The sequence below is a fragment of the Pseudorasbora parva genome, chromosome 3 (genome assembly GCF_024679245.1).
Source record: "Pseudorasbora parva isolate DD20220531a chromosome 3, ASM2467924v1, whole genome shotgun sequence".
Classification (NCBI taxonomy): Eukaryota; Metazoa; Chordata; class Actinopteri; order Cypriniformes; family Gobionidae; genus Pseudorasbora; species Pseudorasbora parva.
In genome coordinates this window covers 42,217,769-42,506,126 of record NC_090174.1, presented here as the reverse complement: position 1 = coordinate 42,506,126, position 288,358 = coordinate 42,217,769, and the positions used below count along the sequence as shown (strand labels likewise).

General features: G+C 38.2%; 1 protein-coding gene and 2 long non-coding RNA genes across 3 annotated transcripts; 2 read left to right on the top strand and 1 right to left on the bottom strand.

The window, feature by feature from the left end:
• Positions 1–61,355: 61,355 nt before the first annotated feature.
• Positions 61,356–62,527, bottom strand: LOC137071967 (uncharacterized). Its single transcript, XR_010904562.1, has 3 exons — positions 62,498–62,527; positions 62,187–62,316; positions 61,356–62,082 (listed from the first exon to the last, which is right to left on the bottom strand). It is a non-coding gene; the product is annotated as an uncharacterized lncRNA (long non-coding RNA).
• Positions 62,528–65,162: 2,635 nt separating this feature from the next.
• On the top strand, positions 65,163–69,265 carry LOC137071966 (uncharacterized). Its single transcript, XR_010904561.1, has 4 exons — positions 65,163–65,562; positions 66,119–66,157; positions 66,582–66,657; positions 68,875–69,265. It is a non-coding gene; the product is annotated as an uncharacterized lncRNA (long non-coding RNA).
• Positions 69,266–85,968: 16,703 nt separating this feature from the next.
• unc5db (unc-5 netrin receptor Db) lies at positions 85,969–287,425 on the top strand. Its single transcript, XM_067438934.1, has 16 exons — positions 85,969–86,261; positions 193,990–194,205; positions 216,514–216,657; positions 218,531–218,634; positions 234,051–234,231; positions 250,010–250,177; positions 252,540–252,704; positions 255,650–255,835; positions 259,323–259,679; positions 260,365–260,449; positions 266,897–267,068; positions 269,681–269,908; positions 272,885–273,034; positions 282,022–282,186; positions 284,260–284,438; positions 285,263–287,425. Exons 1-16 carry the CDS (start codon positions 86,177–86,179, stop codon positions 285,444–285,446), a joined length of 2,769 nt encoding a protein of 922 aa, XP_067295035.1. The 5' UTR covers positions 85,969–86,176; the 3' UTR covers positions 285,447–287,425.
• The last annotated feature ends 933 nt before the right edge of the window (positions 287,426–288,358 follow it).

Below are 288,358 nucleotides of genomic sequence, written 5' to 3'. Positions count from 1 at the left end.
TTGCTGTATGAAGTACAGTTGACCTGCTTGAACGAATCATGCACGGTAGCAATTTTTTTATTCTATTGTCAGACCTAGTTATAAAAAAGGCACAAATTAAAAAACATCCTTAAAGATTTATACATCTAATATTACTCTAATAATGTGTAGAAGAAAGATTCACTCTCAGTGTGATTCAATTAGGTTGATTCAATTGAATTCAATTTAATGTATTTCATTTTAAAACAACATATTGTCTTTAAACTATGATGCTTAGTAATTTCTCCCACAGTAAAACTGTAAAATTATAGAGCTGGCATTATTCCTTGGCATCAAGACAAGATGTGTTTTTGGTGGTAAATATTTTCAATATTTCAATAACTCAATTGAATGAAATCATGGCTGTAAGTAATGTTCGAATTGTAGATGTCAAAGAAGACTGCATTAGGATGAGCTTTGTACTAAGAAAGTAAAAAACATGATGATTAGTCCACTATTATTGTCATTAAAATACCTCTTCAGAGCATATTTTTGTTAATACGTTTTTGAAAACTGTTTATGTCATTAATTTTTCCATCCAACATAATCACGTCAGTGCAGTCTGACTGTGAATTTACAAGAAGATGTCAGCAGAACTGCTGTTTCAAAGCCCCTGGGGATCAGATGAAGTAAGATCGGAGCTACTTTGTTGAATTTAAAACAACGTAAATCGTAACTGACAGCTCAATCAGTATCTGTCAGCAGATTATCATTGCGCTGGTTAAGAATTAAGTTTCTGCTATTTAAAACCATTTTGAGCATCATTGATAGAATCTGTCATGAAACCTACAATCTTGTCTCTTGCTCTTAAATCTCTGCCATTTAATCGTATTGAAGATGTTAAAGCAGTTAGGGAGTCAAGCCTTTCAGAGGTTCAATGCAAATCAGTCTATTACATTTAGTTTTGCAGTTTATAACAGACATGCTAATGAATTTTGCTTTTACCGAAACTATAAGCAGTTAAGATGCTATCATTGAGTTATTCCCTATGCAACATCTCTAACGAGACTGTAAGAGAAATTAAGTGGAAATCTTGACAACACTCCATAATCTGTCTCTTGGGAACGTTTCCGTCCTGCCTCAAAATACTTTTACCCATATTCCAAGGATAAGTGGAGTGGGGTCACAGTAGCTCACAAACTCAGCTCATTTAATTTGTTGGAAAAAATAAGCAATTAGTAGTAAAGGATTCAGGTGGGATTTTTTTGCGAACAAGCTGAAGAGAGACTGCGTATGCTAAGGGAATTTTGCATTTACATTTAGCACATGGTCATGCTTGTATTTACATTTAAACCAGCTGCTTTCAGTGTTGAGACTCCAGAGGCCTTCGGGCGGGAATGTGATGGAGAGTCCTTCACGTCTCCTCACTCAGCACCTGCATATAGACTCTCTGTCATTTTACCATCTAATCTGTAAAGCAAACAGGGTGAAGCAGTCGCTGCAATGCTAAAAAAAATCACATCGACAAAAGCGTAATGCATGCATGTGTTTTTGCAAGACAGCCACTCGTATGTGATATGTGTTCACCATCATATGAGAATATATTACTCTGCCCCACCATTGGATTCAGTAAATGCTTGAAGGTCATCGTGGGAGCAGGGAGACATTGTCTAAATGGTATGGAAATGCAATGCGGGTATTACTCGCACATCACTTTTGTCCGTTTGGGAAACCAGTGAGCACTCTCCTGTTAGCATTACATATTCCACCTTTGCTGCTGAGTTGCTTTTGTTACGATTGTACCTCCTAGATTGTGAGTCGTGGGTATTCAAATTCCTGGGTCGACTGTGAAGGTTGTTGTTTCATGTCTCTTTTTTTCATCCTTCCTTCACACATTCTATTCTATTGTTTCACAGTGATATACAAATGTTTTTAGAATTCTACCGTGTAAAATTGGGTACACAAGGACCTCTTTCATGTATCCCTGTAGATACATAACCTGAATTGGCTCTTGCATCCTTGTTTGCATCCTTTAGTTTTAAGGCAAAAACCCTTTTCTTTTGTGCAGGCAGTACCCTTGTGGCTACAAATGATCTCCCATATGGCATTGCAGGATTTTGTAACAGTATGTGTCAGTGTTGATTTGTTGAAGACTGAAGATATCTTTCTGTGACCTGAAAATTATGTGGCAGAAGGGCCCAGATATAATGTCTGCTATAGGTGTTATGATGGTTCTTTGGAATCAAAAGGATGCACTCAAAATGCCATTGATTGTATAAGTCAGGTGAAAATATATATAAGATTTGGAGTGCAATATTATTAAAGGGGCTATACACTTACCTAAAGGATTATTAGGAACTCCTGTTCAATTTCTCATTAATGCAATTAACTAATCAACCAATCACATAGCAGTTGCTTTAATGCATTTAGGGGTGTGGTCCTGGTCAAAACAATCTCCTGAACTCCAAACTGATTATCAGAATGGGAAAGAAAGGTGATTTAAGCAATTTTGAGCGTGGCATGGTTGTTGGTGCCAGATGGGCCGGTCTGAATATTTCACAATCTTTTCAGTTACTGGGATCTTCACCCACAACTATTTCTAGGGTTTACAAAGAATCGTGTGAAAAGGGAAAAACATCCAGTATGCGGCAGTCCTGTGGACCCCACCGGGTACCACTCATCTCCACTACAAATAGGAAAAAGAGGCTACAAGTTGTACAAGCTTGGACAGTTGAAGACTGGAAAAATTTTGCCTGGTCTGATGAGTCTCGAGTCAGAATTTGGCAAAAACAGAATGAGAACATGGATCATCATGCCTTGTTACCACTGTGCAGGCTGCTGGTGGTGGTGTAATGGTGTGGGGGATGTTTTCATGGCATACTCTAGGCCCCTTAGTGTCAATTGGGCATTGTTTAAATGTCACAGCCTACCTGAGCATTGTTTTTGACCATGTCCATCCCTATATGACCACCATTCTCTGATGGCTACTTCCAGCAGGATAATGCGCCATGTCACAAAGCTTAAATAATTTCAAATTGGTTTCTTGAACATGACAATGAGTTCACTGTACTAAAATGGCCCCCACAGTCACCAGATCTCAACCCAATAGAGCATCTTCAGGATGTGGTGGAACAGAAGTTTCGTGCCCTGGATGTGCATCCCACAAATCTCCACCAACTGCAAGATGCTATCCTATCAATATGGGCCAACATTTCTAAAGAATGCTTTCAGCACCTTGTTGAATCAATGCCACGTAGAATTAAGGCAGTTCTGAAGGCGAAAGGGGGTCAAACACAGTATAAGTATGGTGTTCTTAATAATCCTTTAGGTGAGTGTATGTAAAATTCAGAAACCCTTGTTATTAATGACAACGGTGGCCGTAAAGTAAACTGCAACCAGCAACTGATTGCTAATGCTCGCACTTGCACACACACTCCATAGTTACACAAACTAGCCTTGGACGGCCAATCAGTCACATAATGTACGAAAGCATCGGTTCAGTGATGTGGATATGCTTTCACCAGCTCTGGAATCCACCATCATGTTGACAGATGAGAAATTAAAACTACACTGTTAGTTTGATTATAAAGTGTATCTGAGACTATAGACTCTATAGATCTGTCAATGTAAGACTATAGTTTAAATTAATCCCTTTTTTAAACATTACAGTTCAGAATAGCTCTTTTGGAATTATCCAGAACATTGTATACGCCTAAGAATTTGTGTAATAGAACGTTTTTTGGGTGCGCACATAAATGTCATTCTTTTTTCATTTTCCTGGCAAAAACGTCTTTCGCATAAATAACAGAACATGCTTCCATAGGAAGTCAGAGATATAGTCTTTTTTTAAAAAAAAATGTCAATACAAGTTTTTACTGCATGAAAATTCTTACATATATTCTTATAATAACATTTCACTAGTCACACTTACATCAAATTAAATATATTTACTGTATATATTTATATTTATTTATTGAAAGATATGTTAATGATGCTTTTAATGAATATTTATTAACATGGCACTCCCAGTCCTCTATAATGATAAAGGCAAGAATTAAGAAGTCAAACTTTGAGAGAACAGATATTTCATGGATGTAAGTGATCTCCCATATGATAGTGCTCTCTCTCATGATTGATTTTATGGATCAGGCTGGGGATGAGCAAGCATTGATAGAGACATGGTGTATAGTGCCATTTTCCAAATCCACTGAAACTAAGCCCTCGTAGAACATCTTAAGATAAATTCACCAAGCTAACACAAGAAGACAAGATGACATTTTCAACTAATTGTCACCTAATCTGTGCTAGTGCGACCAATGTGAGATGACTGATCCTGGGAGTTTGGTCGAGGTACCTTGTGAAATGTCAAAGGCAATAAAAAAAATACCCCAACAGCGCCTATAAAATAAGCGGATGTTCAACCTTTTGTTCTTTTCTTGAATATTTTAAAATCATTGTTTAATAAACATGGACCAAATACAATTATATAGGCTATATAAATAAAGGATATTATATTGTATAAGGTTACATTCATTTAGGTATAATGCGTAGATAACATTAAGACTGTATCATGCTAAAATGATTGTTTTAGCATCTACTGTAGGTTGATGTTAATTAAATGCAATATTATTCATTGTTAATTTATCGACTAATGTTAATTTGTGCAACTTAAACGGTTAAAAATTTAAAATAACATGAAACAATTAACTATTAATTAAAGCAAAAAAGTGTTGTTCATTATTAGTTCATAATACTAATGCATTAACTAATGTTATGTCCGCTACACAATGTTACTGTATTTTGCTGTCTCCTTGAGATTTAATGATTTTGTCCAGAACACCAAATGTATGATACTTATATATTATATGATACATTATATCTACATGCAGTGGTTAAGGACCGAAGCTCCAGATAAAAGACTGATATTCTCTTATCATATTACATTGGGAAACATATGCACTGAGAGCAGAACAAGGTGCTTTTTAAATGGCAGGAATTTGGCACAATTACTCATTTGTGCAGTGAACTGAGCATAGTGGGACTGGATCTGAAATGATGTGACATCCTCCTCCCCGCGGAGCAGCGCGGTGTGTTGACTTTCTTGTCACATGGTGATTGGCTCTCCAGGAACATAGTTAGAGCTTTAGAACATGCGTAGCAGGGGGCTTCAAACAGCTGGTCCCTGAGACTTACTAACTGTGCATATAAGGCTTTAATCCTGCGCTGAATTTCAGCCTTCTGTCTGTGAGTGCAAAGCCAGACTGCTGCTGTCAGGCTGTGCAGGATAAAGATATACTGAAAGTTTTTTCTACAATTACAGTTACAGACCAATTACATTTTTGGCCCTCTTAAGCTTTTTGAGTATGATTCGAACAAATCTGTGCTTTAAAAATAAAATTAGTTCACTTGAATGAGCTGTGAAAGATAATGTATTTTTTCCCCAAACCTTTTAAACTGATAAGCATGAAATATTGACTTAGGAAGGAGCATGGAATGATTGTGCACCTTGGTTTGGCTCCAATTTGACTAGGAGACTGTCAGTATTCACATGAAAAGCTTTGACAGGGCGGAGAGGTGGAAATTTCCAGGTGTGGAGCTGCCTGTTCCCCCCAATGTGTGCTGCCTTACGGGCTTCTACCTGATTGATGTTACCTGTCATATTCTAAACACGTCTATTTTTCTCCTGCTGTGCCATATGTTAAGAGAACACTATAGGTAAAAGAGGGTGTTTAGCTTTCCTGTCTCAACATTGCCACAAATACCCCACTGTCATTTACCTTTCCACTAAGGCTCCCATGTTTGAAAGTCATACACTGTATGAGAAAATGCTAATGCTTTTGTTTTTTCAAAACCAGGATTTATTTTTGAGTTGAATCTATTTTTTAATAAAACTGGCATAACAGCCAGAGTTGTTGCTGTTATAACCTATTCACCACGCCATAATTTTGTACCATTTTAATTATCATAATTTTATAAATCAGTAAGTTTTGCCTTCTAGGCAGCACATCTTATTTAACATGTTTTGTTGCTGGTAGTCTCTCGTTTATATTGCTTTATTCATGACGGAATGGCGCACTTGCTGTCTGCTCAATTCTATACCTAATTAGTTTTATTACAGTAATCTCTGTTGCACCTCAGAATTGAGTATGTGCTCCTACTGACCTGAGTGAAGATATGTCTGGTCCATGTCCTTGCTGTTTTAAAAATATTCTGCAATAGACATTCATTTAATGTTAGTTAACTCTTTCCCCACCAGATTTTTTTTCTTTTGAAGTCACCAACCACCGCCAGCGTTTGTGATAATTTTCAAAAAAATTTTGTGGCCCCCAGAATATTTTGTTGTATGAATATGTGAAGATGCAATATATCAAAAGAAACCCTCTGCTTTTAAACAACCCATTTCATTCTAGCTTGAGGCATTGTTTTTATCAGCACTTGAATGTGGGTACGTTAAAAAACAACAACATTTTGATCACGTTTTTGTTAAAGACTACATCCAGATCAGATTTAGAAGGTCGTGTTATTTTGCATATGCATATGATTACGTATGAGAACGGTTGTTTCTGCATCTTTTTCGCATGTGTTTTTATCAGGATATTCAGTCCTCTTTCATAAAAGTGAAAACACTGAAAGCCGGAAAATTCTGTCTGGAAAAAATGAACTACATTACCGAACACGAAGAAGCAATGAACAGTACTTCAACAGCATCTATTAATCTTTGTTTATTAATGTTAATTTCAATACTTTATCAAACCTTTATTACCCTTTGACAAAAATAAACAAATGCTGTAAAAAATGTAATTGCTTATTATTTGTTCATGTTACCTGTTGTATTTTAAGTCGGCATGAAACAGAAGTCTCTTCTTTCCAATTGTGATGTATATCCAATGGAAGCGGCTTCTTAAACAACAAGAAATTAAGGGCAGGACTTGATTTTGTTCATTGGGAATTGATTGTATCGTTGTGGTAGTAAACATTTCATCAAGGAAGAGAAGAAATTTCATTGTAAGATAGAGGGCATATTTTGTGAGTAAATATTAAGAGACACACACACACACACACACACACACACACACACACACACACACACACACACACACACACACACACACACACACACACACACACACACACACACACACACACACACACACACACACACACATGTGCACAGATAAATCATTTATAATAAATATAATGACTTTTGTTTGGCTAAAGTCATAAAATTCTTTCTCAAAGATTGGCCAATGACAAGAGGAGCAAATGATGTTTGAATGAAACAGAATTTTGACCAGTGCCACATTTGATAAGGCATGCTACACAAAATGTGTGATTTGATTGCTGAACATTTTTGAAAAGCCATGGTTTTTCTGTTATTTCTCTATAAAGTCAGACATTACCCTGCCAAAATGTATTTTTTAAAGTTAAAACTGAATTAGTCAGCTTTATTTCCTAAAGGTTATAGTTCTGCAATAATTAATTGACAATCTTCCTTCTCATACCTTTGTTTATGAACCATACATAAACCGGTGCATCAGACAATTGGCATCAAGTAGTCCATACAACTTTGTCCATACAAGTCCATTTCAGAACAACATGAGAGTGAGTAGATGATTGCAGAAATTTAATTTTTCTTTTAAATAGGGCCTCAATCTTTATGAGAGTTTGCATGGCAGTGCTGTATAATTTTCTACACTCAGCGTTTACCTGAAGTAGTTCAAGTTCAGTTTACTTCCTCTTATTTATATTTATTATATTTTAATCCTTGCCACTGTTGGCTATTGATTGGCTTGCTCAGTTGGGGACACTAAAATGATGATCTTTTCAAGTTATGCAACTAAATATACAAATAAAATGTATTAATTAGGTCGTATTTATTTATATAGACTATAGTACTGATCTTCCAACATTGTCGCTATATGATAAGTTGAAATGGGCTTGTTGCATCACTGTTTTCTCCAGAACGACTGTACAGCCGAATCTAATTTTGTTGCGATATTGTCCTGTTAAACACTGTGAAGCTGCTTTGAAACAATCATCATTGTAAAAGTGATTGATTGATTGATTGATTGGCCGATTGATTGGCCGATTGATTGGCCGATTGATTGATTGATTGATTGATAATCTCTGTGTCATGTTTGTCATAGCACTTGATGTCTTTCAATATTAAGCTGTAAATCAGAAGCCATTTTGGAAGATTTATCGAGTAAAATGAATTCCTCTCTTCAGAAAAAGAGAACTCTGTTCTCATGCTTGGTTTAAAGGGGTAAGCTTCATTAGAATTTAGTAATATTAACTAGAAAGAAACTGAGGTCTCCCATTACAGTACATTTAAAAGAATCATTGAAGTGTTTCTGTGCTCACTTTCAAAATCATTTAGGGGAAATTAAAATTGGATTGAAAGTGAAGTCTCTGATCCTTCCTTTGGAGAAAAGCGTTAAGATGCAGAGAAAATAAAGACTTGCGGATTAAACGATAGTAGTAGTTTGTATCCTTGAATTAAAAAATGTAGCTGTCTCTATATCAAAATATTGAATTGGTTACTTGAATTTTTTCTATAGAGAGCATTGTAAATATTTGATCATAAATGGCACAGGAGCGTGATCGGCGTGTTTCTTTTTGCATGTTTACTCTACAGTAAATTGTCAATATTTTAAATACACCTAATATGTATTTGCATACATCACTAGTGTTTCTTTCAATCACCAAAAAACAAAAACAAAACAAAAAACACTCATTTAATTAAAGAAAATATTGCTGTGTATATTTTTGAGCATTTCCAATTCAAACACATTCAAAGACTAGAGTTTGTGATGATGAGCAAAGAGTGGTGTTTGTAAAATGATGTTATTTTATTTAGTTCCCTTCTCGAGGGATCTCGCACTGCGTCATCGAGATGACAGTTTGGGGAACGCCACCAGCGTGATGCGCCTGAAGTGTGAATGAAAAAAGTCCAATCCTGATTGGTGTTGTGTCATGACGTAGTGTGTGACGGGATAGGAAGGTACAAAGGGCACAACAGCTTGGAGTTTGTCCCAGGCGGAGTTCACGCCATCTTGCACCTGAACAAGGGCTATGTGCCTAAGGTGCCAGCTAAGGTGGCACGGTCGGTGTTTCTGCAGGCCTTCTGTCCCCCGCCTCACGTGACGCCAGAAGAGGTTAGACTTCACCTCCTCGACCTGGTTCGTGGATTGAGGATTTATTTGGAGAAGTCTGCACAGTGGAGGAAGTCAGACCAGTTTTTGGTGTGTTTTGGTCCACCTAAGAAAGGGCTGCCTGCTTCAAAACAGACAATCAGTAATTGGATTGTCCAGGTTATAGCCACGGCTTATCAGGTGCGCAACTTGCTTTCACCTATAGCTGTGAGGTCTCATTCTACCAGGGACATGGCCTCCTCGGTAGCCCTCCTTTCCGGAGTCTCTTTTGGGTGGGCCACTCCGCACACCTTCATCAGATACTATAGTCTGGACCTCCTGGTGACGCCAGGCGCCAGAGTGCTTGCCTCCCGAGTGTGCCCAAGATTGGCTTCACACCAGGTGGTTACGATTGGTGTGGCATAGTGGGTACTCGTTCCCCAAACTCTCATATCGATGACGCAGTGCGAGTTCCCTCAAGAAGGGAACGTCTCGGGTTATGACTATAACCCATGTTCCCTGAGATGGAACGAGACACTGCATCTTGTCGCCACACCTATCGTCAGAGCGTTCGCGTCATCTCAGCAAGCTATCTGCGCTATGTGCCGGCGTCCCTTTGTATCTTTCGGGTATGCCGTCACACACTACGTCATGAACACAACACCAATCAGGATTGGACTTTTCATTCACGCTTCAGGCGCATCACACTGGTGGCGTTCCCCAAACTGTCATCTCGATGGCGCAGTGTCTCATTCCCCCTCAGGGAACATGGGTTATAGTCATAACCCGAGATGTTCTCCAAAGTAATGCCTATTCTTAAAGTTTCGGGAAATGACTTTGTGTACAGTATATTCTAACAGTAATACAATATATTATGCAAACTTCCTAAAATGCTTAGAAGCTAAAAGTACTTTATTATTATAACTCATGAAATTATAGGCCTACATCTCCCCAAGCATTTGACTTTATGTTTATCTCTTCTGTATGGCTGACTGCTGCTGGTTTACAATTCATCTTTGTGGATTTAAGTTAGGGCTTCTCTAGAGCATCGTTCACAGATATTTTACTTCTTAGCTTTAGCTCCTTTGCATCTTTGGACTCACAGTTTATTGTTTTCGTTTCATTTTACCGTAAGGCTACAAAATCTGGGAAATGACCGGTTAAACATTATAGACTACTCTGGGATGGCATGAGCTGGTCATTTTTGGCTCCTGCTGAATGCATACAGGAAACTTTTGCTAATTTACTTTAAATGTCAGAATGGCCTAGTAAACAGGCACAATATCAACTCTAGTGGATTATGAAGCTGTGTAAGGTGCATTGAGTGTAAAATACAACAAGAAGACCGGAGTCAGGGAATAGTGGGTAGCTTTGTGTTTTCGGTGTCTGGAGATGTGCTGGAAGGCTTGTGGTGACATGCTTGGCACAGTGGTAGGGTATAGGACAAGGAGATTGATCATATGAGTGCAGATTAAATCCAGAGGCCCAAGGGAACACTGACCACAACCTACTGTTAGATATTAGCTGAGGGTGGTTTTCAAATCAGACCACAAGTCGAGACATGTTCCTTCGCGTTGTTTAAAAAGCTTCGAGGTTTGGTTTGAGAGTTTATAGGCCAGATGGATGGATGGATTTATTGATTACCTGAACTGAAGTGTATTTTCAAAGCAAACCACAAGGTTGAGGTATGATCCAGAATATCAAGTTGAAGTAGAATGAAAATAAATTTAGACACTGAATAGGGAGCCAATTATTAAATTCTACATTTTGCACAACACCAATCCAAATTAAGCTTTTTTCATATCCTAAAACATCAATGAAAGATGCTGAATTCATGTATTACCATTGAACACATGTCTGTATTGCATACATTATGCATGTGTATCTTACTCACATGTACTTCCTCTATCACCCCAAGCACTTCTTATTGATGATATGTTTTCCTCACATCCCCAAATGAGCTTAAATGTTTGATCTGTGTAGTCTGCAGCCCAGAGATCAGGGCCGGCTCCTCCAGCACTCTCCTACTGCATCCGCAATGAAAGGATAGACAGAAAATGAAGCCACACTTTCAAGGCAACTCTTGGCTTTAGGGAACTGAAATTACACAGACATTAGTGGTGCACAATGCACTTCAAAAGGAATTCCAAGATTGAACTGCCAGAGAAGATAGGATAGAGGAAGGATCAAGCCCCAGCAATTTGCTTTATCGGCGTCACTGCTGGGGTGCTTTGGTTATTATTTGTTTTAGATTAACAACTGAATTTAGGGATAATTCACTCAAAAATGATGCTTGTCAAATGCTCTCAAATCCTTGTCCCCCTCAGTACCTATGGTGGTTGCGGCCCTGGATTATACAACACAGCGATTACGGGACAATTACTCCATCAGTGCCTTTAAATCAGTTTGGAAGCTTCAAGTCTTTGTGTTGTTGTTTGTGATTTCAAGCAATACATTTTATGTCAGAGGAAATTCATTACACTTTCCAAATCCAATTATTATGTTTTCAAAAAGCATTTGGCGTGTGAGCACGATAAAAGACAGCCATTTGTGGTGAAGTCGATTCTCATTTTCACTATGACAGTAGAAGGTGAGACTTGTAGCATTGTTTTGAAGGCCTCTGCCGCTGCCGTGTCCTCTACTGCTGTAATTATTTAGCTGCTTGAAAGGAATGCTGCTTGACATTTTGTATTCCCTTTGCAGGGCGAGGAAATTGGAACAAACCCGTGTATTATTACTCGCTCTTTTGTGAGCTTATGGCCCTGAATAGATGTGCTTAGAGTACATTTCAACACTGGGAGCAACGCTTATCTGACCATTATTTCAGAGTGCAAAGATTTAATATGAGGCACAGGCAGAGAGCTTAAAATCTGTATGCATTTTGGTTCGCATAGCAATGTTTCACAGACTCTCAAAATCTTCCCTTCTCACAGGGTTTAAGTTGCATAGGTTGTTTTATTGGTTGTAAAGTCTCTGTAAAAGAAGTTTGGACTCACACAGTTCACACTTCCTGTGAACGTTGTCACTTTCTTGCATCTTTCACTTCAGGACCTTAAATACTGTTATTCTTATATTTAAATTCAACAGCTGAAATAATGTTTAAGTTAACAGAACGTTGCTCTGTAATATTAGTTCACATAATCATATAATCCTTCAAAGTGATACAGATTGATTGTTTTGTAATGGAGACTCAAGCTGTTAGATCCCCCTGCTACTTAAAGGTAGGGCAGGTAAGAATTGGTTAAAAAACGTTTTTTTCCAAATTTGTTTAAACGTTCTTTATATATCAATACATAATTAAAATGTAAGTACACTAAAAAAGAAATTATAAAATTTGAGTGTCTGTAGACCTCTCACAACTGTTTTAAAGACAGCTCATTATTTCCATTCACTCCACCTTCTCCCTTCTGGGCTCTTTCCAAAGCCACGCCCCCAAAATACATGAACTCGCCTCACCGGCCGCTCAGCTGGAAGACGCATTATTTACCTGAGAGGAGCGGTGTGCATGTAGTGACATCATGTCAGATGTCTTTTAGTACTCACTAGTGTTGTCAAAAATATCGATATTTCGATATATATCGATACTGGAATATCTGAAACGATACGATTCTCAGTTTTTACAGTATCGATATCAGCTGCGCTCTCCTCTCTGACCGTCAGCGAGTTGACACACACCGGCATATTCTCACTCAGCCCAGTTAACCTCTGAGCACGGCGAACGCGCGTTCTGCTGGACTTTTTCCTCATGACAGTGTGTTAGTGTTAGTGTGTGATCGGTCTGAATTTCGCGCGGGATTGCACATAAATTAATTCTACTAATCCCCGCAGATTTCGTGCTCCACATCTGAAGCGCACACACACATAGCCTACCGTAATAAAGCCGCCTCTGACATGATACAAGTGCAAACATTTGCACATTATTGGTCAAATACACTCAAAGAATTATCAGTGCACATCTGGAAGAGTATTAACGTAAACACAGTCGCAAACAGTTCAGGAAGAACGAGTAACAGGAACAGTGTTTAGGATCCATGCGTCTGTTAGTCTTAAAGGGACCGCAGTCATTTGTTATTCAAACTACAAAAAGACAAACGATCAACTGCTCTTGACTGATCAACTTGTGTAACTTTAATAGTTTCATCTGTACGCTATTGAATTTTTTACAAAGAACATTATCCAATGTTGTTTTAAATGTAATTACTATGCATTTTTTTAATTCAGTTTCTTATCTGAATGTTAGACTTAGCTGAAAAAATAAAGCAGTCTGTTTAATTTGTATCTTCTATTCTATTGCATTTATTTGTGCTATTGTTTGTAATCTGTTTATTTGTTCTTATTTTATTACTGTTTACTCATCTTTTTAAATTCAATTTACCATTCGAAATCAAGCTTTCTTGTGCTGTGTGTAAGCTATTGCAACACAATTACCCCATTGTAAAAAATACATTGAGATAGCAAAAATTTGTGAGATAATTTTAATAGTAATTGATCAATAACTGTTCAAATCAAAACGATGCCCAACCCTAAGGAACATGCTGGCCACATGAATTTTTAGTAAAAAATAACAATGAATAATAAGTTCTGTTGTCATATTAAGCATCTTATCTTATTTATTTATTTTTTACTGTGGTATCGATTTAGTATCGATATATCGATATTTTAGTCTGATATCGTATCGAAGTCATAATTTTGGTATCGTGACAACACTAGTACTCACTATCAAGCTAGAATACCGGTACTGGTAAAGTTTAAAATATATTTTTGTTTTTTAATTCGGTAACAAGCTAGTTATAGTTATAAGGCAAAGCTAAAAACAGGTAGCTTTGATACATTTCCCCCCCCCAATAACATCAGTTATGCTGTGATGAAGATGAATTTTGTGTAAGATTCATAACATATACTGTGTTTTGCATGTAAGAGTTTCCATGATGAAAGCATTGTTGATTAGTATCTAAAGCTAACTTAGTTCTAAAAAAAAGTTCCTGGATGCGGTGTACTAGCTTTTACGCATGCATTTTGTTATCTAAAGTTACATTTTGTGAAATTCAACATGACAGCGATCAACTTGAGCTAAACATATTGAGTATTTATCATCTCTACTAATGGCTAAGTGTATAATATTGTAACTTTATGCTAAGTAATATCATGCTATATTAGGCAGCTTCATGTGCTAGTGATACATGCTTCATGAAAACATAAACTAAAAAAAATTATAATCAAATGAAATATTACCTGTCAAGCAGAAATGCAGCCAGCTAGGAGTCGCTTTTCAGCCCCTTGAGGTCCCTCAGTTCTCGACATCGTTGGAAAGCCATGCTGATATTTACTCTTTCTTTGTTTATCCAAAGACTTTTTGTGCATTGCCTTTACATGTAGGCCTACTGTCTTCCCTTTTTTTTGCATTGTTTGCCTTCGCTGACTGCAAAACCCATCACTGTGCATTTTGAATGCTTTTGCTCTTCCTAGGTGAGCGTGCATGTGTGGGCAGAACCTGTAGTGAAAGCGGTGGTAGCCATGGTAGCGAGAGAGTGACAGTCGCCCAAGCCAATCATTTGTTTCGTCCCGAACGAAAATAATGAGCGGTGTTTATTGCAGATTATAAAGTCTAGAGTCACTTGATTTTTATACTCTCTTTTTCATAGTACTTACATTTTAATTAAGTATTGCCATATAAAAAAAGTTTAAACAAATTTGGACAAAAGTGTTTAGATCATTCCTACCTACCCTACCTTTAATTGAAGATTATAAGCTTTTATTCATTATTTTTATTTTTCATTTTTTACTTTATGTATTTGTTAATTTATGCATTAATATTTTACATTTCAAATTATTATATTCTTATATATTATTATGTAATTAATTATAATTTATAATTTAATTTATATACAAATATTAATTATGGTTGTGGCAAGCAGGACGAGGCCTAGAGCTGTGGGAACAGAGCGAGGCTAGTGACACGAATGTTTATGAGAGTCACCTGCTTGCCACACCGGTCTCAAGTCCAATGGAGGATCTCTGGAAGGATAAAAGGAGGAGTGACGGCAGTGCAAGACAAGAGAGAACCAGGCCTGGGACATTTATATTGTGTTTTTTTTTTTTTTTTTTTTTTTTTGTATGGTTGCACTTTATTTTACAGTATGTGCACTTGTAATTAAGAAAGTATTGTTAATATAAGGTAACTAAATGGATTAATGTTAGGTTGAGGGGTAAGTTCAGGATTAGTACCTAGCTATTACCCAGTTATTGCTGAAACTTGGGAGAAATGGAAACCACGTTGTTGGATAGCCCTGCTGCTGAGGGGGATCAAGGTGCTGATGAGATCTGGAGCTGGATGGATAGATGTAGGACGGCTGCTTGCTGTTTCAAGGAGGGGTGGCTGTGTAGGGACATTTTGTTGTTTATGTTTATTTTATTATTGAAGTTATGTTTAAACATTTGCCGGTTCCCAAATCCTTCTTCCCTAATCAACAAACAGTTGATTATTCTTAATACAATGGTATTGTCAGCAAGGGGTTGAAATAAAGATGGAAGTAATATAACTGGATCTATTTGCTAGCAGTTTTAATGAAAAGCAAACTCAAAGGCTACGTTACATCTACATTACTCCGGATAAATTTGAAAACTTTTTCAAAGAGTTTAGAGTTTTTGTTTCAAAATGCTCTCCGTCCACACTAACGTTTTTCAAAATCCAACATCAGTAAACGGCAAATTCAACTTACTGTGAATGCGTAAAACCTCATAAAAGCTCACTGAGATGATACAGACATCATAAAGTTATCACACAATTCTTCTGGCAGGATCATTTTATTTAGCAAAATATCTCACCATTCACTGATGCGTGCACAGGTCGCACTCGGTCAACCATTATATTTGGTCTAAAACTCAACTCCACTCATGTTTTGCCACAGGACTGCACATGCAAACAAATTTTCTGTCATCTTTGCAGGACTGGGATTTGAAGTGTGCAAATTAATGTATTTTAGCAACTGTGAGAGAAAAGAACAGAGAGAAAAAGATGCGTTTTCAAACACAAAAGTTTTTGTATGGACGTGGCCAAAATGACAATTCTTCGTGATATTGAGAAAAACAAAAATATGAGAAACAGAACAACCACTATTAAATGACAAGATCCGACAAAGACTGAAACAAACGCAAGGCTATAAATACAAAGGGACAAACTAGGGTCTAAATGAGAGATAATTAACAAGATATAGGTGTAACACATGAGGGCAAATCAATTTACATCCTGTCTCAGTGTTCGCACTTGTTCGACCTTCCACCACTGTTATTAGATACCTTGGTATCATTTTTGATTCTTCTCTCTCTTTCTCTCCTCATATCTCATCACTTACAAAATCTGCCTTTTCCACCTCCGGAATATTGCTTGTTTATGTCCATTCTTAAATATCAAAGATGCTGACACCCTAGTTCATGCTTTGATTACTTGCTTCCTATAGACTGCACTTCTCTCTTTTTTGGCTTACCCCCTACAACACTAAATAAGCTCCAATATATTCAGAACTCCACAGCCCGGGTCCTCACACATACCTCGAAATCCTCCCACATTTCTCCTGTTTTACACCAGATAACATTGGCTACCCGTTAGTTTCCATAATACAGTGTACTTCTCATCACTTTCAAAGCCCTCCAGCCCGTATTTTTCTGACCTCATTCATCTACACCCCTGCCTGCACTCTTAGGTTCTCTGATTCTGGTCTATTGCTGGTCCCATGCCACAAACTAGCATAATTTGGTAGATGATCATCATGTCAGAAGACCTTTATTAATCCCCCAGAGCTGTATGGATTACTTTTATAATGGATGGTTGCACTTATTTTAACCTTCAAACGTGTGAGCCCCGTTCACTGCCATTATAAAGCGTGGAAGCACCAGGATATTTATTCATCAGAAAGAAGAAAGTCATATAAACCTAGCTTGAGAGTGAGTAAATCATGGGGTAATTTTCATTTTAAAGTGAACTAATCCTTTAAAACATACATTTTCAGTCTTGTGATCTGGTTTGTGTTATTTATGTTATGTCTCATAACATAACTATGTGTTATGCTTTGTTTCTACACTCTTTATGCTTAAAATATATTATGCTTCTACTGTATGTCCACTTTTAGTAAGGTGAGAGAGGGAAAATGTAATGAGGACAAGACCCAGGTCAGACTCAAATTACCTCATCTAGGTAAAATATTTTTTCTGGGCATCTAGATTTATAAAAATATCTAGGCTATAGATCAGCCACAAAAATGAAGTCAACAGGAATACATGTTTTTTTTTTTTTTTTTGTGAACAAGCACATGCACAAATACTAATGTGCATGTGTGCTTTTGCCCTATTGGTGTTTGAAGCCATGGATATTGAGAGAGTTCAGAAGTGTTTTTAGTAGTAGTTCTGCACTACTCACTACTAAGTTCTGCAACACGTTATCAACCTGTCACCAATTGATTAAGAGTGTAGTTAAAGAGAGAGAGAGTTTTCCTTATCCAATCTTTTTTTCCTCCTCGTCTCAAGAAATATCTGCGTACACACAAAACCACTGAAACTGACTCAAAACTATGTAGTAGTATACAGTATGTGGTGCTGTAATTCTGCCACAGAAATACACTAAAAATTAAAAAGATGAGTTGTGGCTAGAAGGGGTACAGCAACAGTCGGAAGTGAATCTCACGATAAAATAAAAATAAATACATTTGCTACTTAACAGAATGTGTTTTATTAACACCTACACCTACCCCAACCTTTCAGGATCCTATGCTTTGTGTATATTTATAGGTCCTTGTGAAACGTTTGATTGTTTCATCCCAACCAGACAAATCCAGAATGTTTATTGTGTCTTTTTGGACATTGCCTGTTTCTCTATTCCTTGGAAAGAACAGACCAGCTTCACGAAACATTCTTAAGAATAAGAATGTTAGGGGGGGGGGGGGGGGGGGGGGAGGGATAAATTGAACAGGAGAAACAGCAACAGCAGGACGTCCGTCTCTGTGGTATGTACTGTATTTAGTGCCCTATCAACATTTGTGTGTCTTTACTCGCAGTTTATGAGGACATGATTCGGTTTATGGACTGTTGTATGCGACTAAACCTTAGCAGTAACAAGCAAAACGGTTTTGCACGTCAGACTAGTGTAACGTTATATATAGAACAAAAATAGAGTCCGTTAGCGCATTTGAATGACGAAGCACGCAATCGTGTCGTTTACTGATGTTTACTCACGCGACGATAAGCAACAGCAGAGACATTTGAAGCAGTTTTACTCACCGGCTGCTTCCAAAGCAGGACCGAACCTTTATCGCTGGGGTCGTTCCGTCAAAAATACACTTCGTGGAGTGTGGAGATCCACTTTGCGTTGCGACTGAAGCGATGTTGTGAAGCTTCCCGTCATTTCTGCGTTCAAATCGGTTCAAATGCAACGCTGCCTTCCCGGAATGATGTGCTGAAGCGTTGAAGTCGCTTGATGTCAAAGTGGAGGAATAAAGTGGAGCGGGGCGCGGACTATAACCGACATAAGTGTTCACGGACGACTGGATATGTACCTGAGAGAGTGTTTATGGGCGTGCATTTCCTCTCTCGCTCTAGTCACGCGCGCGCGCACCCTACCGGAAGAAGAGCCCGTACGGCCCATACAAGGACCTTCCGCTCTTATTAACGTCAAGCTGAGCCATACTCGAAAAAAACTCTCCGAAACTTGTGAGAAACCGGAAGGAGTATTTTTGAAACAGAAATACTCCATCAAACGTCCAACATTAGTTTTTGAAACTTTGTCCATGTTTAGGATGGGAATCCAAGTCTTTAACAGTGTAAAAAGCTCAGTATGCATGAAACAGCATTCCCCCCCCCCCCTTAAGAATAATTTTTTTTAACATTATTAATTTTCCACCTGTTTAGTGATTAAAAAAAGATTAGAATATTTTGTGTTCCAAAAAACGTTTTTTAAGAATATTCTTAAGACAAAGTTTGAGAAGTATTCATATTCCTAAAAAAAGAATGTTCTTAAAAATCATCATAGTAATTTAAAGTTCTTAAAGTTAGGATAAATTCTAAATGGTCTTAAATCCAAAGCTAAGATATTCAATTAATTTATTGGGCTGTTTCAAATATTAAGCATTACAACACAACATACTAAATAATACATATGGCTAGTACCAGGAATATTAATGAGTACTTAGGTCACAAAGTGTGGGCTGTGAATCTAGTGGTGTTTTTTTCTCTGGCAAAGTGAAGCTACAATGATAGGTTGCCTTGTGATATACGAAGATATTATGAGAGTGAGGTTATTGCAAAAGAGTAAATAAGATGTAAAGAAAGAGCAAAACAACTGAAAGAAAAATAAACTTAAATGCAAATGCAATTAACATAGGTGACATAGATTTAATATAGAGAATCTTAGTTTAAATATATAAACTTGATTCCAAAAAAGTTGGGACTGTACAAATTGTGAATAAAAAGCAGTGCAATAATTTACAAATCTCATGAACTTATATTTTATTCATAATAGAACATAGATAATATCAAATGTTGAAAGTGAGGCATTTTGAAATGTCATGCCAATTATTGGCTCATTTTGTATTTCATGACAGCTAGACATTCCAAAAGAGTTGGGACAGGTAATAAGAGGCCGGACAAGTTAAATTTGTATATAATGAACAGCTGGAGGACCAGTTTGCAACGTATTAGGTCAATTAGCAACATGATTGGTATCCTTTCAGAGTGGCAGTGTCTCTCAGAAGTCACAATGGGCAGAGGATCACCAATTCCCTCAATGCTGCATTAAAAAATGAAATGAAACAATATCAGAAAGGAGTTTCTCAGAGAAAAGTTGCAAAGAGTTTGAAGTTATCATCATCTAAAGTGCATAATATCATCCAATGATTCAGAGAATCTGGAACAATCTCTGTGCGTAAGGGTCAAGGCCGGAAAACCATACTGGATGCCTATGATCTTTGGGTCCTTAGACGGCACTGCATCACATACTGGAATGCTACTGTAATGAAATCACAACATGGGCTCGGGAATGCTTCCAGAACACATTGTTGGTGAACACTATCCACCGTGCCATTCGCAATTGCGAAATAAGCCATATCTATACATGATCCAGAAGCACAGGCCTTTTCTACAAATTTGATGTTCTTTTTGGAAAACTGGGACGCCATGTCATCTGGACTAAATAATGAGGATAATGACAAACCCAAGTTGTTATCAGCGCTCAGTTCAGAAGCCTGCATCTCTGATGGTATGTGGTTGCATGATTGCGTGTGGCATGGGCAGCTTACACATCTGGAAAGGCACTATCACTGCTGAAAGGTATTTCCAAGTTCTAGAACAACATTATGCTCCCATCCAGACATCGTCTCTTTCAAGGAAGACCTTGCATTTTCCAACATGACAATGCTTGAGCACATACTGCATCAATTAAACATCATGGCTGCGTAGAAGAGGGATCTGGGTACTGAAATGGCCAGCCTGCAGTCCAGATCTTTCACCTATAGAAAACATTTAGTGCATCATAAAGAGGAAGATGCGACAAAGAAGACCTAAGACAGTTGAGCAATTAGAAGCCTGTATTAGACAAGAATGGGACAACATTCCCATTCCTAAACTTGAGCAACTTCTCTCCTCAGTCCCCAGACGTTTGCAGACTGTTATAAAAAAAAAGAAGAGGGGATGCCACACAATGGTAAACATGGCCTTGTCCCAACTTTTTTGAGATGTGTTGATGCCATGAAATTTAAAATCAACTTATTTTCCCTTTAAAATTATACATTTTCTCTGTTTAAACATTTGATATGTCATCTAAGTTGTATTCTGAATAAAATATTGAAACTTGAAACTTCCACATCATTGCACTCTGTTTTTATTCACAATTTGTATAGTGTCCCAACTTTTTTTGCAATCAGGTTTGTATAAATTCGAAATATACACTCAAAACTAAAAAGACTACTAGATAAAAACTATGTTTTTAGCTCTATCCAAGTTTCTCTAGGCATCCATTCAATAAACTTGTGGTGTGTTTTTCTCTGCACATAATCTTCAGACTTCCATAAACTCATTAACTCAAACCAAAGGCCAAACCACATAATCCCAGCATGAGTTATACATAAATGTCAATATACTTGTGCAATAAGATATCATTTTTTTCTCTTAAACTATCGTGAAAAGACTTTAGGGCCCAGTATAATTCAACAGGTAATACATTCTGCATTGATTTTATCTTCACAAAGATAAATCCTATTATTTCTTTCCTGGCTGACCCACAACAACTAATTTCCAGTTTAGTCTAAGAATATAACTCTATTCTTATTTCACCTTATAGGTGTTGGTCCACCTATGTTCAAAATGATGTAATGTAACCAACAAATAACTTGAAACTTCAAGAATGGGACAACATTCCCGTTCCTAAACTATACTATTAACAAATAGTTAATAGTATAGCAACATTTTCGATGATTAATTCGACAGTACTGTTTACCAAATTGTTAGTTATTTGAAATGAAGCTTATTGGTTTAACCATGCAAGATCTGAACCTTTGAGTTTGCTTTTTTATATATGGCAAATTTAAAAGATACATTTTGTTGCAATAAGCAGAGATTATTTACCAGAGTGTTAGAAAAGGCCTGCATGTTGTTGAATGTGTGCAATTGTAATTCATTTGAAGTGTTTATTATGATTTTGCTTAATGTAATCTATATATTTTATGTCTTGCATTTAGATGTAGATAAAACATCATGGTTACTCACTTTAAGTACAGTAGCAGCATTTGTTCTTATTGTCGGTCTTTGGTTCTTCCAAAGGATACTATCCCCGTGCTTCTTCCAAAGAATACCGTTACATTTTCCTCAGGAAAACAACTTCTGCAGTTTGAATGGGATCTTTTTTGTAGCTCCCCTGAGACGTTGCCTGCTTTCTGATATAATTTTATGAAGTCATAGAAGTCGTATATTGCAGTGAAATTTACAGAGCTTAGAGAGAACTTGTTGCAATAAAATATAATGTCTGGTGTCTAGACCTTTGGTATTTGAAGTGACAACATGTGGTCCAAGGGACTACTCATCTGTGGCAGCTGCTCCAAAACATGACGCCCCATAGGTATTGCAGTCAATGATTCCCCATAAAAGCCTAATTTTGAAAGTTTTCCGTACAGTTTTAACAGAACAGAAACAGGCATATAAACATAATAGTGCAAATAACTCACATTTGTAAGACATTCGGGTAAAAAAAACAAAGATCATCCACATCCTCTACAGTATTTCCTCCTCTTAGCACCAATGCAATCCTGAATCTTTATTTTTTCCTTTTTCATAAATATATCTCTGTCTCTGACAAACAAGCATATGTTCCCATGTAATGTTTTACAACAAGTAACCTCTAAGTTTGGCGCATTCACAATATTATTCTTTTTCCCCCCAATAAAGTCGTAGACATCCATTTGGATTTGCATGATGTGTCACTTGGGCCACATGGGCGTATTATTCGAGAGTCTGCTCTCGTTCTACAGCTCCTCTGAAGACATGTGGAGCAGATGTTCCTCCCCATGTCAGTTTGAAGGTAATGTGCCTTTAAACTTGATTGGGAGTGGAACAGCTTGTTCCTGCGTAAGATCTGTTTGATGTGCAGGTGATATGGTGAGCTTAAAATGATACGCTGTAAAAGAGCGGTGTGATAGTAAACAAAAAAATGGCAGTATAAAACCTGGTATGTTAACATAATCTGTGTTAACAATCAAGAATCTTTTAAAAATAAAGTACTAATCAAACACCTCGTATCGGGTCATTTGTGTATTCATATGTGTTCTGGCATTATAAGAGCAGTGATGCTTAGATGTTTCCAGATTTATTTTGGTTTATTAAGCTGTGAAGCTATTGCTCTGCTTTCAACACCAGAGCTTTCAGCTTTATTAGTCGTAACCTATGTATTCTGTATACTAATGCATTAAAAAAATTCTCAGCTAATTTCACTACAGGGAGCAAACTGCCATAATTTGCCAGATGTCCTGCTATTAAAAGCTAGGATGCAAAAACTAGCTGTTTGTAAAACAGAGAAGGAAACTGGTTGTACAATTTCACATCTGTCTATACAGTGCCCTACATAAATAGATGCAAGGTATACTTGTTAGTCTGACTTACCGTATGTATGTGACTAAAAACAAGAAGTCATGTAGAATGCAATGTATTTGTCCAATTATAGATTGTGACAGTGCTTTTTGTCTCTTTCTGTCTGTGTGTCTTTAACTTCAAAGCAGCCCAATATGTGGCACTGAATTGCACCCTGTTTGTGGACTCTGTGCTCATTTCTTTCTTTCACACAATGGGACTGATTAAAAGGGCAGAAGTGATGGCCACTACCCTTGTACTCATTCTCTGCTGGTCCATCCTATCAGAGAAACTCTCTTCTCCATCATTTCTTTCTGGCCAGTTTGTACTAATTTAAACTCTTGTTCATACCTCTTGTTGAACACTTTATCACTCACAGGAAACCTCCCAGCCCAGCTAGAATGACCTGGCTGGATGTGTTATCGTTGTAAACTATTAAATGCTTCATGGTTTCCATTTTCACTTTAGAAGCATTAACCTTTAGCACTGTCCTTCTTAGACTGCAAAATAAGTAAACAGAATATTAAGGTAAGATGCAGTAGGGTATCTTATATCACGGCCATATAGATGTCACTAAATGCCATATCAACACACCTACCTACCTACCTACCTACCTACCTACCTACCTACCTACCTACCTACCTACCTACCTACCCACCCACCCACCCACCCACCCTACCCTAACCTACCCTACCCTACCCTACCCTACCCTACCCTACCCTACCCTACCCTACCCTACCCTACCCTACCCTACCCTACCCTACCCTACCCTACCCTACCCACCCTACCCTACCCTACCCTACCCTACCCTACCCTACCCTACCCTACCCTACCCTACCCTACCCTACCCTACCCTACCCTACCCTGCCCCTACCCACCCTACCCACCCTACCCTACCCTACACTACCCTACCCTACCCTACCCTACCCTACCCTACCCTACCCTACCCTACCCTACCTACCTACCTACCTACCTAGCTTATTAGTTATAACCTAGACCAATTGAAAGGAATAAATAATTCAACTGAATTAATTTCTGTCTATTATGATATCCTTTATGTAAAAATATAGGTTTGTATATGATTCATAAAATTAAAATATATAATTGAGTATCTCTTAGACAAAATACACACATTTGATCCATTCTTTTCTTATTTCTGCATGTTGAACTCACCTCTAAATTTGCCGCAGTTTATCAGTTTTACTCATCTTCCCCTGGTTATTAGTCTAAATTATAGAATGTTTTGTCATTTTTACTTCCCCTATTGCCATAACATTTGTAGCAAGCAAAGAAAAAACGGAATGACAACATAAACCACAACAAAACAAAAGATATTTCCCACTACGTAAAACATAAAATTAGTACACAGCAGAATCCTCATTTTTTCTACTGATTGGATGAAGTGAAATTGATCTTGGCAACTTTTCCCATGTTGAGAAAGTTATGAATCATATGGCTTGCCCTTTCCTCTCATTGCCTGTCTGTAAAAGGCTACAGATGAACAACTGAAACACCACAAAGACAAGGTGCACCTACATTATCCGTAGTAAGGACAAATCCTCAAGAGATTGGAGGACGTTTCTTCTCTAGTCCTGAATCAGTAATGCACATGCCGATTGAATGCAAAATGAGGATGCAGAGGGACATCAAGCAAGAAAAATGGCAGTCACATCCACAAGTTTCATGGTGTTAGTTCTGAGATAAACTATTTCACTTTATGTAACACCTATACCATAAATCTTATGAGGCACATACACACTTCCCCTTTTATTGTACTCCTTTATTACTTGCTGTGCACTGGAAGGCCTTATGTATTTGTTGGTTAACCCCTCAGCACTGTGGCATTATTTTGCTGTTTATATTCTCTAAGGTTATTTGACTCACTAATAAGCTGAAAAGTTTAAAATCCTTATAGAGTTACCGATGACTCTCCACCATTACAGCAGTGTACTCAATTACTACATACTGTATTCAGTAACGATATGCAAACATGCACACACACACACACACACACACACACACACACACACACACACACACACACACACACACACACACACACACACACACACACACACACACACACACACACACACACACACACACACACACACACACACAAAACAATAATATACAGTACAGGTGCACAAAAAAATAGATTATGTACGAGATATGTTTGGATATATATTATATACTTATATAAGCACAGCTTCAGTTTTATACTACTATGAAACATGATTTGCAAGACATTAAAGACTATATTAACACAATTTTAATGACGAAAATCAAAACATGATTTTAATCAGGCTCCAAACAGATTACCAATTAAAATTTCTTACAGCCAATAGAATCGCTCTGGGGTCCTAAGCGGACATGGTTTCACAGGCGGACAGGATTTGTCATGACACCGGCTTGCCTTCTTCCCATAGTGAATCCTAGTGCCATGTGTTCCCCAGGTGAATTCTTAATAGGAGTGATGACATGCTGACCGTTACAAAATGACAGGCATGCCGACGTGTCTGAATTTTTCAAATGTTGCATTTACGTATACATATCTAACTCTAATGGCTGATATTGCCCACAACTCATTGTGCATTGGACAAGGATTCAAACATAATGGATGTGTGAGAACAACAGTAGAGAGGTTTAGATAAAGCGGTTTGAGTGATTAATAATAAGTATCTAATTGTACAAAAATATATTTAGTCAATGTTATCCACATTATATTTCCTCAACAGCATTGTGAACTTTTATATGTTTGGTCATTAACTTACATTAACTTACTCATGTGTTTGCATAATGAAATACATCATTATGCAAACACATGAGGAGAGTTCTCTGCATGAAAGACCCACAATTTGCAGATCAATGTGCTTCATTTCTCTCTGATACGGTAGGAAATTAAATTAATTGAATGTGGAGGATTTTTACTGTGATAAGATTGACAGGGAGTTTAAGCGGTGACAGAATGCACATAACTACTAGGCTATGGGGTGGTCTGTTAAAGACACAATTATGACGTATGTCCCTAAGCTTGCATTTTCTGCTACTATGTATTTTTCGTCACATAATTAGTAGGACATAGCATAGTATAAGTAGGCAAACTGGCATGCAGCTCATGTATGTTTGCATTTGTTGTTGTCGATTCATAAGTTGATTTATTAGTCTCCACCTGTGTCTTGTTTTCTTTCTCAGCAGTTATCCTGTGTATATGTAGTCCTCAGTATATATATTGCTCACGGTCCATTCTTTTTCTATAAGACCTCCTGTTTCTACTGCTTATTCTCCACTGATCATCTGTAAATGTAGTCTGTTTGAATAGACTGTTTTTGTTTGATATTCCAGTCCTTGAAGTCCTTTCATAATGTTTTAGTGCAAAGTCATCTGTATTTGATGTTGCTTTGGAGTAATACTTGAGTGAGCAATTTATTCTATTTTACAAATATCTTGCTTCACTTCTTCAGTCCTTGCATCTCATCCTCTATCCTCAATATTGTCATGCAGAATAAGGCATTATTATATGCTTATAAACAGTACTAATAAACAGGTAATATCCTAGTAATATGCATGCTAATAAGCAACTTGCTAATAGTTAGAATTGGACCCTAAATTAAAGTGTGAGTGTTTGATTTATGGACAGAAGTTCATATTGTCCTTGAGGTTCATATGTATTTTCCTTACCTCTTTCACCCTTGGGGCAGTTAGTTCACGAGTAGCATTCGTCTTGTCTTGATCTTGACTGATATCTTCTTACCATATAATAAGGATGGAGCTTGAAGGCAACATTATAATGGAATACCTTCTCTGTGAGTTCTTTCTTCTTTTTCAAGGCTCTGTTGGCACATGCAGGTTTCAGTGATAAACTAAACTGCTCAGCTACCACCCTCAGTGCAGAAAATGTTTCAGACTATCATGGTGACATTTGCACTTAAATTTTTTAGCGTGATTGCACAGGTAATCTGTTTCACCTGATTGCATGGCTTGATTGACAAATGCCGCATAGCTGAATGAGTGCAGCTGTTAATAGGAGAGAATGTGAATAGCAGTTGAATGGAATTTTGATGAAAGTATGTTTTGCAGACCCAATGTAAAGGAACCTTCAATGCTTTAAATATTTTTGAGATTTCTTTCACCCATAGAAAATAACTAATCGGCCTTGGTAAGCAGTCACAACAACAACAACAACAACAACAACAACAACAACAACAACAACAACAACAACAACAACAAAACATTCAGTACTGTATAGTATAAAGCAAGTATTTCCAAACAGAATACTTTGTCTTATTCTATTTGAATTACAATGCATTCATTTTCTGAGTTAGATATAAGAATGTGTTGCTTGATTTGGTTATTGGTGATTGGTTATTCACAAGAAACTGGAGTCAAGTTCTGAATACCTCAAACTGAATTGATGTATCGATTCAGACTGATATAAAGTGTACATCAACAAAGAGTTAATAATATATATACCCATTTTTAAAGAAAGCTTATCTGAAAATTATTGTTTTATGGAAGTTGGTCATAAACTTTGGGCTGATATTCAACTTCTCACAACAACAGTCCTCTAAACGGTAACTGTTATGGTACAGAACTGCGGAGACAAAGGTGTTATATGAAACGTTTTATTGAGCAGACCAGTAGAGTGAGCAGAGTGAAGTGCAGTGCAGACTGGGATCTTGAGATGATGACAGCCAGGTGAGAGGTGCGTAGAGACTCAGAATGACGATGGAGACAGACAATGGATAACGAGGAACACTTAGCCACAGGACGTTGGAGATCAAAGTACTAGGAGACACTAGGCGATGGAGACGAAGGAGGCACAGGGTAGACGCTGGAGACTGGTCAGAGTTTCGAAGTGAGTCTGTTGGTTAGAAACTTGGCTTGAGTACCTTGCATAAACGAGACCGGACAATGAGTGACTGTGACTTTGGTGCTTATGTGCTAGTGCTGATGAGGTGCAGGTGGAGGTGATCAAAACTCAGGAGAGGGTGTGTGTTGGGATACCGTGACGTGGGAGCCTGGCGTTTCTGTGACAGTAACAAACAAACAATGATTATTTTCATGCCTTTATTCAACACAACATGCAAAGTTTTACAGTCAAGGGTAGAAAATCATGTGAATATGCTAATGGATGATAAAAAAAAACAAAACAAAAGGTCACCCCAAAAACCAAAACCATATTCTGCATAAAGACAGTTAAGTACAATTCTTATGGGTCTGATAATGTTTTTCATATTTATTATATGATATGATACATTCTGATATTTACACTGTTAAAGAGTTGGATTCTTATGTTAAACATGGCAAAAAAACAAAAACAGTACTTTCCTTTCTTTACTTTCAGTACTTTACTTTCAGTAAAAGTTGGAAAGTATTTCTGTGCCAAATAAACTCCTTCAGGATTCTAATACATTTTGGAAAGTGTTTTTATAGCCCTGTATGACTTCATAAAGGGCAGAATTGCTTGTATGGGCACTTCTCCCAGATGAGCATGTGTGCACATCAACCAGAGCAAGAGAAAGAGCATGCCCATCAATGAGCGTCAGTCAGGTTACAGAAGACGTCAACAGCACTGTCATTTTGTCTTTAGACCACGAAATCAACAGTGTCACTGAATAACTGTTTTTAGTTGTCAGGGAAAGATAACCTTGTTCAGCTTGCCAAATAACCCAGCGTTAGGGAAACAGTTGATGCAGTTTTTTTTTTTACTGTAGTAACAGAGTTCTGCAACTGTGTTTGTTTGTCCCTTGTCATGAGTCGATACCACAGGCGGTGAGCGAAACTGTATCAAATGTCTGTTTTGTTGCCAATCAGCGCTTATTGCATGTAATGTAAACAGCACTTGTATAGTGAGTTGAAAGTTATCCAGAGAGAATGCCATGATGTTTGTGTGTGTGTGTGTGTGTGTGTGTGTGTGTGTGTGTGTGTGTGTGTGTGTGTGTGTGTGTGTGTGTGTGTGTGTGTGCTCATAACTCTTTAACTCCGCCAACTGCACGCCTGCACAAGCTCAGCTATGTTCGGAAATAATCGGTACAGCATATCTGTCTTTTATTAATATGATACAACAAAAGTCTCTTCGGAGATATGAAGGATGTATGTATGTATATATATATATATATATATATGTATGTAGCAATGAAAATATGGGGTAAAATCTTAGAGGTACTAATAGAAGACTGTTGTTCATGCATCTGATGATATTGGCTTGCATAAAAGTGTTACAAAATTACTTTGAATTCTTTGGGGGAAAAAAGTCTATAAATAGAGAAAAGGGCTGCTCACCTTACGAGTGTATATCCTGCAAAGAGGACCATCCTGGTTTGGGTCTGCTTTGCTGCCTCAGGGCCCGGGCAGCTTGTAATCATCATCGGAAAAATGAATTCCCAGGTTCGTCAGGAGAATGTAAGGCCATCTGTCCGGCAATTAAATTAGAAGTTGGGTGATGCAACAGGACAAAAACTCAAAGCACAAGAGCAAAATCTAAGAAAGGCTACCAAACTACAGGCCTTGTAGAGAAGCCGTCCTGATTGAGCAATTCACAACAGAAATCACATGAATATCGCTGAACTCAAAGGCTTTTTGTAAAGAGTTATGATGCTGAATTCTTTCTAATCACTCTGCAGGTCTGATCCACAATTACATGAAATGTTTGGTGGAGATGATTGCTACCAAATTAAATCATACATTCACCATCCTTTTTTTCCTCATTCAGCACTGTGAATGATTGCATGGTGTGTTCAGAACAAACACGGACTTCTATCATTGTTAGAGTGTTTGGTCTATCGTTGGAACTTTTTTGTAGAGTAAATACAATTTTATTACCACTTTATGTAAAATCAATATTAATTATGAGTAGTCCCATGTGTGGGGGCTATTTGAGGATTTGAGGAAGAATTTTTGAGGACTATTTGATGAAAAATAGTCTACTAAAAAAACGAGGAAGTATTATTTTAAAATGTAAGCAGAATTTGCAGTCTTCAGTGTCATATAGTCCTTTGGAAATCATCATAGTATGCTGATTAGGTGCTCAAGACATAATATTTTCTATCATATTCTCATATTAATATTATTATTACTTTTTAAAGATTATTTGATGATCAGAAAGTTCAAAAGAGCAGCATTTGTTTTTGTAACAATTTAAAAGTCTTGTTGTTTTAACACATCTAATCTTATTGCTGCGCATTTGTTAAGGGCAAGCAAAACATCATATCATCATAAAAAAGATAACATTGACCTAAATATAAACCGTAAAAAATCTACTGTTATTCTAAATTGATCAATCTGTGCAAAACGAGGATCAAAAATGAATGAAATTAAGACAGAACCCCCCCCCCCCCCCCCCTCACCACCACCACCACCACCCAGATTATTAGGAACACCATACTAATACTGTGTTTGACCCCCTTTCGCCTTCAGAACTGCATTAATTCTATGTGGCATTGATTCAACAAGGTGCTGAAAGCATTCTTTAGAAATGTTGGCACATATTGATAGGATATTATCGTGCTGTTGATGAAGATTTGTGGGATGCACATCCAGGGCACGAAGCTCCTGTTCCACCACATCCCAAAGATGCTCTATTGGGTTGAGATCTGGTGACTGTGGGGGCCATTTTAGTACAGTGAACTCATTGTCATGTTCAAGAAACCAATTTGAAATGATTCAAGCTTTTTGACATGGTGCATTATCCTGCTGGAAGTAGCCATTGGAGGAGGGGTACATGGTGGTCATAAAGGGATGGACATGGTCAGACACAATGCTCACGTAGGCCGTGGCATTTAAACGATGCCCAATTGGCACTAAGGGGCCTAAAGTGTGCCAAGAAAACATCCCCCACACCATTACACCACCACCACCAGCCTGCACAGGCATGATGGAGCCATGTTCTCATTCTGTTTACAAATTCTGACTCTACCATCTGAATGTCTCAACAGAAATCGTGATTCATCAGACCAGGTGACATTTTTCCAGTCTTCAACTGTCCAATTTTGGTGAGCTTGTGCAAATTGTAGCCTCTTTCCTGTTTGTAGTGGAGATGAGTGGTACCCGGTGGGGACTTCTGCTGTTGTAGCCCCTCCGCCTCAAGATTGTCCATGTTGTGGCTTCACAAATGCTTCGCTGCATACCTCGGTTGTAACAAGTGGTTATTTCAGTCAAAGTTGCTCTTCTATCAGCTTGAATCAGTCGGCCCATTCTCCTCTGACCTCTCGCATCAACAAGGCATTTTCACCCACAGGACTGCCGCATACTGGATGTTTTTCCCTTTTCACACCATTCTTTGTAAACCCTAAAAATGGTTGTACGTGAAAATCCCAGTAACTGAGCAGATTGTGAAATACTCAGACTGGCCCATCTGGCACCAACAACCATGACACGCATAATTGCTTAAATCACCTTTCTTTCCCATTCTGACATTCAGTTTGGAGTTCAGGAGATTGTTTTGACCAGGACCACACCCCTGAATGCATTGAAACAACTGCCATGTGATTGGTTGATTAGATAATTGCATTAATGAGAAACTGAACGGGTGTTCCTAATAATCCTTTAGGGGAGTGTAAAGTCTCTAACTAGATTTTAGTCCGTAAAACCAAGGAGAACATTGTGTAGCCTATTTTGATTCTACACAGGACATTTGCCAATATCTATGAAGACAAACTGCTCCTTATCAAAAGTTTTATAGAGGCAATCATGTAAAACCTACTAAACCCTCCTCTGATACGATAGCATATGACAAAAACGACCTGAAGGTCAGGTTTATGTTATTGTTTAGTTCATTTGCCTCCCAGCAGTTCTAAATGTGTTGTTTACCAAGTCAAAAACACCATAATTGTATCCTTTAAAAGTCACATGGGTCCTAATTTATTTTCTCACACAGACAATTGTATCCTAAAAGTGGAAGCCAAGAGAAAAACACTCCTGGTATCCATGGTGATGTCTTATTCCAAGTGCAGTTGCTACTGTGGTGTCTGTGTGGATCTTGAGGCAGCAATTCAAATGTAGATGACAGAATCTACAAATACAAGTTTAGAGTGCTCCAATCAAATCTAATCATACTATTTGCTTCTCATACTTGGATCCGTTATAAAAGTGTTTTTCAGTCTATCCAACGCAGAGGTGGGTCTGTCTCTATCCTGGCATTTTACATGCAGTTTACAGTCAAATGGAGAATATTCGTGCAGCATTATTTCTTATAAGTAGAAAAATTATTGTGTTGAATCAACACAAAGGTCAGTAGAGTGCCATTACAGGCATTAAAGATGTGCCAGAATTTACCTGCCTCCTGTGGGGAAATGTCAGAGGGATCAGTGAGCGATTGAATACAAATGTCAGGCAATATGGATACAGAGGGGAGGAGAAACTGTTCAAACTGCATTTACATTGCATTAAATTGAGCACTTGTGACCTTTAGTCAAGTATTACGACTAGATGGGTTTAGTGACGTTGCCATTGGTGAGCCTGTTCAGATAATAATTTATATATTTAAAAATGGTCAAAACTGTTCAAAGGTTTGCGGTCAGCAAGCAAATATTATTACAATTTAAAAATATTTTAATATATTTTTAAAATGTAATTTATTCCTATGAAGCAAAGTTGAATTTTCAGGATGATTACTCCAATCAGAGTCACATCCTTCTCTGAAATCCTTCTCTGAAATCCTTCTCTGATCCTTCATAAATCATTCTAATACGTAGATTTGCTTCTCAAAAATCATTTGTTCAAAAACCGGTGTGCTAAATAGTATTTGAATAACAAAGCCTGAACTTCAAATTTGGATGGCTTTCTTGCTTCACTGAGTTTTGTTTTTGTGTTTGACTCACATTTGAGTCATGTAAACCCTATGAAGCATTTGTTGTGTTTGAGTATTGATCATAAGAATCAATCATAATTCATGTTTAATGGCTCAGCTGGAAAGATGTTTTAATAAGAGAAACAGATTTGTTTAATTATTTTTAGTGGGCTTATTTCATATGCAAATCTGAGGCAGTGTTTGAAATATACTCAGGGTTTTTCATCAAAGAACGCAGGGGGGAATCACCCGCGTATCACAATGAATAGTATAACATTTATTCAGCAGACTCCCAACTGCTATATTCACCTGATTTGATTATTTTTAAAAAGTAAGAATGTAAAAATTCCACCTATTAAAATGCTTATTTCATACATCTTCAAGCATTTCATTCTAACATGCCTTTTTCTCTTTTAGCATGCCGTGTGTCGCTGCATTAAATGTTAATGTGATTTGTTTTAAAGAATTACACTTACATAATTGTGAATCAATACAAGGTCCATAAAACAGAGCAAGCACAGCTAATGGCACCTTTTCTTTATCTTGGGAAAGAAGCATATCTTAGACTTAATTAAAAAGAGCTTGATTTACCACCCTTATCTTTTGTAATCATGTTAACCAATTGTTGTCTAAAAGCTCATTAAGAGTATGGATTTTAATTAGGAGCCTTCTTTATGTTCTATATATCACTGACTCCTCGGTGACTTCTTGTGAGCAGACGGTGAGATGCATCTTTATCAAACTGGTGAAGATTTGAAAGCTTGTGAGTTGTTCTGCCCTTTTTACTTTATTTTATTTGTCTGTTTTCCCCTGTAGCTCAACTGAAGTAGCATGGAAGACAAACTGGCAAAATGTACTATATTTTAAACTCACTACAAGTCACTTTGCATTAAAATGTAGGCCAAATGCATCCAAGTGCAAATGTTCCAAGCTGACACTTCTATTGCAAAAGGTTTTATTTTATGCAAGCAACAAGAATGTAGTGATATGTGTTTTTGTAAGTAATTTTAATGTTGATTTTTTTATTAAAACAATACACAATAAGAAATGGGTAGCAAATATATGTTATAAATTGAAAAAATATTTAAGAACTTATTCATTTTAGTTCATTTATGTATAATGTATCAGGCAATATTATGTAATAGACCTGAGCCAACATAAACTAACAATAAAAAGTTATATTTTTTATTAACTGCATTATCAAATATTCACTGTAACAAATAAGCTGCTTATTGTCAGTTAACATTAATTAATGCATTAACTAACAGGACCTTATTTTAAAGTGTTGTCAAAATGTTTACATTTTATTTAGTTTATTTACTGTTGTTAAACTGTATTAATTTGATATATGAAGTGCATCAAATAAAATGTACAGTATAATTGTTTAATATAATATAATAGTTTGAAGTACACACCAGTCCAATTTGTCATTTTGAGAGCATATTTACACAACAACGATGTACTAAAAATGGAAATTTTTTCCTTTGTGTTTTTTGCGTACAGGGCGCCACAATGTTGTCAAAATAATCCCTGTTCAGCTCCATGAAGAAAATAAAAAAGCGGTATTATGCATGCCAGGCCAGTATTATTTGTAGACTATTGTGTACTATTAGTTATAGTGTACTATTATGCCTATAGACTTAACACACTTTCACAAATTTGCATTTTTGTAGTTTGCATGGAGGCTATCAGCATCGTTTTCAAAAACTTGGATTTTGAAACCCGTTTTCAAAAGTTAGCTTTTTTTATGCCCCCAAAACTTTGCGTTGTGTAAACGAATGGACAAAATGCATAAAAAGTTTTCAAAGTTTGTTTGAAACCAGTGTCGTGTAAACTGCCCTTCAGTGAAATAATTTACCAGTGCATCAAGACCAGTCAAGTCTGTTGAAATAACTTGATAGTCATGCAAGCAGCAGATGCAGGGGCTATATTGATTCATTATCAGGAAGCATGGGTCGTTCATTATTTTCTGAGAATTAATTAGCAAACACCTGTTTCCTGTTTGATTTTATGCTAATAAAAGATTTTCTCAACACTTCTGTCTTAATGCAAACTATTAATTAGTGAGCTTCGGAGATAGAATGTGCTTGTAGTAAAGTTCGATAATGGAAGGAAGGAAGAGGACACGGGGGTCGGCTGGACGGTTGATACTTTCTTTATTATAACTCAAAACTTGTAATAAACTTCAACAACACACACTGCGGTGTGGATTCTCATAGACACTCGATCACTTCCGGGTCGGCACTTCCGGCTTCCGGTAACTCAGTCTCTGTGCGTTCGTATCAACCGTCCGATCTCTCTCTCCCCTTGATATCCGGTTCCACGGGGAGATACCCCCGCCGCCCGACTCAGGCAGGGGAGCCGTCCGGCCTGCAGCCCCCCCCCCCCCCCCCCCCATTTCTGGAGAGGAAATCGGCCACAGCCATCTGAGCACCCGGCCTGTGGACCACCTGGAACTTAAAAGGCTGAAGAGCTAGATACCAACGGGTGGTCCGCGCGTTGGTATCATTCATGCGGTGGAGCCATTGGAGAGGAGCGTGGTCCGAACAGAGGGTGAACTCCCGCCCCAGAAGGTAGTAGCGGAGGGTGAGAACGGCCCACCTGATGGCAAGGCACTCCTTTTCGATGGTGCTGTACTTAGCCTCTCTCTTCGAGAGCTTACGGCTAATGTACAGCACCGGCCGCTCTCCCCCCTCCACCTCCTGGGCCAGGACTGCGCCCAGCCCCCTGTCCGACGCGTCAGTCTGCAACAGAAAAGGGAGAGAAAAGTCAGGGGAGTGTAAAAGCGGCCCGCCACATAGAGCAGCCTTAACTCGGGTGAAGGCCTGCTGGCACGGCTCCGTCCATTGGACCGTATCTGGTAGCCCCTTTTTAGTAAGGTCAGTCAGAGGGCTGGTGAGGTCCGAATAATTTGGTATAAACCGTCTATAATATCCCGCCAGCCCCAAGAACTGCCTTACCTCCTTTTTGGTCTTGGGTCTCGGACAGGTTGCAATTGCGGCGGTCTTATCAATTTGGGGACGCACCTGCCCATGACCCAAGTGGAAGCCCAGATACCTTACCTCCACCCGCCCAATTGCACACTTCTTCGGATTGGCCGTGAGCCCCGCTCCCCTCAGCGACCTCAGGACCGCCCTGACATGCTGCATATGCCGCTGCCAATCGTGACTGTAAATCACGATATCGTCCAGGTAGGCAGCAGCATATGCGGCATGGGGACGCAAAATCCGGTCCATGAGGCGCTGAAAGGTAGCGGGTGCCCCGAACAAGCCGAAGGGAAGCGTGACGAATTGGTGCAATCCAAACGGCGTGGTGAAAGCTGTCTTTTCTTTGGACAATGGAGACAAGGGGATCTGCCAATAGCCCTTCGTTAAGTCCAATGTCGAATAAAATCGAGCCGTGCCCAGCCGATCAAGCAACTCGTCAACCCGCGGCATTGGATACACGTCGAATTTCGACACTGCGTTCACCTTGCGGTAGTCCACACAGAACCTGACCGAGCCGTCGGTCTTAGGGACCAAAACGATCGGGCTCGCCCAGTCACTGTTGGACTCCTCTATTACTCCCATATCGAGCATTGCCCCTAATTCTTCCTGAACTACCTTTTTCTTGTGTTCAGGTAAGCGATACGGCCGGCTGCGAACTACCACGCCCGGCTCGGTCTCGATATGGTGCTGAATTAAGTTGGTACGTCCCGGTAGGGGCGAAAACACGTCGGCGAACTCCGCCTGTAGTTTTGAGAGATCAGTGAGTTGGGACGGTGAGAGGTGATCTCCCCCAGGGGCCAGTGCGACCGATTGTGCTTTGATGCTCGCCTCTGGCCCGAGATCATCCTCTCCCCCGATCACCGTCGCCAACAACACTGATTCCACCTCATTCCATTTCTTAAGGAGATTGAGGTGGTATATTTGACGTGCCCCGTTCCTATCGGACCGTATCACTTCATAATCGAGGTCTCCAACCTGTCGTGCGACCTCAAACGGCCCCTGCCACTTCGACATTAATTTAGAGCTCGATGTAGGGAGTAATACGAGCACTTTCTCTCCCGGTGTGAATTTGCGTAGTCTCGTACCCCTGTTATACGACCGGCTTTGGCGGTCCTGGGCTTGCAACAAATTCTCCCTAGATAGCCGCCCCAAGGTGTGGAGTTTTGTTCGCAAGTCCAGCACATATTGAATTTCGTTCTTGGCCAAAGAAGGTCCCTCCTCCCAAGTTTCTCGTAGGACATCCAGCACCCCCCGGGGCTGCCGTCCGTAGAGAAGCTCAAAGGGGGAAAACCCTGTGGAGGCTTGCGGGACCTCTCGCACAGCGAATAAGAGGGGTTCTAACCACCGATCCCAATTTTTGGCGTCTTCCTGTACGAATTTACGGATCATGGATTTAAGAGTGCGATTAAATCGTTCGACCAAGCCGTCTGTTTGTGGGTGATAGACGCTTGTTCGAATGGATTTAATGCCCAATAATCCGTACAATTCGCTTAACGTGCGTGACATAAACGCCGTGCCTTGATCAGTGAGGATTTCCTTCGGAAAGCATGTTTTAGAGTCTCATCTTGGGACTGCTCCAGAGGGAAGTCATCGCGGTCCGAGAGAATCAGTCTCTCGACCCCGCTCGGTTCCTCTGAAGCGGTTCCCAAGGGCCCCGTATCAGTCTCGCCAACCTGCACTCGCACCGCCCCGTTCCTAGCCTTGTTCTCCCAAGCGGCATCCGCGCATAACGACCCCAATAACGCCGGAAAGGCGGGCCAATTTGTCCCCAGAATTAGCGGATGCCGGAGGTGGGGACTAACCGCCACCTCAACACTATGATTTTCTCCCCTAAACTGTATCGTGACTGGGACAACCGGATATTCCACCACATCCCCGTGCACACACCGCACCTTAACCATGCGGCTTGTATCCAATGCCCCCGGTTGCATCAGGCTTTGATGGATCGAGGTTTGGTTACAGCCTGAATCCACCAAGGCCTGATATGTACCCCCCTTGATACTCACAGGAATTTGGTACTCTCCTGCTTGATCAGGGGTGGTCCGCTGGAAGTCCGGGACCCGGATCATTGTCCCGATGTCCATCATCGGACATCGGTCCACAAAATGGTCCGGGTCGCCGCACCGCCAGCAGGCCAGCCCAGGCCTGCCCGCCGCCCCTGCGGCGGGGAGTGGGTTGGAAAATGAGCGCGGAGGGGGGGTGGAACCGGAACCGTTATCCCCGCCCGACCCCAGCAGCCCCGCCCCCCTGGGCGGGGCCCTCGAACTCCCGTATTGCCCTGGGCCCATTCCACCCCGGCCTCTGGGGGGAATACGAGGGGCCCCTGGAGGGCGGGACCTAGGGAGAGGGACAGGGCGAGAAGGAGAGACAGAGGGGGGAGAGAGAGAGGGAGAGGTTAGTAGGGGCTCGCCGACCCCCGGGCACGCCACCAGATGGTCCTCCGCCAGGTTGATGGCCGTCGTCAGCGACGTGGGCCGTTGGCACTGGACCCATTTGGCGGTCTTATTGGGGAGCCGAGCGATAAACTGCTCCAGTACCACCAGATCGACGATGTGGTCCACGTCGCTTCCACCGGCCAATAGCCATTTGCGGCACGCGTCCCGGAGCTGTTGGGCCATCGCGAAGGGCCGACCGGCCTCACCCCACTCCAGCGAGCGGAACCGCTGTCGATGCTGCTCGGGGGTCCGGCCGACCCGCTGGATGATGGCCCTCTTTAGGTCTTCATAATCCAGGAGGTTCGTCACCGGCAGTTGTTGGGCGGCCGCCTGGGCTTCTCCCGTGAGCAGTGGTATGAGGCGCACCGGCCACTGTGCCCGGGGCCACCCGCAGGCCTCCGCTGCCTTCTGAAACAGTTCGATGAAGGCCTCGGGATCGTCCTGTGGCCCCATCTTATGTAGGGGCACGTGGACCGGTGCGCTGGCGAGCCCGGCGGCTTCGGTGCGAACCTCCCGGTCTATCCAGCTCCGGAACCTCTCGCGGTCCTCTTGCTGGCCGCGGACGATGGCCTCGAAGCGGCGCTCCTGGTCCGCCCGCAGGTCCAGCATGGACTGATGTTGTTCCTGGTGGAGGGCCGCGAGAGAGGTGATGATGTCCGCAAACGGCGTGGCGGAGGGTGTTGGTGTTGTCATGGCGGCGGCGCGGTCCTACTTCCTTCCCGGGTTTCGGCACCACTGTAGTAACGTTCGATAATGGAAGGAAGGAAGAGGACACGGGGGTCGGCTGGACGGTTGATACTTTCTTTATTATAACTCAAAACTTGTAATAAACTTCAACAACACACACTGCGGTGTGGATTCTCATAGACACTCGATCACTTCCGGGTCGGCACTTCCGGCTTCTGGTAACTCAGTCTCTGTGCGTTCGTATCAACCGTCCGATCTCTCTCTCCCCTTGATCTCCGGTTCCACCGAGGTTTTATCCCCTCTCCGCGCTCATTACTAGAACAAGAGACAGGTGTTATTAATCTGCTTCCAACCCACTCACTTACCGCTTGTCCCGCGGCTCTCTCTCCCGCTGCAGACCTCGCTGAACCACGCCCCCCTTGCCACAGTGCTCTTTATTATGTATATTGATGTGCTTAATTCAAATATGACAATTTAAACTACTGATTGGCTACTGTTTCCAAGATATTTATGTTTGTCTATGAATATTGTGTAGATAGTATATGTCACCCATGCTGTTTAAGTAACATTTTAAAAAATCTTTATATATATGTTATAAAAATGTATAATATATATATATACTTCTTGGCTTGTCTCTTGTATTCATAAAATGGAGCATCTCTTGTTACTGTCCAGCAACAGTCTGCAAGCACTGATGGACTCCACTTGCCCTGATAGCGTTTCTTCATTGTTGCAATGTCCTGGTGAAATCTCTCACTGTGCTTTTCACTCACAGCTCTGCAGTTAGGTGGGGATACAATCTAGATGAGAGTACAAAAAAATATATCTCTAGCAATGCCTTGAGGACGTTTTCCACTAAAAATGTTTCAAAGACTTCCGAGAAAACGTATTGCCACTAACTGGAAGGCTTTCCAATAGACTCATTTCATTTCACAATGAGTTTGATTCATTTAATTTCACAAATGATTAGGATATATAAAGTCAACTCTTCACAGGTGTTGGTCATCAGAAGTCTTCATAAAAGGCTGGATCCAGACTGGAGCTGACAGACACTATAGTTATCTACGGATGGACATGGACACATAACATTGTGCAGTTTCCGCAGAGGGAAAGCTGCTTGTTTTTTGTTCATGGCCTTGACAGAGTTCTTCATCAGACCCTGATTGATGTGCAAAGGTGGTAACAAAACCGTCCTTGATTCAACAATTGGTGGATGCTGAACACTTTTCCTCCTAGGCTCCAATGAGTGTCGGAGTGGCCAATCTTTCTCGGTGTAGTGAGTATGCTCAACTATCCCATTCACAGAGAAAATAGCAGTACTTTGTGTATCCAGTCTGCAGACCAAGCAAGAGAGCAACAACCTTTAAATCGCCACAAAGCTGCAACGATATTAGTTTGTGCACCTCAAAAGCTGTTTCATGTATTCATGTTTCCTTTATTTGGACTGCATGGTTAATAGGAAATGATGGCAAAACATTGCCATTATGCAGCCAAACAGCTTTAAGGCTGTTTATATTGTTGTATATATCTTACTGATACAAGCTTGAAAACTAGAGCCAATCAACAATTTTAAGTATCATTTTCGTTCTCAGTGGCCCAGAATTAATACAGTTGACTAAATTTATTTCATAAGCATTTTGGGTCTAGACATCAAAAACAGGTTTCTGCTCTAAAGTGAGATGACATTAAAAAGTTGCTAAAATTAAATATTTTTAATGTGAGAAATGTTAAAGCTTTCTTGAGCAAATGCCTGCCCATAAATATGATTTTGACTGCAGCAAAGCTAGTGGATTCTTTTTTTTCTAAGCTTGATGTGTTTATGGAGCACAGTATAACATGTCTTAATACTTCTTCTTTTTTTTCTTCTTTTTTTCTTAAATTTGTCCTTTACTCCACACCCTCTGTCTCCACTGTCCTTTGAACAGCTTGTTTGCTTCCTGCTTGATGAAGCCCATCCCTCCGAATGGTCGCAATGGTCTTAGATTGGTTAGATGGCCAAATGTAGTTCCCTGTATTTTTATTGGCTGAAGTGCCAAGCACAGGTTGTCCGGAAACGCCACGCCCCTTACCATTACGGGCAGAAGTCACATCTGCGGTGACTAGCAAGGGTTTATGATGTCATTAACCCGGGAAAAAGCTTGTTGTAGTCCAAACTGGCCGTTTTTGTAGGCAATAAACTGCCTTAACTTTAAAAGACAATATCTCTGTTTGCATTTAACTTTCAGCGCTGTTACTTTGCAGATACTGTTTATGCTCAAGCAGCAACATTACACACTAACTAAAGTTAAAAAAGTGATATTGCATGCAACCACCCCTTTAATTTAACATTTATTCATTCATTCATTCATTCATTCATTCATTCATTCATTCATTCATTCATTCATTCATTCATTCATTCATTCATTCATTCATTTATTCATTCATTCATTCATTCATTCATGCATTCATCCATTCATTCATTCATTTGTTCATTCATTTATTTGAGGAGGTAGATTCAAGGTTCATGTGTTTATGAATATCAAAAAAATTATAAAAATGAATGACAACTTCTTATAATGAAGCTCTTACACCGGACTCTATGCATGAACATATCACTGACCATGACATTTTATTGATATTGCTGTGCCACAGACCTTGGAGTGTACTATTTAATATATTTAACATCTCCCCATTGATTTATAGGCTCAACCTCCCCCCTGTTTATGAGTGTTAGCAGGCAGCCACTCAACTTTATGAGAAACCGAAAATGAAAAAATAATAACCCTCATCCATTGTTAAAGTTCAACCTGGTGCAGAAAGATGGGTGCTGAAGTCAACTTTGGAAATAGACTGAAATTAAAATGATGAGTAACGCCTTTCTCCACTTTTGGTCGCAACATATGTAAGCTACTTTTTTAGCACATTTTCAAAGCTTTTTTTGTCTAGAATTCTGCAAATTACTATAGCCCTAACTATACAGTAGGACTTGAAGAAGAGAGTGGGCTGCTGATGAATTCCGCTGGAGACAGTAGATTCACTCTTGAGAGAATTTAATTGTGTGTGAATAAAATATGCCTCTGTGAGTGCAAAGATAATTTTGACATTAATTAAGAGGCCAGTAAGGGGGATGCCATTATTTTGATAATTGTCTGGTAGATTCTCTGGTAGTGAGACCGTTATTTTAACCTTTTTCCATAAATAACTTCTTCACTGGTGTGGTGCCAAAGTTGGACTTTCTAGATGACAGCTAGATGACAGTCCAATCAACAGATATGCAGTGTTGTGAAAAGGCACAATTTTGTTGTAGTTGTACAGTATTTTCATTATTTGTCTGTATTTCCAGTGAATGGATATTGCTTCGAGGTGCGCCTCATTAAGTTGAAGAAATGTGAGATTCTAGCACTTGATGAAGTCAATGAAAGGCACTTTATCTGCAGCTTAGATGTTGTAACACCAATAGTATGGAACACCAGATATGAAAAAATAAATAAAAATAAAAGGCACAACAACAGTCCGTTGTTGTATAAGCTTAAGGGGCACGTCACCAACCCAAGGACAGGACATATGTATGGTTTTGATTTACTCTTCAACGTTAACTGCTTCTTTAATGATCATCAGGGAAAGCATAAGAGGTACTCAGCTTCCCAATCCTTTTCTTTCAGGAGGTGGTCTTGAATCTGTTATGCTGTTCCATTTTGTGTGAGAATGTAGAACCATATGGAAGCCATTTCCAGAATACAGAATACTGATGCATGATATGGATTTGTGATGTGTAAATTGACATTATAAGATTTGAAGTCATATTGTGAGATGTACAGTGAACATTTCTTGTAATTACAAATTATGATCACATCGCACCCAAATGTGAGATAGAGACTTGAGTAAATTTTACAGAGTTTAAATCGACAATTGCCTTTTTGTATCTTGCAATTGTAACCCCTCCGTGACGTGTGCGCTGGGAAAGAAAGAACAGAAAGAGCCAATTGCGAATAAACAATGGTTTATTACTCTCAAATCACATTGTCGATCAGAACAGTAAAGTCTCAAGGCAGAAAAGGCAGCTCAGAACAGATGGCCACAAGGCAATGAGGCAGCTCAGTCCGTGAAGGGGAGACGGCAGGGCACTGAAGGAAATCCGTGAAGCAGGGAGGCATGGGCAGACATGGTCGGTTGGAACCGGAACTGGAGCGAAGCAATGCAGGATTAATGCGGGACTGAAAAACAGATTTTAATTTGGAGACATGAAAGGTAGGATGAATCCTCCCGTACGCTGGAGGTAGTTTGAGGCAGACTGTCACCGGGCTAATGATCTTAGTGACAGGAAACGGGCCAATGAATTTAGGAGCGAGCTTATTACTTACAGATTGCAAAGGAATGTTCTTAGTAGAAAGCCACACTTTTTGACCCACAACATAAACGGGAGGCTTAGACCGGTGGCGATCGGCTTGGGCCTTGTAAGCGTCTACCTACATGGAGTAGAGTCTCACAGGCTCTGTTCCATGTGTGACGACACCACTGAACAAAGGCGTGTGTGGAGGGGACCGCGACTTCGGATTCCAGACTGGGAAAAATAGGTGGCTGGTATCCTAAACTACACTTGAACGGAGATAGGCCCGTGGCTGACACTGGTAATGAGTTGTGAGCGTACTCACCCCAAGAAATTAGTTGGCTCCAAGATGAAGGGTTCTTGGCAGCAATACATCGTAACACTCACTCAAGATCTTGGTTGGCTCGTTCAGTTTGACCATTGCTCTGGGGATGGAAACCCGAAGACAGACTAACTGTTGCCCTCAGTAATTTACAAAATTCACGTCAAAATTTGGAATCAAATTGAGGCCCCCTGTCGAAAACCACGTCCGTCGGAAGGCCATGTAAGCGAAAGACGTGGTCTACGACAGCCACCGCTGTCTCCTTGGCGGAAGGTAATTTAGGCAAGGGAATAAAATTAACCATTTTCGAGAACCGGTCCATAACGATCAAAACGACTGTCTTGCCCTGGGAGGGCGGGAGGGCAGTAACGAAATCTAGAGCGATATGGGACAGGGTCTCGAAGGAACAGACAGCGGTTGGAGTAACCCATCTGGGGAGCGATTGCAAGTCTTACCCATGGGGCAAACTGAACAAGCCAATACAAATTCCGGGATGTCACGAGCCATACCAGGCCACCAGAACCGTTGCTTTACCAAAAATGTGGTTCTATTAACTCCCAGATGGCAGGCTACATTGGAGCTATTACCCTATCGAATTACGTCGGACCGAACTCCCTCCGGCACAAATAAACGATTCGGTTTAACCTTCGATTCGACCTCCCATGTGAGTGCCGAGACGATCAGTCTCTCCGTAAAAATGCACTCGGGAGTGGACGGGCGTTCGGAGCGGTCAAAAATGCAAATAAAGCATTGGGTTTGATGTTTTTTGAACCCGGGCGGTAAGATAGAGTAAATTCAAAACGTCCGAAAAAAAAGCCCACTGAGCCTGCCTAGAGTTGAGTCTTTTGGCAGATCTGATATAGTCCAGATTCTTATGGTCAGTCCAAACAATAAACGGAACCCCCGCTCCCTCTAACCAATGACGCCATTCCTCCAATGCAAGCTTAACTGCCAACAGTTCCCTGTTACCAATGTCGTAATTACATTCGGCTGGCGATAAACGGTGAGACAAAAACGCGCAAGGACGCATCTTGTCGTCCGAGGGAGAGCACTGAGAAAGAACCGCTCCTACCCCCACCTTTGAAGCGTCCACCTCCACCACAAACTGACGTGATGGATCAGGGGCGATGAGAATGGGAGCCGAAACAAAGCAGCTCTTGAGGTTGGTAAATGCAGTTTCAGCTGCACCAGACCACCTGACCTCTGCAGGGCCTTGCGGGAATCTGGGGTTGGCCAATCTATCACAGCCTTAACTTTGTCGGGATCCATGCGCATTCCCTCGGACGAGACGATGTGTCCTATGAATGGTACAGACTGTGCATGGAAAGCGCATTTCTCCGCCTTGACAAAAAGCCCATTCGCTAGCAACCTCTGGACCACTAGTCAAACGTGCTGGACATGTTCCTGGAGAGATGAAGAAAATATCAAAATGTCATCCAGGTAGACATAAATGAACTGATCAACCACGTCTCCCAGCACGTCGTTGACTAGTGCTTGAAAGACTTCTGGGGAGTTGGACAGCCCGAAAGGCATGACCAAATATTCAAAGTGCCCCCTGGGGGTATTAAACGCAGTCTTCCATTCATCCCCCTCTCTTATGCGGACCAAATGATAAGCATTACGTAAATCCAGTTTTGTGAATATGGATGCTCCCTGCAACCTCTCAAAGGCTGAAGACATCAACGGCAAAAGATAGGTATTCTTTACCGTGATGTTGTTCAGCTCTCGGTAATCAATGCAAGGTCGCAGGGATCCATCCTTCTTACCCACAAAAAAGAACCCTGCCCCCGCCGGAGAAGAAGAGGGGCGGATGAACTTGGAGGCTAGCAAATCAGAAATGTATTTCTCCATGGCCTCCCTTTCTGGAACAGAAAGTGAGTAAAGCATGCCCTTAGGCGGAGACGTACCTGGCATGAGATCTATTGCACAGTTATAGAGACGATGAGGAGGAAGAGAAGCAGCCCTGGACTTACTGAACACTTCCTTCAGGTCGAGGTACTCCTTGGGCACGTTAGACAAATTCACCGCCTCCTCCTGTAACACAGAACTAGACACAGACGTACCAGCAGACACAAGAGGCATAGCACTGATTATTCCAAGCAGATACCGAACTGCGTCCCCAGTCAACCCTGGGGTTATGCTTGACCAACCAGGGATGACCGAGGACGACGGGCATGAGGAATGTGTCATTGATGTAAAAGGTGATAAGGTGATAAAGGTAGAAGGTCTCTGTGTGGTTGCCCGTGATGGTGAGTGTGACAGGGTCCGTGGTGTGTGTGATGGTGGGGAGTGTCTGTCCATTGAGTGCATGTACAGCAATCGGAGTGCTGATGGGGTGCATGGGGATTTGGAGCTGGGTGGCCAGTGCACGGTCCATAAAATGACCCTCCGTTCTGGAGTCCACGAACACCTGGCAGTTGTGTGACCGGTCTGCCCATTGCACTCTTCCCGGCAAGAGAGTTGCGGACGAGGATTTCCTCAATGATGCTCCACCCGACAGTAGCCTCCTCTCTACTGCCCGGCTTGATCTTTTAGTGGACAACTATTGAGGAAATGCCCTGCCGCACCACAGTACATGCATCGTCCCTCAGCTCTTCGACACGCTCTCTCTTGCCGGTAAAGCCGGCTGGATCATGTAATCCGACACCGAATCCTTGCCTTGGCGTAAGTCTGAGTGTTTGCGGGCCACTTCGTGACCCGTTGCAGCACGGTCAAAGACCCATCTGAGTTCCGCTGAGAGTGGCCGGAACGAAGAGCAGCAATGGTGGTCGTTCTCCCACACCGCCGCCAGACATTAAAGTTGATCACCAGCGCAACCTTGGCTCTCTCCGTGGCGAACGTAAGCGGCTGGAGTGAAAAGAACAGAGAACAACGAGTCAAGAAAGGTCTGCATAACTCCGGCTCACCCGCGTATCTCTCTGGTGTAGGAATTTCGTGGTTCAGGATGGTTAGAGCCGGCGACTGGGTTGGGGGGAATGGACTGGGCTGGGCGCAGTGGGCGATGTCAGTTGTTTGATTTGAGTATTGAGCTCGGACACCTGCTTCACAAGTGCCTGCATGGCCCGGGCATTGGCGGTGACATGTTCCTCTTGCTGCTCCATACGATAATTCAGCCATTTTCGCTGGATCCATTAGGTCAGATTGTCCTGTCGTGTGCGCTGGGAAAGAAAGAACAGAAAGATCCAATTGCGAATAAACAATGGTTTATTACTCTCAAATCACACTGTCAAGCAAAACAGTAAAGTCTCAAGGCAATGAGGCAGCTCAGTCCGTGAAGGGGAGACGGCAGGGCACTGGAGGAAATCCGTGAAGCAGGGAGGAATGGGCAGACATGGTCGGTTGGAACCGGAACCGGAGCGAAGCAATCCCACGATGAACACGAACGGACAGGAAACCCACAGGACACACTGCAATGATCTGACACAAGACTGGGTGAGACACAGGAATATATGGGCCCGGAAATGAGGTGCAGCAGGTGAGAGTGATCGGTGATGAGCAATCAGTGACCACGCCTCCAACAACACCACACAACACAGACAGAATGAGACGGTGAATTTGTGAACTGTGACACTCCGGTGCTACTCTCCCCGCTCCAAGCAGGACTCAAACCAGCGTATCAAGTACGTTAAAGACTGCAGTCTCTAGCCTCAGTCGCTAGTGTGCCTCTTGAGGTAAGGGAAGTGAGGTTTACTCATACAGTTCCTAGCTGGCCTCTGTTACACTCACCCATCTAAATCTCACTCCCATCTGGGTCACAGCACCAATGTAACCCCTGTGGTCCTTTTCGGCCCACTCCAAGCAGGACTCGAAACAGCATCTCCAGCATGAGAGGCGGGTATGCTAACAAGGATGCTAAAGACCGCAGTCTCTCTAGTGTCAGTCCCTATTTTGCCTTTTGAGGCCAGGGGAGTGAGGTTTACTGGCACAGCTCCTACTAGCTGACCTCAGTTACACTTAACCCCTTAACCTCATTTCCATTTAGGTCACTGCACCAATGTAACCCCTCAGGTCCTTCTCGCCCCTCTCTGAGCGGGACTCAAACCGCCGACTCTGAGACAGGCTCACCAACAAAGACGCTAAAGGCTGCAGTTTCTAGCATCAGTCCCCATTTCGCCAGGGGCCAGGGGACTGAGGTTTACTCACACAATTTCTACTAGCTGGCCTCAGTTACACAGTGTGTGACAGGTTTTTGTGTTAGTTTATTTGTCTCTGAGGTGGAGACGGGCTAAACCACCATATGCGATAAAACAATAACTCATTAATCATCACTAAGGCTTGTTTACTCATAAAAGTGAAAGTGATGCATGGAGCATCATGTAAGAATTTCTGCATGAACTAAAAAGTTAAAAAGTCAATATTGCTCTTCATGAAAGGAAAAAAGGAATGTATTAATTTGATGGATAAGTTTTCTTTTTTTGTTATCTGAATTGCATCTAAGATACAGAGTCAGATACATTTATGCACAGAGAAAAACACTAGGGCCAGAGTCAAGGTCAATCACAGTGGGAGTGTTGTTGATTTAAGTACTTTGGCCAAGAGCTGATGATACAGCTGAAATCTGACAACAGCGACCCTCTAAATTATGTTTATCCACTCCAATGGATTATATCCCACATCCAAGTGAACGAAATCTCATATCTTTATTTGCTAGGTTAGCATCCTTACAAATGTATTCTTATGAGACTACAGCTTTTCCCTCAGGCTAGGACAAAATCTGATATTAAATATTACAATGTCTTAAAATAATAATTTTGTAAGTGTTCCCACAAGATTTACAATACATACACACCTGTAAGTAACAGTATTTGCATAGTTCCTGCGTGAAAACTCAATAATAATTGAAGCTATTTGTACAGTAGTGTTTCACCTTACTTGAGTGGTGCACACACTGTCATTTGTCTGCTTAATGGCCTCATTTAGTCCACAAAGCAGTATATAATGAGCTGTAGGATATTTTCGAGTTGTATAATGAAGCCGTTGCTACTTGCTGCTCTCCTAACTCTATTAGCGGAGTATACAGACAGCCTGTTTTTATCAGAGGTGAGCTGCTTGATTTATAAGGGGCAAATTAACATCAGGGATAGCGTGTGTTCCTTCATTTATTTATCCATCTGGTTAGTTCTTTCTTTGCCTGTGATTATTTCTTACTTTTCCTGAAGTAACTTTCACTGAGAAGTCATTAAATGTCCTTGGCATGCTCTGATGTTCTTGGTAATGGCCATGACTTAAAGTCAAACACAAAGCTAATTATCTTGGGAAAGTATATTGTAAATTTGTATGCGTGTATGTGGTCACCAATTACAATGTGAATTGCTGAACAGAAGAGTAATGAAACAGAAAATGTCTTCATTATGTTTAGGTCATAATATTATATTGTGTGCCCAAGAACCTTCTGTCATCCCAGTTAATTACCAGAAACGGTTCTATATAGAACCTTAAAGAGTTCTGTCAGGCGCTTCATATAGAACATTTTGGTCCCTGTGATTTTGCCAAGACATTCCTGTTTAGTCCAAACTCTATCTCTACCCCTAACCTTAAACCAAAACATATCTAAAATGGTTGTAAGCCTAAACTCAACATAAACTGTAAACCTGTTCCTCAAATCTGATTGGTTGATTGGAATGTTGTTCCAGGATCAAAGATGTTGGTCCAAGGACATGTTGTAGCCTAATTGGTGAAATCATAGGAGTTAGCTGAATTTAGCTTAGCTTAGCATAATTAATGGAATCCTATGTTGCCAGCTTGTCCCAGATATTGGCATGGGACTATATTGTGGGGAAGCATAGGTGAAGCACTGCTTCTTGGGTGCAGAGATATCATGGCTTTCATCCTCACGTCCTCCGGCAGTTGAGCGATCGCAATGTGTTGCGTTATATTTCTGCGCCCAAGTAGCAGTACTTCGCCTGTGCTTCCCCATAATATAGTTTCCAGTCAATAGAGGGAATGCACGTGACGTCATCGTCAGCTGGAGCGACTGTGATTACGCCCCGCTGAGTGGCAGAAAGACTGAGAGGCAGCATTGGTTTACAGCGCGAATGCAGCGAAAACACACAAAACCAGGCCCTGCGCCAGAAAGGGGGGGGGGGGGGGGTAGGGGGACTTGTCCATGGACCGCATAGACATCACTGTTCTGACATTGAGACGGACTTGATAATAGCGTGTAATTTTCTCACTCAAACCACTGCCACCTGCTGCTGCTTCTGCTTTTAGAGTGAAAAGCTGCCAATAACCGCTTGTCTGTGATCTGTAATCCTCTGTAAGAATTCGTAATAATTGCATATTATCAGCAAAAACGAGCTAGCAAAAGATCCAGTGTGTATCTGTATTTGCACTCGTCAAATTTTTACATTTCCAACGTGTTTCCGCCTCTGTGAGTAATGTAGCCAATCACAGACATGTTTGTAGACTTCTACAACGGAATTGGCCAATCACAGGTGTTCAATTTGGAATCACTCACCGCACATACGTTTGTCCAGGCGCTGAGTTCAGTTAAACACGCGCAGCAATCCTCTGTAAGTGCAGACATTGTGAAAATAAGAGATGCATTGTATACAAACATCACTGCGGAACTTTGTGAGATTGCGTTTATTGAATGAATGAATGATGAATGAATGACAGTGTAACAAGTTCGATATAATAAGGAAGGAAGAGGACACAGGGGTCGGCTGGACTGTTGATGCTTTTTCCTTTTATTCTCTTTCTCAAAGTCAACAACACACTCAGGCGTGTGCCTTCAGTCAAACTCATATATAACAATCGCTTCCGGTTCGCGGCACTTCCGACTTCCGGGTCAACTCAGGGTCCTGTGTTTCGCACCAACAGTCCGACTCTCTCTCTCCCTCGTCTGCGGTTCCACCGGTGTTTTATCCCCTCTCCACGCCCATTACTGGAACAAGAGACAGGTGTTATTAATCTGCTTCCAACCCACTCACTTACCGCTCGTCCCGCGGCTCTCTCTCCCGCTGCAGACCTCGCTGAACCACGCCCCCCTTGCCACAGACAGTTATAAACATTCTTGTCGAAAGAAGGCTCCTAAAAATGTCAGGAAAGCACGATTCCTGGCTGCATATCATTATCCATGGATCACTGAATCTTTGGTAAGTTGTAAGGATCGTTTGCTCTACTCGTGTTTTCCTCCACTAACTCCAGTCACGCAGCAGCTCTTCTGCCACTCAGCCCCGGCTGAGGGGGCGTGTTCCGGCGGGAAAGTGACGTTGATGCATTCCCTCTGTATCTGCCTAGGAAATCTAGGCAGTCTAGGTCTTAATCTGCACTGCTATTTGTACTCGTTGTGAATACGCAGGCCACAAGAAGTAATTAGGTGGGTTTTTTTAGATCACTTTTACTCAGGACCTACTAGCTGGCCACATAGGATTCCATTCATTATGCTAAGCTAAGCTAGCGACGACCCTGCCAAACTAAAACAATGCATGCACTCAGACAAAATGCATTTGCCCGCATATCTACATGTAGGAAAGAAGTTGAATAAGCCCTATTTCTAAAAATGGCGGAGTGTTCCTTTCATTAATTAAGTTAGTTGTTTTTAATATTGATTTCATTTCATGAATTTAACGGTGCACTATGTACTATTTTTGAAGTTAAATATCCAAAAAGCACTAGGTCAGTGTTATATATTTTGTTCAGTTCAGCTCTTACAATATCCCAAATATTTCCAACTATTTGAAAATTGCTATTTTAACAACCCAGGCTCATTGGAAATACGTTACTCTGCCTACATTTTTGCAACACCCGAATTATGTACCTCCAGGTACGTTTACCTGCACTTTTTGGGTGAAACGTCCAATATTAAGTGGTAATATTAATTCTCCATTCCAGATGCGCAACATAACATAATGACTTTGCGTAAACATACACGCGCCAACCTGATCTCACAGAATGAATATTTATAGCCTAATTTTATATATTTATATAATATATTTTGGAGCAACTATCTCCACTCCTACCCTAAACCTACCAACTCTCAACAATATAAAACAAGTAACAGGCAAATAAATGTACAGTCACATGTATTTATTGCAAAAACTGACCAAAGAACTGTATAAAAGTATTAACTCATGTTGCATTCCAAGTATTCTGAAGTCATATGATATCTTCATGTGAAGAACAGAGTTGATCTTAATGTTTTAGGCGTAGAAATGATGATTGCGCTCTTTTGCGAACTGAACACACACGCACTCGTTCATTCATATTTCTAATTGAAATGATACAAACAAGTTTAATGAAGCGATGGGTCATGAGACACACGAGAGCTAATGGCATTTTACAATCAAAGCTGACGTAATGACGCAATTGGTCACGAGACACACGACAGCCAAGGCTATCAAACCTGACCTGACGTTTCTTCCAGCTGCAATATTTGAAATGTTTTATTAATCTTTGGCGGATGGACTTGACGTTACTGATCGCTTTTGGGGATTTTCTTCACACAAATCAATCGTTTGGCCTCGGAACACTTGGGATATTTGTACTTTCTTTATTATTTAATAATAATTTGTGCCTGCAGTCATATCTGCCTATTATATCCTGTTTTTTATAATACAAAAATGGTAGGTTTAGGGGAGAGTTTGAGTTTCGTGTTCAAAACGTGTCTGAATATGTGTGTCCACAAGGTAAATGGATTTATAAACATACTAAATAGTTTTTTTGAAAATGTAAAATTTTTGTGATGGGTAGGTTTAGGGGCTGTGTGTGTGTGATGGGTAGGTTTAGGGGCTGTGTGTGTGTGCGCGCGTGTGTGATGGGTAGGTTTAGGGGCTGTGTGTGTACGCGCGTGTGATGGGTAGGTTTAGGGACTGTGTGTGTGTGTGCGCGCGTGTGATGGGTAGGTTTAGGTGTAGGGGCAGTGTAGGGGCATAGAATGTAACGACGTTGATAAACACACTAAAAAGCGATTATGAGTCTTGATAGCACACCAAAATGGCATACGAATTGGCGTGTCATACATACGCCATTTCATGAGATCAGTCTGGGAATGGAGAAAAAATATTACCACTTAGTGCCTCCGGTGGACGTTTCACCCAAAAAGTGCAGGTAAACGTACCTGGAGGTACATATTTTAGGTGTTGCAAAAATGTAGGCAGAGTCACGTATGTCCAATGAGCCTGAGTTGTATTTTAACCAAGGAAACTGGATTTCTGAGGGAGTCCCCTGTCAATTGCGTCATATCTGTGTTACCCTCGGCTTCCGGTTTTATTTGGCTTTACTCTTAGTAGTGTGAACAAGTGTCAAGGCAGCCGCCAAGCGAATGCACAGAGTGGCGCCACAACATAATTTTAAACACACTTAAATGTATGTTAAATGTATCTACTGTGTTTTCCGGACTAAGTCACACTTTTTTTTCATAGTTTGGCTGGTCCTGCGACTTATAGTCAGGTGCGACTTACATATCAGATTTAATTCATACTGACTGACAAGAATAAACATATAGCCGCGAGAGGGCGCTCTATGCTGCTCCTGTAACCTACCCCAGAAAAAAAAAAACTGAAAACAGAAAAAAAAACTCTTAACTGAAATATTAACTTAAAGACAACAACTTAGAAAGACTGAACACAAACAAAATGCCCCCATAAAGAAAATCTTGTATTTACGCAAAATACAAACCTCATGTAGTAAAATATGCAGCTGAGAATGATTCACACAGTGTTTGTCTCGCGCGGCTGCGCCTCTCCCGGCAGAGAGATCAAGTGTCTGTGTACTCGTTCCTTCAGCTCTGGTCATCTTGATTTCTTTCCGCGATTAGCTTTCTTCTTTTTCTACATTACAGTTAAAGTAACCTTTTCTTTTCGCCAGTCCCTTACAAGTTTCTCACTCACTTCAAACTTTCTTTCTTCTGCTCGGTTATTTACAGTGAGCGTGTACGAGCGAGTGCACGCGAGCGGGTGCTCGCATGCGTGCGCGGCTCCCACTCTGCCCTAATGCGACTTATTGTCCAGTGTGACTTATATATGTTTTTTTCCTCTTCATGACGCATTTTTTGACTGATGCGACTTATATTCTGGAGCGACTTATAGTCCGGAAAATACGGTAATTCTAATATGATAAACAGAGCTGCGTTACCTCATACTCTGCGTTACCTCATACACAACACTCTGTCCTGCTCTGCTTCATACTACAGTGATGCTAAAAACTGCATCCATGAACATGATTTCTGCCTGATTCTTATCCTGATTCTTTTTCACTGGCTGTGAGGTGAAGACCACATGTCCCAAGATTCTGAGCTTAAACTTGGCATCATCAAACTAATCCTTTGTTCTGAATAGGCACCCTCTAGCAGATATAAAATTACATAGTGCAGCTTTAACAGTAGCCTATACAAAATTCACAAAAGTGAAATAACATCAAACAAAGTATTATGCAATCATTTAACCCTTTCACTCGTGAGTTTAAAATATTCTAGCTGACCCCCTGGTGAGACGGATATTTTCGAATGTTTCACCTTGTTTCCATGGCGACTCATCATGCTTGTCACGTGACTCGCCGCAGCCAAAATAACGCTTCATGTGTCCCACTGGTTGCAGGAAGGCAGACACAGTCGCAGAAAATAAATCCAGAATGACAGGTTTAATAGTATTTCTAGCAAACAGACAATCAGGCAGCAACACACTCTAACTAAGACTGTGAATGGACAAGGTGTGTCTGAAAAGGCAGAACTTGTGAACACAAACAAGGTTGATGACTACACAGCTGACACATGAACTAACAATGACTGTAACCAAGGAGAAAGATGAGTGGTGGGAATCTTAACAAACCAACATGTGACAAAGGAAAACAGACTGAATGTCCATGATAACTGAACCGAAATGACTGTGACAGTATGACAGATTTATCGCTTTTATTTAATTTGTCCTTTTTTCATTAAAAATATTCACAAACTTGCTTACCATATGACCTTACAATCTGATTCCCTGATTCCTATTCTCGAATATGTGTAAGTGAGTGTTTTATAATTTGCAAACCTTTATAAATGGTATTGATCTTGATCTAGTGAGATGGGCTCCACCATGTTTGTTCGCGCCACAGTCACTGGGAGAAGAATATAGTAAACTTTATAATTACTTACACTATGGGTATTTGATATGAATAAAACACTTCTGTAAATTATATTTTAATGGATTATTGCTGCTTCCATATAAACCATTGTGTATTTTACAAACTCTCTAAAATAAACATGTGTTTGAAAACAATACATATTTAGTTGTTATATGTGTGCTTGCTCATTGCCAGCCAAAGCGCAATTTGAATCTGGCAGTTATGTCACGTCACTGAACATTCTAAATGCCATGTGGGACCGTACTTTCAGCGGCACAGAAATAAAAATCCCATGTGTGACCGTACCGCTCAAAGAGTTAAAGTGGTGGTTGATTATGATTTTACTTTTTAACTTTAGTTAGTGTGTAATTTTGCTGTTTGAGCATAAACAGCATCTGCAAAGTTACGACACTCAAAGTTCAAAGCAAAAGGAGATATTTTCTTTTAAAGAAATCACTTTTTAAGGACTACAACAAACGCCTGGTATAGGGACTACAACAATCTTATCTTTGGTGACATCACTAACTCTATTATACTTAAACCCTGCCCCGGGCAACACGCAACAAATGGGGTAAGGCCATGTTAAGAAGATGACAAGATAAGTTGTAACTGTAATTAAACTAAACTATACATGTTCTGTCTTCATGCATCATAATATTCTCTGGGTCTGTGTAGGCATCTTACAACAGTTCCCACATGAGCAACTTTTAGATTGTCATGACAGAACAAGCTAATCAATGACGACGAAGATAGTTAACTTCATAACTAATAACCATCAACTAACCATTCAGAGACTGGTTCCTGTTCCATGTTGTCACTTCTTAGTGAGTCTCTCCATCATTGTCCGACTCTGGTTTAAACATAAAAGGCTGAACAGTTTGTCAACTTGTGAACTTTATGAGGTTTTCTTATTCTATGAGGTCTTTTGAGCTAATATTTTACACACTCATCTAATTAAATCTTATTAAATGGGGCATTATAAGATACCCTTAAGAAATTTCTTCTTATATACCCCATTGAAAAGTAAGCAATTTTTAAAAGCAGCCAAATGTTAAAATATACGTTTCTCAAGACATGCCTACAAATGCTGATAGATTTACAGATAATTTCTGAATTATATCTGCATTTGTGGCCATGTCTTGAGGAAATTATATTTTAAAATTAAAATTTTCTTATTTTTATATACTGTGTCACTTAAAGCACTGATGTAATATAAAACTGAAATCTTGATTCCCTGATCTTCTTTCCAATGACCTTCATTTTACACTGTTCTCATAGTAATAGGATATAGCACATGCTGGAATATCCTTCTTGTTATTAAGTTTCAGTGCAGGTCTCTTGTAAAATTCATCCACTGAAATCTTCGAATAAAATGCTCAATGAATTATCAATAATTGAGATTGTGCCTTCTTCTTCACCTTCTATAGCGGTGAGATTCCCTCCTTCCTCCCTCCTCTTCGCTCTGCTGGTGACCAGGTGAGGAGAAGCTCCAAAAAGCTGGGGTCTGGTAGAATCAGCCTCGGGATGTTAAAGTCATTAGTCAGCCATTTTGTGGAGTTATTCAGCACCTCATTCACTCATTTCATACAATTAAATTCTTCTTATTTAGTTCATTCTAATTTTGATGGATGACGGAGCATTGTCCTTTTCGTACAACCTCCGTCGGAGAGCATATGCAGCAAGATCTTTGAGTAAAGTGCAGTATTTTTCAAAACCTGTTAAAACACAAAGCTGTTAATTTCTCATCTGGTACCACCCACTGCAACTTATACAAACGACAGAAATAAGCGCAGTTACAATAGTAAAATATGTGGGAGAGTGTTGCTATAATGTGACTATTGTATAGCCATAGGTAGCACTTCAAAGTCAATAACAAATCAAAACTAGTTAGCAAATCATTTGTAATTGAAATAATTTAATGACAAAATCTGGTTATGGTTAAACTTAAAATAGTTACAGGGTTTATAGTTAGTTATAGATGGGATGTAGATAGTTATAGATGGGATGGGATTATAGATAATTATAGATGGGATGCGAAAAACGTATACCATTAATCGTACCCAGCATGAATAGAATGTTACCTTAGGGATAGAAAGAGAAAGAGGCAAAGAGAAGAAGACAGGGGTGTAGAAAACAGTATGTCTTTGATCAATTTCAAATATCAAATATCTTTTTTCAATCCTAGCTAAACATTTGTTTGGCATATTATGGTAGTGTTGAATTCCTGTCAGTTTCTGTCAGATTATATTTTGTTTTGTCTTGTTTTTGTGTGTGACTACGCTGTGTGAGACAGACCGAATATTGTCCCAGAGGAGCTGTTTGGCACTTCCTCAGTTGACATGCCACACAAGATGCAAACTAATCCTCATTATCAAAGTCTCTTGCTCCGTACCATGCTGAGAAGGAAGACACTTCTACTCTAATAAGCTATGGCACCAGAACACACATTTAATACCAAACATTTATTCTCAGGTAATGAAAACACAGAAAGCATCAAAAACCTTTATCTGGATTTTGTTTCAAAAGGCACATACACATGCGTGCACTCACGTTATATGATTAATTGCTATGAAACTCTGAAGTCTGTTTAGTGGAAATTTTGCTGATGTTGTGCAACCGTATAAACACTGTTTGTGGGTTACCCAAAAAAGACCAGAGTGCTTTGACTCGTAGCCAGAACCAGGTTCATTGAAGATTTGCATTTAAAACTGTGACAGGTGATAAATAATGCACACACGGGAAGAAATCCAGACTCCAGACTCACTACAAAGCCTTATTTTATTAATGCTCTTGCCACTGAAACGGTAGTTGATAATAGAAGCTCATTTAATCCTGAAGGAATAGTAGGACAAAGTCGAAACATAAATATGTAAATAATAGCCTTGTGCTAGATTACTCCTATTTGTCAATGTCAGGGCAACTGTCGCGTGCCCTCCTCTACTCTAAAACACTGCACAGTTTTTTTTTAAAGTGTTACATTACTTACATTTCAAGTCGTTAAAATATAAATATTGATATTTATTAGGGTATCAAATTATATTATACAGTAGCTGCGCTAAATGTTGAAAAAGCACATCAAAATGTGCCTATATGCATAAGGCACTCATCTTTACTAAATCTAATTAGTTGATCAAACTTAAATAAATTTCATTTTATGTTTGATTCATTACATATAAATACGTATTCATTTGAAATGTTTAAGTAAAGTGAAACAAGTAATATGTCATGTCTATGAAAGGCCTAAATCTTGCTTTTCAGTAACTAATAATATCAATTGCTTAAACCTATATTTGATATCAACTGATTTTGTGCTAGATGTGATATAGAAAATATACAAGCTCAGCACAATGGACAATAATAAAGCCCTGCGTTGTGTTTTAGTGCTGAAATCACTGTGCCATGATATGACTCTTAAAGGGAGTTGATGAGAAACCTTGATTCTTCACTGGTTCAGTTAGCTAAGGTTGCTTTAGTAATGATCCTACAGTTCATAAATTCAAGAAGACCTTGGGTGTGTGTCATCTTATTTTATGATTCTCCATCCTCTGAGCTGTAGGCTATCCCATGGCAGTACTGAAGCTGAAAATGCTTAAAATAATGATGAGAATAATATAGTACAGCTGCTTCAATTGTTTTAGTCAATAAAACATCTTCAAAAAGATGGATTACAGAATTGTTGTACACATATTTTGGGATATTTTCTTTAAACAGTAGTCCTTGGACTGGCAAGTTATGGTTATTCAAAATTATTAAAGAAATTGTTCACCCAAAAATGAAAATTCTGTCATCATTTACCAAGTTTTATTTAATTCCAAAACTATGTGACTTTCTTTCTTCCTTGGGTCAGTACCCTTAAGAAAAAACAAGTATACTTCAAGTTGATTTTATGAAGTATATTTAAGTAAATATTTAACATAAAGTATACTAATAGAGTAAGTGTACTAACATCAATGTACTAAACTTGTAAGTGTACTATGTCAGTACTGGGATTGAATTGGCCCACTTTTTATATAAAAAGTACTTTAAGTGTAACAGTAGTAAACTTTAAGTCCTCAAAGTTCACAACTACATGTCTCATTTGTACTGTATCTGTACTATAAATGAACTTATAAATACACTGTAAAAAATTAACTTAAAAAAGTAAGTAACCTGGTTGCCTTAAAATTTTGAGTTTATTGAAATTAAAAATTTGAGTTGATACAATGAAGGAAATGTGTTTAATAAATAGAAACTTGAAATATTGTATCTGAACCACATAAAAAAATTGATAAATCATGAAAATAGCACTATTTGGCATGTTTCACTGCGTCATCAGAAATAAAACACCCAATTACCCAATATGCTTACAAAATCTAATATTTTAATAAAGGTTGTCGAATCTCAAAAAAAATTAATTGAATTAACTCAAAATTTTAATTTCAATGTACTCAAAATTTTAAGGCAACCAGGTAACTTTTTCTAAATAATTTTTTACAGTGTACATTATATTAGTAGTGTACTCTTAGTGATGCAAAATGCAATTAATTGTATTGATGTGAACTCACAATTGTGAGAGAAAATATTTGAACTGTGAGATGAAACGGCAACTATTTTGAGTATTATTGATGTCTATTTTATGGACAAAAACAAGACAATTCTCACATGATCTTCTTTTATGTCCCACAAAAGAAAGAAAGTAAAACAGGGTTAAAATGACATGGGGGAGTAAACGCTGATTTTTGGGTGAACCATCTTTTTAAACTTTTATTTAATGCAGTGATATTTTGTTGAGGCCACTCTATGTAAATTGAGTCGTACTGTAAGTCAGTCTGAAGTTTTCAACAGTCCTCCCTGCCAGGCGTGATGTTATTTGCAAACAGTGGTATTGACAGCTTTGATGGATGTTGGTGTCCTGCTCTTGTGCATGGCAGCAAAGTGAATGAGATAGTCTAGCTGCTCTCTGTCATCACCGCTGAAATACTTTACATGATTGACTACTGTTGCAGTGCTCCACCTATAAAACTTTGTTTACATCTGATTGTTTTGTTGTTTTCACTGGTATAAACATGAAAATAATTCACTTTGTTATAGTCTCTGTTGAATTTATAACCGAATTTGAACACAACATGTCCGATAGAATATATTCAAGTCAAGTCACAGCTTGATGTCACTGTTCTCCCAGAGAATAAGAGCAGAGATTCATGTAGTTCCTATAGGCAATAAAAATACAGAAGTATAAACAATAATTTAAATGTACCATGTACACAGAAAACAAACACATTATTGTATGGTAAAATGGCAACATTTCAATAAATGGGAATTATAAAGTGTTTATACTTTGAATGAGCTACTGTCAATGTAAGCAGTGCTTTAAGTGGCTCAAAAGAAGTGCCGGTACTCTATTATTATTATTTTATTTTTTTGCGGATTCCTCTCCTCCCCTGAGGTACTTCAGTGTTAAGTGTGTGTATAAAGGCTCTCAGACAAACACATTTAAGTCATTCTGTGTCAAAATCTGCCAAATTTCTGAAAATTTCCAAGATTTTGTTCATTTTGTTTCTGAAGAAAGACAGTCATAAATTAAGAAAAAAAGACAAAATATTTAATGTGATGGGTAATTCAATGTTGTTTGCATCCGCCCAAACTGATTTGCCGAAAATCTAAATGCGAACAGTTAAAGGGATTCGCCGTTAGCGCGCACATAGAGAACACCGGCAGAGGATTCTGAAAAAACTAATAAAAGTGTGCATTTTGTAAGTGTTAGATGACTAGGTGAAATATCTTACACAAAATATTAGACAGGACTTATCAACGGTTTCTTCCATTCTTATGCATGCAAATGAAGGTGAAAGAAAAAGCGATGAGAATAGTTTTTGTGCGTAAAAAACAACAACTAAATAATGACATATAGTGATGGGGTGATTTCAAAACAAAGCTTCCTGAAGCATCGGAGCTTAATGAATCAGCATATATTTTTGGGAAAATTAGATAAGGGGGACACTTTTTATTGTTTAATAATGTTGGAATAATTAGAACCATTTAAATTATACTGGGCTCCCATAGTGGAGGACTGAGACAGCACGTTAAAGAGCCTTTCATAGTACTTGACATGTTCATTATGTGCTATTGCTGACTATCAGAATGGAAGCTAGTTAGTACAGTCTTATAAATCAGTCAAGTGACCACAAAAATATACGAAAACAAAATGAAATAAGCTTGTGATTTGATTAAAGAGGCAAGGTCTCAAGCCCCCCTGTGCACACCATGTTGGAAGCCATATTAAAATCATTTTGAGACTACTCAATTGGGTAACTTAAAAATTACTTCATTCCATGATGTTGAAGTTATGTGAACAAATTATGTTTGTTGAACTTAATTGATTCATGTGGAACTGATGTACATGACTAAATCATATAAATCCAACACACCTTTTTTTTTATGTGGTTAATTCAACACGATCACATGTGAATATATAGTACGAGTGTGCAATGTCATGGAATGTATATGCCAAAACACCTTTAGGTGTGCATATGCTACGCTGTTTTTCACGTGCATATGATACGCACTTTATGGCACGCTCTTAGGTAGGATTAAGGTGGTGTGGTGGGTGGTTCGTCCGAAAACGCTATAAAGTGCGTATCATATGCACGCAAAAACAGCGTAACATATGCACGGCAAAATGCGTTTTGGCGTATACATTCCACAACATTGCGCACTCGTACTATTTATACACTTTTTCGTGAGATCCACCTGGGTTAATTACATTTTTCATTCTACGGCGCCTTTAAATGTCAAAATATAGACTTAAATGCATGCAATCTATTGTTTTCAGACTATGAAATGCACATGCATTTTGATTTACATAATTAAGGATAAGGCAAACCTGTAAATAAAGAACCATGCTGTTTCACTCACACGCATGAAGTGCTTTATTGAATATTATGATAAAGAATGACTAAATTTGTTGAAACTAATTTCACAACTTGTTTAGAAAATGTCTGCTATATAAGAAACTTCGGATTTCATGTCAGCCCCTGAGGGAGTAAGTTGCTGTTCTCTTGACTCAAGATCAGATTAGTGATGGCTGATAAAAGCAAGACACATCTTATGTGATGAGTAACAACTTTGATATTAGAACAACAGCTGTGTTGTTTTTGTTTGACATTGACAAGCTCCAGCGTTCACCAAACTGTCCTGATTGGCAATCTGTCATTGGAATCCGTCATCTGCTTAGAGACTACTGAGGAGAGGGGTGTAGGAGGAGTTCTGCTGCCAGGATATCACATTATAAAACAAGGTGGGGAAATGACATGCATCGGTTCTAATGAGCAGGACCTGGAGAAGAATGAAGAAAAAGCATAATTGAGTGGGCAAACAATCTGTCAAAAGCCAGAACAATCTGTCAAACATCAAAGGGGAAGAGTGTAATTTCAACCTACTTTCTTTTATCCCAGTTTAAAAATGGAGCATTCATAAGTTGACATCCCAAAGAGTTTAGTATGGTTGAGGGGTCCAACATTAATTTTTCTGAATATTTTCAGCAGGGGGCAGTAGTAGTTTTTGGAAAACCTGTTTGAAAACAATAGACCACTTTCTCAGAGGCAGAAGTTGCCAGTTCTCCTATAACTTTGATAGTGTTGAACAGAAACTACAGCAATATAATTTTTGTGTTTCCATTTGCTCCAATAGCAACAGAAAAAAATTAATGATATGTTTCTATGATATCGACACAATTTAACCTAACACTCACCAACAGCAGGTTACACATACAACAACTGACAGACACATGGCAAACATGAGGGCTTAAATACACAAGGGCTAATGACAAGACAAGGCTCACCTGTGAACAATGATCAGCCCATAAACCAATGACAACACGAGGCAGGAACACATGAGGGCATGGAATCACATTACAATTTTAGACCACATGACGAAACCAGGAAGTGCATGACAAAACATGACAATGGCTCTGTCCCAAATGGCACCCTAAACCCTCACGGTCTTCCTCTGAGTCCACACTTTCACGACGTAATGTCGCTTTGACTGCCGGGTAGAAGTCCTCCGTGTAGCTTGCAAACTTGCGGGCTCAGCTGAAGTGCGCATTGAGGGCCCATATAGCAGCCGCAAAGGGGGCGCTCACGAACACCCTTATAGGCTTAAATGACGAATAGGACACCACGGTCTTGTAGAGTTAACGGACACTGACCATTGTAAGTCCACAAGACCGAAAGTGCACATGAAGTGTGCCATTTGGGACAGGGCCAGTGAACATGAAAACCTTAAAACATGAACCATAACCCAAAACACTCTGTGACAGCCATTCAGTTCGTCATCACTATGTATTTAAGGCCCTGTCCACCTGGAGACACATTTAGCTGTATACGTAAAAATTGTTTCGTATCCACGAAATAGCATTTCGTCCACATAAATCCTACATTTTAGGAGCCTAAAACCGGTATTTTTTGAAACCGTGTCTCAGAGTGGATGAATCTGAAACCGACAACCTTGCGTTTTCGTGTGTACAGCCATATGTGCTTGCATACATCGAGCCCTTGGACCTGTGCATGTATCGATACATTTATACACACACTACCCAGACACACACACCTAACCTGCATCTTATATACATTTATCCATCTGACATTAACACACACACACACACACACACACACACACACACACACACACACACACACACACACACACACACACACACACACACACACACACACACACACAAACAAACAAACAAACACAAACTGGCCATGACTGCAGTGACCCGGCTTCAAAATAATCTTTCTTTCATGTTCTTGTTTCATCACAGCTTCCAGACAAATTATTATGACATTTTGACAAATAATGCTTTTTTCACTCAAAAACTGAGGTGCATAAGCTTGGATAAATGACTCGTACAATTAAATAGTTTGAAAATTAAATGCAAAACCAGTCCTAATTGAAAGAGAACAAGTTGACAAAAAGATTGAATCCAAGATTGGGTGAAAATATGGTATAATGACTGATTTATAAGCTAAAATCAGGGAACACCACAAGTGTGACTATGTGCCATATTTTTTACAAAACCAAAGTTTCAAAACAAAATTCCTGGTGAAACATTAGAGTAGACTAGTGTGATCAACAATACCAATTTTCTTCAGATTTTATTTAATATTTCCAAAATTAAAAAAACAAAAATTACTCAAAAAATGAAATGACTCTCAAATGCCTACACTGTAAAAAAAACACGTAATTTTACGGTAATAGTCTGTATTTTTTTACAGAATTTTCCTGTTTTTTCATTATACAGTGAAATGCCTGTTGTTTTACAGATATTTGCTGTAATTTATATTTTGACTATTAAATTTACGGGAATTCCTTGTATTTTGGTATTACATCAAATTTCCGTTTTTTAAGAGGAAATTTCTGTATTTTTACATAAGTTTGATTAATATTTTACAGATTTTTTCTGTAAAAATAGAAAACAGGAAATTAATGTATACTGTAAAAAAAACACGTAATTTTACGGTAATAGTCTGTATTTTTTTACAGAATTTTCCTGTTTTTTCATTATACAGTGAAATGCCTGTTGTTTTACAGATATTTGCTGTAATTTATATTCTGACTATTAAATTTACGGGAATCCCTTGTATTTTGGTATTACATAAAATTTCCGTTTTTTAAGAGGAAATTTCTGTATTTTTACATAAGTTTGATTAATATTTTACAGATTTTTTCTGTAAAAATAGAAAAAAGGAAATTAATGTATACTGTAAAAAAACGTAATTTTACAGTAATAGTCTGTTTTTTTACAGAATTTTCCTGTTTTTTCATACAGTGAAATGCCTGTTGTTTTACAGATATTTGCTGTAATTTATATTTTGACTATTAAATTTACGGAAATTGCTTGTATTTTGGTATTACATCAAATTTCCGTTTTTTAAGAGGAAATTTCTGTATTTTTACATAAGTTTGATTTATATTTTACAGATTTTTTTCTGTAAAAATAGAAAAAAGGAAATTATAATATATATATATATATATATATATATATATATATATATATATATATATATATATATATATATATATATATATATATATATATAAAATTATATATTTAGTTTTTCACATAAACACTGGAATTGGCCTACATATGCAAATGTATCAACACTTCAGAAATAATATTTTTATATTATATAGTTTAATATTTGTATAATATTTTATAATTAATAGAACACATTTTAATACATTCAAAAATAATGTATATTTACATAACATTAATTAATAGATGAGTATATATGTAGCCTACCTTTTATAGAAATGAAAAAAAAGGTTTATGGAATTTGTCTTTTAGTTTAATTATTTGCTTTTTAAATAATTATAAGATTATTTAATAATATAATAATGTGTGTATGCACGTCATTTCGTGTTTGCGTAAAAGAGCTGGTAAATCGGGTAAATCAGTCTTTGAAGTTAACAGACTTCCATCACTACTGCAACTGATCACATCTTGTTCCGCTTGTCAAAAGTAAGCCTATGTCTGCTGCGTTTGGTGTTTTATTACACATTTATTTTCATAATATCGTAAAATAAAATAATATAATAACACTTTCTTACTTTAAGTACGATGATATTTAAATGACAGTCATAAAGATTTTAAATATTCGAACCGAAGGAATTCCCGCCTTGGCGCAAGGATACATTCCCTTCTAAGCACTAAGCACACAGTGGGGCAACTGCGCGTGCGACAGGATTCACTTGACCTTCAGCTTTGCCGTGGCCCGTCAATCTTGGATGATGTGAGGCGCAAATAAACAGGTAAAGTACATGTATTTTAATTTAAAAAAAAAATGTTTTACCGCTTTGAATCGTGTTGACTGTGTTTATATTAAACTTGGGCTCAGCCCGTTAACGTAATGATTTAAATTCTTTATAATGTTTAAACTTTATAATGTTAAGGCTTCAGGTGATGGTACCGTGTAACGTTATTTTTGTATCTTAACTTACTTTATAGTTTTAGTTTTAGCTTTCTGTTGCATTTTGTTACCAAATGCTATTTTTCCGTCGTCTAAAAGCTCAAAAATGCCGTCGACGAAATAGGGCGATTTTTTTATTTTTTTTTCCCGTCGACGGCTGTTTGGCAATAAGTTTACCTCAGGTGAAAAACGCCATTTTTTAAGCTTAGACGACGCATACATCCGACTATATAACTTACAAGTAGTCAGTTGTAGACGTCGTCTAAGCTCAAAAATGCAGTTTTTCACCTAAGGGAAAAATTATTTGACAAAAAGCCGTCAACGGAAAAAATCTCGCTGTTTCGTCGACATGTCCCATACACTTAACGTTACACGCTTGTTTTTATCTCTCCCTGCAGATAAGTTGAGAGCTGCCAGAGTCAAGATCAGGAAGAAAGGTGATCGTTGTTGCAGCATGTAAATATGTTTGCAGATTACACTTGTAAATAGTTGTAGTGTTTCAGTGAAAACTCTAAAAGGTTATGTAACGTTAACATCAAGCACTACACAGAAATGAGCCACATTACCTAACTTATATGCATGTTGCATTTCATGCTTCAGAAATTACAGCGCGTAGGCAGTCATCTTCATCAATAAGTCTCTGAAAAAATACTATGGCTGCATGGATCTGCTTGGTTACAAATATTCTTAAAATATCTTCCTTTGTGTTCAGGAATAATTAATGACTGAATTTTTGTATTAACTAACCCTTAATAAGAAAATAAGCAATCAATTCTTTGTTTATATGATTTTACCGGATGTGTATTACTCTTGCAAAAATATATTACTCAACATGAGTCTTGTATTGTGTGCTTTATTAAGGTCAAAGTGATGTCTGATAGCCCTTCAAGCAACTCAAATGCAGCCTGTGGCATTCTTGATAGAATGTCCCTTTCTGGTGAGTACATGGTGTACTATATAGTAATTTTTGGGAAATTATGATGTCATAATACATTTATTGTATTAATTTATACAATTTACATTCATTGCATTTATATGTAAAGAATTTGTAGGGTCCGCATCCTCACACTCACACGCGCATCCTCACAAACACGTGCATCCTGACAAACACTCACACGCGTATCCTCACATACACTCACACGCGCATCCTCACATACACTCACACGCGCATCCTCACATACACTCACACGCGCATCCTCACATACACTCACACGCGCATCCTCACATACACTCACACGCGCATCCTCACATACACTCACACGCCCATCCTCACATACACTCACACGCGCATCCTCACATACACTCACACGCGCATCGTCACATACACTCACACGCGCATCGTCACATACACTCACACGCGCATCCTCACATACACTCACACGCGCATCCTCACATACACTCACACGCGCATCGTCACATACACTCACACGCGCATCCTCACATACACTCACACGCGCATCCTCACATACACTCACACGCGCATCCTCACATACACTCACACGCTCATCCTCACATACACTCACACGCTCATCCTCACATACACTCACACGCGCATCCTCACATACACTCACACGCGCATCCTCACATACACTCACACGCGCATCCTCACATACACTCACACGCGCATCCTCACATACACTCACACGCGCATCCTCACATACACTCACACGCGCATCCTCACACACACATACACTCACACGCGCATCCTCACACACACATACACTCTCACGCGCATCCTCACATACACTCTCTCACGCGCATCCTCACATACACTCTCTCACGCGCATCCTCACATACACTCTCTCACGCGCATCCTCACATACACTCTCTCACGCGCATCCTCACATACACACTCACACGCGCATCCTCACATACACACTCACACGCGCATCCTCACATACACACTCACACGCGCATCCTCACATACACACTCACACGCGCATCCTCACATACACTCTCTCACGCGCATCCTCACATACACACTCACACGCGCATCCTCACATACACACTCACACGCGCATCCTCACATACACTCACACGCGCATCCTCACATACACACTCACACACGCATCCTCACATACACTCACACGTGCATCCTCACACGCGCATCCTCACATACACTCTCACGCGCATCCTCACATACACTCTCACGCGCATCCTCACATACACTCTCACGCGCATCCTCACATACACTCTCACGCGCATCCTCACATACACTCTCACGCGCATCCTCACATACACTCTCACGCGCATCCTCACATACACTCTCACGCGCATCCTCACATACACTCACAAGCGCATCCTCACATACACTCTCACGCGCATCCTCACATACACTCTCACGCGCATCCTCACATACACTCTCACGCGCATCCTCACATACACTCTCACGCGCATCCTCACATACACTCTCTCACGCGCATCCTCACATACACTCTCTCACGCGCATCCTCACATACACTCTCTCACGCGCATCCTCACATACACACTCACACGCGCATCCTCACATACACACTCACACGCGCATCCTCACATACACACTCACACGCGCATCCTCACATACACTCTCTCACGCGCATCCTCACATACACTCTCTCACGCGCATCCTCACATACACACTCACACGCGCATCCTCACATACACACTCACACGCGCATCCTCACATACACACTCACACGTGCATCCTCACATACACACTCACACGCGCATCCTCACATACACACTCACACGCGCATCCTCACATACACACTCACACGCGCATCCTCACATACACTCTCTCACGCGCATCCTCACATACACACTCACACGCGCATCCTCACATACACACTCACACGCGCATCCTCACATACACTCACACGTGCATCCTCACACTCGCATCCTCACATACACTCACGCGCATCCTCACATACACTCTCACGCGCATCCTCACATACACTCACGCGCATCCTCACATACACTCTCACGCGCATCCTCACATACACTCTCACGCGCATCCTCACATACACTCTCACGCGCATCCTCACATACACTCTCACGCATCCTCACTTACACTCACACGCATCCTCACATACACTCACATGCGCATCCTCACTTAGACTCGCGCATCCTCACATACACTCAATGATTTATTACTGAGGTTTCTTTTCTCTCACAGATGCCTTTTCAAGATAAACCCTGAGACGGGATCAAAAGTCGAGATAGAAAAACACGTCAAGAAAGGAACTGGCAGTCAGTCTAAAGGTTCTTTCGTTGATGAGCAAAATTGTGGATTATGGATGGATGGAGTAAAAACTTTCGTAAGCGTGTCAAATCTCTCTTTATTACCATAGAGAAATTCTTGAGTGTTACAGACTTTTTCGTGATTTAATTATTTTATTTTCATGACTCATCTGATGAGACAAATCCACTTTTTCGTCATATATGTGTATAACAAATTGCTATTGTACAATATCTTACATTGTTGCAGTTATTATAAAAAAAAAATGTATTGTTGTAGTTATGAACTAATTGTTATATTGTTAAAGTGTTGAAGTCATGAACTAATTTTATTATTGGTATGCTGCTTTGTTTTTTTAATATTTTTGCAGTTGTGATATAACTTTGTATATATAATGTGGTCATTATGAACAAACTATATTGTGATCACATTACTATTTTAAAACAACTTTAAAGTTCAATTTTTAAAATAAAAACTACAAAAACAATCTTTTGCACTCTAGGGTGGTTATTTGAGTTGTAGTAATGTCCAATCTAATTGGTAATTTCATGGTTTTTACATAATTTTCCACAATTTGTAATCCTTATTTTTTTACATAATTTTCTTGTTTAAATATAGAAACTCATATAAATGACAGATAAAACCTGTATTTTGAACTATGGAAAATTACTGTAATTTTACGTGTTGGTTATTTTACAGTTTTTTTCTGGCGCCCCAGCTGCCGGAATATTTCCGTTTTTTTACGTGTTGGTTATTTTCTGTTATTTTACAGTTTTTTTCTGGCGCCCCAGCTGCCGGAATATTTCCGTTTTTTTACGTGTTGGTTATTTTCTGTTATTTTACAGTTTTTTTCTGGCGCCCCAGCTGCCGGAATATTTCCGTTTTTTTACGTGTTGGTTATTTTCTGTTATTTTACAGTTTTTTTCTGGCGCCCCAGCTGCCGGAATATTTCCGTTTTTTTACGGGTTGGTTATTTTCTGTTATTTTACAGTTTTTTTCTGGCGCCCCAGCTGCCGGAATATTTCCGTTTTTTTACGGGTTGGTTATTTTCTGTTATTTTACAGTTTTTTTCTGGCGCCCCAGCTGCCGGAATATTTCCGTTTTTTTACGGGTTGGTTATTTTCTGTTATTTTACAGTTTTTTTCTGGCGCCCCAGCTGCCGGAATATTTCCGTTTTTTTACGTGTTGGTTATTTTCTGTTATTTTACAGTTTTTTTCTGGCGCCCCAGCTGCCGGAATATTTCCGTTTTTTTACGGGTATTTTTTTTACAGTGTATGATTATTCAGATGCAAATCAAAATATAAAACCAGTCCTAATTGAAAGAGAACATGTTGACAAAAAGATTGAATCCAATATTGGGTGAAAATATGGTATAATGACTGATTTATAGCTTTTTTTTATGGGCTAGTCATTTTTGACCGGGAACAAAAATGTTTTTGTTATAGGGTTTTGAACACCACATGAGGGTTAAACTGTCCATTCTTCTGCCATTGTTTACTATTTACATGTTTACTTTTGCTGGAAGTGCAGAAATTACGCACTTCACCTTTTTTTGATCTGAAGAAAACCACACAACTAATATTACTACTATTTCCCAAAGTGAATTTACCTTATCATATGAAGTTTTATATAATAGTTTTCCAAAGATTACAAGAATTTCAACCGAGATCGATCAGCATTCTGGACCAGTATAAGCCTCCTGTGGTTTTAAGAGGTAGTAAACCTCTGCATCAACACAGTTTTTTCTCCATCCAGGTCAACAGTATGTGGAAAGCTGCTGTAAAGTCCTGACCCAGCACCACCGGGCTGCAGCCCAGCTGAGATTACCTGCATGAGAAAGTGACCCCAGGCCAAACCTGCCTGATGAATTCTCTTATGAAAGAAAAAAAAGAGAGGAAAAAAGGCCAGATTGTGATAGATGGCCAGGTCCCAAAGCCATTCTTCACGTTTCTCTCCAACAGCTGCGCTACCAGTTGTAATGGCCTCCATAGGATGGCACAGAAATGCTATTTTTCTTGTTAAGTACACAAATAGTTGTCATGTTGGTACCAAAGTCAAGATTTAAACCCTCCCCTGAGCATGCAGTAATTAAAGGGATTTATCATAATTGCCAATCAAAGTGCTCGGAGGGGATGACTCCTTCTCATTAGACATTATTTGCGCCAAGACCTATTACCGTGCCTTATTTAGAAATGATTTGCACAAATAGTTGGTGTGTGTGAGAGAGAATAATGCACTGGTGAGGTAACAATGTTGCAAAATTACCTTGAACTATAATCATCAGAATAGAAACCTTGTTGTTGGAGGTTGTTGATGTTGAAAATACAGACAATGTGCTCATTGTCTTTCAAGGACATGAGGAAACAGAGGAAAAGGAGCACTTAGGATTGAGAGTGCATAAATAGCCCTACATTATTTTAAAAAACCCTCAAAAGTGCCTTTAGATTTAACGTCACATGGTGGCAGTCACCATTTCAATTTGCATCTAAAATGTTGCTTTGATGATTCTGAATATATTCAGATTTTTTCAACGAAATAAATTACATGCGGCTTTGAAGGAAACATCAACTATTGTGATGTTAGAAAAGCACACACAGGGTTTTGTGTTCAGTGGATATGTTTATATACAGTAGTACATTCAACTTTTAGAAAATCAAGATAAAATCTGATATTTCATGATATGATCCTTTTAAGCAAAGCTGACGTCTTATAAGCCACTGAGTGATTTATGAGAATAAAAAGCCTTTAAACATTTTACTTTCTACAGCATGGAATGCAAACCCTGTGAAGCCGCAAAAAGGGTTTCTTGTTTTAATTGCTTCTTCAGAGAGTGAATGGACTCGGTGAGGCAGTTGCAGGCAGAAATAAAAGGTAACAGCTATATAGTAGGATTTAGAAGCAGCAGTGCTACCTTCAAATGCTCATCAGGAGATGGGTAATGCATGAACTGCTGTTAGACAACACTGCGGGACTCTGGCTCACTCGCACACTCATCAAAGACAGCCTGAGGGTACTGAACACCCCTCTGAGCCTTATGACACACCTAAAAAACACACTTAATTTGTACAACTGCTCCATTAGTTCGTACTACATTTCTTTTTTTGCGCTCTGAAGGCATCCGTAAGGGCAAATATAAGCTACCTAATTCAATTTGCTCTGCTTTGATGCTCATGCTCTATAGGTGACTATGAAGCAGAAGGAAGATTAAGGAGCATGTGTTTGAATGACATGAAGCAGCACATACTCTGAGATAGAACAAGTGCTTTAAATGAAGTTCTAGAACTTCTGTCAGACTTAACTAGTGATTTAGACACACATCTCTTTCCAAACCTGCTCTCAGAGGTACTGATTAGATTGCAAATGATGGTTCTTTAGCGGTTGCATTAAAAAATTAGGTAACACTTTATTTAAAGCATTTATGTATAATGCATTATTAAGGTGTTCATAATGTACGTTACAATGCATTATATCTTTTCATAATTAATTGTAACCAAAGTTAAAATGCATTATAATATTTGCATTCTGAAATGTCCATACTTTCTAAAGGTGTGTTCAATGAGCAGATAATTATTATAATGTATTAAAACTGTGGTTATTCATGAGACTATAATGCATTATAAGATGAATTACAAGGCATAATTAATGCACAAAAAATACTTTTACAATGCATTACACATAAAAGCTTTATGTAAAGTGCTCCCAAAAATAATTTTATTACTTTTAAAGAATACATTTTTGGGAAAATTAGACTATTTTAATAATAATAATCATTTGCAAACGGTGTGTTGGCAGATACAGAATACTAAACAAACATAAAATAGGTTTGTAGGTTGTTGATTCACTGAAAAGTACTATTGCACATATTCGTTCTGTGAGCTGTAATTCTTTGATCTGTAAAAAAGAATAGATTCCTGAAATCCTGAACCTGAACCAAATTATATTTCACTAGATGTTATTAATCACGAGAAAAATACCTCAGAAGTGAGAGCCTCTTGCTGTTCTTTTTTTTAGGTTGCTTGCTTCCCCTTACTGTTTTACTTGTGTTTGAATTTATGATGCTTGTCCGTTGTTTGAAAAATAAATGTTTAGCTATGAACCAGGCAATTTAGGTTTGCAAAGTACGTTTTTTTTACTATTCAAGTTCTTTAAAAAATGAAACTGAATATAATGCATAGATTGAATTATGCTACAGCTACCATGCTCTCAGCAACATACAACATGACTTTGTTTGAAACTGTTTAGAAAGTAAATTGGCTTTCTACAGGAGAATGAAGGTACACTTATTAATACATTTAAATTGAACATTTTCATTATATAAATGATCTATCTACAGCTAGAATATAACATCTGGAAATAAATAGAATTTAAATATTACCAAGTTACAGTATGCAACTGTAATTGTTTGCAGTGAATGTTTAGTTTGGTATATACAGTATGAGTACAGTATACTGAATAGCAATGATTCTGTTGACATTCTATCCCAGAATACCCTGTTCCACCTTTCCCTGTACTCGCTGCCTCGTCCCCAGATTCAACACTGTGCCAGGGACAAGACGGTGGGAGAAATATGGTTTAGGCTCACCCCATCCATCACAAGCTGAAACCGCCCAATGAAATACAGGCCGAGCTCCCCGAACAAGGAGTCCTATCTTGTATGTTAGACCCCTTCTTGTATATTTATCACCTGAGCAGAGGTACAATGGCTGATTCACAGGGCAGTCAGGCTGATAAAACATACTGACGTGATCTCTGGGCAGATTACAGAGTATCTCCCTATGTCCTTTCTGGTCTCCCTTTCCTGTCTCCAATAACCTCTTCAAATTTAGAGTTTGGCTTTGGCCCTTTTCTTTTTGTTTTCAAATAGACCACCTTCATAGTGTTCCCCATTAACAGTAGGTACTGATTAGGTACTTTTCTTTGGGAAGTTTGCTGCCATGAGGAAAATCTTACCAAAATATCATTATATCAAACGACTCATACTCATATTATTTGTCCCCTTTGTCCCAATTGGTTATTTAATATTTGACATTAGGGTTTAGGTTGTTGTGATTTATGAATATTATATAGTGCCACATGCTGAGCTGGCTGACTGTTACATGGCTTTTTTTGTTTTGTGCAGTTGTGACTCTTTTGCAGCCCATTGATTCATTGATTGATTTGCTAGCATGAAAAGGGAGCCAGACGTATGACGGGCATGAGTGAAGGTCTATAGCTCCTTTGGATAGCCTTGTCCTTGATTTAGACAAATTAATATCTAGCAGGCAATAACTCTCTATGGCTCATCTAGCCCAGTGTCTCCTCCACTGGGTGAGAGGTGGAACACACCACATTGCTGGTATTAATATCAGAATCATGATTGATGACAATTATATGCAGGACTGAAAAGCATTCCATGTGGGGCCTCTAGAAAAAATATCAGGAGCATGCACAAAAGTTTCATTATTTTACAAAATAATAAAAGTCTTGTGTCTTGTGCAAATGAAAGATTAAATAAGGCAATTATGCTCAGAACACATGTCGAATCATAAGCTTTTATGAATGCTATCATGTAAACTATAAATGAATGCTAAACTGGTTTTAATTTATTATGTTAGATATATAATGATGTTTTATCAAAGTCGAGGAGGAACACGTTCAGCCTAACCAATAAGTACAAGAGGAGATACATATAGATAGATAGACAAACCAGTGTTCCTCGACAGTTTTCTGCATCTCTACAGTATATTCACATATTGTTATTGTAATGTGTACATTTGCATGAAGCCTCTGAATGAACTGATTTACTAGAATAAATCAGACTTTCCAGCACACATTTTAGATGAAACTGAGTTTCCAAGCAAGTGAGCCCCATAGACATTAAACACAACAATGTGGTATTTGGTAAGTTAAAGAAAGTGGATGTAAGATTTTGGCCAAAACTGGTACTGCAATCTCTTTCAAATTGTATGTATCCCCTCTCCCCTGACTCGAGGTTGCCAGATAGGCTGTAGGATCCAGCAGGAACGTTTGTAGCTGCAGCTGGTGGTAACCCAGATGCCGAAACACTACTGACTTTGTGATTGGTAGATATGTGGAGGGCGGAGCTTCAGGCCAAAACACAACATGTCAACATCAGTTGAGCGCTGGAACTTTTAAATGACAATATCCTGGCTGGACTACTGCTGTCAGTGATATAAGTATTTGAAATTAATATGATTTCTTAATGTCTAGTTACTTATCAGGGCCCTTTTATGATTCATTGAAATACATTTCTTACATACAGTTCCTTTAAGCAAAGTCAAATGATCTGGTGTGAGCTTGGGTCGTATTAGGTATATACCTAATACGACCCAAGCTCACACCAGATCATTTGACTTTGCTTAAAGGAACTGTATATATATAAATGAGCCAACCGTGGATGGTTCTTGTGCTGAGGCCTTCAAGTGGCATCAGAAAAATATTTAATATTGTGTTTAATCAAATGACCACAGAAAAAGACATATTGTCAAGTGAGAATATTTTGTCTCCTTGTGAGAAGCTGAGAATTCTGTTGTGTCCTTCAAGTGGTGGAATGTTTGAAACATTGCAGAAAGAAATCTATAATATTCGTTTGACCCAACAACATGCTGTATTTCAATATTTCTTTAATGGGTACATGTAACAGAGGTACATGCAAGTAAACCTCACTCCACTGACCTCAAATTACGTTTAAGTAACTGATGCTAGAGGTTACAGCCTTTAGCCTCCTCGTTATAGCTTCTGACTCTCATGCCAGTGGATCTGGGTTTGAGTCCCACTTGCAGTGGGCGGATTGAACAGGAAGGGTTACGTTGGTGCCGTGACCCAGATGGGAGTGAGGTTTAGGGGGGTGAGTGTAACAGAGGCCAGCTAGTAGTCACTGAACAAGTAAACTTCACTCCTCTGACCTTGAGAGACACTCAAGCGACTGACACTAGAAGTTGTAGCCTTTAGCCACCTTGTTAGAGCGACTCTCATGCTGGCAGACCCTGGTTCAAGTCCCGCTTGGTGCAGGCGGTTCAAACAGGAGAGTTACATACAGCTTAATCAAGTTAATCACATGACTTCCCCTCAACTTTATATGTTTATTTTATTAGTTTATTTTATCGTCATATGTTACATAAATATAGTGTAAATAATTGATAGAAATCAATTTTCCCCATTTTGAATGCACAGTAGAGTAGAGTAGAGTACATGTACATTAGTTATTTAGGTTTATTATTCACAATATAATTATTTTGTATTGCTTAGGTTACTTCTGTGTTGTTTACCAATTGAATGCATGATGTCACAATAACGAATGCCCAACGCCTACTACCTGAGTTTTGACAGTTAGGTTAATTGTGTGATCCATGACGACAAACAAGTGTGTTCTGAAAGGGAATGGATGATTTTGCAGCTTTTTCTTTTTTTGCAAGTAGAAATTCACAAATGCACCAATGAAGAGTGCATAATGATGATCTCTGAGAGACTCTAACAGATGCATTAAAATCATTTATTTGTTCACCCTGTGATTCTGGTGATTTTAATTTCTTTGATGCACTTCACTGGCTCCCCTGCTGAGAGTCAACAGTCTCCCAGTCTATGCTAAACTCTTTGTGAACATGCTGTGTGCTAAATAATTGACTGGAGCTCTGATCAAGTCCCAGTAGCAGCTGGTCCAACAGACGCCATGCTGCTATCACACTTCATCATTCCATTTCAAACCATTGATAATATCTGTCAATGGTCATCATTTGTGATGGCCCTGAATTCTAGAAATGGAAACCTAACAGTCAATTAAAAGTATACAGACGCCTTTACTAACAACAGAGCATTATATGTGCCACTGCATGATGAGAAGCACATTCACTAGTCAGACAACAAAGTTTTTGCTGGTCTGTAATGAAGCTCGTGATTAGTAGTTGAGTATATCTGTAAGAGCAGAGCTTTGAAAAAAGAAAAGCTTCTCTCAACAGAAAAAGTGCCAACAAATATAATAAGGTTTATCAGTTTTTTAAAATAGCCATATTTTACTTTTTGCATTTTAGACTATTGCAAGAAAGGTTAAATCTGGGTGAACTTCTTGTCTAGTGCAAGCATCACCTTATGACACATTTTCCAGCTTAAATTGATCATTAGTGTCAGCAGTATATAAAAAATAGTGGACAGAAACCAGTCCTGCATTGAGTGACCTTTTCAGAACAGCGTAAAGGTGATGTATGCCAAAAGAGTTAGAGAAAGAGTGCAGATGGGTGTCAGTAGCCTTTGTGTGATATCACAGATTTCAGCATTTCAACAAGCTGAGGAACTGTTTGCGATGATAAAAGGCTTAAAATGGAAGAGACTGCGACTCTTTATTGACAATTTTCAATTCTTGTAGACTTCATTTCCATTTCAGAGCATTTGAACAGCTTATGCATATAAGCAATTACATCTTGCTTTTAATGTTTCACAGTTGTATCGCAGTTTTATGTGCAGCTTACGTAACAAGATTTATGTCCTATATTAGAGATAAAGGACGGGCCCATAACTTGTTCAACTGTATAAAAAAACGTAATATCTCCGGCAGAGGCATTGTTCACATTATAAGTGGGCAGTATTTAAGTATGCTTGATGGATGCATTGTGAAAGGGTTAATTTTAAAGTACCCTTGATTAGTTAATTTCTTCAATTTGCTCATATATTTCAGTGGGAAAAAAATGCACTAAAAAGTTTATTTTTACATGCCATGGAAACAAACCTCACTGTGCTAAAACTCTTGTTTATGTTCCATTTAATATGGTGGAGGAAGGTCAGCAAGTGGGTAGCTTCGCTACTGTTAATCAAAATAAATTTGTCAGCAAGCAATCATAGGAATATATATATATATATATATATATATATATATATATATATATATATATATATATATATATATATATATATATATATATATATATATATATATATATATATATATATATATATATATATATATATATACTGCATACAGTATAAACATTTTTCTTTCTTGCTGCACACTCCCTAAAGTTTGTGAATATTTGAAGAGTGGCGTTTTTCCTGTTTGGTGACCACATCACTTTATCAAATTAAATTTCAAACCAAATGTTGTCTGTAAAATATAGTTTTAATATACCTTAAGCTATGTTTCAACTTTTTGTGTACCTATACTGTACAATGGAAATCAGTGGGGTCCTTTCTAAGCACCATTTCATTATGCATGACAAAAGCTGTCACTGAAGCACCATTCAAAAGGTACACGTTTGTACCTTAATTACCCCTGAAGGTTACCTTAGAGGTATTATTTCCTAGTGCCTAAATGGTACGTATTAGTACCCTTTGAAAGGGTATACTGCCCTAATGACAGCTTTGTTTCTGAGAGTGTATAGACTAAAAACACTGATGCATTTTTGCAAAATATATTTTGTGCTCAGAAAAAAAAGAAAGTCATACAGGTTTGGAACAATATGGGTGAGTAAATGATGACAGAATGTTTTTTAATAACTGTTCGTTTAACTGTAAACTGTATAATGCTTCAATTTTCATAGAAAAAAGACTAGGAATCACAGCATTAACAAGTGGAAAGGCCATTCTGAATTGCAATCAGACTTCACAGAGATATCAGAATGAAGGCAGATATTGATGCCTTCTTAGATTACCTATAAGTGCTGACTATCAGTTTGCTTTCTCTGCTCAGGGGTACAGCTCGAATGCCAGATTTTCATTCCATTGTTCCGCCCTGCCAGCTGCAAGTCGATTACTCCATTTACTTACCCTGAGGAGGTTAACCACAGAGCAAGTTCAGGGCTGCTTAAGAGACTCGAAGGCTAGACCTCTCCAATAGCAAATGTTTACTGCAGACTCACCATATGGAGAATCTCTAGGAAAAAAAGGCTAGACCAGTCAGTGAGCTGTCTATCCATGCTGTAGTCTAGTCTCTGGTGTCAGTAACCTAATATCTATTCAGCTTAGCTGTTAACCAGATGGTGCGTTGATATCATACTCAAGCGTGCCTTTAGACACATTTCAGATTAGGTTATCATTTGTGGATGATTTGAAGAGCATCTGACAATTTCCTCAAAAACAAAAAAACCTACACAATCCATAGAACAAGATTCAACAAGATATTTGTATTGTCTCAAACTCTATCAAGTATTAATTGATTCAAAGAACGATTGTTTTATATCAGCAGTATACTTTTTTTTTTTTTAAAGAGTAAACTTTCTGTACATGTATTTGATGAATGAGAACTCCCAAAACCCCAGGCTCATTGCTCATTAAAATTTCTCCCTTCCTGAATATATTGCCCATGGCTCATTTGATCCATTCCATTGTGTATTCTTACTGTACTTTAAATATTTTGGGGGCATTAGAGCTCATGCAAATGGAAGCAAAGTCAGACCAGTCAGAACAACAACAAAAAAATCCATCTCCGAAAAGTATTTACTGATGAAGCATAGTGTTTAGCGAGCTACTTCAAAGCCCTGAAGGTTCATTCATATATTTACATGTTCAGTGATATCAGTATAATGATGGAAAAATGACCCCCCCTGTAACCCCCAAGCATATACAGCATGCTTGTTAGTAGATCTTCAACACTGTCTTCTCTGTTTCAGGTGATGGAAGCAGTGCTTTCTGGTGCCCTACTTATCTTTACAATTTGATATTAATGGTGAATAATACTCAACTCACTCTGTAATTCTTCCTCTGAAAGATTACATTTCAGTTTACCATAAAAAGCTAAGGAAAAAAGACGCTCAGTGCCTGCTGGAAACTATCATTGCTGAACAGATGAACTTAGGACAACAGATCCTACAGGAATCATTTACAATTACAACAAAATGCTCTATAACCAAGTATTTTTTGTCTTCTTTTTTGTCTTTTTTTTCTTCCTTGCTGTTAAACGTATGGTGCTGTCATCTCCGAAAACAATAGGACTTTGTTGTGAGGAATCTTAATAATTAATATGATTTAATATGATTCTGTATTTATACTGTGTGTTGATGGAGCTGAATACAGAATACACAAGAACCATTATTAAGCTGTTACAGTAACAGCCTTAGTTACATTTCCTTGCAGATATACAAATGTGTCTATTTGAATATTGACCTTTTCCTTTACCTCAAACTTTCTTCATATTAAATAAATTTTCCCCCTAAGCACAATGATATACAAACTAGCCCAAATACTCATACCCACTCTAGAAATCATGAAATTGTTTTTCGTCAAACTTTGTAATGCAATTTTCCTCTGGTAGGAAACAAACAATGCACGATGTTCCTCTTTTGCATAACTCAGTTTAGAGAAAAACGTTATGTTTCTAAATGCCGCCCACTATGAAAGGTTATTCACATTATTCATTCGAGTTGCTTTCTCAAATGTAATATTGCCCCCTTAGGTGCATCATTTATGTCTATTGGATATGTAAATTGTTTCTTACTCAGTTCCTCTATCCAAATCAAGGGGAGATTATTACATTATTGTGAATCTATAGTATGAAACCATTATGCATGTTTGCACATTGCTCAATTATAGTGGGCTACATATATATATCATATGTATGTTATATGTGTAGATTTTGAGATGTTGCTAGCTACAGAATAAAATGCTTGCTCAGCAAAAAACAAAACAAAACAAACAACAACAACAAACAAAAAACAATGGAAGATATTAGCCTACATACAGTCCTCAATTTTGTTTACATGGTCCAAAATTTTAGACAGCATAAGGATTTGTATCACTCCACAGCACTTCCGACTACAGTAATATAGAGTAATATTTGACTATAGAGCAAGGAACACACTGTAAAAAATTTTAATAGATTTTTTTATTAAAATTGTGTAATAAAGTTTGTGGATGGAAGGAAGGAGGCGGGAACCGGCGAACATTTAACAACTTTTATTAAATAAACAAAACGAAAGTAAATGGGTTCATGGTGGCCGCGGCACCTGGGGGTAAGGACAGAGAGGCGAGAGAAATGGAGACAGGAGCACGGAGCTACAGAATGAGAGAGGGGAGAGAGGGAAAAAGAAAGAAAGAAAAAAAAACCCTGGTCCGGTTCCCCGACACACTGCTGCTTGGTCCTGACCAGCCAAGAGACTCTTCCTTGCGGTGCTATGCGATGGTGCTGGACGCCCGGTGGACGGCCCGTTCCTCCTCCGCCCCCTGGCTCCTCCGATTGAGGGCAGTCGGCAGCGAGCTCCGCGTTCCCTGCTCCTCCCCGTTACGGCAGACAGCAGCAGGCTCCGGCCCACGGCGAACGCCGGCAACTCCTCCGCTCCCTCCAGGACGGCCGCCACCCCACCTCGACCCAGGGGCACGGTAGCGAGCTCTCCGTCCCACCGGTCTTCACTCGCTCCAGCACCACCGCCTCTGGCAGCCACTCGCGGTCTTTCCTCATCTGCGCTGCCCGAACTTCTCAGCACCGCGATCCCCCTCAGCAGCGAGGGCTCTCCGACAGCGCGTCCCTCCTTCCTCCCGGGCTTCGGCACCAATGTAATAACGTTCGTAGATGGAAAAGAAGGAGGCGGGAACCGGCCAACGTTCAGCAACTTTAATAAATAAACAAATAAATAAACAAAACGAAAGTAAACCGCGGGCAGCCCCTCACGGACGACTGCCCGCAAATAAACGTAAACAAAACATAACATAAAATCCAGGCCTGGTCCTCTCTCGTCTTCCGCTGCCTTCGCTCCTCCTTTTATGCTCCCGTCCCTTGGCCGCGAGACGAGACCGGTATGTCACGCAGCTGGTACTCATTACCACTCGTCACCGGCCTGCTCTCGCGGTCCCTCGCCCTGCTGCTTGCCACACCACAACCTGGTTGCCTTAAAATTTTGAGTTCATTGAAATTAAAATATTGAGTTAATACAATTAATTTTTTTTGAGATTCGACAACCTTTATTAAAATATTATAAAAAGATTTTGTAAGCATATTGGGTAATTGTGTGTGTTTTATTTCTGATGACGCAGTGAAACATGCCAAATAGTGCTATTTTCATGATTTATCAATTTTTTTATGTGGTTCAGATACAATAATATTTTGAGTTTCTATTTATTAAACAAATTTCCTTCATTGTATCAACTCAAATTTTTATTTTCAATAAACTAAAAATTGTAAGGCAACCAGGTTACTTACTTTTTTAAGTTAAACCAACAAAAACCAACACGTTTTTTTTACAGTGCAGTTTTTTATTTATTTTTTTAAAGTCGCTTTCTGTTGCTATTCTTCAAATGAATAGCAGTAGCAGTGCACTCTACATGCTGGGAGTGTGAAATGGAAAAACTGGAGTTGGCGTCGGGTGGAATCTAAAGTACAAAAATAAAGCTTGATGCTTTGACATCTTTTGGAACTATTTTCTTTCGCCTACGGTTTTTCGATCGAATGACATACTACTTTGTTGGCATACTGTTTTTTGCATACTATAGTAGGCAAGTTGTCCGGCTATCACCAGACCAAGCTCAATTTAAAATTGAACATTGGTCTGGGGACTCTGCTCCGCAAAAGTTTAAAAGAAGCAGTAGAAATTATTGTACAAGTTTCCAGACTTAGTTGCAGGACGAAATCAAATAGCCAGCAGATCAGTCTGGGTTTACCTAGTCTAGTGGCAAGTATTCTATTTTGGATGCAGCATCTGTCATTTTGCACAGCCTGCAGATTACCGTAGATATTGCATCATAATAATCGTGCAGTATATTTTTGTGCGATTGTCTTGATTAATCACTCAGCATTGTGTTTTTAATGTGCTGTATCAAGTTAAAATATAGTTATAGAGCCTTTATAGTTAGAACCTTATTATATATATATATTGTATCATATATGCTCCATTCTGTACATAGACTGTAAAAAAGATGGATAAAGCGCCTTCACTCTCTTCCATTGTAGAAAAGTGAACCTGCAATGTGCCAGAGTCCCAGGAGTCTGCGGAGTAGTGAGCGTGAAGTGGAGCCGTGGTTTCAAGGCCCCACACACGCTCGCCCAAGAGACGGTTAGTACAGTTTACTGCAGAAAAACTAATTTTGTTGGTGTGAAATAAACAGTTATGGAAATATTGAAATTAAGCTCCAATCTCTTTCTGGAGGTCCCGAAAAAGTCAGTTCATGCCTTCGCTCAAAGAAGCAAACTTATTAAAAAAACTAACTCTTGAACTTGCATCAAGCATGATACTTAATACGAAACTATCTTTGTAAAAAATATATTTTAAGTATAATTTTATTGTTTAGTTTGTCTCACGTCACATTATGCAGATGGCGGGGTTTATGACCTACTGGAGCCAGCCACCTGGGAGTGATCAAAACTTTTTGACTTCACTCTTCATGACTTGTGCACTTTATCCTGTAGCATAGCCTGTCTGTGTGGCCCTGTCCCAAATGGCACGCTTCATATGCACTTTCGGTCTTGTGGACATGTTCATTAAGGTGTCCCATTCGCAGAGGTGGAAAGTAACGAATTACATTTACTCGCGTTACTGTAATTGAGTAGTTTTTCTGTGTACTTCTACTTTTTTAAGTAGTTTTAAAAATCTGTAATTTTACTTTTACTTAAGTACATTTTGATTAAAGTATTGTACTTCGCTACATTTTAAACCACATCCGTTACTGAGTAAAAATAAATCATTAATGCAAAGAGGGGAGGAAAAAAAACGCGATCCGGAAATGACTAATAGTGAATATTAGTTCGCGGGACGCAGGAGAGAACATGCGCGCAAATATCAGATGGAGACGAACAAGACAGACGTCAGTGACGCAGACCCAGGTGAAAGCAAAACGCCGTCGTGAACTCCTGGCTAGTATGGAAATACTTTGGATATAGAAAAAAATTATGTGGTGTTGTCCTGGAGGATATCAAATTTGCACAAAATGTGGATGCAAATGAAGAAACACATAGAACATGTTCGGGCACACATCCCTCTGTGCAGATAAAGGTATGTTTAGAACTTAGGCCGATTGATTTCTGTGACGCAGAGGGAATCCCGGAATCCAGTCATGAACTTAACTTTACATTATAACATAGATTTGGCGTAATACACGCAAACTGGTGGATGAACGAAAAACTTGAATGTAGAGCTGCAGGCCTTAGAAATAAATCAAATCGCGACATGGTCTGTGAACATAAAAGCACAAAACATTGCTATATGAATATATGATCTGCTTGTTCTCTCTCTGTGAATGAGCTGCTCCGTCTACTACATATGGACTCTATTATTCTTAAGCATTTTTACGAATTAATGATAAAAATAAGTTGTTAATCTAATTCATAATAATTTATTGAATTTAGTTTATTAGACATGTTTTATTGAAATTTTGATAAACAAAATAAACAAATGGTTTTAAGTTTGTTATAATAAAGCATTTCTTCAACCAAATAAAAAAAGACCAATCTTCTTCATTCATTTAACATCATTTTAACAAGTGATAATAACCATCATTTAATAATAGGTACAGTAAATGTTTAATTGATGTTTTCTGAGATAGAATGAGATTTTAACGATATGACAACTATCACAACCCTACAGGGGAGAGTCCCCACCCCCACTGTTAAAAAAGTAACTAAGTAACTTTTACTCTGAGTACATTTTAAATGAGCTACTTTTTACTTTTACTTGAGTACATTTTTAAACCAGTAATTTTACTTGTACTTAAGTAAAATTTCATTGAAGTAACAGTACTTTTACTTGAGTAGAATATTTTGTTACTCTTTCCACCTCTGCCCATTCGTCATTTTGGGCCTTGTCTAAAATGGCATCCTAAATACTCCCGGTCTTACAAGTCCCCACTTTTGTGATATAACGTAGATTTGACTGTCAGGAAGGAGACTGCTGCGGAGCTCCCTTCATTGCGGGCTCGGCAAAAATACACAGTGGGGATGCATATCAACAGCAAAGGGGACACTCATGAGCACTGGCAAGTCCACAAGACCGAAAATGCATATGAAGAGTGTCATTCTGGACAGGGCCTTAGGTTTCAGAAGGGTGCACTCTGTAATGCTTAAAGCTACACTGTACAACTTTTTTAGTTTATTCTTAGCTAAAAACACTTAGTTCTTTCAAAAATATATATGTACTCATTAATGTATATTTACTTCTTTCAAGTAATAAAGTATTTTCTTAAGTTTATAATATGCCATTAAAAAAAAACCATACGGGTGAGGGGTTCGAATGCCGGGCGCCATGTTGCCCTTCCATCTTGAAAGTACATTAGCCAAAGAGGGACATACCCGTAAATTCAAGCTTCGCTTTTCGCGTTTTAACACATTCGATGGCAGTCATGAACGAAGTTGAACTGGAAGCCATGTTAATCTTGGACTAAATCGGCCACCGTAGGAGTTAAAACGAAATCGGAATTGAGAGGAACCGAAACTAATATTCATTGGATTGTCATATACCTTTACACCGCTAGATGGGGGAAAATATTACACAGTGTAGCTTTAATTAATAAAAAATTAACAAATAAAAATAATAATAATAATAATAAATAATAATAGGCATATATATATATATATATATATATATATATATATATATATATATAATACAGATACATTTTATTTATAAAGCACTTTACATTTTAAAGAAAATCTCAAAGTGCTAAACATATATATTTAGTGCTAAATATAAACATTTTACTTTTTTTGAATTTCAGACAGGTTGGAGGTTATTCTAACTTTTATTTAATGTTATTTACAATGATTTTTAAAGAACATTCTTTTCAGGCATAGGAATATTTTCACATGTTGGCCTATAGAAAAAAGAAGGCTACATGTTTGTATAATGATCTTGAAAGCCCATGTTAAAAAAAGCATTAAACTTTTTTTACTTAAGTCATTGATGACAGTGTTACAATATTTCTCCTTTAGATTCCAGACGACGTACTTCAGCAGCTACATTAAAATTCAATTGACAACACGATTCGTTCCCAGAGTAACTGCGCGGGTGCGCGCGCGAATATTCCCACCTGACTGGTGCTGATGCTTGTGGTGAACTTGACTCCGCCCACCACGGCGCCCTATTGGCTGGTTGGGCTAGTGAGTGTGCGGCACCTGCAAGTCTGAGTGCACTAGAACGAGGCTCTCAAGCAGGGTGGGCGCAAGCCTACACGGTGTCTGAAGTTCAGGGTACAGTAATGATGTTTCCTGGTCGTCCAGAAAGAAGTCAGAGCTTTAAAATGAGAGAGACCGTTAGAGCAAAAAGCAAGGAACTGTCACCACACCATAACAACGGGCGAATTTACAGTCTAAATGACTGAGTGAACAGAGTAGATATGGGAAGTACTGTGAAGGGACACCGGCGCTTTTTGGAGATCATCTTGGTTCTCGCGCTTTGTCCAGCCTGCGCCAACGGTCGAGGTAAGAGCTGTACGCGAGAGTAACTATGTTGTTATATTTACAGTAGTATAAGCTCAATAAATCTCCTGTCGTCATTAGTTAAACTTTTACGCTGGGCAGAGAATCTTAGATACCTGTTTGATATCCCTTTTTGCTCATGCGATCGTGCATGCGGTAGCGTTAAGCGTCTATCTAAGAAAAAAAGGATATACTACGTAGTATTTAATACGTATCTGTAGGCTACCTACTGCGTTTTTATTGTTTGTTTAATGTGTTTTATGCTGCTTTTTAACGGACTCCGGTAGATGTAAACACTCATGTGACTGCGAGTGAAATGAAAAGTTTGTAACATTCTGTTCTGATAAAGACTAGCAATTTTCCCACAACGAAAAGAAACGGAAAAAAATGTTGATAAAGCTGGAGTCCATTGAGTAGCCTATTTCAAAAGAAAGTCCATGTTTAACAGGCGACTATATATTTAAGCAGGCTAGTTCTCGCCTTTCTAGCTCACAGCTTTACTAAATATCATGACACAGTTAAATTCACTAAATGCAGATGTTACTTAGCCTAAACCTTCTGCTGAAATCAGTTTGTCAGTGCATATAAAGCTGACTCAACCTACACAGTAGGCTACTGAAGATAAAATGCTGTGTTTGAAAGTACACATTGTCCTGCTGTATTTTTACATACTCTTGATTTGTGTGAAGTTGACGGACTTATAAAAGAGTCGATATGATGCCAGTTATTATTTTTCTTCAGATCAGGAGCGTAGAGAAGTGAGGGGTAAATACATGTCAGGTGTATTTATCACCATTGTTATTTAACCTTTGTCTAATTGACAGATTTTATTTTTTAATATAATCTCTTGTTTTTAATTTGGAAAGAAATCAAATACACTGCTGAACAATAACCACTAATAACTGTAATACCCCCCCCCCCCCCATATTTTATGACAATTTTATGACTGGTTTTATTTACAACAAACACTTGTGTATTATGTCTTCATCAATTTTTATACAATGTTAAAATAAACTATTTATAGAAATAAGCCTCTTCAGCTCACCAAGGCTGCATTTATTTAATAATAAAAAATGCAGTAAAAACAGTAAAATAATAATATAGCTGCTATTTATGTGAACATAAATGAAAGTTATTCCTGTAATCAAATCAGAATTTTCTCTATTATCCAATTGTCACAAAAGACTAAACACCTTAAGGCTGTGTAAGCTGCACAAAAAAAGTCTGCTTTTAAGTGACAGCTTGTTATTTTTGTCTTGGATGTCTTGAAGCTTGTCATCTTTAGCTATTCTGAAATCAATGTGGATGAGCATCATTTCTTCACAAGGAGTACATCTCACATGAAAGGTCAGGAACTGAGACCTATTGCGTGCTACACTGCTCTCAGCGAGCCCATGGGGCCTATATGAAACTTTAAAAGGGTTCTCAATGCATCCACCAGAGCATGTGTGCCCCGTGGATCCCACATAACGGCACGCGATGGTTAGCTTTCTTTTCTTTTCTCTAGCAGAAGGCAGCACAGATTGCATATACATGAGAGTAAATTAAGGTCTATCAGCACAAGGTTGGGGGAAAAAACCCATAGGTAATCTTAAAAAAGTTGTTTGTTGGCGGAGGAGGTGCAATATTTTATTCTTGCTATTGAAAAGGTAAATTAGGCACAATTTTCTGTCATTGTCATCCAGGCATATACCTCAGCTAGAATAAGAATATCTGTGTTGTAGAAATGATATTGTATGATCTTTACCATATAAGTTAGATTGTTTTGCAGATGTCTCTTATTTTAAGGTGTTCACCTAAAAATATGGAAGCAATGTTATTACTCTTTTGATCTTTTTAATTCATAAATGTTTACATGTACTTTACATTTCAATTTCAGTCAGAATAAAACAATATTTGTTTTTTTAAATGTCATGTAAATGCTTTAGTCCCACTGAAGAATCACTGAAGATATATATATATATATATATATTTTTTTTTACAAAGACAGATCTAGTTAATGCTAAGGTGTGCAATAATCGCGTGTATATGCATCTTAATCGGACTACACTTGCTCTGAAAGACAGGGCAAATGTTTTTTTTTTTAATGTTCAAGTTTTTGATTTGGCATTGTGTAACATATAATTGGGCAGGTGCATGAATGTAGCTTGATTATGCAAAAACTCGCTGTAGCTCGATTAGAACTGCGCATTGTAGACATTTTTTTTTGCCTTGTGCTAAAGGATTTAGTTTGAATTTCAGTTATTGCACACATATACAACGCAAGTTTAGCAGCAACAATCTAATTTTAGTAGCGAAACTGTCTTGCTGCCAAACTCCACCAGCCGACCGTTCGGTGAGAGAAAGCAGCCAATCTGGAAGCGACAGAGGTTCTGTGTATTTTCTTCGCTGTTATAAAAATCCATCACCAACTCGGGTCTGCTAACAGTGTGCCAATGCAGTGCTGCTCACTGCTCAAATTTACATTTAAATGAAACCAAATGACTGAACACTCACAGATGAGAGTCAGTAAAAAACTACCACCTCCTTGTTTTGCAAAAGTACAATTCTCTACCTGAAACTGTTATTAGACCCTAATGGGATCTGTGTTGGTAAATAAGGAAATTACATGATCGATCCTTGTTTTTGTGAAAGGAAAAACTATTCTCATATATGGCCTCCAGAGATGGAATAAATCTGGTAAAAGGAAAAAGTACCTACAGTAGTGTAACCTTGAGCATTATTAACACTCTTTGTTTTCCTTTTTTTTGCCGCACTTGAGTGTGCGGAACATAATATGGACTTGCAGTGAAGGCTTTCTCAATGCGCTTCTTCAGCTAGGGGCTCTGTGCAAATATAAAAAATTTTTGGACGAAAGATTGAATTTAACTTCATTATTCTAAAGTAGAAGCAACGTGGGCTGATCCACCATCAGGCATTTTTTTCTGGCTTTCATTACCACATCTCCCACCTTCAGAATGATCAGTGCAGTGCCTAGGCTCAGCATATAACCATGTGCAGTCAGGAAAAGCTTTCACATGCTGTAAACAGACTCATATTCAAGAAATGTAGAAGTAATGTTCCATTTCAGCATTTTTGTGTCATACATATTTCCTTTTATTCTAAAGATATGCAAGCTAATGCTTGAAGATGCAAGATAATATTTGGGCTCAGCAGAAGCTTTCACATGTTCTGCAACTTTTGCAAGATCACTTCCGATCTGTACATGTGTGATATATTATGTATTAGTCACTCATATAAGTGTTAGATCTTTGGAATCAAGATCACTGGAGCAGGCCTCATTCTTTAAGTACCATGAAGGAAATGTACAACCAATTGGATGTTCCCCAGAAGCCCATCACTTACAGGAGCGTGGAACGCCGCAATGGCTGCCACGTACACCATGTGGAACTTCTGCACTGAAGCCACCGGGGACTTAACTGGGTCCAACACATTGGGTTCCACTACACCAAGTGGAAAACACATTCCACTTTAGGATGTACAACCTCCTTGTAACCCCCACCCCCTCCTTACATTAAAAAAACACACTTTTACATCAATAGATACACTCACCTAAAGGATTATTAGGAAAACCTGTTCAATTTCTCATTAATGCAATTATCTAATCAACCAATCGCATGGCAGGTGCTTCAATGCATTTAGGGGTGTGGTCCTGGTCAAGACAATCTCCTGAACTCCAAACTGAATTTGAGGATTGGAAAGAAAGGTGATTTAAGCAATTTTGTTTAAATCACCTTTATGGTTATTGGTGCCAGACGGGCCAGTCTGAGTATTTCACAATCTGCTCAGTTACTGGGATTTTCATGCACAACCATTTCTAGGGTTTACAAAGAATGGTGTGAAAAGGGAAAAACATCCAGTATGCGGCAGTCCTGTGGACGAAAATGCCTTGGTGATGTGAGAGGTCAGAGGAGAATGGGCCGACTGATTTAAGCTGATAGAAGAGCAACTTTGACTGAAATAACCACTTGTTACAACTGAGGTATGCAGCGAAGCATTTGTGAAGCCATAACACGCACAACCTTGAGGCAGATGGCCTACAACAGCAGAAGACCCTACCGGGTACCACTCATCTCCAATACAAATAGGAGACAGAGGCTACAATTTGCACAAGCTCACCAAAATTTGACAGTTGAAGACTGGAAAAATGTTGCCTTGTCTGATGAGTCTCAATTTCTGTCGAGACATTCAGATGGTAGAGTCAGAAACAAAAAAACAGAATGAGAAAATGGATCCATCATGCCTTGTTACCACTGTGCAGACTGCTGGTGGTGTAATGGTGTGGGGGATGTTTTCTTTGCACACTTTAGGCCAATTACTGCCTAGGCATCATTTAAATGCCACAGCCTACCTGAGCATTGTTTCTGACAATGTTCATCCCTTCATGACCACCATGTACCCATCCTCTGATGGCTACTTCCAGCAGGATAATGCACCATGTCACAAAGCTTGAATCATTTCAAATTGGTTTCTTGAACATGACAATGAGTTCACTGTACTAAAATGGCCCCCACAGTCACCAGATCTCAACCCAATAGAGCATCTTTGGGATGTGGTGGAATGGGAGTTTCGTGCCCTGGATGTGCATCCCACAAATCTCCATCAACTGCTAGATGCTATCCTATCAATATGGACCAACATTTCTAAAGAATGTTTTCAGCACCTTGTTGAATCAATGCCATTAATTAAGGCACTTCTGAAGGCGAAAGGGGGTCAAACACAGTATTGGTATGGCGTTCCTAATAATCCTTTAGGTGAGTGTAGAGTATGAAAGAGTGGAAGAAATTAAAGGGTTAGTGCACCCAAAAATGAAATTTATGTCATTAATGACTCACCCTAATGTCGTTCCACACCCGTAACACCACGGTTCATCTTCGGAACACAGTTTAAGATATTTTTATATTATATATATATATATATATATCCGAGAGTGTATGCACACTATACTGTCCATGTCCAGAAAGGTAATAAAAACATCATCAAAGTAGTCCATATGTGACATCAGTTAGTTAATTAGAATCTCTTGAAGCATCGGAAATACATTTTGGTCCAAAAATAACAAAAACTACGACTTTATTCAGCATTTTCTTCTCTTCCGGGTTTGTTTTCAATCCTCAAATGAAGATTAGAACGGTCCTGAATCAGCGGAATATAAGCATTAATTAACTACAGCTTTGAAAAGTTCATGCATATAGGCTAACGAATGAAGAGAATGGAACAGGCTGGAATATACTGTTCATTATGCATACATACATTGGAATACACACACATGATCAGAAAAATAAACAAAACCACATCACCGTAATTACGGTGCACATTGCAAAAATATAGTGCAATGTGTAAAACTATTGTAGACGAGCCTTCATTTCACAAAAAAAGAAAGAAAAAAATCCAATGGTGCCAAACAAACAAAAATATATAAAATTAGACAGTAAAGGACAGGTTAGTGCCAAATTGCAACAGTCTATTGTTGACTAACGTTACACGCTGCACACAGACGAAGTGGCGGTACCCCGCAGATACTCATGCCACCACCATACTGATTATTACGATTACGGTGGCCATCTTAACCCCATGGCCCTGCCTATGGAGCGTACTAAACCATAGGGAAATCGCACATAACATGTTTTCACACATTTACAAATATATTGCACCCAACCCTTTTATATCATCAATAATATCAATATAAATGTATAAAATGTGGGAACGTGCCCCATAGTCCGTTTTTTGTAAGGATTTTTTTAAGCCATATTGTTTTTTATTTAGAAATGCACAATATGTTCTGACCTCAAGGTTAAATATTACTATTTACCAGCTTTTTTGCCTTGTCTAGAGAATAACACAAATTTTACAATAATCTACACAAATACTCTAATTGGCATTGCTGATTAAATCTGGACGCTTGCAGTTTTCAGTCCACAGGGATATCTGCATGACCAACTCAATGCATATGAATGATTTTTTTTCTACTTTCGTAGCAAAATAAATAATCAAATAAGCACAGCATATTTTATATCTGTGGTAGAGGAATATGATGCAATACATTGTGGTGTAAACAGTTACTCAAGTTTTGCTGTAGTTAATTTGTAGATTTGTACAAATTAATGAGAATAAGTCCTTAAACCTGTGAACGAGTTAGTTTTGGTTTAGTTTCTGGGTTCATCATTGGGAAGTCATGTTGCTTTTTAAGTGTTTTTTTTGGTTAATTGCCTGAAATAAGGGCTTTGGGCAACACAAGCTCATGTGCCATTATTTTTTATGTTTTATTTTATGAAAAAATGCATCAGTAATACCAAAGATACCAAGTCTTGAAAAGGCAGTTGCCAACAAGTGACTTAAATAAGACCAAAAAGGACAGTAAATGCTAAGCATGACACTTATCAACTCACTAGTTACAGCATTGTTATACTTATATCTACATGTACATTTTAAATAAAGATTTGTCGAAAACATAGTGGTGGCAACATTAAAGTTGTGGGATCTTGTTGTAGTTAATTTATAGCCTAACCGTATCTTTTTACTTAGGCCAATTGTCTTTTATGCTTCAAATTATTTAAATTGTTAATTTGTGAGGATTATCTTGATAAATGAATGCGTACAAATCATAAACTTTTGTTGGTCACATAGCTTGTTCTTGTATCTGGAATAATCTAAAAGCCAATGGAAAAATCCTATGCTTGTTCTCGACATGCCAGATTTGTAGCTGAACTCCATTATACTTAGACCTTGTGCTTTTCTGGTTCAGGAACCTTTTCCATGTCAGTGAATGTTTACAGATGGCACAGACCAAATGAGCTTTTTATAAGCCGGTTTTATGATAGTCCCTTTTGCCCAGGCAGTTGTTAGATTTGCAGGATTTATTTGTGTCTGTTCTGCAAGAAGATCAGTCTCTGTCCTCCTTTAAATTGTTTTATCCACACACATTAAAATGAAGCATGAAATATCCCAAGTGTTTTCCCTCTCATTTACAGATTTATTTACCGCTACATCCAGTAAAGCACCATTTGCTGGCCTTCCCAAGGCATCAGAAAAGTATTATTCGAAGTACTTCTTTAAGAAACATTGTATTCCTAGATGAAGCCTCAAACCATTGGATGATTTTTTTTTAAAATCTCCCTTTGGTCACTATTTCTCAGTTTTTTTTGTGTAAACAGAAATGCAGTGAGTTTTACATTCCCATATAGTTTGGATTGTAAGTTAACAGTATGTGCAGTATCGCTGTTTCATGATTACGTAGGAGTGTATAACAGGAGATCAAAAGAAGAACTAAGTGTGGGGAGAGAAACCAAACTTTGATCATCTCTGGTGGCATTTATTGATTTTTTTTCCTTTCTTTTTTTTCCTTCGTTCAGCTTGAATAACTTTCACATTATACTCCGATCTGCTTTGCGTGGTGTAAAATCACTGTTTGAGTGCCTCAAGCCATTTTTGCTCTTTCTTGTCTGTGCTTTCCAAGTTTCGACCATAAGTGCCCTCTTCTTTTGTTCTACTGCCTAAGTTATCCTGAGTGCAACCTACAGTGGGCTCCACCCGCCTCTCACTGACACTACATTCTTCTTATCCATCCCAGGAGGATGCTTGGCAGCTTTTTTCTTGATTTAACCTGCACCTACACCAAGGGTCATGGTAATTCGTGTGCTTTTTGATGCTGCATTTAGGAGTCACAGAACTAGAAGAGGACAAAAGAGTTCGGGAATTTTCTGTAATCATTTCATAATGCCTTTGATCCAGTAGAATGAAGTAGGTCATAAACATTTTACTGCCAAACAAACACTTTTTTTTTGGTGGAAATTCAAATGTGGAAATTATTCTAAAACTTCTTCCTCTTCTGTTTTTCATGCATTGGGTTTCAGCTTTTTCTTCTAAATTAGAATGGTTGATTATTCATATACCAGCCAACGATTCTCTGTCAATAGTATAATGTGTTCATCTAGAGGTTAATCTACATTTTAAATCACCCCATGGCACTTAACATCGAAGACTTTCCCAGATTATTAAGCCTTTTTGCTGCAATCACAATAAAATATAGGCAATGTTTCGACCTAACACAAAAGTGACCAATATTAAGGACTCTCAAATTAAATTTGGCATAGATATTTATATTATTATTCTGTATACAGTATGTGTAGTCCATAAATAGTCATATTGATATTCATGAGTTCAGAGGTATATGCACAGAAGCAAGGGTGAGTGGGAGGGTTTTATATGCATGTAAAGAGACTGTTGTAGAACAGTCTGCTGTAGAAATCTGTTTGCTGTAGAAATCTCAAGCTTACCTTAGACCAGTGGTTCTGGTGAGATTGTTTAGAGTAGCGTACCTTCTGAGGTGTTTAACATCCTTCTGCGTACCCCGTCACCCTTAAAGTTAGTTTTCCAGTCTTACAAAGATATATAAACACTATAATCAGTTTTAAGTGTGTATTGTATATCAACATGAAATATCAATTCAAACTCACCTACATGCATTATAGTTGCACAATTATACTCGCGATCACGGCATCAGGGAACGTCTGCCAATTGAAACGTATAATTTTATGAATTAAAATGACTTTTTGTTTTTATTTAAATGTTCCAATTCCAATGTTGTGCAGTAGTCCGTTTTTTTTAAATACAACAAAGCTGTGGAATTTTAACATGTCTGTTTTTAAATGTTAAAAGTAATTTTAATTCATACAAATTATATGTTTCAACTGCATGGTGGAATTGGCGGATGTTCCCTTGGGCATCAAGCGCCATGACAGCGGGTAAAGGTGTTTTCGAGTATAAATATGCAGCTATAATGCATGTGAGTGATTTTGAATTGATATTTCATGTCGATATACAATAGTTACACACTTAAAACTGATCGTAGTGTTTATTTCTTTGTTAAACTGGCCAATCTACAATGGAATGGAAAACGTCTCAGGTTACGTATGTAACCCTAGTTCCCTGAGGGAACGAGACGCTGCGTCGAAACGCTGTGAGAACGCCTCTGCGTTAATGCGTCGTGAAGCGCCTGTAGAACCATTCCATCGGAAAAAGATCGATCGTCGGCGTGATGACGTCATCGACCGGAAGCTATAAAGCGTCCGTGAAAACAAACAGGAACTAACTTCTGATAAAGCCTGAAGTAAGTGATCACGGATACGCCGGGAGTATGGCAGAGCGACGCAGCGTCTCGTTCCCTCAGGGAACTAGGGTTACATACGTAACCTGAGACGTTCCCTTTCGGGGAACTCAAGCTGCGTCGAAACGCTGTGAGAACGCTTATACCCACACCGCCATAGGACCAAGTGTCTCGTATGTGTGAAGCCGAGGCGCACACGGTTACGAGAGTACCTGCGCCCCAACAGTAGATGCCAGGTCTAGTTCATAGAACCTGACGAAGGTTAAAGGAGACGACCATCCGGCCGCGTTGCAAATATCGTGGAGGGAAGCCCCCGACAAGAGTGCTTTAGAAGCAGCCATACCCCTGGTTGAATGCGCCCGGACAGCCAGTGGAGACGGCTGCCCGGCCGCTTCATAAGCAAGTGAGATGGCCTCGACCACCCACTTGCTCATCCTCTGCTTGGATACTGGAGCCCCCTTCTTAGGGGGTCCGAAACAGACAAATAATTGGTCAGATTTTCTCCACAGGGCAGCTCTGTGGACGTATGTATCCAGTGCCCTCACAGGACACAGCAGATTCAATCTTTCCTGGTCTGACGTCTTAAACGGAGGAGGACAGAAGGCTTGGAGAGTGATGGGGCCCCGTGGGCTCGTAGGAACCTTGGGGACATAACCCGCCCTGGGATGCAGAAATGCTTTCACCATCCCAGGCGCAAACTCTAAACATGAGGGCCCTACCGACAGGGACTGAATATCTCCTATTCTTTTGAGAGATGAAATGGCCAAAAGAAAGATGGTTTTCAGGGTGAGGAACTTGTCCGAAACCTCCTCCAAAGGTTCGAACGGTGGTCCAGACAAGCCCCTCAAGACAATGGCCAAGTCCCATGCTGGGACCCTCGAGTGCATAGCCGGCCTCAACCTCAAAGTGCCACGGAGGAAGCGTGTAATTAGAGGGTGTCTTCCCAAAGACACTCCACCGAAAGGGACGTGGAAGGCACCCAAGGCCGCCACGTACACCTTTATTGTGGAGGGGGTCAACCCTGCCGAGAACCTTGCCTGCAGGAACTCCAGCACTGTACCAACCGGGCAGTTAACTGGGTCCCACTGGCGTTCTCTGCACCATGCTGAGAAAAGTCTCCATTTCAAAGCGTACAGCTTCCTCGTGGACGGAGCAGCTCTGGAGTGCAGGATGGTCTCTACGACCTCAGCCGAGAGACCTTCCTCTATGAGCCTAGCCCCCTCAGAGGCCAGGCCCACAGTTTCCACATCTCCGGGCGTGGGTGCAGGAATCTCCCGCCCGCCTGAGAGAGTAGATCCCTCCTGGTCGGAATCTCCATCGGAGAGCCTTCCAGGAGAGATATCAGGTCCGAAAACCACACTCGGGTCGGCCAGTACGGAGCCACTAGAAGTACCTGGGCCCCGTCCCGGCGTACCCTCTCCAGAACTCCTGGAAGCAAGACAATCGGGGGGAAGGCATACAGAGGCAGCCTCGGCCACTCCTGTACCATGGCATCCAACCCCAGCGGGGCTGGATGGGTCAGAGAAAACCACTGCGGGCAGTGAGAATTCTCCGCCGAAGCAAATAGGTCTATTTCTGCTCTCCCATATACCTTCCATAGGAGCTCCACCACCTCTGGGTGGAGTCTCCATTCCCCGGGCCTCGGCCCCTGTCTCGACAGGCTGTCTGCTTCCTGATTCAGGGCCCCCGGGATATATACTGCCCTGATTGACAGCAATTTCCCTTGGGCCCACAGGAGGATCCGATGTGCCAATTTGTCCAACGGACGAGACCTCAGACCCCCCTGGTGATTTATATAGGCGACCACCGACGTGTTGTCTGTCCTGACTAGCACGTGGTGGCCCCTGAGGTCGGGCAGGAACTGTTTCAATGCAAGAAACACTGCGAGCATCTCTAGCCGATTTATGTGCCAGTGCCGCTGATGTTCCTGCCATAGACCCTGGGATGAGCGACCACTCATGGTCGCCCCCCAGCCCGTGAGAGAGGCATCTGTCGTTAGCGTTACGCGACGAACATGAGCCCCTAACACGGGACCCTGAGATAAAAACCCCGGGTTTTTCCACATGACCAGAGCACGTAGGCATCGCCGCGTGACTTTGATTGTGCGGAGCGGATTTCCCCTCGGGGAGAACCCTTTTGTTTTGAGCCACCACTGCAGTGGCCTCATGTAAAGTAGGCCAAAAGGTATCACGTTGGACGCTGCTGCCATGAGACCTAACAGTTTCTGGAACTGTTTCACAGTGACGGCCCGGCCTAGCCTCTGTTCTTTGACGGCTGCCAGGATCGATGCTATGCGTGTTGGCGATAATTGCGCCCGCATAATTACCGAATCCCAGTTCACACCTAGAAAAGTGGTTCTCTGAGCCGGAGAAAGCACACTCTTCTTGGCGTTCAGCCTCAACCCCAGCTTCGACATATGGGCGAGAACAGCATCTCGATGCTGAACCGCCATCTGCTCTGTATTCGCTAGAATCAGCCAGTCGTCGATATAGTTCAGAATGCGGATGCCCTGCAGACGCAGCGGCGCCAGAGCTGCATCCACACACTTGGTGAACGTGCGGGGTGACAGTGCTAGACCGAAGGGAAGTACTCGATATTGGTATGCCTCTCCCCCGAAGGCAAACCTCAGGAACTTCCTGTGATGTGGAAGGATGGAGACATGAAAATACGCATCTTTGAGGTCTATGGTGACAAACCAATCCTCCGACTTGATCTGCGATACAATCTGTCTGAGTGTAAGCATCTTGAATTTGAGCTTGGCCACCGAGCGATTCAATAGCCGCAGATCTAATATCGGGCGTAAGCCCCCATCCTTCTTCGGCACAATGAAGTAACGGCTGTAAAAGCCAGACTCCCTGCTGGGAGGGGGAACCCTCTCTATAGCCCCTTTTTGCAGGAGTGTCTCTACTTCCTGTGCCATTACCAGAGCCTGCTCCGGGCCCACCTCTGTAGGTAGGACACCGCTGAAAGGAGGTGGCCGACTTCTGAATTGAATGGCGTACCCCTTTTCTATTATCTGCAGGACCCACTGAGATATATTTGATAGACGTTTCCACTCGTCTAGAAAATCTACTAAGGGAACCAGCCTCTCGAGGCTGGCCTCTGGTGTATTTTGAGCAACAAGCACAGTGCCCTGAAGCGGCGGACCGGCAGGGAACGACTGACTTGACTGCTCGGAGGCCCCCCGAAGGTGGCGCGGACCACCCTCGGGTGGCCCGCGGAGACCGACTGCGCCCTGGCATTGCGGCGGGGTTGGCAGCGCGGCCCCCCGAGGGTGCCGCAGGGAAACGGGTACCGTTGGCAGGGGTAAACACCGTTTCCCTACGGGGGGAACCACCCTCAGCGTCCTGACGCTTCTGGCGTCAGGAACGCTTCGACGAGGCCTTCTTGGCGATCAGGACTGTCCTCAGATCAGCCCTGCCCCTCGAAGGCCTCGTCTGAGAGCGCCGCCCCTCGTCCCCGCGCTGAGGGGGAGCTCGGGTAGCTCGCTCTGCTTTTGTTGAGCCCTGTGTGAGGAGCTCGTACTCGGTTTGGGCTGCTTGATTGTGTCAGCAGCAGCCCCAGGGACCTGGACCCGGAGAGGGAGGAACTGCTTGAGCGCCGCAGCTTGCTTTTTCGACTCCTGGAACCTCTCGGTGACAGTGTGAACTGCGTCACCGAAGAGGCCTCCAGGAAAAAGCGGCGCATCAAGCAGGAAAGCTTTCTCCCTCTCCTTGATGTCTGTAGGGTTCAACCATAAATGCCTCTCCGTGGCCACCAATGCTGCCATAGAGCGGCCAACACATCTGACCGTCTCTTTGGTGGCCCGGAGAGCTAAATCAGCGGAAGATCTCAATTCTGCTACAATATCTCCCCCCACGACATCACTACCGTCCAAATCCCTCAGCAGGTTAGCCTGATATGCCTGCACGATAGCCATATTGTGCAGGCATGCAGCAGCTTGACCCGCTGCCGAGTACGCTTTACCCACCAGCGCCGACGTTGTTTTAAGAGGTCTGGTGGGCAAAGTCGGGGCCTTAAGGGACGATGCCGAAGAAGGCGAGAGATGGCTCGCAAGCGTCTCTTCAACCTTTGGCATCGCCCCATAACCATATTGTTTCAGCCCGGCGATGTTGCTGTAGACCGAGGTCTGCGGGCTGAAAAATCTATATGATGCCGGTCTCCTCCATGATCTTGCCACCTCGGTGTGCAAGTCATCAAAGAACGGCAGGCCCCGCCGCTGAGGCTCTGAAGCGCGAGACGGCAGGAATCTTTCGTCTAATTTGCTATGACGCTTTCTTCCTGCCTCAGTTCTTTCAGTGGGCCAGTCGATGTTTAACCTGGCCACTGCTCGGGTCAGAACCTCAACTAGCTCCTCACTAGCAGGGGACTGAAGTGGCGAGTCTTCAGTCTTGATGCTTTCAACGTCCACCTCCTCAGAGCTGGACAGATGAAGCACCGGCGACTCTCTCGGGGGGTAAGAAACCGCCATGCGTGCTTCCATGCCACGAGAAGAGCCGCTGGATGGAGCAGGTGAGGGCAGAGATAAGGCAGCGCCCGTCTCTAACCCCTCTGCCACATCCAATTGTGATCCCCACGACTGCAGCCTTCGCTCCGCCTCGGCGGCAGCGGGACCAGAGCCGCGGGGAACACGAGCCGAGGCACCCTCCTCGAAGAGTGCCCGGCGGGAGCGCAGCGTTCTCAGTGGTAATCGCTCACAATGCTCGCAAGCAGCCCCCTCGAGGGCTGCCTGGGCATGCTGCGCTCCCAAGCATGCAACACAGAGAAGGTGTGTGTCCCCACCCGTGATGTAGCGTGGGCAGGGAGGAACACACTTTCTGTAATTGCAGCTCTCACTCGCCATCTCTATCTATTTTATTTTTCTCTTTTTTTTGTTAATCTACTGATATTTAACAAAAAGGGTGGAAAATCTCTGGATATAGACAGACAAAAACACCAAATAGACAGACAGGTTCACACAGATCGCTTGCTGAAGGCTCAGAAGCTAGTTCCTGTTTGTTTACACGGACGCTTTATAGCTTCCGGTCGATGACGTCATCACGCCGACGATCGATCTTTTTCCGATGGAATGGTTCTACAGGCGCTTCACGACGCATTAACGCAGAGGCGTTCTCACAGCGTTTCGACGCAGCTCGAGTTCCCCGAAAGGGAACTAACTTTATTGCACTCCGAGAGCCCCCTAGTGGTCAGGAGCATTTCCGTTGTGTTGTGGTGATTCTGTTGTGCTGTGGCTCGTTTGCGTTGTGGTTTAATTTCGTACGGCTGCATTACTGGGCCACCGTAAAAAACTATTTCACACGTGGTATGTTGTCGTAACACAGAGAGTTTGAGTCTTAAAGGTCCCATGGCATGAAATTGTAATTTTAGTAGGTTTTTCAACATTACTATAAGTTCCCCTAGCCATAATATTTTCCCAAAGTGGCTAGAAATTTTGATTGGTGTAAACCAAGTTCTAACTGTCTTTCTCTGCCTTTGAGAAAATGACTTCCCAGACGATCTTAAATTCTCCTGTTATGACGTCATACCCCTTCCTCTGATTTGCCCACCCAGAGAATTAGTAGAGAATGGATTTAGTTTATCAGTCGTGACGTCAGCAGCACAGTGTTTACCATATGGATTCGAGCACCGCCACAAACAGTGTGTAACAGTGTTCATTAATGCCTGATCTGGGTTCAGTAATTTCTTATGTGTAGTTAATCATTCAAGTTCACACAGACTTTCTTTCTAAATCGTTTAATACTGTCAGTCATACATTCCCCAGCTTTCTGTCTCTCTGGGCTGGCAGACTAAACCACGCCCCCCTCCGCCGCAATCTCAACAGTGGGTGTTTTCACTGAAGTCTCACAGCAGACACGCCCCTTCAGAGCACTCAAGCCAGAGGGCTAATATCCATATAGAAAAAAAAGTTATTATTATTTTTATGTAAAAACCATACTAACAAGAAGTACACCTCAGGAAACATTATAAAATAAAATAAAAAATCCATTCCATGGGACCTTTAAATCGATCTCTATGCACAGTCTGTGTCCATCGCTATTTGTTCTTCATGCTAAAACTGAACATTTGTTTTACTATCCCCTCTGTCACCTCATGTACCCCCAAGGGCACAATACCCCAGTTTGGGAACCACTGCCTTAGACCATACATTCACATCCATGTAGAATAAGGGTCAGAGCATCAGCTGATGGGCCAGATGAGATTTAGCTTACGCTGCAATAGGACGACAGGAGAAAGCTAGATCAAATGGAAAACCCTCTGAGTAATAACACACTCACCTTGAAGTGCTTTACAATATCACATTACACATTAGGTCAATGCCAGAAACCTTTTTTTTATTAAAGGGCAATACTTGATAACTCAATTTTAGTGAATTTTTTGCTTTTAAGAGGGTACAAGTTATTATTTTTTTCTTTCTTAACCATATAAAAACACAGAGTATGATAAAAAAAAACAACAACACAAAACTGCTTGGGATGCTGTTGTTTGGCTGCTGCCTATGGGTTTTATCAGACAATGTTTCTGTTGCTACATTCTGCATTAAATATTTGTTTATGCATAGAAATTTCCAAGTTATAGTTTGAAAGAAGATTCACTTGAGCAATGAAGCTTTAATGAAATGGCATTTCTGTCTTTCATAATGTGTAAACCTCACTCCCATCCGGGTCGTGGCACCAATGTGACCCCTCCTGTTTGAACAGGGACTCGAACCCTGGTTCACCGGCATTAGAGTCGCATACTGTAACAAGGAGGCTAAAGGCTGCAACCTCTAGTGTCAGCCGCTAGAGTGTCTCTTGAGATCAGAGGAGTGAGGTTTTACTCGCACAGCAACTACTAGCTGGCCTCAGCTACATTTGCCTTGGAACAAGTTATATATTTAAGTGGTGGATCATTGACAGTTCACCATATGTGCACTTCTAGAAGCATGTTTTTAGGACTGCTTGCATGACTGAGGTTTACTGCATGCATACCTTGTCCTTCATTTTGTTCTTCATCTTCATAGATGCATAAGGCTCATAGTGATTTAATGTCTCATGCACTTGAAGGACACGTAGATAAAAGCCATCTATCCGAACTGAAGGATCCCCCTGTTCCCATTTCCATATAATTATTGTCCTTGTTGTGTATAAACTACCTACTTTACAAAGGGCAAATATCAAATTAGGAAATACTATTAAAATCACACCTGAGCTCTTCATTCATCTGAGTATGATGAATGTAAATACTGACTCTAGGTCAGACAGGGATTTTTTAAATGCCCTTCTACTGTCGTTAGAATGTCTTATGGTCAGGACTCCGGGACTGTTTGTATGAATAGAGAGTCGGCAAAAAATGACAGCATTAATGGCTGTGACATTTTATCAGGGAAACATGAGCCACTACATCAACAGAATGGGCGTACACGTCTAACGGTGTAATTTGTTTGTGTAAATATATCAATGAGTGGGCAGGCGAATATGAATTTTGAATGAACTGTAATTAATGGAAACGCATTGATTGTGCATCCAGGGTTCAAATAATTAATGAGGTACTTTGAAATATTTATACTGTCTAAATGAAGTGCTTCACTGAAAGCAGTCAGGCTGAAAAGTAAATTCAGCCCATCTACTAAATATTAAACAAAACATCAATCTGTGAGCACACTTTTCATCAGTGAGGACTGCGGGACAAGAGAAGAATCAAAGTAATTATGTTCACTGCTAGAGAAAATTGCAGTGCTTTGTCATTAGATCATTATGATGCATCTGAGGTCAAAGGTCGTAATGATTTTGAAGCCTGAGGCGACATATTTATGACATTTAAAAATAGGTTTGGTGTTATTTTCTCCTCTGGTTGCAGGATACAAGGCATGAATTAACATTAATTGTCCTGAAAGTTTTATTGAATATGAAATTTTGGACCTTTCTCATCTTGAATCGGCAGTACTTTGGTTATGACTGAAAGGCAAGCCTATAATTCAGTGACACTGCTGGGCTGCTAAAATTGCACACCAGTAATTTAGCAGATGTCACTTAAACACTAAATCACTGTCAGACAAGGTACAGGGTCTGTCAACTTAGCAGTGATTATTACATCCAGGTCTATTTTGAGATGTGTCTTCTCTGAACATTATTGTTTTATTTTCAAGTGGAAGCAGTTACAATTTTCGTGATGCTTGAGATGTATTTTTTTAAATAGATAATTATGCCCAAATGTTCTAATCTCTAAAAAGCAGCAGACTGCAGAATTATGTGTTTTTAACTTTTACATCAGATTAAATATCTTTCTTATTTCTCAGTGCTGTGTATTTGAAACCTCTAGTGTTCTGCCAGATAGCAAGATCACCAGTCATTTGTGGTACTTCAAGCAGCTCAATCCATTTGAATCCACACATATGTGTTGTGGTTATGGTTGTGTCTCTAATTTCATTCAGCTCAGTAGAGGGAAAGGCACATAAAGAATTAGCTGGGGTTCATTTGGTCCGTGATTAATTTCCAGCAGTAGTGTTAGTGACACTTAAACATAGTAGGGTGTGGATATGGTAATAAATACTGAAAACCAGTGTTTTTTTTTCTTCTCTTCTTTTTTCTGCTCAATTGAATTATTTTTTTTAATAATATGGATAATCTCATATGCTCCATCTGATCGAATTAATTGGATATATAATATAAAATGACAAAACACTATCCAGTAATTTTACGAAAATTTCCATTAACCCTTAAAACAAACTAATGCAATGTGTAATTCAAAATACAGGTAAAACACCTGTAAAAAAAACAATATGGAAAATTCCTTCATATTTACACAGTACATTGTGCCCTATTTTTTTTTTTACAGGGCATATAAAATGAATATTGCTTAATTAATTATAAATAAATTTGAATTGGATGCAGTTAGTATGGCATGAGGGATAATTTGGGGATTGATAAGGTATTGAAACATACTTTTATGTGTTCATAGAACAAGGAAATCAACAGGCTGTTTTTAGTACAGAGAAAACAGAGGTGTACAGATAAGTAAACTGTGTGAAAAATACTGTTTTTTTTTTACACGCGAAACATGAACTCATGTTATATTGCACACTGTAAACATAATCAAAGCTTCAAAAACACGTGAAGAACGGGACCTTTTAAGATTTATGACCTATTTAAGATATCAGATTTACTTTTTCAAATAAGTTACACAAGGTAGGGCTATTTACAAAACAAAAATTCTGCTTTATTCCACATTATTCTGTATGCTTAAGAGGTGTGTTTGAGCATGTTACGTTGTCTGGTTGAATGAACACGAAACACTAGTATGGTACCTTGGCATTTTTAAAAAGCCGTTTACACAGCCTATATATTAACTCCAGAAACTAACTTTTGCAACCGTCACCTCTTTGGCTTTTGGCTTGCTTAGTTGGGGACACTAAATATTCAACTATATATATTACTGATCTGCATGCATTGACACTATATAATAGGGCTGTGTTGAAAAAATCGATTAACCAATTCTGAATCGATTTTCATATTAATTTCTAAAGATCGATCCGTAACTCAGAGGATCGATTTAATAATAGGCCTACATTTCCACCGTGAATTTTAATTTGCTGCGTCATTGAATTCACGCATGCGTGCGAGGTGGAAGGACATTAAAACAACGAACATGGCAGCTTTGAAAACTCCAAAACCGCCGCGAAAAGAGAATACTAGAGTAGGTAAACAAACTCAAGCCGAAGCTCTCATCACTATACCGCCGCCGCCGTGCTGAAGAAGCGCCGCGGACAGACCGATTTTTCCCTCACTCTTCCTCTTCTCTCGTTACCGTGGCAGACAGAGAATACTAGAGTATGGTAGACGAGTAAACTCGGGCTGCTGGATATGTCGAGAACGCGGCTTACGTCACAGCCGTTCTCACTGCACGCTGAACCACGCTGGAGGTTAGTTACTAACAAGATTCCTAGAACTACCTGGTGTGAAATCCCCTATTATTGTGGGCTAACATGCATACATTTTAATTTTATTTTATGTGTGTAAGCATAATGGATATTGTACTTCTAGACTAAATGTGAGCATGCATTTACTTATCTTGCACAAAAAGCATTCCGTATTCCTCAAAATAAATAGAATCAGTCGAATGCAAATTTAGAGTACTATGCAAACATCCAATAATGAAGTTTTAAATAAAGCAAATATGTTCATGCATTTAATCTCATTTGATTGACCAATGTACTTGCTGCTGATCTTGCTGCAATGATTCAGTTAAAACATAAGCAAAAATAAGTTTTTTTTTTATCGCTGAATTAAAAAAATGGCTTTCAAAACATCATATAGCCTGAATTATTTACTTATAATGATCACCATCATAAATAATACACTCATTAAATTTGATGAAATAATTTTTGCTGTTGAAATGATCACACATCCAAGTACAAATGCAATTTTTATGCAATAAATCTTCCTTAGTCGGTTGTGGTCAAGATCGAGACCTATTTAAATAAGAGACTACATTTAAGAAAGATTTTTAACATGTTTACCTAACATGGTTTAACAATTTCAGATGTCTAAAAATATCTGCATTTCAGGCAAGACTGTTTTTACCAGAACAATCCATAATAATGCTACGGATTGTCTGGCATTGTGGCATATCTTGATAAATGACATTTTCTATTTGCTTCAGCAGCCCTGGTATTAGACTTTGATAAATGTTACTTTCCTTGGTTTGTCTTCAGTCAAAGGCCTTTCTTAAAGGCCACCTTTGTCATCATCACCGCTTCCCTTTGATGAGCTGAAACTTGCCACAGTTATAAGGATTAAAAAAATAGAGACATAAATGTCAGGGTAGGATTCAAGTGCACTGCTAGAATTAGCTTCTTTCACTGATCTAAGTTTAAAATCCTAAACTTCTCATTATACATTGTCTATTTTTAGATCATCTTAAAAGGACAACCAACAACAGTATATTAGTGCTTCCTGCAGCTTTATCAAAGGTTGATGGGTAGACTCGATGTGTCTTTGGCCTAACGGCAACAACACTGGTATAATTACCAACTGAAATCGGAGAAGGCTCAAGCCCAAAGCAAATGTGCAACAAAATAAGATCTTGATCTTAGACTGAGAGGCAGACCAGTTGAGAAGTAATAAGAAGGTGTGATATCACAGGGGAGAACAAAGTACAGTGATTGCATTTATCTCTATTGGTCTGCTGAAGGAGAACAGTCCCTGAGCTCTCAATGCAGCAAGTCTACAGGCTTTACTTGCTCTGGTTTTATCCAAGGCATATCGGAAAACAATCCTCTTTGCAACAGTCCCAACAATTTGGGCCAAATTAATCTCTATTTAGATCATATTGGCATTTCTGTGTGGAAACGAACATTTGAAGATGCACAACAATGCATTACAGAATATAATAGAATAGCAGAATTATTACGCTGCAAAATAAGTGTAAGTGTCTTTAACCTCACAATAGGGTTGCTCTCAAGCATTTGGCAGGAGTCTCATGCTTTCACTTTGCCCAGATTGCCAACCCTGATTTTGACATGAAACGTAGTCTAAGCTTTTACATTTTTTAAAGTTTTAATACAAAATTCAAACAATAATGCTTTCATCTCCCGGCAGCGTGCGGTCACGGGGTTCATGGTAGGGATGGGCATTTTCCCAAAATATTGTATTCGAATATTTGGGCTCATAAAAATCGAATATTCGAATATTTGTTCATTTAAATTAGGGTATTTTGAGAAAGAGAGAGATGTTTCTTTCTTTTTTTCACTAAACATGTCGTCACCATTTCTGAACAAGCTTATGATTAGGCAATGTACACAACACGCTTACGTTATATCTTAAGGTTTTTAAAACATTAAACAGTGTGTAAAAAAATGCCTAAAGAACAAAAGCATTATAAGCTCAAGGAGCACGAGCGCGTCAGTTAGCGTGACGTACACCTGATGAAAGTAAATTTTGCATTTGTGTGGAAATCAGGGTCCCAGAGTCTGGAGGAATAGAGGAGAGGCACACAATCCACATTGCTTGAGGTCCAGTGTAAAGTTTTCACAGTCAGTGATGGTTTGGGGTGCCATGCCATCTGCTGGTGTTGGTCCACTGTGTTTTCTGAGGTCCAAGGTCAATGCAGCCGTGTACCAAGAAGTTTTAGAGCACGTCATGCTTCCTACTGCTGACCAACTTTATGGAGATGCAGATTTCATTGTCCAACAGGACTTGGCACCTGCACACAGTGCCAAAGCAACCAGTACCTAGTTTAAGGACAATGGTATCACTGTTCTTAATTGGCCAGCAAACTCGCCTGACCTGAACCCCATAGTAAAACTATGGGGTATTGTGAAGAGCAAGATGCGGTATGCCAGACCCAACAATGCAGAAGAGCTGAAGGCCACTATCAGAGCAACCTGGGCTCTCATAACACCTCAGTAATACCACAGACTGATCGACTCCATGCCACACCACATTGCTGCAGTAATTCAGGCAAAAGGAGCCACAACTAAGTATTGAGTGCTGTACATGCGCATACTTTTCATGTTCATACTTTTCAGTTGGCCAAGATTTCTAAAAATCCTTTCTTTGTATTACAAATACCATGGTCTTAAGTAATATTCTAATTTTCCGAGATACTAAATTTTGAATTTTCCTTAGTTAGCAGTTATAATCATCAAAATTAAAACAAATAAACATTAAACTTATTACTTCTGTGTTTAATGAATGAATATAATGTACACATTTCACTTTTTGAATAGAATTGAAAAAAGTGAAATAAATCAACTTTTTGATGATATTCTAATATAAGTCCAGCACCAGTATACATGGCCTTTCTAATCTACTTTTACAAGAAAGTATTTGCATGTAAATATTGAGACATGATCAAACACTAGATTTCTTTAAATGTGAAATTCTAAAATGTTAATAGTTTGCATCCTAATATTTTTAATGATACTTATATAATTACATAGAAGAGAATGTGTATTATAGAAAATTTAAACTACATAGTCTTCAATATACAACATTGATTAAAACCTACTGTATTAAAGGTCTTTTTATTTTATTTTTATTAACATCATTTTAGAGGTGAACTGTCCCTTTCCGGACACGCGTTCACTAGGCTGCGCTGCTGTCAATTGAAGACCTGGTCACATCTCGTATAGGACGCACATGATTTTACCTTCACTTTAGACATAACCGACTATGTTTATATGTTAACCTTGTGTGTGTTTGACAGTATTAGCGCAGTAAGACTGTCCAGTAATCATGTGTGTTTGACAGACGTTTAGTGCGCGCGCACAATGAAAAACAGTGCATAAGCAGGCAAATTAAATGTTTAGGCTTTAAAACGTGGCTAAACAACTCCTAACTTAAGTGCATATGATTGGATATTTGCTCATATCAGCGCGTAGACTCACAGGCACATTCAAAAAGAGCCAAAATAAACTGAGAGAAATATTTCAAACTGAGAAAAATGAAAATAAACGATTAAATGCAAAACCGAAGAACAGCAGTAAATGATGTAACTGCAACTTTTTTTCACAGTATATATTTTTGTGCTAGATTGACATCTTTGGCTGACTGAAAACGCCTTGTTTTTAAGATGTAGTATCATATTAATAGAAGTTGAACTTAACGATGGCGTTAAAGTAAAAAATGTTTGCCTCCAGCTTTCTACAGTTTCATTTTCACCTGTGTTTTTGAGTTCAAGCTCATTTGAACTGTAATCCTCACTTTGACATTTCAAACACAGCATGTGTCTTCACTCCTATACTGTGTTACAAGAAAAGAGCACTATCAAGGTTGTTTGATCTTAAGAAATATAGCTGACAGTTCATAAGTGTATATAGTGTATATAAGTGTGTACAGGATATATTGGTATCTAAAGGCACATTCGCACTGCACCAACATTTTCAATCGGCAAAAACAAGCACCGATCAATGGCAACAGCTGCCAACAGGGCTAACACACTGATCTGAACAAAACCGCCATTGGTCGGCATCTGTCTGCAACAGTGTGATTTGGCCTTTTAAAGGGATAGTTCACTCAAAAATTGTAATTGCCCTCATGTCAGTACAAACCCATATTTCCATTCATCTTTGTGTCCCAGTATTTTCTGTAGGCCTACATCTTTGCAAGTGAAGCCATTTAATGAAACCTCAAATTAATGTCTATTCCACCAAAACTATGACATCTGACTAATTTATTCCAAGTCTTCTGTAGAGACGCAATCACTTTATATGATAAACGGATTTTGCATAATTTTGCACATTTGCATAATGCCCGCCAATAGACTTCATTGCCCACAAACCTTGTTTACTTTGACCCGCCCCTAATCCGCTGTAGCCATGTTGTGCACGTCAAGAGGAAGTAGTGTTGGAAATTTTGATTCTTTTAAGAGAGTCGTTCATTTTCAGTTCGTTCACCAAAATGATTTGTTTATTGATTCGTTCAGTAATATATATTTTTAAAAAAAAATATTACATTACCAGTAATTATATGACCGCAGGTGAAGTGTTTTATGAGTAATGTCTTAAGTCAACGAACGTATTTACTTACAAAAAACTGATTTGGCTTTATTAAAATGTGCATAATCTACTCATTAAATAAAATAAGTCTAAATAAGTGGTTTAGATGACCAAAGCATGTTTTTTGCATGATTAAATTGTTTGGTCAGACATTTAGACATTCATATATCTAAGATTATTGTAAACATGGGGTTATAAACATGAGGTTTGTCTATAACTGTGCTTTGCATCCGCTTTCTGCTGATTGCTGAACGAGACTGACACGCATGCTAAATGACCGAGGTAGCATACCAGTTCGTTTACGAACGAGAGCTCTCTCTCTCGTTCAGACTCAAAACAGCGATTCGGTCAGTGAAGTTCGTTCAGTAGCTCAGAATGCTATTTACTGATGTGACACACAAGATCTTTTTAACACAGATATGTATACGTATTCATGTCTATGTTTTTAACCATAGGCTACTGTCACATTTTTGATTTGTTTTACAGTTTTTAGAGAAGTGCATGACATGACTCAAACGTAATGAAGAAAACGGTTCAAAACATAAAATACAAATACACTTTACTCTGTAGTAATCATTAAACCATCAACCTGCATTATTACACTGTTTTCATTACAGTGGTAAAGTGTACATTTCTTTCTTTGCTGCCAAATATGTTACACGAGCCGAGCTGTTCGCTATCAGTATCTAACTGGTTCATTTCGTTCATGAACGAACGACGTACCAATACGTTCACGAACAAGATTTCTTGTTCAGAGTCAGACTCAAAGCCTCCTGGTCAGTAAAGGGCGTATTCGTTTACTGAATTCAACAAATCACATGCTCCGTCACAGCTCATACTCGGAAGCTATTGGCTTGAGGTTTTGTCATTCTCCGACAGAATGAAACAGTCGACAGCGCTGCGCATGCGTTTGCTGCTAATAGCGCCATGCTGTGGTGGAGGGAGGAATTTCAGTGAACGAGAAACATCAATAGACTCATCAAGAGAGTCAATAGACTACGTGAATGAGAACGATTCGTTCACCTAAAAGATTTGTTCAAAAAGAACGATTCGTTCACGAACGTAACATCACTAAGAGGAAGTTTTCTGCTCTGCTCTGCTCAACAAAAGCAAATTCTATTTGTAAACTTTTAAAGGGGGGTGAAATGCTGTTTTATGCATACTGAGCTTTTTACACTGTTAAAGTCTTGGATTCCCATCCTAAACATGGACAACGTTTCAAAAACTAATGTTGGACGTTTGATGGAGTATTTCTGTGTCAAAAATACTCCTTCCAGTTTCTCACAAATTTCAGAGAGTTTTTTTCGAGTATGGGTCGGCTTGACGTCGATAGACATCGACGTCGGAAGGTCCTTGTATGGGCCATACGGGCTCTTCTCCCGGTAGGGTGCGCGCGCGTGACTAGAGCGAGAGAGGAAATGCACGCCCATAAACACTTGCTCGGGTGCAGATCCAGTCGTCCGTGAACACTTATGTCGTTATAGTCTGTGCCGCGATCCACTTTATTCCTATGGGTGACATCAAGTTGTTGGCTATCGTCGCGTGAGTAAACATCAGTAAATGACACGATCGCGTGCTTCGTCATTCAAATGCGCTAAGGTTACTCCATTGTTGTTCTATGTACGTTACACTAGTCTGACGTGCAAAACCGTTTTGCTTGCTACTGCTAAGGTTTAGTTGCAAACAATAGTCCATAAACCAAATCATGTCCTCATAAACTGCGAGTAAACACACACAAATGTTGACAGGGCACTAAATACAGTACATACCACAGAGACGGACGTCCTGCTGTTGCTGTTTCTCCTGTGTCCTTGAGCTCTGGAAAGGCGCTATATAAATAAAACATTATTATTATTATTATTTATTATCCTGTTCAATTTATTTCAGCCTCCGAATCTGATTCTGGATCGATAGCCATGGGTTCCTCCACGCTTGAGGACGTCCCCGCTTTGTGTGCATTAGTCATTCTTTAGCTCCGCCCACACGATACGCCTCCAGGCGCTCGTTTTTTCCCGGAAAGACTCGGTACAGCCCATATTTCTTTTATAAATATAATAAAACTAAAGACTTTTCGGAGATATGAAGGATGCAATACTACTCTATAGGTACTCAAGATTGACATGAGATTGACTGAAACTGAGTGTTTCACCCCCCCTTTAAGTCAGTGGTTAAAATTACCACAGCCATACAACAGCAGTATGACCTTTTGACAATTGCTTCTAAAATCTAGGTGAGGTCTAAATAGGATTTACATAACGCTTATCCATTAAAGATGGGCCAGTGCCTATTTTATTTGGACCAACTCTCCCCAGAATCACAGCCTGAAAGTATGATTTATAATTGTTGATGTATATATTTTCTACCAGTTTTAAATTGTGTACACCAGTTTTACAAACTTTAATGTTACATCAGTCGTTCACGTTAGTGCTCTTCTAATATAGGCATTGCTAATGATACTGTTAATAATACAGTTCCTGCATGTACACCGCAATCCGTTTGATGTACATAAACTTTTGATTGATTGATATCTTTATTTTCGAACATGAGAGAATAATAATGCTCAAATATCTTAAAAAGAACAAGTTAAGTTGAAAAAAGAAGAATAGAAAATAAAATAAAATAAAAAACAGCAAAGTATCTTACTTTCCTGTATAAACATGCTTCTATCTCATGTATGAAAAAGGAGTAGGAAGAAGTAGAACTTATATACTCCTACCCCTTTTTTCTTACTTGTTAATGCTGATGATAAGGATATACAGCTGCAAAATCTCATAATGTACCTCAAAATGAGTAGCGCATCACTTAGAAATGTCCTACTCAAAATGTCCTTGTGATGGAGGGCAATAATTGATTGATTAACTATAGTTTTCCCTATGTTTCATCATCAGACTTTGCTAGAATTGAAATAGTAAAATCAACTCTGTCATTACTGTCTTTACAATTGGCCTGTGCACAATGAGCTTCCGGAGCTGAAGTTCAGTTATGGTAATGCAGCGTTTTGTTTGACGCTTTAAGCGGTAGACCAATCACAACAGACTGGACCTCCTGCCCAATCAGAGCAGAGTAGCTTGTGGAAAGGAGGGATTTAGAACTGAGTCATCTGTTGTAGGAGACCTTCAAAACAAATTTAAGAACCTTTAAAATCTTCTCTTTTGTCCAACACATGTAATTTGTGTATTTTAGTTTATTAAACTTTTCCTCTCAGCTTTTTATAATTCTGCTTCTCTTCAGCACTTTTTCATGCAGACATAGCTCTGGGAGGGCGACATGACAAGCAAACAAGATGGATACTCCTCCATTATTAGTGGCCAATTTTTTCTGGCACCACATCCCAGGGGGCAGCACTGGGGTAATGTTTATTAATCGTATGGGTATAATTTCTAATGAAGGGCCTTCAGCACAGTACCGCCTTTGCACTCCTGAACACTGTGTGGACTGGCAAGTCACATTAGTATGCCAGTCCACTCAAGTGAAAAAGAGGTATTGCTAATGCACCTTATAAGCTGTCTTTGGACCAAAATCCACTTGTGGGATTGGAGATTGGCTTGAATGCTTTTTTTTTTAGATCGTTTAGAGGGATAGAGATGAGAGTGATGCTATTAGATTAATGACAAAATGGTGCAGTGGTTTCTTAGTATGACATTTTCACATCTTTGCTGCTGCCTTTGTTTTCTTGGAGCATGTTTTGTCACAAGTTTTCTACAGTAAATGGGTTACCTCTGCATTTAGCAGAGATGCGTGAGAGTGCTAAAGCTAATTTAGTTTTGTTTTCACAGACTAAGGGGCGGGAAGGCTGTTGATGGGCTGGCAGCCAAGGAGGAAGGAAAGTTTTAATGAACTTTTTTTTCTGCAATGTATTCTGGAACTTTCCAAGTATTCACACCAAACAAAAGCTAGATAACAAGTTATGATTTATTTAATGAGTTTTTGTTCAAATAGAAAAAAGATGTGCAAAATAGATAACATAACAATTATTGAGTGTTGAATGTCATACAACTGTAATGATTTTTAAGACTTTCTATTCCTTTGATTGACAGATTTAGTTAAAAATTAAGTAATTTTACATAATTAGAGACTTAATTTGGGTCGGTATAATTTGTCGGTATAACCTTTTAATTTGTTCCAACCATTTCAGACTTTCTTCTGTAAAACACAAAATGAGACATTGAGGCTGTCAGTGCCTAATATTCTGCCTAATCACCATTGACCTTTCAATGCATGTGTTTTCCATACAATTGTGAATATTTACTAAGGCTGTCATTTTGCTAAACACCTTTTGTATTTACATATATTTACTCTATGGTTCTCTGAATGCCTGAGAAAAACATGTTGTTCTGATTCAGTATCTGCGGTCAGATAATATGTTGTAAGGCTCTATGTCAGTGACATTTTTGTAGCTTGTTACGAAGTAAAACGTCTCTCTAACCTAAGAAAACCAAACTTTCATGTCCTGTCAGCCGTTATACTGTGCTCGTAGCACACACGCAAATACGGCATATATCACTGTATATTACTTTATATATAAAGCACGAGAAACTGCGATCATGCAATGTTATCACATGTAATCGGTTGGAACTTCAATTGAAAAAGTTTTAAATATGGATATTTTCTTTACACAAACACATCCAATTTTTCTTTAGAAGGCCTTTATTAACCCCCAGAGCCGTGTGGAGCTTGTTATTTGAAGGACAGATGCATTTTTCATGGACTTAAAAAACAAAACAACCATCACTGCTATTATAAAGCTTGGATTAGCCAGGACTTTGTAAATATAACTCAGATTTTGTTAATCTGAAAGAAGATTGTTATATACACCTAGGATGACTTGAGGGTGATTAAATCATGGGCTATTTTTTTGCCTGAATTAACCCTTTAATAGCTTTAACTTATAAGCCTATTTATTCATCAATATTAGTCATATTCATACAATTTATGTGTTTAAGAAGGCTAAAGTGGGACATTACTTGGGTGTGGTCATTATTTTTTGTGGAATACGTTTTCTTGTTTTCTTGTTTGTTTTTTGTTTAAATTTATTTTTTATTAGTCTAGACTAGTTTACAGTGGAGGGATTTTTCATTTCAGTTTACTCATGTTTGCATGTGAAGCCAACGTATGAAGTTAACAAGTTAAATTATTGTTGTTGTTATTAAGTTAAAAGTAAATCTAGTGTTATTATTGCTGGTGCCCTGCTATGTACCCTGCCCCCACAGCAAACTAAACAAAACCGAACCGTGGCTCCAAAACCGCGTGTGAACCGAACCGTGGCATAGGTGTGTATCCTTACTAACATGAGTAAACTGAAATGAAAAGTGCCTCCACTGTAAACTAGACTAGTTTAAAAAACAAAAAAACAAAAAAAAACAACAACAACAAAAAGAAAATTTATTCCACAAAAAATAATGACCACACCCAAGTAATGTCCCACTTTAACACACGATTTTACCATCCAGCTAGGTTCATCTTTGATTACCCCTTCAGGGTCGGTCAGAAATCTTGGAGTAATCTTTAATGACCAGCTGTCCTTCAAAGATCACATTTCAAAGACAGCTCAGTCATGCAGGTTTGCGTTGCACAACATAAGGAAAATCAGACCGTTCCTTATAGAGCATGCAACACAGCTTCTTGTCCAAGCCCTGGTCATTTCTAGATTTGACTATTGCAATGTGCTTCTGGCTGGACTTCCATCTTGTGCAATCAAACCGCTGCAAATGATCCAGAACGCTGCCGCACGCATTGTATTCAGTAAGCCCAAAATGGCTCATGTCACACCTCTTTCCATCTCTCTGCATTGGCTACCACTCGCTGCCCGGATCAAATTCAAAGCTCTGACTCTTGCTTATGGATCTTCCACAAGCTCAGCACCCGCATACTTCGACTCACTCCTACGTCCTCCATACGCACAGCAGAATCACTCGCTTCATTCAAAAGACAGGTAAAAACTCATCTCTTCCATGAGCACTTAATCTTATCATAAAAAAAACAAAACTCTTCCTCCTCTATTTCTGTCTTCTTCCCTTTTTCTGGTTTTTGCTACTCCGAGTAGTATACAAATCTTGGTATTTGGGGCACTTTTTGCGTTTATTTGCCTCTTCTTGACGGATCGCTTCCTGTACTCCTGAGTTGTAAGTCGCTTTGGATAAAAGCGTCTGCAAAATTCATAAATGTAAATGTAAAATGTTACTCCCCTAACACTAAGTGAAAACAGTGTATTTTCTTAGCGATAATAGCTGTTTACACTAAGTGCAAATAGCTGTAGATGCTGTTTACTAAACAGTGTATTTTCTTAGCGATAATAGCTGTTTACACTAAGTGCAAATAGCTGTAGATGCTGTTTACTAAACAGTGTATTTTCTTAGCGATAATAGCTGTTTACACTAAGTGCAAATAGCTGTAGATGCTGTTTACTAAACAGTGTATTTTCTTAGCGATAATAGCTGTTTACACTAAGTGCAAATAGCTGTAGATGCTGTTTACTAAACAGTGTATTTTCTTAGCGATAATAGCTGTTTACACTAAGTGCAAATAGCTGTAGATGCTGTTTACTAAGTGAAATAGAAAAAGTGAACTTAAGTAGCTACTATTCGCACGGTATTAGTATTATCTAGGGACCTCTGTGATTTTAGAAATTACTCCCCCACACCTGAGTTTTGCGTGGCACATTCACACGGGATAAGCAAAGCTTGTCTGTTATAGGACAACTTACTTTGAATTAAAAATGCATTTACAGTCTGACAGTCATAAACAGGACTCAGGTCACAGCCTGTATGGAAAAATAAATTGTTAAATTAATGTTTGAAACAGCAGGTTATCAGCTTAATCGATATGAAGTGACACTATGCAATCATCACAGCTTTCAGTTTGTCTACCGCATCAGATGTCGACGCTGTCATCTCCAACAGCTGGAATTTGTTTACGGATGCCACAGCAACTCTCAACGGCCACCAGGACTTATACAGTTTTATAAAAGCTATTTATTTGTTGTAAAGTGTAATAATCATCTCAGAAAAAATTAATTCTAATGTCAGGCGCAGTTGAAGTAGTTGATTGTTCCCTGTCCCTAAAGCTTACATGTGTAGGTTTAGGGACAGTGTCATTATGCCAAAATTATCTTCATAACTTCTTAAAAAATAAAAAGTTTATCCTTCTCTTGTCAACATCATAGCTTGGTGCATGTGAGCGCGGCGCTCTGATCGGTAAAGGGGCAGAGATTTCAGACCTCCATTTATTAAGGAGAAGATGATCTCCAAGATTTCTCTTCTTGGTAGGGGGTGGTGCACAGACCTCTCCCGAATCATCTCCAGAAGCCTCCGAAGCACCACTAACCCCGCCTCCGTTTCCCTCGTCAGCTGATACAATTCCCCCCTGGAGTGCATCTTTTTTCTTTTTTTTTAATGTTTGTAAAAAATATTTTAATAACACGGTTTTGGCGGTTATAGAGTTCTAATGATAGTGTTTAACTATAACCGTCAGTCTCACGGTTATATACTAACCGTCACACCCCTAGACGGAAGATTCCGTTTCAAAGCTAAATGTAAAAGCGCCCATTTAAACAAGCTTGTCATTGTACTGTTCTGTTATGTTTTTCATTAAGAATATTATTGATGTTAATATTAAACACACCATTCAAGCAATTTGCTCCTTCGTGAAAGATAAAGATAGAAATGTGCACAGGAAACAAAAACCTTGCAAAAATTATATACGATCCGCCTAAGCCTGGCCAAATCACAGAGATGCCGATTCGCACGGGACTGCTATCACAGGACCTAGGTGTTTGGCGAAATATGGTAATTTGCAGAGAAATTTTTACTTTACAAATTACAGACATGGCCGATTTGCCTGGGATTAAGATCACCCACATTCTCTGCAATTATTACAAATCACCAGAGGTCCATAAATAGTACTAGTCCCGTGCAAATAGGGCTATAATGATATATTCTATTTACACCATGTAAAATTAGCAGTTCTTTGCAATATGTGTAAATAGTAATTAGATTCTGTTTATACTTTTTGACAGATACATACTATTTGCAACTCAGTATTGTTGTACATTAACCCAATGAAATAATAGCATAGCGTAAATTATTATATATATTATATATATATATATATATATATATATATTTTTTTTTTTTTTTTTTTTTTTAAATGGATGTCACCTTAATGGGACAATAAAAGCCCTCCCTACACCTACCCCTAACCCTACCTTATAAATACTTTTATTATTATTAAACATTTTGTTAGGCACTTTATTTTCACTTTTAAAACATTTTCTTAATTTTTATTGAAAGTAAATGCCTCTCCGATGTGATATGTGATGGTAAAAGGGAGAAGAGCAAGCTCTGCAAATTCAAACCTGGGTCGATCGCGTCAACCTAAACCCTGGAGCCTTATGCTTTACTGACTATGCCACTGAAGCAGTTGAAATAAGTCTGTTTTTTATATTGTTTGGCCCCAAGCAGGCATTGTTAGGCGGTTGCTAGTGCAAATAGCACTTGCCAACAAGGGCACGCTATTTGCACTTGGTGTAAAAAAGACACTTCGTCAAAAAACTGGCAGGGGAAAGAAGAGTTAACAGGGAGATTGTTCAATTACATTCAGACTCCTATGAGCTTTTTTAGTCTGGTCACATATACTGCTACTCAGTCAGAGTTTTGGCAATAAACATGCTGGTATCTTAGTCCACCCCTGGAGTTCTGAAAGACTGCTATCTGAGCCGCAGATTGTACTTTATGATCACGCAACCAAGCATTCATATTCGCTGATAACAACATATTTATCAGTGTATTTGCGATAATTATCTGCATGTAGAGTAAGAGAGCCTACCTGCTAATGGCACCACAATTACAGCTTTGCTTTAGTTTTTAATAAGAATGTTACGGTAAAACATGGGAAGGAGGATTACTAATGCATCACATTTTCATTCTAAAAAACTAGCTGCACATTACGTATCGAGAATGGCTGCATAATTAAATCAAAATAAAACTAAAATTGTTATTATGGCTTAGTGGGGTTATCAGAAGCTGTGATTTTAATTAAATAAACTTCTGTGTGTTCTTACATGTGAGCAGCTCATTATTCACCAGTGTTTGCAGCATCTCAGAGTGGCTCAGCTCACAGTAAATGCTGCTCCACATTAACTCCATCTCTCCAAGTGCTCTGAGTTTGGGTCACTTTGATGCGCATCTGGGAACGCAAACAACGCAGCAACCATTTTCCCATACTTGTAATAATAAGAACTTCTCAACAAAAGAGAAGCTTGAAGTGCTCCCTCCAGTTTTGAGTCAAAATAAAAGTTTGATGCTTTTAAAGTTTAATAATAATAATAATAATAATAATAATAATAATAATAATAATAATAATATTTTAACAATAAAATATTACAATTTTAATATTTCTAGTTTTTAGGAAATAATAATAATACTACTGCTGCTGCTGCTACTACAACTACTACAAACCTGAATTGTGAATAAAAACAGAATGCAATGATGTGGAGGTATAATTTTACAGGGAAAATAAGTTGATTTTAAAATTCATGGCAACAACACATCAAAAAAGTTAGGACATGGCCATTCTTTTTATAACAGTCTGAAAACGTCTGTGGACTAAGGAGATAAGTTGTTCAAGTTTAGGAATAGGAATGTTGTCCCATTCTAGTCTAATGCAGGCTTTCTAGTTGCTCAACTGTCTTAGGTCTTCTTTGTTGCATTTTCCTCTTTATGATGCGCCAAATGTTTTCCATGAGTGAAAGATCTGAAATGCAGGCTGGCCATTGTACCCAGATCCTTCTTCTTGATGAAGAAGAACAGCCATGATGTTGTAATTGATGCAGTATGTTGTCCTCTTTAGTCCGTCATGGCATCCCAGTTTTCCAAAATAACTTTTATGAACATTATTTTGATTAGTCTGACCACAGGACAATTTTCCACTTTGCCACAGTCCCTTTTAAATGAGCCTTGGCTCAGAGAAAACGCCTGTGCTTCTGGATCATGTTTAGATATGGCTTCTTTTTTGACCTATAGTTTCAGCCAGCAATTTGTTCACCGACACCATTTTCTGAAAGTATTTTTTAGCCCATGTTGTAATTTCATTACTGTAGCATTCCTGTATGTGATGCAGTGCAGATGATGATAATGTCAAACTCTTTGTAGTTTTTCTTTGAGAAACTCCTTTCTGATATTGCTCCATTATTTTTTTGCTGCAGCATTGAGGGAATTGGTGATCCTCTGCTTATCTTGACTTCTGAGAGACACTGCCACTCTAAGAGGCTCTTTTTATGCCCAATCATGTTGCCAATCGATCTAATGAATTGCAAATTGGTCATCCAGCTGTTCCTTATATGTACATTTACATTTTCTGACCTCTTATTACTAACTGTCCCAACTCTTTTGGAATGTGTAGCTCTCATGAAATCCAAAATGAGCCAATATTTGGCATGGCATATCAAAATGTCTCACTTTCAACATTTCACACGTTATACTACTTATTCCTCTTCCTTTTCATCTTCATCTTCTTCTTCTTTTTCTTCTTCTTCTTCCTCTTCCTCTTCCTCTTTTTCTTCCTTCCTTCTCCTCCTCCACCTCCTCCACCTCCTCCTCCTCCTCCTCCTCCTCCATATATAATGACAACAAGTTGTGCAGCCGTACAAAAACATCACAATCACAGTTTTTATCAGAAGGAATTTACCCCAAATCATCTAGCCCTATTATTCACTGCATACTAATGTAATAACTAGAATAATAATTACTGTTAGCAGTGCTTTAAACTGACTGCAAAAATGTTGTAGGCGTTGGAATAGCTGAATGGGCATAAACCTGTACTTCAGGTGGAGAAGCCGTATAGAAACATGCCACTCCATAATCCCTATTTATGTAGATTTATCTCCACGTCCTCCAATTATATGCAAATAAAACACAAGTCACCTTGTCCATTAATACCATCTTGTGATCTTTGAACTCATTACATTTCTAATTGGTCAGATTATTCCAAATTTGAATTGCTTCTCTGGACAAATAATGTTCCTCAATATATAATAGTATTTTGTTGTTGTTGATAAATACAGTGTTTTCAGCGCTGAGACAGATTTAGGGAGAAGGGAGATTAAGAAATAGAAATTAACACAATTAACATTTTTCATTATTTATTTCACCAGGGCGTCTCTTTTCTTCTTTCTTTTAGCATACTACACAAGTGACACAATCTCTTTATTTAGCATGTGTGGTATAAAGACCCAACTGCCTCCAGTGATGACTGATAAGAATACAGTACAAAGCAACACTGAATCCAAAAGATGTGATGAAATCTCCAGAACGGACTTCAAATTAGCATCTTAGACTTACTATCATAAATTACATTTTTTAGCTTCCTTTCAGGAAATTGCTAGCGAAAAACAACCTATAAAATGATTGATGTTCTGCATCTTATAATATACCTGTTGAAAGTAATGTGCAAATGTTGCCAAGGAAGCTTAAGACTCAGCTGTGTTTTTTTTTCCTCTATGATTTTTGTTTGATTGCAGGCGGCTCAGTGCCAGAATCATCATGCTAATCAATGGCAACAGCTGTTTCACCTCCCTCTGGATTCATTCTCATTGACACATCATAATCCAATCCTTTCCCACCAAACCTTTACTCTTCATAATGTGCTCTACGCTGCATGTGTGCAGTGCTGCCGCAGTATATGCCCATATCTCCGCCTTAGGTTCCACCACATCCCCCTAATCATTATAGATTTGCTGTTACTTGCTCAAAAACAGATGGTAGAAACCCAAAGCCTGCGAGTGCCAGTGAGACTACAGTATTTCTGAATTTGAATTACTTTAACCTATTAGGGGACTGGGTTTGAAGCAATGTAAATGAGATTTCCTTTTGCCTTTTCCCTGATGTAGTTAAGCATTGCCTATGCTCCTATTATTGAATACTAATTCCACCCATCTTATCTGGAAAACGTGCTCAGTTGTCCTGAAGGGATTACAGAAGGGTGATTTTGTTGCAGCATTGTATTCATTTGTTTTTATTTCACGTCATACTTAAAACGCTTACAGCTTCGGTAAGCATTTTTTTCTCTAATTGCAGCTTGCATAAGACTGCTAGCCAGGTTTGATTGATTAGTTTGTGGTCTCCCAGTTTTCTCTTGGTTTTTATAAGCCATCTGTTCCGTCAAGCTTACCTAAAGGACATTTCCAATTGTATTTCCTATTCAAACATTGCATTACGAGAATAGCTTTATAGCTGTGAAGGTAGCACTTCATTTTACAGTCCTGCTCCACATGTACATCGTATGTACTTATTATAGTGATAACAATATCTGTGTAATAACTAGATACTAACCCTGAACTTATATCTTAAAATGTGCCTTAACCCATGTAGTTGCCTTATATCACCCAGTACTTTCTTATTTTTTGTTTGCTTGTTTTTCACATGCCACCACATTTAAATTGTATTTCCCTCTGTTTTGTGTCCTTGATTAAGCTTAAATGGATAATGCCTGCTGCCTTGACACTTTGACAATGAGAGTAAAGCTGTTAACGTCAGTAGAGGCCCTTAGTGGAGTGGCTTTGAGGCAGAAGAGACACTATTCGTCTCAGGATGAGAGAGGAGGGCTGCCATGCCATAACACAAGGTCAGACATTGTGCTGAGTGATGGAGGACACAAGTAGCGAAGGCGGCCATAAGTCCTGCCTCTTCCATTTAGTATGGCCCCAATAGATGGGGTCATTCAGAGTTTTACACCGACTCTGCAGCTGCAGCAAAGCTGAGGACAAGCCAAAGGTTTGACTTTCACGTCCTTTAAACTTTTTGAACTCGGGCACCTATGCACATCCTCCTGATTTTATTGTGTTAGGGAGGGAGTGAGGGGTGGGGAAGATGGGTAAAGAGCATACATCTTGCAAAAGTAATGATTGTAAATGTGTCAGAAAAAATACCAAGGAGACATTTTAGTTATTTATTAATAAACTAGTGTTTCCTGAGTCCGTGTCGGCTGCAAAGAAGTTGACAATGCTGATTCGTCATCTGCGCAGTATAGTGGATGCGGCTTATAGGAATACATCTTTCATGTGGATTATGTGATCAGAGGCTACATTCACACTGTAGTAAAATCATCAAAGTGACTCCCATGAGCATACAATTGTGACAACTGTTGTTCTAGTAAAGGTTTCATAAATTCTGTTATGACTGTTTAGACTGAGATCGCACTGCAAAACATCTGACCTGTTTCTGATTTAGGACCATATATGGAAGTGGCCAAAATCAGAATATATAATTATATGAAATTATCAGATTCCTTTTTTGTGATGTTCACACTGCCATTGCAAAAACACAAAAGTTGTATACGAGCACAAAAAAAATAAAAAAATCAGGACCACATTTACCCACAGTCTGGACTTCAGAGAGTATAAGTACAAAAGTAAAATAAAATAAACCCTTTTGGATGTACCTGTCTCTTATCTGTATGACAAAAAAAATTACGTTTTTTGATATATAGAAATGCAGTAGGTTGATTTTATGTGCACATCTGAATGAGCTCCTGTGGGGAGCATAATCCAAATGGTCCTGAACATGACATGCTTTATACCAGGGGCTTCAAAATAAGTTGATAGATAGGGTAAACGTACCAATTAAGCTCTCCAAAGTCTACATTGAGACATTTTTAAGTACACACCAAGCCTGCAGTCTCCCTCTCATTTACTGAAGCTTTCGCGCCTCAATCGCCCCCCGGTGACTGGTCCCAGTATAGCCGCCCCTCTGTGTTTTCTAATGGACGCGAGGCAAACTAAATAATAAAATTACACTTCAAATATTTTTTCCCCAAATTTAGTTTATGTCACTAAAGGCAGTTATCATCACGATGATTTCATTTCAAGTGTTCGTTTTTAAAATAAGTTTAGTTTGAGTTAGTTATTTGACGCTTTAAAAACGGGGGGTGTGACGTCATGATTGACAGCTGAGACTGACGGCTTCTCTGAGTGAAGTTGTCACTGAGGCACTAACTGACTTTTTTCGAAATTTTTGGGAGCAGATTGGAGCTTTAGCTTTAATTTCTACATTTCCATAACTGTTTATTTTACACCAACATAATTAATTGTTCTGCATCTGCGAGAGTGTGGGCGGGCTTTTGATATCGCAGCTGTACTTCCTGCTCTACTTCCTGCGCTCTACTGTGCAACTCCGGTCCCGAAATCGCTACTGCGCAGACTCGGCCCCAAGATGTCAGCGCCGTGCAGGCCGCCTTAAAGCTTCAAATCTGCCAAGCGGAAACGGATGATGTCGAGTCGTCCATATTTTTTTACGGTCTATGGTACACATAGAGTATTGGTTTCAGTACAGGAAGTTATGATAAAATAAAATATTAATCTCTCACACAATATTTAATTATTTTATTTTAAATGACGAAGGCATTTCAATTAAGATGTATATCCTTAAATGTAAAAAGTCTGTCTGTGCTTAATGGGTAGCCTACATGTTCCCATTAAGCTCACGTTTTTTAAAAATAGTTTTATTATTGTTAAAAATGTATTAAAGAATAATAAAATAAAAAAGATTAACTTGAAGTGACAACCATCAGTTAATATTTAAAGTCTGTAAATGGACTGAGGGAGCACACTGAGCTTAATTGGAGCAGCAACATTTTTTTAAATTAATTTTATTAAATTACATTTAAAAGGACAATTTTGCTAAATAATCTAGGTCATTTATTAAATTCATACATAATTTAGAACCGCTATTATTGAAAATGTCTATGAAATTATACCTTATCTTATTTCTTATGTTTCACACTGAAGCTGTGATTTTCATAGTAGTGCACCCTTTAAGCCAACCCAGGCTCATTGGAAATTCGTGACTCTGCCTACATTTTTGCAACACATGAAATATGAACCTCCAGGTACCTGCACTTTTTGGGTTTACCATTTACCTTGTGGACAAATACGGATTCAGACACATTTTAAATGCGTAACTCAAACGCTTCAATAAACCTACCCATTTGTGTATTATAAAAAAACAGGATATAACAGGCAGATACGACTTCATGCTTAATTTTTTCAGAAAGTACAAATATCCCAAGTGTTCCGAGGCCAAACGATTGATTTGTGTGAAGAAAATCCCCAAAAGCGATCAGTAACGTCAAGTCCATCCGCCAAAGATTAATAAAACATTTCAAATATTGCAGCCGGAAGAAACGCCAGGTCAGGTTTGACAGCATTGGCTGTCGTGTGTCTTGTGACCAATTGCGTCATTACGTCAGCTTTGATTGTAAAATGCCATTAGCTCTCGTGTGTCTCGTGACCGATTGCGTCATTCAACTTGTGTGTATCATTTGAATTAGAAATATGAATGAACGAGTGCGTGTGTGTTCAGTTCGCAAAAGAGCGTGATCATTTCAACGACTAAAACATTAAGATCAACTCTGTTCTTCACATGAAGATATCGTATGACTTCAGAAGACTTGGAATGCAACATGAGTTAATACTTTTATACAGTTCTTTGGTCAGTTTTTGCAATAAATACATGTGACTGTACATTTATTTGCCTGATACTTGTTTTATATTGTTGAGAGTTGGTAGGTTTAGGGTAGGAGTGGAGATAGTTGCTCCAAAATATAAAATGAGGTTATACATATTCATTTTGTGAGATCAGGTTGGCGCGTGTATGTTTACGCAAAGTCATGATGTCATGTTGCGCATCTGAAATGGAGCAAAAATATTACCACTTAGCGCCTCCGATGGACGTTTCACCCAAAAAGTGCATGTAAACGTACCTTTACAGACATAATTCGGGTGTTGCAAAAATGTAGGCAGAGTCACGTATTTCCAATGAGCCTGGGTTGCTTTAAGCTCACCTTAAAATAATATGAAGTCTTTAAAAATGACAGCAGTGTAAAACCACAGAACATCTATAAACTGTAAATGTATAATATTATGGATTTAAAAGTACAGGCCAGCAATACCTGTGAAGTAACATATAAGTGTAGCACATTCTTATACATCTATGCGAGCCATGTTCTTTAGCACCCGCGCTATGTTGTTAAATCTTTTGGAGCTAACTTTAATTATTTCCACACATCCAGGTTCCAAGTTATAATATGCAAAGTTCAAAACATTAATATCTTTATTTTGCAATCAGAAGTAATACTTATCCAAAATAAAGGCTTAAACAACTAAAAATGCACATTTAAGTGGCTCCTCTTCTGGCAAAGGTTTTCAGACAGCTTTCAAAATGGCCGCCAGACAGTGTGAACACAGATTCCCATATCTCAGTGTTCAATGGTCTGTTTAGCTTGAAATTACAGAAGGGATATAGTAACAACTAAATTGGTTAAGACATCAAATAGGATATTTTTTTTTTCTTTTTATAATCTGAGCTCAAAGATAGTAGTGTGCTTAATGGGTACTTGAACTTAATGGGTATGTTTACCCAATATAGTTAACTCGGAGGATATATAGTTTAACGTGGCTTGCCCCATTTGATATGTGGTGTTTTCCTCAGTGCATAACTTACATTTCACAGATATATTCTCCATCTGCAAATGTTAGAAAGCCATGCAAATATTTCCATTTAGCCCTCAGAACAACATTGTAAAAAAAAAAAATACTTTTCCAATTGTAAATTTTCTAGTGACTGATCACATTTAAATTTTTCAATTGGCCGAATTGAAATTCTGAGAATTGATGCAATCTGCCAACTAAAAAATATAGATGTGATCGGTCACTTATATTTGTTCAATTGGAGACCTGAATTTTTTTTTTTTTACAGTGAAGGTCTATGATTGGACACAAATGTTACGGTCCTACTACGCTTCCACAAATGATATAAATACAAATACATTTAGACCACTTAACTTAGTGATTTGCTGTTGGAATGTAAAGAGACTTTCAAACAGCATAAATCACCTACCCTTTCCTTTAATTTGCATATTTGGCAGCGATACAAGTCCATTAGTTCGTGTTGTTCTCCACCATGTTTAACATTGAGGGCCCTATCATACACCTGCTGTGGCACCAGGCATGACGCGTGTTTTCTGCTAGTTTCAGCCTGATGCTGTTATCATTTTAATGTCCTGCATCGTGTTGTTTAAATAGCGCATGCATTTGCACCCATTTGTGTGCCCATGGGCGTGCTGGTCTGAAAACGAGGTGTGTTAAGGCATATTGTTGGTGCGTAGCTATTTTGAGGCAATTGAAATTGACTTGACCAACTAAAAGGAGCTCATTCAGATAATTAACACAGGTGGAGAGCACTCAGCTAATCAACAATAAAAGGTGTGTATATACAGCATTTTGTAAGTGTGAACTTGTGAAAGGATTAAAATGTGAAAGATTATTAATATACATAAATATAAAAATGTCTACGTCATTGCATGTATCAAAATTGCCCTACCTATTTGTAGTAATGATGTGCAAGCAGGTGTCATTGGACGAACAAATCTGTTTCCTTGCTAGAGAAGCGTTCAGTTTACAAATACTGCCATGTAAATAGCGAATCTTTTGAAGGGAGCGGTAGATGAAACTCTGTTATGAGCGTTTATTTGCCCGTTATGCCCAAAACACACATTACTCAATAACGTGTCACGAGAACCCCTGTTTCAGCAATAGTCAGCTCTTCTCACCACAGTTAAAAAAAATGCTATAAAAGCGGGCGTGGTTCCGGTGTGTGTGGACTGGGACAAGGGGAGACTGACACCACAGCAACGGCTTCTGATTCAGACAGTTTTATTTCATTCTCATTAAAAGCATCAAAGCTTCCTACAAATGCATGCTGTAAATTATCATTACATGCAACGCAATATACACATGGTTTTGTAAGCTGACCGTTACACGAATACACAATATGTCCTGTGACAGCTATAAATCAGTACACAATTAATTGCACAGCCATTTGCAATTGGTTCTCTGCATCAAAAATATATATGAACACAGTTGCATCTTTGATATCTTTTGAGACTTATTTTGTGGAATTTTTATAAGCCGTTTGGTCGGTTTTAAGGGCTGTAAAGAGTGGTTACACTCACAGGGCCTCATTCATGAAACAGGAGCAGAACGAATTTGTGTGTAAATCGTTCGTAAAGCCACTCTGATGTAAATTTTCGGATTCACGAAAATGTTCATATTTTCAAAATGTTAGTTGGTATGAAAGAAATTTACACCTGCTCCCTACCACGTGTAAATGGTGCGTAAATAATTTTGAACGTTCTGTGTTCTAATTTAGGGAAACTTTGCATTAAGATGCACTGTGTAGGGCAGGCCTACCATAATATTTCAGGAGTTGATTTGCCCAGTTTTTTTAATTTATTTTTTTAAACTGTTTAACGTTGGGCAATAGGCAGCACTCGTCACTGTCATTTTTTACTCTGCCGTCCAATCACAGTGGAGGAGGGGCGGGACAAAAACTAGGCCAACCAATCATCCCACTTGTACACCAACCGAACAACAATAATGGAGAAGTTAATACTGCTTTTTACTGCATTTCTAAATTTAGTAATATTCTAGTAGTATATACTAGTAGTAACACATGGATATTCTGTATCAAAATATCTCAGCTGTAAAAACGCTGCCTTTGCAAAGCGCTTTCAAGCGCCACCAGCTGGCCATTTTCAGAAGAGCACCAGGTGTTTAGCTGGCTAAAACATGCTTTGGTGGACACACGATAATTTAATATTTATTGCTAGTCATATGGCCAATTAGTCTCTTCAACATTTATGCAAAATCCTGCATGGAGCCAAACCTGAGAAAGAATTCCAGAAGAGTCCACAGCATTCCTGGTCACGTCATTTGCAGTTGTACCTCATGGGCGGGGATTATGTTAATTATGAATGAGCGTGCACGCGCATCCTATTTACGCATGTTTTGAATTCACTAATATACACACGTTTAACTAACGAATCCGTGGTATACGAAGCGTTTGTGAATCTGGAGAAGAGTTTTCGTAAAGGTCCATTTTACACGTAAATTACTCGAATTTGCTCATATATTTACGAAAGTTTCATGAATGAGGCCCATAGTGTGGATGAATCGTGTTTGTGTCAAAAACCCAGGATCTATTGAAGACAGCTTATGCAATGCTAAAACTAGGGCTGGACGATAAAACGATAACGATAATTATCACAATATAATTTTCCTCGATAAAATGATAACAACAGTTCGATAAATTCTTGATATAATGCTTACGTGTTATGCCTAATGCTGCGCATGCGTATTGCAGACCGGGCTTCTGGGTGCTGCACATGCTATTGTTTACCGTCAGTGACTGACAGGCTTGGAGGATCGGAGCAATAAAAATGAGCGATAGTGAAGAACTCAGCGCTCACGACCAGCTCGGAGGACACCGATAATGTTGACAAGTTAGTTCGCTCAACTTCAGTGGTTTAGAGATATTTTGGCGATCCCATCCAATATAAAACAGCGACGTACGTGGACTGCTTATCAATATCATAGGTTCACGTTCACCACATGGAATTTAATTATTAAATTATCCTGCTTCTTCGAAGTTCTCCCATATAACATTGAGCTCAGCACAGCGATAAATCTACATTAACTTCATTCAAACACAGGATTATTACCTTGTTAGTTGCGGTGGGTGACTTACAACAAGCTAACGCTAACTGTTCCAAAGTATAATCACTAAAACATCAGACTTGTACACGATCGCTATCATAATTGTCTTTGATTTATTAATAACTCTGCATCTTCTGTATCAAAAGAGAAATGTCATCTGATGTTTAAAATGAATAAAATAGACTAGACAGCCCTTACTGGAGATCTACAAATACTGAACTTTGCTCTCTCGCGTGCGCAAGCGTGAGAGAGAGATGCACAGTGGACCTTTTTTTTTGCCCGTTTGCATTTTTAGTGGTTTACTACTTACACAATAAGTAATGATATTTTTGATATACAGTGTAGAGTACAAAAATGCTGACCACAATTACAATTTTAATAAATAAATCTACCTCAGTTTTAATACATTGTTCACCTGTTTGTGAAGTGTTTGTCATGTTTTGACAATAAAGGATAGTTTAAAACCACAGTTAACTGTCTGTTTTCTACATATTTCACTCAGGAGCAAAAATATGCCTTTAAACTTTAAAGAAATAAATATTTTACATTTATCGTGAAATTTATCGATATCGACTGATATGGAAAATTATATCGCGATAATTTTTTTGGGCCATATCGCCCAGCCCCAGCTAAAACTCTTACAAAGCAAAAACAAACCCTAATTTTTGATCCATTGATGCATCTCATTTACTGTACGGGGAGTGCAGAATTATTAGGCAAATGAGTATTTTGACCACATCATCCTCGTTATGCATGTTGTCTTACTCCAAGCTGTATAGGCTGGAAAGCCTACTACTAATTAAGCATATTAGGTGATGTGCATCTCTGTAATGAGAAGGGGTGTGGTCTAATGACATCAACACCCTATATCAGGTGTGCATAATTATTAGGCAACTTCCTTTCCTTTGGCAAAATGGGTCAAAAGAAGGACTTGACAGGCTCAGAAAAGTCAAAAATAGTAAGATATATTGCAGAGGGATGCAGCAGTCTTAAAATAGCCAAGCTTCTAAAGTGTGATCATCGAACAATCAAGCGTTTCATTCAAAATAGTCAACAGGGTCGCAAGAAGCGTGTGGAAAAACCAAGGCGCAAAATAACTGCCCGTGAACGGAGAAAAGTCAAGCGTGCAGCTGCCAAGATGCCACTTGCCACCAGTTTGGCCATATTTCAGAGCTGCAACATCACTGGAGTTCCCAAAAGCACAAGGTGTGCAATACTCAGAGACATGGCCAAGGTAAGAAAGGCAGAAAGTCGACCACCACTGAACAAGACACACAAGCTGAAACGTCAAGACTGGGACAAAAAATATCTCAAGACTGATTTTTCTAAGGTTTTATGGACTGATGAAATGAGAGCCATGGGTCTTGATGGGCCAGATGGATGGGCCCGTGGCTGGATTGGTAAAGAGCAGAGAGCTCCAGTCCGACTCAGACGCCAACAAGGTGGAGGTGGAGTACTGGTTAGGGCTGGTATCATCAAAGATGAGCTTGTGGGGCATTTTCGGGTTGAGGATGGAGTCAAGAAAGGTGGCTATATTGGTCACTGATTTGTTTTTGTTTGGTTTTTGAATGTCAGAAATGTATATTTGTGAATGTTGAGATGTTATATTGGTTTCACTGGTAAAAATAAATAATTGAAATGGGTATAAATTTGTTTTTTGTTAAGTTGCCTAATAATTATGCACAGTAATAGTCACCTGCACACACAGATATCCCCCTAAAATAGCTAAAACTAAAAACTAAAACTTCCAAAAATATTCAGCTTTGATATTGAGTTTTTTGTGTTCATTGAGAACATGGTTGTTGTTCAATAATAAAATTAATCCTCAAAAATACAACTTGCCTAATAATTCTGCACTCCCTGTATGTGATCAGTAATATACTGTAATGAATTAAGCAATGCATCTTCTCATAGGATAAGGATACGCAGACTTATTAATAATTATGAGACACAGATGAGTCATCGCCATACTATAGTACAACAACTACAAAACCTATAACATTGACATGAAGACGAATTGTAAACCCGGAAGTTGAAAATGGAGCAAAAAGGTTTAAAATTAAACTAGTTTTGGCCAACATTCAAAATGAACAGATGGTGACATTGTCTTCTATGATGTCCAACAAACATAACAAATCTCAAAAAAATTAGTCCAAGGTTTCATGACACTTTGAGAGAATAGGGACAGCCCTTTTAGACCATGCGCCCGGTACACAGACCATTTTTTTCCAGCGTTAAACTAGCAAAAAATTATTCTGAATAATATTATTATTCTAAGTGCATTTGCGCCATCTCTTCAGCATTTTTTAGTGCCATTTAAGACATAGTTCTTTTTTCAAGAAAGACATAGCAGTGTGTCCACTTAGATAGTTATCAATGAACCTTCTCTCTCTTACTTGTGGAATAGTGGGATTTATCCCCTGACCGAGTTTCTTGCCAATTTTACCTGGTGTGCCCTGAGAGGTTGAGGTTTTGAGGAGCCCCATTTACTATTGTGTGCAACTTTTCCGTGGTGGCCTGAGGAACTGTCAGGTCTCTTATCAGCCAAAGGAGAGCTGAATCCCATTACAGCCGTCAGTCAGGCAGACACAAAATCCATTACGTGATCAGAGAGATCAATTGCAAAAGGTTACATTTTTTGATGTCTGCATTTAAAGTAGCTGAGGGGATGATGGATGTTTTTCAGCTACTTAGGTTTCCAGGAAGTCGACAGAAATTCCCTCTCAGGTTTAACCAGTGTCGATATGAACTGTGTAAGGTATCAGAAACACAGAATGCCTTGGGATGTTGAGGAAGTCTGGTTAAGAGTAGTCAAATCGAATATTCCATAAGAACCAACTGAACAAAAAAAATTACAGTAGAAAACACTGAGATAGGATTTTAATAAGCCCTCCTACCTCATCTGGCCTGGCTTCTGTCTCTATGAAGGATTGCTCATTATGTTCTATCAGTGTTCAAACAGCAGGCTATCTTAACACCCAGAGCCTGCCTTTTAATAAATAAGATACTTTTCATTTGCATAGACCATATGAGAAATTGTATTTGTTGTATTAGAAAGAGCTTGTTTACATGCATACAAGTTTGTTTCGCTTGGAAATCCAATTTTTTGAGTGACAAATATATGATCCAAGACCAGGTTAGCTTGACTTTAAGATTATGAGCGGAATAACAGAAAGACGTTGTTGCCAACGTGATTGACAGTTAAAACAAGCATGTTGGTCATAAGGGAAGCGGTTCATTAATCCATGGTAAATCCCCAGCAGTTACTGAGGTGGAGATTAAATTTTCACATTTCTAATTAATTTCCCCTAAAAGATTAGTGACTAGTTGTTGGAAGTAATCTCACATAGGTAGCAGTAGCAGCTATGTAATTGGTTCATTTAATATTCTAGAAAGAGTACTAATTGTGTTTTTTTGTTCCTACTTTTACCACACTTATCTTTGAAAACATACTGAATTAATGTACCATTTAGATACAAATAGTATAAACTTAATAAATCAAGTATAGCCTTTATTTGCTTTTATTGAACATTTTTCATTTTCAGTCCTTTGCTCCTTTTTTCTTTTTTAGCATGCCACACATTTCACAAACACAACCTTGAAAAAGATTTGTAGAGCAAGTGCACTAGTGTTCAAAATTTTGGGGTCGGTAAGATTAAAAAAAAAAGTAAAAGTATTACTGTTTGTTTACTAAACAAGAAACCGTACATACAAGTCCAGATACACTGAGAAATAAATAATCTCTCACTGTCAAAACATCATCCTAATAGAATATATAAACTATGCACTCTATCGAGGTTTTGTCTACTGATTGTGTAGAAATGTGTTTCTCCCCCAATTTTTCATCCGCTGAATAATCAACGGCAATTAGTAGTACAACCACTTGAAAAGTGTAGTCAATCCCTCACAGCCTCATTTTCATTCCTGTCAAATTAAATTAAGTATTGAGTAAGGTAGCATGCTCCTCTTTAAAGAACTGCTGTGTGGGATCATTATTGAATATTTATGCTGATATATACCCAGTAGTTCTTCTGGACCTGAAACTGTTTATCCATTACCAAAGCATTGTAGAGCCTCCCTGCCATATGCTGTGGAGTGTAAGGGCATTAGAGTTAATTGTACCACAAGCTACAACCAACTCTTCCTAATGGCCCTAAACAAATGGACCATTGAAAGTGCAGGATGATACCTCTGTCCTACCGCTGAACCGATTACCCATAGCTAATTATCACTCATTTAATGAATGAGTAAATTAGGAGCCTAGAATGTGGATATGCTCATTGGAAGCCTCTTATGGGGACAGCATGCATCAGGAAGGCCAAATGGAAAAGGACAAATTGAATAAGGGCCTGGGTGCAAGAACAAAAGCGAGAAAGAGAAAATGAAAAGGAAAGGGAGACTGGAAGAAATCGCTGCTCAATGAGGTGTTCTGAATTGGCCTGTGCTGTTTGGCACACTTGTCTGTAATCCATGGTTTGAATTGGAGCTCCAGCTTAGTCCAAGACAACCTCTCAATCACAGGAACAATCTCCTCTCTGCATATCCTACAGTCTCCTGGACTCACATTAGTCTCCGATTTCCACACCATTGCTGATCCGTGGGTCTAACCCTGTTTGCTTTCCACAATAGAACAAACTCTTTCTCCTAGAAGAAACACTGCCATTTGTGTTGTGCCCCCGGTATGGCTCTCCGGCTCCTTTAAAGTTATTCTGGGGGTCACCAATTGTTATGTTTTAAATGATGTCCTCTCCGAGGGCTCATTTTGGAGCTGTGCTGGGTGACTCTACCTGGCTTATAAGCTCATATGATTCATGCAGTCCAGCACCCGGGTGGGTGGCATATGTAAATAAAAGGAAATTGCAGCTTTTGAATTGTTTTTTGGAGATGTTAGAACACATTTTTTAAAGATTGCTCTTATACAAGCATTTTGCATTGAATGCATAAGTTGATTCTTAACCGTTTTTGTTGATTTAATAGGCTGTAGAGTCACTCTATCAGTAGTGATTTTCGTTTCAAGATGTTTGTGCGAGAACAGTAGGCTCATTTTCCACTTTTGTTCACTAGGGTCAATTGATGCCAGCCATAGTGGTTTGAAAGTGAAAGACCTCTTTTTCCCCTCTATGTGTCAGCCGTGTTTAAGGACCTCTTGTTAAATTACTCCACTTATCACACTATTCAGAACCGGGGTGCTAAATTTCATGCAAAGAGACAATCCATGGCCAACAAAGATAAATTGGCCATACCCAACATCTAAACATGATTTTTTATGATAATAAATCTTGAAGCCCATATATCAAAGCGTCATTCACCGCTTCAGCAGCCATATCAAGATGAATGAGGTGTGTCATAACAATCACATTAAATCAGCATTAGACTGCTTCTGCCAATCAGCATATGTCTTGCAGTCCTAATTATACCCATTATTCAATCTGTAAAAAATGACTGCATGTATTCAGAGAGAAATGAAAAATAAATATAAAAACAGATAAGATCTGGAGCCTGCATTTGCACTTTTATTTGTTTTAGCTACAGTCCATTGAGCTACTTGATAGATTCATAAACACAGATGCATGCTGGGATTTTATTAACGGGCTAATAGTTATACTGCTGTCAAAGTTGAATGACTCTTAAGTGATTTTGAGCCTAAGATGAGGTTCAGCAATTTGGTTTTAATAGTCAGTAGTTTATTGCTCACACACATGATTTGTTCTGCCATGGCTTGATGTTTCCACTGCGCGTATCTGTCTCTGGTCTAATCAAAATCAAAGGCCTGTTCATTTTTTGTATTCTTTTTGTTATATTATATTATATTATATTATATTATATTATATTATATTATATTATATTATATTATATTATATTATATTATATTATATTATATTATAAAGTTCTTAATATTATCTATTCCTTATTTATAGTGTAAAACTAAACATTTTAATGCTGGGTTACCTGATCAGCATGAGACTAACTTGCTAACCAGGTGTGTAATAAAACTCGACCAGACGCAACTCAACTCGACATCATTCCTAATAGCAGTACAGTTATTCCTGGCATGTCTTGCTCCTTGCTTTCTTCTATATCACTTATTTTGACTGCCGTCTCGCTGATATGCTTTCTGGCAGCTAGGGGCTGTTTAAATATATTTTTCGAGATGTATATACAAACCAGGAGCATTAAGAGGGCTGACCGTGTTTGTGACAAATGTTTAAAAAGGAACAGCTCAGGGGAGCTGGGACAGAACCTGCCTGTCAGATTGCCTGTCTCACGGGAACATTTCCACACTTGCCCTGATTCCCTTGCTTTTTTAAAGGAGACATTAATGTAGATATATTCAAATGATCTCCCCCATAACCCACAGCGACTACACAGAGAGAATATTATAAAAAAAGACCTAAAGCCAGACCGGCTAACAAGATTTTGTTTCAGAACCGACTCCGAAGAGAGAGTTAAGCAGTCAGATGAATTATTGATATCAACTTTGTTGTGACATGGGGAAGAGACAGATGAAGTTCATTTGAGCAAATTCTTGACAGCTCTTCAATGGAGCTCCAAAGACTTGACTAGCTCAAGCAGACGCCTCTCTGTTCTCTTTGCGTTGTGATGTTTCGGGGTTTGTTTGACAGTTTCATTTATACTGAGTACATTTTACAATGAACTAATTGTTTTCCTTTTTTAAATTATGTAACAGCAACTGAGTGCTTTTATATGTGTATGTATCATCTGTTCATTTTATAATTAGTAGTTCTAGCTAAGAGTATTACTGTTGCTGAAACTTTGATTTCGAATATAAATATTTTGAGGAGAGCTTTAATATAATTTTTCCAAACAATTCAGCATTTTTGCCTGCCGAGCAATACGATGTACAAAACATTCTATAGACTTCCAATTAAAAGGAGACCATACTGTCACAGACTTGGCTTCTTTTGACTCGGTTCAGTATAAAACCACCTAGCAACCACCGAGAACATCCAAGCAACCATACAAACACCTTGGCATTGTGGCAGTGCATTTTGCATTGGCATTTTGTTTTTATTGTCTTTGCCTTTTTTGTCCTTCAAACCAGATAAATAATTGCTTTCTCATTGATTTAATAAAATGCTGTCTGGCTGTCTGTTTGAATTATCCAAATGTGTAATTTCCAGCTAAGCAATATCATACAAATGTATGGATAAAGTAATTGAACTCATCAAGCAGGGAGTGATTGATTTAAACCACAATGATTACACTGTAATATAATCAGTCTAGCTGACCGTGCTTGGTCTATCCTCCTGCCACTTCATCTTAACTCAGATTTAATGGAGGAATCTTATTGAATCTTATTGTACCAGGTTTCCGGGCATCAGGCTATAACATAAGTCAGGACAGAGGTTGCTGACAAATCTGTAACAATTGTGGCCTATTTGTGTGTTTTCATTACACCCATAAGAAAACTTCACGGTGTAGAGCCCCACAGCTACAAAAGCACATTGAAGCAAATAATGTTTTTTTCCCCCTTTCTTTAAAACAGCCCTGACGGAAAGTGGCATGGAAGACTATAATTTCTTTGATACTCCTATGAAATCTATGATTTCTAATTACTTTCTCCTAACAAGGTTATTAGCATCTTTTTTTATTGTGGATTCTGTCATAGAGTGTGGTACCATAATAAATCTGTTATCCTCCTCCTTAAAGGGATCCCCTGGTGTTGAGACTTGTATGGCTTAATATAACATAAATGATGTCTCTTACTGAATTATGTAGTAGAAAACCCATGAAAGATCTACGTTATTTAAAAAATCGATTTTATATTTGGACCATGGGCGGCGCCATTTTGTTTGCGTTCTAGGTTGATGACGTAGAATGGTTGAACTCCTCAATCAGCTGGCGTTACCAGTAGCTATTTTTACCACAACGCAACTCGAAAATTGTTTCAGAGTTAAACAAAACCAATGAATTGCTTTGTAATTGTACTTAAAACACACTCAAACATACATGTGCACACAAACTCACCTACACAAGTCACAAACAGATCGGCGGGCGCGCACACACACACACCTGACAGACTGCGCTGTCTCAATCGAGTTGTTGGGCTGCTCAGTCTCCACGACAGGGGCTGAATCCGAAATCGACCCCCCTATACCCTGAAATAGGGCATTATTTGAAGGGACGGCCATTTGTAGTGTTGTCCGACATCATAGTGGACATGTTCGAGTGCCATTCAGTCTCACGTTCACCGCAATAACGAGTGTACAGCCGATTTACAAACAGCTGTTCGACTTCACGCACCCAAACATACATGTGCACACAAACTCTCTCGCTCACACAGACTCACACACACCCCAACAGATCGGCGCGAACACACACACACACACACACCACCCAACAGATTGGCGCGAACCCACACGCACTGCGTGCGCGCATACATAACCCTCAATTACTATTTCCTGTGTTGATATCATAGATAGACTGTTGATATGCAGTAGATTAACTGTAATGCCTAATGTATCCAGCAGAGGGAAATATCTAGGTAGGATGATGGGATAAGTTAACGTGAGGAGGAAGAGAGGCAGGATGTTTTGGTGATGATGCATGGGATTGTTTGTGCATTAAAGTTTGAGCACAAGCTCAGTGAATTAACCTCAATCTTTAAACTTTCACTTTTAAGACACAAATTACTTTCGCTACTTTTGATCACTAATACAACTTGAAGGAGTTAATGAAGACGATCGAGTGAGTGAAGTCGGACAGCTGTTGTGTGTGAATCGGCTGTACACTCGTTATTGCGGTGAACGTGAGACTGAATGGCACTCGAACATGTCCCTATGGTGTCGGACAACACTACAAATGGCCGTCCCTTCAAATAATGCCCTATTTAAGGGTATAGGGGGCCGATTTCGGATTCAGCCCCTGTCGTGGAGACTGAGCAGCCCAACATCTCGATTGAGACAGCGCAGTCTGTCAGGTGTGTGTGTGTGCCCGCCCGCCGATCTGTTTGTGACTTGTGTAGGTGAGTTTGTTTGCACATGTATGTTTGAGTGTGTTTTAAGTACAATTACAAAGCAATTCATTGGTTTTGTTTAACTCTGAAACAATTTTCGAGTTGCGTTGTGGTAAAAATAGCTACTGGTAGCGCCAGCTGATTGAGGAGTTCAACCATTCTACGTCATCAACCTAGAACGCAAACAAAATGGCGCCGCCCATGGTCCAAATATAAAATCGATTTTTTAAATAACGTAGATCTTTCATGGGTTTTCTACTACATAATTCAGTAAGAGACATCATTTATGTTATATTAAGCCATACAAGTCTCAACACCAGGGGATCCCTTTAAGGAGAATCAATCCTGACATGATGTTCTGTCCATCACTCTCATAATTTAGCATATTAATATATTTTGTACTGCATTGCCTATTCTAGAGAGAGGGTGAGAAAGAGAGAAGATGTAGGGCTGGTTTAAAGCCTTGAGGTAGAATGGAGTGTGACTCCATAATTAAAGTTTAATCCTTTTTGTTGTTCACACTACTCTGGGATAAGCGTGTGAGTTTGAGTCTAATGGATTTTTCTTGCTCTGGTAAAATCCTATACCTTTGAGTTTTTCCACACCTCTATGACACTTGAGTTGTTCGCTGCAGACATCTGAATGGTAATATGAGAACTGAGATGGGGGATGATGAAGACAGACACACACACACACACACACACACACACACACACACACACACACACACACACACACACACACACACACACACACACACACACACACACACACACACACACACACACACACACACACACACACACACACACACGTGTGTGTGTGTATGTATGTATGTATGTATGGTGCAAATGTAGGGCTGAAACTGACGATTAGTTTGATAATCTATTCATTATTATTATTATTAGGATAATTTTTTTTTAGAAATTATTATAGGCCCTACATAAAAAAATATTTTTAATCCATTATTTTAAACAATGTTATTCCACATACTTCCAAATATTGTCCTCCTAACAATATGCAATATAAAAGTATGAAAACAAATAGTGAACATATCTGTCAGCCATGCTATATTTATAAGCAAAAAGAGGGATCAAATATAAACATTACATTCTAAAAAAAACCCACAACAACTAAGTAAAAAATAAAACGAGTAATTGCAACTTTATCTCAAAATTCAGATCATGAAATTAAGAGTAAATATCTCAGAATTGTGAGAAAAAAAGTTTTTATTAGTCTTATTTGTAAGTAAGTCACAATTACTCTATTTTTTTATTTAGTGGCGGAAACAGGCTTTCATAATTTCTCGCTCTATTTAAAGCAGAAATTTATAATAACTTATAATTATTATTATTATTAATAAAAACAAAAGCGTACAATGTTGACTTGCATGAGGCATTAAGAACACAAAGATTCAATCGTCTAAACATAGTAATTATATTATATTAATGGACTATCCCAACAATAGTGATTTTACTGTTAGTGCTCTCATAAATATTATCACTTTTTATAATTACATTTTTAAATCTACAAAAATGTGAGCAAAATATGTATTTAAAGCTGCAGTCCATAGTTTTTCCTCTTTGTCGCTATCTCTGTTCGAAAACCGCAATTGCAGTTTTTCGCAGAATTATCAACATTACGTGAGGTGTGCCCCAGTCGGAACAGCGCGGAGGAATCAAATGTTTTGAGGAGACTGTGTAGCTGTCAGGATAAGGGCTGTCAGTCATCGCGCTGCTGTGGATACTGTCATTCACAATCACAGACTTTACTTGAAAGTATGACTGACATAAGAATGTCATCAAAACAAGTGAGTAGCTCATCCTCTTTTGTTCTGACCAACTAAGGAGAAAAAAGCATTGCAATACATCGCGATGATTAATCTAACGATCGTTTATCATATCACGTCAAACTGCAAATTATACTTTTCCAAACTGACATTAATGTGGAGTAGAGGTGAAGCTCCCTCTCATAGCAAACACAAAATAACTGATGTTACGATAATGCAAACAGCAAAATGAGAACTCCTGAACTGCATTAAGCGAACAGGTGTGCTACTGTTACGTAGCCTAATTCAACCATTGAAATGTCTTACCTGTCCAGCAGAAAAAAATGGAAAACCCTTAAAAAAACACCGAGTTCACGCCACTTTTAATTAACCTTATTTTAGCATCGCCCGGATGAAGTCTCTTTTTTTTCCCGAAGACTTTTGCATTTTACAACGGATGAATCTCCAGTTGTCACTGATGATTGTCGTTTGAACCTTTTTGGTTCCGCCATTAAATTGATAAGTTTAATTATATCAAGAGGTGTGAGAAAAGGCTATCTCCACTTCCAGCATCCTCACATGCGATAGCCTGTTAAAGGTCCACTGAAATCCAAAAAATTTTTTTTTTTAGCTTTTAGTATGACTGTGCTAGCCTTAAAGTTATGAATAAGCTGGTGTGTTCCATAACTATGGCAAAATTTGCATTTAGGAGATATAAGCATTCAAAATTTACAGTCTCCCACTTCCGTTAAAACGAATCTCAGATTTTGGTGACATCATCGCAGACTTCACTTTCTCGTCAAATCTTCTTTCCAATCAAAATGCTCTCTAGACTCTAAAGCCCACCCCCTACGCTACTGAAGCTGTGGTTGAAAACGGTCAGTTGGTCACACATTTACTAATTTCTACATGGTGAAAGGCACACCACACTATATATGTGATAGGAAACGATTCAGTGTAAATATGCTTTCATTTGAGGCGTGAGGTGTTTTCACGTTTCACGTGCACTGCAGCAGCGCACACACCCCAACGGCTCTGGTCTAAATTTAGACTACAGACACGAGAGTGCAGCGTGGATCATATGCGCGAGTCCGCGCAGACAACAAACATATCGACCCATTTGAATTCTGCACAGAATGCTGCATTTCAAAGCGATATGGAGGAGATTATGATGGTAAACCGTTAGAGGAAACTGGCTTTACCAAACAGAAAGGTCCGCTCTTGTGCTCTAGTCAAACTGTATATTAACAAAACGCTATTGGCTGTTTCAAAAAAGGGGAGGAGCTGCTAACAGCTGGAGCCGTTTCAGGGGAAATTACGTCAACACATTGAAGAATGCGCCGTGTTTCAAGGCACTTCAGTGGGCCTTTAACCGGGAAACCTTCTTTATGTGTACAGATGTGACGTAATGACACAAACATGCTTGAATTTCCCATGGAAATCCACCAGTACCACTGGAATTAAAAACATTATTAAAAGATTATTGCTGTAAATCGAGCTAGGGTAAGGGGATAGTTTTGAACATTGGCTGGTTACGTACTTGCTCAATTTATTTTGGATAATTTTTAACCCAAAAAAGCTACGAAATGCTGCTTTAAGTCAGAATTATTGCCAAGGTGGTGAACCTGCAAGCGCTGCCCCTGCAGGAGGCAGACCCAGCCCTAGCTTTGCTATGTACCATCCGCACTCTGCAGATCTACGTGGATAGAACTCAAAGCTTCAGGACCTCAGATCAGCTCTTTGTCTGTCACGAAGGCCAGCAGAAGGGAAAGGCTGTCTCCAATCAAAGGATGGCCAGTGGATGCCATCAAGGTGGCTTACCAAGCACAAGGTGTGCCCTGTCCGTTAAGGGTGCGAGCACACTTTACTAGAAGTGTTGCATCCTCCTGAGCACTGTTACGTGGCGCCTCGCTGTCAGACATCTGTAGAGCTGTGGGCTGGGCAACACCCAACACGTTCGCTAGGTTCTATAGCCTACATGAGCCGGTCTCCTCCTGTGTTCTCACCTCAAACGGGTAGAGGCCCGACTCTTGTCGGCTTGCTGCGCCTCGGCACTCCTTAGAAAAACCTCTGTGAGTCCTCCACTTCCCTCATTGCTCCGCATCAGGCTCCTTGCCGCTGAATCCTTGAGAATAGGTATTGGGCTTGGGCTATGTGAGTGACCCACTATTACCACGGTTGCTTTTCATCGGAAGCCTGTGTCTTTCCTTTGGGAGAGCCCTCCCTTCTCTGGGATGGAGCCCCCTCACCTCGGGTGGGCCTCGGCGCAGCTTCGTACTCCACATAACTCCTTCAGGGTGCGATGCGGGTTCCGCAGCAGCCCCTTCCACCAAGGCACGTGGACATGCGGAACAGCAGTGATGGACTTCTCTGTATGAGCCCCGTCTCATCGGGTAAGAGAGCTCAGGAGGCTCACACAGGGCACTTAAAAGGGGCAGCATCCATGGCCCTTTGGTAGAGATTCCTATTCGTCGGTACTCCGACGTGGCGTCGAGAGTGACCGACTGAATGGGAACGTCTTGGTTACATATGTAACCTTCGTTTCCTGAAGGAGGGAACAGAGACGCCACGTCCCGTCACCATGTCCTCTGTCTCGACTGGGGTGCTAGTCTTCGGCTCCTTCAGCAAAAAGATCAATTTATGCAATCACCTGTGTCTCATTTATACCCGTGGTGTGTGGCATGAGCACCTGGTGCAATCATTGCATGCCAATGTGCATTAGCTCGTTCAGTATACTCAAAGTAGTTTGGCTCTCGCGAGCGAGTTTCCAATTTGTCGGTACTCTGACATGGCATCTCCGTTCCCTCCTTCAGGGAACGAGGGTTACATATGTAACCGAGATGTTATTCACAAACCCGACGTGACTGGCTGATGGTTCAGAACACATTGCACAGATGAGACTAATCGATAATCAAATTTGTGGTCGATTATATTTTATTAGTGATAATAATCAATTGTATTGATTAGTTGTTGCAGCTGTATGTCAATGTATACATTTCTTATTAGAGATGTTTATTTCAGTTCATCATGCCTCAAAGAGCCTCTTCGATCCTCTTTTTTATTACCTCACCTTTTTTTTATTCGACTCTGTTTTTGCGTTCCTTATTCTTTTGAACAAATCAGATACTTGTTCTTGAAGGATCTAAAAGCAATGCCAGCACTGTATATGAATATTTCCCCTTAGTATAAAGTGAGAAGAGATTTTCTTCAAGCTATCATAATCATTTTGGTTACATTGTGCTGCTCTGAGAGTTTACTGATTCGTAACATATTTTTTATGATTGACCAGCTGCTTGGACATCAGAAGCAATGAATAGCTAATGAAGGCTGGAATCTTATCTGCTTTGCTGTGGAAAAGTGAGAGTGAGTTTATGCCAGCTGAAAGATAATGTTTGGGACACTTGAATTCCAATAACGCCCTCTATTCACAGATGGAATAGGAAATCACATTTCACAGTGGATGACTCAGTGGAACAGTGTTAGACTCCATTAGGACCAGAATCCAAAAGAAGACAAGGACATTTACATAAAATATTCATATAAGTAAGATTTACTTTTGCAGCCTATCAGATTCTGTATAAGGAAATGGCTATAATTGACCAGACACCCAATGAACTAGAGACTGACCCACAGTAAGTAGCTCAAAGAAAATTATTCTGTAAATGTTCTGCATTGGTTGTTGGGAAATTATAAATAAACAGTAAAATTGTAATTCTGGGGATTTGAGTTTAATTTATAATATATCTAATGAGCATGAAAATGCTATAGTCAAAGTCGCTGAAATTGAATCAAAGTCTGGAAAATTTTCATCAAGATTTCAGGATAAATGAATACTATGCAGTTTTATTTCATCACAAATTCAGTACAATGTTATTGTATGTCCACATATTGAACACTCGCTCTCTCTCACTCTCTCTCGCTCTCCGAGTTGTCCAGATGAGGAGCTTTCTGCCTCCCTAGAGATTTGGGACAGGCCAAGTTAGAGGGGCCAATTAAACGGCCATGCTTGGTTTGTTTTTCAGCTAAATTTATGCCATCGCTGTCTTTCAGCATTTGAACAGATTTTTTTCCCTGCACTGATTTTGGGGAAATTTGGAATGGATTTAAACATGGTGAAAAGTGTTCAACAGAGCCCAACTTGCTAGCGTGTCATATTTGCCAAAATATTTGATTAAAATATATTTAAAAACAAAACAAAAAACAAACAAAACAAAAATAATAATAATTGCAATTCAACCCTCTACGGACACACTGAAGCTTGAGTCGCCATTAGCTAGTGCATTTTTATTTTATTATTTTACTCGCCAGACTATTGACATGAAATACAAGAACAATGCAAATAAAAATCTACCTAAATATAGTATTAAATATAAAATATGTATTTCAAACACTATTCACACAATCAAATGTACAATAATTCCACATAGTCTTCACAGAATAAATTAAATGTAGATTAATCAGTCAAGAGCATTAAGTGATTATTTTAGAGTGCAAATTATGGTCCAAACAAGTACTGTTGTTTGATTAACATTAAAAACATAGACAGCAGCAGGAATATTAGGCTGCTGTCACTTTAAGACATAATGCACACTCCAGTATACTTACACTGTACACATACGTTTTATTTTTTGACTGTTTACATTCACTTAACTCCTAACCGACTAGGCTTAATAGGATACTCGCAGAGATGGGCATTTTGACACACTTTGGTGTGAAATTGTCTGTTTAAGCACAAGACCTAAAAAGAGTGCAGTCTTGTGCTTCAGTGTTTAAATTGCCAAGGCTTAAAAAACGGTATAAATAATAAACTTTCATGATGACACAGCACTGCTCTGATCGGGTCAGCAACAGTACTGCCAACGTGCCCTACACATTTTTTACACAACGTGCTCACATTTACATTTTTGCAAAGGGAGTAAAGATTTGAGTAATCTTAAAAAATATTTGGCTTCCCAAGCTTCCCCTATCTGTGCTATGTGCCCCTTTTCCAGCTCTTTACAGAGCTTCTGCCAATGGCCATAGGGGTAGACCTGATTATAATGGCCCTGGTCACATCACAATTACTGCACTGGGGCAAACAGAACCTGTTACCTAATGAAACGTGTCTCCTTTTGTGGCTGAAATAGTGTTGGGTAATGGGGCATGTTGAGTAAAAATGTAAAACCGCTCCTATTAAAAGCAAGGCTGTCCACTGAGTCATATTCTATATTTGCAGTTTACATGTTCAGGAGACACAACAACTATCGGACCAGTCTTTTTCTGAGAGTGGCGAGTGAGGTGTGTTTACAGTGAAAGCTAGGTGGGCTGATCCAGAGTGCTGAAGGGGTAATTACTTTAGGCAGCAGTTTGCGAACATTGGTTGGTGGTTGGTGATAGGTTCTGTGAAGTTGTTCAGCCTCATTACGGCACAACATGCTGACATTGCATGCCCACACCAACACCACCAACAGCATACCACAATAGAAAACTCTCAGTGATGCACTTTCACTGGAAATTACAGCTGATACGGTGAACACTGAGCAAGCTTGTTGATGACAGTAGAATGGGGAGAGAGGGATTACATTGAATGGAGTTGAATGTCTAAAGGTGTTCCTGTTGTCTGTGTTTTCACTCTGGGGTTGTTGAGATAAGGGGAAATAATTGGGTTGCAGTAGTTGTTTTCTTTTCCCCCTCCTTTTTTTAAAGGTCTGTTTTCTCAGAGTAGAGGTCCTTTGGGTGCTAGTAACTTAGATCTGTTAAAGGGATAGTTAAGCAAAAAAGAAACCTTCACTATCATGTTGTTTGAAATGTGCCGGGTTTTTTTGTTATGCAACTCTGTATTAAATCGTATTTTTTCCATGCAATGAAAGTGAGTGTTGATTACTGGTATCAAGCTTCAATAAAGGAACAGAAGTAGGTTTTCTTTTGCACATTTTATTTTTGAAAGCACTTTTTTGAAAGCACTAGGGCTGTGAATTATGGGGTTTGCATTCTAGAATGAAATAGAAAATGCCTTTGAAAAATAAATAAATAATAATAATTGTAAATCTCTATGAATCTAATCAATACACTTTTCAGTGCATTTTGATTCATTTTGCAAACACAGAAAATATTATTCCTATTCAATACACAATTCACTTTGGTCTGATTAACAGTGAATCAATTGTTGATCAAGAATTATGTATACATTTTCTTTAAATTCTTGACTTAATATAAAAAATATAACCTAAAGAAAGAAAAAAACTACTGCAGACTTTATTGCACAAAAAGAAACACATCTGCTTGAATATGCACTATCTTGGCAAAAGTATTGGGATGCCTGCCTTTCCATGCAAATGAACTTGAATTACATCCCATTCTTGTCCCATTCTAAATGTGGAGCAATTATAATTAAAAGGGGTATGAGAATGGCCAAAATTCCCATGGACACATTCTTCTAGAAGCGCATTTGTGAGGTCAGGCACTGATGTTGGACGAGAAGGCCTGGCTCAGAGTCATCCCAAAGGTGTTCTATCGGGTTGAGGTCAGGACTCAAGTTCCGTCACACCAAACTCGCTCATCCATGTCATTATGGACCTTGCTTTGTGCACTGGTGTGTTGGAACAGGTAGAGGCCATCCCCAAACTCACTAAGGACTGTTCTTAAGCTAATCTGAAGGCCACATGAAGTTTGGAGGTCTGTAGCTGTTGACTGCAGAAAGTTGGCAACTTCTGTGCACTGCGTGCCTCAGCATGTGCTCACCAAGCTCTGTGATTTTACGTAGCCTACCACTTTGTGGCTGTTATTCCCAATTGCTTCCACTTTGTTATAATACCCCTACCAGTTGACCACGGAATATTAAGTAGTGAAGAAATTTCACGAATGGACTTATTGCACATATCACAGTACCACGTTTGAATTCAATTGAGCTCCTAAGAGCGACCCATTCTTTCACAAATGTTTGTAGAAGCAGTCTGATCGACGAAGAGGATCCGCTGCAAAAAAAAAAAAAAAAGGTTTTGAAACAGAAATCATCTTTTTGGGACTATTTCGGCTACCAAAAGGAGGATGTTGACCAAAAGGAGGTACTTAGCATGGAGTGTCAGAAAGTTGTGGCCACAAAACAAGAAACCACCACCAATTTGTCTGATTACTTAAAATGGCACCACAAAGCTCTTTGCGACAAATACAAAGCAGGGCTCGACATTAACGCTTCTCCGGGACAAGGGGATTTTTTGAAGGGACAAGTAAAAGAGAATTTTAATTGCCTGACGGACAAGAGCCTGATTAAAAAAAAAAAAAAAACTGCTAGCAAATTACCATAATGCAAGAATTTTTGTGCATTAATTTAGTGTATGTAGCGATCGATAGTGGATAATAATATATAATGAACTGGCGATAATAAGGTTGCGCTGTTGACACTCGTGCAGCCTCTCGAGGAGAAATTACAACACTTTAGCGTTTTCCCTGAATACCATCACGACTGATAATGACACTGATTTCATATGGCAGTTCCATAAACTACTAACGTTCACTTAAAGTCACTTACATTTTAGATGCAGTATTTAGTGTTTTTGTTCTATTTCAGCAGTGAAAATCGTTCACAGCAGAACCGTAACGCGTCTCACTCACAGCAACAAATGTGTTACTGAACGATTCAGCGCTTGAATGAATCGTTTGAATGAACGACTCAGTGACTCACTCATTAAGACGGTCACCTGCTGCCACCTACTGGAGGTTTAGTTTCAGGTTTACACATACTTTCCAACATTTCTTTTTGTCACTTGTAATGAAGCTTGCTTATTAGTGAAATTATTAATATCATGGAATGGTAATTATTGACTTTAGCCTGGATTGATGGCTGTCAATAGCGCAATATATATCGTTGGGGAAAAAAATAATCGCAATGTAATCTTTTTTTCAATATTGTGCATCCCTACACCATACTAATACTGTGTTTGACTCCCTTTCACCTTCAGAACTGCCTTAATTCTACGTGGCATTGATTCAACAAGGTGCTGAAAGCATTCTTTAGAAGTGTTGACCATATTGATAGGATAGCATCTTGCAGTTGAGGGAGATATGTGGGATGCACATCCTGGGCTCGAAGCTCCCGTTCCACCTAGGGGTGTGCGATATTGACAAAAAATTATATCTCGATATTTTCTGGGATTTTCTTTATAACGATAATTAGACGGTATTTTGCCGAGCGTGTGTGTGTGTGTATATGTGTGTGTGTATATATATATAAAAAAAAAAAAAAAAAAAATATATATATATATATATATATATATATATATATATATATATATATATATATATATATATATATATATATACACACACACACACACACATTCAGCAAAATATTGTCTATATATATATATATATATATATATAATATGTGCATGTGTATATGTATGTGTATATATGTATGTGTATGTGTACATATGTGTATGTATATATATTTATATATATATATATATATATATATATATATTAGGGGTGACCCGAATAGTCGTAGATTCGTTGCATCGATATGCGGAGCCTGTTTCGATCACCGATCTCATGGTCGAATCTTCGCGGGTGTTATAAAACAAGGATCATACCATTTTGGCAATATGGGGGTGCTCAATATTTTAAAGACGTGTCGCGGCGCTGAGCTGAGCATCGGTGTGCGACCTCTTTAAGGTCGCTGAGCCTCGAACCGCGCCTTTAAAATTAGAAGAACACGTTCAATGAGTGTACACACACCGGTGGCAGCATTCAGCGCCTGTCCGCGGCCACTCAGGAAGTTGTTTAAAATCCTGCTGCACCACAGAGCGCTTTCGTGCAGCTCATCTGTCAGTCAATTCAATATTGAGCTCGCGTGTATATAATGTGCGTGTCAGGTGGCGGTGTGAGTGAGATCCTGAGGCGCGCGGGGCTGAGCTTCGCGTACGTGTTCACCCGCTTTAGCCACAATCGGCTTCAGAACGTGCATGTAAACGCACTCAAGGTGTTCTTTTCCTCTCTAGGCAGGTATTTTTTTTAGGTTTATTTATCAAAATGTTCTTTTATATATTTGTGTGATGTTCTGTATTTCGATCGCGGCTTTAACATGTTATGAGAAAACTGTTTATGAATGTTTATCCACCACATTACCTTTTAGGCTATTTAAACCTAAATACGAAAGCCATTGTCAGTTCGTCTGTCAGTTGGCAGGCAGTCTTGGTCGCTTTATTAAAAGTTGTTGCTGTGTGCTGTGTGTAAAGGAAAATAAAAATAGTTTTACCCTTCTACTGACAGTGTCGTGCCCCTCCCAACCCATTCACACACACAGAGATGATTTGACTATCGGTCGACTATAGAGAGATTCGACAATTCTGATTCGATTGTCTAAATCCTTAGTCGAGGACAGCCCTTATCAGGCAGTACTTATTGTAGAATACAGCAAAATGGCACAACAACATGTGTAGAGTAAAAAACAAAGAATTCAATATAGAGTCATGAGAAGTTAGGAGGGTTACTTTAAAATGTAGACATCCTGCTAGATGAAAATGCTCCTTTTTTCAGATGAACTATCACTTTAATGACCATAAAATAGAGATCTGGGATGCTATCATTGACCAGTTCACCTTGAGAGGTTTTTAGTTTAATTATGAATGTCAGGAACCTTGAAATGCTGGTCAAGGTCAATTTGGAGTTCAATGGTTTGGTCATTGGAGTCTCAGTCTCGACTGAATTGTAATGGCTATTTTTGTATTTATACTGACAGATCAAGAGGCACTGATCTGCACACCTGGTCCTTAGAGCAAGGAGAAAGAGGGAGTTGAATGGGTACTCATACATCATTATGTCCTCAAACAGGGTTGTCCAGTAAGCCTGTGGGATTGAGCTTGCTGTGTTGTCCTGCCCAGAGCCATGGCAAAAATCTCTGGTTCTTACTGACCCTTTGACCTGAATTGTATTTTCAAAAAACCTTCTCTACTATAAGATCTTGTGCTCATTTCCTTTTTTTTTTTCTTAGAGAACTTGTGGTGTCTTTCCGTTATTTTACTTTTTACTGTATCTCCTTGTTGTGTCTGAATGGATACCAATCAACAACCTCCCTCTGAGCACCAGAGAGTTGATCTACAGTAGTTTTATAAAGCTCCCTTGGGGAATCTTTTGCAACTGTTTAACAGATGTTAAATACTTGGAAATGTTTCTTTCATATGAGAAGTGAGCAAAGCGCTGTCAGCAGGAGACAGGGAGCATTTGGAATTTATGATGATTTTAGAGACCTCATAGAGCTCACACAAGCCTCACACAAGTCATTTGCAGCAGGTGAGCTGACTGTAGCAGGGCAGCAGGCTGACAGATGGGTCGCTGAACCTCTGGAGAACAGGTGGGACTTTTTAATTGGGACTCTCTGGCTCACAGGCTACAAAACAGGCAACTTTCAAAGACCCTGGTGCCACAGCTGTGGTCCAGAGATACTAGGGAGCTTCTAGTGGTCTGGTGCAAGAGCAAAGACAGGAACTGTCATTGTGGTCTCTTGAGGCTCAAGTATGTTGGTGTCATTTAAAAAAAGAAGCATTCAGTCCTCATTATCCATCCTCATTTTTGTTTTCTGCTAAGCAGTTGGTTTTTATCTGTGTAAGTTTCAGCAGGACAATGATGCAATCGTATGACAATGCTTACCCACAAAAACGCATTGTGCAGAACTATTTAGGTTCACACCTGTTCCCTTTGTGTCCACTGCCCTGAAGGTGCTGAATACACCTACACAGTTTATCTTGTGTCTCATTATGCCCACACTTAAGCAAGCAATAGGTCTTCTCTCTATAATTTGCATTAATTGCAAAATAGTATTTTTCTTCATCACTTTTTTTATTTGGCCATTTATCTTTTTTGATATAAATTTACATGAGAAGTGCCATTGTGCAATTATTTTTCCTAACACATTGGCGTGGGGTTTACCTTATATTGTTTAAAACCAATAAACCTCATATTAAAAACAACAAATCAACAATTTGCTTTAAATTCAATGCTATAAATGTTCAATACCTTATTCTTTAACAATGTTTATATATTTTATATATAACGTAGACAAACAAATACATACTGAAGATAATTTTTACCAGGTGTATTTAGTCATTTTGTTGTCAGATTTTTCTTGATGTGGTGGCTGACTTGAGAACAAAATTAGTAATTTGATGACGGATACATTTATACAATCGTTCAAAAGTTTAGGGTTGATACGTTTTTTTTGTTATTTATACGCACCATACTGAATAAACATTTCTTAATAATGTTAAAAGCAGTTAAGCTTGTTGCTTAAAGTTCCCATATAATGCTATTTTAAAGTTTCCAAATTGTGTTTTGGAGGTCACCAAGAACAGGTTTACATGCATCAAAGGTTTAAGTTTCTCATAATATACATTGCACATCACCACAGTGTTCAGTGATTCTCAAATGACTTGATGGATGAATCAGTCTCTCTAAATCCCTTCTTTCCGCGAGCCTTCTCTGCTCTGATTGATCAGATGGCCCAGTCAGCAGTGATTGGTCTACCGTACAGCGAATATTTTGGAAATAAACATCAATTACCATAACTGTGCTGTAAGGAGGCTTCCTGTTCCTAAAGCTCAGCGGTACTGTAAAGACTGTAAATGACTGTAAATGTTGATTTTACATAAATCCCGGTGCTGATGATGATGAAACAATTCTACTCAGTTTGAGGTGATTCAAGTTTTCCTTGGTGTCCTGCGTGTGCAATAAGTGGGCAGGCAATATGCTAATGTGTCATCATGAAACAATTAGTTTTATTGACTGCGGCCCTGTCCACACAAACACAGGTATTTTCAAGCAATATTGCAGTTTGGCTCTTCGTCCACACGCAAACACAGTATACGGTCACTGAAAAGGTGAGCATTTTTAGAAACTCTGGTTGCAGTGGTGTCATGTGGACAGTGAAACCAGATATTTTGGCTTATTGCATCAGAACCAGAAATGGCAATAACCTTTTTTTTCCAGGCTTCTGATTGGCCAACATGGCTTTACGGCTTCATAGCGTGTTTTGTGTTTTCATGTTTACATGATGTTTACAGGAGGGAAAAACTCCCCTTTTATAAAAATATTTTTCATCCACATTCAACTGTTACACACATACATGAAAGTCCATAATAGGGGCTCATTAATACTTTTGTCAAACCCTTGATACTTTTTTCCCCAGAAGTCTAAAGTGTATTACGTTTAGTTAAACAGAAACTTTATTAAACATCTTTTATTTGGAATATAATGTTTTTCTAACCATATGAAAGTCTTCACACTGGTATTTTCAAACAGTATTGCAGTTTAGCTCTTCGTCCACACTGCTATCAATTTAATGCATGCTTGCTGAAAAAAAAGTTTAATTTCTTGCAAAATAATCGTTCATAAACATACAGTATTAAAGTGGTCTGGCTCTTAAATGGGCTTGTTTCCATCATTAAACTGGTAACACTTTAGTATGGGTACACATATTCACTATTAACGATAACATTTGCCAAAGTTTAACTCCTAATTTACTTACCATATTAATAATTAGTAAGGTAGTTATTGTAGTGTTTAAGTTTTGGGTAGGATAAAGGGATGTAGAATAAGGTCATACAGAACCTTTTATAATTACTAATAAACAGCCAGTATCGTAGTAATATGCATGCTAATGAGCAACTTAATAACAATAATTGATTTACCTGTAGCCTAGGCTACAGGTAAATCAATTATCGCTATTAGACGCACTAATAGGGTGCGTATAGTCTATAGACACTGCACCGGAAGCTGCCATTTAAACACTGAATGGATAAATGATGTGTGCCTCTTGCTCCTTTGTAGGATCACTCAAGGCAAATGGGTGACATCTAGTGGAGAAGACTAGTAATTAGATTTACGTTAATCTTATGTTCAATGTTAGCGGAAATAAATATGGGGAAAAAAATCGATTCGTGGCCTTTGAGAATAGATTCTGAATCGACCAGACTTTAAAAAACGATTAATCGAAAAATCGATTTATTTGCCCAGCCCTACTTGTCAGGCTAATTTACCTGTGAAACAGTGTAAGAAAAGAAAAAAATATATATTATTATCCTCTCCTGAATGCGTCCAGGACACATGGACCCGATCAGATACAGATTCTTCAGTGAATTCATTCTAAGCATGTAAATATACAACAAATGTTCTGTACCATCTCAGTGATTTATTCAGAAAACTTGTATCAGAGTTGAACTTAGCAGAGCAGAGGTGAATTAAAAAACTCTTTCGTAAGATGAAAGACTTTATTAGGAGTCTGTCCATAACTTCCACTTTGTTCTGACATATCCATTACTTGAATAGTAAAGGAGTGCTAAATTAAACATCATACATTACAATACAGACTGCTAGGGTTTCAGAGATTATAAGGACGAACTGAATGATGGAACAGATACCTGCCAATCTCCAGTGATGATCTGCTGAATATAAAACGCATGATAAAATCTATGATCTCATAACCAATCTTACTCTGCCTAGGTAAACTTCAGAGTTATTATAGACCAAAACAAGACAGCATATAGATTTTCCCCTGAAAGCTTGTAAACGTGTTTACAATTTGGTTTATGCTCAGTTAACCCATAATGTTTCTTTTTGTAATGTGCCTTTTAAATTGTGGAGTGCACGTATCATGTAAAAATACACATCGGGCATAATTATCTCAAACTAAACCTGTGGTTTCTGTTTTCCCACATCTATATTCTGCACATTCTCGCCTCATCAATAATAGCTAAAGGTGAGAGTGAAAATGAGTGGTTTTCCTGCTCTTTCTTCTCACACAGTGATGTCCCAGAGCAGCCGTGTTATGAGGCCTGCTCCTCAGGTTTCTCCGCAGGCTAATGAGAGAGAGAGAGAGAGAGAGAGAGAGAGAGAGAGAGAGAGAGAGAGAGAGAGAGAGAGCTTGTAAGTGTAAATGGCACCTTATCTGTTGAGTGATGGAGATGCACTGACATTCATTACTCACAGCTACAGATTCTCAATTTTTAACTCAATACCGTTAAAGAAAGGGCACATCTTATTTTTCCGCCGTGTGCTGTGCAAATTTAAAGAGAGTTTATCCAAAAGTGAAAAACCTTTAACGATTTACTCACCCTTGTATTGTTCCAAACATGTATTAAATATTTTGACAAATATTGTAAACGTTTTTTTTTTTGTAGACTCTTGGGCTACTGCTAAAACAGCATATGATTTAAAACAAACCATTGCACAGCTTTGGCCATCTAAATAGACTTTTAGGTAACACTTTAGTATGGGGAACACATTCACTATTAACTATGCCTTTTGCCTCAATAAACTTCAAATTTACTGTTTATTAATAGTTAGTAAGGTATTATTGTAGCATTTAAGTTTAGGTATTGGGTAGGATTAAGGGATGTAGAATAAGGTCATGCAGAATAAGGCATTATGTGCTTTATAAGTATTAATAAACAGCCAATATACTAGTAATATGCATGCTAATAACAAATTGTTAATAGTTAATAACTGAACCTTAAAATAAAATACCGACTTTAATACAGACTTTTAAATGCTGAAAGTGTTCTCAGTTTCACTTTGCATTTGCGAATGCATATTTATAATGCTCTTCTAAATAATTGAATCATTATTTAATTTTTAGGTTAAATATTTTATTTTGGTGTAGACTACAGTATTTTTGAACTGTTTATTTCAAGTGGATTTGCAATTTGGTGACTAGTCTTTTAGTTCTTTAATATTTCATTTTGAGGACAAGAGGCTTTTCAGGAGCCCTGACTAATCAGACTGCAATGGTCCTTTTTCTTATGGGAATGGCTTCTGTGAATGGAGGAATTGCTGTCTGTCAGCAATGTGGATGCTTCTACTCTTACCAGTGTCTTTCAGTATGTCCTCTCTAACCAGGGTTTCTTCAGCTACACTGGTTTATTTGAGGTGTGTGTCAGAGAAAGAAAACGAGCAAGACAGGAAAGCGAGATAAACACATATAGAGGATAAGACGGAGAGAACAGTTTTGTTTTTTTTGGCTCAAAATAATAGGCTTGACAGATTTGACAGAGTTTTATTGTAAAATAAGAGGGAGAAAGAGTGCCATTCTGTTTAGTTTGGCCTTGTCTTAAATGATGCACTTGATTTGAACTCATGGTCCATCTAATCATTTTCTGAGATATTTTATGATCATGGTTTATGGAAATTCAAGCCAAAATGTGGTCATTCTTTCCATAATATATACATTTAAACTCAACTACTTTCGGTCCTCTTTCAAACACACCTAAATCACCTGTCCTGCCCATAATTGCATGGAACACTATACACTATATAAACTGAAGTCATGGCTTTTATAGTGCTTATAACAGTTTAGCAGGGCTGTAAATCCATCATGGTCCAGCTATATCTATTTTGGCGTTTCTAGTGCTGAAGAGCCGAACAGTCAGCATTTTCTGTGAGTGGAACAGTTTAGACAAACAAGACATGAGAGCAGAAGATAATTGTATGTTGTTTAATTAATTTGTGTGTATGCTGACCACAATTTGTTTTTGTTTTTTTGAGTTTAGCATGCATTAATTCCCCCTAGACAGGGTCTGTCAGAGATAAATAAATGTTTAGAGGAAATCATTATTCTCTCAGTTTATTTTATGATAGTGTGCATCTGAAAATATTTATATTTACTTTTTTTATACATAGTTTTATTTAGTTTATAGTTTATTGCTCTTTTTTATTATTAATTGAAAATTAGCATAATTACATTTACAGTTTAGATATTGAATGAATAAATACCTATGGCTTTAAAGGGGGGGGGGGGGGTGAAATGCTGTTCATACATACTGAGCTTTTTACACTGTTAAAGATTTGGATTTCCATGCTAAACATGGACAAAGTTTCAAAAAATAAGTTGGACGTGTTATGGAGTATTGATGGAGTATTTCTGTGCCAAAAATACTCCTTCCGGTTTCTGAAGGTAGTTTCTGAAAGTTTTTTCAAGTATGGGACACGCGCTGCTCGGCTTTAGGGAAGTCGTCGGCTGTGCTGCACATGCCTTTTCTATGTAAATGCACACACGTCCGACGTGCAAAACCGTTACGCTTGCTACTGCTAATGTTAAATGGCATGCAATAGTCCGTAAACCAAATCATGTCCTCATAAACCATGAGTAAACATACACAAATGTTGTCAAACCTGCTTATAAGCCATTAATCAAATACAGTTTCAGTACATACCACATAGAGACGTCCTGTTTTCCTGCTGTCTGCTGACATCTAGACGTCATGGTTGAATCAGATTTATAGCCATGGTTTAATTAGGATAACATTTTCTTTTTCCATGTTTGAGGATGGCACAGCTTTCAGGTGCTTTCAACGCTATAGCTGATTCTTTCTGATAGCTGATTGATTCTTTAGCTCCGTCCACATGATATGCCTCCAGCCCTGGTTTTATTAAGTAAGACAGTGTATCTGTCTTTTATAAATATAATAACTAAAGACTTTTCGGAGATCTGAAGGATGCAGTACTGCTCTATTGGTACTCAAGTTTGACATGAGATTGACTTGACCCCCCCAGCTTTAAGCTACATGAATACAAAATGAAGCTTTCAAATGTTCTCATCCTCTTTGATTGTAGGTAATAACAACTTGACTATTTGTCTTCAGATATTTCAAGAGATTATTTAATTCATGATTAAGTAGACTGAAAGGAACACATGATCTGTGGAGGAGTAGATTCTTTTATGGTAAATAAGGGACAAAAAGGATAGAGGTACAAAAGGGTAGTCATGATGGTGTTTAAACTCTTAACAGGGTTTAAACTCCCCCCGCCGTCTCCAAGGAGATGACATATTAAGATCATAGTATGCTCACTCTATCTGAATATACCACCTTTTATTATATACTTTCACTAATAGAATAAGTTGATCATGGCTGCTTTGGAAGAAATCTCATTAGCATCAAATTTCTTTTCTCATTATCATTACAGTGGTATCCGTAAATAAAAGCGCTTGCATGATGCAACATTGCATCAAGATGCAACAAGTCCAAGACCTCTACTAGCACATCATTAAAATAAAAAGATATATATAAAATTCAATTGTTTGATGTAATGTGCAGTAATATTTTTCTTCTATTTGATTGAACTGTACAGCACTTTGGTTAACAGTTCTTTTAATATATTTTATTGTTGTGCTATATAAGTAAATCTGACAGACGTTAGCACTTCATGTGCACCTCGCTGAATCAGTTTTTCTAATTCAACAGATTCTGCAGTTAATATGCAGTTTCTGGACTGTTAGGACCCCCACGCCATTAAAGTTCAAACTTCTCTCAAGTCATTGTCATTTCAAACTCACTGTCTTGTTATACCACCACCTCTAATTAAAATATCTGCTTTTACCCTTCAGGTTGACAGTTTAGACTCAGTCTGAAACGCTCTCATTATATCTAAAGACCGAGTCAGTAGCAGGATGGTCAATTCTCCATCTGGCCATTGTTAAATGTCATTCATTGTGCCATAACAATGTAAGGAGCAAAGACGGGCACCAAATTATATGTTTTCACCATGTCTTTCAGTGCTCTTTTCTTAACATCTTTTGACAAATGGAAAAGAATGCCAAACCAAACCAAAATACTCGTTATTTTGTTGTGTTCAAGCAATGTCACGATGAATAGTACATATCAGTGTGATGTAAAGTCATTTCTTTAGTTGATAGAATGTTGTGAATTAAATGTGGGTGTCTGTCACATCATATCTGGGATTATAGCATCATTTTATTTGCGGTTATATCGTAATCTTTTTTATTTCTTTTATTTTTTTTAAAGAAAATAGTACTTATTTATTCAGATTGGATGCATTAAATGGACAGTACAGACAGTTAAATTTCAAATAAACTTTACATTCAAATAATTATGAAAAAATGTATCACAGTTTCCACATGTAGCAGCAGGACTGACAGCATTAATAATTATTGATTATCTTAGAGAACTAAATCAGCATATTAGAATGATTTCTGAAGGATCATGTGACACTGAAGACTGGTGTAATGATGCGGAAAATCCAGCTATCACAAGAATAAATTACTAATGTAAAATATATTCAAATGGAAGTTATTTTAAATTGCAACTTTATTCTAAAACAATGCAGCCTTAGTGAGTGTAAGAAACTTATTTAATAAACTAATCATACTGAACCCCAAACTTTTCAGCAATAGTATAACATATAAACCCATAACACATTCTGTCTAATTTTTTCCAACAATCTACTAAATTAATAATTTTATGGAATCCAGTATCTTTAGTTGCAGGAATGTTTGTCCCCAGTGTACATTTAAAACATTAAATTCTGCATATGAATATTCCTTTTGAGATTTGCTAAAGAGTATACATTTAACACAGTATCATCAAATTTCAAGTTACTTAAAAGCTTAACTTTGAGTTGGAGGAAATCTTCTTCTTCTTCTTCTTTTGGCTGTTCCCTTCAGGGGTCGCCACAGCCAATCATCTGCCTCCATCTATTCCTATCCTCTGTATCCTCTTCTCTCAGACCAACTACCTTCATGTCCTCCTTCACTACATCCATAAACCCCCTCTTTGGTCTTCCTCTTGACCTCCTGCCTGGCAACTCTAACCTCAGCATCCTTTTACCGATATATTCACTCTCCCTCCTCTGAACATGTCCAAACCATCTCAACCTGGCATCTCTAACTTTGTCTCCAAAACATCTCACATGTGCTGTCTCTGATTAACTCATTCCTGATCCATCCACATTTAAAGGATTAGTTCACTTTTAAACTTTTGCTGATATTTTACTCACCCCCGTGTCATCCAAGATGTCCATGTCTTTCTTTCTTCAGTCGAAAATAAATTACGTTTTTCGTTTTTCGACTCTGAGGCCGGTTTCACACTGCATGTGTTAGCCGAGCGTAAACAGTGTGTATTTTTCAAAAAAACATATTTGCACAGTGGGGTTGCCACCGTGCATAGTTCTTGATCAAATTGACCTGACTAACATGAAAAACAACCAATTTCCCCATAAAATCATTTAGTGAAGTGTTTTGTGTGTTTCTGTATCACAATATGACATCCAGTGCTGTGAAGAAAAAAATAATACATGAAAACATCACTGACAAAGGTTTTGCAGAGATTTCAACGGACCGTTAAATGATTAAAACGAGAAGCATCTTAACTTTAAGGTTAGTTTTATCTTGTAATCTGCCTGTATACAGCTTATGGATGTGTGTTTGGGACAGAGGGGAACAAGGTCACATTTGCAGCAGATATATGCTGCCGACCATAAATCAAAGCACAACAATGACAGGTGTCGGAGGAGAACACCGCAAAATGTGACAGAATGGACAATATCCGTCTGCATTTGCAATACACAAGCTGTGGTTCAGCTGCACGAGAGACACGCTGGCAGTGTGAATGCTCAACGCACGCACGCATTACTCCCGCTCTCCAAATGCGCTGCTTCTGCCCTGCCAAAGCACTGCTTGTGCCTGTTGGTACTTCCGCCTATGTCAAGCGTGACATTTTCAACGTTATTACGTGATGTCATGCAAGGCGAGCATTTGTGCTTATATAACCTAAACTTTTTTTTTAATGAACGATTATTTTGCTAGATAAGACCCTTATTCATCGTCTGGTATCGTTTAAAGCCCTTTGAAGCTGCACTGAAACAGTGCAGCTTCAAAAAAACAAGGTCATTTGGACCTTGAACCGTTTGTGACCCATTGAAGTCCATTATATGAAGAAAAATCCTGGAATGTTTTCATCAAAAACCTTAATTATTTTTCGACTGAAGAAAGAAACACATGGAGTAAATTATCAGCAAAAAGTTTAATTAAAATCACTTTGAGATTATTTATTTTTATGGAATATTGCAGTATTTATTATACACTAATTATCTGTGCACATCATTATTTTTATTTCACGTGTCCTCATAATCTTTAATCAAAATAACTTCACCTCCCTCTTGCAGTGACATTTCTTTTCTGAAGACGAGTTTAACGGCGCAAGGCCAGGAAAAGCTGTCAATCACATGAAATCACAGCAATAGCAAAATACAACTTTTCAATCATCCAATGAATACCCGATGGACAAAATCAAGTCCTGTCCTGAGTAATTTCACTTAGCTATACATCACAATAGGGAAGAAAAGACTATCACAACTCCTGCTTCATGCTGACTTTAAATGTCCAGCTTTACTGTGCATCACTGGATTTTAGTCAAGTTTAAGTAAAGGTCAGCTCTGACTGTGTACTTCAGTTATACTCCGAAGGTGTTGTGGATCTTTAAGGATGTCCTGCGATGTATGTTGTTTGTGCAATTACCTTTGCGCTATTAAATCCCGGTCCAAAATCAGCTGTGAATCTAGTAATTGATTTTCCAGATCAATAGTGTCTAGCCCAGTGCAGTGATATTAAACAAACTCTCAGTGATAGCGGGAGACTTTAGACATTGTCTTATTTAAACTGTGCATGCAATAACACGCTGTTATACTATCATAATTCCCTGACCCAGGGATCATTATCGGACAGCATTGCTTATTAAGCAGTTGTTATTTAGAGGGCTGCTGGCTGAGGCGTTGTTGGCATGCAGGGCGGATTGTGGACTGCTCATCCGTTCTTACTCTCTGCCTGCAGCTCAGCTGACAACACACTTTCTTCATCCATCAGAGAAACCAGCACACCAATGTGAGACTTTGCAGAATTAACATCTTATCACTCCTTCCCCTCTTGTCAGTTTCTTTTTGCAGCTCTGCCTGTTGCTGTTCTTTCTGCTGTGTATTTTCTCTTATGGTTTTAGTTTGAATATCATGGCACCAGAAAAGTGTAATAATCTTACATTGCAGCGACAGAAAATGACACCATTTACATTTTTCACAATCTTACTAATCCAGAGGTTTCTCCTACAATGGTTCTATAACTGGCTCCCTCGTTCTTTTTCACTGTCTCGTTCTCTTTCTTTTCTCTCCTCCCCCCCACCAGCCTTAATTAGCATTAATCAATTCTCACACTTCTCGCCTTGTAAAAACTGCCAGCTGCCAATTATCAGTGATTCTTGTCAAAAGTTGTTTCACAGATTCACAGGGTCCTTTTGCAGTGTTCATTGCTCACTACACACTGAGCAGGATATTTCTGTGGAAGTTTACAGTTTGAGCTGTCATGTCAGAGACAATAGAGTCAAGATTTTTGGGTATGATTACTTTGGGGGTTAGACAATTTCTTATGTTGGTCTTCAGTCTGTGTTCTAGATTGCAGCAGAGGGTACATTTTTGTGAAGGTTAAAAGCATTTGGGGTAAATCAAAAAGTAGTTTTTGTTTTATCTGTCTTTTTTGAGAACTTCATAAGATATGGTGTTACAGCATGGTATGCCAACTTGACCGTTAAATCAAAATCTAAACTTGTACATACGGCCCTAAAATGATATGGTGGAAAGAGAAATAACCCATACAGGTGTTGTATGAGGTGTCCCCCCACCAAATCCTGCTGTTAGTCTGAAACCTTTTCAGGACATAAAACTTTGTATTTTTATTATAATAAATAATTAAACACTGTGCTGTCAAATATGATATTATGGCTTTATGATAATATACTTGTATGTCATTATGTTATTAACATTTTACAAAAATCAAGCTCAAATGAAGTCACAAAGTTTCTGACCAACAAATGTTGCGTTTTTTCCCCGTCATTAGATCAGCTGTACTTGAGCCATTAAGTGCATCACATTACATTTTCATCAACTTACAGGTTATAAAGTTTATTATAGCTATGTGTCATTTGGCCAAAATCTGGCCATAACCCTACTTCATCTGAAAGCTGAATGGATACGTTTTCCATTGATGTGTGGTTTGTTAGGATATGACAATATTTGACTCAGACAGCTATTTGAAAATCAGGAATCTGAGGGTTTATAAAAGTCTAAATATTGAGAAAATTGCCTTAGCAACACATTACTAACAATAATATATTTTTTATTTTTTATTTACAGTTGGAAATTTGCTAAATATCTTCTTGGAACATGATCTTTACTTAATATCCTAATGATTTTTTTGGCATAAAAGAAAAATAGATCATTTTGACCCATACAGTGTAAAATAGATCATTTTGACCCATACAGTGTATTAACAGCTATTTACACATATATACCCGTGCAACTTATGACTTATAGTTTTGTGGTACAGGGTCACATTTCAAACAGTATTGGCTATGACTCAATGACAAATGCTAGATTATGACACCCTTCTCTGCTCCTCAAACACATTAAACATTAGCCTATGAGTAAAGAAAACGCTGTGCTTATTCAAACCATTAGTTCTTTAAATTTCGGTAATTTTTGGTTTGTTTTCTACAAACATGCAGAATGGGTCCAAAATGTGTGCAGCACTTTATTTCATTCAGCATTAAGGCAGGGTGGAGTTGTGAGAGTTTACAGAGAGTTCTAGGCTCCCATGGAGTTATGAGGTTCAGTCAGAAGCTTTTTTCATTGGTTTAGAACTTCTGAAAACTCAGACTGACATATAAATTATAAAATAATGTTTTGGATGTGTGAGCATAGGCACAATGCCCATGCATAAATCCGGCCCTTCAGGGCACTCTACCAGGTGTGTGTTCATTACAAAATGGTAATACTGGAGTGTGGACTGTTTTATTAATTTCTTTATTTTTAAAAAGCAGCCCTCATTTAGCGATCATCATTCAGATCATCTGATTTAGACGTTGCAATGCTTTTAGTGAAAATAGTCTGTGCATGTCTTTCTCCTAGTCTTTTATTTACATTAGTATTTTTTTCAAATTAGCTTTGAAGATGTACCTCTCACTCTCAGACACTGGAGTATTCAAAACACTAAAACCCTGTTACATTTCAGATAATTGATTTTTTTCCCCCCAACTCACCCATCTAGAATGTCAGTCAGTCTTCTCATTTAGTTTTAATTAAATCCATGACTGTGTTCCATCAAGGTCATATGCCAAGTTTGGATCAATAGAGGAGGACTGACCAAAGATGGAACTGGTTCGATAAATCTATAACATCGTCCTAGTCCTCTGGTTGGAATCTTTTGAATTACAGTGTATTTCGCAAGGGATTATGTTTCTTAATCTCCTGCCTTCAAATTCTTGTTCTGTAGTACTACAGCACTTCATGGACATGTCGAGTTCACACTGCCCGAATTTAGCCCTGATTTTGACTCGCTGACAGGTTTTGCGGAATCGAAATAGGAAAATTGGTGCTCGTGCATGTGAGTGACAATCACGCAGTTTGAATCATCGAACACGTGATCAGGGAGAATCGCAGATGAGTCGCTGACGCCTGTGAGATATTTGGCATGCTAAATACTAAATAAAAATGCTGTGTGAAATGATTTCTGACAGAAAATGACCAAGCCAATGTAATACAGCCAATGAGAGGGCAAGATACAGGGCAGCGGGAGGTTCAGGGAGGCAGGGCTTGACATTAACGCTTGTCCGCTTGTCCGGGACAAATGGATTTTTTGAAGGGACGAGTGAAAGAGAATTTTATGCCTGATTAAAACACCTATAACAAAAAACAAAAAAAACAACTAACAATTGACCAAAATGCAAGAATGAGTCTGCATTATTTTAGTGTAAGCAGTGATTTATAGTGGATAATATATAATGTAATGAACTGAGGGTAACAGCTGATGACGATCACACATCTCGAGGAGAAATCAAAACAAAAGAGTGTTTTGTCACTCACAGATTTTTTTTTTTTTTTTAAATTTAAAGAAGTTTTTATATATGATTCACTGATTCACTCATTAAGACTCACCTGCTGCCACCTACTGGTGGTCTAGTTTAATATACTTTTCAACATTTCTTTTGTTTATTCAGAAATATAAATCTCATAACATTATTTAATTAAGTTGTAATTTTTCAGTGTAAATTATTTAATTTGATTGGTAACAACCATAAAGTGTCTTATTTTTATTTAATCTATAGATCAAATTTAAAGCAGCACTTGGCTACTTTTGCTCTCGGGGTCCCCCTACAGTTTGGAAAAAATAATGTCCTCAACTACTGTCGTAAGATCTGTCATCCTACAACAGGTGATGCCATTGCGCGTGCATTTGTTGACATGACAACCCTGATAGCCCCGAACTAGTGATGCGTGGGTCGTCTCATAACCCGCGGACCCTGTATGTCTATTTAATGGTCGTGGGTGCGCGGCGGGTTGTAAAAATATACAGTGGTGCGGTGCGGGCCAAATAACTTCATAAAAGTGGCGCCGCGGGTTGGTGCAGCACTAACAGTTCCCCTGAACACTGCAAGAGGAGTTCAGAGTTCTTCTGGCGTCGCGTGTGAAATGTCTTCATCCCAGGTAACGTTACAGTCAGTGGCATGTTTCAGCATGTCATATGAATATAATTTCATGTGTATTATTTTTTTTCAAACGCCAAATAATCACGATGCTCACGTTTACAAGCCAGCGTCATTATAGTAGTCTATTGGTTACCGTTTTACAGAATCTATATGATACTTCAGTTCAATGTTTGAGTGGTAGCTCACCGTAACAAGCATGACAGCATCGGTCGGGCACGCCTCCTTCAGCTCACGCCGACGAGCAAACGCTGGTCACATGTTGATCCTCGTTCTGCCTTTAATCACATCACTTTTTCGTTTCCTCTTATTGCTTTCCTCCAACAAAACCTTTTCTTTCTTATTTGTCTCTGCTGCTTCGGACATGACTATATTATCCGACGAACAAAGTTGGGCTCGCACGTCCGAATTTAAGGAAGTGTGGGTGTTGGTGGAAGTGACGTAAATGCCGTAAAGCAGTCGAATTTTGTAGTTCTTTTTGTTCTCGGGTTACTACCCGAAACCCGAAGTTTAAAAGTACGATTAAAAACGATACAGACCCCATCAGGCTATGGCAGACGTGTCATTCAACCTATTGTAAGTCGATTTATCATCACGTCTTAAATATATTATGAAGGTTGAAAAGTTACTTAGTGCTGCTTTAAGAATTTAATATGAAACCTGAAGCATAGCCTATATGTATTAAGATGAGGGGAAAAATGCCCTTTATAAAAGGTAAAATATCACAAATATGTAGATTTAAAATATGTCGATGCTGATTGAACACTGGTGAGAATATTTCTTCAGAATAAGTGATATTTACAACACACAAACACACACACACACACACACACACACACACACACACACACACACACACACACACACACACACACACACACACACACACACACACACACACACAATCTCACACATTTTTTTATTTGGACAAGCACTGTAAAAAAGAAAAGACAAAAGTCTCCTGATAGTGACTGATCACTGTAAAATTCTCATCAATATTGAAATTCTGTGAATTCATGCCATTTAATTAACAGAAATTCAATTCGGCCATCTAAAAAATTTAGATGTGCTCAGTCACTTGAAAATATTCAATTGGAGACCTGATTTTTTTTTAAAGTGAGTGAATGACCAATTTACGTGTCCAAAGGACATGCACATGAACATGCTTAATGTTGAGCCCTGCAGGGAGGAGACCAGAATATCAGTATTTTAATACACTAATAGAACATTTTCAATTGGAGACCTGGATTTTTTTTATAGTGGTAGATATATTAACAATTATATAAAACAGAAACAAAGCACAAACATTTGCTTGTCCAGCTGAAATAGCAGCACATTGCTAAATTATTTATTAAGGTCTGAAAAAGTAATGCTGCATTAAAAAGCCCTCTGTACAAATATCATTGATATTTGTTTGATAAAATACAGACATTTATCAAATGAGGGTCATTAATAATGGCTCACAAATAATAACTAAATGTTCCAGCAGTTTTGTATGAATACTAGTATATTTCTCCCTGTGTCACAATCCTTGCTCCCTTTTTCTCCTCAACCATTTCCTCCGCCATAATATTTTTTTCCTTTTCTCCTTTTCACTGCAAACAGCGCACAGACAATCTGGATTGCAAACTTTCTGCAGTCCATAATTTTTAATGGCAATTCCAGTCTTGTGCGAGAACTGGCGAACATGTGATCTTGCATTCTTTCCTTGTCATTTCTTACACGTGTTTACTTGTGAAAGCTTGCTGACCGGACTGAGTTGTCGTGATTCTTCCTCTTGAGAAGTTGCAGTGTGAAACCTCCTGTCACCGACCCATCGTGCAGTGTGAACACAGCAGCGAGTGGATGCTACCCCAGATAGTCATGCAGGTTGAAATGAGAAGTGATCCAACGAGTTTCAAAAATCGTGCGGTCTGAACTCGGCATTAGTCACAGTCCTTGTCTGATTAAGAGTAGCAAAGGATGTGTGCCTAAATTTATCCTCTGGCGATTAGTGTTCTTTGGTTTATTTTATACCACAAAAGCTCAAAATAAAACTTTTATTAGCCTTTTTCCAAGTAGTTCATAGTTTTTACTATGAAAAATATTTGTGAAATCCAACATTGAATTTTACAGTATCATCAACTATGGCACTGAAGCAAGGAATTACTAAATTAGTTTAGACTATTACACTTTTCTTGCTCCCACATACTGAAAAGACACTACTGATCATGTAATCTGATATTCACCCACCTATACGTTGTAGATTACATATTAGTAGGGAATATCTTGCAGGTGATACAGAAATGAATGCGGCTGTTTGCCATGTGTGATGAAACCACATTATTTCTGATAACAGTGCCATTTTCAAGAAAATCTCAGAGAAAATGATGTCCAGCTGTGTCTGTATACCTTTCTGGATACTCTCATCTGTTGTGGTTAGACATCATATTCCACAAGGTTAAATGTGCTTTGAGGGAAAAGAAAACTGTTGCAGTGTTGACTTACAATTCTGTGGTAAAATGTCAGTCGATGAGTGGTGGCAGGTGGACTGGGATATGAAGTGAAAGATGCATTAAGGTTTGGCTGGATCATATGAGATTGCTCACTCTTTTGCCATTTTGGCAACTGATGCACAGCAGATGCGTCAGAGAAGTTTCGTTTTCACGTCTGCTCTGTCACTATATCCATATGATATACCTATGAACATTGTCTGCTGGAAAAAATAGGAGGGATAGTTACAAAAAAGATGCAGCTCAACCTTAGACCTAGATCAAAGGTGATGTCATATTTAATAACATAAATTGTAAGCATAAATGTATTACAGTGCAAACAGATGTGATTTTTGCATTCATTCTATCATTCCATTCACATGAAGGGTCTGGTTTAGAGATCCTGAGCTCCAAAACACTTGTTGCCTGAACAGTTACCTTTAGCCGGGCTCAGACTACAGAATTTTTCCCTACAGACAATAGCCCCTAACATAAATCATTGTTTGATATTTAGGATTTTAAATCAGGATTATTACATCAGTTCTTTTACAATAGTACGAGAAGTGAATGATAGCACTTTTGAAATATTGTGATCACAAAACAAGCTGCTGCGCTGTTCCGTTGACCGGCGATGGTGGAACGGAGATGGTGGAACGACATGTGGATGTGTTTTTGTACATCTATTTGTATAACATGTCTTCGAAAACATGACGCAATCGTTAATCGTACAGACACCTTTGTTTTGAACATAGTTCATGTGTGTGAAGTGAATGTAAAACATTACCTGTCAAGACATCAATGACGATCCGCTACGTACGTTTACTTCCACATTCCCATGAGATTACATGAGGTACTCATTCTGGCATGATAATCTTAATAATTATCCTGTAGTGTGTGCATTTTTGAGATTTGAGAGAGAGAAAAAAATCTCTCAAGATTCCCCTTATGTGTGTGATGCCACCAGATTTCATAATTTACTAGGATTTAAAAACTCCTGTAATCTGAGCCCAGTTTTAGTTGCAGCTGACCTCTCATTTTCTCTGTTTAGTTTTGAGGCCTATATACAAAGCTATGATCTTAATGTTCCCCTTATTAATTTGAGCTGAACAATTATGGCGGCCATTCAAATTAATTGTATTATTATTTTTGTTATACCTTTTTTGAACTATTACAATAGGCTACAACTATATACTAGATGTCCATCGATTAGATGGTGGCCATGTTTTCAGGATCAGTGTTTACCCGATCTGCTACTGAATCCATTTGATATTCTGCTCACTGCTCAGGGAACATGCTACTTTTCTCTGAATAATGGCTTCAACTGTGACGCTGAAGTGCTGCAATATTGAAACTGTACCATGATATGTTTGTTTCGATATTGGTAGATATAATTGCTTGAAAGGGAAGAGAGAAAGTAATTGACTTTATTACATTAAACTTGCACATTCATGAAGTGACAAGACTTTTCTTTTTCCCTATTTAAAGATCATTGGATTGTTTCTTTCACTGCTAGCTTAGAACATATCGCATTATGGTGGTCTAAATGGCTTATATTCATGTTTTTGAAACACTATCACTTTAATGGCAGAATTAAGAATTGCAATGGGCTACAATGCAGCAAATGGATCTGAAATGGCCCTGTATTATGCATATCATCGTTTTAATGGTGACTAATGAAGTACTGTAAGTGCATTTGTGTGGTTAGCTATTTTTTTTTAGCACACTTGATTTAGTTACCCCCCAACCCCACCATTCATGCCCACATAATTCAGCTTATTGTATATAACTTTATATATATATATATAAATATATATTTCTATATATATATATATATATATATATATATATATATATATATATATATATATATACACACAGTCTTGTTCAAAATAATAGCAGTACAATGTGACTAACCAGAATAATTAAGGTTTTTAGTATATTTTTTATTGCTACGTGGCAAACAAGTTACCAGTAGGTTCAGTAGATTCTCAGAAAACAAATGAGACCCAGCATTCATGATATGCACGCTCTTAAGTAGGGCTGGGCGATATGGCCAAAATTTCATATCCCGATATAGCTCATTTGATATCCCGATAACGATATACATAACGATATAGCAACCTTTCTATTAATTCAGTTTATGAATAGTCTATACAAAATTGCAATGTGGAAATGCATTTTGAAATGATATACAAAACAAATAAAGGTAGTATGGACTACATTTTTATTTTATTTAGAACCTTTTTTTAAAGCAAGACTGTTAGTAAAGTTAACACCTGCCTAGGGATGTTTACCGATGAACGTTTGACCGATGGCTGACCGTATCAACGTTAACCGATCAAAGTTGTCGGTTAAAATAAATAAAAAAGTGATCTCTAAATTAGGCTATTATAGACAGTGGACTAAACGCTACTACAGTTGGCCGTCTCATTCCAAAATCTTTTTGTGTGATTGAACATATCCCTCGCACTCAATTTTTCATAACCCGCCTGTTTGTACTTAATAAACCAATAAAAACATTTGGCGCGAGGTCACAGCGTTTGGGTTTGCGCGCTCACAAGGTTTGCAAAAAGTAAGCACTCGAGGTTAGAGCCAGAGCAGACGACAGTATGAAGCGTGCATTTCGCTTAAGATGGGCTTACATTTGGAAATATATTACATCTTCATTTCAGTGGTAACACATAAGGTGTTGATCGTCTTTCTTTATTATTGTTAGCAGTAACGTTACCTCAAACTAAAGCGGCGTCTCTTCGGAGCTGTCATTTTCTTAAATGAGCCGCGGCAATGATTCAAATGAGCTTCTAAGGCTGGACAAACGCCTTTATTTTCAACGCGATCACCTTGTACCCAAACCATTTCGAAACTAAGGAGCCATTTGTCCTCTGATTACAAACAAGCTCCTCTGCGGCGCGTTTGCGGGACTCGTGTTTCGCGCTGTGGGGGATTTTAAAAAAGTGACGTGAGTGGAAGGGAGGCTGCAGCGCGTGTGTGTGTGTGTGAGTGAGAGAGCGAGAGAGAGACAGAGGGAGCGCGTTTATGTATTGCATGGGCATGCCGTGGCGTGAGGTGCATCTTGACGTAAAATTCTGCCATAAACGCCTTATCGTGGCGTAAGCGATAGAGCCTTATATAAAACGATAGACATTTTCTATCGTCCAGACGATATATTTCGTCATATCGCCCAGCCCTACTCTTAAGGCTGTGCAATTGGGCAATTAGTTGAAAGGGGTGTGTTCAAAAAAATAGCAGTGTCTACCTTTGACTGTACAAACTCAAAACTATTTTGTACAAACATTTTTTTTTTTTCTGGGATTTAGCAATCCTGTGAATCACTAAACTAATATTTAGTTGTATGACCACAGTTTTTTAAAACTGCTTGACATCTGTGTGGCATGGAGTCAACCAACTTGTGGCACCTCTCAGCTGTTATTCCACTCCATGATTCTTTAACAACATTCCACAATTCATTCACATTTCTTGGTTTTGCTTCAGAAACAGCATTTTTGATATCACCCCACAAGTTCTCAATTGGATTAAGGTCTGGAGATTGGGCTGGCCACTCCATATCATTAATTTTGTTGGTTTGGAACCAAGACTTTGCCCGTTTACTAGTGTGCTTTGGGTCATTGTCTTGTTGAAACAACCGTTTCAAGGGCATGTCCTCTTCAGCCTAGGGCAACATGACCTCTTCAAGTATTTTAACATATGCAAACTGATCCATGATCCCTGGTATGCGATAAATAGGCCCAACACCATAGTAGGAGAAACATGCCCATATCATGTTGCTTGCACCTCCATGCTTCACTGTCTTCACTGTGTACTGTGGCTTGAATTCAGAGTTTGGGGGTCGTCTCACAAACTGCCTGTGGCCCCTGGACCCAAAAAGAACAATTTTACTCTCATCAGTCCACAAAATGTTCCTCCATTTCTCTTTAGGCCAGTTGATGTGTTCTTTGGCAAATTGTAACCTCTTCTGCACATGCCTTTTTTTTTTAACAGAGGGACTTTGCGGGGGATTCTTGAAAATAGATTAGCTTCACACAGACGTCTTCTAACTGTCACAGTACTTACTGGTAACTCCAGACTGTCTTTGATCATCCTGGAGGTGATCATTGGCTGAGCCTTTGCCATTCTGGTTATTCTTCTATCCATTTTGATGGTTGTCTTCCGTTTTCTTCCACGTCTCTCTGGTTTTGCTCTCCATTTTAAGGCATTGGAGATCATTTTAGCTGAACAGCCTATCATTTTTTGCACCTCTTTATAGGTTTTCCCCTCTCTAATCAACTTTTTAATCAAAGTACGCTGTTCTTCTGAACAATGTCTTGAACGACCCATTTTCCTCAGCTTTCAAATGCATGTTCAACAAGTGTTGGCTTCATCCTTAAATAGGGGCCACCTGATTCACACCTGTTTCTTCACAAAATTGATGACCTCAGTGATTGAATGCCACACTGCTATTTTTTTGAACACACCCCTTTCAACTAATTCAACTAATTGCCCAATTGCACAGCCTTAAGAGCGTGCATATCATGAATGCTGGGTCTCATTTGTTTTCTGAGAATCTACTGAACCTACTGGTAACTTGTTTGCCACGTAGCAATAAAAAATATACTAAAAACCTTAATTATTCTGGTTAGTCACATTGTACTGCTATTATTTTGAACAAGACTGTGTGTGTGTATATATATATATATATATATATATATATATATATATATATATATATATATATATATATATATATATATATATATATATATATATATATATATATATATATATATATATATATATATATATATATATATATATATATAATATTTTTATCCCAAAAAGTGAGGAGAGCATGCTATGGGCAATGTTAACTTTGAAGCGAGGCATTTAAAGGGTTAGTGAAAATTTTGTCATCAATTCCTCATCCTCACGTTATTTGACACCCGTAAGACCTCCGTTCATCTTCGGAACACAAATGAAGATATTTTTGTTGAAATCCGATGGCTCAAAAAGGCTTCCATTGGCAACAATGTAATTTCCTCTCTCAAGACTCTCAAGAGGTTCTGTAATAATTTTATGAAGTGACGAGAATTAGTTTTTGTGTGCAAAAAACCCAACAACTAAATAACTTATATAGTGATGGGCCAATTTCAAAACAAAGCTTCCTGAAGAATCGGAGCTTAATGAATCAGTGTATTGATTTATGATTTGGATCGTGTGTCAAACCGCCAAACTGCTGAAATCACATGCCTTTGGTGGTCCGAATCATGAATCGATACGCTGATTCATTAAGCTCCGATTCTTCAGGAAGCTTTGTTTTTTTACACAGGTACATAACGTTTCAAAGCTTTGTTTGGAAATTGGCCCATCAGTTTTTTTTGGCACACAAAAACTATTCTTGTTGCTTTACAAAATTATTGTAGAACCACTTTGTAGAAAAACAGTCTTACGGGTGTCGAACGACATGAGGTTGAGTAATTAATGACAGAATGACATTTTTGGCTGAACTAACCCTTTTAACATAGTAGAAATTGTTGTGCCACCAAAAAATTGTCCCACTGGTTATTTCCATACCTTAAACAGACCTTTATTTGTTCTCCATTCTCATGCATAAAGAAGAGTGGGTATTAAAGAAGATTTATCAGCGTGGGCCTGTGTTTGGTTTTATAGGTCATTTCCCCTGGATCTTTCTCTAGCCCCGGAGAGTCCTCGTATCGCCACATGGTAAATAAATCAGCCTATGTGACCTAACTTCTCCCTGAAGAGATTTCATTTACCTCACAACCACCGAGCCAGAGAGGGCTGTTTTACTCACCTGCCGGTTATAGGGAGGCTGTAGCCACCAAAGGAAGAACTGAGGCAGAAAGGGAGGAAGAAAAAGGTGATGGATTTTGGGTCAAAATCAGAGGTTAACACAAGACACATAAATTATAGAACAAATTTAACAGCCAGTGCAGCAAATACAATATATTCATTTAAAACTGTCTGAAAATGTAGTCATTATTAGTGAGCCATTATTAATAAGCCACATTTTGATAATTTGTTTGTATTTATCAAACGCATATCAATGATATTTGTACAGAAGGCTTTTTGTGCATTTTTTAAGCATTACTTTTTCAGATCATATTAAGACAGACAGACCTTTATGTATACGGTAGACAGTTGGATTGCTTGGGTAGGCAGTTGCATTGCAAAATGTAGTGCATTTTTAAAGTTTTGTGACCTATCTTATGTTCATATTGAATGAATCAATTTATTTGTATAATTAATCAAACAAATACTCTGGAAGAGTGCTGAATTTGAATGCTGCTTCAATGATTCACATTCAGTTCTTGTGTATATGCTAAACTATGATAAGCCAAAGCACTATTGCTTTGATTTTATGTTGATGGTATAATAGTCCCTACTGTATCTCATTTGATCATATTTAGTTTAATTTGATTTGTACTTTATTGCAAGGGATCTTATTTCTCTGGGTTTCGGGTTATTTATTTTATTATTTGACTGGATTTTATTACAAAGCTTAGATTTAATTTAATTAAAAAACACCCTTCAAAATCTCATATAAAGTCAAACTGCCATCAATCACTGTTCTGCTCTCAAATGACAATGAGAATAAAGAGCCCAAAATATATTTCTGCACACACTGGTCATAGTATTTTCACTCATTCTTCTTCTTCTTCTTGTTTTTTTTTTAAATCACAGGAAAGAAAGTCAGTAACTTCTCTAATAATATTCTCTGTGCTAATATAAAACATGCCTAATGTTATGCATGAAACTGAAGATGACTTGTTGAGGGTAATTGTTCTCAGAGAGATTTTCTTTTAGCTTTTCTTCCTCGCCACTTAACATTCAATTTATTATTCACCTTTCTCCCTCCAAACGACAGTAGTTTCAATTTAATGAAATTTCTTATCTCATCTCACTTTTAGAAGATTACTAATGCAATATGGGAATGAATGTCTGTAAGGTGGGGTTGCATTTGAAAGTGGAATGTCGTATTATATTGCTCATTACAGCATTTGCGACATTAAGCTCTATTGTTCAAGTGCATCTTGCGTGTATCCACTGTGAATATATCGTCTTATCTAGAAAATGAAAAATGAAAGCCATTGGAGGGCCCAAGCTAACTGGAAGTTTTTTTCTAATCTATTGCTACTTTATGAAATCTCTTGAAGTGAGACAATTGTTATTTAATTGATATTACTTGATATTATTTGATATCTGCAATTTTAGGATATACAGTATCAGTATGCAACACGAAGCAGAAAGCAAATTCAATCATCAAATATTTCTCATTTGCAAATGTAATTAATCTAGCCACTCTTTGAGGGTTTTCAGACCCCACTTATTCCTTGTAATCACCTGTGTAGGAAAACCACAGATAAGCTCTCTGGGAAATTACACTCTTGACTTAATATCATTATTAGTTACAAAAGTGGAGGCTGGAGTGCTGTATCTTTCTCCTCACAGACCGTACAAAGCTCTTAAAGATGGTAAAAAAACAAAACGGGAACCGGGCTGAAGTCCTGCAAACTTAATATTCTCAATTTGTCCATTTGTATCTACAAAATTCTACAATTAAAGTAAACTTTATATTTACCCAAGTCATGTTTATAATATGATATCAATAAAAACTTTAAAAACTTCTAAAATTATAGTCTATTTGAAAGGATTATTGCTGCTTCGACATCAGTGTATACTTTACAAACAATGAATGTTTTTTTTTAAATCTGTATTTAAATGTCAGACAGAAACATAAAATAAACATAATGGACCAAATTGTAATGATCTGAGGGCATACTCTGAAGCGAAGGCCGCATGGTGTGTTCGAACCCACTTTTGCCAGTTTAACGACGAAAAAAACACATTATGAGCATGGTCCAACAGGGATGTACTTAGACTCTTAATGAGTATGGGGGGTGTTTTGGGGCATGACATGTAATAAACCAAAAAGGTATATATAACATATAATATTACGAGTGCTGCTGCTGACCGTGTCTGTCTAGTGCCAGCCAAAGGCAAATGGAGTTTATGAGGTGATATACTGACACATCGAATGCTTCAAAGGCTGAATTATCAAATTTAATATATATATATATATATATATATATATATATATATATATATATATATATATTATTTTGTTTTTTGGAAGCTGCATTCAAATCCATTTGGCTCTAAAAATCTTGGCAACATTTTTTGGTTTGATCAGGCATTAGGCCTCTGACAGGCACCATTAATGGGATGTCATAATAGAAAAAGTGATAGTGGCAAGGTTTTGAGGCTATTGTTTTAGCCACTAAAGGCACAGCCAACCCTGGCCCTAACTGTGAGGATTGTTGATGCAGCGGGGCTTTTTGTCCCAGATCTTTTCTGCAGGCCTTGTTTTGATGGCTCCTAGTGCCAGGAGAGCAGATGGGCATCAGTGCCATCTAAGGTAAATGTGAGAGGGGTTGAGGGAGCCAGCAAACTCCTCATTGTCACTGCAGACAAATCTGAGAGCTAATGTTGCTGATAAGGTAAAATGACACCTGTAATGAATGCCCAACAATGAAAAAAGTCTGACCAGAGTGCTGAATGTGTGGAATTGAGAGTAGAGTCAGATCTGTGAAGTAGAGAGACGGAGAGAAAACAAGTGAATGAAAGAGAAGGCTTTTGTGCGAGCTTCAAGTGCTGGCTGTTTATCACACTTCTGACCATAAGTTCAGCTAGTGAAAGTACTTTCTTAACATGCAACCCACGTCTGTTAGTGAGAAAAAAAACTGGAACTAAAACAAAAACTCCCTCTACAAAGGTCTTCAAGTTAAAAAGAGGAGTTCTGGACGCATTCTCTGGAGTAAATGATTTCTGCCCAGGCTCATTTGAATGTGTTTAAGCATGTGGGGAGGTTTTGTGGGTTGTACTTTTCTGTAACTTTATAGATAATAGTTCTTATCAAAGAGTTTAGGTCGATGGTAATCTAGAGATCTTGCACTCAGATTCAATCAGCTTTTTGTGCTTTTGGTGAAAAGAATGAATTTAGAACAGCATTGAAAATAGTATATGAAAAATATATAAACGTGTATATTGATTGAAACTGGTGCTCTGTTGTGCCAAGAGAGACATTTTGAAGCATTTCACCTGTGCTTTTGCTTTTCCCACTGAGATCTTTTTTGTCATATAAATGTGTCTCAAAAATGTCTGTATGATAATCCGCACAGTGGAAGGGACTGTTTGAAGTTATTAATAAAGAAATGTGGATGAGTGAGAAAGTAAAGAGCAGGATGTGCTTGATATTAAAAAATAAATATTAATAGCCGCAAAAGAGAACTAAATCCGCTACTGACAGAATGCTTGCTGTGTGTGCGCACCAAGGGGACCACGGACAAGCTTGTCTTTGGTCAAATGCACATGAATATGTCAAAATTCCAGCCTTGGTGAGTATTCATGTAAACAGGCGACGTAAGAACTGTACACAGTGCTGGACTGGGACAAAATTTCAGGCAGGGAAATGTCACACCAATCCAGGCCATGCCATACACCCACAAAAAATGTAGAAACATGGAAAACCATTTTTTTTTTATAGTCTTCACATAAAAAATTATTCTAAATCCTTAGGCTTAGGCTGTGCAAAAACAATTAAAGGTTCTCTCTTGAACTGCACCTTTCCTTTCCTTCCCTTCCCTTTTTCTTTTCATTATCTTCATTTCCCTGATATGTCTCGGTCTCATCTCTCTCCCTTGTACTTTTTTTTCTACTCTTCTTGTACCCATCACTTCTTCAGTAGGTCTAACGTTAAGAATAGAATTGCCTCAACGTTATTCCCAAAAAAAAATAAAAAAGTAATTTGTTTGCACAGAATCAAAACATTTTTGGGGGTAAATTCAAAGTATCACATTAGGACAATGTGTTATTGTTTTATCTTAAAATGTCTTAAATATCCAATATTTACCAACTATTTCATGCAAATATTTAAAAAAATGTTTTAATAAATTATGTCAAATTTAGTACAATAATAAATACATCATGACATTATATTTATAGTAAAATCATAATACTAAACATGTTATTGCAATTTTACTAATATTTTTGTGTTGTTGTCTGCCCTAGTTCCCTCCAAACGTATATCGTTGTGAATATCTATCTGTTAAATTACTATAGTAATGGTGTGCTAACAGTTTAATACTTAGCTACATTAAAGAAGACAAAACCACAGTAGCCTTTTATAGATAAAATTGACCCGCATTTGAAGCCCTGAAGAGGTCAGCAATTTTGCTTTATTTCACTCCTTCTTGAGAGCTTTCCCTCAATGGCTCCATATGGCCGCTTGCTCGAATCTGTCTCACTGATTATTACTCTAAACAGTTTGGCGGACATGCAGAGCTCATGCCAGCTGAATCGTAGCGTTGCCAGTCAAGACCAACCGTTTCATTATTTATTACCGATTTATTGTTGAATGCCAAATTCAGGAATGATCACTTTAGTGCATTGGGGCAATTGTATATAATGAAAAAGGCAATATATATAACTAAAATAATTTGTAAATTATTATTGTAACGCTATATATATATATATATATATACTGGCTTACCTAAGGGCTCTATAGTGAAGCTACAACTGATACAGAGAGAGACAGAGAAGGTGAAGGATTTGTAAAGTGCATGTAGTTCACTCTTGCCACTGATGTTATATTATTCTCTCTAGACAATTGTCAATGCTGTGCTCTGTGTGTTTGTCATCGATCTTAAAGCTTACGAGTGTGCAGCTATTGGTCTTTGTCCTTTAGTTTTTATAGCTGAGTGTGGTTTGTCTCTTAACGTTTAATGCCATTCACCAAAAATGTCACCAACATGTTTATTTTGTAATTTAGTCGCCACCTGCTATACAAAATGTATGTATAGTCAACAGTAGCATGATCTAAGTAGCATTCCACAGCTTTCTGCTTTTACCATCAGTAACGTGCAGAGACAGCATGTCAGCCTTGTCCACAAACCTGTGTGCTCATCGCAGTCATGTTATTGCAGTCGCAACCTTTTTATTCCTTGTCACATTAGATCCAGGACATTAATTTGTTGACAGAACTGTTACAGATCTTCTCGGCTAACTGATTAAATTGCATCAGAATCAGAAAGTCCCCGTCTGGGCTGATAAATAATTTTGCTCAGTTTAACTCCTGTTTAGTCTCAGTTTGTATATGGTTTGTCTGTGGTGCTTTGGATACTTGTAGTTCAGTTTCCTAAGATGTTGAAAATTATACAGCTTATCATGACCAGAAAACTGCTGAAAATGTTGATACTTATCAAAATGGAAATGGAGTGTCTCTCATCTAAGCATGAGAGGATCACCAATTTCAGCATGAGTGTGATGTTAATTGCCATGAAAGCATATTTCTTCAGTGGTAATAATCCAGAAAGTTTCTCAAGCTTAGATGCATAGAGTAACATGAAAATGTCATTTGCTCTAAAGATCTTCATCAAATAATCACAGTCCACTGGGCCCCTCAATTCATTCATGTTAAACTGTTTTTCTCAACCCTGCTCTTTGTCTCCTGGACAATTTTTGACACCACCTTTGGTATTGCATCTGTTGGTTTTCTTTAATATTTGTCTAGCTGTGAGGCTTTCAGCCCATATAACTTAATCTAATCCATCTGGGGTCTCCATCTCATATCATCTAACACCACCAACCTTCATCTACATATTTTGTATACTACATCTACTAATTTATCTGAAAGACTGGTGAGATTTCTAACTCGTAGAGCCTTTTCTCACCGTCACATCCCTAACGGGTAAAAAGGCTAATACATTTTGATTCTATTTTTCTATTTTTCACATAGTCAAACCAACGCAGCTTAACCCAAAATGCAAACTCAGGCATGCGCTTCTTCCATATCATTATTGTTAATGCAATTTTGTGCTCTAGACAGGGAATACTCAGTTGCAGGGAACACTAAGAAGCAAATATATGTATTAAGTATAACAAGGTGGGGTTCCATTTCAACTGTCCATCCTATTAAAAACTGCTAGGCTATAAAATAATAGTTTAAAAAGAGTATTGTGTTTCGCCAGGTTTTATAGTGTAAACATGCAAGCGCAAATGAGAACCATTTCGAGGGGGAAATTTGAAATTTGAAACAAAAAAAAATTGAATCCCAAGTTTTTTCACCCAAGTAGATATGGTCAATATCTGTCTATCTAGATTTTTCACAGTTTTGAAATTGACACATTTTTTGACATGTCCATTTTTTGTTTTACCAAAACATTCATGTGTAGCGCATCAACACATTTGACAATGAGGACGTCAATCGAGATTGGGTCTGTATTTTAGCATTGCTTTGGTTAATTGAAATTAAATATTGGAATTGCCATTTTTTCCTCCTTTGGGGGGGGCAACTGAGCAGTTTGAGATCACGCCACCAACTGGTAAAGAAAATGAACAATTATTTAAATTTCAATTAAAAATGCTTATATTTTAAAGGAATAATTCACTCCTAATTTAATGTGATTTCTGTATCAGTACTATAGTGATTTTACTTTTGTCCCATCTAAGGACGCGAAGTATGATAGGGATTGGTACTCACGTCACCGCTGACTAGGGCTGGGTGATACAGCAATAACTTTTATAATGATATATCGATAACTAAATAATCATCACAATATAACTTTCCTCGAATAAAACTATAACAACAGTTCGATAAAGTATCGATATAATGCTGTACGCGCTATGCATAATGCTGCGCATGCGTATTGCAGACCGGGCTTCTGGGTGTTGTTAACAGTAACAGTGACTGACAGGCTTGGAGGATCGGAGTGAAGTGGAGTGAGGAAAATGAGCAATATTGAAGAAAATTCAGTGCTCACGACCAGCTCGGAGGACACTGATATCATTGACAAGTTAGTTTGCTCAACTTTAGTGGTTTGGAGATATTTTGGCTTTTCCATCCGACATAAAACAGAGTGACGTACTGTACGTGGACTGCTTATCATAGGTTCACCACACGGAATTTAATTATTAAATGATCGTGGTTCTTCAAAGTTCTTCCATATAACATTGAGCCCAACACAGCGGTAAATCTACATTAACTACATTCACGCACAGGCTTATCACCTTGTTAGTTGTAGTGGGTGACTGACAACAAGCTAACTTTACCAAACTTTAATCACTGAAACACCAGACTTGTACATCGCTATCATGATTGTTTGTTTTTGGTGATGTAATGACTCAGCATCGCCTGTATAAAAAAAATAAATGATTTCATCCGATGTTTAAAATGAATAAAATAAACAGCCCTCACTGGAGTTACACATCTACTGAACTTTGCTCTCTCTCTCCGCTCCCGACTAGCCCACTGTCGGTGAAGTGTGTGTGTGTGTGTGTGTGTGTGTGTGTGTCGGTGAGATGAGATGTGTGTGTGTGTGTGTGTGTGTGTGTGTGTGCGTGCGCTCATGTGTGTGAGATGCACGGTGGACTAATCCACTGTGAGGCAAGAGAGTGGGGACTCTAAATGTTTCTTAACTTTTTGTCAGTTTTTTGTTTAGTGTTTTACTACTTACACAATTAAGTATATATAATGATATTATTAATATATTGTGTTGAGTAAAAAAATGCTGAATCCCTCAGTTTTAATAAATTGTTCACCTGTTTGATAAGTGTTTGTCATGTTTTGACAATAAAGGATAATTTAAAACCGCAGTTAACTGTCTGTTTTCTACATCTTTCACTTAGGAACAAAAATATGCCTTTAAACTTTAAAGAAATAAAGATTTTACATTTATTGTGATATTTAACGAGATATTGACTGATATGGAAAATTATATTGATTCATTTTTTTTGGGCCATGTCGCCCAGCCCTACCGCTAACATTGTGATTGTTGGATCACACGCCACTTTAGGTGTGGTTATGTGTACATCAGATGACCACCTTCCCCCTCTCTTAGTTTGGGACACTAGTCAATGTTTTTTTTACCTGGGCTGTATGAGAAAAGTGGGCAGAGTTGGTCAGCTAATTTACCTGAAAGACTGGTGAGATTTCTAACTCGTAGAGCCTTTTCTCACCGTCACATCCCTAACGGGTAAAAAGGCTAATACATTTTGATTCTATTTTTCTATTTTTCACATAGTCAAACCAACGCAGCTTAACCCAAAATGCAAACTCAGGCATGCGCTTCTTCCATATCATTATTGTTAATGCAATTTTGTGCTCTAGACAGGGAATACTCAGTTGCAGGGAACACTAAGAAGCAAATATATGTATTAAGTATAACAAGGTGGGGTTCCATTTCAACTGTCCATCCTATTAAAAACTGCTAGGCTATAAAATAATAGTTTAAAAAGAGTATTGTGTTTCGCCAGGTTTTATAGTGTAAACATGCAAGCGCAAATGAGAACCATTTCGAGGGGGAAATTTGAAATTTGAAACAAAAAAAATTGAATCCCAAGTTTGAAAATCGAATAGCAACCCATCAATTTTTCTGGTACAGCCCTAGATAATATGACAATGCCAAGGTCTCTGGAAAGAGGTTTTGTTAGCTGATGTTTACGTTTCACGTGTTTGAGTAAGCAGTCAGATGGCGGTGACTTCTTCCACTGGTTGTGCTGGGTGACAATGCTGTGGGAAAAGGAGCTGGAATCCGTTTCAACAGCCTTCTTTGGGATGCTGATCTCCTAGAGCACAAAAGGGTCCTAAAATCTGGAACACACAGTTGAGGCCCTGAAGTAGGTGCAGAAAGTCCTTAATCGGGAACACGCAGACAAAGGAACCTTGAAGTGAAGGTTTGCTCTCCTGAGCTTAAACTTGTTGCAAATGTCTCTGTGTGTCTTCTGCCTCTCTGGGCCAGACACTCAGGACTTGTTCAATCTGCTTTTGTCTCTCTGGCTTGGAGACTCGGGACGTGCTGTTATCGTCTTGCTGGACTAAACTCAGAATGTAGTGTTTGTTAATGTCTCTTTCCTCACAGGCTGGAGCCTCAGAATGTGATCGTATCTGTTGCTCCCTCACAAGCTATATACTCAGATCCTCTGATCTTTTGTTGTTGCTCTGGATTAACCAGAGGCTGTTATGTGTCTCTAAAGGGTAGACTCAGAACTTGGTAATCTGTTTCAATCTTATTCTTGCTGGACAGACTCGTAACTTGGTGAACTGTTTGTCTTTCTAAAAGGGAGGCTCCGAACATGGAGTGTCTGTTCCTTTCTGATGAGGAGGAGATTGCAATTTGGCGCTTTTCCATTCCAGTGTTGCGACTGGCTGCTGGCATCAGAGGGGGCACACAGTGTGGCCCACCCTTCTTTGCCCGTGGAAATCATTTGCATACTCTACACAGTTATAAATCTTTAAAGCGTCTTTAAAGTTTACCAATGCATTCCTCACTTTCCAAACCACCATCATACCCATGGCAATATTCTAAACGAATATACACCAAACATGATGGAAAAAGTCTGTTATGCGTTCATTAATTTCTTCATTAACAGCTGTGTAGGATGTTGCATTATAAATAGCTGTCACTGAGAATACTTATTTCTCTGAAAAAGTGTAGTTTACACCAGTCTTTAGGTTTCCAAACATAAATATGAATGGATTTGGATGGATCCTTGTGGTCATTTTGTTTTGCCCACTACTGCTGAGGTCCTGAGGAATTTTTACGGCAGTCACAGACCAGGACATTGGGGATCAGTCTCTAGATGGGTGAAGGGCAGAAGCTGCATGTGGACCAATGAGAAGTCCTGTACTTTCTGGGCTCGGTACCAGAGTTCGTCGTCTTTCCCTTCAAGGGGTGTCTGGCTATTGTCCTAGCATCTTTTATCTGATGGCGTTGGACAGTTTGTTTGTGTTAGTTCCAACAAGATCCAATCAAAATGTAGCAAACCTTTGTCCGCTGTTATGGGCATAAACTGGGCCCTGGAATGTGCTGTTCTCTACAATACCTTCATAGTGAAAAATATCTGAATATTTAAATTACAATATATATATATATATATATATATATATATATATATATATATATATATATATATATATATATATATATATATAGTTAAGGAACAATAATGCCTCTATTTGTGAAGATCTTGTGCAATTTAAATGTATAGGTTGAATCTAGGTTAAAATAGTCATATAGATTCAGTAATTGATTCCATTAACAACATGGTATTTTTGTTATGAAGCTTACATTAAATAATTTTAAAGGTGTCGTGAACTGTTTTTAAAAAAAAAATTATACTGTTGTCTGAGGTTAACTAATAATGTTTGGTTTTTACATTCAAAACATCATAATGAATAAGTAATAGGCTATTTTCTAAACTGGTTTTGAGACTCTTTCCTGAACACTTGGTTTTGATGGGCGTGCCGCACTGAAGACTTGGAAGTAAACATCCATGGCTAGGATTGGAGAAGATTTGTATATTTAATGAGCTTCAGCTCCCCTGTCAGTTCACATTAGGGAGGGATTGTTTTGAAAGTGGCAACCGGAATGATTCTCTTGATCACAGGGCTCATAAATGTCTTTAACAAACACACACAATGATTTACGTCTCAGCCACCTGCGATTGATTGGAATATTATTTTTGTATTACTTCGCCCGCCTGATCGGTGGATATAAGCGTGAACCGCGCATGCATGTGAACGGTGCAGATCAACAAAGGATTATTATTTCACTATTTGAGATTCACCGGCCTGCCGACGGGTTTACGTTTTGGTAGCCCGTCTGGAGAAAACAGCCCCGGGACTTTGGAACTTTGAGGTTGAGCTTTGCGAGTCCTGGCCCATACATGTCTGAGTCTGACCCCGAATCACAATGATGCAACAAGTAAGGGATTCTCTAGCCTGTGCCAGCATGCTAAGGGTATGTTCGGTTAGACACGTACCCATAATCAAAACGATCTATAACAAAGCAATACTATTACATATAAAAAAAAAAAAATGTTGCAACATTCCGGTTGGATAAAATATAGAAGGCACAGCATTGTTTTAATCTTAATATGTCTCATCAAGTCCAGCATCGACCTGAGCCTTGTTTACAAACTATTCCGCAGTGAAATGAAGCGAACAAACGTACAATGTCTTCCCCACGTAAGCTGGAACTTCATTAAAAAAATAAATGAAGCTTCACACATTCCTAATTTTAGGATCAGAATTAAGCTTATGCAGCGACTGTGCTCTTCCAGAACCAGGAATAGGGCAATATTCTGCTATCTTCTTCGGCATGTTTATTGCTGCTGGCTAGCGCAATCCGAACAGCTTAATGAGTCACTGGGCGGGGCTACAGAATTAGATATGATTATTATTCTGTAGAGGCATGTTTCGCCACACGATGACGTAAGGATGAAGCACACAATGGTTTTCTGGGCCTGGTGTCTGTAAAAGCTTTTCTTTGACTTACAAGGAAGTTTTTCAGCTCTAAAATTTACAGGATATTCTTATATTACCATGACCTTTTATATATCAAAAGCTCAAGGGAAAGTTGATTTCTAAATTCATCACCCCTTTATTCTTTATTGCTTATCAAAGGCAGCAAATGCATTGCATATTTTCCTTGACCCCTGTAGACAGTGTGTGCATGTGTGACTGAATAAACACAAGAGTGATATTTGATACATCAATTATAACCCAAAAGCCACGTTTCCCTTTCAAACTCTTTCTCACTTTCTTTCTCTCACACTTCCTTTCTCTCACTCTCATCCTTTCACCTTAGCTGGGATTATCTTGACTCTTTCTGACACTTCTGCCTTGAAATTCTCAGCTTGCTGAAATCCAGCAGTGAGCTCACCATATAACCCCCACATATTCACTTGTACGCACACTCTCCTCCTCTCATGTCAAACCCTTTTCAGAAATCCACGAGAGGCTTGAGTGAGAAAGTAAAGTGCATGGTTTTAAAGGGCAGGGCTTTGGTTGCATGTGCTGAAACTGTGATGTGTAACTACATCAAGTAGGTGCTTGGTGATGAAGATTGATGTGTCAAATGCATTTCCATGTAACCCACTTCCACCAGCTAAGCTGCTTTCCATGCACTTTCATTACAGTAAGCCGGAGAGGCCGAAATAGCTGGCATGGGAATTGGAGCTGACACATTATGAGCTATTTGGAAATGTGCTTTAAGATTATTAGAACTAGAGGCTTAGTGTTAGACTTACTCATAATGACTGAATTCAAACATGATCAATAACATCAGTTTGACAGGAACACTGTGAAACATTTTGTTATTTTTCTTTTTTTATATTCAAATTATTTCTTTTTTTCTTTTTTCTTTTTTTATGTGCATTGAAAAGTTAGGGATTTTTTTCCTCTTTAATTGCTCAACTAGACTGTATTTGTTTGTTCTGATTTGGTTGGGAAAATACAGTAAAAAAGTAATGTGTAGGTAGTTCTAAAATATAATAACACATTTAAAATAACCACATTCTGATTTATTATATTTTAAAATGTAATTTATTCCTGTCATGGCAAAGCTACATTTACAGTAGCAATTACTTCAGTCTTTCATGTCACATGATCCTTCAGAAATCTATTTAAACCAATTAAATAAGCACATTTTTAAAATGCTTGGTAATAAAAACTATTATAATTTAAAGGGGAAAAAAGGTATTTTACCTCATTTTAAAAATTATTGTTGATAATTAGTCTTTTATGTGGATGAAAGAGATTAAGATCAAGAAATCTTTCATTATATCATGGAGGATAGGACATTGTTAGAACAAAAATCCAGCAAGCCATGTAGAGAATCAAAAATTCATCACTAACTTAAATGCTAAAACTCACTAGGGACTAGGCTGTGATTTTAAGAATCATAACCGAGAATATCATGCTGTATGTAATGAACTGAGAGTTAAGTTGATAGTGAGAAGTGCACAACATTACTAGAGAAACTCTGGGGAGCTGGCGTGATGTCTCTGCACTTCATGGCTTGGAGTTTTTATAAGTGTAACAAACTACATAATGATATGTTTTTGCAGTCTTTATTGAAACATTCATCATTATAATATGAATCATCTCAATTTGTATATTATTATGCTAATTACTATATACTAATTCTCTTTAGCTCTTTCTCTGTGTGCTAACTATTGGACAAGCTGTGGACCGTCATTGCAGAGTTTGTATTAAAATTTACTAGAATGAGGAAATGAATGACTTATTGGTGGCTCGTTTGTTAGTCATTAGGACTTGCGATTATGTTCATTTATCATAGGAGGAGCAGCCAGAATTGCTTCTGCTGTTTTTATAGAGCATGGATTGTGCCAATTATTCATTACCTTTTATTGCAGTAAGTGTGTGGGCATTTGCAAAAAGGAGATATCTAAGGCCAACAATTAGCACTCTAGGAATCAGTGTGAACTCGAACCTAGTTGGAGATATGCAAGGGCCCATTAACCTCTACACATCCAATTCATTCTTATATACTTCATTACTGTTCATCATTGAATTTACACATGGCAAGGTGTTTATAATTGGGTGTGTTATATGATGGTTGACTGTATTGTCTTGCTGCTGAATTTGGTCTGGATTGAATGCCCCTAGAAAAAAAACTCTTCAAGGGGGGTTCACACATTATTTACCCACCTTCATGTTGTCTTCACATAAAAAAAAAAAAAAAAAAAAAAAAATATATATATATATATATATATATATATATATATATATATATATATATATATATATATATATATATATATATATATATATATATATATATATAATTTTTTTTTTTTACTAGCAAAAGAAAAAAGTTATTATTTATTGATAATCTTAGTGAGATGTTAAATTTAGAACTTCTGTGACTGAATCATTAATTTAAATGAATGAGTTTATTCACTAGATCAACCAAGAGAAAACAAGTTTGCAACAAACAAGTACACTTACTTGCAAACAAGTACATTTTGTTCCTGACTAAAATGGTAGGGCTTCAGAAGTCAAATCAATGCACTTTTATTATTTTTTTGGTGTCTATTTTTTCTTCTTAACAGACAAGGTCACTGTGAAAACATTGAAAAATAGCTAAATGAAAATAATTTTTGTTTGGTTTTTCATAGAAAATGAAAAGCATTCAGAAACCACATTGAGAGGATGTAAATGATTATAATTTTTATGGGTGAACTATCCCTTTAAAATGTCTTTCCTTCCATTGTTGAACCAGGACAGATGCAGGTTTGTCCGTGAGCCGTGACTAGTCCCTAGTCTTGTAATTGCTATTGCTTAAATATATGCTGACAAAGTCAAAGTTCAAAGTGATCTTGCATATTCATCCACTGGCCCATAATGTAAAAGAGCATTTTTAAGCTGCTCTTCTGCTCTACTAATAAATTGATAGTATCAGTTTGTACAGATCAATACAGGTTTGCATTTAAATGACAGAGCAAGGGGTCAGAAACATAAACATGCTGATAAGAATTGCCTTTAGCCTTCACCTTGTGTTCCGTATACTTTATTATAATTTCTATATTTATCTATCTGCTTCTTCCTGCATAATAATTGCTTTTAAATCTTTCAAAATGTTTTCAGTATTATTATTATTTCATAATTTTGCTGAATTTTCGAACGTGATATTGATGTCTGATTCATGTTTAATTCATTGCAAGTTTTGGGTAAAATAAAGTTTAGGCTCTCTTTACAGCAGCAGATAGATCAGGACTAATTTCAGGTTGTTCCTCATCACTGAAATTTGAACAGCAGATAGGGAAAAAAAGAGCTGGAGATGTGAATTTGTGCTGGACTACTCTCAGGAAATGAACAGGAGTGATTTAAATTGGAGAAATACCAAGTGATGTGCAGGGTAGACATTTGCATGAAACTAGCTAATAATAGCCGTACTGTATGTAATAAAAAATCGGTTTTGTAGACTGGCAGATCCACAAGGAAGAGTAATGAATTCTGTCCAAAGGTTGTGGCTGCCTTTTATACCATTGGCCCTCTGTAGCGGAGGGAAGTGATGTCGCCGTATTCAGCTCTTGTCACCCACCTATCTGCAACAGTGCACAGCACGATTGTGTCCTCCTTTTTCTTTCATTTGGGAGTAAAATGCAAGGGTTATTCATGTTTTTACACAATGGAAGTGAACTGATGTGATTGAAGCTGCAGGCCTGTTCTGTTGAAATCCATTTTGTTTTTCAAACCAAGCTTTTGGAAGGGTCTATATGCATAGAGAGACAAAAAAAAAAAACATAAGCTGTGATACTTTCCAGAATTTTGAACAGTTTTCGCCCCCATACTGAACTAAAAAAATAACAGATAACTGAAAACAGATTTTGACACCAAAAATGGTTGCTCAAGGTCTTATTGCTCTCTCAATGAGGAAGTTTAGTTTTTAGTTTTTAGTGACAAAAACAATCAGAATTCACGAAGAATCTGTAGTTAAATATGCTTTAAAACTGATGTAATTGTGTGTGTTTTTCTCCAGTGAATCTGTCTAGAGTATGTGCTTTGTGCAGCCAAGACAAATTCCTTTCCGCTATGAGACTGCCAGCAAACATCTGCAGAGGAAGAGTAACATTTCATTTTGAATTATTTAGAGTGAGCCCCCTGTTTTGTACCTTGAACTTTGAAACCCAATGTAATATTGTGCATCTAAGATTTCCTGCTTTTGCCTCCTTATCCATGGGGTGATCTGTGACATTCTTCTGACATCCCTAGTGTGACTGTGCTTTTCCACTCTGTGATTCTGCAAATAGCCCAGAATGCACTTCACCGTGAACTAGGTATCTCACTCCTGGGGATATAACTCTGAATAATGTCATTCTTTTCTTTAGTGCTTCTTTAAAGCTGTTTTTCTACACACAGAAAAAGAGCATTCAACAACAAATGTTTTTTAATTGGAGGTTTTAAGTATTGTTGGCATGTTTTGTTTTATACATAATTAACATGTTCAGTCTTTCTGCAAATGTTTGCCTATCTTAAAAACTTGTCAAGAAAATCATGTAAAGATGAGGGGAAAGCTGCTCTCTGCTATTCTCTTCATCACAGTGCACTTGTAGTTGTGTAGTAGTGAAAAGGGGAAGTTGTAACTATATTTTCTTCACAAATGAGCTAGACAGATGAGGCTTGAGTTCAGCTGTTCACAGTGACCGCAATTAAATAGTTGGAGGTCACCGGGCCATTCATGGTGTTGGCTGTTATGCGGTGGTATCTATCTGTGTGAAGTGGTGTTTTTCTGTCTGCGCTTCCAATGGTAGTAAATGAGTACACAGTGCTCATAAACATAAAGTTTACATAAAGTTAGTTGCATTGTGTTTTAATGATATAGAAGTGTCATTTTGTCCTGTGATTTAAGCAGCTTTTACTCTGTCACATCCTTCAGAAATCATTCTAATATGCTGTTTTTGTTTAAATGGCGAAAAGAGTTATACATTTTCGTGGAAACTGTTTTTTTAGGATTCTTTGAAAAGGAAGTTCAAAGGAACAGCATTTATTTGAAATTTAAATCTTCTGTATAAATGTCTCTTTACTGTCACTTTTGATCAATTTAAATTTAATTTCTTAAAAACCTTTTGAACTGTAGTATGTTTTGTTCCAGGATCTAAAGAATTAAAGGAGAATATGAAATAGTATGTATCTAAATTTCTCTGTGTGCAACTGTGCATGTGTGTGAATTTCATGCTAAATTTATATTTCATATAATATGAAATTCATATTCATTTCCAGAATGTAAAAATGAGAGTTTACCCCTAGTAGTTGACCAAATGTTAGTCGACAATAAGAGGCTTAGTCTACTACATTTAGTTAGTTGATTAGTCACAGAAAAAAAAGTCTTTGACAGACATTTTGTGTGGTATTTACACACTGTTGGGCAGGAAATCCAAATGTTCACCTATGATTTATCAAACCAACTATGGCTTTTAATAGTGTTGTAGTCAAGACCACCTAATTCGAGACGAGACAAGGGGTTGAGACCAAGACCAAGGCAAGATGGTACCAAGTCAAAACCAGCACGCCTTCAGGGTGCAATATGTAGTATTTTTGCAGTAAAATATCCAAAAAGCACTAGGCCAGTGGTATATATTTTGTTCAGTTAAGTACTTACAATATTCCAAATGTTTCCAACTATTTGTAAATTGTGAGAAAATTGCTATTTTAACCAAGGAGTTGGAATGTCTGAGGGAGTCTGCTGTCAATGGCGTCATATCTGTTACCCTCGGTTTCCGGTTTTATTTGCCAGAAGTGCTTTACTCTTAGCAGTGTGAACAAGTTTCACAGCAGCCACTGAGCAAATGCACAGAGTAACGTAATAAAATCATTTTTCAACACACTCAAATGTAATAAAAGTCATAATAAAAGCAACCTGATCTCACAGATTTTCGTGAAATGAACATGGACCCTTAACTAAAAAATCTGTGGTAGTTTCACAGAATCGCCAAAGATTCCGTGATGGGTTCATGGATGTGATGCCTATGTAAGTCAATGAAGGGCAGCATCCGTGGTCCACACACGGATTCCCTGTTCCAACACCTTATATTCGTCAGTTTGATTCAGTCAGCATAATTTATTTAAATTAATTTTTCTTTTTATTCAGACACGTTTTGAAGACAACTCGATCCCTTTCCTTAACCTACCCATTTGTGTATTATAAAAAAACAGGATATAACAGGCAGATACACAGATACTGCAGGTACAATTTATTCAGAAACTACAAATATTCCAAGTGTTCCGAGGCCAAACGATTGATTTCTGTGAAGAAAATCCCCAAAAGCAATCAGTAATGTCGAGTCCATCCTCTGAATATTAATACATTTCAAATATTGCGGCCGGAAGAAACGTTATGTCAGGTTTGACAGCATTGGCTGTTGTATGACGCGTGACCAATTGCGCCATTAAGTCAGCTTTGATTGTAAAATGCCATTGGCTCTCGTGTGTCTCGTGACCAATCGCGTCATGCTGAAGAATTGTTTGTATCATTTGAATCATGAGAAATATGAACGAGTGCTCGTGTGGAGCGCGATCATCATTTCAATGATTAAAACATTAAGATCAACTGCATGAAGATATCGTATGACTTCAGAAGACTTGGAATGCAACATGAGTTAATACTTCTATACTGGAGTTAGTTGCTCCGAAATATAGAAGTGGGCTATAAACATTCATAAAATCATGTCTACTTTTACAAATGCAAATAAATTAAATGTGTGTTGGGAATCCATGTGTGGACCACAGATGCTGCCTGTCATTGACTTACATAGGCATCACTTCCGTGAACCCATCACGGAATCTTTGGCGATTCCGTGAAACTACCACAGATTTTTGAGTTAAGGGTCCGTGTTCATTTCACAGAATTCTGTGAGAGCAGGTTGAATAAAAGTCCCACTGCTCGCAAGGCGTGTGTTTTTCATCTCATTAACAATCGCGCCTTGCTCAGCTCCACAACACTCGTTCCTGCTCTTCATACTACAGTAACGTTAATAACTGCATCCATCAACATGATTTCTGCCTGAGTCCTATCTTGACTCTTTTCCACCAGCTGTGAGGTGAAGACTCAATGTCCCAAGATTCTGCGCTCAAACTTGGCATCATCAAACTACGCCTTTGTTTTGAATAGGCGCCCTCTAGAGGATGAAAAAGTTGCATATAGTGCACCTTTCAATTGATAAAGTGCACAATTATTGGCGCATATCTTGTGCGTGCATAATAACCTGGAGGTGCAGGTGTGATCACTTGTATTTTTTTCCTGATAACAGTGTAAAGAACTTTAAATCCTCATAAGATAAGTTATCTAACTTCAGAACTGTACAGGTACTTTTACAATCACGATAACAACAACAACAAAAAAAAACTTTTGTGCTTTTGTAAAATAAAGAAAATAAACATTGTGCGCTTTTTGCCTGTGTCCGTGAAGACAGTCAAAACAGACATTAGAAATATGTCTATAGATAAATTTAAATGTTTAAACTTTCAAATTAACCAATTCAGATAGAAAACAAATATTCTCTGATTATGTGATCTATATGAAATGTCCTTTTCTCTCTATGAGTGGAGATGACGAGTCTGTTTCGTGATCTTTGCAGCTGACACTGGCTCAGAAATCACTAGTTTATTAATAAATTATTAAAAAACATCCAGACTCTGTGTCCTTAGTTGTTTTTTCCTGAAGAACTAATAATCATTTATTTTGCTGGTGTGCTGCGGCAAGCTTTGTGTGTAAGCTGAAAGGGTTAGTTCACCCAAAAATGAAATTGATGTCATTAATGACTCACCCTAATGTCGTTCCACACCCATAAGACCTCCGTTCATCTTCTGAGCACGGTTTAAGATATTTTATATTTATTCCGAGAGCATATCCAAGTGTATGCACATTGCACACTATACTGTACTCGTCCAGAAAGGGAATAAAAACATCATAAAAGTAGTCCATATGTGACATCAGTTGGTTAGTTAGACTCTTTTGAAGCATCGAAAATACATTTTTGTCCAAAAATAACAAAAACTTCAATTTTATTCAGCACTGTCTTCTCATTCGTGTTTGTTTTCAATCCTCAAATAAAGATTCAAACGGTCATGAATCAGCTTATTGATTCATGATTTGGATTGCGTGTCAAACTGCTGAAATCATGTGACATTGACGATCCAAATCATGAATCAATACACTGATTCATAACCGTTTGAATCTTTATTTGAGGATTGAAAACAAACACGGAAGAGAAGACAATTCTGAATAAAGTTGTATTTTTTGTTATTTTTGGACCAAAATCTATTTTCGATGCTTCAAGGGATAACTAACTGATGTCACATATGGACTACTTTGATGATGTTTTCATTACCTTCTGGACATGGACAGTATAGTGTGCATACTCTTAGATACGCTTTCGGACTAAATATAAAATATCTTAACCTGTGTTTAGAAGATGAACGGAGGTCTTATGTGTCTTATGGGTGTGGAATGACATTAGGATGAGTCATTAATGACATAAATTTCATTTTTGGGTGAACTAACCCTTTAAGCGCTCAATATATATTTTAAAGGCTCAATATGGTTTAGTGTCTTATTTCTCTGTAATGTAGAACAATATAATATTCTTTCTCAGCCCTGAAACTCAAACCATTTTAGATGCCACCCCCTCAGTGTATATAGTAATTAAATTAAAACCATAAATGTGCAATTAGTTGACTATTGGTTTAAATGAACGACTACTAGTTTACTAGAAAAATCTAAAGTCAGGGCAGCCCTAGTATAACTGCAGAAAGGATTCTGTGAGGGTAGGGTTAGGGGGTAGAATATACAGTTTGTACAGTATAAAAATCATGTCTATGGAAAGTCCCCATAACAACATGGAAACTCAGTGTGGGTGTTTGTGCCTACATTATCCATTTCAAATGACAGCAAATGTGGGAGGTGGTATAGAATGAAAGATTATTAGATTTCAGTGGGCAGACTTGAATTAGCTGTTTGTTTAATGGCTTTCATGGGACTTTACGCATCTGACAGATTTTGCAGTATTCAACACTTTACAGCCGGTCTCACAAAAGTGGTGAGTTTTATTCCAGAGTCCAAGGGATGGAGTGTGCGATTTATAATTATTAAAATGGCATGGATGTAAAATATCTCTACATAAAAATCTTGTTTTCTTCTCTCTAACTTCAACACCGCTTAATCTGTTTTATTTTTCTTCTTCTATATTGTTTTTTTCTGCTGTTTTAATTCTTCCTTTCTTTAAAGAGAATGATAGCACAGAGAACAAAAAATAAAACGCAAACACTTGGCCTAAGGAAAAGCTTTCTCACTTTCTTCTGCACCGAGGTGCATTTTAGCTCATCAGTCAAACACAAAGCAATCAGTCGCACCCTCTTCCATCGCTAATTCTTTTATTCTTTTCATCACAAAAGCACTCAGGGAAACCTAATGCGTTTTTAAAGTGGAAAATGGCTTGAATTGTTTTAGTGGAATTGTCTCTTTGGCACACAGTTTAAAATCAATGGGAAGCTCAGAACATTCCCCAGAGGAAAAAGCACCATATTTACAAATCTGAAGCAGTGTGAAATGCAGACCATATTTAGATGAGATTGTGATTTTTTTTATTTATTATTGTAAGTACTAGGCACACATACAAATAATGTGTCTGGGATGTTCATTAATCCAAAAATTGTCATACAATTAAGTTTAAATTTTGAGTAAATGTGCTCATTTCTTGCATGCCTTCATTGATTTTACAGGAGCCGTCAGTGATACCCTTGCTGATTCCCTGTCATCAGTTGGTGGGACATTACCCCACTTCCTGCAAGAGCCTGAGGATGCTTACATAGTCAAAAACAACCCAATCAAGCTGCGCTGCCGTGCAACTCCTGCCCTACAGATCTTCTTCAAATGTAACGGGGAATGGGTCCATCAGAATCAACATACCTCTCAAGAGTACATGGATCAAAACACTGGTAAGACGCACATGATCTTACTACTGCTGTCCACTATATCATTTCTTTCAACAACAACAAAAAATAATGTCCAGGCCAGTCTAGTGGTTAATCTGTAGTTCATTTAAATCCGTTACCTGGATTAGTTCCCTAGTGATTTTTTTTTCTCTTTGATTTTCTGCTTTTTATTTTATAAAATATTGCCTATATTCTTTAGTCAAGTATAAATATATGAAAAGGACAATTAATTGGTCAGTTGGTTAAGTCGTTTTGCTACTACGTTATTCGCTACTATATAATCTGTGAAGTTTAGTTCATAAATTGCTTCAGAATGTATTGCAGTCTTTACACTACAGTGGGATATTTCCCAGTTAGTCTGTATAATTGAAGAGGTTTAGACATTTAGATGCTCATTGTGATATTCTCATGAATAAATAAAGATCACTGTTGGGGTGATTTGGCAATGCAATGCTATGTTGACATCTGTCATGATACAACACAATTTTGATTCTTTACGCTTACACTGGCTATATTGCGATTCAGAACTGTGATACATTCCAGTCTTGTTTCTCACTTGTTTCACATTCAGTGCTCTGTGAGTTTTGCTTTTGGTTGAACAGAAAGTCTGTGTGCACTGATCAGTGCTACAAATATGAATATAAAAAGTGTAGCTAAAAATATCTTGTATCTTTTTTCCCCCCACCTCCACTTGTGAAGTCGGCTGTTATATTGTTTTTTTTTTTTTTTTAAGTTCTGTAAAGTTAATTTCATGTTTCCCTGGCAACTTGCAGCTACAATAATGTCCAGTGCAATTTATGCCGAATTACAGGAACTATCATAGGTACACATTTGACAATGCATTCGTTAGAGGATTTCAGCGTTTACATTACCAAAAAATAAAACAACCTAATCCACCAACTCCTCTGAAGCACATCATGATTAGTCCACATAGACGTTTGTGGAAGGAAGAGCCTCTTAATTGCTTCTGGAAGTTCATTATTGTGTGATTGCTGTGCTGTGAAATTGTTGAGAGTCTTATAATGGGAAAATGAAAAATCACCACAAGTGATTTCTCGTCTACATGTGGGAAAAGAGAAATTTTGGCAAACTTGCTTGCTTCCTTTGTTACATTGCATTTACAAACAAAAAAGTGATTTGCTATGTTTAAAAATTACTTTAACTATATTTAATACATATTCTAATATGGCTGTATTCAGTTGGTGCTGGACTGTTGTGGCTAAGAGCAGGAAGAGGGAGCTACAGCACAGTGAGCATGTAATCAATGAAATGGACCTCTCAAGATTGGCTCAATTTCTGCTTTTACATTGCTTATATGCTCAGCAATTGGTGAGACAAGCCTGGAACCATGCATCTTTCCTGTCTTCTGTACCAAGTAAAGGGGACATTTATTTGGTGGCGATTCATCCGGTGAGCTGGCAGACCGATTTAACACAGATTTTCTGCTCGCTGATCTCGGTTTCATCCCGATACTGTACATACATGCTCAAGACTTTGCTGCATGTTTTCTCGCTCCTATTTCTGCACCCTTGAGCATTTGCATTTCACGTATCCTTGCACACAGATTCATCATACTGTTGCCCTCAAAGGACATATCATCATTACAACTTTGAGTCAGTTCCAGTGGTCATAAATGACGAACCAGAGTGATCACATTTCACATGTGAAATAGCAAGCGTTAGGTTCCACTAAATGTTTTGCTTCTTTATCTAGCTTGCTATCTGTTGAGCAGATTTACAGCAGATTTCTTAGGATAGGTTGCTCACCATTGCCTGCTGCCCTTTTGCTATGTCCAGTCACAATATGGAAAGCAGTCATTTCCCCTCTTGAGAATATACTTCCCCTATTACCAGGTTCACTGCCTGCAGTGTTGCCAAGGCGATGAAATGTATCAGTCTGGACCCAAGTGGATTTGCAATTAGGAAAGCCAGAAGAAGTCTCCATTCAGGCAGTCGCATTGCATGCTTTACATCAGTGCTAAACTCATAACCGGTGTTAACGACATCCTTTATAGCACCCCACCTTGCCACCATAATGGATGACAGAAATGGGGATTGGATTAGGAGGACGCTAATCAGAGCCACAGATCTACAAAGAATTGGATTTTATTGATTTAAACCATGGGTCTTCAATGTCATCGCAAGCGGAAGATAAGATCTCTTATTTACCGGGCAGACAGATAAGCAGCAACACATTGCCCTTGAGTTTAGTCCATGTGCAGATCGAGAAGTACCAATCCAAACCTGTTGGACAGCGGCCACTTATCTGTGACAATGTCTGGACTTAAAATGTTACCTTATTTTTTGTGTTTTGTTTGTTATTGTAGTAAAAAAAAAAGAATTTAAGCAAAAAATTGGAACTTAAGACCAAGTATTATTTTTTTTAATCCTTTTATGTTAGGAACAGAAAGCAGATGACAGAAGGCCAGCAGAAGGGACTGTCATGTTTACAGCTGATAAATATAACTTATTTTCTCCTTCATAAAGAGACGGGTGACAGTGTTGATCTACTCCCATGTGTATCTGTATCGAATTCATTTAACGTTTTCCCATGGTGCATCGACTGGCATTTCTTTAATGTGGTTCTCAAATTGGTGCATGCACCCATAGGGCTGTAGCAGAAAATGTTTGTAATGGCAGAAAGTTTATTTTATGTTTTCTTGCAGATAAAGTTCCTTTTACGACACAAAAAGTCACTCTTTTGAGTCACTCTCAAAAATAGACAATTTAAATATAATGTTTCGGAAAACTGTCCTCCATTACTGTCAGTTTTATAGACTTCATGCAAGAATTCAAACCAGTTCATCTTACTATAATAATCTTTATTACATGGCTCTATTAAATACGTGACCCTGATTGCTCATTTTCTATCAGAATACTGACCACAAAACCGTGTCAAGCAAACCGTTTTTTCATCGAAAAATGGTGAAAAAAAAGGTTCCACAAAAACATGAGCAGCACAACATTTAGAATTACATTTATTCTGACATTTATAATAAGAAATTGTTCATTATAGGTTATTTTTAAGTTGTAATAATACTGTGATAATGTATTTTTCATCTAATAAACCTTCTTGAGCATAATAGACTCAAAAACATTAAAAAGCCTTACTGACTAACTTTTGAATAATAGTGTATGATTGTGTTTAATGACCATCTAACTGTTATCTTTTTCAGCTAACTGTTATCTATTTATAGAATTTATTTTTATATTTTATTTTATGTCTTTTGATGCAAAAATGTTCATGTTGTTGAACATTGTGTGGAAATGTTCATGTTGTTTATTATTGTTGAAAATAATAAGTGATAATTCCTCCATCTATTCCTGCTTGTAGCCGCATATTGTGATTGAGGGTACTTGCAAATTTGCTGTGAATTCCATGATTGCCGAAATTCCATGAATGGATGGATTTATCTGCATTTGCAAATAAGATTTATTGCACATTAGTGCCATAATCGGTGACAAAAACTTGTTTAATTTATCGACTAATTATATGGTCTCTTACGATTTTTGCCCCAGCAAATCCATTGCTGATGTGCTGAATGCCTTAATAATCCAACCCTTAAGGTGATGAATGTGGTTTATGGTACTAGTTACTGAGCATCCCTGGTGCTTCAATAATTTGCTTGGTTGAATTGTAGCACTGCAGGAGGTGAAAAGCGCCTCATTTATGTCGGTCTTAAAGTGACTGGTAAAACAGCAAGATGATTTCTTTCCTTCCAAAATGAGCATTAATACTGCTTTGAGAAACAAAATATAAAAACATGTAATATTTCCTATTTGTTCTTCAGTGTTGACTGGGGAAGAGATCTGCAAAGTTCAAAGGTGTTCGATGAATCTAGTCCTGGAGAACTACCTCAGGTTTTATTTGTTCCAGGCTCTGCAGTATCAGCCCGTGAGAACCATTATAGAGCATAACCATCAAATGAAAAATCTTCCTCCTCTAAGTCGTTTATCACGGCTTTGCCAAAGGAAGAAGACACGACTGCCGCGCTGCTCGCTGTGCCTCTATTATTGTCCTTTTACTGATAAATGACAAGCTGAAACTTCTATGCAGCTGCACACAAATAAGTCCCACAGACTACTCCATTTAGGATTATAACCTGTGGATTTGTGGTAAAAAAGAAACCTCTGTTGATAGTGTTGGTGGAGAGAGAATCCAATTGAATGTGACCAGAAACTAGACGAAGCATTTTCTTCCTGTCTATAGATTATGAATAGAAAGAGGCAGATCCAGACAAGTTCCAAACACTATAGGGGGCGCAGGCACTGCCTAGACCCGATAATGAGCTCTTTGTGTCCCTGTCATACCTGAAGTGAAGGCCTTGAGTCCTGGCGACCAACCAGCAGTGACAAACTAACAATGACAAGATCTGACCTCTGGCAGTGTGTCTGCATGCTTTCCTTCCTTGCCATGGAGTGTCACATTCTAATGGCTGCTATCGTCAGGAATGAAGTCGATATGTTCCTGGAGTTTTATGGTTGGAATGAGTGGGAGTTGTTCTGAAATATGCTTTGTGTTTGCAACTTGAAAGAGAGCTATTTAATTTCAACGTTAAAGCAATTGTTTTTTTTTCCAGTCATTTATGTTGTTCTTTATTTCCAACTCTACATGAATATCACCATGCAGCTGTCAAATAAACAGAGTTGTTACCTGCTCACAACTCTTAACTTTTCTCTTGCAAGAGAGAAAATTACTGGGCATGCACAGTAAAATGATGTTAGCTCACCATTGCGACTGTCATCCAATGAAAACCTGTGAAATTATATATAATAAAACACAGAATAAAAACTCTTGAATGTCTTGTCGCCCTTGCATTGAACAGCCTAATTGATTATAATTAAAGTGATACAGTTGTCGTGTCATGCTGTTCGCTTTCACACTGCAACTGGCTGCTGAAGTACGACTGAGAAAACCTGCAAAAGCTTGCAAAATGACAGCATATAAATATATTAAGTGCCTAGAATTGTACAAACACACATTAAATATGAGTATGGTCATTTTCACTTTATATTTTAGTGTGACTATTACTAAAATGTAAAGTTGCTCAGTAGCCTTAGTAGGATTTACCATATGGATTTGTTCATTTGCTAGTTTATTAGCGCTCACTTAACATCTGCCTTTCAGCCATCACTAGTTCAGCTTTAGTTAGTTAGGCCTTCTGGGGAGACATCATAACACATTAATTATTCATAAGCATATTTTTTTAACTTAGTAAACTGCATCTATTAAAAAAGTAAATTAGAGTGGGGCAAAAAAGTATTTAGTCAGCCACCAATTGTGTAAGTTCTCTCACTTAAAAACATGACAGGCCTGTAATTTTCATCATAGATACACTTCAACTATGAGAGACCGAATGAGAGGAAAAAAAATATCCAGAAAAATCACATTGTCTTATTTTTAAAGAATTTATTAGCAGATTATGGTGGAAAATAAGTATTTGGTCACCTACAAAAAAAGCAAGATTTCCTGGCTCTCACAGACCTGTAACTTCTTCTTTAAGAGGCTCCCCTGTCCTCCAGTTGTTACCTCATGAATAATGGCACCTGTTTGAACTCGTTATCAGTATAAAAGACACCTGTCCACAACCTCAAACAGTCAGACTCCAAACTCCTTTATGGCCAAGACCAAAGACCTACCAGACACAAAGAAACAAAATTGTAGACCTGCACCAGGCTGGGAAGACTGAATCTGTAATAGGTAAGCAGCTTGGTGTGAAGAAATCAACTGTGGGAGCAATTATTAGAAAATGGAAGACATACAAGACCACTGGTAATGTCCGTCGATCTGGGGCTCAACACAAGATCTCACCCAGTGGGGTCAAAATTATTACAAGAACGGGGAATCATGCTTTGGGGCTGTTTTTCTGCAAAGGGACCAGGATGACCAATAAATGGGGCCATGTATCGTGAGATTTTGAGTAAAAACCTTCTTCTATCAGCAAGGGCATTGAAGATGAAACATAGCTAGGTCTTGCAGCATAACACTGATCCCAAACATATCGCCCAGGCAACAAAGGAGTGGCTTGCAAATAAATTCTTTAAAAATCAGACAATGGGATTTTTCTGGATTTGTTTTCGCATTCTGTCTCTCATAGTTGAATTGTAAATATGATGAAAAATGCAGGCCTCTCTCATCTTTTTAATTGGGAGAACTTGCACAATTGGTGGCTGACTAAATACTTTTTTTACCCCACTGTATGTGCACCTCATAAAATATTGATTTTGCTTTTATTAATTGGTATTCATTTCATACTGGTAATTTTAATAATTATTAATACTATTAATATGCTATTAACAAACATTATATAATTTATGCTTGACTGAACATTAGTTTACAAAATATATATCATGATGGGCTGTACATTACATTGTTGTTACAGATGTTTTTTGTTTTTTTTAACAAAGGGCACACAATTATAGCAAGTATAAAACACCTGTACCATTCCTGGAAACAACAACACATCTCATTAAATCTCATAAAAGTCTCATAAAATTATTATTAACAAAGAGCCCATTTTCCTTGTGGGTATGGTATTTCCACAATAGTTTCTTTTAAAGTGGTCATATAATGCAATTTTTGTACTATTTAAGTAAATATGATTATTTAGTGTCTAAATGAAAACTTTGTAGTGAACTTTAATAAAAAATTCTCATTAGTATTGTAAGAAAACACTAATTTTACCTGGTCAAAAACAGCTCTGTTTTTTTAGCAAGCCATTTCAGTGCATGTGTATTTAATGCTAATGAGCTTTGCTTATCATGTGGAGTGTTGCCTGTACAGGGCTCTACATAGCGGAACATTTTGGGCACATTTATGCCTAAAAATGACTGTGTGCGACTGTGAAAAAATATTTAGTTGCACCTGTGCGAGTGACCCGATCGTTTCTCATGAATGGATGTGTAATACAATCGGAAAAAAAATACAACTCCTAAAATGCATCAACACTGATAGGGTACGTTTCCTACTGCAATCAACTGCTTGCCATGCCTTCAGTCAGCAAAATTATGTCATTAATGACTCACCCCAATGTCGTTCCACACCTGCATGACCTCTTTTCATCTTTGGAAGACAGTTTAAAATATTTTATATTTAGTCCGAGATAGGGATGTAACCGTATTGAATTTTCACATCACGGTTATAGTGACCTAAATTATCACGGTTATCAATATTATCACGGTTTTGTTCAAATTAGATAAAGTGTTCAAAAAGAACCAATGCACACACTGAAAACATGTCAACAAGTTTTATATTTGAAAATCAACAAACAACAAATAAATCAAGCAGTTCTATGCACTTTTTAAAAGCAACATTGTATTCTGTTGGATTTCCTTCCTTATATTGGCCGTCATCAGTAGCACCACATGCATAAATAATAATTTGGTGTAAATAGAATCTCTAACTCTAATTATCTTTATAAATATGTTCAAGCAATATTCTCATGTGTGTGCATTATACCCGACACCTATGAACACTTTACAGTCAGTTTTATACAAACGCGCATTACCAATGTATGTATCATTAGAGACAGTCCCTAACTTATCTCGAACGTCAAGCCACCTTTATGCCAATCATATCAGATGCGCTATGGTTCTGCGGTGTTTGTTTTAAACTATTTTCGCTGCTGAAATAGAACAAAAACATTCAACCGTATGCTGAATGAATCTCCTGCGTACATTGCACACTCATCTCTGCTTTGAGTGCAGATTTCAGTAAGAGCGCACTCTGAACAAAACTCAGCTAATCTGAACGCATCTGATTATTAGAGATTGCATTCATAAACTCAATAGAAACACGTGTGATAGGTTATAATGTGCAACGCGATTATAATAGATGGCTTTGGAAAAGCCTATAATAAGTAGGTGACTATAGCAACAGCGAGTGGCTGTGTTACACGCCACAGCCGAAATACACAAACAAACGGGGGTTATGTCAAACCCTGATTATTATTCCTTAAATGTCACCCTAGTCATGTCTGAACGTATTCGTTCGTCTTTGGCTCAAGCTTCACGTTATTTCCCAGACGTAGGTTTGGTATTGAGGTCAAAGTCACTTGCCTTGCGTTCGCAGATTTGAAGTGTTTCCCCTATTACTGCGACTTTCTTCTGGCATGTTCTGCTGCAGACAGGGTGACCAGTAGCCTCTTTGATTCATTTTTCCCTTTAGGACTTTTGTAAAAGCCAAAATATGCCCACACCTCAGATTTTTTACTTTTAGAAGGCTGGAAAATCTCCCGGTGCTGTCACTGCCTTCTGTCATTTCTTCTCATTCAGAAAACAGTGTTGCTTCACGTGCTGCGTGCGCCTGCACCAGACTGGACAGGATTTACCGCAAGTTTTCAAAATTGTGATCGTCACTGACGGTTTTAATGATAATTAAATTTTAAACGATATGACAACCGTCAGGACATTTTATCGTGGTTTATCGTGAAACCGGTAATCGTTACATCCCTAGTCCGAGAGCTTTCTGTCTGGTATACTGTCCCTTTCCAGAAGGACCAGAAAGGTAAATAAGCACTTCCTCAAAGTAGTCCATATGTGACATCTGTGGGTTAGTTAGAATCTCTTGAAGCATTGAAAATACATTTTGGTCCCAAAATAATAAAAAATACGACTTTATTCAGCATTGTCTTCTCTTCCATGTTTGTTTTTAATCCACGTTTGCGACTGCTGTGTTCATTATTACACCTAAGAACAGAACACCACTCGCTTAGGCGCCCCAGCATATCAACAATGGCGTACTATGAGGATGACAGCTCACTCTTGGCGGGTCTGTGTTTTAATGCTGCTGTCAATCAACAATTGTGGGCGGGGCGTCCTGCCTTGTGATGTCACATGGTTGAATGGCTTAATGTGAGACAAGGGAAAACAAACATAACAAACATAAGGAGATTTTAGAAAAAAAAGAAAAAAAAACACTGGATGGATTTTTAGCATTATAGGATGGTTGTGTACAGGCACTGCCAACACACATTTCTATTTAATCAACTTGTAAAAGTGCATGTACCATTATATGACCTCTTTAAAGCCCCTATATGTAATTTTTCACCTCTAGAGGTCGCTTGTTCAAAACAAAGGTGTTGCGTGATGATTTCATGGATTTCACAGTGCTTCTATTATGCCGCAATTGACCGCTTCTGCTTCTTTTGGTTATGTATATGTGAGGTAACGCAGCACTGTGTTATTATACTGTATTAGATACATTTGAATGTGTTGGAAGTTATGTTGTAATGTGCGTTTGCCCAGTGGCTACTATGAGGCGACTTGTTGCACACTGCAGTAAGCTAGGTATTAGGCATGGTTTAGGCAGTTAAACATGGTACTCGTGGTAAATCAAGATATTTTAAGACTAACTAAGACATTAAGACTAACTGTAGACTAATATGTCCTTGTTTTCTGTCAATGAATGCATCCAAATAGTTGCTCACTTGTCTAATAAACATAATACATTACAGCGTCTTTGGCGTTTCCATGGTTTCTACAAAATAATATATGGTCTTAAACCCTGGCTAATTTGCGCTGCTCTTGTTAGCATTCGTCATTATGGAAATTATCTGGTTGTGTTTTTAGTTCACGCACAGAATTTTCTCCTCCCATCTGCACTTTCTTTGGAATTGCACTCTTGTGGTTATTTGCCACATTTAAATCTGGCCCATAGTCTCCCACAAAGTTTTATATAACAGAACACTGATCCAAAGCTGCCTAAAATACCTCGATAGAAGATATTACTTCCCCAAACTGATTACAGTAGCTACAGTACTTAGCTGGGCAAATATATTTCAAAATACAATTGAAGCAGCACATTGCAAATCTAGACGCAAAAAAACTCTCACTTCACACAAACGGCTCGGTCTCTCTCACATGCATAACTGTTGCACGCATGCTATGGTAAATTTATTCATTGCTCAGACTCATTTTTAACACAAATATAAGCTGAAAATGATTTGTTTAAATACAAATCTAACCTAGCCCTGTTACTGTCTCTTCTTTCTATTTATACAAATTTCTTCTCTCCTCTGTCTCAAATCACTTTCCAGTGACTACACATCGAAGCTTCAGGGCAGTTGTAGCTCATGTGGCTCAGTCCGGCTCTGTGTCATGGAAGAGAGAGCCAGCTGACTACTGCGAGTTATGACGTGTCAGAGTTGACATGTGATGAGGTGTTGACATCTGTTAGCGACAGCTTCTCAACAAAAAAAAGCTTCCTTCTGAGAAAGTGCCTCTGCGTGACTATAGATGGAAACTGACTGCCAATGAAGGACGGAGAAAGAGAGAGAACTTTTGCAGCACAGCAAATGGAAGCTGACTGCAAAGTAAGGGCAGGGAAAGAGGACAAGTACACGGCATTAACTTTCATTTTGCCTTTTTTTGAGAGGGAGGATATTATGATAAATCACAAATTTAAATCAGACCTGCAAAACCTGTGCTTTTCAAAACCATGCTTTTCAAAACCTGTGCTTTTCCAAGTTGTTGGACTTTTTAATAGCAAGAGTTGAGTCGGCCATGCAACTGGAGAGAATATGTCCTTGTCATAATTATTTTAAAATTCTAAGTTAGTCCTTGCCACTTTTTGTGAAGTAAATCATTGTATTTCAAGAGTTTTGATTTGGTGTAGACAAATTTAAGACCAAGTATAAAAGCATTAGCTAACCAATAGGGGAAGCAGTAGACTGAACAAACAGGAAAAAAGAAAGCAGTAATTAGGCACCTGCTTATCAATGTCTACCTTTTAGCAACTCAGTTGGACTACTGGGTGAACAGTAGGTCATTAATATTCATGAGGAAAGCTAATACCTTTTAGGTAGTGGTTAGCTGACAAGACTTATGTCAACAGATCCAACAGACATGACACATATTAAACCTTTTTTTCCAATTAACAATCAATGGATAGAACCCTGGCGTGTCTTTTTTCTTTTGCTATAATCCATTTCACTCTGTTGTATGTCACAATTCGGAAGAAAATATATCACACTGCTTTTGTTTCACCGTGACTTTAATGGTCTCATATACAGTCTTGTTCAAAATAATAGCAGTACAATGTGACTAACCAGAATAATCAAGGTTTTTAGTATATTTTTTATGCTTAGTATATATTTATGCACGCTCTTAAGGCTGTGCAATTGGGCAATTAGTTGAAAGGGGTGTGTTCAAAAAAATAGCAGTGTCTACCTTTGACTATACAAACTCAAAACTATTTTGTACAAACATTTTTTTTTTCTGGGATTTAGCAATCCTGTGAATCACTAAACTAATATTTAGTTGTATGACCACAGTTTTTTAAAACTGCTTGACATCTGTGTGGCATGGAGTCAACCAACCGGTGGCACCTCTCAGCTGTTATTCCACTCCATGATTCTTTAACAACATTCCACAATTCATTCACATTTCTTGGTTTTGCTTCAGAAACAGCATTTTTGATATCACCCCACAAGTTCTCAATTGGATTAAGGTCTGGAGATTGGGCTGGCCACTCCATAACATTAATTTTGTTGGTTTGGAACCAAGACTTTGCCCGTTTACTAGTGTGTTTTGGGTCATTGTCTTGTTGAAACAACCGTTTCAAGGGCATGTCCTCTTCAGCATAGGGCAACATGACCTCTTCAAGTATTTTAACATATGCAAACTGATCCATGATCCCTGGTATGCGATAAATAGGCCCAACACCATAGTAGGAGAAACATGCCCATATCATGATGCTTGCACCTCCATGCTTCACTGTCTTCACTGTGTACTGTGGCTTGAATTCAGAGTTTGGGGGTCGTCTCACAAACTGCCTGTGGCCCTTGGACCCAAAAAGAACAATTTTACTCTCATCAGTCCACAAAATGTTCCTCCATTTCTCGTTAGGCCAGTTGATGTGTTCTTTGGCAAATTGTAACCTCTTCTGCACATGCCTTTTTTTTAACAGAGGGACTTTGCGGGGGATTCTTGAAAATAGATTAGCTTCACACAGACGTCTTCTAACTGTCACAGTACTTACAGGTAACTCCAGACTGTCTTTGATCATCCTGGAGGTGATCATTGGCTGAGCCTTTGCCATTCTGGTTATTCTTCTATCCATTTTGATGGTTGTCTTCCGTTTTCTTCCACGTCTCTCTGGTTTTGCTCTCCATTTTAAGGCATTGGAGATCATTTTAACTGAACAGCCTATCATTTTTTGCACCTCTTTATAGGTTTTCCCCTCTCTAATCAACTTTTTAATCAAATTACGCTGTTCTTCTGAACAATGTCTTGAACGACCCATTTTCCTCAGCTTTCAAATGCATGTTCAACAAGTGTTGGCTTCATCCTTAAATAGGGGCCACCTGATTCACACCTGTTTCTTCACAAAATTGATGTCCTCAGTGATTGAATGCCACACTGCTATTTTTTTGAACACTCCCCTTTCAACTAATTCAACTAATTGCCCAATTGCACAGCCTTAAGAGCGTGCATATCATGAATGCTGGGTCTTGTTTGTTTTCTGACAATCTACTGAACCTACTGGTAACTTGTTTGCCACGTAGCAATAAAAAATATACTAAAAACCTTGATTATTCTGGTTAGTCACATTGTACTGCTATTATTTTGAACAAGACTGTATATACATAGACATCAGTGTTTCTATCCAAACTAGAAACTATGAATTATTGTAACTCAAATATCTAGTTCTGGCATGACACTCTAGATCGCACAAGCTAATACATCCTTAACTCATTTGTTGATCTGATTGAGCGATCCGATCACATCCTTATACAGTGCAGCTGATTGGCTGCCATCAGCGGCCAGTGAGCTGCGGCTCAATGTTCAAATGCTGGTAGTTTGCTGTTAGCAGGTGCACAGCGGGTGCTGTTAGCAGTGCACTTTCAGAAACCATCCACCTTCCCCAGCTCCGCCTGTATGGATCTGCTACAAGGCAACAGTGCCTCGGTGGTTCATGTAGGTTGTCTACAAACTGGAAGTTTGGTGGTTCAAACCCCGGTTCCATCTGACCAAGTGTCGAGGTGTCCATGACCAAGACACCTAACCCCAGCTGCTCCAGATGAGCTGGATGGCTCCTTACATTGCTGACAACGCCATCGGTGTATGAATGAGAGAATGCATGGGTGATGTGTGGCAGTATCTAAAGCGCTTTGGTGGCCATGGGTCTGTTGAAAGCGCTATATAAATGCAGTCCATTTATCATTTACCAAGGTTAATTCATGTATGGTACATGTGCAGAAGGAGCATGTCTTACATGCTCATGGCAACATCTGTGAATGTATTGGCAGTAGCCAGTACAGCAGCCGCGTAGCATATCTATTCCGCCTAGATCAAATACATTAACATTGCCATACCCATTACCATGCCAATCTCTATATAGAGAGTTGTCATGATAGAAATAATGATACTGTGTGGTTAAACAGACTGTGAAGCTGTTTCATACCTATATATATCGCAACTGCTCTCTCAAGCTCAGCAACAGCACCAATGCAGATTTGAATGTTCGCTGTGATCAGAATTTGTAAAGGTTTAATAGACATAGCCGAATTGCTGTGATGTGGGTATTTGAATCAAGATCACAACCTTTTATTGATTAATCGTGCAGCTCTACCTCTCAGAGTTCAGTATATAATGAGAGAGAATAAAAAACAAAACAATGTTTGCTCTGAAACATTGGTGTAACACAGATCAAATGCTTGTAATTGTTCCTCGGGAAAGATAGCATGTTAAGAAATTCAAATCTACATGCAATGGACACGCTTTTGCAGAAAGATCCTTGAATATAGATGTCGTATATGCCTTCATTTTTTATTTCTGAATTCTTGAAGTCTTTTCTTCATTGCTCTAATAGCGCTTTGTGCCTTGGCAGTTATGATAATTATTTATTTGGAGTTACGCTGGAGGGAGCTGCCATGCAGAGCGGGTGGAGAGAACATGAGCGTGTGATGGAGGATGACATTAATGTGCTATTAAAGCTTCTACCCCCTGAGCAAAGTGTCACATTCGCCACTGTGAGCTCAAGAATGCACACATGCACACAATGAGATGAGTCATTTGGAGGAGGTCAATCCAGTGCTTTATAACTTAGTTGAGAAATGACCTTTTACACATAGCCCTTTGGAATCTCACACTGTATAGACCCACATTAGTAATTCAAGTGGTCATTTAACTGACACTTTAGTATAAAGCAACTCTTATTATCTTGTTAGTCACCCTGGAGCAAGCTGGGGTTAAATGCCCTGTTCAAGGGCACAATGGGTCCTTTTTTTGTATATCTGCTGACAGTGAGAAAATTGGTTAAAAAAGTGTGCACGTGTGCGTTTGTGTAGTAATATAACAAAATCCACATACAATAATATATTTATGAAAAAAAATACATTTATTTTTATTTATATGATTATAGAAGGCAAAATTTGATAGAGGTGATGTGACTAGCATCTTTATTTATTTAGGGAGGGTGTTACAAGTGGCACTTTTACAATTTTACTTAGCAATTGTGCAACTTAATTTTCAAAGATTTCAGGTGTTTTTTATGGAGTTACATTTAAAATCCACTAAGCTCAAAATCTGAGGGGTATGTGCATCTTTAGTTTGTATAGGCATGGTTTTGGTGTGACATTCATTTTTAAAAGTACAAAGCTTTCTTTTAGGGCTCTTAATTTTTTATAAACTCAAATTTAATCTTAAGCTTAATTTGCAGGATAGCATGTCACAATTTGGCTACTTGAATACTTATTATTAGTATTATTATTATTATTAATTTTAGAACCTCATAGGATAAATGTTTACTTTCAGTTCTGTTGGTTGTTTAGGATGCCAAGCTGCCATTGGTTGTTTAAAGTACTTAAATAATTTATCCAGTCCAAATTCTTACACAAGCAAAAAAACTGACTTGGAATACACCAAATACTGTATGACTGGAGCAGCTTCATTTGCTGGTCCTCCGATGTCTGCCGCTCTCCATGGTGCTGAAATAATCTTTCTCTGCTACAGCGGGGGAGACCAAAGCTGCAAATCAATTGCTGGAAGCCTTTGCTGGAATCACATGGAACAAAACATTACACAGTTCTTGCTGTGCCATGTCCTGTTCTAAGTCTGTTCAAACAATGAAATACTACTAAAGTCATTCCCTGTGGCTGCTGCCATGTAAGCAGCTTTCTTTGAATCTAGCTAGTGAAGTTTTACGAAAGGAACCGGTGTAAAGCAAAGTGCATTAAAAGTGACTTGGAAATGTTGCTGATTGATGTGGTACTACTGTGAACTTGAAAGTGCGGTTCTTCTTGAGTACTGCTTTTCATATTATATGCTGTCACAACTATGTGCCACCGATCAAAACATCCTATTAGGATCTCCGATATATTTTAACATCAGGTTTTTAAGGTCACGTTCCTGTAGCGCACCTATTGTCTGGCTGTCGCTCATATAGGCTTACACAGACTTTACTGTATAACAGTCCATTGCGCACAGAGCACCAGAAGCATCCGCTTAGTGCATCTAATACTGCTTGAGCCAAAGCTTCAAATGATTGTCACGTCCTGTCAGTTTCTGACTCTTAAATCAAGTCTGTAGCTGTGCCACATGTTGCAGCTGAGGCAGACTGGATTAACTAGCTCTAAATAAAGCTTAGAGGAGACCTGATATCTGTGGTGTTTGTTTTGTTTTTTACTGACATAGTTAGATCTCATCCTGACCATCTAGGTCATTGTCTAAAGCCAATACACAATTCCACTAGGAGTGACAGTTTGTGTAGTTCTTGGCTGTAAGAACGTTCAAAGTCATGGGTATGATTTTCAACACATGGACTGATGTAGTTTATGTCCTGAATGCACTGAAGTATATATACTGCCAAATAGGGTTTGAACAAAAAAAAATATTTTTTTAAATATTGTGCAAATAAAACTATCAGTGTATAATATAACACAGTGTATAATATATACTAGATTCTAGTGAAAAGCCATTTGTCTGTACACTGTGTGAGACGTGACAAAATCTATCAAAAATCACATCCAATCTTAATGCTGTGTAGCTGGGTTATCTGCACTCGCAATTAAATGGATATGTAATTTATATACAGGCAAATCAAAATGCAGACACCTTTAACATTTTCTCACATTATCACAGATTATTCGCTATAGTATAGAAAATATTAATAAAATATGACAAAAACTCCAAACAAATTCATATTGAAAATATCAGATAACTTTGATAGAAAGGTATGTAAATAATCAACCAATCAGCTGTCAGCTGTTAAATTTGAGTAAGAACAATTAGATAATAGCAATTTAGGTCAACCGTTTACCAAGAAATGACTCATTTTGTTTAGTCTGTGATGTAAAAGGTCACATTTAACAGTTAAAGAAAAAAGCTAAACATGGTCAGGTCAAAGTGTCTTAATAATTTTTGATCAATTTTACTGGTAGTCCATCGTATGAAGATTCATGAAGTCTGAAGTATGAAGTCCATCGTATTTTTGTGTATGATATGTCATTTTACTTTATTTTCCTATCCTCACTTACATAAATAAACTATCTACTGCACTCACTAGTAAAAAAATAAACCTGGTGTCTGGTGTACCCTAGGATAGGCCGTGTTATCCTAATAGGCAACATGGGCTGCAGCCCAAGGCCCCGAACACCAGGGACACCGAGACAATTTTTTTTTGCGTTCTTTTTGGGGGGGGGGATCACGGTAATTATGTGTATGTTGAGCATCGATGTCACACTCGTGAATCGATTCACAACGGACACCCAGTACATCATGTCGAAATAAAAATGTAAGAAAATATGACAGTGGCGGGGGCGAATCTAGCGGGATGGCAACTGCCACCCTAAGAAAGACCATTGCCTCCCCGTCTGCCACCCCAGCAAGCAGCTAGTGTTTCTTAAATTCCCAATGTATAAAATATTAATTGTTTCCTCTACTGATTTACATCAGATGGCTCTTCAAATGTGATGAGATAATAGCAAGAAAACACGTCTTTTCATTATTGTGTAGTAGTCCAACAAATGACTCCTATGAACTGCTTAGATCTGCAATGCAAATAGTTTGAACACGAATAGATGACTCTATCGCATGTTTCACTCATAGTCCGTTTGCAGTGCTTATATAGGCCTGTATATTTTTTCCCCATCCCAATGTTAACAGATTACAGCTTTCACAATGCACACGGATGCAGTCCATTTCAAGGAGCAGTGCGCTCCTTGTCAATCTTTGTCATAATACACTTGTTTGTTCACACTGAAACACGTGAATGTCTTGTTTCCTTTTATTTATTATAAAGGTCTTAGGTCAATTATCCAATTTTGTTTTCAGGATGGCTATAAAGTGCTCACAAAATTGTCTTCAAACTCTCATTAAACGTGTATTATCATTGTCATGCTTTGTGTTGTTTTTCCAGCCTTCTGTTTCGAAAAACTCAGATTTACATGTCTGGGTTAGGACTGTAATTCCACAAGGTCCACTTAAAGTAAAATAATGCAGTATACTGTATATATTATTATTATATTTAATATCTAAACAGAATCTCTTTATAATTGTATTGTGACCCAGATATCAATATAACCTTGTATTTGCAGGTCCCTGCTGAGTTGTTGTAAAAAGTGATGCTGACAGATGAAAACTTGTCAGCCAGTTCTCTCTGGAATATCACCCATCACCTGTCGATATTCCAGCAAGAAATTGGACTTTCTAACAGAGAGAAAGACCATCTCCTATTAACATATTTTTATCTATCAGACAGGATTATGCACCATCATCAGTCATGATTTTCTTGCCTGCCGGCTGCCACTGAGTTTTATCCCCCACACTATGCTGTTGATGGAACATCTCGGCTGGGGAATGATGAATAATGTCTGTGTCTCTCAGAGTGTCCATGAAACACAGGCGTCTGTCTCGCTTTGTTTACCCCTGACTAACAGTACCATGTAGAGTCAGCTCAGAAGTGAAGGCAATCTGCTTTCATGATCAATAAACCTGTGGGACAGACAGGATACACCACGCTGTCCTGGTTTGCTTTTTTCTCTGCAGTGCCATTCATTTTTGGGAGAAAACCAATTTAAGAAGGCACTTGATTAAATGAGATGTTAGCGTTTCGCCTCCCCGCTCTCCCATGACTCCTTTCCACAGTGGCTGAAAGCTGCTCATTTATTAAAGGAAGGATCACATCCAATTCTGCTAAATCAGACGTAAGTTCCTTATGTGGTGCGAACAACATTCGTTTTGTGTCATCATCTCAGCAGGATCTGTCTTTAAAGATTTGTGTTCATTAGCGAAACTTCATTTTGTTAACAACGTAATGACGGAAGGTGAATTTTGGCAAACCTACAACATAATTGTAATGCACTGAACGACATATTTTCAAAATTGATTCGACTGTGGGTTGTCTGAATGACTATTTAGTAGTTGCTCTTAAAGAGATTTCAATTTTCCTCTTTCTTCTGAGAACACAAAAGAAGATATTGAAAATATGTCTCTCTTTTTGAGATTGGACCCCAACATTGCCAATAATTATTTGGCCAAGTCTCGCTTTCTGTTTTAGGGAAATTACGAAATGCAAACAAATGTTTCCCCCTTCTGAAGCATTTTGGTTTATTAAAACAAAAACATATTATGGTGGTTACCCTCAACACAAAAATTGTGTGTTTAATAATAAAAATTACAATATACCATGACTGACTTATTAACTTGAATTTATTATCGTTTTGTTTTGTTTTGTTGTATGTCTTATAATAATGTGCTATTGAAATGGTTGCAATAATGATTTTGCACATTTTATTTCTAATTATGATTTTATTATTAAATGACTTGCATTGTGGTTTTGGATTGAACATGTTCTACTACAGACCAGTGTGGCCTTTTCCAAAAGCACTGTAAGCCTAAGTAGATTGACGGACCATTGCAACCAATGGTCTCTGCAATCAGCTTAACTTACAATGCCTTTGCAGCCCATATCTCTGGATCCATACATCACATTCAAGTTCAAGTTCAGTTTGTATAGCACGTTTAAAAACAGCCACAAGGTGGACCAAAGTGCTTTACACTACAAGTTAAATAGTTAAGATAATTAGAAGAAAACAGACAAAAAAACAAAACGATACATTATAAAATATTAAAAGCCAATGAAAAGAGATGTGTTTTGAGGCTGGATTTGAATGCGGAGAGACACATTAAATATATATTTATCAAAAGAGTAAAGGATCAATGCACTACTTGATTAATTTTTGTGTTTATTGCCCTAAAGAGTCACAAAATGAAAATAATTAATTTCCCCTTGTTTTTCGTCAATGTGTCCATTGAATAGAAGTGTGATTACACTGAACAAGAAGAAACATGGGATGTTGGTTGCTGGTTTGCTGGTTCCCATGCTCTGATGGACCAGCATAAGCTATGTTTTGGCATGCTTAGGACCAGCTTGGGATGATGTTGTGTTGGTGGACCATGTGTTTTTTGGGTGTTGGTATTTGCTCAGCAAGATCAGAGCAAAACGTGTGTGTTAAATATCACGTTTCTCACAAGTTTGTGCTTGTAGTTAAATAAAAACCAAGACAATTTTCCAAATTAATTTTAATAAATAATTTAATAAAGAAAACACATGTTGCTGGTTACATGTTTACTGGTACGCAGTAAAATCCTCAGTGTTAAACACTGCTCAGTTTTCATATGGCCCCAATCTATAGAGTAAAAGTAACACTAAGGCAGTGTTGCAGTTAATGAAATAAAGTAGATTCACACTACAATGATTGAGCATTAGTGATGACACCTGTGATTAACAAGAAAACACACTGAAGTTAAGAGGAATACAGAAGACAGAAACACAACAACTACAACTGACTTACAGCCACACAACCTTAGATGACATCCGCTGCAAATAAAATCAATATCTCACAAGAGGGTGTTTAAAAAACAGCATTGCCATATTCACTTATTAGTTTGGCTTTATTTATTTCATATGGTACATGTACAAAGGTTGTCAAAGCCCAGTTAGGCATTTGGCCATTGAATTTGGTTGAATTAATTCTCTTTCAGCAATTGTTGAAAGTGCTTGTTATCATTAATTGTTAACAATATTTCATGCTCTTGACTGCAATGACAGACCCTTTACCATGTGCACTTTTTGGAATCAGTGACTGACAGCTAGATTTTGACACACAAGTGAGTTCCCAAATATGAAAGTCTTTAAAAACAGCAGCTTTCAGTTTTGAACTCTCATTATCAAGTTATTAAAGGAGTAGTTCACTTCAGAGTTATAATTTATCATTTTAAAGATCGCGTAGAGCCCTTTGAAGCTGCATTGAAACTGCAATTTGGACCTTCAAACCGCTGTACCCCACTGAAGTCCACTATACAGAGAAAAAATCCTTAGATGTTTTCCTCAAAAACCTTAATTTCTTTTCAACTGAAGAAAGACAGACATGAACATCTTGGATGACATGAGGGTGAATAAAATATGAGGAAATTTGATATGAAGAACTCCTTTGACTGTCCAGTTGAAAGAGCTCTTCTCTTACTGAACAAAATGCTTATTTTTTTGCAACGTACACAAGCTCTTTTTAACAGATTTACGTACAGATCCTTTAAAACCAGAGAAACTTACTTTGAGCAACATTGATTAATAATGTAATCATAACTAAAATCATTAAAATGCAGTTCTACTTTCAGCAGAGGAAACTAAATAAATCACAAAGTAATAATCATATAATTTAATAAATCATATGTTTTAACCTTATACATTTTACTTTTATATCATTAAAATGTTAAATACAGAAACGTGCAAGTAAAAACAATTGAAAAATTGTCACCAAGACACTGCTTGCATACAGACAGCTGGCCTATTCACACTCAACCCAGCAAGACCATGTTGGGGAAACATCTTCACCGCTCCGTTTTACTTGAGATCAGCATGAATATGCTGGTCCACCAGCTAGACCAGCATCATACTAGCTTAAACCAGCATTTATGATAGATTTTTCTGCAGGGTTTGTCTATATTTAGTTGAGGGTGGTGAATTTGTTGCAAAAGTATTGCTTTGATGGCTGGAGCAGTGGTGCTTTAAAGGGGATGAATATAGAGAGGGATTCCGTATGTTGACAGTCCGGCAGTTACTGTTACTAAACTCAAAAGTGCAGACACTTCCAGCATGATAAACCCCTTCATCCCTTCCCCTGCAAAAAAAAAAAAATATTCAGAATATAAACTTTCTTGTCCAACAGACTAGTCAGCCATTAATATTGCAATATTTTTTTCTCAAAACAACTAACTAGAAATGTCACTTCTTCTTCTATCTCCCCGCACTGGGGCTCACCCCAATCTCACAAGAAAAAAAAATGTTTCAAAATGAGCTGAGCCTTCTTGAGCTGATCTGTTTACATAAAATGCATGCCATCCTTTTATCTTTAAGCTGCAATAGTAATCCCTGTATAGTTTGCTTGCACTTCAGTCAGATTTATTTGATATTTATCTGGTTAAAGTGTTCAGATATGGTCCTTGGCACTGTTGTTAGGAGACGTACATTACATGAGCATTCCAGATTAAAGAGTAATGTTTGACAGTGGAAGTGGAAGAGCAAACAATCTGGATTGGTTATTGTGGTTTTCAACATATAGCATAAAATTCCATTTGATCCACAAGTCTGTAGGGTATAGGGATACTGCAGATAAAAGGTAGAAGATGAAACCAATTAACAGTGAAATCCTTTACTAATGCAACACATCTGCAAAGTCTTCAGGTTCACACCAGGAAAGCCAGACATTTTGAAAGCCAAGGAACATCCAGTTGTATCGCCATAGTTTTAAAGATCATAGATTTGAAAGTTTGAAGGGTTCAGGTTGTGACAATCTCATCTGAAGATATATGGCTTAAATGAAGCCTCAGGGGTAACGAGCATGCTTGGCTCTTGTGCTTTTACACTAATGCAACTTCAGCTAGCTATTTTCATCTTGCTAACGATCTGTGGCACAGACAACAAGGAAGGACCTCATGGGAGAGGGGGGGAAAAAACGTTTTTTTCACCAGTAATGCACTCAAAAACTTGGAGCAGAGAGACATGAAACTGAAGTTATGTAGGGCGGCTCGTGAAGGGAAAAGCAACCCGAGGCCATTAAATTTTTCACTGGTCTTACAGATTTTTTTTTTAAAATAACAATGCATAAGATATTTTTAAACTTCAGTCTTAGAATTCAGTGAGTTCTGGTACCCTTTTATCCTTCTGATAGCCAGTGTATATTCTTACAGTCGATTGTCATTAAGCACACTGAGTGAAGTGACCAAAACACTGAAAATCAATACTTAATGGGCTCTGACCTGAAGTGAATTCAGATCAAGATGTTAATGCTTTCTGTTTCTCGTTATACAGGGCTGAAAATCCGCGAAGTGACGATCAATGTTACTAGGCAGCAGGTGGAGGATTTCCATGGTCCAGAAGACTATTGGTGCCTGTGTGTGGCTTGGAGTCACCTAGGAACTTCGAAGAGCCGTAAGGCCACAGTGAGGATAGCCTGTAAGTATTCTAGGTCAGGGGAACCTGAGTGGTCTCCAAGTGATTAAAAAAATACAAAATGTATTTAAAGGGTTAGTTCAAATATAAATGAAAATGATCATTAATGACTCACCCTAATGTCGTCCACACATCTTTGGAACACGGTTTAAGATATTTTTTATATCTTCAATCCGCGTTCACGACTGTGCAGTCTCCCTCAGACTATAAACGAAGCTCGCTCACACCAGATAACACGTCAGCAGCGTCACGGCGCAGTCGCAAACGCGGATTGAAGACATACCCAGAAGACAATGGATAAGACAATGCTGAATAGTCGTAGTTCTGTAACTAACAAACTGATGTCACAAATGGACTACTTTGATGATGTTTTTATTACCTCTCTGGAAAGTAATAGTATACCGTACATACATACATGGAGGAACAGAAAGCTCTCGGACTATAAAATATCTTAAACTGTGTTCCGAAGATGAACAAAGGTTCATCACAATTTTGGGTGAACTAATCCTTTAAGGATGGGAAAACAAAATTAAGGAAATTGTATTATTATGTATAATTTGTATTGAAAAATGCTAAGATATCACTGAATAATGTAAGGGACCTAGGTATCAACAAGTTTGAAGTCAGAAGTTAATTTTATTTAATTAGTCCTTAAATTCTCTCGTTTCTGTGCCGTCTGGCCAGCACAAGAGCAATCTCCCCGGCACATGCTTTCTCTCTCTCTCTCTCTCTCTCTCTCTCTCTCTCTCTCTCTCTCTCTTCTCTCTCTCTCTATCTCTCTCTCTCTCTCTCTCTCTCTCTCTCTCTCTCTCTCTCTCTCTCCTCTCTCTCTCTCTCTCCTCTCTCTCTCTCTCTCTCTCTCTCTCTCTCTCTCTCTCTCTCTCTCTCTCTCTCTCTCTCTCTCTCTCTCTCTCTCTCTCTCTCTCTCTCTAGCATTTACTTACCTGAGACTGATTTAGACAAAAAAACTTGCATGCTAATTCTGAAATGCAATTAATGCGATTTTTGAAATGCGATCACATGCTTTTCCAATGGGAACTGTTCCAAAACCACATTTCTCATGTGCAAAGTATGTGTTTCACATCTGTTCCACGTGTGACCACATGTGGGTTTTCTGTAACATAAACACATAGATAAAACAGAGGCAATAATAGAGGTTAATGCACTAACCCCCAGTTTCACAGATAAGACTTGAGCTATTCCCAGACTAAAATGTATGTTTGAGCTGTTTTAACTGAAAGCAAATTGCACTGGCATATCTTTTAAATATGTCTCTGCCATTGTTTTATCTCAAGATTAACACCAGTAATGTTTTTTTTCTAAGGCACTTTTATAAAACCAACATAAATGCCCTAATTGAACTAAAGCCTAATACTGACTTAATCTGAGCCCCGTCTGTGAAACCAGGCTTAAATGCGTTAAATCTGAAGGCATATTAAAATCTATTAACAGCCTTAGTAAGTTTTATTATTATTCACTATGATTATCATAATTTATTCTCTTTTGCTATCAATTAATAATTTTATTTCACTTGAATACAGGGTGTTTTTATCATGCCTAAAGAATTTTCCTAGTGTTTTCTTTCTACAAATTGAAAGATTTTTGCATTATACAGGAAACAAAACATCTATTGCTGTATAAGCATGAAACTGAAATGAACCAATGACACCTGCAACTCTAGCAGATGGCCGGAGCTCCATTGAGAATGTCTGCACTCTGCAGCTCTTTTGCCCTACCATTCTAAGGTTGCCAAAACCAAGGGCAGGGGGCATAGAGAGAGCAGGATGCGAAGCGGCGAAAGCGATTGGCATAGATAGGCCAAATATCGGCTCGGACTCTGCCCGCTGTGACAGCTGCCTCTTATCTTTTCAAACAGACCTTCGCAAAAACTTTGAGCAGGATCCTCAAGGGAAGGAAGTGCCAATCAAGGGCATGATTGTGCTGCATTGCCGTCCCCCGGAGGGAGTGCCCATGGCAGAGGTAAGATCCGTCCTCTCAGCCTCTGACATCATTCCCACAGGGAGGATATCTAGGAAGGACAGTACATGCTCTCTGCTGACTGTTTTAAACATCTGTACTAAGTAATGCCAGTTTCTGTGCTAAAAGGGAAAGTTCACCCAGATAATTGTAATTTACCCAGCCTCATGTCATTACAAACATGTATGGCTTCCTTTCATCTATAGAACACAAAATATTTTTTAAAGAACTGCTTTGGTTCATTATATTGAAAGTCAATAGGGTCCAAAACAACATGGGACCGTATTGACTCTCATTGTTGGCACACTGTGACATTTTTCTAACTTCATAACTAATCTTCATCTAAAACAACATGGGACAACAACAAACTCAAACAATATTGATTTTCACTGTACAGAGAGAAAAAAACTGTGTTCAATGTTGGAAAGAAATTCATACAGATATTGTTTTGGTCCATATAATGAAAGTCAATGATGTCTAAAACAATTCGGGACTTCATTGTATGGATACATTTTACCTCAAAAATATCTCCTTTTGTGTGCCACACAAGAAAATAAGTCATACAGGTTTGGAATGACATGATGGACGGATTTCATTTTACAAACTATTCCTTTAAAAAGAACATTAACTTACTGTGCACTGACTGTTGTCATCAAATCTGATGGATTGATTTCAGTTTAAAACACGTTTGTGTGCAGTCAAGGGTCAAGTAAAGGACAAAAACGACAGGTCCACATATCATCGATTATGAGCTGGCAATATATCCATGTACATGTGTGTGTGATTATAGTTAGGGTTTGATTCTTGGCAGCCACCAATGCTTTGTGAATGATTCAGTGATAAAATGGAAGAGCTCTGCCAGCGTCTGTCTATTCGAGTGCACGTTGGACAGAAACAGAGGAAATCTGGGATGTACTTGAAGACAACAATCTCCCTTAAAGTACTTTGTCAACATAAATGGAGTCAGCTGTAAGAGGGGCTAGTGAATAATGTAGAGTGCAGACCAGCAATTGGCGATCGGGGTCCATTCCAGCACACCTCCGCCATGAAAAATTTAAATCCAAGCTGTGAGGGGGAGAGTGCAAAGATTTATACGGCATCATTTTACCAGCATGCTGGATGCTAACTCTCTCACTTTCTCTCTATCCCCCTCTCTTTCTTTCGGTCCTAGTGGACTGCATTTGTGGTTTAAACTGTCATAAACACCCCCTCTGAGAATTACTCTGTAGGATTTCTGTGGTCACAAAGCTAATGAGACTCACGTCTTTCTGGATAGTCAGTTTGTCATCACTGTTGGCTATTGAGATAATTAACCAGCCTGATCTCTGTTCTAATGAGCAAATATCATCTTGTTTTGAAGTAAATGCTGTTGCTGGTTATTGTTACTTAACATGCATTCTTATTAGGCAGAATGTCTGAGCTGCTTTATTTTATACAACAAAAGTATATGGTGTTTTACACAGCCCAGCTCCAAAACAGACATAAAGCATAATAAAAGTGACCGATACGACTATATTGTAATTGTTCTGTACTATACTCTGTTCATATAATAGCTTTGTGTGAGATAGAGACTGAAATTCAAGCCCTTATTCATTAATAATCTTCCCTCTCTTCACACAAAGCTATCAGGCTTCTGAAGACATATAGCAGTAGTAATATAAGCTTGACATATGAACAATAGTTATGTACATATATATATATACTGTTATATATATTGTTCATTTTCATTGGTTGTTTGTTGTACAGATAGGCGAAGTCTTTCATATTGCGCTGCAACTGTCAGTGTGAGTAGTGGGAAGTTCAGATCATTTTACTGACTCGGACCTTTGAGTCTCGTTCAGCAAAATTAATTAATCTTTTCTCTTTCCGTCTCTATGGGACTGACAGGAAGAACAAAAGACTCGGATCTCACCTGTCGATTCAGAATCAGAACCCATATGTTGCGTAATGCGCATGCACGGTCAACACAAAATGAACAAATCACTCTCTGACACAACTCAGTAGTCCCGAGTCATATTAAAGATTCGTTCAAATGAGCGAATCATTCATGAACGACACGCAACTAAGATTCAAAAATGGATATCCGGCAATTACATAATCAAAATTACATAATTATCCATTTGCAGTACATTTAGTCAGCTTGTGACACTTTTCAATCACTTATCAAGTGGACAAAGAGGCACTCTGGACATTGTTGTGATATTAATTAATCACAGGCAGCTGGTTTAATGTAGAGCGCATGTCGAAACCCTGTAAAAAAAAAAAGCTGCAATTGTGCAGTGCATTTTGTGTTCAAATGAAAAATTTGGGTTTTATTGTTTTTTTTAGATTAGCAAAATCGTCAGTTAAATTAACGTCGGCAGCCATTACACTTGTGGAAACTACAGTGCAACTTATATTGTCTTCTGTTAATGAAACTGAGTTTTGTTTAAATTAAAATATGTTATAGGCACCAAATTCATCCTTCTGTCGTTAATCTGCACCATTAGCAATTGGCAAAAACTGTAATCGACATCTATTTTGATAATCGATTAGTCGGCTTGAGTAATTTTTTAAGACAAAAGTAAAATTCTTTGATTCCAGCTTGTTTAATGTGAATGTGTTCTCTCGTATGTGCTCATATTAGCCACCTCGTAAAATTAGTATGAATTGCCGTGAGATCGGGCTGCATACACCGTTAGGCCGTCGCCCACCTTACCATGACCGCGATGCGGTCACCCAGAATTTATAGTTTACCCACCTCTTTTTTTTTTTTTTACCACTACACCTTTGCATGTATGTGTGTGTGTGTGTGTGTGTGTGTGTGTGTGTGTGTGTGTGTGTGTGTGTATATATATATATATATATATATATATATATATATATATATATATATATATATATATATAAATAAATAAATAAATAATATACACTCCCTGTATATATATATATACAGGGAGTGCAGAATTATTAGGCAAGTTGTATTTTTGAGGATTAATTTTATTATTGAACAACAACCATGTTCTCAATGAACACAAACTCATTAATATCAAAGCTGAATATTTTTGGAAGTTTTAGTTTTTAGTTTTAGCTATTTTAGGGGGATATCCGTGTGTGCAGGTGACTATTACTGACTTGTTACAACTTAACAAAAAACAAATATATACCCATTTCAATTATTTATTTTTACCAGTGAAACCAATATAACATCTCAACATTCACAAATATACATTTCTGACATTCAAAAACCAAACAAAAACAAATCAGTGACCAATATAGCCACCTTTCTTTGCAAGGACACTCAAAAGCCTGCCATCCATGGATTCTGTCAGTGTTTTGATCTGTTCACCATCAACATTGCGTGCAGCAGCAACCACAGCCTCCCAGACACTGTTCAGAGAGGTGTACTGTTTTCCCTCCTTGTAAATCGCACATTTGATGATGGACCACAGGTTCTCAATGGGGTTCAGATCAGGTGAACAAGGAGGCCATATCATTAGATTTTCTTCTTTTATACCCTTTCTTGCCAGCCACGCTGTGGAGTACTTAGACGCGTGTGATGGAGCATTGTCCTGCATGAAAATCATGTTTTTCTTGAAGGATGCAGACTTCTTCCTGTACCACTGCTTGAAGGTGTCTTCCAGAAACTGGCAGTAGGACTGGGAGTTGAGCTTGACTCCATCCTCAACCCGAAAAGGCCCCACAAGCTCATCTTTGATGATACCAGCCCCAACCAGTACTCCTCCTCCACCTTGCTGGCGTCGGACTGGAGCTCTCTGCCCTTTACCAATCCAGCCACGGGCCCATCCATCTGGCCCATCAAGACTCACTCTCATTTCATCAGTCCATAAAACCTTAGAAAAATCAGTCTTGAGATATTTCTTGGCCCAGTCTTGACGTTTCAGCTTGTGTGTCTTGTTCAGTGGTGGTCAACTTTCTGCCTTTCTTACCTTGGCCATGTCTCTGAGTATTGCACACCTTGTGCTTTTGGGCACTCCAGTGATGTTGCAGCGCTGAAATATGGCCAAACTGGTGGCAAGTGGCATCTTGGCAGCTGCACGCTTGACTTTTCTCAGTTCACGGGCAGTTATTTTGCGCCTTGGTTTAGCCACACGCTTCTTGCGACCCTGTTGACTATTTTGAATGAAACGCTTGATTGTTCGATGATCACGCTTCAGAAGCTTGGCTATTTTAAGACTGCTGCATCCCTCTGCAATATATCTCACTATTTTTGACTTTTCTGAGCCTGTCAAGTCCTTCTTTTGACCCATTTTGCCAAAGGAAAGGAAGTTGCCTAATAATTATGCACACCTGATATAGGGTGTTGATGTCATTAGACCACACCCCTTCTCATTACAGAGATGCACATCACCTAATATGCTTAATTGGTAGTAGGCTTTCCAGCCTATACAGCTTGGAGTAAGACAACATGCATAACGAGGATGATGTGGTCAAAATATTCATTTGCCTAATAATTCTGCACTCCGTGTGTGTGTGTGTGTGTGCGTGTGTGTGTGTGTGTGTGTGTGTGTGTGTGGAAATGGAGCCGTTTATTGAACCTTTTGAAAATTGTTTTGTTGTTGTTGTCGTCGTTGTTGTTGTTGTTGTTGTTGTTGTTGTTGTTGGGGATACATCAGGCTTTTATGACATATGAGAATATGGAATGATCAAATTCTGATAGCTTACTCGTGTTTAAATGTGTATTTTTATGATCAAAGCTCTAGTTTTTATTGTTGGGAGCAAATCATATAATGCAACAAAACACAATGATGATTGAGAGCTGTACAAAAAGCATTCCTGAGTGATTTATCATGATATTCACAGTTTTAACATTGTCCAATATCCAGTATAGTATTCATCTTGACACATTAGTTACAATATAAAAGTAATCTTTGTTTTATTTATAATAAAACACATTTTTTATTTATATTTATTATAAATAATATTTCTCAGTGAAAAGACATGTGTAACCACGACTTGAAGGTGGATGTTTTTAGATTCATACTAAAGCTATTTATCAGACAAAGAAAGATATGTAGTAGCTTTTGTACAACAGGTTTTTCAGAAAAGTGTATTTGGTCAATTATAGACCTTGTAAATTTGCATTTTAAATATAGTACAGCAAGGTTTTATGGTTATTTGTGTTTTTGGCATCTTTAGTCTATCTAAAGTCTACACTATCTAAAAGTGTATGGAAAACAAAAGCTTGGACATTCTGCTTAATTTCTCCTTTAGTAAAAAAAAAAAAACAACAACAACAGAGGGTTAGAATGAGCATAAAAAAATGACACCTGTGGTAATCTATTCCATTAAATTGGTGCGATGTCCTTTTAAATAGTAGCAGTATTAATGTGTTGAATCTGAGTGGTGAATTAAACTGTAATATGATCCTGTGTCTACGCAGGGGGGCTGCTCAGCACTGCGGTAATTACAGCTTAAACACAAAAAACTCTGAGATGACCTTTTAGAAAGAGAACAAGTTTTCTGTTTTAGAGCTAAACTGTAACTGTAAATGGGTTTCCCCAGAGAGCTGCTTAAGCCTTTCTGCATAGTTGGTCTAGACTCTGTTATCATAAAAATCTTCTTAATGAGATTATGCACTCTGAATTTGCTACTGTGGAGTAGTTTATTTGGCCAACAGAGATTTTACTCCCAAAACTTTTTGTGAAATATATTACTTTTGCCTAGAAAATGGTCTCACCTTCCCTTTTGCTGTGTTTTCTTTTCCAGCTATTGACTTGGAAATCTTTAAGAGGATATACATTTGTATACATAGAGATTTTAAGTATCTTGCTTGTAGAAAAGATCATGCAGCATGTTTCTCATTTAAAAGTTTAAATCAACTCTTAAATTATTTGCTAAAATACCAGTGTTTTCAATCAAAAGACAGATATTTTCACATGAACTCTTCAAATTCATCTTAGGACAAATTATTCGAGCCTTTCGAACCACATATATAGCTCCATAACCTTAATGTCTTGTTTTTGTCTTTTTTAGGACACAGGCTTTTTAGCAAAATCATTCCAAACTGGAACCAACTTGATACTTCAATGAAACATAATTGAGATCGCCATTATTATTTTTTCTAATTACTTAAAAGCATCAAGAGCTTCATTCTCTTCAAAAAGCAATCGCTCAGAGCTCATTTCATGTGTTCCTACCTGTTTCCTGCTTTTTCTCTCTCCTGTCCATTTCTAGCCACCATGAAAGTGAGTGATGATCGCAATGATCTAACAAGCCAATTACAGGCCGTTCGGAGCTGGGTGGTATCCTGTCTCTATGTGTTTAGCTGTGATAAGGCTGATCTGAAAGGAGTGGTAATGTGGTTGTGTGCGAATGAGAGGAGTGGATGAAAGGCACAACTCTGTGCGTTGCCTTTATTTCGTATTATTGACCAGCATAATCCTAGAAGTGTTTGCACAGCATTTTCCTCTGTGTTTGCCAGGTCTGAGGTTTTGCTGAGGTTAATTCCGTGTGTGTGTATATGTATTCGTGCGTGCGTGTGTGTTTTATTATTATTTTAAGGATCATAATTTTAATTCAAAGTGCATCAAAGGATAACAAAGCTTGGGTATAAATTGGAATTTGACTTTGAAATTGAGATGTTAAGAATAAGAAAACAATGAGTCTGCAAATAGAATTAATTTGTAGATTGAGACCGCAGACACATTAATTTAACTGGGATGACTTGGATTACAGGGACAAGTTCAACCCATGAACTGACCTTACTATAGAGAGGATTGCTGATTTAGAGTGACCAAGACCATTTTGTGAAAATTGATAGGCAGTAATATATTGGCATGTGAAATGCCAATCACGTTCACGCTTGAATTTTGGAATGTGTTTTAGATATACAGTACATCTAGAAAGAAATGCAAGTATGTTCTTATTGTTAATTTATTATATAAACTTTGGTATTAAATTATTAATCACACTTCCAAAAAGAAAAAGTCCAATAAATCCTGTATGATGCCAAGCTAAACTCTGTGCTAGTGAATATTTTATGTTGGTATACAGGTCAATGGGAATTGCAAAATGGAAATATTTTGCTCAAACTTTATACCAAGGTAATTTCAAGACAAATACTTGGTAATGTTTTGATTAGTTATTGATCTACGATGGGATGGCAGTGTCTTGCATTAGTTACAAGTTCAAATTCCTCATTTAGTCATATACAAGTAAGACACTTAATTGGAATAATCTCTGTAACAAAAGGGGAGTTGTTGAAATACCACACTAATAAGTAGGACTTGTTATCCAAAATGTAATAAAACAAGTTTAAGTAGAATAGCAGCTGACATCTCAGTAAAACAGGGATGGTGTTAAGTTAATAGTCCATCAGATCAGATCCATGATTTCAGAGCCCTGGCATTTCTGCAGTTAAGTACTTAAGCTTTAATAGCACTATTCACAACTCACTGTAACATTACAGCAGTTTACTCGCCCTGAGAACTTGGCAGCCCTTGAATTACGTGAAAAATTGGATCGTTTTCAGAAAATGCAGACACTTTGTGTTGCCCACACTCTCTATCTCATTGTCTGCTCTTTCTCAAGACTGGAGTTAGCCCTTCCTGCCAAGTTCTTCCAAGGGTCCCAAAGAATGATTCTGCCATAAATAAACTCCAGAATCTTAGTTAATTATCATCTTTTATGGATCTCATTTCATACGCATAGAAACTATCCAATCACAGCCAATGTTTTAGATGTCTTGCATATGGAGGTTTTTAAAGTACCATAGCAAAACAGCATGTTTCAGTCTAAATGTCTTCAGGTGAATTAATTTACTCAAGCATATTTTTTAGATGCAAGTTTGTTTAAGCTTGTTGTAGTTTGTTTAAACTTAATACTCATTTTCAAGTATGATTTGTATACATCATCATTATACCAAAGAAGAAAACAAAAGCATTTGCAGTAATTCAGATTTAGCTGTCTGCACTATCAAAGGTTGGTGTCAAAATCAATTTCAAAGTGATTGTAGGTGTGTCTGCTTGTGTCGGTCTTGTCAATGTGTTTTGCGTGAGTGGGTTTGATTGAATTCACAGTCAGCGAAGCGGCGTTATATTTCTGCTCCCTGAGGGCCATCTATCAGAGCTGTTTAATCTTAGTAATTACCCTGCTGAAATATGAAGCAGTTTCAACAGCCTCTTCTACACTGTTACACACAAACATGCTTCACAGGTAAAAACTCCTCTAACACCAACTGCACAAGCCGATCCAAATATTTTGGATATCTTCATTTTTAAGATTACTGAGTTCAAAAACATGTTCCTGTGTGACAGAAGAATAGCCTCTGTGTCTGTGATAATGGTTAGGTCTTCACTTCGGCTGATCTTTTCCTGTCAACAGGGCCTTAATCAGTCAGGATAGAGGCACTAATGAAATCATGAGATCCTCTTGAGACTGTGGAAACTCCTCCGTCAGCCCCTGCCACTGTTAGCCATGCTGTAATTGAAACAAATGTGCCAATTAGGCCATTCATTTCTCACATCTTCTGCCACACATTCACCCAGCTAATTTGTATTTGTCCCCTATACCTTTCCTCTTCTCACTGCCTCACTTCCTCTATCCTGTCTTTCCCCTCTTCTTTCTCCCTCTCCTCTTCATTTCTGTGCTCTGCACCTTTTCAAAGGCTGAGGGGCAGTGGTGCTCAAGAATGCAGAGCATGGCAAATGTCTCAACAGAGCTCTGCTTTCACTGTGTGCTAATTGCCCATTTCAACCTGAAAACTTGAGTAAATACATTAGAGAAGTGCGCTCTCCCCTTCAATACACAAGTAGTATGACTCCCTGCTGAAAACCACCTTAAACCGGGTGATTTGTTGGTCTTAGCTGGCTGGCCAGCTGTCTTCATGGTCTGACTAACTGAAAAGTTCCCCAAATCCCATTTAAACAAGCACGGTATACCTGGCTAATAGGGTTGTCCAAACTGGGAGAACTAAGCAATTTATTTCCCTGCAAAAAAAAAAAAAAAAAAAAAAATGGTGGCAACATTTTAATTTTAAAGTGAACTTAATAAATAAATAAAACACACACACACACACACACACACACACACACACACACACGCACACACGCACACACACACACACACACACACATATAATGTTTTCAAACTAATTTCAAACTAATTTCAATATTTTATTCAGAATACAACATAGATGACATCAAATGTTTAAATTGAGAAAGTGTATCATTTTAAGGGGGAAATACATTGATTTTAAATTTCATGGCATCAACACATCTCAAAAAAAGTTGGGACAAGGCCATGTTTACCATTGTGTGGCATCCCCTCTTCTTTTTTTATAACAGTCTGCAAACGTCTGAGGACTGTTGTCCCATTCTTGTCTAATTCAAGCTTGTAGTTGCTCAACTGTCTTAGGTCTTCTTTGTTGCATATTCCTCTTTATGATGAGCTAAATGTTTTCAATGGGTGAAAGATCTGGACTGCAGGCTGGCCATTTGAGTACCCGGATCCTTCTTCTATGCAGCCATGATGTTGTAATTGATGCAGAATGTGTTCTGGCATTTTAATGTTGGAAAATGCAAGGCCTTCCCTGAAAAAGACGACGTGTGGATGGGAGCATATGTTGTTCTAGAACTTGGATATACCTGTCAGCAGTTATAGTGCTTTTCCAGATAATAATAATAATAATAATAATAATAATAATAATAATAATAATAATACATTTTATTTATAATGCACTTTATATTAAACAAAATCTCAAAGTGCTACAGAATTAAAAACAATCAACAACAATAAATAAATAAGTAAATTAATAAAATAAAATAAATAAAACTGAAAAAATAAAATAAAGAAGTAACAAGTCAATTAAAAGCTCTGCTAAAAAGGTGGGTTTTAAGACCACGCTTAAAAGCATCTATAGTCTGTGGAGTCCGCAGGTGGTCAGGGAGAGCATTCCACAGACTGGGGGCTGCAGAGCAGAAGGCCCGATCTCCCATAGTACGCAGATTGGTCGAGGGAGTTTCAAGACGAAACGGAGAAACAGAGCGGACGTTACGAGTGGCTGTTTGTGTGGTGAGGAGTTCCTTGAGATAGGAGGGAGCATCACCATGGATGTACTGGTGCGTAAGGAGAGAGATCTTGTACTCGATCCTGAACGACACAGGAAGCCAGTGGAGTGATTTTAGAATGGGGGTGATGTGGTCGTATTTGCGCACCCTCATGAGGATCCTAGCAGCACTGTTCTGAATACACTGCAGCCTCTGGAGATTTTTGATAGGGATGCCGATAAGGAGCGCATTGCAGTTGTCCAGCCTGGAGGAGATAAAGGCGTAGACAAGCTTCTCCGCATCTGCCAGTGTTAGAATGGGACGAAGTTTGTCAATGTTTCTGAGGTGGAAGAAGCAGGTCTTACACAGGTGATATATGTGAGCTTCAAAAGTAAGCTGCGATTCCATTCTGACCCAGAGATTGGTGACTAAAGTGGAAAGTGGAATGACCTGATCAGAGAAAGCAATGCTGGTGATAACGGACTTCTGGACCTGAAGTGGAGTGCCGACTAGGATAGCTTCAGTCTTGGAGCTGTTTAGCTGCAGAAAGTTTTGCTTCATCCACGCCTTTATCTCATCCAGGCAAGTGATCAAAGTGGATGGTGTGAGGTCAACAGAGGGAGCTTGTCCTAAAGTAAAGTTGAGTGTCATCGGCATAGCAGTGAAAAGAAATCCCATGCCGGCTGATGAGACGGCCAATGGGGAGCATGTAGAGTATGAACAGGGTGGGTCCGAGCACAGAGCCTTGAGGGACACCGCAGGTGACATTGTGTGACAGGGATGTAGCTTCTCCTAACGCAACATATTCAGTTCTCCTAGTGAGATAAGAAGAAAAGTTGTGGACTGAGTCAGAGAGACCGATGGTGGAATGTAAACGGTGAAGGAGGATGTTATGGTCAACTGTATCGAAAGCTGCAGTTAAGTCCAGGAGGATGAGAAGGGATGGGGAACCAGCATCTGCCGCCATCAATAGATCGTTTGTGACCCTGACCAAAGCTGTTTCTGTGCTGTGTCCTGAGCGGAAACCAGACTGAAATTTCTCAAAAAGATTGTTATGCTCCAAATGGACCTGAAGCTGTGCAGCAACAACTTTTTCCAGCACATTAGAGAGGTATGGGAGGTTGGAGATGGGCCTATAGTTGTCAATAACATCTGGGTCTAAAGTAGGTTTTTTTTAGAAGTGGTCTGATGATAGCAGTTTTTAGAGATGAAGGAACAAGGCCAACCTGGAGGGAATTATTAATAATCTTGGTAATAAATAGACTTAAGACACAGAGGTTAGATTTTACCAAGGCTGTAGGAAAAGGATCCAGTGCACAGGTGGATGGTTTCATTTTTCTGATGATGTCCTCAACCTCAAGCTGTGTGATGATGGAGAAGCAGCAGAGATGTTGTCTACTTTGTTCCTAAAAAAGGTCATGAACTTATTGCACCTCTCTTCTGTGGCTTCTGAAAAAGAGTGAGTTTGCGGTTTGAGGATGTGAGTGGAGAAAAGCTTCTTGGAGTTTCCAGGGTTATTGTTGATGTTGCAAGAGTAGAACTGTGATGATGATGTGTAAGCTGCCCATGCCACACACACTCATGCAACCACATACCATCAGAGATGCAGGCTTCTGAACTGAGCGCTGATAACAACTTGGGTTGTTCTTGTCCTCTTTAGTCCAGATGACATGGCGTCCCAATTTTCCAACAATAACTTAAAATTTTGATTTGTCTGACCACAGAACAGTTTTCGACTTTGCCATAGTTCATTTTAGATTAGCCTTTGCCAAGAGAAAACGGCTGTGCTTCTGGATTATGTTTAAAAATGGCTTATTTTTTGATCTATAGAGTTTTAGCCGGCAACGGCAAATGGCAAGTGAAGTGTTTTTTGGAAGTATTGCTGAGCCCTTGTTGGGATTTCCATTACAGTAGCATTCCTGTATGTGATGCAGTGCCATCACTACCCGAAGATCATAGGCATCCAGTATGGTTTTCCGGCCTTGAGCCTTATGCACAGAGATTGTTCTAGATTATCTGAATCTTTTGGATGATATTATGCACTGTAGATCACCGCAGCATTGAGGGAATTGGTGATCCTCTGCCCATCGTGACTTCTGAGAGACACTGCCACTCTGAGAGGCACTTTTATACCCAAACATGTTGCCAATTGACCTAATAAGTTGAAAATTGGTCCTCCAGCTGTTCCTTATATGTACAATTTAACTGTTCTGGCCTCTTACTGCTACCTGTCCCAACTCTTTTGGAATGTGTAGCTCTCATGAAATCCAAAATGAGCCAATATTTGGCATGACATTTCAAAATGTCTCACTTTCAACATTTGATCTATTGTGAATAAAATATAAGTTTGAGATTTGTAAATTATTGTATTCCTTTTATAGTTACAATTTGTATAGTGTCCCAACTTTTTTGGAATCTGGTTTGTATATAGTTGCTGCAGTTATGCCCACTTAGTGGCAGAAAGACTAAGCGGCAGCATTGGTTTTCAGTGTGAAAATAAATGGAATGAAAACACACAAAACAAACCAAAAATAGAGGAGAACTTTGAGACTTTGAGAAATGGATTTGACAAGAAATCAGAGGTATATTTTTACAGAGTGCCAAAAGCTACAGAAAAGAGAAGTAATTTAATCGCTGCAATGCCCAGTAAACAATGTGACTCCAGACAATGGACGGCTTGTATTGACAACTCATCAATTGAATATTTACCACCTTCTGCATAATTGGATGTTTTCAAATGAATATTTTTTTTAATTATTATTGTTTTTTTGCCCCATATAAATATTCTGTAATATAAATAGGTGTCTGTTTACATAATTTTTATTATTGTTATATGACTTGTTCTTTTTCAATTTCAATTTTTTTAAACTGCATTTTACTCTAAAATAACATGAAATGTCCCATTATATCATTGCAGTTTTTCACTGTATAGAGGGTCCTTACCATTACTGTAGCATTTTTACAGTTTTTTTACCATTAAAATTACAATACATTTTACAGTGTTTAATTTTACTTAAGACTTTGAAAGCTTTATTTTTACAGATTCATAGTGTTAACCGGTTAACAATAGTATAACATTCTTAATTACTAAAGCATACTCTGAGCTATGAACATATGAAGGCTAATGTGTTTCTGGGAAATGATCTGTGAATAGAGCAAAGTTTAAAGTGCTTTGATGAGATAGAGGAAGAGTGGGCAAAGAGGGTGTCACTGCAGTTACTGCTCAGAACACAGCATTAATGTGACTATAATTTTAGTAACCATGTTGTTCTATTAAAAGCATTCATCAGATTGTTAGATTAAAGTCAGCATGAAACAGAAGTTGCAATACTCTTTTCTTCCCTATTGTATATCCGAGTTTCTGGAATAAAAAAAAAATGTAGGATGGAAAGAGATTTCTTTCTCTGGAATTGATTGGATTGGAAGTTGGCCGTTGCTAACTAAATTAAGGCAGAAATGAATGCTAGTTTGCAGTCAGTGGTCATGGGGGGTATTTGGTCCCACCAGAGACATACAACATGAAGAGAACAGATGCTGTTTTGAGGGGGAGGGGAGATTAACATTTTAAATGAAATATTATTAGTGCACATTTTATATATTAGGGCCGGGACTTTAACGCTTTAATTAAGATTAATTAATTACGGGACTTTAACGCGTTAATTAATAACGCAAAATAAATAAATAACATAATTTTAATCACACTTATTTGGACGAACATCCAAAATGTATTTGTTTACAAATCATGGACTATGGTTAAACAAAGTGATACAAAAATGCTGTTTTTTTGCCTCTAGTGTTCATTATTGTTGGAAACAGTCGGACAGTGTGTGAAATAGTATTACAATAAGGGAAAAGTGCCCATAGTTACAAAATTACCATTAATAGTGTTCAAATATAACCAGCATTGTTACACTTACCACTACATGTTTTTTCAGGTTGGAGCAGCAATTCTTGTATGCTGAGATGTCAGTTCGTTTTGGTGCACACAGTAGGCTATAGCATTATGAAACTATTCTTATTGACATCTAGGAGTGAAAACATGAACTAGAGGGAACGGACGGCCATCATCTGACTAAACGCGCGCTTATTATATCCGGGTGATACGTACACCTCTTGCGAAGCAGCCTCTCCAACATTTCGCGAGACTTGTGAACAAGTCATATTAACTTGTTTTAAAATATTTAATTAATTACCATTGACAGCAGCGGAGGAACGCCACAGATTGTAATGAAGTAAAAGTACAGTTTTTTCACAAGAAATGTACTTGAGTAAAAGTAAAAGTACCCATTTGTAAATATACTCTCAAAGTACAAGTAACCCAAAAAATGTACTCGAGTAAATGTAACGAAGTAAATGTAATTCGTTACTACCCACCTCTGGTCACTCGTGTTGCTCTTTTTGTAAGGAAAATTGCGCTTTTAGTGCTGAAGCACCCAGGGATTGACCGCAGCAGAATAGTGCGGCCTGTATCTGCTCTTACCAAAGGGAAACACGGCCACCGAACCGTGTGTGTGTGTGTGTGTGTGTGTGTGTGTGTGTAATGTTCAGTTGCTGTGAAAACAGCAGTCTCTTTGCAGTAGCGAGCTTGTGGTCGTGCTGTTTCTGTGCCGTCTGGCCAGCACAAGAGCAATCTCCCCGGCACATGCTTTCTCTCTCTCTCTCTCTCTCTCTCTCTCTCTCTCTCTCTCTCTCTCTCTCTCTCTCTCTCTCTCTCTCTCTCTCTCTCTTCTCTCTCTCTCTCTCTCTCTCTCTCTCTCTCTCTCTCTCTCTCTCTCTCTCTCTCTCTCTCTCTCTCTCTCTCTCTCTCTCTCTCTCTCTCTCTCTCTCTCTCTCTCTCTCTCTATAACTCATTAGAAGCAGTCGAATGCTTCATCAATGCCGTTCGAAAGTGTGTTCCGAAGTGATTGACAACAGTGCGTGGTGATCGCTTCCACTTTATACCCACGCCGCGGGTGGGGTGCGATATGCAAAGCATGCACGCCAATGTTCATTGCCGCATTTTCTATATCTTGAAGTTGATAGGGCTGAATTTGTCGGTACGTCTGATGTACGTCGACTGAAAGGGAACACAATATTCTCAGCCCTGGTGTTCCTCCCTGGGGTGTGAAGAAATTATTTGAAAATACTCATGTTACTGTAACTGAGTAGATTTGATAAGAATTATTAAAAAGGCACTTTCATATGATCATGTTTTAAGTGCTGTAACTGCATTTTTATAGTGCTGTTTTCCCTTTCATCTCTGTTTTTTACTTTCTTATCAATGTCGCCAGATCTCTCTAGAAAAACAAAGCAGCCCAAAAAGTTTTCATTGCGGTGTGACATGGTCATAATTAAAATGCAATATTTTACTATTCTTCCATTACAGTTTATTACTCTTAATGGGTGTTGCTAATTGTTGTTTTGATTAATAAATTATTTTCTTTTTGTCAGGTGGAGTGGTTGAAAAATGAAGAATTGGTCAGTTCCCTTGGAGACGACAACATTGACACTCGTGCTGACCACAATCTAATAATCAATGAAGCAAGACTCTCCGACTCCGCCAACTATACCTGCCTCGCCAGTAACATAGTCGCAAAAAGACGCAGTGCTACAGCTACTGTAGTTGTGTTTGGTAAGACTACACTTGCTTCGTTTATTATTTATGACTTATTATCTTCTCAGCTTTGCTAAAAATACTACTGAACGACTCCCTGCTTGCAATAGCACTGTGAAGTCATTCATTATCACATTTTAACTGTCAGCTCATTATAGTACACCCCATTTAAATCATAGTTTATCCAAAAGTGAAAATTGTTGTTATTTACTCACCATCATGAGTTTTCTATCTGTAAGTGTTTTGTTCACCCCATGGACTTTCATTGTTTGGATGAAAACAGTAAAAATATTATTTTGTGTTCTGCTTAAGAAGAATTTCATTCGTGTTTAATAACAAATTGAAGGTGAGTAAATGATGACCAGGTTATCATTATTGAGTTATCCATTACTTTAATATCAGAAATATATTATTGATACTCAAAGTAAAGAAGAACTGAAATAAGCAAGCATTGTCTTATTTTAAGAGGTTGCTGATTTGATTCATTCACTCCACAAAGCGAGTCAAACTAGTGAAGAACACTGCCAGTGATACCCTATTTGATAGGGGTGTGCATTGGCACTTCCTTCACGATTCGATTCGATTACGATTCACCAGGTAACGATTCGATTCGATTCGATTCTACGATGCATTGTGATGCATCAAAATTCTACTGCACACAAAGCAAATTTTTCATCAGTCATGAGGGAATACAAGCAGATATTAAACAACAGATTGTATTGGCTGCTATGTGTCTCCTGTATCATTGACATAAAAGTTATTAAATAAAATAAAATGTAATTAAATAAAATGCAATTAGCCCTTAAATGCATGACTGTTTCACCAAACATTTACATATTCAGGGTTAGCGACCCAGATCTATATTTAACATGGATAGACCTCTAACGTTACCTGTCGTGATAATATATAAAACTCCTGATTTTAGAGTAGCAGCTACAGAAGAATAAAATAAAACCTATTTCGTTACCTTTTGGAGCTTGGAAGGATTCAGTTTGAGCAGATGTTTAATACCATCATCATATGACCTCGTCAGAGCTCGTTTACCAGTTTACCAGCATCTGCCTCATATTCGCGATCTCCAGCATATTCTCAAAACTCATTTTCAATGTCTTCAAAATCAATATTTTGATCACTGACAGCTTCTTGACCACATCCATCATCAAGAGACAGTGACACTAACATATGATTGTGTTTAGTACTTGCTTTCTGCGGTAAATCACTGAGTCATTTCAAGTTTTGCAGATTATTGTTTCGTTTTCTGTCAGAGGTAACTATGAGTGAAACGTCACTTCATCATTGCGTATCAGACATTGCCACCTTGTGGAATAAAGGTGAATTACGGCGTTTTTCGTCATTATAGATTCATTGATTATTGTGCAAAGAAAGTATACGTACAATCCTACACACCTCGGGTCGTTAGCGCGTTTTTAATAACCCGTCTATCGCGGTCATCTCCCTCCGCCTCAGCCATCTTCCTTGTTGTTGTTGTTATTCTCTCGGAACCAGAATTATTTTATCGTCCGCCAGAAAATAAACAGTGACATAATCGATTATGGCACTTTGCCGCATCGATGCTGAATCGTTCATGCCCCGCATCGCGATGCATCGCCGAATCGATTATTGTTGACACCCCTACTATTTGAGAGGACTGATAGGAGAATCAGATGATTCACCATGTTGAAGCCAGCAGAAGGATCAAGCAGAATGTGGAAGGACAATTTCCTGGTTCTCACCAGTCATGCCGATTCAGGGGAATTTCCACTTTTGAAGTCCAGTTGACTGGTGTCCATCAGGTTGTTCTATAAAAGAAAAAAGAAAGAAAAAACAGAACGGTGATTGAAGGTAGATCTTTTTAAAGGTTTTGGAGGGGGAATGAAGCAGAGATACAGGTATGTAGGTTATTTACTACTGCAGAGTTAAGTGTTGGTTTTTGAGGTAAAGTGTTGGAAAGAAGCAGCTTGGAAACATCAGTCTCAGATAGAGGAGAGAATGTAGGTAGTATGCAATCGTTGTGACAGGTCTTTTTTTAACCCTTGCATAGTTTTCAAAGATGAGTGCATGTCACAAATTGTCCATATTGGTATCTGGCTTTTTTGGTATTGGTATCTGGTATTTGGCTAGCTTGTGCAGTATAGAATGTAATTGGACAGACATGACTGATGAAGGGGTGTAACGGTACAAGTATTCACACTGAACCAATTCGGTATAGGGCTCTTGGTCCGGGGCACATGTAAACGAACGGTTCCGAATCCAATCTTTAACATTTAACTTGTTTTAAGCGCGGAACACACTTCAATCTGAGTTCCCACGCAAACATATTAAGTATTCAGTCCATGTTATCGTGAAATTCATATGCTAAATGCCATTTTGATGCTCTTTAATGTGACGTGAGAGATCACTGTATCTAGGTGCGTCAGTTCAAGGAGCTGTGGGGTGCGGCGCGTGAGTGAACGCAGTCATCTCTTCCTAAAGAATAAACATGGATTACTATTGCTTGCGGTATGTTGAGGATACATTACAACTTACTGAAATGTATCATATGTCGTGTAATCAACCATGGAAAGACGATAAAACAGCTTGAGAACAATGTCACGTAACATCACATTTACCTCAGAAGTCATTCAGTGTCCACAGCTGTTGGTTCACAAGAGAAATCAGCTCTTTCACTGAATATATGGCATATTAGCCTCTATATTCATATTCTACTGAACCTGTTAGCAATCTCTTGATTTTTTAAATGTATGTTTAAATAAATATGTCATAAAATGACAGCCACTGTGTATAAATGATTTTTTCAACAACAAATAAAAATATAGCTGCTAGCAGCAATTGCGGGGCCAAGCCCATTATGGCTCTTCTTGGCTTTTTTTGGACTTTGGATATTATTAGGAAACTTTTTTACATTGCCTAATTCACATGCTTAAACAACATAACTTAACTTTACTTACTACACATTGAATTTGACCAATCAATCTTCAAAGCTATAGCCTGTTGCTTTAAACAGCAGACCACTCATACTTTGGTTTGTTTAATTTTATAAAGGCTTGAGATTTCGAAGGCAGAACTGCAGCTTTTGCCACTAAATGACAACATTACACACAATTTTATAAAGCTGTCCCCCATGGGACTCGAACCCATAACCTCACAATCCGGTGTCTGACACTCATCTCATTGCGCCACAGGGAAGACATGTGTTCATTGACATGCCATAGGTCCATAGTTAAAATTAGAAATTAACTCAAAATGAAGATTTTTGGATTTAATGAACAACATTATATATTTTTTGTGAAAAATTGGATGAAATCATTCTTAGAAGTAATTAATGTCTTGAACGGAAAAACATTTTTGCAAATAACCATTTAGAATGCTAAGCTAATTAGCATAAAGACACAAACACAGGCAAGTTCAACTTCAGAGGTGGATTTCTCCGGAACGGTAGCGAATATCAAAAATCTGTTCAGTCATTTCTTTGCGGCTCACTCTATATTTATTATGAGCCAATTTTGAACAAAATTGGACAAAATTTGAAGGAGGAGTAGCGAAAAAACTGTTTTTCACTTGATTCAATATGGCGCACAGTCACATGTTTGGAAAATGACAAATGAGACATCGTCGAAATCTGCAAAACCCAGAGAACAAAATGACATACATTATATAGAATATAGATAATGTTTTCAAAAGTTATAAACGTTTTAGCAAAAAATCATATATCTCTGGAACACTAGGTGGCGCTATTCTGAAACTTCTCATGTACATTCGGGACATGATGACGGTCATGCATACCAAATTGTGTGCAGATATGTCAAATATTATAAAAGATATCACATTTTATGACAAAATTCAAAATGGCGGTCACGTGGTTCATCCGATCCTAACATATCTTATATCACCAGATTCAGCATGAAACGAGGAATCCATAGACACCAATATTATGATTTTCTGACAAACCGTTCGGATGTTATGGGCAAAAATAGCCTTTTTTCATATCTCATGACCCCTAGGTGGCGCTGTTCCCAACTTTGGCATGGATCCTCAGATCATGGGTCTGATGAAGCATACCAATTTTCGTTTCGATTGGTCAAAGTTTGGCCGAGATACAGCCTCAGAACCAATTTTGGGTCAACCTCGTTAACTTCGAGACATCATAACTTTTTTTTTTTCCAAGGGTCCAAAAAATTCTGTTCAGTCATTTCTGTGCGGCTCAGTCCAAATATTCTCTCTGCCAAGTTTGGACAAAATTAGACAAATTTTGAAGGAGGAGTAGCGAAAAAACTGAATACTGTACTTTTTAAAATGGCCATTACTGTAATGGGCGGAGTCTTAATGTAAGATATTAAATTTGATCAGCATGATGAGAGGAATCAGGTGTACTAAGTGGCATTTTTCTACCTCAAAGGGTTCAAAAGTTATAACAGTTTCAATGTTTAATTTTTGGACTGGTGGTGGCGCTATGGAGTTGGTCTTAGAGACTCCAAATTTGGTCCATTTACTATTGATGACTATCTCTACAAGTGTGCCAAATTTCATCATTTTCCTACTTACGGTTCATAGGGCTGCCATTGACTCCCATAGGGAGGAAGAATAATAATAATAATAATAATATAGCTGCTAGCAGCAATTGCGGGGCCAAGCCCATTATGGCTCTTTTTGGCTTTTTTGGACTTTGGATATTTTTAGGAAACTTTTGTACATTGCCCAATTCACATGCTTAAACAACATAACTTAACTTAACTTAACTTACTACACATTGAATTTGACCAATCAATCTTCAAAGCTTTAGCCTGTTGCTTTAAACAGCAGACCACTCATACTTTGGTTTGTTTAATTTTATAAAGGCTTGAGATTTCGAAGGCAGAACTGCAGCTTTTGCCACTAAATGACAACATTACACACAATTTTATAAAGCTGTCCCCCATGGGACTCGAACCCATAACCTCACAATCCGGTGTCTGACGCTCATCTCATTGCGCCACAGGGAAGACATGCGTTCATTGACATGCCATAGGTCCATAGTTAAAATTAGAAATTAACTCAAAATGAAGATTTTTGGATTTAATGAACAACATTATATAATTTTTTGTGAAAAATTGCTTAAAATCATTCTTAGAAGTAATTAATGTCTTGAACGGAAGAACATTTTTGCAAATAACCATTTAGAATGCTAAGCTAATTAGCATAAAGACACAAACACAGGCAAGTTCAACTTCAGAGGTGGATTTCTCCGGAACGGTAGCGAATATCAAAAATCTGTTCAGTCATTTCTGTGCGGCTCACTCCATATTTAATGTGAGCCAATTTTGAACAAAATTGGACAAAATTTGAAGGAGGAGTAGCGAAAAAACTGTTTTTCACTTGATTCAATATGGCGCACAGTCACATGTTTGGAAAATGACAAATGAGACATCGTCGAAATCTGCAAAACCCAGAGAACAAAATGACATACATTATATAGAATATAGATAATGTTTTCAAAAGTTATAAACGTTTTAGCAAAAAATCATATATCTCTGGAACACTAGGTGGCGCTATTCTGAAACTTCTCATGTACATTCGGGACATGATGACGGTCATGCATACCAAATTGTGTGCAGATATGTCAAATATTATAAAAGATATCACATTTTATGACAAAATTCAAAATGGCGGTCACGTGGTTCATCCGATCCTAACATATCTTATATCACCAGATTCAGCATGAAACGAGGAATCCATAGACACCAATATTATGATTTTCTGACAAACCGTTCGGATGTTATGGGCAAAAATAGCCTTTTTTCATATCTCATGACCCCTAGGTGGCGCTGTTCCCAACTTTGGCATGGATCCTCAGATCATGGGTCTGATGAAGCATACCAATTTTCGTTTCGATTGGTCAAAGTTTGGCCGAGATACAGCCTCAGAACCAATTTTGGGTCAACCTCGTTAACTTCGAGACATCATAACTTTTTTTTTTTCCAAGGGTCCAAAAAATTCTGTTCAGTCATTTCTGTGCGGCTCAGTCCAAATATTCTCTCTGCCAAGTTTGGACAAAATTAGACAAATTTTGAAGGAGGAGTAGCGAAAAAACTGAATACTGTACTTTTTAAAATGGCCATTACTGTAATGGGCGGAGTCTTAATGTAAGATATTAAATTTGATCAGCATGATGAGAGGAATCAGGTGTACTAAGTGGCATTTTTCTACCTCAAAGGGTTCAAAAGTTATAACAGTTTCAATGTTTAATTTTTGGACTGGTGGTGGCGCTATGGAGTTGGTCTTAGAGACTCCAAATTTGGTCCATTTACTATTGATGACTATCTCTACAAGTGTGCCAAATTTCATCATTTTCCTACTTACGGTTCATAGGGCTGCCATTGACTCCCATAGGGAGGAAGAATAATAATAATAACAAGAACTGCAAGCAGTTGTACGGGGCCAAGCCCCAGAAGGGGCTTTCGCCGAATGCAGAGCCACCTTTATAAGGTTGTCCCCCACGGGACTCGAACCCATAACCTCTGGGCGTGGTGTCCGTTGCTCATCTTGTTGCGCCACCGGCCAGCCTTGTATTCAAACACCTGCTGAAGTTCCATTGTTCTAATGAGAGTCGACTCAAAATGAAGATTTTTTTTCAAAGAAATGCACAGCATTTAATATTTAAAAAGTTCTGTTTAGTTCAATCTCAGAATGACTCAGCATCTGAAACAGAAGCATATTTTGCAAATAACCATTTAGAATGCTAAGCTAACTAGCATAAAGACACGAACACAGGCAAGGTCAACTTCAGAGACGGATTTCTCCGAAACGGTAGCGAATATCAAAAATCCGTTCAGTCATTGCTGTGCGGCTCGGTCCGAAGATCGTCTGAGCCAAATTTGGACAAAATTGGACAAAATTTGTAGGAGGAGTAGCGAAAAAACTGTTTTTCCCTTGTTTCAATATGGCGGACAGTAACATGTTTGGAAAATGACAAATGATATATCGTCGGAATCTGCATAAGCCAGGGAACAAAATGACATAAATTATATTAAATTTGGACAAAGTGTTCAAAAGTTATAAACGTTTTAGCAAAAATTCCTATATCTCGGGAACACTAGGTGGCGCTGTTCTGAAACTTCTCAGGTACGTTCGGGACATGCTGACGGTCACGCATACCAAATTTTGTGCAGATATATCAAATATTTCAAAAGATATAGCAATTTATGACAAAATTCAAAATGGCGGTCACGTGGTTCATTCGATCCTAACATATCCGGTATCCACAGATTCGGCATGACGCGGGGAATCCATAGATACCAAAATTATGATTTTCTGACAAAGCGTTCAGAAGTTATGGGCAAAAATAGCCTTTTTTCATATCTCATGACCCCTAGGTGGCGCTGTTCCCAACTTTGGCATGTACCCTCAGATCATGGGTCTGATGAAGCGTACCAATTTTCGTTTTGATTGATCAAAGTTTGGCCGAGATACAGCCTCAGAACAAAATTTGGGTCGACCGCATTAAGTTCATGACATCATAACTTTTGAACAAAGAAGAATAAAAAAAATCTGTTTAGTCATGTCTATGCGGCTCTGTCCAAAGATTATTTATTTCAAATTTGAACAAAATCGGAAAAACTTTGAAGGAGGAGTAGCAAAAAAACTGAATACTGTACTTTTCAAAATGGCTGTTACTGTAATGGGTGGAGCCTTAATGTAAGGAAATGAATGTGATCCGCATGAGGAGAGGAATCAGGTGTACTAAGTTTCATTTCTCTGTATCAAAGGGATCAAAAGTTATAAATGTTTAAATGTTGAATTTTTGGACTGGTGGTGGCGCTATAGAGTTGGTTGTAGAGACACCAAATTTGGACCAATTACTTTTCATAAGCATCACTACAAGTGTGCCAAATTTCATCATTTTCCTACTTACGGTTCATAGGGCTGCCATAGGAACCCAGTGGGAAGAAAAAGAATAATAATAATAATAAATATAGCTGCAAGCAGCGATTGCGGGGCCAAGCCAAAGATGCGGCAGTAGCGCAATGCAGAACCAGAAGGAAAAAAATGGCAGAAATAGAATGTACTTGAGTAATAGATAGGTTCAGAAGTATAGTTAGGATGAACTAAAAATTAACAGAAGTTCAGATGAACAAAATTAACAAAAACGCACTTATTTCTAATCCAAGAGGAAGAAAGATAAGTACAACACTTACTCTGATAATAAAGGAATCGAAATAACACATTCCACAACATTTTATAAAATTCCCCTCCACGGGATTCGAACCCTATATCTCTGGGTCCGGAGTCTGTCGCCTATCCTGTTGCGCCACTGGGGAGGCACTCTTTTACAAACCTGCAGAGGTCTGCTAACCAATTAGCATGCTAAGCTAACTAGCATAAAGACAAAAACACAGGCAAGGTCAACTTCAGAGACTGATTTCTCAGAAACGGAAGCAAATATCAAAAATCCGTTCAGTCATTTCTGTGCGGCTCGGTCTGAAGATCATCTGAGCCAATTTTGGACAGAATTGGACAGATTTTGAAGGAGGAGTAGCAAAAAAACTGTTTTCCATTAGTTTTAATATGGTGGACAGTCACATGTTTGGAAAATGACAAATGAGACATTGGCGGAATCTGCATAAACCAGGGAACAAAATGACATAAATTGCATCAAATTTGGACAAAGGTTTCAAAAGTTATAAATGTTTTAGCAAAAAATCTTATATCTCTGGAACACTAGGTGGCGCTATTCTGAAACTTCTCAGGTACGTTTGGGACATGCTATCGGTCAAGCATACGAGATTTTGTGCAGATATGTCCAATATTTCAAAAGATATAGCAGTTTATGACAAAATTCAAAATGGCGGTCACGTGGTTCCTTCGATCCTAACATATCCGGTATCCACAGATTCGGCATGACGCGGGGAATCCATAGACACCACAATTATGATTTTCTGACAATGCGTTCAGAAGTTATGGGCAAAAATAGCCTTTTTTCATATCTCATGACCCCTAGGTGGCGCTGTTCCCAACTTTGGCATGGACCCTCAGATCATGGGTCTGATGAAGCATACCAATTTTCATTTCGATTGATCAAAGTTTGGCCGAGATACAGCCTCTGAACCAAATTTGGGTCGACCTTGTTAAGTTCATAACATCATAACTTTTGAACAAAGATGAATAAAAAAAATCTGTTTTGTCATTTCTATTTGGATCAGTCCAAAGATCATATCATTCAAATTTGAACAAAATTGGACAAACTTTGAAGGAGGAGTAGAGGAAAAACTAAATACTGTACTTTTCAAAATGGCCGTTACTGTAATGGGCGGAGCCTTAATGTAAGACATAGACTGAGATCAATATAATGAGAGGATTCTATTGTACTAAGTTTCATTTTCCTACTACAAAGGGTTCAAAAGTTATAAGAGTTTCAATGTTGTATTTTTGAACTGGTGGTGGCGCTATGGAGTTGGTTGTAGATACTCCAAATTTGGTCCAATTATTTTTAATGAGCATCTTTACAAGTGTGCTAATTTTCATCATTTTCCTACTTATGGTTCATAGGGCTGCCATAGGAACCCAGTGGGGAGGAAGAATAATAATAATAATAATAATAATAAGAAAACTAACAGATACAATAGGGGCTACAGCCCTTTCAGGGCTTGGCCCCTAATAATATAGCTGCTAGCAGCAATTGCGGGGCCAAGCCCATTATGGCTCTTCTTGGCTTTTTTTGGACTTTGGATATTATTAGGAAACTTTTTTACATTGCCTAATTCACATGCTTAAACAACATAACTTAACTTTACTTACTACACATTGAATTTGACCAATCAATCTTCAAAGCTTTAGCCTGTTGCTTTAAACAGCAGACCACTCATACTTTGGTTTGTTTAATTTTATAAAGGCTTGAGATTTCGAAGGCAGAACTGCAGCTTTTGCCACTAAATGACAACATTACACACATTTTTATAAAGCTGTCCCCCATGGGACTCGAACCCATAACCTCACAATCCGGTGTCTGACACTCATCTCATTGCGCCACAGGGAAGACATGTGTTCATTGACATGCCATAGGTCCATAGTTAAAATTAGAAATTAACTCAAAATTAAGATTTTTGGATTTAATGAACAACATTATATATTTTTTTGTGAAAAATTGGATGAAATCATTCTTAGAAGTAATTAATGTCTGGAACGGAAGAACATTTTTGCAAATAACCATTTAGAATGCTAAGCTAATTAGCATAAAGACACAAACACAGGCAAGTTCAACTTCAGAGGTGGATTTCTCCGGAACGGTAGCGAATATCAAAAATCTGTTCAGTCATTTCTGTGCGGCTCACTCCATATTTAATGTGAGCCAATTTTGAACAAAATTGGACAAAATTTGAAGGAGGAGTAGCGAAAAAACTGTTTTTCACTTGATTCAATATGGCGCACAGTCACATGTTTGGAAAATGACAAATGAGACATCGTCGAAATCTGCAAAACCCAGAGAACAAAATGACATACATTATATAGAATATAGATAATGTTTTCAAAAGTTATAAACGTTTTAGCAAAAAATCGTATATCTCTGGAACACTAGGTGGCGCTATTCTGAAACTTCTCATGTACATTCGGGACATGATGACGGTCATGCATACCAAATTGTGTGCAGATATGTCAAATATTATAAAAGATATCACATTTTATGACAAAATTCAAAATGGCGGTCACGTGGTTCATCCGATCCTAACATATCTTATATCACCAGATTCAGCATGACACGAGGAATCCATAGACACCAATATTATGATTTTCTGACAAACCGTTCGGATGTTATGGGCAAAAATAGCCTTTTTTCATATCTCATGACCCCTAGGTGGCGCTGTTCCCAACTTTGGCATGGATCCTCAGATTATGGGTCTGATGAAGCATACCAATTTTCGTTTCGATTGGTCAAAGTTTGGCCGAGATACAGCCTCAGAACCAATTTTGGGTCAACCTCGTTAACTTCGAGACATCATAACTTTTTTTTTTTCCAAGGGTCCAAAAAATTCTGTTCAGTCATTTCTGTGCGGCTCAGTCCAAATATTCTCTCTGCCAAGTTTGGACAAAATTAGACAAATTTTGAAGGAGGAGTAGCGAAAAAACTGAATACTGTACTTTTTAAAATGGCCATTACTGTAATGGGCGGAGTCTTAATGTAAGATATTAAATTTGATCAGCATGATGAGAGGAATCAGGTGTACTAAGTGGCATTTTTCTACCTCAAAGTGTTCAAAAGTTATAACAGTTTCAATGTTTAATTTTTGGACTGGTGGTGGCGCTATGGAGTTGGTCTTAGAGACTCCAAATTTGGTCCAATTACTATTGATGACTATCTCTACAAGTGTGCCAAATTTCATCATTTTCCTACTTACGGTTCATAGGGCTGCCATTGACTCCCATAGGGAGGAAGAATAATAATAATAATAATATAGGAAACTAACAGATACAATAGGGGCTACAGCCCTTTCAGGGCTTGGCCCCTAATAATAATATAGGAAACTAACAGATACAATAGGGGCTACAGCCCTTTCAGGGCTTGGCCCCTAAATATAGCTGCTAGCAGCAATTGCGGGGCCAAGCCCATTATGGCTCTTTTTGGCTTTTTAGGACTTTTGATATTATTAGGAAACTTTTGAACATTGCCCAATTCACATGCTTAAACAACATAACTTAACTTAACTTGCTACACATTGAATTTGACCAATCAATCTTCAAAGCTTTAGCCTGTTGCTTTAAACAGCAGACCACTCATACATTGGTTTGTTTAATTTTATAAAGGCTTGAGATTTCGAAGGCAGAACTGCAGCTTTTGCCACTAAATGAGAACATTACACACAATTTTATAAAGCTGTCCCCCATGGGACTCGAACCCATAACCTCACAATCCAGTGTCTGACACTCATCTCATTGCGCCACAGGGAAGACATGCGTTCATTGACATGCCATAGGTCCATAGTTAAAATTAGAAATTAACTCAAAATTAAGATTTTTGGATTTAATGAACAACATTATATATTTTTTTGTGAAAAATTGCTTGAAATCATTCTTAGAAGTAATTAATGTCTTGAACGGAAGAACATTTTTGCAAATAACCATTTAGAATGCTAAGCTAATTAGCATAAAGACACAAACACAGGCAAGTTCAACTTCAGAGGTGGATTTCTCCGGAACGGTAGCGAATATCAAAAATCTGTTCAGTCATTTCTGTGCGGCTCACTCCATATTTAATGTGAGCCAATTTTGAACAAAATTGGACAAAATTTGAAGGAGGAGTAGCGAAAAAACTGTTTTTCACTTGATTCAATATGGCGCACAGTCACATTTTTGGAAAATGACAAATGAGACATCGTCGAAATCTGCAAAACCCAGAGAACAAAATGACATAAATTATATAGAATATAGATAATGTTTTCAAAAGTTATAAACGTTTTAGCAAAAAATCGTATATCTCTGGAACACTAGGTGGCGCTATTCTGAAACTTCTCATGTACATTCGGGACATGATGACGGTCATGCATACCAAATTGTGTGCAGATGTGTCAAATATTATAAAAGATATCACATTTTATGACAAAATTCAAAATGGCGGTCACGTGGTTCATCCGATCCTAACATATCTTATATCACCAGATTCAGCATGACACGAGGAATCCATAGACACCAATATTACGATTTTCTGACAAACCGTTCGGATGTTATGGGCAAAAATAGCCTTTTTTCATATCTCATGACCCCTAGGTGGCGCTGTTCCCAACTTTGGCATGGATCCTCAGATCATGAGTCTGATGAAGCATACCAATTTTCGTTTCGATTGGTCAAAGTTTGGCCGAGATACAGCCTCAGAACCAATTTTGGGTGAACCTCGTTAACTTCGAGACATCATAACTTTTTTTTTTTCCAAGGGTCCAAAAAATTCTGTTCAGTCATTTCTGTGCGGCTCAGTCCAAATATTCTCTCTGCCAAGTTTGGACAAAATTAGACAAATTTTGAAGGAGGAGTAGCGAAAAAACTGAATACTGTACTTTTTAAAATGGCCATTACTGTAATGGGCGGAGTCTTAATGTAAGATATTAAATTTGATCAGCATGATGAGAGGAATCAGGTGTACTAAGTGTCATTTTTCTACCTCAAAGGGTTCAAAAGTTATAACAGTTTCAATGTTTAATTTTTGGACTGGTGGTGGCGCTATGGAGTTGGTCTTAGAGACTCCAAATTTGGTCCATTTACTATTGATGACTATCTCTACAAGTGTGCCAATTTTTATCATTTTCCTACTTATGGTTCATAGGGCTGCCATTGACTCCCATAGGGGAGGAAGAATAATAATAATAACAAGAACTGCAAGCAGTTGTACGGGGCCAAGCCCCAGAAGGGGCTTTCGCCGAATGCAGAGCCACCTTTATAAGGCTGTCCCCCACGGGACTCGAACCCATAACCTCGGGGTGCGGCGTCCATCGCTCATCTCGTTGCGCCACTGGCCGGGCTTGTGTTCAAACACCTGCTGAAGTTCCATAGTTCTAATGAGAGTCGACTCAAAATGAAGATTTTTTTCAAATAAATGGACAGCATTTAATATTTAAAAAGTTCTGTTTAGATCAATCTCAGAATGACTCAACGTATTGAACAGAAGCACATTTTGCAAATAACCAATTGGCATGCTAAGCTAACTAGCATAAAAACACAAACACAGGAAGGGTCAAATTCAGTGACAAATATCTCAGGAACGGTAGTGAATATCAAAAATCCGTTCAGTCATTTCTGTGCGGCTCAGTCCGAAGATCATCTGAGCCAAATTTGGACAAAATTGGACAAAATTTGTAGGAGGAGTAGCGAAAAAACTGTTTTTCACTTTTTTCAATATGGCGGACAGTAACATGTTTGGAATATGACAAATGAGACATTGTCGGAATCTGCATAAGCCAGGGAACAAAATGAAATAAATTATATAAAATTTAGACAAAGCGTTCAAAAGTTATAAATGTTTTAGCAAAAATTCCTATATCTTGGGAACACTAGGTGGCGCTATTCTGAAACTTCTCAGGTACGTTCGGGACATGCTGACGGTCACGCATACCAATTTTTGTGCAGATATATCAAATATTTCAAAAGATATAGCAATTTATGACAAAATTCAAAATGGCGGTCACGTGGTTCATTCGATCCTAACATGTCCGGTATCCACAGATTCGGCATGACGCGGGGAATCCATAGACACCAAAATTATGATTTTCTGACAAAGCGTTCAGAAGTTATGGGCAAAAATAGCCATTTTTCATATCTCATGACCCCTAGGTGGCGCTGTTCCCAACTTTGGCATGGACCCTCAGATCATGGGTCTGATGAAGCGTACCAATTTTCGTTTCGATTGATCAAAGTTTGGCCGAGATACAGCCTCAGAACCAATTTTGGGTCGAGCTTGTTTAGTTCATGAAATCATAACTTTTGAACAGAGATGAATATCAAAATTCTGTTCAGTCATTTCTGTGCGGCTCAGTACAAAGATTCTCTCTGCCAAGTTTCGACAAAATTGGACAAAATTTGAAGGAAGAGTAGCAAAAAAACTGAATACTGTACTTTTCAAAATGGCTGTTACTGTAAGGGGCGGAGCCTTAATGTAAGATATGGAATATGATGAGGGTGAGGAGAGGAATCAGATGTACTACATGTCATTTCTCTATTCCAAAGGGTTTAAGAGTTATAACAGTTTAAATGTTGAATTTTTGGACTGGTGGTGGCGCTATAGAGTTAGTTGTAGAGACTCCAAGTTTGGACCAATTACTTTTCATAAGCATCACTACAAGTGTGCCAAATTTCATCATTTTCCTACTTACGGTTCATAGGGCTGCCATAGGAACCCAGTGGGAAGAAAAAGAATAATAATAATAATAAAGTATACTAACAATTCCAAGAGGGGCTACAGCCCCTTCGGGGGCTTGGCCCCTAATAATAAAGTATACTAACAATTCCAATAGGGGCTACAGCCCCTTCGGGGGCTTGGCCCCTAATAATATAGGAAACTAACAGATACAATAGGGGCTACAGCCCTTTCAGGGCTTGGCCCCTAAATATAGGAAACTAACAGATACAATAGGGGCTACAGCCCTTTCAGGGCTTGGCCCCTAAAAAATATATATATATTATAATTAGATTTAGAAGTTAATGCAAAAATGGCCTAATGTGAAGCTTATGAGGGTTAAGCTAAAAATAAATAGCAAATGAATTAGAGCTAATAGTTTGAGCTCTGTTGTTAACCTTTAATATTATAGTAATGTGCTAGTAAGGGCTCCCTATATCGTTTAAACAATTATCTTAAATTAATTAAATTATAACTACGTTTTTTAAAGGACAGACACATTTTTTTCCTGTAAACCACTGTTGAATAAAAAAGAAAAAGCAATTTTGTAAAACTGCTGTACTGAACCTGTACCAAACTGTGACTTCAAAACTTCGGTACATACCAAACTGTCAGTTTTGTGAACTGTTACACCCCTACTTTGATGTCAACAAAATGTTAATAAGCCTGTATATTTTACTATTCTAACCATGAACGATTATATGATGCGTTCTATTTTATCATTTGTATTCAGAAATCTACTTTTCCTTCTGTGTGACCCTTCAGGTTGGTTGTACAGCGAAGATGTATCAAAGCTAGACTATAAAAAGTCAAACCACAGATATAAGAGAAGATTTTTGCTTTAGCCTGTTAGTTATCCTGTCCTCTGGGTGTTTCTTCTGGCAGGGTGAGAGAAAGGTAGTATCTTAAGTTCAGTTGTGTTATTCAGTGGATGATCTCTCTCTGCAGTGAATGGTGGTTGGTCTCTTTGGACTGAGTGGTCTCCTTGCAGCGTGAACTGTGGGAGAGGAGTTCAGAAGCGATCTCGGACCTGCACTAACCCCGCTCCTTTGAACGGAGGAGCGTTCTGTGAGGGCATGTCTGTGCAGAAGATCACCTGTAATGCTCTCTGCCCAGGTTAGATCCTCTTCAACCCCAATGTACCCTTGAGGTGCAGTTTGTCTTCCAGCATCCAAACTCTCACACAGTTTTTAGTGTCAGTGTAGCACTTAAAGCCTCGTTTCCACCGAGCGGTACAGTACAGTACAGTACAATACGCAATTATTTCCGTTTCCATTCAGTTTTGAATGGTACCAAAGTAAGGGTATACTTACAGTTAAGGGATATACTATACAGTTACCATTATCTTAAATTAATTAAATTATAACTAAATGTTTTTTAAAGGACAGACATACCACTTTTTTGGGATCCTTCAGTTGGGGTACCTAGCACAGTAGTCCAGTAACCAAAGGATGGAACTAGACTCACTGCAGAACTTTGAGAGAATTATCACTTGTGCATTCTTTTTCAGTGTTTTTTCCTTGCAGCCTGCAAGCATTTGCTCAAACAAAGTCTTCTTGTGACAAACAGCCACATGCTGAGAAGCAAGAACAAGAACTGCAGTATATCTTCCATTGTTGTTTACTGTGTAGCTTTCTTATTTACGCGAGAAATACATCACCACGCTACACCACGGTTATCAAATAAGGATACCGTTGACGGTGGAAGCACAAGCCAGATCAGGGATTACCACCCCAAATCGTACTGAACTGTACTGTACCGCTCGGTGGAAACGAGCAATTAGAGCTGTGGTTTTTCATTCATAATTCATCAAACATTGTAATACCTTCTATGTCTTTAATATTTCAAAGTAAGGGTATTACGATGAAATTACTGAGGATATACAACATGTATGTAAATGAGACCTCCTGTTCTCTGAAAATGAAAAAAATAATCCCTAGTTAGAGTAATTTTATTAGGAGAGTTATTGTTTGTTATTTGTCAGTTTATTGCCTGTGTTTGTGGTATTTAAATCAATTTAGTCTTTATGATCAGATGTATGGTTACTGTTGATTTGCCTAATAAATCACAGTTTGTTCAATTAAGCTTCAAATGAATGAAAAACATTTAATTTGTATATTTCTTAATCATGCTATAAGTTATATAGTGTGCGATGACAAGTAAGAAACAAATTAAGTTATACTTTAAATTATATTTTAACTTCTATTTTAATATAAATTTCCCATAAATTAAATGAGAAAAGGTGCTAATGGCATTCTCAAATGCAAAAATTAATTCCTTTGATTCTGCCATAGTTAATAGTAGACAATTGTATAAAATAGTTGTCAATATTTTTCAAAAATAAAATAATTATAATTAAATTCTTAATTTGCAAAACCTCTTAGGCATCTGCCCAATTAGAGTAAAATATCACTATTTCATTTCCTTTACATTTTCAGCTTAACAATGTTACAATAACAGTGTGATGTTTGTAAGACGCTTATGCTCACCAAAGCTGCCTTAATTTGATCAAATTACAATAAAATTATTAATATTGTGAAATATAATTATAATATAAAATAACTGTTTTCTATTTTAGTATATTTTAAAATGTAATTTATTCCTGTAATGTCAAAGCTTAATTTTCAGCATCATTCCAGTCATAAGATCCTCCAGAAATCCTTCTAATATCCTGGTTTGATGCACAAGAAACATTTCTTATTATTATCAGTTTAAAATATTTTTTGTGGAAACAATGCATTTTTTTTCTTTAAATAGAAAATTTATTAAAAATATAAATCTTTTGTAACATTGTCTTTTTGTCACTTTCAATTAGTTTAATGCTAAAAATGTACATGTTTAATGTAATTCTGTAACTTTACAGTAAGGTCTCATTAACATGAGCATGACTAACATGAGCTAACAATGAGCAATATATTGAACGATCTTTGTTAATGTTGATAAATAAAAATCTAGCTGTTCATCTATTGTATGTGTTAGTCCACAGTGCATTAACTAATGTTAACAAATACAACAATTGATTTTAATAATGTATTAGTACATGTTGAAATTATAACTAAGATTAATAAATGCTGTAGAAGTGCAGTTAATTATTAGTTCAAATTATCTAAATTAGTTAACTAATATTAACTAATGAAACCTCATTGTAAAGTATTACCATACATTTTCTTAAAAAAAAAAAAACATATTTTGTATATCGCACTTAACTAATTGAACAATATAGTTTGTGTGGCTTGAAAATAAGATGAAGAACAGATTAAACCTGTGATCGAGCTAAAGGTAAAATTAAGAATTGAATCAACTAGCTGAAATATGCTGATGTAACCCTGCCAGTGTGGTCAAGAATTGGACCATTAAAACACTTTTAATTAAGTTTATGAAGTCTCTAGAAATCTCATAAGTTCACTGCAGAGTGCAGTTAATGCACAGAGCAGCTGTTCACCTTCCTTAAACGGCAACCCTGTTGTCTGCTCTGCAGTAGATGGAGTCTGGGAGGAGTGGAGCGATTGGACGATGTGTAGCGCACAGTGTGAGAGACAGCGATGGAGGGAGTGCAACGCTCCCCCGCCCCGTCACAGAGGCAAAATGTGTGAGGGAGAAGGTCAAAGCGTGGAGAACTGCACAGGGGGTCTCTGTACGCAAAGTAAGTATGTGCTAATGCCGTAATGTCATGTACACAATCATTTCATTAATGACATCAGCAACATCACCATATATATTGGTCATGCTATTGCTCACTTAGATCTTGGCACTCATCACAAAGCTGAAGTGCGTGGATTGGGATGTTTTGGGACCTGCTAAAAGTGGATGAAAGTGACGACGTCATGCCCTATGGCCCTCTCAATATCTCTCTCATAGCTATTATGATTAGAACCCTCTCTGATTTCCCCTCCTTAATGAAGGAGGGGTAACATCCTGCAGCCAAAGTGATCCAAAACCATCTGCCAGTAGCTTCCCACGGCATCGATGCCGAGCAACAGTATCCACAGCTGATGTTGGCATAGCTTGCAGTTGGACATCTACCCATGATGTGAATTAGAGAGCACATTTGTAATAAGGATTACAGGGATGGACTGTAATTCTCTATCTTTCTTTCTTTCTTTCTTTCTTTCTTTCTTTCTTTCTTTCTTTCTTTCTTTCTTTCTTTCTTTCCCCCTGCAGATGGGAAGCTGATGCATGATGTCAAACCCCAGAGTGAGTTCTCCTCAATGTGAATTCTTAAATAAACCATGGTTTGAATAATTTTATCTTAAATATACTTTTTTGAAATTGGTATTTGTGTAAGCTTTTTTTAACTTCCTCCTTAATTAAGATGAGATCAATCCCCTCAAACGTGTGTTCACTTCTACACTTGGTTACCTCGTATCATTATGCTAACAACAGGTGTCATTTGCAACAAAGTGGAAAAAAGATGCAGAAGATTAATTGGCAAGAATTCAACTCTTGAAGTCTCTACAATTTGAATTGTAGTATGGAACTTAAAAAACAATTAAAGAATCCACAGCAAATAAACTTGAGAAATAAGAGTTTATGTACTTCAAAAGGGTTGTTAGAGAATATAATACATTTCATATAATACATCATATAATACATTTATTCATAAAATAATTGAAAAAACAGTGGAACAAGAATTTGATTCCTATTTGTATTGTTGTTATTATTATTATTATTATTATTATGATTATTATTTTAGATATTCAGGATATTTTCTCTTAAAACGTAAGTATTATTACCTTACGGCAATTTTCTTAGGAGCTGAATTTGTCAGCAAAGCAAGTCATTTTGCAGGTGTCCTTATCAACTTGTCCAGATTTTCTGCTTATCCATTTCAGAGAATTTCAAAGTGCTAGTCAATGTATTGTGTCCTTTCAGATTAGAGCGAGTGAGTGATTGGATGTGGCGTTTGAACGTGCTATATTTAGAGGAAGCAACGAGGTGTAATCATTGAATATTAACTCACCTCGTCAAGCATATTATGTCTTAATTTCTCCCCATGTATTATTTTAACCATATTGAAGCACTTTGCTCAACATCATTTTAAATATGTATTAGTACCAGGTGTTTCTGCATTGTTACTGTGCTATGGCTCTGAGACTCTTCCTTGTGCATTGATGTGTGAACTGAGTTATAACGCTTCTAATTGAATATATTAAATCTGTTGCATGATGGACATGCAATTAATTCACCTTTACCCTTGGACAGTAACTTGTTTCCAGCTTGAAGCATGTAATCCTGTTCAACTTTATGTAGTGCGTCAGGGATATTTGAAATGCAGTGCTGTAGTTTTTATAAACATGTTCTTCCTCTCACGGCATGATTAATGTCCTCTGTGTCCTTTGTGATCTGGCGAGTTCGGTCTGCCCAATCCTCCTGCTGCAGAGGTCACTTGGGCCAGGGCTGTAGATGCCAGCTGAACAGATGTATCATTGCGTGGGGTGTTGGCACACCACACTGCCAGTTATTAAAGTAGTAAGAGCCCTGGAATTCACACCTCCCAAAATGCCCTCACGTGCCAAGCATATCTTTATACACTGCTAAACATGCATATTGCACCTGTTCCATTTGCACAGGTGTCTGAAAGATTTGCAAGTCTAACCACTGTGACCAGACAGGATGGCTTTAAATGTTTCCGTCACCAAAATCAGTGCCTTGAAAGCATTTAACTCGCAAAAATGTAATCTAACAAGAATATTACACAAACTATATCTATAATATTTCATTTCACAATACAATAATCATTGTATTTTTTTATTTTTTATTTTTTTCTGGCACTGTGAAAACATTTCACTTGAACAAATCTACAAAACTATTAAAGTAACCATTTCTTATTTTAATATTTCATGACACCATATAATAATAGTAGCAATAATAATTGTGAAATATTATAAACAAGGCAAGTGGGTATGCTACAGGTGTATAAATATGTAGCCACTGGTGCTTATTGGATACATGAGAGGTAAATATCAGATTAAAAACAACATTTTCCAAGGCAAAAAAATAAATAATAATAATTAAAATAAAACGATAAATGGAATATATTAAACATTTAAAATTAAATTAATAGAAAAAAATAAAATAAAATAAAATAAAAAATATATAATAATGATGATTTACTACAAGAAAATTCTCCTTATATCAGAGTAACTTTGTACCCTTAATTCTTTCCATGCCATTGACCAGTTGACTCTTAATTCCTGAGAAAATGCTTTAATGCCATTTTTATGGGTTTCTTTATCACTTTTATGCAGAATATGCATAATATGCATCTCCTGAACAACAAGTAAGTATCTCCAGATCAAAACACAGTAAAAAAAGAAGCATACAATCTCATTATGTAAGATGCAATCATCAACAATAAACTGCATATAAATCAAAACGGTCTAATCTTACAGAGTGAAATGTCAAACCAGGAAGTGTTAAGGATTATGCAAGCTTTGGGGTGTTCATGGACTCGCTCTGCTTTGCTCATTATACTGAAACGGATCCAGGTGTAGTCTTTGACAAAAGCACGATTTTCTCAGCTTTTTTTCCTTTTATGAAGCTTACCCACATAGCCTAAGTATATGTGTGTTTATGCTTGTGTCCCAGGCATGGAGAACTCTATCGATGTTGCCCTGTACTCTGGTCTGGCTGCGGGGGTGATTGCTGTGGTCGTCCTCATCGTGGCCATCACCCTCTACAGGAAGAGTCAGAGCGAGTATGGAGTGGATGTCATTGACTCATCTGCTCTTGCTGGGGGCTTTCAGTCCTTCAACTTCAAAACCACCAGACAGGGTAAGAGTTCAATGTAGATAAATTGGTTCGGTTAGATTAATTGATTCATTGTGATTGTGAAGTTCATGCTCTGCTAGTCACAATAATAGGCTAAGCCATAATGAATATTCATACGATTCCAAATAAAGACAGACATACAGATTCACAAGCTGTAAGATATATGCTCATATACTTTTATTTCATGGTAAAACAGTAAGATGTGGGACTGCTTCCCCTGACCAAACACACATTCTCACCCAAAAAATGGCATGCTACGCTGACTTCAATTCTGCCTTTTTGTCAGCTGTGCTGACATCTTTTGTAGATAAGATCAAGTCTATAGTCATATGACCCACATTTGGTTCCACTACACACGTCCATATTACCTCCGCTGACACTTCTGGGTCAGAGAAAGTGATAGCCATCACCCTACAGGATAATCAATCCTGGCTACTTGTGACAGCACAGTGAAAGGCTGCGACTAGCAGCTTGTTTATTGTGCTCAAGGCCTGGGACGGCAACACCCTTCTTTTCCATGCAACAGGAAAGAAGGGGATCAAGGCTCAGCTGAGCTGCATCTGTCAGGTCATCAATCCTATTTAAAAAGGCCAACTTTCTCCCCGCCTCCCACTGCGCCCTATTCCAACCGCCAATACGGTTCCCGTCAGTGCTCGCAGGAAAGACCAAACCCCTTGCAATGGAAACGAGAACATGTTAGATGTTCATTTAAGGATTTGGGATGCAGAATGATAAATAGGAAGCTTCACTAAACAATAGTTCACTAAACATTTTGAAAGTGGAAAAGTTCCAAATTGGAGCCAAAAAGGTAGGTTTTGTGTTATTCATTATGTGCTGTATCACTTTTCCTTTTAACTTGTCTCACAACATTATATTTGTTGCAGTTTTCTCAGTGTGTGTAATTATAATAAAGCTTCTGAAATATTCCAGCCGACTCTCTAAATCACAGGTAGCAGTATGAGACTCCAGACCTTTGACCGTCTGTCTGCTCTTGAAATCTCATCCACTGAGTCATTTTAATCATGACTCTAATTTCAGATCTTTCCCTGCAAGGTGCCCACTACATGCCTGTTTCATTAACTCCTGTCATCCTGCTTCCTCATCCTTTAATTTTACTGTCATTTTAAAAGATTTGCTGTCCCACAGTGATCATATCCTTCTGAAGAGATATAAGAGGAAAATTCAATGTTGTTGCTGGTGAGAATTTAAGAATTTGAACCATTTAATATGTTGTCATTTCTTTAAATATCTGGTTAATCTAAAACCACGTTCAGATCTCTTCTATATGTAGTTGTTTAAGAGGAAAATTATTCCAAAAATAAAGATTTATTCTCATGTCATTCCAAACTTGCTTTAATTACTTTCTTCAGTGTAACACAAAAGAAGATATTCTGAGAAATGTCAGTGCAGTCCAACATCGTTTTGGACAAGACCAATTTACTTTTATTGTATGGACAAAAACAGTGAAATTATTCTTCAAAATATCTTCTACAGTTACAGAAGAAAGACAGCCAATAAAGGTTTGGAGCAACATGAGGGAGAGTAAATGATGAGATAACTTTAATTTTGGGTGAATTAACCATTTAAAAGGTAATAAAAGATGTTTTGACAATTCCAAATGCGAGTATGCACAAAGTCCCTTTCAAGGAAAGCCATATTTGCAATGTGTCCATACAGCTATTTGAGCTATTTAAGTCCTATCTATTTGAATCTGGGAATCCTAAAATCTCATAAATTGTTTGCAGAACAATTAAATAAGATCTCTCAAATTAGCAAAAAATATCTGACATCAAATGTCCCTTAAATGTAGTTTTTTTTTAAATAGCGTTAAAAAAGCATATTTTTCAGGCTAGATCAGCCAATGCGCATGTGCAGTCCTATGCCTGAGTCATAGGTTTCTATGGTTTCTATTTCTACAGCCTCTATAGTGACGCAATGACATCAATAAGCATTTGGCTTTTTTACTTATAAGGCGGGACGTATTCTGCCATATTGTGTGTTGTGGTTTCATAAGTAATAAGAATGAACCGTCTTTCTATTCCTTTAGTATTTGGTATGCAGTAGCATATTTCCTAAATTTCATAATTTTTCCACCACAATTTGTTCCATCCTGACACCTTAGAACTTTGCAGGACCAGTCAAATTTATAATACAAACCTCTTGTCACTCTATAGAAAAACCTTGACCTGCCCAACCATGGCTACTAGAAATATCCCAAACGCCTGACACCGTTCAGCCCAGACTGGGGTAATTAACGGTTTTCCTAAAAATAAAGAACCATTAGCCTCCTGCCTCCCACCCCTCACTGTGCAGCAGCTGGCCAGCAAGGACTAAGTGACTCAAATGTTAGAGCTACTTTGGCACCGGGATGAATCGTGGGGTCTCTGATACAGTGTGTGTCTGCCTTGGACTGGAAAAGGTGAGAGAGCAACAGCGAGAGATGAAGACCCCCTTCTAAGAGCTGTTCTGAGCCCAAGCTGGGAGGCGACAGATTAAAAACTTGAAAAACAAAAAGGTCACTTAGACATACTTCATATATGTCTTCATTTATTTGCTCTCTCACTTAATTAATTTTATGGCAAAGCCAAATCCCTAATGAAGCCACTGGCGAACCAATGATAACTGTGGTAAAGGGTGATGATAAGCCATTTACGGATGTGGCTGTTCACAAACATTAATCAATGCATGAAAGCAGCTGTTTCCATGAACAATCTACTTTGACTAGTAGTCAATAGCATGGTAGCAATTAAGCTAAATTCTAGAAAAAGGGTCTGCACTGTATCTTTAATTATAAAGGTTTAAAACACAATTACATTGGCTGTTCAGGCCAGGTTGCATAATCTAAAGTTTTATGCTCAGAAAGTAGTTCTGTATGTATGTATATACACACCTTATGTGTGCAGATATTTAAGAAACATGAACATTTTACATACTTGTTTCTCTGAAAAACAAGAAGCAACGATTGAGTTCCGGGTAGAGATCAGGGTTTAGGTGATGAAGGAATAAGAAGAAACCTCTGTCTTCTTGATGGACTGACAATGCATCAGTTAAAATGGACTGTAACGTTAGAAAAATATGGAATTAAAAATCATCTTTCATGTGGTTCGATTTTATAAGACCAAGAATTTAACAGTAAATAAATAAATAAAATACATCTAAATAATTTAGTTGGTGCCAGCCAGAGCATTTTTTCTCACATACTTAAAATTGTCCATTTCACTTTTTATATTTTTCAAGAAAAGACATTTTTATCCTTTTTTCAGCACTCTTAGAATAAATATTTTAGCCAAAATAGTAAATTTAATATTTAATTCTTTTTTTGTTGCACGCCTTGATTTTTAAGCCATGGTCTGCCACATTGGAATTGGCATGTCAGGATGGCATCTTAAATTCATCTTTTCCCCCCCTTTTTTTATATATATATATACCTGTATTAACAAATCTTATAAAAACTTTCAAAATATCAAAGACTGTCTTTTCATCTCCCCAGGCAATCCACTTCTGCTGAATTCCTCCATGCAGCCCGATATAACTCTCGGCCAGACGTACAGTGGTCCAATCTGCTTTCAGGACTCCATAGATAAAGAGCTCTTTGACCCCCTGCCAGACAAGGTCAAAGTTGAGAGCTCCTTTATGGTTTCATTAGGTGTGGCGGACCGGGCTGAGTACCATGTGAAAAACCACCTGGAGACCCTCCCTGCTAAACTTCACTCAAACTACAGCACAGTAGAAGGAAAGAAGAAGACCACGATTGCTCCCAATGGGCTTCACACACCCGGGAAGACTCGGTTGAAAACAAGCGCTGTGTTTGGGCACCCGGGTGGCCGATTGGTCATTCCAAATGCAGGTGAGAGAACCTTGTGTTGAAAGGTTCTTAGGGCAAAAGAAAAACTATACAGGAAAACATTTTCAGTTTTAAGTCACTTTAGGATTTTCATGATTTTAATATTTTACATAAAATATTTTTACTTGTGCATGTGAGTAAGACTACATAAAAACAACTATCGTTATTTAAGTACACATGTAAACTTATCTATATGTTAACTGTAATAAATAAGTATAGATGAGGAAAATAATTACAAAGTAAAATACAAAAACAAATTTAAGCATTAAGAAATTCTGTACATATTCAACATTTAAAAATACACACACACACACACACACACACACACACACACACACACACACACACACACACACACACACACACACACACACACACACACACACACACACACACACACACACACACACACATATATATATATATATATATATATATATATATATATATCATATACTGTTATATATTTTATTACAACTTATAAAAAAAGTTGCAATACCTTTTATTACGTTGTAATACAAATAATAATAAAAAATATATATGTGTATATAATATCAAATATTTTAATTTGTAAATATATGGAACTGGAATCATTTATTTGTTTTATTTTTAAATTGTATTTAAGTTATCTAAATGTTTATTGTGCAGCTGTATTTAAGCACTGATGTTAACGGTGTTGGTTTTCTAGGAGTAAGCTTGCTGGTACCTCACGGGGCGATTGCTGATGACACCTCTTGGGAAATGTACATGCTCATAAATCAGGGGGAGTCTAGGTAAGACTGTCGACTGGTACATCTGTATCACTTTCATATTTTTCTTAACAGTTCAGCCAAAACATATTTATTTTATTTTTTTGTCTCAAAAATAATTTGAATTCAAATTCAAAAGTATTTTGTTAAAGAAGCTTTTAACAAGACCCAACATTATAGAGTAAACACAGAAATGTTACACAGAAATGTTCAAATTGTGGATGTATTTCATAAAAATGTATGTAACCCTCTTATCATACCAAAATAGAGACCCATATAATAAAAAAAAGGTTTGAATAGCAAAATAGTTGAGCTATGTTCATAGAGTTTCTGAGTACTTACCTTTTAATGTTGAAAAACGCATTATTTGTATTCATTTAGGTCATTTAAAGACATTTCTGTACATTCGATTTCACCTTCCACCTGTTTACTATTGTCTTTCAAGGGCATACCTTAATACAGTTATAGTTTTTTTTTTTTTTTTTGCTGTAGGAAAGACAAAAATGTCACTCTGCTACTTATACCACTGATGGAAAAAATTGCGTTAAAAATAACTAAATATGTGGGAGAGAATTGCTAGAATGTGACCACATTGTTAATGCACTGTGTATCATTAAATGCATATTATGTTTAGTTTACACTGGTATATTAGGGTTTATTAACAGTACTGTGAAAGGTTATATATTTGAAGTCAGATCTACAGCTTGAAATGGTTACACATTAAATGAATAGATACAAATTAGGTAAATTAACATTTCACATACATTGATGTACATGCATTGCAAATTATGTTATATGTTTGCACTTTTTGGTATTGGGATGGCGTCTGCATTATAGGAAGAAATAATACAATTACAAATGATTACCGAATGAAAATATCAGAGTTGGCTTTTATCACCAAGACTCCCTTGCCTTAAAGTGAGATCTGATTATGAATATTACAGAGTCTGACTTCACACTGGAACGTGTACTGCCATAAAAGCAGTGTGAAACAAGTAGGATTCTCACTTGATGAGTTATTGAACTCTTTTCTGTGAAAAGCTGAAGTCTGATTATGTCAGAAGCCGTGACTTGATTTTTCTTCTGTCATGTCAAACATGAATTTCACAGAAGTGAATCTTTTTTATCCTGATCATTGAGTGATCATTTTATGGGAGTTGTTTTAGCATATGTAGGTTATGGTTTACACCCCCACCTGGCTGTTTCATCATAAAACTTTCTTGAGAGTTTTTGAAGGTCTTACATTTTGACACGTTGTGTATTATGTATTCTTAGCATGTAAAGGTAATGACCCTGCATGAGACTTGATGTGTCTCTGGAGACAATATATCTGTTGCACTCTGCCCAAACCTGACGGAGATCATACACATCTGGCTGTTATTGCTCAGACTGAATAAATCTTCATAACGGCACAGGATGATGGAGGAAATGGTTAAAACAAATGAGTGTAAAATGAGGACATTATATGTTGTCATTTTGAGATCATGAATTTAGACCAAACCCTTGAGTTCAAGGTGCACTTCGTAGGTTTATCAAGTTTTACTTGTAAATAAAGAATTTTAAAACTTGTAAAACTTGTAAAAAAAAATTTTTTTTACTTTCGTAAATGACGTACAATTAAGATTAATTGCTCCTGTCATATCATGGAATGGTTTGTGACTTGTCAATCTCCTTCCAGGTATGGAAAACAAAAACAAAATGTACCTTTTCATACTTTTCATAATTTACTGCAGTTTCCAGTTGAAATTAACACTAGAGGCAGTAAAACGGCAACAGCTTGTATTCCTTTATAGACATGATTACAGCCATCAGCAGAATATCGATTAAGGAAGACTCCTTTCCACACGGTTTCTTGCACAAGAGCCTATGTTAAGTTTTTTTTGTGTGTGTGGTTGGGTGGTCAAATTGTGGGGTCCAAAGGTACTGTATATTTTGCACAAGAGTTAAAGCTGTGACTTCCTCAAGGTACCGTGTAATCCTAAATAATATCAAAATATTGAATTTCAAGAAGAATTCTTCTAATTCATAACTGAAATAGCATTGTAACATTTTTATCTTAGTTTAGTCTAATATGACAAACCAACCAAGATCACCAAGACTCGTTGACTTTCTTCTGTGACACATAGTTAGAGAAGTTTATCATTGAGCTTCTCTTTTCCTTACAATGCAAGTGGATGGGGATAATCCGGCTGCAAAAAGCACAAAGAAAACCATATAAACATCCACTGAAAAAGTAGTCCACTGTGAATTAGTGCCCTGTATTTCAAGCCTTCAGAAGCCATATAACTAACTTTTTGAGAGACAAGCTTACATTTAGGTTGTTGTTCACAAATTATCTTGCTCGACAGTCATTATTTACTTTCATTGTATGAAAAAGAACAGTTTGGACATACTGCTATAAACTCCTTTTGAGTTCCACAGAAGAACGAAGGTCATTTAAGTTTCAAAACACATGAGGATGAGAAAGTGATTATGGACTTTTCATTTTTGTGGAACTATTCCTTTAAATTAAGTTACTGATCAATTTTCTACACTGAAGTTAAAAGTCACAGTCAGATGTCTAAAGGAAAGAATGAATGCATAATAGAAGCATTAAGTCCGCCTGTCGCCTCCTACAGTGTCAGTTAATGCACCAGCGCTCTGCTGCTTGACCCCCTAGCAGTGACTCATCAGTCTTTTTAAATAATGCTTCTCAATACAGACCTAGGAGCTTGCAGGATGAGACCCTTGGTGATGAGGAGGAGGAGGAGGAGAGTAGTAAAAAACATGACAACACTTAAGGTACAAGAGTGAAGACTTTACATTTAGAAGTGCAGTTCCTCATGCAAACCAGGTAATCTGCCTCTATCCGCATGACTCGCATGAAAAATGCAACTGGTGTTGTGTTGCAGTGAAGAACTGTTTACATAGAGAAATTTGGTTTTCTATGATGTGAATATCAGAGAGGTCTGTTAGTGAAGTGTAGCTTTTAACTACTTTCCTGGCATTGCATTACAGTTTTATCTGTTTTAATCCTTTTAAACAAGAAGGATATTATTTGAATCATGTAAAGACAATAAACCTTTTGATTAAGTTGTTCAAATACACACTATAAAGAAAAGTTAATTGAAGGTTTTTGCCTTGAATGCCAATGTCAAACAGATAGAGCTGAGGCATTTCAAACATTCATAATGCATTGTCCTTCATACAGTCTCTTTTAGAAACCTGAATGATGTTTGAATTGCATTGAAGTTCCTACAGACCTGACATGCCTGAATAGTAATTAGATGTAAATAGAAGAACACTTGGAGAGAGTTTGGAAGAGGACGGACTGATTGGCTGTAAAGAGTGGTTTAGTCCTTATTCCCTCTTCAGCAAAGCTGAATTAATATAGATTCAGATAAGCTGAAAAAGCTTTAGGCATCCTTTGGGCATACTGTAAAAGTCCTTAAAGCGAGGTTCTGTTGATGTGGTACTCCTAGGCTTTCAACATTTGTAGTGAATTTTATATTACAATGTGGTTAGTTGGAAAGATAGAACAAATCTTTGGATATACATGCACTTTGGTAGCCTGACGTGGTCATACTCAATTCTGGTCAGAATATGAGTCTGAAACTGCTCCATTGGGCTGTGATTATGGGGCGTGTTCAACCGAACTAGGAAAGACATTAATTGGACAGACCTACAACCAATCAAAGCAATGAAAAGACGCTTTGTCAAATGTCAACAGAGTTCAACTGCACTGTGTTGCCAAGTCCGTGTTTTTCCCCCCGCAGGTTGTTTTCTATGTCCGCGGGTTGAAGCGACTATTATGTGATGTATAGACCCATGAGTGCGAATGTTAGCAGGCAATTTTCTTTCATTCGAATACAATCAGCGTTATATGTAAATATGACATGGCTAATCCAATTAAGCTATATAATGGCAGTGAATGGGAGCTCAAAATTTGAAGCTCAAAAAAGTCCAATCCATTATAAACGTACTCCACACAGTTCCAGGGGGGTTAATAAAGGCCTTCTAAAGTGAACCGATGGGTTTTTGTATGAGAAATATCCATATTTAAAACATTATGAAGTAAAATATCTAGTTTTTTTGCCTTCTTACATATCGATGACTATTCGATTTTTATTGCTAAACAATAAGAATATAAATAGTGGCACATATTTTATAGATCATATTCAGTGAAAATATGCAGTGTTGTCAACCAGGAGGATTCTCCTTCCTTTCTTTTTTTACCTCTAAATTTACATAAAAGGCCAAAGCCTTCATTAACTCTTTCTCATTAATGGGTTTTCTGTTATGGTTTAAAACCACAAGGAAAAGATGGAAGGTAGCGATAATGGCCAGAAGATCATAAGCAATGACTAATGAATATTCAGGAGCTGGTAAACGACTCCAGTGCCCTCAGAGAATCAGTAGCTTCCCCTAAATCAAGGTTCTTCGAGTCGTGTTTGTAAGGATTCTTTAGACTGCAGACGTGGCCGTTTTTATCATTACAGTATTTATGCAGGGTAGCAAGGGTTGCAATGTATATATCATGTTTAGTTTTCATTTATTTTCTGATCACTTTTTATTGATTTAGCTAAATGAGTTCACTATTTTAATGATTTATTAATATAGCTCAAACAGTTGAGGATAGCGATGGCAATGCCAAGGTCATGGGTTAATTCCACAAGAATTGCATGCACTGATAAAATGAACTGCATCCCTTAAATGCAACGTTATTTGCTTTGAACAAAAAGCATCTGCCAAATGCATACATTTTATTTAAGTTTATTTATTTATTCACACTACTGCTCAAAAGTTTTGAGGGTTCTTTAATGTTTCTGAAAGAAGTCTCTTATTCCACCAAGACTGGGTTTATTTGATTGAAAGCATAGCAAAAACAGCAATAATGTGAAATATATATATTTTTATTTGATTCAAATTTATTTTTCAGCTTGTTTCTACATAACAATTTGAAGTAATTAGTTATCAGAGGTGACTGTGTCAAAGTAATGTCCGTATGTAAAAAATAATTTATGTTCATATTTCATGTATGTCCATATTTCATGTATGTCCATATATCATGGATGTCCATATATCATGTATTCACTTAGGCAGAAACAATGATCTCATAAAGCAATTATTACAATTTGTGATCATAATGATTACAATATGTATAAAAAATGTCACTATGTTACTTTATTTTTAAATATTATCTTGTGTCTCCATCAATGCATGTCTCCATCAATGCATCTCTCTCTCTCTCTCTCTCTCTCTCTCTCTCTCTCTCTCTCTCTCTCTCTCTCTCTCTCTCTCTCTCTCTCTCTCTCTCTCTCTCTCTCTCTCTCTCTCTCTCAAATGTTTTTTTTTATTGTTACAAAATCTCAATATTCTATTTCCATAAATGCTGTTCTATTTTATTCATCAAAGAATCCTGAAAAATATACTGAGCAGCACAACTGGGTTTTTATTTTAGTGACACATGAAGGCCAAGTATGGTAACATGGGTTACCATACTTGGCCTTCATGTGTCACTAAAATATTGAAATTTTGTAACAATAAAAAAACATTTACGGTCACCTTTGATCTTAAAGGGTTAGTTCACCCAAAAATGAAATTGATGTCATTAATGACTCCCCCTCATGTCATTTCACACCCGTAAGACCTCCGTTCATCTTCTGAACACAGTTTAAGATATTTTATATTTACTCCGACAGTGTAAGTGTATGCACACTATACTGTCCATGTCCAGAAAGGTAATAAAAACATCATCAAAGTAGTCCATATGTGACATCAGTTAGTTAATTAGAATCTCTTGAAGCATGGAAAATTCATTTTGATCCAAAAATAACAAAAACTACGGCTTTATTCAGCATTGTCTTCTCTTCCACGTTTGTTTTCAAGCCTCAAATAAAGATTCAAACGGTTATGAATCAGCGGTTTGATTAGCTTTTGTGCGTGTCAAACTGCTGAAATCACATGACATGGGTGATCCAAATCATGAATCAATACACTGATTCATAACCGTTTGAATCTTTATTTGAGGATTGAAAACAAACACGGAAGAGAAGACAATTCTGAATAAAGTTGTAGTTTTTGTTATTTTTGGGCCAAAATGTATTTTTGATGCTTTAAGAGATTCTAAATAACCAACTGATGTCACATATGGACTACTTTGATGATGTTTTTATTCCCTTTCTGGACAGGGACAGTATAGTGTGCATACACTTAAATATGCTCTCGGACTAAATATAAAATATCTTAAACTGTGTTCTGAAGATGAACGGAGGTCTTACGGGTGTGGAACAACATTAGGGTGAGTCATTAATGACATCAATTTCATTTTGGGGTGAACTAACCCTTTAATAAAAGTATTATTATTATTATTATAATAAAAAAATTCTCACTGACCCCCAAACTGTTTACTTAATTATTTTGAAATAAATAATGACAGGAGTTTCTCTTGAAATTGTCAGTGATGTGTTAATATTTATCTTGTTTTGCTAGTGCCCAATCAGAGGAAAGGTGTGAGATTCTGTTAGGGCCAGAGATCACGTATGGACCTCCGGGGCTGAACCTGTCCTATCCTGTTGCCATGACGATAGCTCATTGTGCTGAAGTCAGCGCTGAAAACTGGAACATTAAACTCAAGAGACAAACCAAGGACAAAAAGTGGGAGGTAGGAACAAAGACATGACTTCTGTGTTTTTTACTGCGTGTTCATCTTAGATTCCTTTCAGTGTGACTCATAAGTTTGTTACATTTAAAAAACATTGTTGATTATTATCATTGGGCCAATATAATACAATGCACTGGCAACCTTTGTCAACATAACATTTAAAAATGATTTAAAACTTTTATCAGCTAAATATGTATCACCAGCCCCTGACGATTAAACATTTTTGATGCCGGTTAGATATATATATTGTGATACAGATAACCTGCAATGTGTGCCATGAACCAATTATAAGTTAAATGCATTTGAACCACATCCTTGTGGCAGCCTTTGGAGCTGTGAGGGTTTAAAAAATGTGTTGATTAGGCGATTTTGCGCTTTCGTCGAGATCCAGGGACAGCAGCTCCTCAGAGGAGGCTACGGCAGTGAAGTGCTCAAGGAAAAAACAATTACAGCCTGTAATAGCTGCGAAGACACACAGTTCATGGCAGTCAAACAGCGGGAGCATCAGGGCAAGGCGTCCCATCAGACCCAGGATATATCGATCTGGTTGTACTAGTGGACCACCTGAAATAAGAGCTGACACGAGGCAATCAGGACAGGAGTCATGGATGGGACCTCCCTCCTGAGACCTGACCCTACTACAATCACTTACATTTGTCCTCGTCCAATGTGTTTTACTCTGGTGTCAGCCTCTGAAAACCTAAAACTGTCATCTTAGTCTGAAAGTTGATGTATTAATGAAATTTTACTGTAGCGTCACACAGTTTGTTTATTGTAAGCTGCTAGCGATATTGACGATTAGATAATAACCTTCCTTTTGTGTCTGACCACCAGCGCAAGTCATTATTTAGATACATTTCAGATTGTTCCAATGCACGGTACTTATCCTTGAGATTGCTTCCAGCAGTCTTCACGGAAACGCATTTGCTGTCAGAGTTTTTCCCTCGCTTTTAACAGTTTTATTTGAACCAGTGACAGCTCCAGTGTTGGTGATGGCTGAAGTAATTACATAAAAACTGCCGGCTAAATCACTGACTGAAAAAGACTGCAGTAGTACAAATTTCAATCCCTTCCACATGCGCCACATCTACTTTTTATGAGTTTACAAAGGGTGGGTTCTCCAAGGAGGTTATTCTGTTTGATATTTATGTTGCTTTGAAGAACTGCAGTCACATAAATAAATGGTTGTCTGTCAGAAAAATGAAAAGAGCCTGTATTGTATGAATGTCTGTGCTTGACTTGATGTTAGCCTAACCTTGTCAAAGAAATACAGAAGTGGCCTCGTAGATTTGTGATTTGTTAGTGATTCTATGTCAGTGTGGCGGAGTGAATTTAGCTTTTTCTTTCACCGGCTGATTACACAGTTACACTGGAAAAAATACTGGCTGAGGTGAGATTCTTTCAGACTCTTGAGATGAAAAAAACACATCTTGCAGCAGCTGGAAGTCTGTATTAAAATGGTTCTTGTATGTTTCCATACCAATGAGAAACCTCTTAGAATTTCAATTTTAAAACTACATACATGAGATGTTTTACTGGGAGCCCCATTTCACTTTCAACCTTTCATAGCATAGGACGCTAAAACAAATCCACTCCTACATCTTAGTGAAATTATCATTAAAAAATAAAATAAAATAAATGTACCCTTATACATTATAGTCTAATTTTCTATGATAAAAGAAAATCATGTATTCCCTTGTATATTATGGGCTAATTTTCTATGATAAAAAAACAAAAACAAAAAATTTGAGGGAGAAAATGAGACCATAATAAATAAGGGTACTACCCTTATTTATTATGGTCTCATTTCCCATGATAAATTTACACTTTGTAGTCAGATTTTTAACATATGCAAGCTTATTAGCTGATAAAAGTATGATAAGGTTAATTAACTCGAATTGCTAATGTTTCCTCCAGTTTTATTGAGATAGCGCAACTGCTCCATTAAAGGGATAATTCACCTCAAAAATGACAATTCTGCCATCTTTATTCACAATCATGCTGTTTCAAACCCGTATGATTATGTTTAAAAATGTACTGGTGGTTCTTTTCCATACAATTAAAATGAATCAGGACTGAGGCACAAAAGCCCTCTCATTTACTCACCCTCTTGTTGTTCAGAACATGTATGACTTTTGTTGTCTTTGTGATGGTAAGAAAATGGACTTAAAGAGGATTATTTGTGGGTGAATTATCCCTTCAAAGGGTTTGTTCACCAAAAAATGAAAATTCTGTCATTAATTACTTAACCTCATGCCGTTCCAGACCCGTAAGACCCCCGTTCATCTTTGGAACACAAATTAAGATATTTGTGTTGAAATCCAATGACTCAGAAAGGCCTCCATTGGCCACAATGTATTTTCCTTTCTCAAGTCTTATAAAAGGCACTAAAGACGTCATTACAACGTTCATCTCACTACAGTAGTTCTACAATGATTTTATGAAGCGACGAGAATAGTTTTTGTGAGCAAAAAAAAAAAAAAACGAAACAACTAAACCATTTTCATTTTCATGCACTTTATACCAAGTTTTCATAAACTATCAAACATTAAATTAAGAAGTGTCTGTCTGATTTTATGAGCAAGTCATGTTATTTAATTTTGGGTTCACAGGAAATAATGTCAGTAGATGATGAATCAACCACCTGCTATTGCCTGATGGACTCTCATAGCTGTCACTTGTTGCTGGATCAGCCGGGCTGTTATGCACTAGTGGGGGAACCCGTCACTGATGCCACCATAAAGAGACTAAGGATTGCTGTGTTCGGCAGCATGGAAGCCTCCTCCATGGACTACAGCCTGCGAGTGCACTGTGTAGATGACACACCACATGCCTTTCAGGTGAGAGCTGGACGGTCAACATATGCTCACGTTACTAAAATAGAGAGCAACAGTTGGGTTCCTGGTGGCGTATTACATAAAAAGCTCCTAACTTTAGAATCCTATTTTATCTTTGGTAACCATGGCAATTTCAGTTAGGACCTCATTTAGGGCAAAATCTGTTTTAGAATTTATCTATGAATAAGAAAAGGGTATTACAGAAGCATCCTTACTCGTCCAAAAATCCTAAAAAAATATCTTAACTTTAGGGTAATTATTTGAAAGCCAACTGTAAAAATCACATAACAATAGCCGTGTGAGCACATTTATTACATAATGAAGAACAGCGGTGTTTGACATTGGAAAGACTTGAAAACCCAAATGATGTGTTGCACTTTGACAACAAAACATAAATAATTACAGATTCCCGCAAAATCAAGCTTCAAAACTTAAAAACTGCAGCAAAACTTCTCTTTCTGAAACACTCCAGTTTAATCTCTAGAGTTTACTTCACAGCAGCTGCTTGTGCGTCATTGGTTGCTTTGTAACAGACCTGAGAGTTAAACTATGGAGCAGTTAAAGATTTCCTAACTTCAGATAAGATGAGATTTTATAAGATATGATAAGAATCTCAAAGATTTGGTTCTGTAATACGAATTTGTGAAAAATCCTAAATGAACTTGCCAGATCTTAACTTAAGACTTCAATTTAAGAAATTTTCTGTTACACATCCCCTAAAGTACAAATTAATTTTCTCCGTAGTGGAATTGATTTTTAGTTTATAAACTCTTTATATATATATATATATATATATATATATATATATATATATATATATATATAGGTCCTTCTCAAAAAATTAGCATATTGTGATAAAGTTCATTTATTTCCATAATGTAGTGATAAAAATTAAACTTTCATATATTTTAGATTCATTGCCCACTAACTGAAATATTTCAGGTCTTTTATTGTTTTAATATTGATGATTTTTGCATACATCTAAAAAAAATTAGCATATTTCATCCGACCAATAAAAGACAAGTGTTTTTTAATACAAAAAAAGTCAACTTTCAAATAATTATGTTCAGTTATGCACTCAATACTTGGTCGGGAATCCTTTTGCAGAAATGACTGCTTCGATGCGGCGTGGCATGGAGGCGATCAGCCTGTGGCACTGCTGAGGTGTTATGGAGGCCCAGGATGCTTCGATAGCGGCCTTAAGCTCATCCAGAGTGTTGGTTCTTGCGTCTCTCAACTTTCTCTTCACAATATCCCACAGATTCTCTATGGGGTTTAGGTCAGGAGAGTTGGCGACCAATTGAGCACAGTAATACCATGGTCAGTAGACCATTTACCAGTGATTTTGACACTGTGAGCAGGTGCCAGGACGTGCTGAAAAACGAAATCTTCATCTCCCTAAAGCTTTTCAGCAGATGGAAGCATGAAGTGCTCCAATATCTTCTGATAGCTAGCTGCATTGACCCTGCCCTTCATAAAACACAGTGGACCAACACCAGCAGCTGACATGGCACCCCAGACCATCACTGACTGTGGGTACTTGACACTGGACTTCAGGCATTTTGGCATTTCCTTCTCCCCAGTCTTCCTCCAGACTCTGGCACCTTGATTTTTGAATGACATGCAAAATTTGAGCAACAGTCCAGTGCTGCTTCTCTGTAGTCCAGGTCAGACGCTTCTGCCGCTGTTTCTGGTTCAAAAGTGGCTTGACCTGGGGAATGCGGCACCTGTAGCCCATTTCCTGCACACGCCTGTGCACGGTGGCTCTGGATGTTTCTACTCCAGACTCAGTCCACTGCTTCCGCAGGTCCCCCAAGGTCTGGAATCGGTCCTTCTCCACAATCTTCCTCAGGGTCCGGTCACCTCTTCTCATTGTGCAGCGTTTTTTGCCACACTTTTTCCTTCCCACAGACTTCCCATTGAGGTGCCTTGATACAGCACTCTGGGAACAGCCTATTCGTTCAGATGTTTCTTTCTGGGTCTTACCCTCTCGCTTGAGGGTGTCAATGATGGCCTTCTGGACAGGGTCAGGTCGGCAGTCTTACCCATGATTGCGGTTTTGAGTAATGAACCAGGCTGGGAGTTTTTAAAAATGTAAAAATTGATTTATTAAATCTGATCTAAAAAAAAGTAGCTGTTTAGGTCGCAAACAACATTTTTACATTGTTTTGTTCATATTTGTGATTTATATGTATATGTTTATGTATATACATATCAATATGAACTTCTAGCGGCGAAAATTAAATATTGTGCCTTTAAATGAAAAATCTGTGGTGCATCACAGGATTATAGCAAAAGTAGACAGCATGATCGGTGGTTCTAAAGGTTGATCCAACTTGTGAAAATGTAAGGGTTTTTTTTCTGGTTAGTTTATTTGTGTAATCAGAATGACCGGAATGGTCAGTGCTATTTTCAAACACACACACAGAGAGGATACAAAAGTCAAAGTCAATTACTGTTGTCTTGCACGAGTGCTCAGACTTCTGAGCGCTCAAACATTCACACACACAAAGAGAACACTCATCTCTGCAATGCAATGACACACAAAGCAGTTTTGACAGATGAATACTGCCATGCTTGAAATCAAAGAAGCCAGTAATCAATTTAAATTCAATTTCTTTTCAAAGCTCTAACCAACACTTTGTTTGAAAGCTGTTTTTTATATATATTTTCTGAGTGTTTATTAGCTGTAAAGCTTTTGTTCCTTCAGACATTGTACTTTTTTAGCTACTCAAAATCAACTTCAGATAATATTTGTTGTATTGAATTTTAACATTGGATTGTTGTGCAAGGTTTTGAGCCTTTTTAGCCATTTTAAGTTCTCTTCTGAACTGGATAAACATTCAGCACATTCTAAAAACAGATTAGCCACAATAATTGGGTTCTAGGTTGTCCAAACTATTTCCTTTCTGTACCACACTCCCCTATGTCCCCCATTATGTGTTCTCACTATATTTTTCCTGTACTTTTTTCCCAAAGGGAGTAGTCACTGCTGAAACCAGCAGAGGTGGTCAGCTACTAGAGGAGCCCAAAACGCTGTTCTTCAAAGGAAACTGTCTCAGTCTACAGGTGTCCATCCAGGATATCCCTCAGTTTCTGTGGAGCATCAAACCCTTCACCACCTGTCAGGTAACATGCTAGCATTGGTAACCTACTTTGACCAGTGCTGTAATGTTCCATAGACCACTGCCTACACAATTGAATTTAAGAAGTGTCTGTCTGCATCCTGCAGTTCTACAAACCATGCCCATAAACTATGCCTCCCGCAAAGAAACATGCGTGAATGTCATTGACTGAAAAAACCTTTTCAAGTACTTTTTTTTTTTTTTTTTTTACCCAGAAAGTATTCAGGTGGCACAATGAGGAAAAAAATTATTAAATTAATAAATTTTGGAATAAGGCTGTAATATAACAAAATGTGGAAAAAAGGAAGCAAAGCGAATAATTTCCGGATTTATTGTATGAATGAAATATTTGTAAGGATAACTAAAATTGCTTTTGAATCTTAATAGCTATCAGTAAAACATTAAATAAATTATACAATCAAATACAGACCTATGGTAATTATAGCCAAAATCCTACCTCAATCCTAAACCTTACCTATAATCCTACCCCTCAATAAAATTGACATTTACTGTAGAATTTCATAAACAAAATACTTTGGAAATTTGAAATGGAAAAACTGTCTGCTGGTCTATGTGATCTGTATGCCTTATCACCTTACCGATAGTGCACCTTAAAAAAAGCAGGCAAAAGCGGTGTAAAACCAGAATGATTTTAGAGAAAGGTGCTAATTGGCTGTTTCATTATAAGGGGCGTAACTTGTTGTAGGAGGTGTACTTTGTATGGCCGTGGTTTGTAGTACTATGGGAAGAACACACCCGGGTATAACCAGAGCACTGTAGAGAGAGAGTTGAATCAACAGAAGTTCAAAATGCTTGATCATGGTGTAATTTGTGACTTCAGATATTTCCAGGAATTGCTTTGGCTGCAATTCAAATAGATAGCTAGAGAGACAGAAATGTGATTTTATAGTCAAGAAGTGGGTTGGTTTACAATATTTATATTATACACCGACATGTAAATGTATAATGTAGTTACAGCAATTTTATTTTTAAAAGATAAAAATCTGCTAATATTCAAGGATTAGTGTAGTCAACCAGCATTGTTAGCACATTTCTGGCTATTTTCTTTAACATTACCTTGGTTAAACGCTGTGTTGCAGTTGTTTTGATGTATTTTTGTGTTATTGAACTTGTATGTTAGTTAAGGCCAACCATGTAATGTTCACTATATGGTTTCACAAGGCCAAGAGACCTGTAGGTGACAGATGATTGTCCTAACTCTTTCCCCGCCAGCGTTTAAAAAAAAAAGAAAAAAAAGTTGCCAGCCACTGCCAGGGTTTTTGACCATTTTCACCAAAATTTTATAGCCAAATATTTTTCTTTTATGAACATCTGAGCATGCAATATATCAAAAGAAATAGCTAAACTCTTCTTTAAAAAAAAAAAAAAAAAATTATTGCATTCCCTTTTTATCAACACTTGAATATAGGTAAGTTTAATTGAAAGAAAAAAAAAGCAACATTTTGAACAAAAAGCTGAGAAAATCACGTTTTTGTGTAAGACTGTTTCCAGATCAGATTCAGAGTGAGGATCAATCACAGATGGAGTTAGCCTGACGTGGTCATACTCAATTCTAGTCAGAATATGAGTCTGAAACTGCTCCATTGGGCTGTGATTATGGGGCGTGTTTCAACCGAACCAGGAAAGACCTCAATTGAATAGACCTACAACCAATTAGAGCAACGAAGCGACACATTACGCTAGTCAATGTCATAAGAGCTCAACTGCACTGTGTTGCCAACTCCACGTTTTTTTCCGTGTGTTGTTTTTTATGTCTGCGAGTTGAAGTGACTATTATTTGATATAGACCCATGAGTACGAATTTTCTCCTCCTTTTCTTCTCACCTCAAACGGGTAGAAGCACTGAGAGGCCCGGCTCTTGTCGGCTTGCTGTGCCTCGGTGCTTACATTCTCCAGAACCAAACTCTGTAAATCCTCCACCGCCCTCTGTGCCGGCGTGGCGGAGCATCCGGCATCAGGCCTCTCGCCGCTGAATCCTTGAGAATCGGTAGTGGGCTTGGGCCATGTGAGTGACCCTGCGGGGATCCCACATATTTTTCCATGGTTGCTCCTCTCAGAAGTGTCTTTCCCTTGGGAGAGCCCTCCCTTCTTAGGGATGAATTTTAGTACCAATTGGGCATCGTTTAAATGCGATGGCCTACCTGAGCATTGTTTCTGATCAGGGCCGGCTCTAGCTCTTTGGTTGCCCTAGGCGAGATGGAGTTTTGCGCCCCCCACCCCTCCCCACCCCACTCCACTCACTTTTATCGTCTCTAATTCAGCACGTCTGTTTTCCTAGGCCTACCCCTAACCGAGAAGCACTTATTATTAAACACGTTCGACGCTTTATTTCCACTTTTCAAACATTTTCTCACTTTTTATTAAAAATATATGCCTTTCCATTTTGATATGTGATGGGAAAAGGGAATAGAGCGAGTGTGGCAAAAGGCAGGATCGAACCACTGATCGATCTGCATCAAATCTTGATGCCGTGCGTCTTACCACTACACTACAGCCACTGTAAAGAATTAGGTGAACACAGCATATTTGTGTTTAATGTAAATAATATGGCATCTTTCATTAGGCTGCTCCAGTAAAAAAAAAAAAAAAAAACGAGGGGCCGTATTTATTTCCTTCCGACGCCCACGTAGAGAGCGTTTGTACTTTTCATAAATAACATGCATACGTTATCCATATTCATAACGAACTGGACTTTTGATATTTAAATGACATCTATGTAGGTTATTGTAGATTATTGTCAGTGAAGTTATGTTTGCAATACTTATAGTAATTATGTAGAAAACTAGCAAGTGATAGCTTAGTGACAATATTAATAATATTTATAAAATAAATATTAGTTGATAAGATTGATACTAAGTAATTTTATTTTGTTTGACAACTTATTGGCTGAGATGAAAACACTAACCTCTATACTGGGCTTTCTTTCAAAATTCCTTTCTTTTTTTCTCTTTTTCCGTCCCTGTGCATCCGCGGGGTTTAGACGCCTCATTTTTGATGAACGCGCAAGATGAGCACTTGCCTGACCTAACGCCTGAACTAATAATCAATAATCACCATCAATTCAATCTAATAATCAGGTTGATAAGTAATTAAACGTGTGGCTGAGGGGGCGCCCTATGATGATCATGTTTAATGAACATTATGTTGTATTTTGCTTGTTCCGATTCTATGCTTAATGGGTAGTAATGGGCGGCACTAGAGCGCGCTCGCACCCCTAACACAATTGTCGCCCTAGGCAACCGCCTAGCTCGCCTATAGCAAACGCCGGCCCTGTTTTTGATCATATCCATGCCTTTATGATCACCATGTACCCATCCTCTGATGGCTACTTTCAGCAGGATAATGCACCATGTCACAAAGCTCAAATTATTTCAGATTGGAAAATGGCCCCCACAGTCACCAGATCTCAACCCAATAGAGCATCTTTGGGATGTGGTGGAACGGGAGCTTCGTGCCCTGGATGTGCATCCCACAAATCTCCATCAAAGGAAAGATGCTATCCTATCAATATGGGCCAACATTTCTAAAGAATGCTTTCAACACCTTGTTGAATCAATGCCACGTAGAATTAAGGCAGTTCAAAAAAAAAGTTGGTCAAACACAGTATAAGTATGGTGTTCCTAATAACCCTTTATGTGGGGTATACTTTAGGTGAGTGTGTGGTATATGTGTATAGCCATATACCGTGTGTGTGTGTGTGTGTGTGTGTGTGTGTGTGTGTGTGTGTGTGTGTGTGTGTGTGTGTGTGTGTGTGTGTGTGTGTTTCACTTTGCACTGATTTAGTGCAATGGGTTTATACATTTCTAATAAACTGCATGACAAGCATTTTGTCTGTCCTTTCCTCCATGTTGTCCTTGTAGTCTCCACTATGTTTTGCAGTGCTGTATGAGCATGATCCAGTCATATTAATGTATGGTTTCCCCACTGACAGAGAGAAGAAAATTGCTCAAGTCAGCAGGAGCAATCTAAATATAACTAATGATTGTGTGCTAAATTGTGTGCTAATCATAGTTGGGTGTATTTGCACTTTTTCACAAAGAAATAATAAAACAATCACACTGTTTGTTAAATGTATTTTTTTTTTGTGTTTTTTTTTTAAGTTGCACAGAAAGGTTTTCAAAATCTATGAAGCAGAGACTGAGTGTGAGGGCACGGCATCATTGAAGGGAGTTTTCAGGATCCACTGCATGAATCCCTTTTGTAGTTATTGTGAAAAGGAGACAACAACGGGAGAAATGGAAATTATTTCTCACGTGGATGTCACCTCAGTGTAATACAAAAATACATGCCACCTCGGTGATAAAACTTGTGCATTTGGTTGGTGATTTATTCAGGGTGGAGGAGCAAGTTTTATGACCCACGTGGTCAATAACATGATTGTATACTGTAAATAAAATGTCATATGCTTTGTATAAGAATGAATGCATATTTAATTTAATAATAGGAAAATAATATCCCAATTATAATTGAATTATTTAAATCTGTTTAAATATAGGAAGATATATAGATAAAATGGTTTTCTAACTTGTATTGTCAAAATTAAGGATGTCATTTTATTGACAGCAAAAAATAAATTAATACAGCCTCTTATTCACATTAGGTAAACCAACGCGATCTCATGGAAATGGTAATCGATAGTACGAGTTTGAAATCTCGTAGAATGAATACGCCAAAGTGCATATGATACGCACTTTATGCCGTGCATTTGACATGCTCTTGGGTAAGATTAGGGGGGTGGGGTGGGGGGTTCGTACATATAATACGCCATAAACTGCGTATCATATTTTGGCATGTACATTCCATATTTTGGCGTATACATGTTGAGGAAGGGAATAGTGGCAACGAGGAAGTGATGGGCAGGTTTGGTCTTCAGGAAAGGTGACTTTGGGGGTTGGTAGACTTTGCTAAAAGTATGGAGATGGCTGTGGTGAAAACACTTTCAGAAGAGGCAGGAACACAGGGTGACATATAAGAGTGGTGGCAGGAGCACACAAGTGGACTATATCTTATGTAGATGCTGTAATCTAAAGGAAATTAGCGATTGTAAAGTAGTGGTAGGTGAGAGTGTAGCTAGACAGCATAGGATGGTGGTGTGTAAGATGACTCTGGTGGTGAGGAAGATGAAGAGATTAAAGGCAGAGCAGAAGACAAAGTGGTGGAAGTTGGAAAAGGAAGAGTGCTGTGTGGTTTTTAGGGAGGAGTTTAGACAAGCTTGGAGGAGTTAGGTGGTCAAGAAGGGCTTCCAGATGACTGGACTACTACAGCCAAAGTGTTCAGGAAGACAGGTAGAAAGGTGCTAGGTGTGTCATCTGGAAGGAGGAAAGAAGACAAGGAGACTTGGTGGTGGAATGAGGAAGTCCTGGAGAGTATCCAGGGGAAGAGGTTATCTAGGAAGAAGTGGGACAGTGAGAGGACAGAGGAAAGTAGACAGGAAAGGCCAAAGACAAAGCGTATGAGGACATGTATGCAAGGTTAGATAGTAAGGAAGGTAGCAAAGGCCAAACAGAAAGCGTATGAGGACATGTATGCAAGGTTAGATAGTAAGGAAGGTGAGAGGGATGTGTATCGATTGGTGAGGCAGAGGGATAGAGATGGAAAGGATGTGCAGCTGGTTAGAGTGATTAAAGATAGAGAGGGAAATGTTTTGACAGGTGACAGGAGGGTAAGGGAAAGATGGAAGGAGTACTTTGAGGAACTGATGAATGAGGAAAATGACAGGGAGAGTTGTAGAGGCAAATATCGTTGACCAGGAAGTAGAAAGTATTAGCAAGTGTGAAGTTAGGAGAGCTTTGAAGAGGATGAAGAGAGGAAAGGCAGTTGGTCCAGATGACATACCAGTGGAGGTATGGAAAGTGTCTAGGAGAAATGGCAGTAGAGTTTTTAACTAGGTTGTTCAACAAGGTGAAGTGTTTTGGTGCAAGGGAGATGTGCAGAGTTGTGGAAACTATGAGGTATTAAGCTGATGAGCCATACAATGAAGTTGTGGGAAAGAGTAGTGGAAGCTGGGCTAAGGGGAGAAGTGGACATTTGTGAGCAGCAGTATGGTTTCATGCCAAGAAATAGCACTATGCATTATTTGCTTTGAGAATGTTAATGAAGAAGTACAGAGAGGTTCAGAAAGAGCTGCATTGTGTCTTTGTAGGTTTAGAGAAAACATATGACAGAGTGCCAAGAGAGGAGCTGTGGTATTGTATGAGGAGGTCTGGAGTGGTGGAAAAGTATGTTAGAGTGGTCCAGGATATGTATGAGAGCAGTAGGACAGTGGTAAGGTGTGCCGTAGGTGAGACAGAGGACTTTGCGGTGAAGGTGGGACTGCATCAAAGATCGGCTCTGAGCCCTTTCTTGTTTGCGGTGTTGATGGACAGGCTGACAGATGAGGTCAGACAGACTATGATGTTTGCGGATGACGTTGTGATCTGTAGTGAGACCAGGGAGCAGGTGGAGGAAAGTCTAGAGAGGTGGAGGTTTGCTCTGGAGAGAAGAGGAATGAAGGTTAGTCGCAGCAAGACAGAATACATGTGTGTGAATGAGAGAGAACAAGTGGAACAGTGAGGTTACAGGGAGAAGAGGTAAAGAAGATGCAGGATTTTAAGTACTTAGGGTCAACAGTCCAGAGCAGACCAGAGTTTTGAAAAGAGGTGAAGAAGCATGTGCCGACAGGTTGGAATGGGTGGAGAAAAGTGTCAAGTCTGTTGTGTGATAAAAGTGTACCAGCAAGAATGAAAGGAAAGGTGTACAGGACAGTAGTGAGACCGGAGATATTGTATGGTTTGGAGACAGTTGCACCAAGGAAAAGACAGGAAGAAGAGCTAGAGGTAGCAGAGCTGAAGATGTTGAGGTTCTCTTTGGGAGTGACGAGGATGAATAGGATCAGGAATGAGTACATCAAAAGGAACACCACATGTGAGATATTTTGGAGACAAAGTTAGAGAGGCCAGGTTGAGATGGTTTGGACATGTTCAGAGGAGGGAGAGTGAATATATCGGTAAAAGGATGCTGAGGTTAGAGCTGCCAGCCTGGAGGTCAAGAGGAAGACCAAAGAGGGGGTTTATGGATGTAATGAAGGAGGACAGGAAGGTAGTTGGTCTGAGAGAAGAGGATACAGAGGACAGGACTAGATGGAGGCAGATGATTCGCTGTGGCGACCCCTGAAGGGAACAGCCAAAAGAAAAAGAAGAAGATTCCATGAGATTGCACACTCCTACTATATATATGCATTTTCGTGAGATCGGGCTCAGTAAACATAACACTACTTGGTTATTTAAACATATAGCTATAATTGCTGCCATAATAACGGCCCACTTAAAATGTTACATGCATTTCTTATTTTTAATTTTTGAGCGGTCATGAAAAATACTGCTCTTGTAAATACTTTTCAGCATTTCAGTAATAAAAGTCTAGATCTTTACATTGCATCCAAATTACAGCGAAACGCAACCGTATGGTATTCTACAGGGGTCAAAAATTATATAAACAGTGAATTTTGGAGTGATATATCCTTAAAAACTCAGAGATGTGGATTCAAACAGTTATTCAATTATCACAGTAAAACACTAGGTAATTTTGCCTGGGATTTTTACACAGGTGGTCGGTGGAAACCAGTGTCATTCTGGATAAAGCCGGCAATAAAATCACTGACTAGCCCCTGTCAATGATGAAAATACCTTTTGACCCCATGAGAAATGATTACCATCCGAATAGGGCTTTAGCTTTATCTATTGTCTGATAACATCCCCAAAAACTACTTATTTTGTGAGCAATAATCAACTAGCATGCTTTAATACATAAGTTCATTTGATTCATTTCAACTTTTTTATTTATTTAAACATCTTACCTTTTAAAAGTGCACCACAAATGGTCTGCTATGCTGGATCTCTACGGCGCTGCATGTACTGTATTTGCTGCAACTTCTGGGAACTATTGAGAGGGTCTACAAGCCACCATTACTGTAAAAACGGTCCATTGGAGTGAACAGAATTAGCGCAACTCTCTTGCGCCAAGTTTACATGATCCATATTTTTGTCTTGTTTTTCCAGTAAAAATATTTGAACATAATGAAACACAACATACAGTAGGACATTTTGCAAGATATTAAAACTTGTTTTCACAGAACCACAATTTAATACAATGTTTGTCTGGTTTTAAGCATAAACCTCAAAATGATAGATTTAGTTTCTGGATATATCAATTATTAATTAGCAATTAGTAAGCGATTGTTTCTTGTTTAGGAATGTAAAACATGACAAAATACTAAAAATGTATTTAAAATAAACTTTCCTGTCTATTAGTCTTTTATGATAATAAATAAAATATACAAAATGAAAAGGCTTGGTCTGCTTATTCTGTCTCCTCTTACATAAAGCATCAGATTTGACTTTTTCTCATACAGAACTACAAGTTTTAACCCTGAAGAACGGAAATTTCCCACCTAGCATACAAATACATATGATAGTATCTGGTTCTGGGTTCATGCATCAGTTCAGGAGTGTTTCTGTCTCCTGGAACATGCTTTTGTATGCCTGCCCGAGGGTGAAATTAATCCTGGCATTAAGGCATCTGCTGTCCCATCAAGCATGTCTTCTGCTCAGGGTTCCTATCACTGTTGACATAGAGCATCTCGCAGGTCATTTCAATATGCAAGGCTGGAGGAACGGCGCAGGAGAGGTCAAGGACACTCCCTGCAGACGTGCTGCTTCATGGAAATTAATAATACATCAAAGGCAATTGCTTACCCTTCCCCTGCCCTGCTCCCAGATTCTGTGTGTTGTACATACCCCAGCACTGACCCCTATCATCAGAATTAACAGGGATTAGAGTTTGTGTCTCTTTTGTAGTGATGGTCTCATAGACGAGTCTCTTAACATGCATGCTTCCACGTTTTTCATGGATCAGGTGCTTCTCCTGACTCAGCTCTTTGATCTCTCTCTCACTCTCTCTCTCTCCTTCTCTTCAATTCCTCCTCTGCTGCAGGAATTCTCCTTCACCCAAGTGTGGTATAGTAACCAGCAGCCTGTGCACTGTGCCTTCTCGCTGCAGAGACATAGCGCCTCAGCCACCCAGCTCTCCTGCAAGATCAGTGTGCGGCAGGTCAAGGGTCACGAGCAGCTCCTGCAGGTCTACACATCTGTGGGAGAGGTCAGGTTCACTCTGTTATCATCTCTGTGTCTTCGGGGACATGCCATTATTTACTCAGCCTCATGTTTATTTTTTTTCTACTGAACAAAAAAGAATAGTCTCTTCCAAACAATGACAGCTTATTGTGACAGGCTGTCAAGCTCCAAAGTTTTGTGATGAACAGACTGAAATTATTTACTGATTTTTCACCTTTGCTGCAGCTCTTAAGTCAAATTTGCTGCTTATCGACATCTAACCTAAACCTTACACTCTTAAAAATAAAGGTTGTTTATCGACATCTATGTTTCAGTGAAGAAATGTTTATATCCGTAGAACCTTTCCATTTTACAAAAGGTCCTTAATAGTGGAAAAAAGGTTCTTTAGATTATAAAACAATAGAAGTTAATGGTTATTTAGTTTTTTTATTATGTATATGCTTTTTAATGTTGGTGATCACGTTATTTTACATACGCATATGAATATGTACGGGATGCGTCCAAAAACCTAGGCAGCTGACTCGTTGCCTCGCTGCCTTATCAGACAATGACTTGTAAGGCAGCGTTTGTACATGAAGACACATCACCAAACTGATTTTGGCAGTGTTACAGTTTAATGATCTACAGCAAAATAGAGAGAGCTTTATTGAGAACTAAAAAAATATTTAATCTATGCATTAGTAATTTCTTGGTAGAAATGACATCAGAAGTGAAAATGTTGGTCAAAAGCATACATTTACACACAAACTGACCAGCGCTGACAAACACAACTTTCAGACGCCATCTTTTTTTTCTAGCTAAACTGTCACAGAATGGAACGCATAGTATTGTGGAATATCAGACAGTGATGGATACATATATGCTGCCTTCAAAAATTCATAAGATGAAGGTCTCTGGAGACTGCAGTGAACCTTCCTGCCTTGAAATGTGTCATCTGAAGGCAGCATTTTCCATGACGCAGCCATGATGTCACTTGTTTCTGCATCTTCTTTGTGTGCGTTTTGATCAGGAGATTACGTACACTTTCCCTAGATGTCATAGTACCCCTACCATATAACGCCCGTTTCACATAGTCTGTCTGCAGTGCGTGTGCGGTGCGTATTTTTTTCCATACCCATGTTAGTTAACGGATTACAGCTTTCACACTGCACGCGGATGCGGCCCGTCAGTCCGTTCCAGGTGCGTCGTGTCTGCAGCAGTGCACTGATCATTTTCGTACCGAGTCTATTTTTTGCTGCGCTGCTGCATTAAAGCTACAAAACATTGTTCGCATTAAAATAAACATGTACTGATGCAAAAATCTAGTAATTTCACCACAGATGCATATAATTTAAAATATACTCTTGTTTCAAAGTCAACACATGGCTTTTTTTCTCTAATTAAGCAAGGGAAACGTCACCTTACCTGGCATTTAGGTTAAAAAAAAGTGCCATAATGGAGAGCACCAGTCCTTTCGTGGAGGAAAAAAAAAAGAAGTTATTTATGACCTGCAGGATTTCTTTTTAAAGTGTTTAAAAGCGAGACAGAAAAGATGAGAGTCTGCTTTTTTTGAATAGTTTCTATTGTAAGTTTCTAATTTAAAATGTTTGTGATTTTAGGCTATAAACTATGTTTAAATATTTTGCCACTTGTGTGAGCTAAATCTAAAGTACTAGGCTATATAAATAGGCCTATGAATGAATTAATTAATTGAATAAAAAGTTGTTTAAATGTACTACGTTAACCTGACTTCTATGAAAGAGTAAGATAATTGCAATTCTGACGAGCCATGTTCAATAACAACTTTTGGATTTTAAATAAAAAATAATGAATAAATGCTGTGTTTGTGGTATGCAACAGCAGATCAGTTGCAGACTGCAAACGCAGCATATGTGAAAGCACAACAGGGCGTGTGGATCCTGCAACGCACACGCAACGCAACACGCACACGCACTGCAGACAGAGTATGTGTAAATCATCACAAATGATGAAATTTCCTATGAATAGTGGGAAAAGAGTTAGGAACTGTTCACTGAGAGTTTTTTGGGGGGAAACCAAAATAAAATAATACTTTCATGGCATTGCTGCTGTTTAACATTTTTTTCCTCTTTTCTTTTAGAGTGAGAAAGAGACCGTCCCGTTTTTTATGCAGGCAGATTGCACGGTGACGTCACAGACAGGGGCCAAAGCCTTTAAAATCCCCCTGTCCATTCGTCAGCGGATATGCACCACTTTCGATACTGCCAACGCCAAGGGCAAGGACTGGCAGCTCTTAGCTCAGAAACTCCACATTCAAAGGTGAGCGCGGAGAGATGTAGCCAAGGCAACAGGACTGATTGAAACTTATTGCGGCAGTGCTCACTTTGTTAACAATGCCCTTGAATAATAAGCTGAGACTGCGCTCCACTTTGCTCGATCATTTCACTCAGAACTCATACTCTTCAGGCTTTTCATCTTTATTGAATTCAGTTTCTGCAAAGGTTAGAAGTGAAAAAACCATTAGAGATTGGAGAGATATTTGAGCCACCTTCCCTTTATCTATGAAGCGATTATATGACATATTGATAGTTTATGCTGGTATTTATTTCTGTGTAGAAGATCTATGAGCGGAAACCCTTAAACTTCCTTTTATTTCAGACCTTTTATTTGTCAGTTGGGTCTGAAAGCCTTTTTTAACAAGACTTGCAACCAAGTAACTGTACAAAGGAAACCATGCAAAGAAAAAGAGAACTGATCGCAATTGAAGATGTTTTTCATTCATCCTAGTACTAATACTTTAATTTACAAGAACATGTTTATGAAGATATGAACTGTTATTACAGCTCTATAAATTGTGCCATTTAAAATAAATAAATGGCCATTTAGAATTTTATTTCTTTTACAAAATAAACATTTTGTTAGGTTTTCTTTAACCTGTGCTGTGCTACATGACCATTCGAGTTTGGAATTATGTTACAACACTGCCATCTACTGGTACTTTACATGTGTACGTGTGTGTATGTATTTACTTCAACCATCGTCCCCAATAAAATAGAAGGACAGAAGATTGACGCATAAAATGTGCTCTTGCTATGTACTGACATTTTCTTCTATTGTGAAACCTATGTTTGCTTCCTGCACAGAAACCTGTCCTACTTTACCAAGCAGAAGAGTCCCTCTGCTGTCATTCTCAGTCTCTGGGAGGCCAGGCATCAGGACAGTGGAGATCTTGACTCACTTGCAAGTGCTTTGGAGGAGATTGGAAAGGTCCACTGTAAAAGTCTGCCTCAGAGTCCAGATGAGAAAGAAACAGACTTTTCGTTTTAAGGGACAATTAAAGGACCACATGTATTCCAGCAGGTGCAATTCGCCAGAATCGAGAGTCCAAGTGGACTCAGCTAAGGTATCCAGTCTGAGAGAAGTCTCGGGCAGGAGATGGCCGATACATCTGTACATGTGCAAAGTTGTTCATGTGCAAGTTGGCATGAATTCGGCACAGATTCAACAGCTTCAAAATGCTTTTCTCGAAGCAAACATCAAAGTGCCAAGCCATCACATCTTACACGAAATTACACCTTAGCCTTTTCTTGGTGTTTTTAAATTGTTGTGAGGGATTTGACTGGTGGCCAGGCTGGGATTTTCTTGGGCATTTCCTTTATTTTTCCAGCAGTGTTTCAGAGTTCCGCAGTATTTATATCCCTTCTGCATGTTACTACTGAGTGTGCTTTGTTTGCACCATATGATGTTTAGAGAAGGGAAGAGAAGGAAATGCACTCCTGCAAACTGCCTTGTTTTGCTCATCACACATTGTGATCGTGGCTCACTGTGTTCTTTTTATTTCTATTGTTGTTTTATTGTCATTCTGGCGTCTTAATGAGATCAGTCAAGGAATAATTATAAATAATATATGGTGATAAAAAAATGTAACCTTTTTTTCAGCTATAGCAGAGTACTTCACAATTGAAAAGAATTTCATTTACGCAGGTTAAGGGTAAAAATCAATTACATTTTCTCCCCCGAAGACCTCAAAGCAGGACCCCACCCCAGTCGCTTAAATGCATTACTCTGTTCCTGTGAGCATGTGAGTCATCAGGAGTGGTATCATGCCTTTTCTAGAGTGCATCAGGCCTGAGACTAATATTGACCTGAAGAAGCATTTACTTAAGCCATGCAAATGGCAGCACACACCTTTTGTTAACATTTATAGCTTTCTTTTGAAACGCAGCTGAAAAGGAAGAGCTCTATAAGACCTCTGTAAAATGAGCCTCTCTTATCTTCTCTGACCAAATTCCACCATGCAGTGAGAAACACAATGGGGGAACACGGGCCGGTGAGCTGAGAGAGTTATAATTAAGGTCTGATAAAAGGAAAGGAACTATGTGGAAAACATGCAGGAAAAATGTTATGTCCTCCTTTTCCAAGTCATCTACTTCATTAACCTCTCGGATAGAAATGCCTCCAAGAGCTAATTTTAGTTGGTTTTAAGTTTTACACACTGCAATGCTAACCAATGGTTAAAAATGTAAGCTTTATCGCTCACACTGGATTTTAATATAAGTTTTATGAAGCATTTAACTAATCCAATTGTGCAGCACTGAAACAGCAGCCTGTTTGACTTGTTTGCAGTTATATAGATGCTGTTAAACCTAATTGTCCACATAACTAAATAAAATAAATGAAAATCTTTTTTGCATTTTCATTTATTAGCAAATTTGCTTAAACCACATCATTGTGTTAAATTTGAAAGAAAATTGTTTTGGTGCTCATTAAACTTTATTAAACTTGATATTCAAAATGTCAAACTTTATGTCAAAATGACGGTTTAGCTTCAAATACAGAAATAATTCTAGTAAAAACAATTTTTTTTAATTTAAATGGCTATCAAACCAAACTTCCGAGTTTGCCCTATTATTGTAGACTGCATTTATAGTGGTATTTGATAAACTAGTAAAGCATTCAAACAGTAAAGTTAATAATAATTCGTCCCATGTTCATGTTATATTTAGGCCTTTGCTTCAAATTATGATTCTTGTGCCTTGTATAACTTCTGTAAATGGTGAATGTTGTACAGGTTAAGATGGTTCTGAATCATGCAAATGTACTGTAAAATATCAGTTTTAAAAAAAAGAATACTATATTACACTGATATGCAGGGGTCAAGAGCTTTTCTAGTGCTAAATATACTTGTTTGGTAATGCCAGGCCAGCTTTGTGGTATATTGTATCTATGATTATGAACATTTTGGATGTTTTGCTGATGTATATGCAGTCTTTTGGAAATAAATGTACAGCTGAAAAGAGCTGCAACTCTAGCAAACAATGCCCCATGTCTTTATTCTCTTTTCTTTTAGTGGCAGGCAGGCAGGCTTACATGACAGATATAGTGCAATATGCCTGTCGGTTTCTGTGCCTTACAGAAATGGCACAGGATGTCTGCAATGTGTTTTTCTTGTTCCTCTTCATCGGAGCAAATGGGGCTCTAAAAAAATGTAACTAATATACAGATGATGAATCACTACAAAATCAAGGTAATTAACAAGATGAAGGTGATTAAGATACAGTAATTCAAAAGACATCTAAATGAGGAATATGTTAATTTCAGCAATACTTTAACATCAGGCATGCAGTAATTTAGTTTCATAAACGCCTGATGCAAAGTCCACAGTTGGTAGTCTTATCTCAAAAAAACCCTCCTCTTTCAGTGCTGCCTTATCAAAAGACGCACAAGTGACTAAAGATTCAGCCCTCGTAAACATGGTGGTAACTAAGAGGTTTGTTTGCTCTTATTAACATTAGGTCAATTCTTAGAGCAACATTCAAACATTGAACAAATACATCTTAATAAAACCCCAATTCAAAGATGATGCAATAGCAGTGAGTTACAGCCTTAAGCAATTACATTATAGAGAAGTCACTTAATGACATGTTCATATAATTGGTTGTCTGGCATCTCTGGCTCAAGAAAGGCAACTAAATCAGTTTTCAGGAAGCAACAAAACAATGTCAGCTAGTGACTAGATGTGTTTAAAGGAAAGATGCTTTCAATGAGCCACAGAAATGCCTTACAACAGACCATTCAAATATTGTAGTTTATCTGGAAAACTAATCACTAATACAATTAAAACTTTGTTGAAAATCAGCGTAATCTAATATAGCTAATGAATGTATCACGTGGTTGAGCCACTGCGTTTTGGTGAGTGAAAGGAGTGACCTTTGTCTGCATTCTGAAGCGGCAGTATG

Excerpts from the sequence above, each read along its gene's own strand:
- unc5db (XM_067438934.1), top strand. The coding sequence starts at position 86,177 with ATGGGAAGTACTGTGAAGGGACACCGGCGCTTTTTGGAGATCATCTTG. Across the intron at positions 252,705-255,649 it reads AGGGGGTCTCTGTACGCAAA|GCATGGAGAACTCTATCGAT; the intron begins GTAAGTATGTGC and ends CTTGTGTCCCAG. Across the intron at positions 260,450-266,896 it reads ATAAATCAGGGGGAGTCTAG|TGCCCAATCAGAGGAAAGGT; the intron begins GTAAGACTGTCG and ends TTGTTTTGCTAG.